Below are 288,358 nucleotides of genomic sequence, written 5' to 3'. Positions count from 1 at the left end.
TTTGAAGAATGATGGAATTAAGAACTTGTTTGAATATAAAATTAACAATCAATGTAGCTCTCTCAGTTCAGAATAAGAGCTTTCCAAAACTGCCGTTAAATTTTGTAGGGCAGTATCAACTGGAGAAATTTCAGGTACAGGTAATTCATTTATCTCTGATTATTTTTTTGAAGCAGGTAAGTAATATGCTTTATTTATAGGTGGTATCTGGTCTTCTGTAAATTTCAAATTTTCTGTAAGAAATATTTTAAAGACCTCAATCAGCAACATAGTTGGATTTTTTGGACCATTCAGGACTCTCAAGTTCAATCAACGATTATAATTTTCAATCATTTCAATCTTTCGCGAAGTTACAGTTTATTCTCTAATTATTGTAGAAATAGAGTTTTTCAGAGAGGTTCAATTCTATCAAGACATTCCTGTTTCACTTTAGTAACCAGTACCTGCATATCAGAAGACATTTTATCTACCTTCTCATCTGTTCTCCTTATGGCCTCAAGGAGAATCTCCAGAGTAACCGCAGGGATTTTGGCTGCGGTTCCCAAGCTCTCAGTGTTCTTCTGTCCCTGCTCTCCAGCCTGGGGTGTAGTTCCACCCGTTACCTGCTCCAGTGTCATTCCCTCCTCCTTTCCGAAGAGAGAATCACTACCCTGCACGCCCGCTGGACAGAGCGGTGCAAAGATCATCGGCGACGACAGTGATGTCTGGAAATCCAAAGGCTCAACTGTTCCCTCACTCTTATTGAACACAGAAGTCTAACATCATTTGGGTGACCGAGGGTTGGCTGCTGTCCGCAGTTCAATGTCTGCTGAGCCAGTGAAGAGGTGAGAGGCAAAGACTGCAGCACTCTCACTACTCCTTTTCTTTTAGTATGAGGCATACTAAGCAAGCAGCCTCCTGTCACTGCTGTTAGGGCTTCTGGTTTTGTTTTGTTTTTAATGGCACATGTTGTGCATGTGTTAAATACAATTTGTCCCATTAAAAAAGTCCCCTGAGCTACTGTCCACCCCCCCGACCTGCTGACCCGTGGCAGAGACCCATAGCAGAGAGACCCGTGACAAAATGGCAGGAGGGATGCCTACTCCCTCCAACCACAAAGGAATTCCTCCCCATCTGAAAAAAAGGCAGGAGGGATGCCCACTCCTTCCTGCCACCGGAGGCACCCCTCCCCCTCCAGGTCCCCCTCCCCCATACTTCTTAAATGTTGGGAGCAGTAGATACTGAGAACACCTTCTGCTCCTCCTCCTTCCGACTATGACACTGGACCTTAGGCCCCTCCCCTGTGTATCATGTGACGCATAGGGAGGGGCCTAATTCCACGACTGGCTCAGATGCCACAGGCCAATCTCCCCATATATCACATAATGCACCAGGGCATAGCCTAAAGCCTAGCATTCTGGATGGTGCATTGAAGGAAGCAGGAGGGACTGAGTACCCCTCCTGCTCCCCAACAAAAGGTACATGGGAGGGGGTCCTTGAGGGGGAGGGGTCCTCCAGTGGCAGTAGGAGGTAGACATCCCTCCTGCCTTTTTTTTTTTTGGGGGGGGAAGGTAGGGGGAGATCTTTCCTGGCAGGAGGGAGTGGGCATCCCTCCTTCCGTTTTGCTGCAGGGTAGGATGGGAGGGTCAATCGGGATGGCAGGAGGGAATGGGCATCCCTCCTGCCATCTTTTTTGGGGGGAGGTCCTTCGTGGTAGGAAGGAGTGGGCATCCTTCCTGCCATTTGTTTTAGGTTCGGGTGGGGTGCCACATTTGTTGGGGGTTGGGGAGAGCACGCAATTGTCAGGAGTCAATGGGGAGGGCCATCGGCGGTGGTGGGGGATTTTTTTCTCTTTTTTTTTTTTTTTATGGGACAGATATTTTACGTGTGTAATACTTGCAAAATATCTGTGCCATTGAAAAAAAATGAAAAAAATCCCAGGCAGACCAGTCGGTAACACAGTTACTGACAGGTCTAGAGCAATTGGGTTTTACGATAGGTAAAACCCGATGCTAAATAGCCAAGCGATGTTAGTGCAACAATCGCTTGGCTATTTTGCATGGGGTTTTTACTAATTTGCATGGGTCGGATCGGATAGGAAAATGGGTGATCAAGGGGAAAAATACATGGTGGGCAGTTTTGTGCATTGGGGAATCCAATCAATCGCTAAACTGGTCAAACTGATTTAGCAACAATCGAGCCATGATCGGTAAGTTTTGTGCATCCACCAGGTGGATGCTTTTCATGGTTGGTGACTCCTAACATGGAACCCTCTTTCTCCACTGATCATGAATACGCTTTTCAACAACTTTTGCTAAGAATGGTAAATTTGAAATAGGTCGATAATTGCTGACCAATGTTGCATCCAGTGAGAGACTTTTAACAAGCATCTTACTGATGCTTTTGTCAAAGGAGTTGGTATAATTCCTTCCCTAAAGATCTTATTAACAATGTCATGAATTGCCTTTAATGAGACATTCTTCAAGCCCTTTAAAAAGGAGGGGATGACAAAAATCTAATGTAAAACAGCAAGGGGTTTCTATCTATTTGTTTTGCACACTGTTTGAGATCTTCATAGGATGGAATTTGTCTGTCTGCAATATTAGAGAGCTTTATGAATGTCATTATACAGTATTTAAGTGTTTTAAATGTTCATGCTGCTATCTATTTTCTGGTGCATAATTTTAATGTATTGTATTCTATATTTATAATATGAATTGTTATAGGTTTTGGGTTGAATTTGGTTTAAGAAAATAAGAACATAAGAATTGCCGCTGCTGGGTCAGACCAGTGGTCCATCATGGCCAGCAGTCTGCTCATGCGGTGGCCCTCTGGTCAAAGACCAGCACCCTAACCGAGACTAGCCCTAACAGCACACGTTCTTGTTCAGCAGGAACTTGTTTAGCATTGTCTTGAATCCCTAGAGGGTGTTTTCCCTTATAACAGCCTCCGGAAGAGTGTTCCAGCTTTCTACCACTCTCTGGGTGAAGAACTTCCTTACGTTCGTACTGAATCTATCCCCTTTCAACTTTAGAGAGTGCCCTCTCGTTCTTCCTACCTTGGAGAGGGTGAACAACCTATCCTTATCTACCAAGTCTATCCCCTTCAGTACCTTGAATGTTTCGATCATGTCCCCTCTCAATCTCCTCTGTTTAAGGGAGAAGAGGGCCAGTTTCTCTAATCTTTTGCTGTACGGCAGCTCATCCAACCGCTTAACCATCTTAGTCGCTCTTCTCTGGACCCTTTCGAGTAGTACCGTGTCCTTCTTCATGTACAGCGACCAGTGCTGGATGCCGTACTCCAGGTGAGGGCGCACCATGGCCCAGTACAGCGGCACGATTACCTTCTCCGATCTGTTCGTGATCCCCTTCTTTATCATTCCTAGCATTTCTTGATGTTGTAGCTCACTTTCAGCATTCAGTGAGAAATAAAAAAATGGCGCAATCCAGTGATTAGTTTTACTAAGTTCTGGTGAAGACCCATTTTAGATAGATCATTGAGAAAGGGATTGAGCCATACAAGTTATAACATGCTACGTTCCCCCTGTATTTTAAAAAAGGCTCTGTTGAACATGGAGCCTTTTGTAAAATAGTTAGAAAGATGTCCAGTAGAAGTAGCAATTTCAAAAACCTCCATGTAGGAAAAAAAAGAAAGCATCGTGCTCTCACAAATTTACATTGCAGCAAGGAACATCACATATTCCTGGCTGTATTAATGCCGATAGCAACCCCAGGTTGGGCCTGCTATCTGTTATAGGAGCCATAGCGGCAAATTCTGCCTCAATTTCACCCCAACCCACACTACCCACTCTAGCCACAGATTACTTCTCTATTCTCTGATCTCCTTAGCTCTTACAGGGGGGGTCTCCCTGGTAACTAGAAGGGGGCCAGGAGGGATCTCTGAATGTTCCTGCACTTTTAGTATCTGGGTTCAAAATGGTATCTATGACCTCATAGTGATAGCCTTGTGGTAGTACAGCTAGATGAGAAGCTGACAAATAAGGTAATATTTTGAGCCTGGGTACTAGCAGAGAGACCCTTGGTAAGAGTCTGCTGATGTGAAGGAGATTGGGAGGATCAGGGGGTTCATTTGCTGCCATGGAGAGTAAGCAGGGGTAAGGGGGTGTTAATATTGATATTAGGGTGTGGGGATTGGAGATGTGGGGGAGGTGATCATATGTCACTGGGCAGGCAGGGATAGAGGGTGGGTGATTTGGCCCTTTGAGTTGGACTCCAGGTGTTAGTGTTAAGTAGTAGCTGGCACTTAAGCATGCTTTGGCTGATATAAAATTTTTTTCTAAAAGACATGTACTGTATTTCCAAAATGAGAAGTGCAGGTTTATTTTGTTGCTATGCCCAAACCATACTTAAGACATACTTCCATCATGGCCCCTTTAAATTTTTGCATCCCTGGTATGTTCTGTACATGTCATTTTGCTGCTTATACATGTATATGATCTAGGTGTAAACACTGCTATTTAGACATCTAGATGATTCTAAAATATCCTCCTTGTTCTGCTATCCTTTGTCTTGTTCATATTCTCTAAAATTAATATTTGAGGTGTAGAGGAGAAGATCTTCCTTTATTTCCTCTCTAAAAGTTGTATATTTGTTTATACTGTCCCACAGGTTCAAGTGCAGAATTATATCTTGAGGTAATATTGAATATATCTAACATAATCTACCGTATTTTCGCGGATATAACGCGCGCGTTATACGTGATTTTACGTACCGCGCATACCCCTCGCGCGTTATATGCCTGAGCGCGGTATACAAAAGTTTTTAAACATAGTTCCCACCCCGCCCGACGCCCGATTCACCCCCCCAGCAGGACCGCTCGCACCCCCACCCCGAACGACCGCTCGCACGCGCTCCCACCCGCACCCGCATCCACGATCGGAGCAAGAGGGAGCCCAAGCCCTCTTGCCCGGCCGACTCCCCGACGTCCGATACATCCCCCCCCCGGCAGGACCACTCGCACCCTCACCCCGAAGGACCGCCGACTCCCCAACAATATCGGGCCAGGAGGGAGCCCAAACCCTCCTGGCCACGGCGACCCCCTAACCCCACCCCGCACTACATTACGGGCAGGAGGGATCCCAGGCCCTCCTGCCCTCGACGCAAACCCCCTCCCCCCAACGACCGCCCCCCCCAAGAACCTCCGCCCGTCCCCCAGCCGACCCGCGACCCCCCTGGCCGACCCCCACGACACCCCCACCCGCCTTCCCCGTACTTTGTGTAGTTGGGCCAGAAGGGAGCCCAAACCCTCCTGGCCACGGCGACCCCCTAACCCCACCCCGCACTACATTACGGGCAGGAGGGATCCCAGGCCCTCCTGCCCTCGACGCAAACCCCCCTCCCTCCAACGACCGCCCCCCCCCCCAAGAACCTCCGACCGCCCCCCCAGCCGACCCGCGACCCCCCTGGCCGACCCCCCCACCCCCCTTCCCCGTACCTTTGGAAGTTGGCCGGACAGACGGGAGCCAAACCCGCCTGTCCGGCAGGCAGCCAACGAAGGAATGAGGCCGGATTGGCCCATCCGTCCTAAAGCTCCGCCTACTGGTGGGGCCTAAGGCGCGTGGGCCAATCAGAATAGGCCCTGGAGCCTTAGGTCCCACCTGGGGGCGCGGCCTGAGGCACATGGGCCAAAGCCGACCATGTGTCTCAGGCCGCGCCCCCAGGTGGGACCTAAGGCTCCAGGGCCTATTCTGATTGGCCCATGCGCCTTAGGCCCCACCAGTAGGCGGAGCTTTAGGACGGATGGGCCAATCCGGCCTCATTCCTTCGTTGGCTGCCTGCCGGACAGGCGGGTTTGGCTCCCGTCTGTCCGGCCAACTTCCAAAGGTACGGGGAAGGGGGGTGGGGGGGTCGTGGGGGTCGGCCAGGGGGGTCGCGGGTCGGCTGGGGGGGAGGGGGGTTTGCGTCGAGGGCAGGAGGGCCTGGGATCCCTCCTGCCCGTAATGTAGTGCGGGGTGGGGTTAGGGGGTCGCCGTGGCCAGGAGGATTTGGGCTCCCTCCTGGCCCAATATTGTCGGGGAGTCGGCGGTCCTTCGGGGTGGGGGTGCGAGTGGTCCTGCCGAGGGGGGAAAAGAATCGGACGTCGAGGGGGGGCATCAGGCTTTCAGGATGGGGACAGGACTTCAAGGGGGGACAGGCAGATCTTCAAGGGGGACAGGCAGACCTTCAAGGGGGACAGGACTTCAAGGGGGGACAGGCAGACCTTCAAGGGGGGACAGGCAGACCTTCAAGGGAGGACAGGACTTCAAGGGGGGACAGGCAGACCTTCAAGGGGGGACAGGCAGACCTTCAAGGGAGGACAGGACTTCAAGGGGGACAGGCACGGAGAGGCGGGGCAGTGCACCGAAAGTCAGGGCGGGTGAACGGTGAGTCGGGGCAACCAGAGGAGAGTCGGGGCAGTGCACCGAAAGTCAGGGTGAGTCGGGGCAACCAGAGGAGAGTCGGGGCAGTGCACCAAAAGTCAGGGTGAGTCGGGGCAACCAGATGAGAGTCGGGGAGGGCGAAAGGAGAGTCGGGGTGGCCAGAGGAGAGTCGGGCAGCATGCGCGTTATATGCCTGAGCGCGGTATAGAAAAGTTTTTGTACATATCATCGTGATTTCTGCGCGTTATACCCCTGTGCGCGTTTTACAATGGTGCGCGTTATATCCGCGAAAATACGGTAATCTAAATTGACACTTCTAACTTGCTTATTCCCTAAAATGCATCAAAATCTAGTCTAAAAACTTCAATAAAATTTTGACAACATACATTTAAACTTCAAGCTTTACAAATTTCTCAAACAAAAAGGTTTTTAAACCCTTCCAAAATGATATATATGAAAGGCGTTCAATAATTTATATACCTGAATATGAAAGAAAGTAGCAAGCGTGTTGAAAAAAGTCTGTGCGTGTTGTGACATGTCTCAAGGTTACTCATGCACAGTTGCAGCACAGTGCGAGTCTAATATTCCAAGAGACAAGATGTCAGGAGAGACCTCTTATGCTAGATTGAGAGCACCGTTCAAAGATAAACGGCCTCTTTTGCAAAGCCATGCTAGCGGCTGCTCTGTGCTAACGGCCCCGAAGCCCATAGAGAATTAAAGGGCTTTGGGCTGTTTCTGCTAGCGTGGCTTTGTAAAAGGCCGAAAATGTCTCACAAAAGAAGAGGAAAAGCCAAAGGAGATCAATGTAGGTATGACTGCAGTTTATGGTGCATCTGCCATATCATCCTACAAAGTAAAATTTTGGAGCAAGCAGTATAAGTGGGGTAGAGCACAGGCGCCAGAATGGGGGGCACAGGGGCCATGGCCTTCCCAAAAATTTGATCCCTGGTGGTCCAGGGGAGCAGTGGCTAGGAGCGAGCTTTCCACGCTCCTGCCCGCTGCTAATCCAGTCGGCGGCAGCTGATTTCTTCTGCCACTGAGTGGGAACCAGCAGGAGCATGCTTTGGCGATCAGCAGCTTCTTTGATTGGCTCCCGTGAATTCCGCGAATCGTGAGAATTCACAGGAGCCAATCGAAGAAGCTGCTGAGCGCTGAGCAGGCAGCGCCAAAGTGCGCTCCTATTGGTTCCCGCTAAGCGGCAGAAGAAATCAGCTGCTGCCGACCGGGAGGAGGTAGGAGGATGGGGCAGGGTGCACTGCAGAGCTTGGGAAGAAAGGGGGCTGGGTGAAGAACCTGATAGGGGTTGGGAGGGAAGGAAGGAAGGGGGCTGGGTGAAGAGCCTGACAGGGGTTTGGAAAGAAGGAAGGAAGGGGGCTGGGTGAAGAGCCTGACAGGGGTTGGGAGGGAAGGAAGGAAGGAAGGAAGGGGGCTGGGTGCAGGGGGTAAGACGTTGGGAAGGTAGGGAAGACAGATGCTCAGGGCGTTGGGAAAGACAGATACTGCATGTACTGGGAGAGAGTTGGGAAGGACAAATACACGGGCTTTAGGAAAGGAGAAAAAGAGAGATGCTGCACAGGTAGAGTAGTGGGAAGGGAGAGAAATAAATGCTGCTGGTGGGAGAGGGAAAAGGAACTGAGAATTGTTGGACATAGGTGTGTGGTGTGAGAGGGAGAGATGATGTATATGGGGAAAAAAGAGGGAGAATTGTTGGACATAATAGTGGTGGAGAGGAGGGAGGGAGAAATGTTACCCTAGGAGGGAGGAGAGATGACCCATAGAAGGGAGAGATGTCAGACCACTGGAATGGGAAGGAGAGAGAGAGAGATGCCAGACCACAGAATGGAAGGGATAAGAACATAAGAATCGCCTCTGCCGAGTCAGACCACAGGCCCATCATGCCCAGCAGTTCGCTCCCGCGGCAGCCCCCTAGGTCAATGAACTGTAAGTGATCTATTACTCTAAAGCATTTGTACTGTATAATACCCCTCTAATTATACCCTTCAATCCCCTTTTCCTTCAGGAATTTGTCCAGCCCCATTTTGAAACCCAAAATCGTACTCTGCTTTCCAGGTGTCCACCACCCTCTGAGTGAAAAAGAACTTCCTGGCATTTGTTCTGAATCTGTCTCTCTTCGATTTTTCCGAATGCCCTCTAGTTTTTGTTGCCCCTGCCAGTCTGAAGAATCTGTCCCTCTCTAACTTCTCTATACCTTTCATGATCTTGTAAGTTTCTTTCATGTCCCCTCTAAGCCTTCGCTTAGAAAAGAGCCCCAGCCTGTCCAGTCTCTCAGCATACGAAAGGTTCTCCATGCCCTTTATCATTTTTGTTGCTCTTCTCTGGACCCTCTCCAGTATCGCCATATCCTTCTTAAGGTACGGCAACCAGTATTGAACGCAATACTCCAGATGCAGTCGCACCATAGCCCTATGCAGCGGAAGGATAACCTCCTTGCTTCTGGTAGCAATACCTTTCTTGATAATGCCCAACATTCTGTTCGCCTTTTTCGAGGCCGTGGCGCATTGTGCCGCCGGTTTCATTGTTTTATCCACCATAACCCCCAAGTCACTTTCTAGGTTGCCCTCCCCCAATGGTATCCCCCCCATCATGTAATTGTACATCGGGGTTCCTTTCCCCATGTGCATGACTTTACATTTCTGCCATTTATTAGCCCACTCACTCAGTTTGTTCAGGTCCCTTTGGAGTTCTCTACATTCCTCAACTGTGCTAACCTTACCGGAGAGTTTTGTGTCGTCCGCAAATTTTATAATTTCGCACTTCGTCCCTGCTTCCAGGTCATTAATAAATATATTGAACAGGAGCGGTCCCAGCACTGACCCCTGTGGGACGCCACTCGTGACCCCTTTTCAGTCAGAATAGTGACCTTTCACTCCTACTCTCTGTTTCCTGTTCGCCAGCCAGTTTCTGATCCATCTGTGTATGTCCCCTTCCACTCTGTGGTTCCAGTTTCCTTAGAAGGCGCTCGTGAGGCACCTTGTCGAAGGCTTTCTGGAAGTCTAGGTACACTACGTCTATGGGATCACCTTTGTCCAATTGTTCGCTTATCCCCTCAAAGAAGTGCAGTAGGTTCGTCTGGCATGATCTACCATTACAGAAACCATGCTGGCTTGTTCTCATCAGCTTATTTTTTTCTATATGCTCATTGATACTATCCTTAATTAATGATTTGGCCATCTTCCCCGGAATTGAGGTTAAGCTGATCGGTCTATAATTCCCTGGGTCGCCTCTGGATCCTTTCTTGAAGATGGGTGTAACATTCGCTATCCTCCAGTCCTCTGGGATCACCCCTGTTTTCAAGGATAGGTTGCAAATCCGCTGTAGTAACTCAGCTATTTCGTCTCTAAGCTCTTTTGGTATTCTCGGGTGGATTCCGTCTGGGCCCAGAGATGTGTCCGTTTTTAGTCTATCTATCTGCTTGAGTACGTCCTTGAGGCTTACCTCCATGCACAATAATTTTTCCTCTTGGTCCCCCTTGAAGAATTTTTCAGGTACCGGCAAGTTGGATGTGTCCTCTTTTGTGAATACCGATGAGAAGAACGTGTTTAATCTGTCCGCCAGAGATGCCAGACCACAGAAAGGAGAGGGGAGAGATGTTAGACCTCAGGAAGTTGGAGGGAAGGAGAGAGAGATGCCAGGCTATGGGAAGGAGAGGAGAAAGATGCCAAACCATATGAGGGGGGAAGGGGGAAGACAGAGATGTCTGACCAAGATGTCAGCCTAGAGGCCTATGGGAGATTATATCAATCTGGCTCTGGCATGGGAAGGCAGATAGACCCTTAGTGCAGGGAAACTGTTTTAAGTTTTCCTGATTGAATCATGACTAGCTAAAAGGTGTTAATGTCTGATTAAGAGGGTGCTTAGGACAATGGTGCACAGATCAAGCCAGAGACCTAATCCCATCACCATGCTTGCAGGTATTACACTCTCCTTTGTCAATTAAATTGACCATTGTCTCAAACAGTTTGCAAGTTCTAAACAGAAAGATACTGGGAGATACAATATTTTCTCTAGTCAGAATAAGATTCCAAGGTATAAAAGCCTGCTCTCTGCTCTATCAATCTATCTCTCTTTTTCTATGGAGCTATCAATGTCTCTTTTCCTATCAAGCTATCAGGAGAGGGGTCTTGGCCCTCTCTCTCTCTTTCTATCTAGCTATCTCTTGGCTCTTGGCTTGGCATTCTGGTTCTCTCTTGGCTCTCCCTCTCTCTGTCTATCCTTCCCTTTATCTATGGAACACAGAGCTTAGACCATCCGCCTTTTCTCTTCCTTTCTGACTTTCCCTGAAACTTCACACTTCCTTCTGGACTCTGTAAGGCAGCGAGACTTCTTTGCTCTCTGCTTAAGTGTAATGCTCTCTGCTTAATTGTAATAAATATTACTTTTCTGTAAGACTATTTCTATAATATATTCTTTATATAATCACCCCTGGCTGTGCTTCTTATTTGATTCTATCCCTAATGAAACTTCTGTGAAGGTATTGAACCTGGGACCAGCGTTTGTCAGGACGCCTTTCACTTAACCCCTCCAACCTAACATTGTGGGGGTGCGACCATCCTTACATTTTATTATACTGACACAAGGGAGAGAGATGAGATGGTGCATAGGGAAGGAAGGGAAGGGGATACAGAGGGAGGAGATGTGCACAGTGATGGGTGCAACAGGAAGAGATAAGAAGAAATGCTTCTTATGGAGAGATGGGAAGTGAAGGCATGGAAAAGTAGATTTTGAGAAGAAAGCAGAAAAATGGAAGATAGTTGAATGTTAAAAGTTAATGCTAAAGACGGATGTATGGCAGAAAGTGAAGGAGAGAAAAACAGCAAATGGATAAGGTGGTCATGGATACACAGTTAAGAGCACAGACAGAAGGACGTGTAGCCAGTGACTGGGAAAGATGGTTTGTAAACTTGAGACTGAGGTTCAAAATCATACCGAGAAAATAGGGGAAATTGAGAAAACTACCTCGGATACGAAAACTGTAATTCAACAGCAAGCAATGGAAAAAGCTTTTTTTCTTATATAAAATTTAAAACTTGGAAAATCAAAATAGGAGCTTGAATTTAAATCTTTTGAATTTTCCTATGCCAGACATGTTCACAGTGATGGGACCACAATGGTGGAATGCCCTTCCTCAGAATATTAGAATTGAACACGACATCGTAACATTTAAAAAACTTTTAAAAACTTATTTATTTAATGATGCTTTTAACACTTGAAATTTATTTGCTTTAGGGACACCTCTTAAATCGTGCTTTGGTTTTATAACCCCTTACCTTTTTTTTTTTTTTTTTATCGAACCCAAGATTGTAACTTTTTAATTTCTTTCCTCCCACCTTAAGTATGTACTTTATGTAATTTTATTGTTAATACGTTAGTTTCTCTGTTTCTTTACTTGGATTATGTACATCGCCTAGCAATTTTAACAGGCGATTCATCAAATGTTTAATAAACTTGAAACTTGAACTTGCCTAATTTATGACTCCGAGGGAAATTTTTTAAAATTTCCTGATTACTACTTTGAAGATTTCTGAATCAAATGTTCCTCCATTACAAAAGATTTATTACTTGAAAAGGACATTTAAAGAAATGAAGGAAGTTTCTGGAAGAATTTAAAGACATATTTTGGTAATTAATTTCCATGTAATTTTCAATTTATTCAATTGTATACACTATTATAAACTTTTGTTAACCACATAGAACTTCACGGTCCTGCGGATATAAGATGATTGTTATGTTAGAATTAGAAATATCAGCTGTACTGGAATCATCAGATATTGAACTGGCGGATTGAGCTACATTAATAGTACCCTTCATATTTCATCAGGATAAGGACATGATTTTGAAGTTACATTATAATTTGAAACAAATTTATTATTTGGGAGAAAAAAATATATATTTTCCAGATGTATCAAAATGGATCCAAACCAGAAGAAAGGAATTTCTATCATATCATGCTAAAGTTATTTCATTGGGAGCTTTTTTCCAATTAAGATTTCCATGTATAAATGTTTTATTTTATACCAGGATAACAAATATATTTTCTATGATACAGATCAGCTATGATTCTTTTTGGAAGGGAAGGGGATTTCATTTGCAACTCAGGGAGGTGCAGAGTAATTCAAGTCTAAAAATAGTTCCAAAGTGATTTGCTCTATTTCTTCTTTAATTGATTGTATTAATCTTTTTCCTGGAGGAGTTTTTCTATCTTGCCTCTCTCTTCTCTTGAGGACTATATATCAAGTTAGATTTTATTTCCTTTTTTGCTTTGTTTAATGTCCAGTGGATAATTGGTTGTATTTGTTTCTTATTTTCTTGTCTTAAAGTTTAATGCTTTGTATGTAATTGAAATTTAACAATTCTTTTTAAAAATAATTTTTCTGCTTTTGGAATAAGGTGTCACCAGTGACCACAGTGATTCATATTTGTTGCCTGCTGCAGCTTTGCAGGCTTCTCTCTGACACATTCTGCCTTGCTGACATCACTTCCTGTTTCTTGCCAGGCTATAGCACAATAGCAGACAACAAATATGAATCACTGCGACCACCAATCACACCTCAGAGGTAAGATGAAAACTTGAAGTAATATCAGCATAAGAAATTCTTTAGATGACTATGGGGCCATGTTTTCCTTTTGGTGCTAAAATGAGCTTTTTTGTATAAATTAGTAAAGCATCAATGTTACAAATTTTGTTTTTTGGAACTTTTTGATTTTTAGAATTTCGGATAAAAGATTGTGTACCTGTAGTTGCAACCAATTCCTTAATTTCACTGATATACCCTGATACCAAACGCTACAATAATCCAATTGAGATAAAATTAGTCTCTGAACCAATAACCTAAAGTGATATTCTTGAAAGTAAGATTGAATAATCCTAAATTGCTTCAGTTTAAAATATGTTTTCCTAAACAGAGTTTCAACCTGTGCTTCAAAGGGTAAAGTTGAATCCAAGTTTACTTCCAGTACTGTGGAGATTTCTTTATTCATATTCATTTTTACCAATTTGTATTACATTAGGGAGATAGTCAACTTGCATTCAACTTTAATTTAGGTGAAATCATCCAATTAGGTACCCCTTCACTGCCGTCCAGTTGCTGCCTTAATATAAGTGGCCGCTGAAAAGTTCTCAGAAGAGAATGATGTGGAGCCATGAAACTTACAAGTTATTCCACACGTTCCTTGAGACTTTGTTTCATTTCATATCATTTCTGCTGGTCATTCCTTCCATAGTCCCCCCCCCCATCCTATCCACCTCAACATTCCCCTTCTATTTCCCAACTAGAGCATCACACTGTGTATAGATTCACCCTATTGTCCTGTGTGTCCGTCATAATTAGATTGTAAGCTCTATCGTGCAGGGACTGTCTGTTGCATGTTTAATGCACAGCACTGCATGTGTCTGGTAGTACTATAGAAATAATAAATTGTTGTTGTTCTAAATGGAGGATTTTGATTCAGCACCTTTAATAAGCATTAAAATTCCTAGAACATGAAATTCAAGATGTTGGTTATGACTTTAAACTACATAAGAAGGAATGAGGAATACCACAGTGACATAAAACACTGCTGCAGTCTTTTCTGAAGAAGTGAAAACATCTTAATCTTCAAATAAAATGTTTGCTCTATAAACATAAAAACATCAAATTATTTTTGCAATGCTAGTGCTATACCAAACTACTATCATTAAAAATATATTCTTTGGCTCTAAAAAGTCTATTCTTTTGCTATTTGGTTTGTATGTATAAGGCCATAAAAATAATAGCTGCTTAATGGTGACTTAGAGAAAGAATTCAGAGAAAATGGTCTAGGGCAGATTTTACTAGAATTCCAAGTCATTTTCTACCAGCTACATGAAAGCAGAAGTAAAATAAATACAAAAGTAAAGCAATCAAATCCTTTCAGATTTATATATTTTTTTTGTTTACAAAGATGTTATTCATCTTGGACTTACTGCACAACTATTTGTGTCTTAGACAGGCTCCAACAGCTTGCTGGATTTAGTGATGGAATGCATCTAACTAAATGAGTAATAATCATTTGTATTTTTCAATGAAATAGCAACTCATTTACATTATGTGCAGATATTAATTTAGCCTGGTGTTATATTTTAAAAAAATCTCCAATACAGGGATTATGCTTTTTATGATACCTAATTCACTGCACACAATTGTGTATGATAAAGTATGTCACTAATGACTATGGATATCGAATTGTAATTTATTTTTATCCTTGGACAAGCAGGCACAATATTCTCACATGTGGATGATGTCATCCACGGAGCCCGGTACAGACAGTGGTAAAGTATACTGTCACTTTAAGCTTTTAGCAAAGCTTCGAGACTGCCTACACCGCGCATGCGCGAGAGCCTTCCTGCCCAATGCCGGCTCACGAGGTCGTCAGTTTTTCATTTTCTGCAAAGTGAATATCTGAACTTTGTTCCCTTGAGTTGCCTTCCCAGTTCACTTTCTTCCATTTTTACTGTTAATTTTTCCTTACTTCATCTTTGGGGTTTTTTTCCTACCTTATTTCTTTAAAGCCAAAATAAAATAAAATAGGTTTCAGTGTGAGAGGCCTTTCAACAATCTTAAAGCCTTTGCCTCTGCCGACAGCGTCAACGGTGCCAGCCCATGCTGAACATAGCACATAAAGGCTTGCAAGTACCGACTCCAATTTTCTTCAAAGCATCAATGAACATTGAGATCTCCTGACATCATCATGGTACAGATTCTCCTTCCTTTTCATGTCATCAACCCAGTGCTCCCAAGAACCTGCAGCCTGAACTTCCCTCAGTAAGCCTCCTCTTACCATCATAACAGCAGTGACATTGACAAGCCGCATACTGTGCAGGAGAACACATTGGTGAAACCACTCCTGTACTCTGCTATGAAACACCACAGGATGGATTCCTCATTCTGCATGTTGCCCTGAGACAGTGGCCAACTCAATGGCCTACTCCATCCCTCATTTTTTCATTAAATTAGTTCTTCTCAACACTTCTTAATCCAGAATCTTCTGAAGTACCAGATATGGATTTTAACCTGGCTTTACACACATACTACTGAGTTTGGCCTACTTCATCTGTTCTAGAATCCTAAGGAATCCCTTCGAATCCGCCTCAGAGTGTCAGTCATAGCGTTCCACAGAATGGGCCCAGCCATGGAAAAGCAGGATTTTTTTAGTTTGTACATATCAAACGCTGTTCAATTTCCCTATGCCAAGCAACATTCGATTTTCAGATCTCAGTGCCCTGAATGGCTTGTACCGCAGCAGGCATTTAGCCAGATAATCTGGCAGATTATCATAAATGCCTTGTTGAAGAAGTTTTAAGATTTTAAATTGAATATGAAAGGATACTGGTAACCAGTATAATTTTCTTAAGATTGGAGTAATATGCTCATAGCACGGTATTCCCATCAACATCCGAGCTGCTGAGTTCTGAACAATCTGTAATACATTGATTTGAGTAGTCGGCAAGCCCAGATAAATCCCATTACAGTAATCTAATTGTGATAACACCATCGTTTGTAATACTTGTCTGAAGTCCCAATTAGATAACATATTCTTCAAATGAGATAGCCTTCGCATGACAAAATATGGAAAGTTCTCTGTATAGTCATCTTAGCCCTACTTGTGTAAACCATTTCATGCTATGTTGATTTGCAAGTTTACTCTTCTTATAATAAAATGTAAGTTACAAAAAATTGAAAGCAAAGGTATTAAAATTATATTGGAATTAGTCAAATCTGTAGAAACTTTGGGGTTCTTTTACTAAGATGGGTTATTGGATTTAGTGCATGCTAACAGTTAGTTACATTTGGCTCACTGGGCACGCATTACCTCTGGACCTTCGGTTTTGGAATTTTGCTTGTATATTTGCTCTGATTGTATGTAGTTTGTGCATTTTCAGAACATATGAGGACTCCTGAGGAAGGTATGTGTTGTCAAAATGGACTGTGTTGAATCCCAGCAATTCATTGCGTATTGTTTCCTGTGAAGTAGAGTAACCTAGCTGCATTTTGGGGTTGTTTTGTTTGTTTGTTTGTTTTTAAATAAACTTTTTATGTTGTCATGTCTTCATCCACATTTTTTTCTGCCTCCTTTTAGTTGTGGAATTTTTTTCCTTTTTTGTTTCTTGCTCATAGTGTGTGCTAAATGCCATTGTATACCTATGGGCTACATGGCTCTTAACACACTATTTAGCAGTGGCGTACCAATGGTGGGGGGCGGTCCGCCCGGGGTGCCAGCCATGAGGGGGGTGTTCCCGGCCTGGGAGTCATGGTCCGGGAACTTCCCTTCTCACGGCCCAGTGCCAAGGTTCTGGATAGTCCCTGTGGCCCAGCATGTTCCCAGCCTTCTCTCCCTTTACCTTCCGTGAAGATGAAAAAACTGCCGGCCTCGGCAGTGATTCAGCTACGTTGCCCGCGGCTCCCCTTCCTGCTTTCCACGTCTGCCAATGACGCAACTTCCTGTTTCCGCCCGGGTGGATTGCAGAGGCAGACACGGAAAGCAGGAAGGGGAGCCGCGGGCAACGTAGCTGAATCGCTGCTGAGGCCAGCAGTTTTTTCAGCTTCACGGAAGATAAAGGGAGAGAAGGCTGGGAACATGCTGGGCCACGGGGACTATCCAGAGCCTTGGCACCGGGCTGTGAGAAGGGAAATTCCCGGACCATGACTCCTAGGTCGGAAACACCCCCTCATGGCTGGCACCTGGGGGGAGCATTACTAAAAATATTTTTTTACATTGGGGGGATGTCAAAAATGATTGCAGGGGGTGTCAAAAAACAATGGGCCCCGGGTGTCACATAACCTAGGTACGCCTCTGCTACTTAGGGCTCCTTTAACTAAGCTGCACTAGTGGTTTTAGTGCAGGCTAGATGCTAATGCCTCCATTGAGCTGGCGTTAGTTTCTCCATGTAGCACGGGGGTTAGTGTGTGCTAATCTGCAGCGCGCGCTAAAAAAACGCTACCGCAGCTTAGTAAAAGGAGCCCTTAGTTAGCTTGTGCTATATCCATTAGTGCATATTAGTGAAAAGATCCCCATGTGATTGCCATAATATTAAGGGTCATAACTTGTTTGTTGACCTTCAAAACTGTGAAAAATTGCAAAGGATTAAGTGCAATGAATTTTCCTAGTTTTTGGAAAAGTATAATCAACTCAAACCAGACTACAATCACCCAGTCTTTTTAATTTGACCTGCATGCCTCTAGATATTAGTTGGCAATGGTGAAAATACTTCAAGATTTTTATAGAATTTATACTATGACAGGGTATAATCAAAGCAAGATGATATTCTGTGAGTGAATTATTATAGCCTTGTTGATAGAATTACATGAATTTTCCAGCATCCAACCAGCAATTGCTTCAGAAATGTAAATATATTTGTAATAATTATTTTAATAAAGCTGTTTCTGAGCATTTAAAAAAAATGTTTTTTTCCGTTGTTACACACTCCAGCATATACTTATGATTTATAGTGGGAGTGCCCTTATGAACCGCAAATGAGTAGTTTTATTGTGTTTGATTTGTCAGACTGTTTGCCATGCAAGCTTTTCCAGAATCAGAGGGAAAATGTTTTTATTGACTAGGAAGCTGTAAGCAGCTGGTAATAAAAGCTGACTAATAGCTATTAAGTTCCCAAAAAGTACCATTCTATATGAACTAAGGTGCTTTTTGGATTATCTCCTTCATATTTGTCCCCCCCATCTGAAACTTTTTTACTCAACAAAAGGAACTAGAAATTCTGGAAAGTTCATCTTCCCTACTCCAAAGGCTGTAAGACTGTTTGAATATTGAAGTGTGATAGCAGTGAATTGAACTTGCCTGAAACCTACTAGGAGCAGGCTTTGAAAATCTTTATTGTAAAGAAGCTCTGTGGAAAGTAAAACCACAAAGCAGATTGTTTGCATTGTGAGAGGAAATCCTTAACTTACCTGGAGTTTTCCTTAGAAGTTTTGTTTTGCAAACTGCATTGAATTTGGATTCAGCCATTTTGTTTTCTTTTTGTTTGAACATTCTGGCATTAAACTTACCTGTGAAAACTAAACTCTGGAACTTTGTGGATGGGGTTTTCTTTCCTTTGAATATAATTTGCAGTTCCTGCAGTGTGACTCCTTCCTGGGTCACACACCGGTGCAATTTTAGCTGTAGCAATTAGGGGAACTTTAGAGTCCTGTTTGGAGGCCCTGGTGCTGGCTATAGTGTATGAAAATAAATGGGAAACATTACTGGGCTTGACCCTGGGACCCCAGCAGTGGGGTCAAATATATGCTAAGTTATTTAGAATCTCTGTTGCTACACTTTTGATTGAGCGGGGTTATAAAATGTTATTTCAGTAGTATTACACCCCTTTGAAATTATACTGATTGTTTTCAGATGGGGAGACTGTGGGGAAGAGGGGACTTTTATACATATCTGGTGGGACTGTGACAGACAAAATTGTTCAATTATGGGGGCTGATCCAGAACCTATTAGAAGCAGTATTACGGGTCCCCATCCCATTACAAAAGGGTCTTCTGAACAGACACGTTGTATATTTGGAGAGGGGGAAGGATCATTTCATTGCTTTGGTCGTTATGGCTGCTAGATTATGCATGGCATCCTTTTGGAAAAAGGATATATTACTTCCCTCTCGGATTAAGCTTCTTCTTAAGGTGGACCACATTTACCTAATGTCTAAACTTACTGTCCTTAAGAATGACTCCTGCAGTCCTTTTCAACAAACCCGGCTTCCTTATTCCAAATGGAGAGGTACTGAATGATTTTTTGGGGACTTTGTAGAAATGAATACTTGCTAACACTGTTTTGGGTAAGTGACTGATCGGCTGGGGGGGGGGGAGGGGATGTTTTCTGTGGGTTCTGCTATGCTATTTTTTTTGTTGGCATTCAGCCTGTGTATATACTTGCTATGCACAAATTTTTTAAAAAAAAAATGTCATTGAAAATTGGAAAGGCTAGACTCAAAGTAGAAATAATCGCAATGAGAAAATATTATCAGTTATAAAGAGGAGGGAAAGTATTAAACAGATAAGGGTTAACTCAAAGGGTTAATTTACTGTGTCTATTGTTTTCCAGGACATTTCTCGATGAGTCCAAATTTAAGCAGCAATGTTTAGAAGCCTTCCTTCGTGTCAGAGTGTTTAATCGTCAGGCATATTCTTCATTTTTATTGTTTTTGGAAGGTGGTCGAGGTTTCTCTTTCCAGAGATCATATCTAGCCTTAAGGTGTGGTCTGTTATGTTTGTGATTGACTGTCTGTGACCTTGCCAATCAAAAGATAAGGCAAATGGAAATTTCCGGCTGTACTTAATGCCTTTATTTCTGAGCACTTATGTCAAGGGTCTAAAGTTCTTACGTCATTATAGAGTATATTGAGACAAATCTGAGAAAATTTTAAGTTCAGCACCTTGATAAGAAATAAATTCTGAATATGTGACATTAGAATATGTTTGTCTTGGTAACAGTGAAAGCAGACTATAAGAAAGAAAGAGACCCCCGAATCGAAGATAGGCAGGAGAGATGCCCACTTCCTCCCACTGCAGCCTCCGACAACCCCAACAACCAAAACCCAATACCCCCAGCAGCAGGAGGGATGCCCACTCCCTCCTGTCACCACTGCTGGACAACCCCAACAACCACTGTCACCACTGCTGGACAACCCCAACAACCAAAACCTGAGACCACCGGCAACAAGAAGGATGCCCACTTCCTCTTGCCATCACTCACCCCTTGACAATCAAACATCTTCTACCCAGGCAGCAGAAGGGATGCCCACAATCTCCTGCTGCCGCCATTGCCCAATCCCTCATACCCCTGACAACCCCCCTGCCCTCCCCCATACATTTGGCATGAAGGCTGACCAGAGGGATGCTTATTCCCTCCAGCTGGCAGGCCTGCCTCTTCAAAATGGCATGCTTTCCCCTTCCTGGTGCATCCTGAGATACACTGGAGAAGGTCCTAAGGCTGTGATTGGCCCAGGCACTTAAGGACCCTCCTATGGGCACATTACAGAATGCACTTAGGCCCCTCCCCGGTACATTCCAGGAAGGGGAAGGCTCTCTTTTTATTTATCCCCTCCTTCCATCATGTGCTCTCTTTCTCTACCCCTTCCATCCAGTATCTTCTCCTCTCTCTGTCCACATCCATCCAGCGTCTGCCCCTTCTCTCCACTTCCATTCAGTGTCTGCTCCCCTTTTTCTCTCCTCTTCTCTCCTCTCCACTTCCTTCCTGCATCTGCTCCCCTCTTTCTCTCTCTCTCTCCTTCCCACTTCCATCCAATATCTGCTCTCTTCTCTCTCTCATCTGCACTTCCATCCAGCACCCCTTTAGAGCATGCACCTGGGGCGGAACACCCCTCTCGCCCTGCCCGTTGTACATCTTACCCTTGGTTCGTCACTGGCTAAACCTATGCTGACTTTACCACATTTAATTTTATTTTTTATAATAGTTTCCACTAATTTGCCCGGCTCTGAAGTCAGGCTTACCAGTTTGTAATTTCCTAGATCACCCATGGAACCCTTTTTAAGAACATAAGAATATCCTTAATGGGTCAAACCAATGGTCCATCAAGCCCAGTAGCCCATTCTCATGGTGGACAATACAGGTCACTAGTACTTGACCAAAACCCAAGGAGTAGCATTATTCCATGCTACCAATACAGGGCAATCAGTGGCTTCCCCCATGACATCAGCCATTCATGGAGTAGCGGGGGACCAGGCAGGAAGTGAAAAGCTTGTACTCCTGTCTTATTTGCTGTGCTGCAGCAACAAAGGAGGCAGCCATCCAGCAGGCACACGGAAAGCTCCTGACGAGATCGCGCTGAACCACTGGCATTTTAAAAAAAGGTATGAGGGCAGGAGACTGCGGGCTGCCTAACACCAGATGCACCTACGTGTAGAGGAGGAAAAACCTAAGAAAAAAAAATTCTGAACCAAATTTTTTTTTCTTGGGTTTTCCTCCCCTACACATAGGTAATTTAACTAAAAGCAAAGTGGATTACATTCTAAAACAGCATTATTAGGATAAAAATGTTAACAGTTGTTGCATTCATTGTAGTTATATTTTCACTTTATACTCAGAAAGTATTATATTAGGCACTGACTTTTATTTACTTTTATTTTTATTTGAAATATGCATTTATTTTTACCTTTGCTTAAATACTTTGCTCTAGTAATTTGAAAAACACTGTTTGTTCCTGTGCAGTTTGAAAATTGCTTCCTTCCTGCTTGCCATTGTAAACCTTGTTGAATGGATTTATTATTGGAATTTCTTCTTGAATCCCATTCTCTTAGATTAAGGTAATGCGTAGCAGGTGAGTAAATACTACTGGACTTTCTTGTGCTGGTAAAAGTTTATCTTGCCTGGAGCAGAAAAGGCTAATCTTATTCTTGACGTGATGTAGAAGATACTGTTCTGTAGGACTAAATGTAATTTACTGGATTAAAAAAATGGTAGAAATAGCTTTCTTTTGTCCCAAGCAGTGGATCTGTGAACAAAGAGACTAAACAGATTATTTGTTTCTTGAATTATCTGCAAGAGAAAGACTACAAAAGCAACTTCTATCAAGCATAATCCGGTTTCTTTCAATCCTCATTTGTTCAGCATTAGAATTTCAAACTGGTCTTGCTCCCAGTCTTCAGAACGACTTTGGTTAACCCCTGTATGTGTAATGAGCACCCTGCTGCATTTTAACTTACATCACTGCTCATTTCTAAGAAGAAAGACCAGACAATATATCAGACTGTTGCAGATATCAGACCAAAATCTCACAGGCCCAGGAGGTATTTAGAAGCTCTCTGAGACTACAGTACTTTTGCGAATTGATGAGTTATATGATATTGTCAACCACAGTCTTGTGTACAAGAAATTTTGTCACTTTGGTACCTGTCTTCTGCTCCTTCGCAGTAGAAAAATGTCAGCTTCGTATTACAAAAGCTCCTCCTTGTATCTTTGCTTGGACAGATGGCACATCTATGGATTCAAGTAAACAATCCACCAGTGGAGTACTGTCATTATAAAGTACATTCAAAAGGTCAAACTCGGGAGCACGGTCCAAGATGGCTGCCGCTATCTGTTGCTGACAAGACGCTGGAATGTGTCTTTCCTACCTACTAGAACAATGCCGAAGAGAAGGGGTAGGAGCGTTGGTGGAGCCTCCCAGCGCTCGAGCCCCGCAGTTCTCACCGTCGACGACATTTTCCGGCGTCTTCAAAGTGAGTCGAGTCGCTTGGGGAATCGCCCGTTGGGAGCGCCGGTTGATAGGAGTGTCTCGGCGGATACACCGGGCTAGACGTCACGCTGAGCCCCGACGTCAGGACGCCTCCCTTACAGCCGTTGCCGCTGGGAGCCAGCTCTCCGAGGGAGGAGAGCATGTCCGAAGAGGCAGAGTTTTCTTCTCGAGAGGCCAGTGAAGTGGAGGGCTCGCTGCAGGGAACAGCACAAGGGGAACTTCTCCTTGTAAAAGAACCAGCGACCGGGACAACTGTGCTTAAGGGTCTACAAGGCACAGGAGAGGTAAAACACTCAGATGAACTAACTAACAGTGCACCAATACTTTCCTTTGCCCCTATCCGACCCCCAGAGGTTACACTGGAATCTTTATGGGACTTGGTTTCTAGTCTGGGTAACTCTCTCAGTCCTCAGATAAAGAATTTGGAAAAAGAATTAGAATTTCAGAAAGAAGAAATTAAAAATGTGAAACAGGACATTGTAGTCATAAAAACTGAGATACAAGAAGAAAAGAAGGACTTTAAAATGTTTAAGAGCAACCAAGACTTGATTGTGAAAGATAATCTTAATTTGAGAAGAAAATTAGAAGTACTTGAAAACAATAATCGGTTTAACAATCTACGTTTGATCAATTTTCCAAAGGTTGTCTCAATTCCTCCAGGAGAAATGATAAAACGATACTTTCTGGAAAATTTAAAAATTCCTGAGAGTTCACTGCCACCATTGTCAAGAGTGTACTATTTGCCTACTAAAAAAAATCAGGATTCTCAAAAAAAAGATGAGGATGGTAGTCCACAGGAAAATTCTTTGGATGTTACTGCTTTATTGGAACAATCTGATAGAGAGGTGGCTAGTCCAGCCACTCTCTTACTGACTGTAGCTTTGGCTCCAGACAGAGATTGGATTCTTAAACTTTTCTTTAAAAATAGATCCAGAGATTTCCTTGGCTTCCATATTCAAGTTTTTCCTGATGTTTCGAGAGAAACTCAGAAAAGAAGGAGGGAATTTTTATTGTTAAAACCAGGTGTGACCCAGATGGGGGGATTATTTTTTCTTAGATACCCTTGTAAGTGTGTAATAAGGTATAATTCCCTTAAATATATTTTCTTTGAACCGTCTCATTTGACTGCTTTCCTCTCCATGAAGCGCCTTGAAAAAGGAGGAACATCGGTGTCTTAATTATTAAGCTCTCTTTCAGCACAGATGACGTGTTTTGGTTAATTTTGTTATTGTATTATATTCACTCCTAATTCCTGAATCTTGGATCCATTGTTGAGGACTAGTGTACGATTAAGTTGGAATTATTACCTTTTATGTAATTTTGGTTTATTTTCAATTTTGAGAATAATCAAAGATATGTTTTCTTGATTGCACTTTTCTGTACAAGATGGTATGCTTGTTAAAAATTTCAAAAATTTATAAATAAATAATAAAAAAAACAAAAAAACAAAAGGTCAAACTCCATTATAGGCTTGTACAAATTCAGTGAATCTGATGACACCAATGGATAAATTTAACCTTTTGCGCAAATAGTTGAAATGGCTTTAAGAGGCAGCAGCAGCAGCAACCTCTGCTCCTGAGATTGTATGGGATATAGATGCACATTTTGGATACCTCTTCTGCTTAGGAGATCTCAGTGAAAGGGCTTCTTTTGCCAGAGCAGTTTAGCCTCTTGGAAAAATTCTTGCAGATGGCCATTGTAGGGAGAAATTTTTAGAACTATGAACATGTGACAGACTGAATTCTCTCCTACCCCATTGTTTGGCTTAATCTTTCAGGGACAGTGAAGAGCATAGCTAATGTTATTTATTTAGATATCAAGAAAACATTTATACATGAGCAGTTTTAGGAGCTTAGTTCAGATATATTGAGAAATAAATGGTAAGGAAAGAAGAGCAATATGACAGGAAGTCCCTGATTGGCTTAGGCGCCTCAGGTGCCTGAGCCAAACATGGCCTTAGGCCCCTCCCTTGATGCACCGGGGAGGGCAGCTGGTGTAGGAGCAGGAGGGACTGAGCACCCCACCTGCTTTTGACTTAAAGGTACGGGGGGGGGCTGATGGCAGGAGGGAGTGGACATCCCTCCTGCCATATTCGCATGGGGGAGCATCGGGGGGAGTGTCTGGTAGCAGGAGGGGGAGTGGGCATTCCTCCTGCCATATTCACGGGGGGGAGCATTGGGGGGAGGGTCTGGGGCCGAGTGAGTGGTTATCCCTCCTGCTATTTTCGTGCATGCAGGGGGAGCGTCTGGTGGCAGGAGGGAGTGGGCATCCCTCCTGCCATTTTGGGGGGTTAGGGAGAGGGCACTTTGTTGGGGGGAGGCATTGTTGGGAGGCTTTTTTCTTTCTTTCTTTCTTTTTTAGTGGGCAGATATTTTGTGTGTGTAATATACACAAAATATCTATGCCATTAAAAAAAGAAAGAACCCCCCCCCAGCAGAAATCCTGACAGCAGTGACAGGAGGCTGCTTCTCATGTTACTACTGTTAGGGCTCTGCGCATGTCTCAATCGCTCACTGAGTGACTGCACAGAAAGGAGACACTGAGTAATACAACAGATTTTTTTTTTAATGTTTACTATCTTCAAAGAAAAATAATGGCTAAAGGTTAAAAATAGTTGTGGGTTAGGAAAGGAATCCTCCTGATTAATTTGTGATATTCTGTAAGATTTCATTTCTGGTCCCATTCTGTAAGATTTCATTTCTGGTCCCAATCTTAGAGATATCTTGTGTATAAAAACATGCAGCATGAAATTTTAATAGACCATAGAATGTGTGATTTTAACATGCCAGATATTAATTCTCTAAAAGGAGAACTGTTCTAGCAGTTGGACCCACGTGGAATGGGGCTATACTGGACTTAGGGCTAGATTCACTAAGCCCACCGATCGTGTTTGCGATCGTGTACAGACCCAATTTTCCTCCGATCCGATTCACTAACCTTGTGGCCGATCATCCTCCGATCCGATCCGCGCATGCAAAGTAGGAAGGGCCTTGATTCACTAAACAAATGCAAGCACACCGACTGGGCTGGCTGATCCAAAAACAAGTGACTGCTGAGGACCAGTCGCTTGTGCAAAAACTCTGCTCTCTGCCCCGACTCCGTGGTTTTAACCCATGTGTTTAAAGAGGGGCTGCACTATGGCATGTTCTGTTAAGTTCCAGAACACACCGCAGTGCAGCTCTGCTTTAAACCCGTGGGTTAAAACCACGGGCTCGCGAAAAAGTAAAGTTTCCAGTTCTATCAAAAAAAGTTTCCAGTAGAGGTCTGCACGGGAACGGGGATCGCGCGGGTTCCCCCCCTGGCCCACGGGACTCCCACGGGGACGCCCCTGACCCACGGGACTCCCACGGGGATGCCCCCCTGACCCACGGGACTCCCACGGGGACGCCCCCTGGCCCACGGGACTCCCAAGGGGATGAAAACAGCCTACCTAAATTCTGGCGATGCAGGCATGCAGCTTACAAGTCTGGCGTTGCGGTGGGAAATAGCCATGCTGAGCAGTGAGCTCAGCACGTACACAGATGAAAGCCTTGCTTGCTGATTGGTCCGGCGGCCCCACCCCGCCGTGCCGCCGGACCAATCAGCAAGCAAGGCTTTCATCTGTGTACGTGCTGAGCTCACTGCTCAGCATGGCTATTTCCCGCCGCGACGCCGGACTTGACGCAGCGGCAGCAGCAGCAGCCTGAAAAAGAAATCATCCTGGCCGGGGTCGGTGTCATGCTCCGGAGCTTCTACAGCCTTCCTATCTCCCTCTCCCTTCTACCTGCTTCCAGCCACACCCCCTGCTCCGCGGATCTCTTTGGCAACTCAGCAGCAGCGATCGACACAAGCTTCTGACGTCGGGGCCTACCCTCTGCGAGTCCCGCTTGTTTCAACTTCCTTTTTCCACAAAGGCGGGACTCGTAGAGGGAAGGCCTCGATATCGGCAGCTTGTCTTGATCACCGCTGCTGACGACTTGCTTAAGAGAGCCGCGGAGCAGGGGGGTTTTGCCAGGTGCAGGTAGAAGGGAGAGGGCCAGATGCAGGACTCGTGGGTGAGGGAGGAGAAGAGAGAGAGAGGGGAGGGAAAAAAAGGAAATATTTCATACTGTGCTGGGCCGGAGTGGAGGGAGGGTGGAAAGATTCTGGCTACCGGGAGCAGTAACAAAGGAAAAGGGGGGAAAGCTGAAAATGGAGATAGTGACACAAAGAAGAGAAAGAGTAAGCAGGACCTACTGAATAAGGATAGAGATACAGAGGGGACATGAAGAGGAGGTGAAATAGAGACATAGAAGTAATGCTGAAAAAGTGTGTGTGGGGGGGGGAGATAAAGACATTGAAAGGGTAAATGGTGAACATGGGGTAAAGACAAGGACAGAGACAAATGAAGATTCTGAAAAAGTGGTGAGATAGGGATATAGGTGAGATGGACACAAAGAAGGGTGATGCTGGAAAATAGGTTTAATGGTAATTCTGACAAACACAGAAGGGAAATGCTGGATCAAGGAGAGATGGGGCTCAGGCTGGATGGAATGAGGAGAAATGCCTTGTTGGCCCGGAACTTCCTCTCCTACGTCAGAACTGACGTCAGGGAGCGGAATGCTGGTCAGCACGACGCTTCTGCAGGGAAAGCTTGGGACAGCGGTGGCTTGGGGGCTATTCCCCGATGGCGGTGGGAGCAAACCGAGTGGCTTGGGGGAGGGCACAGAGAAAGAAAGGGGGCAGACAGGGAGAAAGAAAGAAGGGGGAACAGGGAGACAGAAAGAAAAAGTTGGGGGAGAGAATGAGGACTGGAGAGAGGAAACATACAGGAGGCTGAAAGAAAGGAAGAAAGATTGGATGCACAGTCAGAAGAAGAAAGTGCAACCAGAGACTCATGAAATCACCAAACAGCAAAGGTAGGAAAAATGATTTTATTTTCAATTTAGTGATCAAAATGTGTCTGTTTTGAGAATTTATATCTGCTGTCTATATTTTGCACTATGGCTTCCTTTTACTAAACCTGTTATGCCAGTTATGCCCCAGCATATTACTGATAATTTTGTTTATGTATTCTCAAGTCTGCTGACCTGAACTCCTTACCCCCAAAGAAAAGTAATACCAGATGGTCTCTACAATAACATTGCTTATTGTAGATCCTGACCTCTTTGATCTGATTTCCTTGATCACACCAAAAGGACAGATGGCCTCTGTAACACCTTCTTGATAGCATCAAAGAGACAGTACAACACCTATCCTGACTTCCTTTATTTGAATGACAACTGGATAGCATCAAAGAGACAATAAACTGTAACACCTCCTTGCGTCCTGACCTCTTTGATCTCCACAGGACAGTAAGACCAGATGGTCTCTGCAATAACCTTGCTTATTTGAGATCCTGACCTCTTTGATCTCCACAGGAGCTAACATCCTGACCTCATTGATCTTCAAAGGACAGTAAAACCAGATGATCATCAGTAAAGACAGATGGGAAACTACATCAAAAAGAAAATGACAGTGACAAGTATCTGCTATCTTGACCTCTTTTGACCTGGGTGTTGTCAAAACAGATAACAAAAGAACAGAACCGGCTGTCTTACTAAGAGGGCAGCAGTTTTTCTCTATAAAAGAGAAAAACTCAGCCCATAGAATTTGAATCCAGTTACGTTGCAACAAAGGGACAGCCCGTTCGATTCTCCTCTCCTATCAATCGCTTTGGGTTCCAGATTGTGAGGGATAGTGATGTCCGGAAATACAGTGATGTTAATCTATTTTAATATTTATCTATGCATGTAATAAAGTGTTATTGTTTAAGCTTTATATTGTCTGGGTGCCTTTCTGAGGGTTACTGATCATCCCATTGGGCAGAAATAAGTGGCGGAACAAATTGGTACCAGGAAGTGGGGTAATCATGTGGTCAGAAAAGGTAACTAGAAAACAAGGGGTGGAAGAGCAGGCTCCCAATCCCTCCATTCCAAATGGGAATGAAATTATGGGAAAATTAATGACCACTGAGTGGTCTGTAGAAGCAGGATTGTGTGAATCCTGTACTTTTGGAAGTGGGGATCCACATGAATTATGTGCCTCCTTACAAAAGGTGAAAATCTCAAAAGGAGAAGAGCAAGAAGTAATTTCTAGACAAGGAAGGATGATTTTGTCAGACTGGAGGAATTTGCATGAAGCTAAACAGGAATTACAATTGAAATTAGAAGAGCTGGAAAAGAAAAGGAATAAACAACAGCATGCCATTACAATGCTACAATGTCAGAATGAGTTGTTAATGGATAAGGTAGAAACCTATCAAAATGTAATAGAACAGTCAGCTATGCAATATGCACGATATAAATACAAGAAACGCAGGTGGAAAGTGAGTTACAGAAAAGTTAAAATCTTAATTTATCATCTGCCGAATGATTGGAATCCAAACAAATGGGATGGGAATATGTGGGATTCAAATTCTAATAACAGTGAGGAGGATATATGTGTTAAAGGAGAACAGGCAGAAAGTTTAGAAACAGAGCCTGTGAGGAGACAAAAATTACAGGGAAATCTGCAAACAGGAGAAAATCTAGTTAGGGAGGATGTTACTCCACATGAAATCATGGATATGATGGCACGCTTTACACAGCAGCCTGGGGAACCACTAATACAGTGGGTAGTTCGGGTGCAGGAGCTGGGTGCAGCAGGGATTATGTTAGATGCCACAGATGCCCCTAAATTTGTTCAAATTTGTCAAGAAATAGCAGTGCAACATGCGTTGCAGAAGGATCCTTATCCTGCAAAAAATGCCCAATGGTCTTTATTAGAGATAATTAGTAGGGGTGTCACGAGGCGATATCCACTTGAATCTGATTGGCCCTCAAATGATAAGATTTGGTATACATTAAAAGATACTCAAATGAGAATTAAGGAGGAGTCTATGAAGGCAGCCTTAGTAATAGGTCACGCTGACACATTTATGTCATTACCTTTTACTGAGTCCATGAGAAATAAAATTATTAAGCATGCTGCACCGGCATACAAACAGGTAATGATAACTTTGTTGATCAATCAAATAGACAAGACTATTTTGGAAGCCTTAGAAGCGGTCCGACAGTTAGGAGATTGGGGGGACTGGGGACCTCAAAATACTTTTGATAAAAAGAGAACAGGACAATCCAATTCAAACAAGGCTAAGCGGGTGTCTCGGAGGAATATGTTTTTGGCATTAATAAAAGATGGTGTAAAGAGGGAAGAAATAGATGGAAAAGATACAAGGACATTATGGGAAATGTACAAAAGTAGAGGACTGGGAAATAAATCTATGCCTCAAGCACAAAATTGCTTCCATTCTTTATCCTGATTTAAAAGGGTGGAAGTGTTGGGAGGATCAATAATATGAATGCCGAGTCTCAGTGTTTGCCTGGACCAAATTAGAACAGCGTCCGCAGGTAGAGATAAATACCTAGTAGAAATCTGGGGAGCAAAAGGTACAAGCTGTAGTGGACACTGGGGTGTAGGAATATAAATATCAGGATTGGGGGGAAAATTATACAAGCAGGAAGAAAAAATTTTACAAATTTTAAAATTGGACAATTACCAATTTGGGATTAATCTATGGGATTCCTTGCCAGATATCCAAAAAGGGTTATGGACAATAAAAAAGTAGAAATATTGCTAAGTGACCTTTATAATGTATAAAGTTTTGTTAGATAGTATAAGGAAGTTGCACTCCAAGTAATTTTGCAAATGTGTCTTTTACCTAAAACACTAACATTGTGAACCTCTCTTGTATATTTTATAGATTAAAAATTCCCTGCGTGCATTCTCTTACGATTGTGTGACAGAGCTTTGAAATGGAAGAAAATAGAAAAGAAGACCAGTAAAACTATATAGAACAATTAACTTAAATTTCTATCTCTCTTTCTTTTAGAAGCTTATTATTTAGACATGGTCCGGAGAACCAATTTCACTGTGCCACATTTAAAATACTTCCAGCAATGTGACCTGATAGTGGGAATCCAATGGATACCACATTTGTTTGTGACTCTTTTGATTAATAGTGTGCTTATTTACAGATTAAATTCAACCCTGAATCATTACTGATGGAAGAAAGCATGCCGGAGCTCTGTGTTTGTCTGTTTCTGTTATGTATTGTCTGTTTTAGCTTAAGGGGTACCCCAACATTGTACATTGGCCATTTCCAGAGTTTATTCCACCCCTTCTATTAGTCCAAATGGTACCATATCCCTTTTCAAAAAAGATTCCCCCACATACCAGAAAATATCTTATGAAAACCATGCTCACAATGATTTTATGCTATGGCTAACAGGTAATCGAGGCCAGCAGCGTGCCAGATTTTAGGAATAAAGGGGACGCCCATGTGGGATCCCTACGTGGGTCAGGGCAAAACATTGGTTAATCTTAAGGGCAAAGGGTCTATAGAGTGGGCAGACTTGATGGGCCTTGGCCCTTTTCTGCCGTCATCTTTCTATGTTTCTATACAGCCCAATGATAATTTAGTTAGGGGTTATATTATAAAAGGATATCTGAAGAGAAATAATTAGAAAGCTTTATACCTGGTAAAATGGTGTTCATTGGTATTTGATATTTACTAAATAAAATAAAAAATGGTCTCTCTTTATTTAACTTACCAGGTATAAACAGTGCAGTGCACATCTCTGACATAAGTTATTTTGGTATCACATTCTGTACATGTGTATGGTCTCTCTTAAATGACATAATAATTATGTCCAGAACATAAAAAGGTATATTTTCTGAATGTCCTACAGAATACCTTTAAGTGCATTAGTGTTGTTTCTCTTATCTCACACAAATACTACCTTACACACAAGTATTGTGTCAAATGTTATCACATTCTGTACGTGTGTATGGTCTCTCTTAAATGACATAATAATTATGTCCAGAACATAAAAAGGTGTATTTTCTGAATGTCCTACAGACTACCTTTAAGTGCATTAGTGTTGTTTCTCTCATCTCACACAAATACTACTTTACACACAAGTATTGTGTCACATGTTATCACCTTCTGTACAGAAAGTGGTTTTTCTCCTTTTTCTCTTATACTCTCTTTTACCACTAGGGGGGTTTAATGTAACTAAAGCATTGAAGTTAAACAGTCATGAGGAAATATTTTCCTTGAAAAATCACGTACTGGGAAATGTTATTCCATATAGACTTTCATCCTTTTGTGATAAAATTGGTCAGCTCTGCTCTCTCATTCTGATGATGTGGCTAACATGCTGAGTTAAGAGAAAATTTCACCAGACCGAGAAGATGATGACGCAACCAGACATACAATGCCGTGCCATGAGGCTATTATGTGGCACCAACTGGGGAATAGAAGTGAGCCTATATCCTGCCACTTCACATTAGGGCTGGTCTCTGGAGGTGGTGCCTGAGACTTACATGAGTGAAGGCATGTGAGTGGCATAGCAAGCCTATTGAAACTGGAGCATAGCCAGACCCTAACCAAAGATGCTAAGAAAAACGGGATACCAGATAACTGCGGTGATCGATGGTGAATATGAAGCTACCTTAAATGTATGCCATGAGTAAGAGCACAAATATAATATTAATAAGATTATTAATTTTCATGATTCCCGATACGTGATACTTTCAAGTGAAAGGCCTAATTAGCAAGAAATATTAGGGAATGAAAGAATACCAAGTTTAGCACATAAGGAAATAATTTATGAAGGGAAAAATAATTTTCCCATTTTACCTTTGCTTAATAAATACTATTGTTTCTGAAATACTGGCTGGCAAACAAGCATATTTTGGCTCCAGAGTAGCAGATGTATTTAGATGGGAAGGTGAATGGGTGACCAATACTGTACATAATTATGAACTAACGCTACGATATGATCAGTTAATGTTGCCTGTCGTTAATGATATCACAAAGAATTAACTTGATTTAAAAACCACATCACATTCTGTACCCTTAGATAGAAAATGGTGTAAATTTTGAAATGAAACAATGTGTCCTTAGTACTGTTGAACTTGTGATTCCTGCTAATCAAACTCCCTTTTCAGTATGTTTACAGAATGTTAGTATGTTGCAGTGGGCAAATAATGCAACTTATGAAATACTAACTTGCATTCTGTGGCAGATCATATTGAAGCTACCACTGCACTCCATGGGTGGGATGCTATTACTAGAGGCTGTGATATGGCACAAAAGGTGTTTAGCTATTAGGAGGACTTTTTATGGGAGCAGACTTAAGAATCCAAGGGTGGAATGTTATGCCAGTTATGCCCCAGCATATTACTGATAATTTTGTTTATGTATTCTCAAGTCTGCTGACCTGAACTCCTTACCCCCAAAGAAAAGTAATACCAGATGGTCTCTACAATAACATTGCTTATTGTAGATCCTGACCTCTTTGATCTGATTTCCTTGATCACACCAAAAGGACAGATGGCCTCTGTAACACCTTCTTGATAGCATCAAAGAGACAGTGCAACACCTATCCTGACTTCCTTTATTTGAATGACAACTGGATAGCATCAAAGAGACAATAAACTGTAACACCTCCTTGCGTCCTGACCTCTTTGATCTCCACAGGACAGTAAGACCAGATGGTCTCTGCAATAACCTTGCTTATTTGAGATCCTGACCTCTTTGATCTCCACAGGAGCTAACATCCTGACCTCATTGATCTTCAAAGGACAGTAAAACCAGATGATCATCAGTAAAGACAGATGGGAAACTACATCAAAAAGAAAATGACAGTGACAAGTATCTGCTATCTTGACCTCTTTTGACCTGGGTGTTGTCAAAACAGATAACAAAAGAACAGAACCGGCTGTCTTACTAAGAGGGCAGCAGTTTTTCTCTATAAAAGAGAAAAACTCAGCCCATAGAATTTGAATCCAGTTACGTTGCAACAAAGGGACAGCCCGTTCGATTCTCCTCTCCTATCAATCGCTTTGGGTTCCAGATTGTGAGGGATAGTGATGTCCGGAAATACAGTGATGTTAATCTATTTTAATATTTATCTATGCATGTAATAAAGTGTTATTGTTTAAGCTTTATATTGTCTGGGTGCCTTTCTGAGGGTTACTGATCATCCCATTGGGCAGAAATAAGTGGCGGAACAAAACCGCAATATCGTTTTTTAGCGCAGGGAGTTTATGAGCATTGAGAGCAGCGCGAGGCATTCAGCGTAACTCCCTGTGCTAAAACCTACTATTGTGGTTTAGTAAAAAGGGAGGGGGTGTATTTGTCTATTTTTGTATTTTGTTACCGAGGTGACATTGCATAGAGTCATCTGCCGTGACCTCTTTGAAAAAACCCGGAATATGAATAATTAACATTTTCTTTGCCTTTCATTGTGCTTTGTGTTTTTTTTAAATTTTATTGTTGGTAGATCATTTTGACTTAGTCATTATAAAAGTAGCTCGCAAGCCCATAAAGTGTGGGCACCCCTGCTCTAAGTCTTCTTACTCTAGGGCACCAGACTTCCCTCATACAAAGGCCGGGAATGCAGAGTTGGTTCCATTCTCGGTAGGGGATGCCTTGGTAGGCTCACTGCTCAGCCACTGGGAACCCAGATTCGGTCCTGTTCTGGGTGGAGGACACTTGTGGGGTGGGGAGGGGGGCTAGTTTGCGCCATCGTGCAGGCTCACCACTCTGCCTCTGCCTGCAAAAGCACAGTCTGTCCCAATCTAGGGGGAGAAAACCTAGCAGGGACCAGGCTGCACCACAATACTGGCTTCTAGAAAGCACAATGGACTGGGGGGGGGGGTCTAGCAGTGTATGGCACCATTTGGACCCATATAGACTTGCACGGCCATTCAGATGCTGACCTGAGGTCCCTTTCCATCCAGCATCTGCCCCTCCTCCTCTTTCCATCCAGCATCTGCCCCTCTGTCTGCTGTTTCTGCCCAGCATCTGATCTGTCTCCTCTCTTCCTCCTTTCTGCCCCCTCTGTCATCCCATCCATCATCCACCCTTATTTCTCCCGCTTCCATCCAGCATCTGCCCATCTTTCCCCCCCTTTCAGCCCAGCATCTGCTTCATTTCTCTTTCTCCCTCTTCTATTCAGTGTCTGCTCCATCTTTCTCTTTCCTCCCTTCCATCCGTATCCTCCCCTTCTCCTCCTTTCCATTCAATGTCTTCCTCCCCTCTCCTTTTCTTTACATCCATCATCTGTCTTTTTCTCTCTCCCCAGGCATTCCAGCTTGTCTTATCTTTCCCCTTTCATCCAGTGTGTCTGATCCCTCTACAGTCTGTCTCCTCTCACCTCCTACATCCAGTATCTACCCCCTCCCACCTGACACCTCAGCCACCGCCAGACTGATGCAAAGCCTTCCCTCCGATGTCAGCTCTGACTTCGGGGGAAGACTTCTGGGTCGGCTACATATGGCTTGCTGCAGGCTGCCTCCAACCCCTGCTGTTATCTGGACTCGAATGAAGTGGTGGAAGGGAGTGCATTTTTGAACACAGAAATCATGAACTGGGGAGAGAGGAAGGGAGGGAAAGAGATGCTGAGGTGGGGGAGGGAATAGAAAGAGAGAATTGGGTGTGGGTGTGTCAATGAGTGGGAAAGAGAGATGGTTGTGTACACACGGCAAATGGAAGAAAGAGGAGAATTTTTGGTCGTAGGGAGGAAGGTACAGAATGTGATAGGGAAGAAAAAGATGAGAGTGAGAAATGTGGCAAGGGAACAATGGGACAGATTGAAAGGGATGCAAGAGGGAGAAATATTGGACAGTGGTGAAGGGAATGGAGGGAGAGATGTGGCATAGTGTTGGAGAGGGGTGATAGAAGGAGAAATGTTGGGCATGGGGCTGGTGGGCAGGCACGAAAGATGAGAAAGAGATAAATGCTGGACCATGGTAGGGGGAACCAATGGACAGCAACAGAAGAATTTACAGAAGATGGGAAAGCGGAAAAAAGAAACTGGGACCAACTTTATGGAAAAATAAGTCTCCAGACAACAAAGGTAAAAAACGGAATTTATTGACTAAAATATGTTAGCTTTGGGAAATGTATATGGCAGATGTCTTTGTTTTGTGTTCAAAAGAAAAGGAAATGCATTTCTGGTTTTATTTCTACAGTGTTGAAGTACTTGTTGACCCTTGCTGTGACTGGTGGGGATCCCCAAGCACCGCCAGCAGAGGACCTCCTCTAGAGTTGGCCAGAACTCCCCTCCACCAAGCGCAGCAGTCGCTGGCAGCATCCATGAGCCACTGAGGTGCCAGCATCTGTGACTCAGGGACGCTACTGCTGCCTGCCAAGCTTGGCAAAAGGGACCCCCGGCTAACTGCAAAGGAAGTCCTCAGCTGACAGTTTGTGGGTTCTCATCAGCTGAGTATTTATATTTTATATTTACATTAGAGGTTCTGGTAGAAACCCATTTACAAAGTATGTATTCTTCCCAATTAATATTTCCAAATTAATAAAGTCTCTTTGCTTATTTGTAAATGGGTCTCTACCAGAGCCTTTAATTCAGTAGCATAATTAAATAAAATAACTATTTCTGAAGTTTATAGGGAAGGATGGTGACGGAGAGGATTCCTCGCGGGGACGGGTGGGGACGGAGGGGATTCCTCGCGGGGACGGGTGGGGACGGAGGGGATTCCTCGCGGGGACGGGTGGGGACAGAGAGATTCCTCACGGGGACGGGTGGGGAAGGGTGGGATTTTGGCGGGGACGGGTGGGGACGGGTGGGATTTCTGTCCCCGCGCAACTCTCTAGTTTACAGCTCTTCCTTGCATGGAGAGCATGCGCAGACCATCTACAGGCAAAGAAGATGGTCTGTGCATGCATCAGGATCGCTTTTTGTATCATTAAACACTTACTTTTATTTAATTGGCCTAAACCTGTCTGCTACAACCAAACACAACCAGTTTTTGCCTAATTGGAACCTTCCCAGCATTGCTACAGCTGAGTCTCCTTATCTAATACAAGCAGTGCTGTACATTCTTTTTTCTCTTTTTAAACAAACTAAAAGGTTTTATTCCTTAATAGTTCCCAGTTACAAGATCAGTACTTTAAAATTAAGGAGACATCTTCAGTCATAAAAATAAAATTCTCAGGTTTTCAAAGACAACCCTTAAACCCCTTACACAGGAAAAACCCTGTCACAGATTTCACTATAATCTTACTTTCAGAGAACAGGTCTAATTTTGGATTACACAAGCAGAAAATGTTTTCAGAAAAAAATTTCACCTCCTAAATCAAGTTTATTAGATTTTTTAAAGTTTATTAGATTTTAATATACCGACCATCAAACAAATATCTGGCCGGTTTACATTAAATATAAAAAAATTAAAAAAAAAAAGAAATTGAAATAATAAATATTTAGAAGTGCATATAGTGAACATTAAAGACATTAACAAGACAAACTTGACAGTGAGGATAAAAGGGAATGGGAGGGTAAAGTTACAATGTAGAGAGAAAAGGGAGAAAGGGGAATTTGGAATAAAACATATTGGGTGGGGAAGGTTCTTTAAGAAAAAAATAGGGTTAAAAAAAAAAAAAAAGGTAGAAAGTAATGTGAATGAAATAAGAGAGGGGAGTAGGGTCTAAGCAGAAGAGAATGCGTCGCAAAATAAAAAAGTCTTCAGGCTTTTCTTAAATTTATCTAGATGTTGTTCATCTCGAAGAGGTTGTGGTAGAGAATTCCACAAAGTTGGGGCAGATACAGCAAAATTTATTTTTCGTGTATAATAGAACTCTTTTATGGAGGGAATTAATAGGAGTTTTTGATTTGTTGATCTCAAAGTTCGAGGAGAACATTGAGGAATGAGGAGTTTATGAAGGTATGATGGCTGATGAGAAGATTTTATTTTGAAGGTCAAGAGGATGATTTCATAAGTGATTCGATGAGCAACAGGAAGCCAGTGTGCATCTGTCACAAAATTATCTGAACAGCTTCACCACAAGTCTCCTCAATCACACTCTCACACTGCCAATTAATACTAAACAATTTTCCCTTAAATTTCAGCAATAGAATCTCTAAAAATGCCACTCAGTCAGACAAAATACAGCACTAACCCAGTCCAGATCTCAACTGCCTCTTTCAGAACTTAATCCCCACCATTCCATGAAATGCACTCTCACTCACTCACCCTTGCATGCACACCACAAAGCCATACATATGCACACACTCACCGGCAGCCATCTACCTGCTTCCCAGTTGTCCCCAGCTTACAACTTGCCCTTGGACATTTTACTGTCTAAAGGACTTTCAGAAAAAAATTCAGCCACAACTCTGACTGCACTCCTGCTCTGCCCTCTCGTTCCCGGAGCTGCAGAAGGCACGAGAGCTGCTTGGATTCATTGGGTTGTACTCTCCCCCCCCTTTGTTGCTAGACAGAGCAGCCAATCAGGAGGCATGCTTTTCGTGCCTCCAGAACATCCCTTCAATGCTTCTCCTGGTTCCCTTGGTGCATGTGCCTTTCCAATTTGTTTGGGCCTCTATGGCCTCAAAAGGTCTTTTTGAACCCTGGCCTCCCACAGCCTGGGTCCTACTGTACTTCTGCCAATACGTAGTGCTGGGCTGGGACCATGCTCTCTGGCACACCCCTAGCCCCTACCGGGACCCTTTCTGTTCGGTCGTTGGCCCCACTTAATGCAGCCTGATGGTTCCCTGGACCACCAGGCAGGGATCTGCTTATCTGCCCTCTGCCAGCAGTGGCTTCCTCCTGATCCTTTTCTGCTCTTTTAAACCAATTCTTTATGTTTTTAATTATGCAATAAACTAGTAATCTCCATTTTTAATTACTTTGTGCAATAAACTATTGAATTAATTTACCCTTACCCCCTTTTACAAAACCATAGCATGGTTTTTAGCGGTAACAGCTTTGATGGCGGTAACAGCTCTGATGCTCATAGGAATTCTATGAGTGTCTGATCTGTTACCACAGTGGGCCAGTGCTTAAAATCGGACATGGTTTTGTAAAAAGGGTTAATTTACAAATCTGATTGAAAGGTCTCTTTCCTACCTGGTACTCTTATGAACATAGCTCCTCTAGATCTATATTTTGGGTCCATTTAACTTCTTTAAGTACCCCCTGCTGCAAAATTGGGGAATGCAAACTTTGTTTCAGGGGAAATCCAACTTACACTTTTCTACCATGATCAACGACTTTTGCTGCTGTTGAGGAACAAAGTAAGGCTGAACGCAGAAAGCAATGGGAAGGTTACTCTATAGAAATGAAAAGTACCGTGGTGGTAGGGTGCGGATAACTGAATCGTGCGCTTAACTGACATGCACTTAGGTAGAGTTAACTGTAGAGTAGTAGTAGTAACTGCCTATGCCTCTAGCCATGTTCTCCATCTTGGCTCAGAACATGCAGCATTGCTCTGCCCCTCTCCTTCAGGATAACAGACTCTTTCTTTTTTTTTTTTTTTCCAAACTCCCGATGAGCCCCACGCAATCTTTCTTTTGCCAAACCTTTTGCGCAGCACTCTTTTGAAGTCCACTTTATTTCCCTTTTTTTTCCCTCTGTCTTATACATAGCTTCACCCCTGCAATAAATCAACTCATTCTTCAGATACTCCATATCCATCACTCAGCCTGTCTACAATTAAGAATATCCAATACAAAGACTTGCCCTGGGGGGACAGATAGATTTCCAGTTTAAGCTTCGTCTTGCAAGTATATTGTTCATGCTTATTTTGAAATAAATAATTGAAATTCAGGAAAGACAAAAGTCTTCCTTGTTTATGTTGGTCTACTATATAAGAATTACCGTACTAGGTCAGACCAATGGTCCATCTAGCCCAGTTTCTTGTTTCCAACAGTGGCCAATCCAGGTCACAAATATCTGGCAGAATCCAAACATTAGTAACATTACATGCGACTGATCCCAGGGCAAGCAGTGACTTCTCCCATGTCTATCTCAATAGCAAACTTTTCCTCCAGGACCTTTCCTCCAGGAACTTGTCCAAACTGCTTTTAAATCAAGACATGTTAATTGCTGTTACCTCATCCTGTGGCAAGGAGTTCCAGAGCTTAACTATTCTTTGAGTGAAATATACTATTTCCTCTTATTTGTTTTAACAATATTTCCGTGTAATTTAATTGAGTGTCCTCTGATCTTTTTCCTTTTTGAAAGAGTAAAAAATGGATTCTCCTTTACCTGTTCTACACCACTCAGGATTTTGTAGACCTCAATCATATCCCCCCTCACCTTAACCTCTTTAACCTTTCCTCACACGAGAGGGTTTATCATTTTGGTTCTTCTTTGAACCTTTTCTAATTCCGCTATATCTTTTTTGAGATACAATGGCCAGAACTGAATGCAATACTCAAAGTGAGGTCTCACCATGGAGCAATACAGAGGCATTATAGCATTCTTGGTATTATTCACCATCCCTTTTCTAGTAATTCTTAGCATCCTGTTTGCTTTTTTGTCCACTGCTGCACACTGAGCAGAAAATATCAGTGTACTGTCTACAATGACACCTATATCTTTTTCTTGGGTGCTGATTCTCAAGATGGATCCAAGCATCTGGTAACTTGATTTGGATTATTCTTCTTGGTTTCCATCATTGGTTGAACTGGCATGTACATATGATATGAGATCAGCATGTGCCTCTGGTCTTTTCCACTTAACCCATATCCACAAATGTGGCCAGATGTACTTGATCCATTTTTCTGTGGAAACAGGTGCAAGCTGGTAAGTTGGGCAGGAAATGCACTAAATTCAGATGAACAAAGTAAATGGCAGAAGGAGAATATGTGAGATGGTTATAATAAACACTTTGCCCTGAATTGGATAAAAAATGATTTCTTTCTCATCTTGGTACAATATACCTGTATATTTTACATTCAGATTCAGATTTATTTTCATTGCAAAATAGTTTTTTTTGCTTTGCTTTCTCATCTGCTTATTTGCAGGCTATCAAGAACTGCTGGTCAATGAATAATGCATTTCCTGTAATATTCAAAAGTGTCATATTTAGTCACCTTTTTGAATGTTTCCACTTTTGGCAGATTTACTTTAAAATACTTTTTCAGGAATATATTTCCATGCAGCCAAATCATTATCACTTGAGCTATCAATCAACACCATAAAATTCTCAGAAGAACCCTATGAAACATTTTAAATCAGAAATTAATTGTAATTTTCTGCATGTTACAACATATGGCTGCTGCTTTTCTCGAACAAAATGGTATGCTGAATAAAAAGCCCCATTTGAAATGATTGCTTCAGATAGTTTGCTGTAAAGTGAAAGATTTGTGGAATAAAATTAATTTCTGGTATAAAGGAAAGAAGAAACTCCTAATGAAATATATTTTTAAATAGTCAGTACAGTCATTATATACTGGTTTTAAAGTTCCTACTAGCTGCCTGGTATTGGTATTACAGAGAGCACAGTGATGTATTTACTTATATAAACTTATATTGTAATGTAATGTAATTTATTTCTTATATACCGCTACATCCGTTAGGTTCTAAGCGGTTTGAAGAAAGTATACATTAAGATTATAAATGAGAAGTAAGAAGGTACTTAAAAAATTCCCTTACTGTCCCGAAGGCTCACAATCTAACTAAAGTACCTGGAAATTAATAAAGAAGAGAAAATAAAGATGGTTGAAAAAAGAAAAATTCTATATGAACTTATAGGATGGAAATTAAACTGACAGTGAAGAACTGTATAAAAAATACATATGGAATGCAGTTAGAGAGGGTAGGTTACAATCTATTTATGGTATTTGTTTAATTGGAAGGTGTTAAGGTGGGTAATTTGGGGGAAGTTTATCTGAAGGTAGGTGAATCTTCTGGAGGTAAAAGAGGAGGGGTTAAGATATTTGGATGAATTTTTTGAAAAGCAGGGTTTTGATTTCTTTTCTGAATGTTTTGAAGTTGTCTGATATTGTCATAAGATTCGAGATGGAATGGTTGATTTTTGCTGCTTGTGTTGCCAGAAGGTTGTCAAACATTTTCTTGCGTTGTGTGCCTTTGAGTGGGGGGAAGGCGAAAGGGTTCGAGGTTCTTCTGTGTCTTGAGGTGGAGATTTGGTTTAATCTGTCTCCTCTGATCGAACAATACTCGAGATAGTTTACATATAAAAGAGCTCCCACAATACAATTTCCAAGAAAAAAAAATACAATAAAACAATAAAAACACAATCTTGCCGATCAGCGCAGTGAATTCCAAACTGTTAAATGCCTCTTCCTTTAGGGTACCAGATTCTCTGTTTGGAAAATCAGGACCCCTAGACCCACTCCCAGGCCCGCTCAATTCCACCTATCTCCGCCCCGTTACTCCCCAGTCCTGCCCCCCAATCCCACCCTAACCCTGCCCCAGCCTTGCCCCTTGCTGCTTGCTCTTGTTGGGCAGGAGGGCATCCGCGCATGCACGTGGGTACGCATGATGTCATCGCATGGCATCTATTCATGCATGGATGCTCTCCTGCCCGATGGTGACTTGTTCCAAGCTTTTCAAAACCCAGACAAACAGCGTATTGCAGTTAACTTAGGCACTAGTAGGGTGGAGATCCAGTGGACATAATTTACTTGGACTTCCAAAAAGCGTTTGATAAGGTTCCGCACGCAAGGCTTATGAGAAACTACTAAGTCATGGAATTGGAGGAGAAGTGCACGGATGGATCGGAAATTGGCTAGAGAACAGAACGCAGAGGGTAACCATAAATGAGAAATTCTCGGACTGGGAAAAGGTGACCAGCGGCGTGCCCCAGGGCTCGGTTCTTGGGCCCATCTTGTTTAATATTTTTATAAATGACCTGGAAGAGGAAACATCATGCGATATAATCAAGTTTGCAGATGATACAAAACTATGTCGGGCGGTTGGCTCTCAAAGGGACTGTGAGGATCTTCAGAAGGATCTAAACCAGCTGGAAACATGGGCGATAAAGTGGCAGATGAATTTTAACATAGACAAATGCAAGGTGATGCATCTGGGAAAGAAAAACAAAGAACATGATTACAAGATGTCGGGGGTGACATTAGCCAAATGCTAACAAGAAAGGGATTTGGGGGTGCTGATAGACAGAACCCTAAAGCCATCGGTTCAATGTGCGGTGGCGGCGAAGAAAGCAAATAGGATGTTAGGCATGATTAAGAAGGGGATCACGAGTAGGTCGGAAGATGTTATAATGCCACTTTACAGAACAATGGTCAGACCACATTTGGAATACTGTGTCCAACACTGGTCTCCATACCTTAAGAGGGATAAAATTCTATTGGAAAGGGTGCAGAGGCGAGCCACGAAACTAGTCAAAGGCATGGAGAATTTAAGCTACAAGGAATGCCTCGGAAAACTGGGTCTGTTCACCCTCAAAAAGAGAAGACTGTGTGGGGATCTGATAGAGACTTTTAAAATATTAAAAGGATTTGACCAAATTGACCAGGAAGCAGCATTACTGACATTTTCAGAAGTGACACGGACAAGAGGTCATAGCCTGAAACTGAGTGGCAGCAGGTTCAGGACAAATGTCAGGAAGTTCTGTTTCACACAACGAGTGGTGGGCGCATGGAATGCTCTCCCGGAGGAGGTGGTGGCAGAGGCTACTGTTCTAGGTTTCAAACGCAAGTTGGATGCACACCTTCTTGCAAATCATATTGAGGGATACGGGAAATCCGGGTCTCCAACAAGGAGCACCTAAATGGGCCTCCGCGTGTGCGGATCGCCGGACTAGATGGACCTTGGTCTGTTCCGGTGAAGGCGTTTCTTATGTTCTTATGGTGCTTACTGGCACCTAAGTTAAGGTACCATTTATAGAATATGGGCCTAAGGGCCCCTTTCACAAAGCCACGGTAGCGATGCTGCCGCAGTGAATGCACTGAAGCTCATTCAATTCCTTTGGGCTTCAAGGCATTTACTATGCCAGCATCACAACTGCAGCTTGGCAAAATGGGCCCTAAGTGGGCCTTCTCATTATGCTCACCATTACAATGGAAATAGAGAGGTTCATTTAAAACTTAATGTTTTGGGATAAAAAGCATTTTCCCCCTGTTGATCAGCTCTCATCTTCTGTGCAGCTAAAATTCTATGCATTGTTCAGGGATGAAGCTTTCCCAAGAACATGCTTAGCTTAGGTGAGGCAAAGTATGCACACAGATTACATTTTCCCACCTACTGCATGCACACAGTTTATCAGCAAAATTCTACCTGTACAAAAAAGGCAGATAGAAGCAGATGTGTGCATTTTTGCAGGCAGCAATTTTTGCACAAATCATGACAGTAATGAACCTCACTCCTTTGTCTGGGTACATTGACTATGATCTCAGCCTTTCAAATTTACTGCTAACAATCTCCATACTACTTGCATTGTGCCAAAGAGAGCTTTATTCTGGAGATCATAAGATGTTACATGTATAGGCAATTTATCCAAGATATTCCTTTTAATCAGGTATTTGGCACCCAGAACAATGGGACATATTTCTGTATTCTTCTTGGTCTCAGACTACATTTCTTGATATTTGAAAACCTTCACTCTTTCTACACAATTCACTGAGCAGTCTCTCGGGACTGACACCTCTATAGTCAATGCTGCTCTGGTATTGTGTGTGCTCTGCCTGTCACAGTGTTCTAAGTGAAAGTCCCTGCAAACTTTCCTATAAAGCTGGTGTAAAAACTTCAAAAAGCCTCCAAACTCTTTTTTTCAGTTCACCAGAATAGGAGCAGGTATTTTTTTTATTTTAGATTATTTGATTTCACTTTAGTTACATTTCATCAGTGCAGCAGAAATTAGCGATTTATCCACGTTTTGTAATTTATAAAGGAAAAATTGAGGTCAACTATGGTTTAAAGACTAAAATGTTCTCTCCGATTATTTGTAATTTCTAATTTTAAAGTCATTGAAATATATTGAATACTATCATATTTATAGGGCTCCTTTTACGAAGCCACATTAGCGGTTTAACACGCGTAATAGCGCGCGCTAATTTGCCGGCCGTGCTAGCCACTACCATCTCCTCTTGAGCAGGTGGTAGTTTTTCGGCTAGCACAGGGGGTTAGCGTGCGCTAAAAAGGGGCTTGCAATAAAGCCGCTAACGCGGCTTCGTAAAAGGAGCCCATAATGTAAGATCTGACCTCTTTTGCTATGAGTGTCAGAGAGAAACTGCATGCCTAAAATTCAAATAAAGTAAAATGTTTCCATGTAAGTTTGGATTCTACTTTATCCATGGATGGTGAGGTCCTTTATTGAGCCAGAGCAACTGAAGAAATTTCTAGTGTCTGTTTGGAGATTATCTGATTAGTTTAGGATGACATACTGTAGATCTATTCTTATTTTATTCTGTAGGTCTGCCTTTTTATTTTGGTATCTGTTCCCTATTGAGTCACATTCTTACTTGTTTGTTTTGTTGTTTTTGTTTTGCACTTTAATTTCCAAAAGTTTAATGAATTTTTTTTTGTGTATGTGGGCTGTGTTCATATTAATTTGTACTGTACGAGGGATCTTCAAAAAGTTTCTGCACTTTTATTTTTTTTAAACACTATTTATGAAATATCTCAAAAGCAAATTACATCACTACCAGCTTGCCTGACTGACTAGTCACATGACATTCTACGACACACCCTCTTACCACTTCTCCTGCCCCAAACATTTCCTGTGACAATATCAAAGTGCAGAAACTGTATGAGGAACCCCAGTATTAATTCTCAGATGTATTCGTATTTCCTGGCAACAGTTATTAATGCTGAATTTTGAGAAAACTTTAATAAAAGCAAAGGACAAAAAATCAGGGCAAATTTGGCAGCAGAGTCTGCTTTTGTAAAACTCTGGGGTCCTTTTACTAAGACGCGCTAACCAATTTAGCGTGCACTAAATGTTAAGGCGCCCATTATATTCTATGGGTGCCTTAGCATTTAACATGCACTAATCTTTAACGTGCTCTAAATTGATTAGTGCATGCTAAATTAGTTTGCATGCGCTAAATCAGTTAACTTGCATGAATTGCTGTAACTCCCTGTATTAAGGACTGGCAAAAAAAAAAAAGAATGAGTTCCAGAACTTAACTATTTGTTGAGTGAAAAAATATTTCCTCCTATTTGTTGTAAAATTATTTCCATGTAATATCATCATGTATCCACCTGGTTTCTGAAAGAGTAAAAATTTAATTCAATTTTACCTGTTCTACATCACTCAGGAATTTGTAGACCTCTATCATATCTCCCCTCAGCTCTTTTCCAAACTGAAGAACTCTAACCTCTTTAGCCTTTCCTCATATGAAGGAGTGGGTAGGGGTTAGAGCCACTTCCTCAGCACCCTAATGTTGTGAGTTCATTTCCAGCCTGTTCCGTGTGACCCTGGGCAAGTCACCTAATCCCTCCATTGCCCCAGCTACCACAGTTAGTTTGTGGGCCTGCTGGGAAAGATAGGGAAAATATTTAAGAGTATCTGATTACTATGCAATGCATTGTAAACTGCTTTGGGTGAATCTCTTCATGAAAAAGGTAGTTAATGAATAAATAAATAATTTTGGTCACTCTTCTTTGAACCTTTTCTAATTCCGCTATGTCTTTTTTGAGATACAGTGACCAGAATTGAATGCAATACTAAAAATGAGGTGCAATATAGAGGCAGTATAATATTCTAGGTTTTATTTATCATCACTTTCCTTATAATTCCTAGCACCCTCTTTGCTTTTTTGGCCATTGACACACACTGAGTAGATGATGTCAGCATATTGTCTACATTACAATGATATCTAGATCTTTTTCTTGGGTGATGACTCCCAAGGTGGACTCCAAGCATCAGGTAATTATGATTTGGATTATTCTTCCCAATGTGCATCACTTTGCATTTGTCCACATTGAATTTCACCTGCCATTTGGATACCCAATCTTCCAATTCCTGTGGTCTTCCTGCAATTTTTTATAGTCTGCATGTGTTTTAACAACTTTGAATAGTTTTGTGTCATATGCAAATTTAATCACCTCACCTATTCTGATTTCCAGATCATTTATAAATATGTTAAATAGTACTGTTTAGAGTGCAGTATGGGGCTGAGTCCCCATCTCCATGTTTCACTACACCACCCACCAGACTACTCCAAGAACCTGTTTGCTGCTCTACTAGGACTGGCCATAATATCTGAAGCTATCATATAGGCAGGTGTTTCATTCACATCTTTGGGGGTGGGGATGGGAGGAGGGCCAGTGACCACCGGGGGAATGTGGAGGGTCATGCCTTAATCTCTCTAGTGGTCTGGTCAGTTTGGGCACCTTTTTGACACTTATTCTTTGTTAAAACAGGTCTAGCCCCAGACGTCCAAATTGTACCGTGGACGTATTCTTAAATGTTTGATTAAGGCAGAAAAACATCCAAATCATAAGCCTGCCCTAGTCTTGTCCAGACCACACCTCTAACATGGCCCCTTGAGATTTAGATGCATGGCGGACAAGCACCATAGAAATCCATCTAGAAAATAGGTTTTGAAAATAGTGAATTGGAAGTGGTTAGCAAGAAAATACCCATTTACACCTTTATGCCACATTTTGGATGATTTTCTTCTTTAAAAATGAGCCCAATTAGCTCCTAAGTGTCTTTATAAAATAGTGCCTAAGTAGGCATCTACTTACCCCTTAAACCAGGTGCCCTCTTATAAAATTAGCCTTATAATTAGGGCTGTACTGAAGATATGTATTCTATTTGATTCAGCCCCGAATAGTGCACAGAATAAATTATTTGTATGTGGCCAAATAGTGATTTAAATTTTAATTTGAATAATCTGGGGCTCTATTGTACTAAATCGTACTGAAATAAACACTTGATCTCTTATTTCATGTTATTTTTTTCTTTGTTATGTTAATGCTCCATGCCCAGTATTTCTATTTGGCTAAATAATATTTTTTAGTATTCATATTCTGCCAAATAGCAAATAATATTAATAATGTAGTCACTACTGCAGGCTAGAATGTAGTCATCTACTTTACTTTATAGAATACTACTGGAACCATAAAATATGTGCCTGACATATGTCAGACATAGAGCTAGCAAAAATGTGTGCACCCATGTTTTGCCCAGCCCCCTGCTTTGCTTTCTGGACCTCCTACATTCTGCAAGCCCTCTATGGCACTATCTTGAGCGTCTCCCCATCTTGCTTCCCCTCATCCTGACCACATGCCCTTTCCTCTCTTCTGTTTCTCAAATCCTAACCTCATGACACCTTCCCGCGTGCTCTCTTTCCTGACATCCTCTCCTGTAGGCTTCTTCGTGAGTGTTTTCCATCCTGTGCTACTTCCTCCCCCGTGCCCTCTATCCATTATTGCCCCTATTGCCCTCCTTTCATCTTTTAATGACAATTATCTTTAAGTGTGTATGTGAGAGGTTCTTGTCTTTGAGAAATGAAAAGAATTCCAATTTTGACAGGAAAGATCCACACATTAAACAATTTATTACTATTTAATTGTAAACCACTTTGATCTATTAATTTTAGCTAAGTGGTATATTAAGAATTTTTAATATACATAAACATAACCACTCACTTATCACAGCAGAGCAACCAGATCACAGAACTTCTTAGGAGCGTCAACCTTTTGGCATTCTTTGGTCACACAGAGCAGTGGTTGATGAAGGTGTTGGTGGCAATATGGTTTACCTTTTCATCCGGCATGACTTCTGTCTTACATTACATTACATTACGGATTTCTATTCCGCCTATACCTTGCAGTTCAAGGCAGATTACAAAAGATTGACTGGACATTTTCCAGTGAAGATACACTTTTTTTTTTTTTTTTTTCTAACAGGGAGAGATAGCTGGATAGAATCCTAGGGGAACTTATGGGTTGGATAGTAAACAAATAGAATACAGTTAGAGTAGGTAAGATTACAATCTATTTTAGGGGTCTGTTTACTTGGAAGGTGTTTTGGGGGGGGTTATTTGGGGGAGAATTATCTGGAGGTAGGTGAAGAGGGGTTAAGATATTTGGATGAATTTTTTGAAAAGCAGGGTTTTGATTTCTTTTCGGAATGTTTTGAGGTCATCTGTTGTCAGCAGATTGGAGATGGAATGGTTGAGTTTTGCTGCTTGTGTTGCCAGAAGGTTGTCTTCTGGTGATAGTGATCATCCCTGTCTCCTCTCCAAAATGATTCAGCTCCTCATTGCAATCAGCTGTATTATTTCTCTCCTACTCTCAATGGTTTCATGGCTCCTATAGCAACAATCATTCTTCTCCTTCTCCTGTCTGCACAGAATTGGGTTCTTAAGGCTGTGACCGTCTGCTCTTGGCAAGAGCAGCATGAAATTAGGCAACAGCAGCCTTAGAGTTCAGCTCCTTAGTAATGAAGTTAGCCTACTCTTTTTCTCAGAAGCTGCATTTTGTCTTCCTTCATGGACCCCAAGCTGGGAACCACCACTCTTCAGATGTCACGATGTGACCTTTTCTTGTGAATATTCTGCATGCACATAAACTTTATACTTAAGATTTTATACCATTTGTGCTTGACTTTTTGGTATGGACAGATTATATTATTTTCACTGTGACAGACTCCAATTTCCTACAGCAACAATAATAGTCTCTTTTTGTAGCTGAGAGAATCCTGTTACTGTGTCTGGACAAGTGCTTTCTATTTGGTCATGACAAGCTTGTTTTGCTGTCAGAATAGAACATTTTGTGCCTGTTGAAGAGATATCGTACCTTAGTAAATACAATTTTACTGCAAATTTTGGCATTTTTGAGACCAATGCATTCTTGTTTTTTAATTCATTGTGATTAGAAATAACTCTGAATGATAGGGAAAGGAATAGATTTTTTTTAAAGGTCTTCTTTCCCAATTTGCAATGTGATGAAACTTTTTTAAAAAAATAAGGGCTATATCATTTTTTTTCTTTCAGAGATATTATGTTTATCCATGCAGACCACAATATACATTGAAGTTCCATTTAAAAGAGACATCTCACTTGCTGTTTGTTTGTTTGTTCCATACTGAGGCAAGATTTCTTCCCCCTTTTTCTGTTTGCTTTGCATAATACATAGAAGTTCAGCACGTTGAAATATATAGGCCTCCTTTTATCAAGCTGCATTAGGGTTTTTGTTTTTTTAAATCACCAACCAGACTCTGAGATCTCTGAGAATCTCAGAAAGAGTGAGAACCAGAAGGCCTTGAGCATGCGCAGATGCTCAAGGCCCAGGCAAGAGGCAGGAGCTTCTTTCACTGGCACCGGCACGTCCTGTGGGTTGTGTGCCGGTGCCAAATGGGGTAAGACTGAATGCTGTTCGGGCGGGGGGTGCCAGATCGCATGGGGATGAGTGATGCCGGTTCTTGGGGGGGGGGGGTGCTCGGTTTGTGAGACAAGATTTGCCAGAATGTTTTGCTCATCTTGCAAAACACTCGCAAACCGCGTTACTCACAAACCGAGGTTTGACTGTATATGAATACTGTATTTATTCAAGAACTAAGAATCAGAATATTTATAAGCAAACTGAAAATTTATTTGAGCATTAAAAACCAAGCAGGATCTTTTTGAGCAGAGATAATAGGATTAAACTAGACAAAATTTCTCTAAGGTTAAAGGATCAAAGTTACTCACAAATGCTGGTTGAAAAGTCCTTAGAAGGCTGCATGATAGGCCCAAACTCAGCTCAGGTGCAGGTTACACATGGTGAAGTTGTAGAGATAGTGATCTTGCAGCATGGTGATCCAGGAACAGGAGACCGAAGGCAACATGATACCGATGCTTTATAGATGTGTGTGTAGGGGGGGGAGGTCCCAGGATGCATCAAAACTCAGGGGCAGTCTCTAGCATCACATCCAGTCATAGAGCAGTGTATCACAGAACAGAGCAGTCTTGTCATCGGTGATGTCATCTGATTATATTGTCTTGCAGACTGTGGGCAGGGGAACTGGCACATCCAGCCATGCTTTGTGTATTCTGCCTGAGCTGCATCTGTCTGGCCATGTCTTTTGGCTTTTTACTGGCACACCCAGTCATGCTTTTATAATAGGTGCTTTTAGCACAGCACCTGGATAAGATGGCTGGGGGTAGGCCTCAAAAACTTCTTTTTACTTTAAGTAATTTCAAGCAAACTTGAATAATGCACTGTGGTGTGCATGCCTGCTAGGAGTGTCCCTAAGGTAGCAGAGCTAGTTGAGGCTGTTAGAGACATTCCAGCTTTGAGAAAAACAAAAATCCTGAAACGTGTTGTTTTCTCCAGAAGCACCAGAGGGAGCAAGAGAGCAGATACAATTGATCTGAAAGTAGTTTTAATCAGGAAGCAGGCAGCTGCAGAGTGCCATAGAACTCCTTCACCTCGTGGTTGGGGGTGGGACACTTGCCTATTAAATTCTAGCTGTACTGCTGCTCTTGTTCCTCTGCTATGGAATGTTTATAGATTTTCATATGCGAGAGGTATTCATTGATTTAAACTTTCTCTTTCTTCTAGGAAAAGAATTCAAGGAGTTAAGGATTTTAGCAGTTCTTTGGCTTTTAAATTTCCCCAACTATGGAATGAACTTCCCCTAATTTTGAGGTGTCCCAGTTCCTTTCAATTCTTCCATAAACTTCTAAAAACTTTTTTATTTGCTAAACATTTTGAAAACTAACTCTTGTATTTCAGTTTACTTAATTTTTTAAAATTTATTGTTAACCTTATATACTATGTCTTCAACCAAAGGAAGCTCAATGCGGTTAAGTTTTAGTTTAGTTTAGTTTAGTGTCCTAGGACAGGAAAAGAGAGCGGTCCAGACTGAGCTCCTGATTAGTGAGGCCTGACTTTAGTACAGGAAGAGGCGGTCAGAGCATACCGCTAGTGATTTCGTTCACTCATCGGCACTCCGGCTGCCCTCTTTTGCCTCTCTGGCTGCCCAATCATTCACGGTCAGAAAATACCATGAATCAGTGGTTCCCAAACCTGTCCTGGGGGACCCCCAACCAGTCAGGTTTTCAAGATATCCCTAATGAATATGCATGAGAGAGATTTGCATACCTGTCACTTCCATTATATGCAAATCTCTCTCATGCATATTCATTAGGGATATCTTGAAAACCTGACTGGCAGGGGGTCCCACAGGACAGGTTTGGGAACCACTGCCGTGAATGACCGGGACCGTGAATTTCTTTTTCCTATAAGAGGCATTATTCAACAAATCCAGAAGAGGTAGAAACAAGAGAAGCCTTAGAAGCCCCAGTCTTTGGCTCCTCAGAAGCCAGTCCAGTCTTTTTGATGTACTTTTAGAGAGCACAGCCAAAATTCTTCCTTCTAAGCCTCTTCCCCAACCCATTGGAAGTCGGCTTCAGTTGTATCATCGGCACTGGACTCTCATCACCATGGGCACTTTGTTCCTCAAGGTCATCAAGGAAAGTTACTCTCATTTTATCACCATTCCTCCAGACCACCCTCCAAGAGAGTACTCTTTCACATCTCCATAAACGTCCCTTCTTCTTCAGGAAAGCAAAGCTCTACTTACAACTAAATGCCATAGAAGTAGTTCCCCCTTCTCAGAAAATCAGGGGTTCTACTCCAGGTATTTCCTAATTCCAAAGAAGACGTGAGGTCTTCATCGAATTCTCGACCTCCAAACCTTAAACAAATATCTAGTGAAAGAAAAGTTTTGCATGTTATCTCTAGGGACCCTATACCTACTTCTAGAAAGAAACAATTGGCTGTGCTCTCTAGATCTTAAAGAGGCCCACACCCACATATCTTTACATCCCAATCACAGAAAGTTTCTGTGTTGTCAGATAGCTCATCAATATCTTTTCTAGAGTTTCTAGAGTTCGAAGTCAACTTTCCCAAGTCACAACTTCAACCCTCTCAGGTGCTGCAATTCATAGGAGTCCTACTCGAAACCACTCTTCTACGGGCTTTTCCACTTCAATGACAAGACACCTTACTTCATCTTTACAGTCATGTCTCCACTCTACAAACCATCTCAGCAAGACAAATGATGTGACTCATGGGTCACATGGCATCCACAGTTTGTCACCCAATTAGTCTCTCCTTTTTTTACAATCTCTGTTGGGGTCCAACTGTTAAAGCTCTTAACTGTGCAGGTGGTGTCCAAAAGAACAGATATTTTAACACTTTGATATAGATAATTAACTTCCTTTCCATGTGCTTGTTGCTGTGGTGTTGGTAGTTTCTGATTAAAGGTTAAAAGATAAAACAGAGTACCGTATGTACTTCAATAAAAGCCTTTGCCTTTCTTTTTCCAGATGCTAGCCAGATTACTAAGGTCTGGATGCACTAAACATATGGTAATCACTAATACTGACTGGATCACCGTTGGTCGATTCTCTGGCTGATTGTGGAAGAGCAATCGATGTACCAAAAGGATTGCATACAAATGATTCGCACGGAGGTTTGTCGTAATCCACATCTCTCTCATCTGATTGTTTAGTGTGAGAGCGACTCTCACACATATGCAAAGCCAGCAAAGAGGCAGGGGAAGCCCCAAAAGCAGCCTGCAACTCAGATGTTCAGGGCAGGAAACCTTTTTTTTTTTTTTAATGGACAGGTGTTGTGCATGTGCTACACACGCATAATATCTGGCCCATTAAAAAAAAGAAAAAAGTAATAAAGCCCTCCCCAACATCCTGACACTGGGAACCCTCCTCCCCCCACAGCAGTGAAAACAGCAGCAGGAATGCCCACTCTCTCCTGCCATATCATTCCCCCCCCTCCACGAGAGAAAATTGGCAGGAGGAATGCCCACTCCTCCTGCCAATGGGAAGAGGCCTTAGGTATCTGAGCCCATCAGGGCCTTAGGCTCCTCCCTTTGTATTCCATGTGATGCATAGGGAGGGTCCTAAGTCCTGATTGGCTCAGACATCAGACCAAGTGAGGGGTCTTCAGTGTCTGAGCCAATCAGGGCTGTAGGCTCCTCCCCATGCATCACATGATGCACCAGGGAGGGCAAGGTGCAAAAGACCTAAAAGCCTCCATATCACTATTGGACTAGAGGATGTATCTTAACTGAAAAAGTTGTTTGGGAGTGAAGGATGCTTAATCTGATTTAAACCATCTTAAACTTATTTGGGGTAGTTTACATTACTTTGTTAATGGCCTGTAAGAGTGTAATAAAGTGTTTTGCAAAAGTCAGAGTTTCTCATTTGTGAATGTAAATCCCTAATTGGCTCTTGTTTAATTTTTATTCTCCAAATTTCATAATTGGGATAAATATCTATAGGTTGAAGAAATATGCCTCAGGTGGGTGGGCTTTGGGGAGGGAAAATGGAAATCAAATATAGTAGACGATACTCTCTTTTAAACAATACCCTTTTGCTGAGCAAATACTTTATCACCCCAAATTGAATTCACAATCTTTCTCTATTTTTAAAGCCCAAATTACAGCTTGCTCACCTACCAGTAGAGACAGCTTTTGCTATCAGCTCTCTCCAGGAAGATGGATGTGGAAAGCTGAAGTATTAGCTCTTAATTTCTCCCCGCTCCCTACCCCTACAAGGGGTCACTGAAAAGTTCTCAGCCTAACCAAGAAAAGAATGATGTGGAGCTACGAAATGTATGTTATTCCACACTTTTCTTGACACTTCCTTTCATTTCATAATTATTATTTTGTTTTTTTTACTTTATTTAGTTTTTAATGCCTACAAAAAGTACAATACAATTTATATACAAATTATGATAATCAACCAAGCACTTATAATGAATCAGTATCTATACAAAAGATAAAAGTTCCCTCCCCCATCCATCATTACCATCAGGAATAATACCAAAACAAAAGATATACCCCACTCCCACTCTCACCCCCCCTGGATGTGTGGGTGAAAAACAGCGGAAAATAAAGATAAAGGACAACTGTAGCAAATCTACAAAAGATGTCAATGGACCCCAAACTAATTTGAATATCTTATTATGCCCCAGCATGTCAGCATTCATTTTCTCATATTTATAAGTTAAACATAAGCTCGCCCACCAAAAAGAAAAACTAAGGTGATCCCAATTCTTCCAATTGCGAGTAATCATTTGCATGGTTATCCTGGTCATAATAAGGAAAAGCTGGCATTTATAGCGGTCCATGGGGAGGGCTTAATATGCAATAACGTTCCGCATACCTCATACGTCAATGGAATTTATGCCTCCAGTATGAAAAAGTATGGCATAACTTGTACGTTCCGTGGCTTCACATCATTCTCTTCTTGGCAGGGCTGAGAACTCTTCAACAGTCCCTTGTATACTAGTTTAGAGTTCCTACTTGCTGCCTGGTATTGGTATTACAGAGAGCATAGTGATATATTTATTTATACAATCTTATATTCTTCCCCCTCTGATTAAATGGTACTCAAGATAGTTTACATATAAAAAGAGCTCCCACAATACAATTCCCAAGAAAAAAAACCCAAAACCACAATCTTTGCCATTAGAACACCTTTGTTCCATTTTATAAACTGATCTGCTAGGACTAGAGACAACAGACAAAAAAGCAGGGTGTTCAATTCCTCCCTCTCCTGTTATTTCTGCTTTTTGTAAAAAGGCTGGTGAGAATTATTCTGTTTTTCTTTTTTCTTTTTTTTTTTTTTTGGTCTTCTGCAAAACGTTTTGCTGGAAGTATGGGACTCAGCTTTTCTTTATCCCCCTGTACAGAAATCTGGAAAGGGGCATATATGAGAAAGAGTCTTCTCTTCCTTTGCTAAACACGATTCTAGTTTTCCTAAGTAACTAAACACTTTGGTAGCATTGAACTCATCTAAGGATAGAACGCAAGATCAGTGCAGAATGTGACAAACACATCAAAGCAAGCTTAGAAGTTCTTTTTCAGTCAGAGCTAGTGAAGAAGTGCTAGTGGTAAATTTAAAAAGTTTTGAAAATAACTTTATTTATGGAGACTTTTAATTATGCACATTTTAGATGAGTTTGTTTTGTTAACTTGTATGTTATAGGATAACTATGTTTGTATTTTGTAAACCGCTTAGCAATTAACTGAATAATTAAAAAAAGTTTTGATATCCATTCATAACATTGCTCATTAAGCCATTAATTCAATTGTGTTTATTACATATACCTAAGATCCTTAAATAACATGAATATCCATACAAAGTAGACCCTCTTTCATAGTGGAAACACTATGAATAAATCTGCCATTGTGCTATAATCACAGCTAAGCTGATTAACATTGTGATTCAGTATGTTTCGAGACTTAATTTTGAGATAACTTGGTATTGCTGTCAAATTAATGGGACAATGCAGGAAGTTGGTTTCTGTATCTGTCAGAAGCTCCATGCTGATCTTTGTATTCTGTCATTTTTCATAACAATTATATGGACTAAATTTTAGGATACATGACAATTTACATGGCATTCAAGAATTGTTCAAGCCTTTTTGTTGTTAAATGCAGCTACTTTTGGGGTTATTTGTCAATCGTTAAAGACACAAATTAAATCACATTAAAAGTGAGAACAAATACAGACAGGGCAGACAGGAAGGCTGAAATCTTCCTGGTGCATCATCTTTTACTGGGTTCCTCATGCTTTGATGTGCTAAAAGTTTATTCTCCCACTCTACTCTAGCTCTAGTGGATCTTCATGAAAACTAGGGACCTATTTTTCCGTTTGCTGGCAGATGTCAAATACATAACTCATGTGCAGCAGTGGCTAAGAAAGCAAATAGAATTTTAGGAATTATTAGGAAAGGAATGGAAAACAAAACTGGGAATATTATAATGCCTTTGAATTGCTCCATGGTGCGACCACACCTTGAAATCTGTGTGCAATTCTGGTCAGGGCATCTAAAAAAGATAGAGGGCCATTTTTGACATGATGTTTAAATGCTTAAGTACCTGAATAAATTCATGTAAACCATTCTGAGCTCCATTGGGAGAACGTATTGAAAATTGAATAAATAAATAAATACCTCACTTTGTCTTACTGGTATCTCACCAAAGGCAGATGATAAATGCAATTAATATTCTCAGTTGTATGGACCTTCAGCCGCAGCCGGGCACAACGCCACCGGTTGCTTTACTCTTCATCAGTCCAGCCTTTATTAATTATTCATTTGGACTCATTTTCTAATTTTGTCTTGTTTTTTTTATTTATTTTAATTTTCAATCTATTAATATTAAACAGAAGAACGTCACTTAGCTTCATAGTGATCTGTCCTTCATTCACCTCTCCCGACATGCATGTTTCATAGTGAAACCTTTCTTCAGGGTTGAGGGAAACTACAATAAAATAAACAATTCTTTGTTCCTTACTTTCTCATATATAGTTAGACATATCTAACAGACTATGGTTCTCATAATTGAAAGAGAAAAATGTCCAAAAACCGGCCTAAGTCGGCACTTGGACGAACATTGTCCAAATACGTCCAAGTGTCGATAATATAAACAGGTTTTGGACGTATTTCTAAACGACCTAGGTCCTCATAGTACCGCTGAATGACCAAAGCTAAAAGGGGCGTTTCAGGAGGAGTGTCGAGGGCAGGAGTTGGGCCGGATGTGGGCCGGCTTAGACTTAGTCGTACAGCATGTATAACCAAAAGTTATACAGCCCAGGATCAACGGAACTTAGACGTCGTGACTTAGACCATGTAAAACATGGTCTAAGTCACAAAAGACCACCTAAAGTCACCAGATAAGCACTACAAACACATAAAACAGACTCCCCCACACTACCCTAGTGATCACTGACCCCCCCTCATAAAAATATTAATCACACCTTTAAAATTCAGCCTCCAGACCATCATCACCTGGCAGCCTGGCATAGGAAAATCTAGTCGTCCAGCACAGAGGTGGCTTAAGCTATCTTGAGAGTGGGTTAGGGACTCATGGAGAGAAGGACCAATTCCCATAAGCCCCTGTAATCACTGCATTGATACTTATACATGTGCACTCCCCTATACACCCCCAAAACCCTTTTTACTGGCATATAAGTGGCTCATGCAGCCATAAGGTCTATTAGGGTGGTAGATAAGTGGGTCTAGGGGATTCTGGAGGTGGTTTGGGGGGCTCACCATGACCTATAAGGAAGCTGTAGTGAGATGGTGACATGCCACCCTTTTTGTGAAGTTCACAGCAGTGCCCTATAAGGTACCCCACTATTTAGGTGCCATGTCTGGGTGTTAAGTCCATCACTTTGCAGACCCCTCCCACGTCCAACAGGGCTTGTTCTAGGCATTTTTGACTTGGAACGAAAATGTGGTATAAAGATGAACGATTTAGCAACTTGGAAGATCAGATTGGCAGGACGTATAGTTAGACGATTTTCGAAACCAAAAAAAATATTGGACATATTTTTCGAAAATGTGTCCTAGGCTGTTTTTTTTAATTTGGACGACTTGTGACTTAGACGAAAATGGACTTAGACGTCCCTTTCGATTATGCCCCTCCACGCTTCTAATATACAATAAGATGATGAAAAATGAAAAAGAAGCAGACGCTTACCATTTGAGGGAGCCTATCTGAGTTTAAACATTTTGTGGAACATGCACAAAAATCTAGTACCAAACATGCCTATTTTCAAAACTACTATCTTGTTTTTCGAACATGGATGTGTTTGTGCTCAGTATGTCCATCTTTATGAACCATTTTTGGGGAAAAAAAAAAAAAAAAAGTCCTAAAGAAAAATGTATTACACAGGCCATTTGCCTTATGCCTGCAGGTGTCACCTATATGTAGGAACAGTGGGATTTGGGTGAAGACTCATAGATTTCACCATAAACAGAGTAGTTAAAGAGGGTTATGGGCCCGAGTCTCCATCTCTATGGTTTGCTACACTGCCCACAGTTTTTGGTGTTTTTATCTTATGATTATGTTTGGGGGGTATTATTCCTGGTAATCCACTTGTATAAGCAGAATATATGTTTTTTAAATAAATAAATAAATACTCCAGGAACCTGCTTGTTGCTCTACTAGGGCTGGTCATAACATTTGAAGCTTTCATACCGGCAGATATGTAGTTTCATTCACATCTTTGGGAGGTGAGAGGGGGTAATTTTTATCTCATTCCAGTGGTCATATGGTCAGTCTCACCTTCATTTTGGCATTTATTTATTATAAAAACATGTCTAGCCCTGGGCATATTCTTAAATATTTGATTATGGCAGAAAAATGTCCAAGTCAAAAGCCTACCCTAGCTCCACCCACACCACGCCTCTAACACCTCCCCCCATGAGATTTAAATGAACTATTGATCAACATCATAGATATCCATCTATGAGGGGCTGCTGAAAATTTCTCAGCCCAACTGTTCCGTCAGAAAAATATAGAATGAAAAAGAGTGGAAAATCGCTGGACTAAGTATACAGCCCTTGATGGAGACTGCTCCAACTTTGTTGGATGGACTGAATTTTCAGTGGTCTCTCATAGAATATAGGTTTTGAAAATAGTAAATTAGAAGGGTATGGCTTGAAAAACATCAATCTGCTCTTTTATGCCACTTTTTGACATTAAAAAAAAAAAATAAATTAGCCTCATAGCAGAATTAGAGAAGGTAAAGAGAAGGGCAATGAAAATGGTAAAGGGAATGGGATGACTTTTCTATGGCTATGACTCTTTTAACTTAGAGGGGAGATAGCGATCGTTCTACATTGTCAACACAAACGGCTCCAAATCCGCTTCATGGACACCATCCTGTGGTGTTCCACAGGGCTCTCCCCTATCCCCTATTCTCTTCAACATATATATGACCTCCCTGAAGCTCCTTAAACTATCCCCTCTTGAAACAATTTACACATATGCAGACGATATCCTCATCCTCCTCGAAACAGATCCAAACCTTACAAACCTCCAAGAGAACATCACATCATGCATAATGAGACTTCACGCCTGGTCCCTCTCAGTACAGATGAAATTAAATGAATCAAAAACAAAATTACTCTGGCTCGGCCCAAAATTAGCTCACCTGCCCGCCCTCTTCACCCTACCCACAGGCCCTGCTCTACACCTTGAGTTCTCAAGCAAGGTCCTTGGCATCACTATCGACTCCTCCCTTTCCCTCAACGATCACCTGAATTCCCTGGCAAAATCTTGTTTTTTCAGCCTCCACATGCTGAGGAAAGTTAGATCCTATTTTCACCAAAAGCATTTCACCGTCCTTGTACAATCCATCATCCTATCCAAACTCGATTATTGTAACGCCATCTACTTAGGCCTAACGAAAAAAAGTCTTCGCAGACTCCAGCTTATCCAGAACACTGCGGCTAAGCTGATTTTTGCTAAACGCAAATATGACCACGTCTCCCCTCTACTTACCAATCTTCACTGGCTCCCAGTACTTTCCAGAATTCATTTCAAATGCTCCTGCCTGGCTTTCAAGATCATTCACGGCATCCTTCCGCCCCTAATCCCTCTATCCTTCCTCGCCCCGACACCAACTACCACCAGATCTGCCCACAGACATAAACTATCCTTCCCCTCTCTACACGGCATCCTCCACGCAGGTAAACTGGGTAGATTCCTCCTCTCCAAAATCACCGGCCTCTGGAACGACCTCACTGTCCCGCTGCGGAACCTGGACTCCCTCCAACTATTCCGAAAACAACTGAAAACCTGGCTTTTCTCTAGCATATAATAATCTCTTCTCCTGATTACATCCCCTCTTTTTATGCTTTGTAAACTCTTTCTCTTCTCTCTTCCCATATTTTTTAAACTCTGTAAACCGTGTCGAGCTCCACTAAAACCTAAGGCTTAGTTTAGTTTAGTTTAGATATGACAGAGGTCTACAAAATACTGAGTGGAGTGGAATAAGTACATATGAATAGCCATACTGAATCAGAGCAATGGTCTATATAACCCAATATCCTGTTTCCAACAGTGGCATGTACCTGTCAGAAACCCAAATAGTAGCAACTTTCTGTGCTACTGATCCCAGGGCAAACAGTGGTTTCCCCCATGTCTGTCTCAATAGAAGACTATGGACTTTTCTTCCACGAACTTGTCCAAAACTTTTTTAAACCCAGCTATGCTAAACACTGTTACAACATGTAGACCTCTGTCATATCCCCCATCAGCTGTCTGTTTTTCAAGCTGAAGAACCCCCAACCTGTTTAATCTTTTCTCATACATGATAAGTTTCATCCCCTTTTTCATTCTGGTCACTTTTTCTAATTTTGTACCACAGTATAAAATGACAGACTATCAATCTTACAAACTTTATACAGGTAATTATGCATATCTACTTCATAATTAATGCCAAACAAGCATACATACTATAACCTAGTGGTGTAACTGCCAGGCCTCATTCTTTCCAGAAAGAGTTGGTGGGAGCTGAGATTTATTTTTATTTATTTATTTATTTAAAATTTTTCTATACCGTCTAAATCCTAAATGGTTTACATGAGAATAAACTTAGATACCATTTCAGCATAGCTAAAAATCAGGCATATAGCTATCCCTCTCAGTAAAACTTAGAAACATACCCTCTCTTTTTATCGAGCTGCGCTTCTGAGCAGCATAAGCTAAATGCCAAGCGGCCCATTCTATTCATATGGGTGGCTAAGCATTTAGCTTGCGCTGCTTGGCAGCGCAACTTGATAAAAGGGAGGAATAGACACAGAGGAAAATGAAGGCAGATAAAGATCACATGGCCTATCCATAGGAGCCAACATTTCAAAATGATTGCTAGATCCAATAAAAATTAGCTTTCCCTGGACACAGACAAGAGGTTTGTTCAATATTGGAGGTGCCCATACACCCACAGAACTGGCTCCTATAGGACTACCTACTCATAAGTCTGCCTAACCACATCATCTACCATCCCTTCCTCTCCTCCAGACAACCAATGAACTTGTCCCAAGCTTTCTTGAATTCAGATACACTTTTTGTCTCCACCGCCTCCACTGGGAGGTTTTTCCATGCATTCATCGCTCTTTCTGTGAAAATATACTTCTGAGTCCCCCTTTTATCTTCATCCTATGCCCCCTTATTCCAGAGTTTCCTTTCTACTGAAAGAGACTTGCCTCATGCACATTTATGCCACATAGGTATTTAAACATCTCTATCATATCTCCCGCCTTTCTTCCAAAGTATACATATTAAGATCTTTAAGTCTATTTCCATATGATGAAGACCACCAACCATTTTAGTAGTCATCGAAACATAGAATATGACGGAAGAAAAGGGCCACTGGCCCAACAAGTCTGCCCACTCTAAGGACCCTCCCCTCTAAGCACTTCCACGAAGTGAACCCACATGCTTATCCCATTTTTTCTTAGTCTTCCTCTGGACTGACATATCTTTTTGAAGTAGCAGTCTCCAGAATTGTACACAATATTCTAAATGAGTTCTCACCAGAGTCTTATACAGGGGCATCACCATCTCCTTTTTCCTACTGATCATTCCGCTCCCTGTGTACACAAACATCCTTCTAGCTTTCACCGTTGCCTTTTCAACCTGTTTGGCTACCTTAGGATCATCACATACTATCACTTCCAAATCCTGCTCCTTTTTTGTGTATAAAAGCTCTTCACCCCCTAAACTGTATCATTTTCTCAGGTTTTTGCAGCCCGAATGCACGACCTTGCATTAAATTGCAACATTTATTTCTTTTGGATCAAATCTGATATTCTGCCTATAATAAAAATTCTAAAGCAGATTACAATATATTGGAACAATAAAATGAAAACAATAACATGAAATAGAAAAGATTAGTAAGAGGATCATCCTTTGTTGTGCTTAATTTAGAAAGTACAGATTGTTTTCCCTTTGGTCTTGTTCATATTTTGGAAATCACATTCATATGCTTGAAGATGATATGTCTAAGCTTTCTCATAAAGAGAGAAAGCATAAAAGTTCTATAATACAATTTTCTGTAATGAGTTAGCAACATTTTGAAGTTCTTTTTATTCTGTGCTGCAATATACTGTATGCAATTGCTAGCAAAGAGACTATAATAGATGTGTTTGGTTTTCAGACCTAAAAATGATAGTGTGTCTCACAAAGCAAGTTTTAAACCCAGAATACAAGCAAAATACTTTGGAAGATTCAATGATATTTTTAATTGTGCAGAAAGATGTAAGGACAGGTTTTTTTTCTGGCATTTTGGCTGTATCAGAAGCAATCTATATGCAATCAATTTACAATGCCTAGCATCTAACGTATACAAGAAATTCAATACTGGAGCTTGTTTTACCATCAATTTTTTTCTTTCTATTTTCTTTTACCAGTCAAGTTCTTTTTTCTTTAGCGTTCCATCTCATTGGAATCAACCTCGTGCTCTGTCCATAGTACCATAAACCAGCATTCACGATTGGGAATGGGACGATTCATCGCGGGCCCTTTAAGAGCCGCCAGTTCAGTGCCGCCCTTTCATCACGGGACATTCCTTCTTGCCCGTTTCAGCGGCTCTTAAATGACTGCAATGAATTGGCTTAGACCCCATAGGAAAGCCCTTTTGGCATCTTGACCCCTTACAGTAAATGCCACAAGATTTCCACTAGGGATTAAGTAGCCATTTTGAACCCAGCACAGCAAATAGCAAGAGTGAAAGGGGATCATTCCTGCTCCCACTGGAGCAACAAGGACACTGGTAAGATATGGGGCTGGAATTGGGGGGATGGGGAGAAGGAGAATCAGCTGCCTCTTCTGTTGGCAGGGAAAGGTAGTGATGATATTGACACTTGGGGATGAGGAGAGGGGTTAATGCTGACACAGGGAGATTGTAGGGAGTTGGATGATGGTTCAAGTTGTGATTGGATGGAGGGGGATGGGGTGTTGCTTGCCAGAATCATAATATGTATCTATAATGACACTGTAAAAATAAAAAAAAAACCAAACCCAAAGGGTTAGATATTCAAAGCATTTTAAATGTCCAGGATGGAATTAGGATGGAGTGGAAGTTTGGTCGGTTAGCAGTGATTTTCATTCCACTAACTGGCTGAGCAACTATATAAAGTTAGGACAGAAAAAAGGCTGTCCTAACTTTATGCAGGGTCTTAACTGAGCACTGGTTTGAATATTGGCCAGTGCCCAGTTAACTTCCAGGTCTTCGCCAAAAGTGTTGCCATCCTCCTCCCTCGCCCTCGCCCTCCCCTCCATCCTTAGAAGCACACAGCTCCTGTTCAGATTTCTCTCCCTCTATCCCACCCTTCTAAAGAGACAAGACCCCCCCTCCTACCAGTCCCCCTGTCAGGTCTATGCTCACTTCCACCCCCTCCCCCTCCACTCAGACTAGGGCCCCTCCTGGGCCTACCTAAAATCCCTGCTGGTTCTATGGGGACAGGAGTGAACCCCACTTGCTCTTGCCTCTAGCGGTTGTCTCTAGAAAATGACAGCCAGGAGCTCCAGCAAAGCACTGCTGCTGACCAGGCAGGAGGATAATCCTGCTTTGTGTGTTAATTTACTAGGCTTCATCCTTTATCACAGCTTTCATGTTGACTTAAAACTACACAAGAATATGAATTCAGAAATGGCAAATAAAAGCAGCAGTAAGGTTAACATATTATTTACTTAAACATAAATAAATGCTTTTTATATAAATGCTAACTTAGCATGCTAGTGAATTTAAATCGTGACTGGAGGAAAAGGCCACAACAACTTTGCTTCTAAAAGTATTCATCTGGCTTTGAGCAGTTCAAAGCAGTGCAGCTCATTACAGCTAGCTCCTTCCTGGAAGCTCAGTTTCAAGTACCACAGACAGCTACACCAATGAGAACTAATTCTTTTCATGTGGTAGATACATCACACAGCCTGGTTTCCACTTCCAAATTGCCAAAACAGGGCTCTGCAGTTTTTCTTTCCAGTTAGAATCAGCAGATTTCTTTTTACATAATGTCCTGATTAATTCAGAAACTTCTATTCAACCCAACTCTTGGGCTTTTTCTACTTGATGATGAAAACTTACTTGGTAAACATTTAAAAGCTTACCACAGTTTCTTATCTTTATATAAAAGAACGGGCTGAGGAAAGTCTAGCATTTCTCCCTGGCTGACCTCCAATAAGCATAGCTTTGTAAGTATTCCATGCTTGCTGTCTCTCATACTTCTCCCTAATCATTTTCTCTGTGGGGTAGGTGTTCACCAGTTCCTGTGCAATCCGTCTGGATTTAGCAGGGGCTTCCTCCAAAAAGAGCTTTCGTGGGATGAAAATACACTCAGCTCCTTCACTGACCTATGGAAGAAAAGAGACACCCAGTTAAGTTCTTATCATTGGTCCATATTGTCTATGCTGTTATTATATCCTTTAGTCATATTTATAGGAGAGTTGTGAAGAAACAGGGAATCTCCTTGTTCATGCTTGTTAAAAAGAAAATCATTCATCAAAAACTGGATGTAATAAAACAAATTGTTTTTTTCTGTGCCCTTCCTCAAGGACACTGAAGAGCTCTTTTATAAATCATATTCACATCATAGCCCTAGACAGATTTGCAGGAATATGCGGATTGTGCTTCATTTCATGCATTTGCCCATTTAGTGCCAATAGTGACGACCGTCAAGAGCAGGCTTGTCCAACCTATGGTCCTAGGTCCAGAACCCAGTCCACCAAGTGCTTTTTTCAGATCCTCGGAAGCTTGGCAAGTCAGCGCTGGAAGTTTGGGTTGATGTCACAGTTTCAAGCTTCACAAGACTTGAAACCACCAAACCAACCTGAACTTCCAGCATTGCATGGCTCAAGCTTACAGAGAGCCAAGTCGTGGTGAGGAAGCAGGAATCCCATTTCTGCTGCTGAAGCCATATGAGGGAAGGCTGGAGGAGAGGGTTACCTGAGCAAAAGCGAGACTGGGTAAAAGCTGAGGGGGGGGGGGGGGGGAGGAGATAATGCACTATCATATTTTACCACTATTTGACAAAACATGGCCAAAATACAACAGCGTGCATTTTGGCCCTCAATATGTTACAAAATATAAAATGTGACCCCCCCCCCATTACAAAAAAATTGGACAAGGCTGGTCAAGAGTATCCTACTTATGATCAGATACAATCTAAAATGCAAGTAAAGAGGCACTATATATAACGAACACATCTATGCTCTATTTGTCTTAGCCTATGTATAACTTTAAGTCAAATGTTTTCAAATAAAAAGCAGTTTCATGTTGCTGGTTGCCATAATTAAGAACATAAGCAATGCCTCTGCTGGGTCAGACCTGAGGTCCATCATGCCCAGCAGTCCGCTCATGCAGCGGCCCAAAAGGTCCAAGACCTGTGCAGTAATCCTCTATCCTCTTTTCCAGCAGGAAATTGTCCAATCCTTTCTTAAACCCCAGTACTGTACTCTGCCCTATTACGCCCTCTGGAAGCGCATTCCAGGTGTCCACCACTCATTGGGTAAAGAAGAACTTCCTAGCATTCGTTTTGAATCTGTACCCTTTCAACTTTTCAGAGTGCCCTCTTGTTCTTTTATTTTTCGAAAGTTTGAAGAATCTATCCCTCTCTACTCTCTCTATGCCCTTCATGATCTTAAAAGTCAATATCATATCCCCTCTAAGTCTCCTCTTCTCCAGGGAAAAGAGACCCAGTTTCTCCAATCTCTCAGCGTATGAGAGGTTTTCCATCCCTTTTATCAGACGTGTCGCTCTCCTCTGAACCCTCTCGAGTAATGCCATATCCTTCTTAAGGTACGGCGACCAATATTGGACGCAGTACTCCAGATGCGGGCGCACCATCGCCCGATACAACGGCAGGATAACTTCTTTCGTCCTGGTTGTAATACCCTTCTTGATTATACCTAGCATTCTATTCGCTTTCTTAGTGGCCGCTGCGCCCTGTGCCGTCGGCTTCATTGTCATGTCCACCATTACCCCCAAGTCCCTTTCTTGGGTACTCTCATTCAATAACATCCCTCCCATCGTATAGTTGTACCTCGGGTTTCTGCTTCCCACATGCAATACTTTACATTTCTCAATGTTGAACTTCATCTGCCATCTCGCTGCCCATTCCCCTAGTTTGTTCAAGTCCCTTTGCAATTCTTCGCATTCCTCTTTAGTCCCAGCTCCACTGAATAGTTTTGTATCATCCGCAAATTTTATTATCTCACACTTCGTCCCTGTTTCTAGATCATTTATGAATATATTAAATAGCAGCGGCCCGAGCACCTAACCCTGCGGAACACCACTCGTGACCCTCATCCAGTCCGAGAAGTGGCCCTTCACCCCTATCCTCTGTTTCCTACCCGCCAACCAGTTTCTGATCCATCTATGTACGTCTCCGTCCACCCCATGGTTCTTCAGTTTCCGGAGTAGATGCTTGTGAGGCATCTTGTCAAAGGCTTTTTGGAAATCAAGGTATATGATGTCTATGGGGTCTCCTCTGTCCATCCGTTTAATTCCTTCGAAGAAGTGCAATAAGTTAGTTAGGCACGATCTCCCCCTGCAGAAACCATGTTGGCTTGTTATCAGAAGTTTGTTTCTTTCCAAATGTTCATCAATGTTTTCTTTTATCAGTGCTTCCGCCATTTTCCCCGGAACCGAGGTCAGACTCACCGGTCTGTAGTTTCCCGGGTCACCTCTTGATCCTATTTTATGTTTAAATGATTTTTATTATTCCAGCAGTAAGAAGCAAATACAAACAGTAGTGCCATTCAGGAAATAACATTTTCAACAATATAATCAGTTCCCCTCCCCTCCCTTCCCCAAGAATCCATGGCCAGTCCAACAGCTGAGAGTGGGAATAAAATCTTAAAGATTCAAAAGTCTACTGCGAGCACGCAGTGTGAGGTCCTGCCAGAAGTGCTCCCACACCTGACAAAATTTGCGACCCGGGCCAAGAGTCAAGTCTCCCACCATGCGTCTCTCCAGTGTTGCGTGCACTATCATTAGGGATCTCCATTGTGCATATAATGGGGGATCATGGGAGAGCCAGTTGGTGAGGATGGCTTTTTTTCCCCATCAAAAGGGCTCTGGAGATAAATGCTGACAGTCCCCTGGGTTTCGGCAAGGCTATATTATAAAATCCAAATAACGCCCTCGGTTGTGGAAGCCATTGCCTTCCCCAAAGTGATGTGGTATATAGGCCAAGATGTCTCCAAAACAGTTGGATTGCGGGGCAGGCCCAAAACATGTGACTCAAAGATGCGTGAGCCTGATTGCATTTCGGGCAAGAATGCAATGCAGTAATCCCCATCCGGGTTGCACGTTCCGGTGTAATGTAAGATCTAAGAACAATTTTCAATTGCATTTCCCAGTGAGTAATATTGGGTGACACCTTCTGAATGTTCTTCAGGACCCGTTGTAACTGTTGAGCAGTCAACTGGCAATGCAAGTCCTCAGCCCATGCTATCGCTAATATATCCAGATTCGTACTTGGTTGGCAATCCTGGATCCCCACAATATAAAATCGTAGAGGAATCCTCTGTTGGGCTGAAAGGCTGAAGAGTTCTGAAAGCGCCTCCCTGCAGACTTCAGTAAGGGCAGCCACTGGGAGGGACTGAACATAGTGACGGATCTGGTAATAGGCGAAGAGATCATTAGCCTGTAGGTCAAAAGTTCGTTGCAGCTCGGCAAATGTGACCAGGCTCCCCTCCTCCGAAAACAGGTGAAAAAGATATTGTAGACCTTGTGCTTGCCACCTACGAAAGGTGGCATTTTGCATGCCCGGCTGGAAAGCTCCATTGCCCAGTATAGGCAAATATAAAGACACCCTAGAAGACAATTTTACAGACCCATCTCCATGTCCTTCTGGCCGGCGTAAAAATGGGGTAATGAGACACCAAAGGATGCATCCTCGGATCCGCCACATGTAGAAAATAGCTCACATGGAATGGAGCCAGCAAAGATAAATCCAGTGGTGTAGCAGAAAAATCAGATGTTCCTCTAAACCAATCATTAATATGTCTCATCTGACAAGCCATAGCATACCAATGTACATTTAATAAACCATAGCCCCCCCTATCCCTGGGCAGACTTGATCCTGTTTTAAAGATGAGCGTGACGTTGGCTATCTTCCAATCCTCTGGGATTACGCCTGTTTTCAAGGATAGGTTGCAAATTTGCTGCAGTAGTTCCGCTATCTCCTCCTTTAATTCCTTCAAAACCCTCTGATGTCTCCCTCTGATGTCACTTCCTAGTGGCGGGATCCGGAAGTAACGTCAGAGGGGAGCACCAAGACCAGCACGAACAGCAGGTTGGAGCCGCTGTTCATGCTGGCGAACAGCTAGAGGTGCGGTGGGGGGAGAAGTGAATGTGCGCACGTGGTGGGGGAGAGCACGTGGAGGGCAGAGAGGTTCCTTCATCAAGACAGCACCCAAGATGCTCCGCTCCGCCCCCCCCCTTTTACTAAGCCACTGTGGCATCATCAGGGGTACGTTAAGGAGGTAATTATATAAAGTTTTTCCCATATGTAAAGCATCAGTTACATATGTGGATGCCCTCCAGCTGCAGCACTGAGTCTATTACCTCTGGTGGGGGGGGGGAGGGGGATGGAAAAGGAGAGGTGGAGAGAGGAGGAGAGGAACTGGTGAGAAGGAGAGGTGCCGGTGCCTGCTGACTGCCTACAGCAGTGTTCTTCAACCTTTTTACACCCGTGGACCGGCAGAAATAAAAGAATTATTTTGTGGACCGGCAAACTACTAAGACCGAAATAAAAAAACACATTTTCGCCCCTTCTCCGCAAGCTCGGTGCCCACAAACCATCTGATCCCATCTTCACAAGCCTCAGTTATGATTTTATATTGAAGTATTTTATTAAAGTATAAAAAGAAACAATATTCTGTACAATTGTCATTTTATAAATATAAATATTCAGAGCAAGGACCAACAAAACCCCTGTCTCCCCTCCCCTTCACATATATCCCCTCTACTATCAAGAAAACTGAACAAGCCAAATTATTACAGAATGCTACACAGAAATATCATGCTAACAGAATACTGCAGTCACACATGATAGGAATAGTGTTAGGCTTTGCAGTCCTCAGTTATGTCTCTAGCAGGATATATATTTCAAATCTGATATATTGTAATGACAAAATAGAAATAAAATGATTTTTTTCTACCTTTTGTGGTCTCTGCTTTCATCTTCTTTCCACTCTTCCTTCCAGCGTCTGCCCATTCCATCCACTGTCTGGCCTCTCCCCCTTCCATATGTATCTGACTTCTTTCTATGCCCCTCTCCCCTTTACATCCAGCCTGTGCCTCCTCTCTCCTTTTTACATCATTCATTCCAGCTTCACTGCTTTCTTCATTTTTATCTCTCCTACACCAGATCTAGCATCTTTATCCCTCTCTCATTTCTCTGCTGACCCCCTTTCCAGCATCAATCTCTCTCTACTTTCTCATTCCTCTGTCTCTCCCCTTTCCCTCATCTGATCTCTCCATTCCACCCTGACCCCCTTCCCCTACTGTAATCTCCCTGCCAGCTGTTTCTTTCCTTTTTCTCTTCTCCCTTCCCTCCTTCCCCCTATCCAACATTAACTCTCTTCCTATCCCTTTCCCTCCTCCCCTCCCAGTAGCATCTCTCCTTCTACCTCCCTCCAGGTCCAGTAGCAGCTCTCCCTTTATCCAGCAGCTTCCCAGCCTCCAACAGTGGCTTCCTCTCCTTCCAGCAGCTCTCAGTACTTGCCTGCAGCAGTGATTTCCTTAGGCAGCCTTGGGTCCGTTGCCACCTCTGAGGAAAGGGGAAGTTGCCAAAGTGAATCACTGCCCTGGTAAGTACAGAGCTGCTAGGAGAGGAGACAGCCACTGTTGAAGGCTCCCCATGATCTTACTCCTACTGTACCCTGCACATTCGCGACCCCCCCCCAAGGCGGCAAAAACAGCTTTGCACCACAGGCCCTGCCGCCCAAGACGAGCCGGAGGCCCCTACCCCGCCGCATCCTGCACGTGGGCAGACTCTCAGCACAAACGCTGCTGATGGCCCCAATCGGCACGCTGACCTCCCCGCGCACGCTGACCATCTCCTCTCTGCCTGCACTTTCCCCGCGGCCCTCTTCAGCGACTCGGCAGGGGCAGCGATCAAGACAGGCTGCCAACATTGGGACCTTCCCTCTCTAGTCCCGCCTATTTTGTTTCAACTTCCTGTTTCCGCATAGGCGAGACTCACAGAGGGAATGGCTGACGTCGGCAGCCTGTCTTGATCGCCCGAGGCTGGGAAGAACAGAAGATTTCCGCGAACACCACCGGGGCAGGAAATTTAACGGCGTCCATCTCGTCGGTCCTGTGCGGACCGGCAGGAATTTTCTGCGGACCGGCACTGGTCCGCGGACCGGCGGTTGAAGAACTGTGGCCTACAGGACATGCCTCTCGCCACGAGAGGCACGTCCTATAAGCAGTTAGCCGGAGCCGGTGCTTTTCCTCCTCACCGGCATCTTGTGGCACACCTGGAAACTGCTGCAACACCCTGGTGTGCCACAGGACACAGGACACTGATCTAAAATGTCTCCTTCTGATTTAAGTGTCTGAATGGATTGTTGACTATTTGGCATAGCAGAAATCTATCCAGCAGCTTTATCATTTAAAGCTTTATGAATTAACAAAAGGACTTTGAAATGAACTTTCTTCATAACTGGGAGCCACTGTAAAAAAATAAAAATAAAAAAAAATACAACAAAGCAGGCACGTTCAGACTAACTTGCCCCCTGATATCATATGAGCTACAGAATTTTGTGCAATTTGCACTGAACAAAAAACAACATTATGGAGTCCCCCACAAGATCCTACTATTGTAATCAAGGTATGATATGGCTAATTGAATCACAATAAGGAAATTGTCAGTATCCAAAAATAGCTTTAACGTGTGCCTGCAGCAATAAAGAGGAATCAAGAATAACTCCCAAATTCTGAGATTCAGAAGTAATTTGAATAGAATAACCATTAATCTATTTTCAAATGCATTGGTTTATTTATAATTGGAGCCCTGCTTAATAGCATAATTAGAGTCTTATCAATATTTAGGCACATTCTGTTTTCTGACATCTAAGCATTTATCGATTTCATATAAACAACCATATGCTCCAGGGCTGCTGAGATGGAACCAGAATGCTGAAGAGGTGAGGCCTTTAAAATTCAAAATATGAGTTGCCCATTAATTGCAGCAATAAATGAGTCTCCAGAGAACTCGTTATTTATGAACAAGAAAATATTTCAAAAGGTTGAAAATAAAAAGGCATTCATAGTATTTTGTTCACTGCAGAAAACTAAAGCAACTTTGACATATGAACTTCCCTTTTGGGTCAAGCTGAAAGGTCCATTTAGCCAAGAAACCTTCTCCTATCAATGGCCAATCCAAGTTACAAGAACCTGGCAGAATCCAAAAGAGTAGTAAGTAGAGAATGATGTGGGGAAAAAATGTGTCCCCATCCCATACTCTGTCTCTGTCTGATCCCATCTACTCTGTCTGATCCCATCTGCACAAGCCTTGAATAGTTATGATTTTATATTGAACTCATTTTATTAAAGTATAAAAAGAAACAATATTCTGTACAACTGTCATTTTATAAATCACAAATACAGAAAAAGGATCAACAAAACCCATCTCCCCATACAATAACCCCTCCACTATCAGGAAAACTGAATGCTACATAGAAAATTCATCCTAGCTGAATACTTCTTTCACACACACAAAACACAAATAAATGCCAAATACATAATAGCTGACCAAAAATGATAAACATAAACCCAAATCCCAAGAACCCACACCTTCCATGTAATACAACACCAAAGAAATAGAAAGATCCATTTTCTCCTACTGTATACTGTGCAAAATATAAAGATCACACATGCCAGGGATGGTGTTAGACTAAGGAGTACAATAAGGGCAACTGCCCCCTGGCTAGAGAAAGCCCTAAGCCTACTGGAAACTGAAGATGGCATGGGCTAGTGGTGGGCTTTGGGGTCCCCTCCCAAATTTCTGCCCTGGGCCCTACCCATGTCTAATACCAGCACTGGCAGGATAAACATTTCCATTTTAATATTTTCTAATCACAAAATAGAAAATCTAATTTTTTCTACCTTTTGTTGTCTGATCATTTTATTTTTCAAGTCATGCTTGTCTCAAGCTCTGGTTTCTATTTCCCTGTGTCTTCTCTTAACTCACTCACCATGATCTTCTGCTAATTTGACATTTCTTATTCAATATGCTCATCATCCATCTTTGTGTACTATCTTTCTCTTCTCTGTGCCCCCTATACTTCCCCATTCAGCATCTCCCCTGTGTCCATCTCCATGTATTTATCATCACTACTCTACATCCTACATTTCTCATTTTCTTCTGTGTCATCAGTACACAGACGGCCCCAGCGAGAAGGCCTTGAGGGAAGGATCGAGGGTCATCGGCGGTTTGGCTGCGTGGCGGGTGCAGCAGCGGGTGCTCAAGGGTTCTGCTGCACGAGGAATGGGAGGGAGGGAAGGATGGAAGCTGGGCAAGGGTTCTGCTGCACAGGAGGATGGGAAGGAGGGAAGGATGGAAGCTGGGCAAAGGGTTCTGCTGCACAAGGGGATGGGAAGGAGGGAAGGATGGAAGCTGGACAAAGGGTTCTGCTGCACAAGGGGATGGGAGGGAGGGAAGGACGGAAGCTGGGCAAAGGGTTATGCTGCACAAGGGATGGAAGCTGGGCAAAGGGTTCTGCTGCACAGGGGGATGGAAAGGAGGGAAGGATGGAAGCTGGACAAAGGGTTCTGCTGCACAGAGGGATGGGAGGGAGGGAAGGACGGAAGCTGGGCAAAGGGTTATGCTGCACGAGGGATGGAAGCTGGGCAAAGGGTTCTGCTGCACAGGGGGATGGGAGGGAGGGAAGGATGGAAGCTGGGCAAAGGGTTCTGCTGCACAGGGGGATGGAAGGAAGGGAAGGATGGAAGCTAGGCAAAGGGATATGCTGCACGAGGGATGGGAGGGATGGAGGGATAGAGGGAGGGCACAAGGGATGGCAGAAGGGGATGGGTGAGAGGGGAGGAAAGATGTTACACATGTGGGAGAAAGCAAAGAGGAAGATTTGGGGTGAAGGAGAGGAAGGGAGAGATGATCATGTACATGAAAAAAAATAAGCCTTACCCGAAAATAAGACCTAGTGCCTTTTTTGGGTCCCAAATGAATATAAGACACTGTCTTATTTTCAGGGAAACACGGTAAATGGGGCTTACCCTGAGGAAAGATATGTTACCAGTGGTGTGCTGAAAAGTTTGGCTCTTGGGCCTGTTCTTTTTAACATTTTTGTGAGTGATATTGTTGAAAGGCTCTCTGGTAAGGTTTGCTCCTTTGTGGATGATACCAAAATCTGCAATAGGGTAGACACCCCTGATGGTGTGGATAACATGAGGAAGGACCTAGCAAAGCTTGAAGAGTGGTCTGGAATTTGGCAGCTAAGATTTAATGCTAAGAAATGCAGGGTCATATGTTTAGGCTGTAAAAACCAGAGGGAGCACACAGTTTAGGAAGTGAAGAACTTTTGTGTACAAAAGAAGAATAAGATTTAGATGTGATAGTGTGTGATGATCTTAAGGTGGCCAAACAGGTAGAAAAGGTGATGGCAAAAGCTAGAAGGATGCTTGGGTGCATAGGGAATTGCTAGTGGGAAAAAGGAGGTAATGATGCCCCTGTATAAGAATCTGGTGGGACCCCATTTAGAATATTGTATACAATTCTGGAGACTGAACCCTCAAAAAGATATAAATAGGGCGTATTTGGTCAAGAGGATGGCCACTGAAACGGTCAATGGTCTTCATATTAAAGTGTATTGGGACAGACTTAAAAATCTCAATATGTATACTTTGAAGAAAGGCAGGGGAGTTATGATAGAGACATTTAAATACCTATATAGCATAAATGCACATAAGGCGAGTCTCTTTCAGGTGAAGAGGAGGAGATAGTGGATGCTGTGGATGGGGAGACTGGATGAGCCATTTATCTGCCATCATGTTTCTATGAAAGGAAACTCTGGAATGAGGGGGGCATAGGATAAGGATGAAAGGGGATTTTATTTCATTTATTTCAAATTTATAGACCGCCTTATACCAATGCAATGTACAAAAAGTATATACATAATGTTAAAGCAAACAACAATCAAAATAAAGAAAACATTGGAGAGTTCAGATCATAAATCCCTTACATCATCTGTCTCGAATAAACAAATGTCATTTCACCAGCTGTTTGAACTGACCCAAATTTGGTTGACATCGAATATAGATTCAGAAGAAACATCAGAAAATACTTTTTTACGGAAAGAATGGTGAATGCATGGAACAGCCTCCCAGTGGAGGTTGTGAAGATGAAGACTGTATCTTAATTGAAGAAAGCTTAGAATTCTAAGGGAGATGAAGGTATAGTATTTATTATTTAAAAATTATTTTTGCCCGTTTACACCCAAGCGGTTCACAAAAATACATACATAACTATCAAATGACAATGGAACATGAAACATAATTTACATTCATAAAAGTTCTTCATAAAATCATGCTAAGAAAAAGCCTCTACAAATAAAGTTGTTTTCAAAACCTTCATAAATTCCTGTAAGTCAGATAACAAGCGAAGGGGTTCTGTCAAATTATTCCATAACAATACTCCTGCCACTGAATAATAGAAGTCCTGATTTTCTCATAATGTACAGTTGCCAGCAGTTCACCAACTAATCATAGCATCCCTTCTGACCTCAAAGATCTTGATGAGTGGTATACTTTTAACACCTGTGTCAAGTACCAAGGGATTTCAAAATGAACTATCTTAAATTTCAACACAAGGACTTTATAAATAACTCAATATTTTACTGGTAGCCAATGGAACCGTTTCAATAATGGTGTTTAAAAATAGTTAACACATGAGTTACCCTGTTCAGACAAAATATCACAAAACACACAAATTCATTTTGTGGTAGCCTATTCTCATGTACTAACCCCATGTTAGGGGCTTAGGACCCTTTAGTCCAGGGGTAGGGAACTCCGGTCCTTGAGAGCCGTATTCCAGTTGGGTTTTCAGGATTTCCCCAATGACTATGCATTGAAAGCAGTGCATGACATAGATCTCATGCATAGTCATTGGGGAAATCCTGAAAACCCGACAGGAATACGGCTCTCGAGGACTGGAGTTTCCTACCCCTGCTTTAGTAAAAGGGCCTCTTAATTAATTATTTATTCCATTTGTGCGTCGCACATACCTATGCGACATTACAGAGGAAGGGGTTAGAAGAGGGTAGGGAGGACTAAGGAGGGCAGGAAGAGAAAAGCATGTAGAATATTTCATAGAAATTCTTAACTTTACAGATAGGAGCACCATCTATGTAAATGATATCTAAATGAATTAAAGGAATATGTAAAAAGGAATTGAAGGGAGGAACCGTTAAACAATAGAATTCAGTTAATAAAATAAAAAGAATAGGGGTAAAAACAAAAGAATAAAATTTAAAATAATTCATAAACTGGAAGAAAAAAATTGAAAACTAAAATCAAATAAGTCTGGCAGAAGTCCAATTTCCTAAAGCAGCTCTGTTGCCTCAGCATATTTTAAATAATCCCAATGGCAAAAGTCCAGACGGGACAGATATCAGCTCGGGCTTGCTTAATTACCTCACTTGTTCCCATTTCCAGATCATTTATAAATATGTTGAAAGTATCGGTCTCAGTGCAGATCCTTGTGGCATTCCACTATTCATCTTCTACCCTCTGTTTTCTATCTTTTGACCAGAATATTTCCTCCTATCTCAGGTTTTAAAAAATTTTTCTCAGGAGTCTCTCATGGAATTTCATAGGAATCAACTTTGAAGGCTTGACTTGTAGATTATAAATATCTTTATTTACAGTAGTCTAATGAAAGATATCTCCTAGTATAGTTGTAGCCTGGGGTATATTTTTGCACCAGGAGATAGCAGGATTTGGTATATGAGTCTTCCTTGCCTATGAAATGTAGAGTTTAACATAATATTTTGTGGGAGCAGGTGTCTCTTATCATTGCTGTCTAAATTGCAAAGGGATTTATTGAAGCTGCAGTCCCTACGCTTAGGGCTGCCTGTCAGAAAAGATGATTGGTATGAGAAAACCTGATCTGCACTAATAATGAATGGAGAAAAGGGTAAACAAAGTGTAGAGAATGTGCAGACTGGGTATCTCCAGAAGGCAGTTGGAAGCCTAGCCTTTGGGTTCCAGTAACTTCTGGAAGCTTGCAGTATATGAGACCCAAGCAGTGTTTGGATTTCTCTGAATGGTGGATTCAAAAAATGAGTGACATCATCAGAGGGCTCTTAAGCTCAGGCTTTGGGTAGGAGAATTGTCATTTGGTCAATCTCCCCCATCAGATCAGGATCCATCTAATCCAGAGGATCTCTCTAATTCAGTGCGGTACATTGGGGAGGAAAGAATACTAAGATAGTGGGGGGGATAAAAGATGTCAAGATGGGGGAAGGAAGAGATGTCAGGGTAGATGTAAAGATGAAGGGGGGTAAGAAAGATATTTCAAGATAGGGAGGGGAGAAGAGATGCCGGGACTTGTGGGGAAAGAAGGAAGAGGGAGAGGTGCTGCAAAGGGAATACAGAATAAGAGCGAGGGAAGAGAGAGGAACACTTGCTGGCCCCTGGGGGGAGCAGAGTTAGAGAAAAGATAGGGAGAGATGCTGGCTTTGGGTGGGGAGACAGGAAGGAAGAGAGAAGGAAACATGCTGATGCATGAGGGGGGACATAAGGACAAAGAAGAGTTATATTTGACAGGGCACGAGCAGGGACACAGAGATGGGAGATGTTCAACATGGAGGGAAGATAGGGACAAGGACACAGGGATGATTCTGGGTCAGTAGGGATTCAGAGAGAATATGGATGGTGGACATGGAGAGAAAAGAAGTGCCAAATGGATGAGAAGACCTCTGGCCCCTTCATAACACACCCAGAACATGTCTCTTTGCCATATGAACATTTTTTTTCCTGTTAGACGTTCATTTCCTGGTTTGTACAGTAAAAATTTAGATTTGTATGCAATAAATATATATCTAAATATTGTGTCATGAAAATCTAACATGTGACTAGGGCTTGTAAAATCCTCATCACAAAATATTTCTTTTGTGGCTGGATTGGTGGCTCAGAGGAAGCTGTATGGACTATACCAGGGGTAGGCAATTCCGATCCTCGAGAGCTGGAGCCAGGTCAGGTTTTCAGGATATCCACAATAAACATGCATGAGATAGATTTGCATCTCAAGGAGGCAGTGCATACAAATCCATCTCGTACATATTCATTGTGGATATCCTGAAAACCTGACCTGGCTCCGGCTCTCGAGGACCAGAATTGCCTACCCCTGGACTATACCTTTGATTTTCCTTTGAAAATCAGCTGTAATGTATCCAGGAATGTACATTGCAATCAGATAGTTCGCACCTTTTAAAGATTTTACTATAAAGAAAGGGAATGTCTTACCAGGCTAAATTGCATTTTACAGCTCACCTCAGCCAAACCCTAGAAAAATAAAAGATAAGAACTATGTGAAGCTCAATAAAATTACAGCAATTGTTAGGGTTGTAATTCCAGAATTGTACTTCCATTGATTTTCTATTATCCTTTGGTACTATTTAAACAGTGGACCAAACTTCGCTGCTGAATTTGTATATTGTATTATTTCATAAAATTCTGAAAAAAGACCCATTTCAAACATTTTACTATAATACCACACATCTGATGCATATTTGATTAAGTTCTGACGCTGGCAATCAACTATACTCCATCTTTGAAAACACATATTTTTGTTTTAAACATTTTTAAACTAAAAATTAATAAACATTATTAAACATGGATGACATAAAAAGCCACAGTTTATGGAGATAACATCTAGGTCAGGAAAAGGACATTCAAGTCGTGATGTTCAGATTAGTGACAGTATTTCACAAAAAGTGTACTGAGATTACAGCTTTTTATAAAATTCTACCCCCAGAAGCTGACATATAGAAAAAACAAAACTGATGCAACAAATAATATGTGAGTGGAGTCAAATGCCACCACTTGCACATGAAGATAGTGGCAGCTAGAAAGTATCAGCAAGACTTGAAGAGCAAGACACAGCATGACCTGCACATGAAGGTGGTGGACTGCCACTGCTTTGAGATCTAGGTAATGGTGCTCTTTGGGCTTCCAAATACATGTGCAAGTAATGGTGTTTTGTGCTTCTTATAGATATGGCAGTCTACACAATGTAACTGCCAGTTTGCTGGCACTTGAAAGTGGCTTTCTATGCGCACAGCTTACTGTGCCCCCACATAAGAACATAAGAATTGCCACTGCTGGGTCAGACCAGTGGTCCATCGTGCCCAGCTGTCCGCTCACACGGCAGCCCCCAGGTCAAAGACCAGTGCTCTAAAATGAGTCCAGCCTCACCTGTGTATGTCCCAGTTAAACAGGAACTTGTCCAGCTTAGTCTTGAAACCCTGGAGGGTGATTTCCCCTACAACAGACTCCGGAAGAGCGTTCCGGCTCTCCACCACTCTCTGGGTGAAGAAGAACTTCCTTATGTTTGTACGGAATCTATCCCCTTTCAACTTTAGAGAGTGCCCTCTCCTTCTCTCTACCTTGGAGAGGGTGAATAATCTCTCTTTATCTACTAAGTCTATTCCCTTCAGTATTTTGAATGTTTTGATCATGTGTCCTCTCAATCTCCTCTTTTCAATGGAGAAGAGGCCCAGTTTCTCCATTCTCTCACTGTATGGCAACTCCTCCAGCCCCTTAACCATTTTAGTTGCTCTTCTCTGGACCCTTTCGAGTAGTACTGTGTCTTTCTTCATGTACGGCGACCAGTGCTGGACGCAGTACTCCAGATGAGGGTGCACCATGGCCCGGTACAGCGGCATGATAACCTTCTCCAATCTGTTTGTGATCTCCTTCTTTATCATTCCTAGCATTCTGTTTGCCCTTTTTGCCACCGCAGCGCATTGTGCAGATGACTTCATCGACTTGTCGATCAGAACTCCTAAGTCTCTTTCCTGGGAGGTCTCTCCAAGTACCGCTCCGGACAGCCTGTATTCGTGCATGAGATTTTTGTTACCGACATGCATCACTTTGCACTTATCCACGTTGAACCTCAGATCCTTTGAAGGACTCCTCAACTTTAGGAAAGCAATAAAAACATACCTCTTTACCTAACTCCACTGCCCATGATCAATAAATTTCAAAAAATGTATATTGGTACTACCGTGTTTCCCTGAAAATAAGACCTGTGTTTCCCCGAAAATAAGCCCTATCCCAAAAATAAGCCCTAGCATGATTTTTAAAGATGCTCCTAATATAAACCCTATCCTAAAAATAAGCCCTAGTTAAGATCGACCCCCGAAGCCCCTCCCAAATGTCCCTGACACTCCCCAACTCCATTCCTGACACTAGTGCTCCCCGATTCGCTAATAAAGATCAGACTCGTCAATTCAGCGACCCCCACACCCCAGCTACGGTGGCAGTACTCTGAACAGGCTGCTTTGCGGTCTTCCCCACCGGGGCCGGGCCTTCCCTCTGCAACATCTTTTTATCCCCCTCCCTCCCATCCCCCTGGGCAGCAGAACCTTACCAATCTCCCACTGTGAGACCGACATACTTTTGCTCCAAGACTTCCAAAAACAGCAGCGGCGGTAGCGCTTTGAACGGGCTGCTTTGCGGCCTTCCCCGCCGGGGCCTTCATTCTGACTTGGGTGGGTTTTTAGATGTGTTTAAGTTTTGATTATGAGCCCCCTAGTCTATAACAAGTTAGGATAAAAACTTGTATCATAAATTGTACAGTAATTATGGCAAATCATAACTTGCTAACTGACTTTTATGTATGTTCAACCTGTAACCTATTCTGAGCTCTTTGAGGACAACGAGATAGGAAATGAATTAAATAAATTTAAAAAAAAATGTTTTCAGACTCCATGGGCAGCAGCTTCTAGTGAATCTCTTAAAGAGAACACCAAAATGGCTAGCAGGAGGGAAATATATTTTTTCTGAGGAAAACAGCATCCTCCTGATACATTGGGTGCTGTTTAATGAAACCACATTATACTGGCCAGGTGGCCAGAACTGAATCTAGGAAAGAATTCAGGAGACCCTTCAAGGTGGGCATCAATCACTTGCTAATTTAGAGTCAAATATTCAATGCTGAGCCATATCCAGATACCAGCATTGAATATCCATGCCAGCAGTGGTACGTGGAAATCATGCAGGAATGGCCAATGTTCAATGCTGTACCTGCATAGCTAACTAGGTCAAGATAGGCCTTTTATTTCAGTGGTCCTACTTCACAGTTTGCTATGCACTGACTATCACTGGTGTATACATAACTCACACCTCTACTCAGACTCGCCCTGTACTACCTGAACTGTACTGTAGCAATCAGAATGGATATTTAATGCTACTGCCCAGTTAAGTACCACTAAATATACCCTCCTGACCTGCTTAGTTCAGGTTCCTACCTGGTTAAATAGCACTGATTGGCCCTAGAGCAGCAGTAAAACAATAATAATAATGATAATGATAATAATTTTATTCTTATATACCGCCAGAGGAACAACAGTTCGAGGTGGATACAGATACTTCAAAACACAGTCTGCCTTCTATGTCATGCTCACTGATTTGACTCACTGAAACTGTTACTTATGCAGAACCATTGGCTCCCTAGCCAATATAGGATCCAGTTCAAAATTCTGTTCTTTACTCATACGGCAATTCATACCGACACCCCTCTGTGTGTGAGAGTACAGAGCTAGATCAAGTTTCAAGTTTATTTAAAATATTTGATATAATCGCAGTATCCAAATCCAATGCGATTTACAAAATTAAAAATAGAAAAAATAAAAAATTTCCAACAAACAGGACATTAAAGACAATTATGACGTAAAAATACTGATGAAGAGGAGGGGGGAAAATGGATTAAATACAATTCGAAAATAAATAAAAAGGAAGGGTAAGGAAACAAAAGGTTGGGGAATGGTACCCACTTAATTTCTACTTAACAGTGTTTCTTGTCCAGATAAATTCAGGGAATGAGATAATGTGATTATGAAAAGGGTCAGTTAAAGGCGTCCTTAAACAGCCAGCTTTTTAGTAGGCCTTTAAATTTAGTAGGTAATTTTTCTTCTCTTATATTGAGAGGAAGAGAGTTCCAAATTTGGGGAGCTGTTAACAGAAAAGATTGAATCCCTCCTTGAATAAATAACACATATCAGAGTGGGTACCAGTTTCCTGTGGCTCATCACACAAGAATATCTGCTTCTGCTTCTTGTTATATTGTCAAGGACATATTTCGGCCAAGTCCATCTCTCATCTACTACTTCTTGCTCAATCAGTATTGTCAAGGACATGTTGCAGCTAAATCCACCTCTCACCTACATGTAACTGGCCGAATTGAACTGAATCGAGCTGATGTAATGTGCACAAGATCTTGCAACACCATCACGTTTCTGACCTTGTGACAGAACTGCTAAGTCATGGTCATGTGTGACCTGCCAAGATCTCACCCTTTTTGGAATTTCCTGAACCTTCCAGAACATGGCATTGTGAAAAGTGAGAGGTACAAAACCTTTTCCCTCTATATAAAGAAGGCTGTACTTCCTAACAGTAAGCTACCAGTCACTGTGACATCAGACTTGGAGGACATCATTGTGTTCATCTGGAATTCCCTGTTCCTGCTGTCCGCATTCCTTTCCAGGATATCTTGCTGTTATTGCTTTGGGCTAGTATTCACAGCCTATCTGTGAGGCTTAATGTGTGTTTCCTCTACTTGGTGGATAAGGGAAAAGGGACTTGTATACTGCCTTTTTGTGGCTTTGGCATTTCAAAATAGTGGACACTGGATGATTAAGTGACTTGCCCAGGGTCACAAGGAAGGAGAATCACTGGGATCTGATCCCACAACCTCTGGGTGCAGAGGCAGCAGCTCTACCAGTGAGCCACACCTTTTCCCTAAGTGCCTTTCATTCTTCTAAGCTGCATAACTTATCTATAATTCTGACTCGCTCATGTGTATGCTAGACCAGTGGCGTACTAAGGGGGGGGCGGGAGGGGCGGTCCACCCCGGGTGCCAGCCATGAGGGGGTGTTCCCAGCCTTGCCGTTCATTCCCCCCACCACCACCCCCGAAGGACCGCTCGCCCCACTGACCTTCCTTCACCACCTGTGAAGCAGCCCGCAGCAGGATCGCGACTTCAGCGATACCTGAGCTGCTTGGGCGCTGCTTCCTGCGCCGCGGTCCCGCCCCTCCTCTGACGTCAGAGGAGGGGCAGGAACGCGGCACAGGAAGCAGTGCCTAAGCAGCGCAGAGATCGCTGACGTCGGGATCCTGCTGCGGCTGCTTCATAGGTGGTGCAGGAAGGTCAGTGGGGCGAGCGGTCCTTCGGGGGTGGTGGGGGGGGGACTGAACGGCAAGGCCGGGAGCATAGGTAGTGCTGCTTCATAGTGGTGCGGGGAGGCCAGGGGGGCGAGAGGTCCTTCGGGGTGGGGCGGGCGGGCAGGCAGGCAGGCTTTCAAGGAGGAGGGGGGTGACAGACAGGCAGGAAGGCCTTCAAGGGGGGGGGGACAGGCAGGCCTTCAAGGGGGGGACAGGCCTTTGGGGGGGTGTGCAGACCTTCAAGGGGGAGGGACAGGCCTTCAAGGGGGGGCAGGCAGGCCTTCAAGGGGGGAACAGGTCTACAAGGGGGTGGGACAGGCCTACAAGGGGGTGGGACAGGCCTTCAAGGGGGGAACAGGTCTGGGGGGGTGCAGGCCTTCAAGGGGGGGACAGGCCTACAAGGGGGGGACAGGCCTACAAGGGGGTGGGACAGGCTTCAAGGGGGGGCAGGCCTTCGGGGGGGGTGCAGGCCTTCGGGGGGGGTTCAGGCCTTCGGGGGGTGCAGGCCTTCAGGGGGGTGCAGGCCTTCGTGGGGGGGTGCAGACCTTCAAGGGGGGGTGGACAGGCCTTCAAGGGGGGGGACAGGAAGGCAGGCCTACAAGGGGGGGACAGGCCTACAAGGGGGGGAGGACAGGCCTTCGGGGGGGTGCAGGCCTTCGGGGGGGTGCAGACCTTCAAGGGGGGGACAGGCAGGCAGGCCTTCAAGGGGGGGGGCAGGCCTTCAAGGGGGGTGCAGGCCTTCAAGGGGGGACAGGCAGACCTTTAAGGGGGGACAGGCCTTTGGGGGGGACCCTGGTTTAGAAGTACACGGAGGGAAGGGGGTGTTCAAAGAGACGTGCATATGCCAAACTTTGGGGGGGAGAGGAAGAAATAATGGGTCTGAAAATAGAGGAGAGGGAGAGAGATGATGGACCATGGGATTTAGGGAGGGAAGGAACAGAAAGGGAGAGAAATTGGACACAAGGGATGGTGTGGAGGAGGGATAGAGATACTGGATAGGAGGGTAATTGGGAAAAGAAAGGGAGAGATGGTGGACTCGGGTGGTGGGGAAGGAGGGAGAGATGCCGGATGAAAGGGTAGTTAAGAAAAGGTGGATCTGTGGAGGGAGATGAAAAAAAGGAAAGATACCAGACTTCCTGGGGAGGGAAGGGAAATGGAAAGGGAGGACAGAGTTGGCAGATGGATGGTTAGCATGCAGAAAGAAGAAAGAAGGAGACCCCAAGTTATCAGAAGAAAACCAGAGCCTTGGACCAACAAGATTTGAAATATAACCAGACAACAAAAGGTAGAAAAATTAATTTTATTTTCTGTTTTGTGATTATAATATGTCAGATTTGAAATGTGTATCCTGCCAGAGCTGGTGTTGGACTGCAAACGTGAGCTAGGATTTAACAGAGAGAGGAAAAGTCCTTTTTGTTTCTTTATTTTATTTACACCACAGCGCCAGTGTGATTAGGAGAAGTCAAAGGGGGTGAAAAATCCACCAGGAGTTTTGAAAAAAATCACCCAACTGGGCAGGAAAATCGAATTGAAAAACCAATTCAATAGGCTGAATCGAATCAAAATTTTTTTTCCTGAATCTGGCAGCATTAGTTTGCGCTACTGTCTTAGACTTTAGGACCTGGGATTGGGGAGAGATGGCATCCTCAGTACTTTATAATGCAAGTGAAACGAGGATTTGGTCAGACTTTTGAAGGGTCTGCAGAAAAAAAATATTGTATAGGCCGGGGACATGAGACAGCAGGAAATGGGAACTTTTCTTCCTTCTATTTTTGTGAATGGAAAGGCTGAGGATGTCAGAGAGTTCAGTTAAAATATGTGCTTTATAAGAAAATATAATAATGTGTTTTATAAAGTTTATAGCATAGCTGGCCTACCCAGTGAGGTGTTCCTAGTGGTGGTGGTGGCAGCGTGTCAATGTGTTGAGAGGAAGAGGTGGTCTGGGAAATTCTGCTGAGCAAACTCCGGGCCCATTTCCACCCCCCAGTTAGTCCACTCCACTCAACTGGTTCACACACTGAGTGGGTCTTTGGGTGTTGTTTTGGGATCTCTTCCAGTGGTTTAGCAGTATCTCCTTCTGGTCCAAGGAAGGAAACTTTGTTATCCTTAGCATTGACCTACAGAATATGTTTGTAACAGCGCTGCTTGTGTGGCATTAGGCTATGTAGTGATCGAAAGAAAAAAACAGATCTTTGCACATTTTTGCACTATATGGTGGGTGTATGAGGAGATTCACATTTCCTGCACAGCTAAGTCCATGTGAAGTTACCTTGTGCTGTATTTGACATCTAGCAAGTTCTCTGTTTGAAAGGAAAGATCTAAACTTAAAAATGAAGTGGCCAGAAGTTATGGTAAAAGCAGATAGTGTAGCTGGTTTTAAGAAAGATTTGGACAAATTCCTGGAGGAAAAGTCCATAATCTGTTATTAAGACATAGGGGAAGTGTCTGCTTGCCCTGGATCGGTAGCATGGAATGTTGCTACTCTTTGGGTTTTGACCAGGTATTAGTGTCCTGGATTGGCTACCATGAGAATGGGCTACTGGGCATGATGGACCATTGGTCTGACCCAGTTAGGCTATTCTTATGTTATGTTCTCATCTGTAGGGGCCTTTGTTTTCACTTCTTATTTTAATGTATTTTTTTTCTGGGAACTTATCAGTGTTTTTTATAATGGGAACAAAAATGGAAGAGAATTAATGTGTGTGGGATGAGGGGGTAACTAATTTCTTCAGCTAAATAATTCAATCCACCACAACCAGACATAGGAGAACTCACGCACCATTCACACACCCTCCAACCAAAAACGTCAAAAGAAAAAAACTGTTCGACAACCTCCTAGCCATTCGAGCTGCAACACTCGACCCCCAACTCTACAACCAATTGACATCGACCACATACTGCAAAACCTTCAAAAAGAAATAAAAACCCTTCTATTCAAAAAACACATAAAACCGAACTAACACAATCAGAACTGTCCCAAGCATCACCTGCAACTACTCCATATGTACTTCTGATGTCATGACAATTCAGACATAATTTATGTTATGTTATGTTTGGAATATAAGAAAATTTTCGCTGCCTGTTTCTATTCTGACCATTTATTCCGTTTCATGGTCATTACAAAAAAATATTTTTTTACATGGGGGGGGGTGTCAAAAAATGATGGGCCCCGGGTGCCACATACCCTAGGTACGCCACTGTGCTAGACTGTACTATAAATAGAAGCTTCTATTTTATTTTTTTGTATAATACATTGCCTAGGTCATTGCTTTATAGGAGTGGGCTGTGCAGGGTAGAACTTGGATTTGGGGAATATAGAGCAGAGATTGATAGATTTTTTAAACAGGTACTCAAGCATTTTTTTCTATCTTTCCCAGTGGGCTCACAATCTATCTAATGTACCTGGGGCAATGGAGAATTGAGTGACTTGCCCAGAGTCACAAGGAGCAGTGCAGGATTTGAACCCATAACCTCAGGATGCTGAGTGTGTAGCTCTAACCACTATACCACTCCATTACATATGCATTTGCTCCTCGCACACTGCGGACCAGGAGCCCTGTAGTCGACCCCTGCACAAGTGACCCCTTATCAATTTACAGATCACTTACATGTACTTATCTTCCTTGATTATTTTATATAAGATGAGATTACTCTGTTCCCTGTTTGAACACAGACTCACAATGCCAACACCATCCAGCGGCTAGACATGTCAGCACATGATCGAGCACTATTTCCTTTGTAGCACCAGCTTTTTGGAATTGTCTTTCTGAGCCTCTTAGAGCAGAACCTACTCACAAAAGATTTAGATCAAACTTAAAAACTCATCTGTATACACAGGTTATTGACTTATCCATAACCCTAAGCTGAGGGAGGAAAGTCTGCCACACAATAACATGGATATAGTATTTATTTATTTCAATTTATAGCTCGTCCTTCCCAGGAGCCCGGAACGGGTTATAGCAGTACATTCATAATATATTTATGCTGTGATTGAACTAAAGTGCCTTCTGCAAGCACTAGATTTAGTATGTTTATATGACCTATTTGTTAATTTATGGTTTGAATGTGGGAGCATGTTCTGATATGAATGCTTAGGTACTTTTAACTGATTAAAATAGAGTGGTATAAAGACAGACATACTGGAGGTCTAGACGTACTGGTAGTCTGGACGATCAATGGCCTGGACGTCCAGATAGATGATTTTTGGAAAAAAAAAAAATATTCTAGACATATTTTTCGAGAATGTACATTTTACCACTGCCGACTTTGGGCATCTAGCGCCATATGTCTGAATCGAATTTAGACGTTTCTTTTGATTATGCCCCTCTGTGTGTGCAAACCAATCTTATGCCCATTCATTGTAAATATCCTGAAAATAACATAACATAAATGTTTATTTATATATCACATAAGCCTTGCGGTTCTATGCGGTTTTCAAAAGAGGCACAACTGACCAGTGAGCTACAATAAGATACGAGAAGGAGATTAGCGGCGGAGTTACAAAGGTGGTTGACTGTATACTGTATATTTACAAAGTGGTAGAAAGATTAATGACAAGGGGCTGCCATATAACTTGGCAACAGTGGTAAACTGTAAGGTTTAGAGCAGTGGTCTCAAACATGCGGCCCGGGGGCCACATGCGGCCCGCCAGGTCATATTTTGAGGCCCTCGGTATGTTTCTCATAATCACAAAAGTAAAATAAAACAGTTTCTTGATCATATGTCTCTTTAGCTATAAATTACAATATTATTATTAAGACTTAGCCAAAAGGAAATATGTATAAACTATAAAGAGTTTTACCTCATGCAAAATTATCATTTCTTTAATAAGACATTAACTATTTTTTCTGAGGCCCTCTAAGTACCTACAAATTCAAAATGTGGCCCTGTAAAGGCTTTGAGTTTGAGACCACTGGTTTAGAGGTAGGCAGCTGAGCTTTACTAAGGAGGCCTAGCAGACCAGTATCAGTGGGCTATGTCATAAGTGACAAGCGAGGCTAGCATTTGAGGTAGCTTCTGAGAAGGACTGCTAGATTTCAGGAAAATGTATGTTTTTAGGAGTTTCTTAAAGTACACGTAGGAGGCTGATGCTTTGACCAGCTGACTCAGTTCTGGATCTTTGGTGGCTGCTTGGTAAGATAGTAGTCTGACTGGCAAGGGGGTACTCCAGGACCAACTTTAGAAACATGTTATCAACAATTTGTGTTCACAGCACAACAGTAAAATAACCAAATGACAGCATAAGTCACAGTTAAAACAATGAAGCAAATTTGGAGATAGGCAAACTAAATCTTAGTAATGGCAATAATATGATGCAGTGTCAGAAATAGTGGGGAGAGTGTGGTGCAGTGGTTAAAGCTACAGCCTCAGCACCCTGAGGTTGTGGGTTCAAACCCACGCTGCTCCTTGTGACCCTGGGCAAGTCACTTAATCCCCCCATTGCCCCGGGTACATTAGAGAGATTGTAAGCCCACAGGGACAGACAGGGAAAAATGCTTGAGTACCTGAATAAATTAATGTAAACCGTTCTGAGCTCCCTTGGGAGACCGGTATAGAAAATTGAATTAAAAAAAAAATATGGACATTAAAACAGCATTGGTGTTGCCATTCAGAAAATTACATATAATTGGAAGGATTGGAGGAGATTAAATTATAACTTCTGGTGGAATTCTTTATGCCATATCTATAAAATGGAAAGATTTATTGCTTTACAACGGGGATATTTTAAGAAATTTCAGGATGTGTGGAAACCATTAACAAAATATTGTAAGGATTAAGTAAAATTGTTTCCCTTATATTTATCAGTTTATGGTGTAGGGAGGGGGTATTTTATTATTACATATATTATATGATAATGGAATATATGGTGGGGAGAGATGGGAAAGGGGAGGGGATAAGAATTTATGTAATGTATCAATTGATTGTTTATAAGTGATGTATTTATTGTTACTGTGAATGAAAATATTTAACACTTAATGTAATTTTGAAAATGAATAAAGATTTAAAAAAAGAAAAAAAAACAACAGCACAGTGCAACATTCATACAGCACTTGCAGTACTGCAATCTCAATACTAATATTCCCCATATTAGACTTCTAAAGTAAAAACACTCACAAATATGCCACCGTGTTCTAGGACTCCTGTTGTTATAAATTTAGAATTCATCTGCAAAGAAGAAAAATAAAAGACAATTATTTGTCAACCCTATTTTTCATTAAGACAACCAACAGTTCGGTGTGTTTGTGTCTTTATTTTGATAAACCTCTCTTTCTCCATAGACATCACAGAGGTTTACAACATCTGGAAAAATTGCACAACAAACAAAACAATAATCTTATACAAAGCTCAGGGGGAATGAAGGGAAGGGGGATAGCAAACAGAACAGTTAGGACTCCTTTTACTAAGGTGCGCTAGGGTTTTTAGCACGCGCTACGTGCCAAAAACTAACACCAGCTCAATGGAGGTGTTAGCGTCTAGTGCGCAGCAATTTAGCATGTGCTAAGTGCACGCTAAAACCGCTAGCGCAGCTTAGTAAAAGGAGTCTTAAGTATTACATTACATTATATTACAATTTACTTATATACTATAGCACAGTTCTTCAACCGCCGGTCCGCGGACCGGTGACGGTCCGCAAAAAAATCTTGCCGGTCCACGAAAGATTCAGGACCTCACCACAGCAAAAGGTGCCGGCGTCAGCTGACGTGCAACTTCCTGTTGCCGTCGCTATGCCGGCACTCCTGCCTGCCACCACCGACTTCTCCGCACCCCCAGAAAAGCAGCGGCCGGTCTGTGTGCTTTTAACTTCGGCACACAGCTGCCCCTAGGCAGTATTTTAGCGCGGTTTCATGAGGCAGCCTCGGGGCCTTTGGTAGGCCGGCCCACATCGCATCATCGAAGCGGGCCGGCCTACCAAAGGCCCCGAGGCTGCCTCATGAAACCGCGCTAAAATACTGCTTAGGGGCAGCTGTGTGCCGAAGTTAAAAGCACACAGAGCTGCTGCTAGCATACAGGGAATATTTGCTGGAGAGGGAAGGAGGGAAGGGAGAAGGGGTACTCCTGGACAAGGTAGGGGAAGAGGCTACTGCTGACAGGGGAGAAGGGAAAGGGAAGAAATGAGAATTACTGTTGGATAATAGGAGGAGGAAAGGGAGAAGGGGTACTCCTGGACAAGGGAGGAGAAGGGGCTACTGCTGACAGGGAAGAAGGGAAAGGGAAGAGAGTTACTGTTGGATAAGGGGAGGAAGAAAGGGAGAAGGTACTGCTGGACAGGGGAGGAGGAACATTGGAAGGAAACAGCTGGCAGGGAGGTTAGAGGAGGGGAAGGAGTCAGGATGGAATGGAGAGATCAGATGAGGGAAAGGGGAGAGACAGAGGAATGACAAGGTAGAGAGAGATTGATGCTGGGAAGGGGGGTCAGATGAAAAATAAGGAAAGGGGACAAAGATACTAGAACTGGTGTAGGAGAGAGGGGCATAGAAAGAAAGCACATACCATATGGGAGGGGGAGGGGTAGAGGGCAGACAGTGGATGGAAGAGGCAGATGCTGGATTGAACAGACAGAGGGCAGACGCTGGATGGAAGAGAGTGAAAAGATGATGAAAGCAGAAACCAGAGACGACAAAAGGTAGAAAAAAATAATTTTATTTCTATCTTGTGATTAGAATATATCAGATTTAAAATATGTATCCTGCTAGAGCTGATGTTAGACATAACTGGGGAATGCAAAGCCCAGGCAGTGTATCTTTAGCTTCCAGTTGGCTTAGGGCTCTCTCTGACCAGGAGGCAGTTGCCCTAGTTGCACTCCCCCTAACACCATTCCTGCCATGTGTGACTGCGGTATTCTGTTAGCATGATATTTGTGTAGCATTCTGTTATAATTTGGCTTATTCAGTTTTCTTGATAATAGAGGGAATATATGTGAAGGGGAGGGGAGACGGAGGTTTTGTTGATCCTTGCCCTGTATTATTTATATTTATAAAATGACAATTGTACAGAATATTGTTTCTTTTTATACTTTAATAAAATATGTTCAATATAAAATCATAACTATTTGAGGCTTGTGCAGATGGGATCAGATGGTTAACGGGTCCGAGCTCGCGGGGACAGGGCGGCAATGGGGTTTTAAAAAATTTCAGTCTTATTAGTTTGCCGGTCCACAAAATAATTATTTTATTTCTGCTGGTCCGTAGGTGTAAAAAGGTTGAAGAACACTGTACTACAGGACTGTGAAGTTTACCACAGGACCTATGCGCTTTCCAAAAAAGAAATTTAAACAAGTAGATAAATTAACATTAACTTAATTGCCTAAGTATTTGGTAAACAGATAAGTTTTCAGATGCCTCCTAAAATCCATGTAAGTGCTGGAAGTCATGATTAAGAGATTTAAATCTTTATCCCAGGACGCTGCCTGGTAAGATGAAAGACAAAGATGGTACTTTTAAAATTTACATCCTCTTAACAGATGGAAAAGTAAAATTAGCATATGAATGTCTAGTACAGGGGTGCCCACACTTTTGGGGCTTGCGAGCTACTTTTAAAATGACCAAGTCAAAATGATCTACCAACAATAAAATTTAAAAAAACACAAAGCACACTGTACGCAGAGAAAATGTTAATTATCATTTATATTCTGGGGTTTTTTTTCAAAGAGATCAAGGCAAATGACTTTATGCAATGTCACTTCAGTAACAACCATACAAAAATAGACAAATATACCCCCTCCCTTTTTACTAAACCGCAATAGCGGTTTTTAGTGCAGGGAGCTGCGCTGAATGCCCTGCGCTGCTCTCGATACTCATAGGCTCCCAGCGCTAAAAACCACTATTGCGGTTTAGTAAAAGGGGGCCATAGTGCAAAATATAGACAGCAGATATAAATTCTCAAAATGGCCACATTTTGATCACTAAATTGAAAATAAAATCATTTTTCCTACCTTTGTTGTCTGGACATTATTCAAATCTTATTGGTCCCAGGTTCTGGTTGTCTTCTGATAATTTGCTTGCCAGGGTCTCCTTCTTTCTTCTTTCTCTGTGCTAAACATCCATCTTCTATCTCTGTCCTCTCCTTCCATTTCCCTTCCCTTCCCTCCCCTGGAAGTCTGGCATCTTTTCTTTTTTTCATCTCCATCCACAGATCTACCTTTCTCAACTACCCTTTCATTGAGCATCTCTCCCTCCTTCCCCACCACCCCAGGGTCCACCATCTCTCCCTTTCTTTTCCCAACTACCCTCCTATCCAGTATCTCTTTCCCCCCTCCACACCATCCCTTGTGTCCAACTTTTCTCCCTTTCTGTTCTTTCCCTCCCTAATCCACCATCTCTCTCCCAATCCTCTGCTTTAGACCCATTATTTCTTCCCCCCCAAAGTCCGGCATATGCATGTCTCTTTGAACCCTCCCTTCCCTCCCTCCGTGTACTTCCACAGCAGGGCCCCGAAGGCTTGCACCCCACCCCTTGAAGGCCTGCCTGTCTGCCTGTCTCCCTGAAGGTCTTCACCCCCCAAAGGCCTGCACATTCCCCTCTGAAGGCCTGCACTACCCCTTGAAGGCCTGCCCCTGCCCTCCCCCCAACCCCCTCGGAAGGCCTGCATGTTCCTCCCTGCCCTCCCACATCCATTTACCTAATTCCTGCAGAGAGGATCGCTGGTACTTTAGTAATCCTGGCAGGTTGCCATAGGCCTCAGGAGCTGTCTTCCCTCTGACCCGATCCTGCCTCTGACTCAGAGGAGGGACAGGTCCGCGGCAGAGGGAAGACAGCTCCTGAGGCCAATGGCAACCTGCAAGAATTACTAAAGTACCGGGAGGCCAGGGAGAAAGCCAGATGTCGTCCAGCGGCAGCTGCTTGCCTAACGGCTACAGCAAGATGTGGACCAACAGGGCCAACCCCAAACTCTCCGTGGAGAGCAACAAGGGCAAGCTGTCCTGCGCGGACTACATCAACATGTCCCCAGCCAGCGGCTGCATGACCAGCACCCCTCCCGATTGCTACCTAAACCCGACTCCCTTCCCCGCTCCTTCAAGCACGTCCACCGCTAGAAGGACGAGAGTGCGTTACGCCCTTCTGCTGTCTGTTCTGCGCCGAGGACTCCTCTTCCTCCTCCACCAGCAACGGCAGCCTGGGGGGCCTGGAGGGCGGCAGGGACTGAACGAGCTGACTTATGATTGGCCGGCGTTCTTCAAGAGGCGGACCAGTCAGGAGGGGGAAAAAAAACAGAAGGGAAGGGAACCCGGCTCTGCGATCGACTGGGGTTGCCTGAGCGAACGACCAGTCGATCGTGATCGACGTATTGGGCACCCCTGGTCTAGTATATTTACTAGTGGTGAGTGAAAATGAATTTGTGAGGTACCGACTAACCCTATCTACCTCAACCAGACACAGGAGAACCCACACAATATTCACACACCCACCAACCAAAAATGTCAAAAGAAGTAAAATGTATGACAACCTACTGGCCACCAGAGCAGCTAAACTGGACTGACAGCTCACCAATCAGCTGACTTCGACCACAGGCTACAAAACCTTCCAAAAAGAAACAAAAACCCTACTCTTCAAAAAATACATAAAACCAATATAACACATCCAAACAGGCTTTGAACTCCTCCTCCAATTACCAACTACTCCTTAACAAATTAGAAAATGCTCAAACTATTCCTTAAGTACTTCTTAATGTCTTAACAATATGTTCTTCTCATTATAATAACAACTCTTGTGTAATCCGTCTTGAACCGCAAGGTAAAGGCGGAATAGAAATCATTAATTTAATGAAATGTAATGTAATTGAGAGTCCAAACAGGATAAGTACCAGAAACAAATCTCATGGACAGCTAGGATCACCAACAAAGATTTCTTGATCATATAAACCCAGAGATGTCCCTGGAAGGCAAGATTACCAGACAGAAACTGACCTATTTTGGACATGTGATGAGGACGAATTCACTAGAAAAGGAAGTGCTACTCGGAAAGGTCGGTGGTAAAAGGAAACAGGAGAGACCAAAGGCCTGTTGGTTGGATATCATCAAGAATGACACAGGAATGAAAATCAAGCAATTGGCAGCAAAAACCCGTGCAGAACTTACACTCTGAATGGTGAGACCTTAGCTAGGACTAGGGCAGAACGTGATTTGGGAGTAATCATTAGTGAAGACATGAAAACTGCCAAGCAGGTGGAGAAAGCTGCATCCAAGGCTGATTTGAGGAAAGCTACAGAAGCTGCTTCTCCAGGATGAGAATGAGGCTTCGGAAAGAACACTGGAAGAACAATAGATTGATTGAGATGAAATTCTGATATCACTTTAGGGAGGAATTTTGGATGAGTACATAGGACCACCTTGTCATGATGAAACACCGTGAAAGGTGGATCAGCAACCAAAGCTTGCAGCTCACTGACTCATCGAGCAGAAGTGAGGGCGATGAGAAACACCACTTTCCAAGTGAGATACTTCAGATGAGCCTTGTCAATTGGTTCAAATAGAGGCTTCATCAGCTGAGCAAGGACAACATTGAAGTCCCAAACCACAGGAGGCGGTTTGAGAGGAGGTTTGACATTGAAAAATCCTTTCATGTATCTGGAATCTACCGGATGAATAGAGAGGGGTTTTCCTTCAATAGGATGATGGAAAGCCGCAATTGCACTGAGATGGACTCGGATCGATGTAGACTTGAGGCCAGAAGTGGATAAGTGCAAAAGGTAATCCAAGACAGAAGATAAGGAAGAATATTGAGGCTCCTTATCATGAGAAAAACACCATGTAGAAAATCTAGTCCATTTTTGGTGATAGCATTGGCTAGTGGTAGGTTTCCTAGAAGCCTCTAAAATGTCTCGTACAGATTGAGAAAACTGAAGAGGAGTTATGTTGAGAGGTACCAAGCTGTCTGGTGTAGAGACTGCAGGTTAGGATGAAGAAGAGATCCCTGACTCTGTGTAAGCAGAGAAGGAAAAACTGGTAGAAGGTATGGCTCCCTGCTGCTGAGTTGAAGTAGAAGGGAGTACCAAGGTTGTCTCGGCCACCGAGGAACAATCAGAATCATGGTGGCATGATCGTTCTTCAACTTGACCAGAGTCTTGAGAATGAGAGGGAATGGAGGGAATGCATAGAGGAAGAGATTTGTCCATTCCAGAAGAAAAGCGTCTGCCTTGAGGTGATGAGGAGAGTATATCCTGGAGCAGAACTGAGGCAGTTTGTAGTTGTGGGGAGCTGCAAAGAGGTCTATCTGAGGCATTTCCCACTGTGAAAAAATGTGATGAAGAGGCGAGGAATGGAGTGTCCATTCGTGAGGTTGCAGAAGACGACTCAAGTTGTCCGCCAAGCAATTCTTCGCCCCTTGGATGTAGACAGCTTTGAGGAAGGTGTTGTGGCGGATTGCCCAGTCCCAAACCTTCAGAGCTTCTTGACAAAGGGAGGCAGATCCCATCCCTCCCTGTTTGTTGACATAATACATGGCGACTTGGTTGTCCGTCCGAATGAGGACTACCTGGACGTGAAGAAGATGTTGAAAAGCGTTGAGAGCCTTGAGAATCGCTCTGAGTTCCAACAGATTGATATGACACTGATGATCCGTACTGGTCCAGGGCCTTGTATACGGAGACCATCAAGATGAGCGCCCCAAGCTTAGGTCAAAGAATCTGTCATGAGGACCTTCTGATGGGGGAGCGTTTGAAAATGCAAGTCTCTGGAGAGATTGGAAGAGAGCATCCACCAACGGAGAGACTGCTTCAATGAAGGAGTGACTGTTATATGTTGAGAAAGTGGGTCGCAAACCTGCGTTCATTGAGATGCCAGGGTCCACTGAGGAATTCTGAGGTGAAGTCTGGCAAAAGGAGTCATGTGTACTGTGGAGGCCATGTGACCCATGAGTACCATCATGTGTCTCGCTGAGATGGAAGAGTGGGAAGACACTGTATGACAGAGTTGAAGAAGAGCTTCCAGACATTGTTGTGGAAGGAATTCTCTGAGTTGGATAGTATCCAGAACAGCTCCAATGAATTGTAGATTCTGTGAGGGCGGAAGTTGGGATTTGGGAAAGTTGATTTCGAATCCCAAACTTTGTAGGAACCAGGTAGTCCGTTGGGTCGCTACAATAACCCCCTGAGATGTTGAATCTTTGATGAGCCAGTCGTCGAGGTAGGGAAATACCTGAAGACCATGGTTCCTTAGAGCTGCTGCTATCACTACCAGGCACTTGGTGAACACTCTGGGAGATGAAGCCAGGACGAAGGGCAGCACTCTGTATTGATAATGCAGATTCCCCACCTGAAATCCGAGATATTGACGGGAGGCCAGATGAATGGGAATATGAGTGTAGGCCTCCTTGAGATCCAGAGAGCATAACCAGTCGTTCTGCTTGAGAAGGGGATAAAGGGATGCCAGGGACAACATTCAAAATTTTTCTTTGACCCAAAATTTGTTGAGAGACGTGAGATCCAGAATGGGCCGCAGATCGCCCATCTTCTTTGGAACAAGGAAGTAACAGGAGTAAAACCCCCTGTTCTGCTGTTGCAGAGGAACTGGTTCGATGGCATGGAGATGAAGCAAAGCTTGAGCTTCCTGAAGAAGAAGGGCAGTCTGGGAAGGAGTGGAAGGATACTCTCTTGGAGGAAGCTCGGGTGGAACCTGAGTGAAATGAAAAGAGTATCCTTCTCTGATGATGGTCAGTACCCAGGGGTCAGATGTAATTGTCATCCATCGGTGGTAAAAATGTTGGAGACGACCTCCTATAGGGGGACGAGAAGTCAGAGACAGAACAATGGAGGTTATGCTCTGTTTGAGACAGTCAAAAAGGCTGTGAAGCCTTAGGTGCAGCAGAAGGTTGATATTTTTGTTGCTTCTGAGGCTGCTGTTTCTTAGGAGGAGGGCGATTGTAAGGAGCCGCCCTTGGAGCAAAATGCCTCTGATATATAGGAGGACATGTAGTTTTGGCAGGAGCTGGCTTTGGCCTAGGTCTGACAATAGAAGCAAAGGATTTTTCATGTTCAGACAATTTCTTGGTCGCTGCCTCGATAGATTCATCAAAGAGGTCATTGCCTGCACAAGGAATATTAGCCAAGCGGTCCTGAAGATTAGGGTCCATGTCAATGGTATGAAGCCAGGCAAGGCGATGCATGGCTACAGAGCAAGCAGCTGCCTGGGCAGACACTTGAAGGCATCATAAGATGACTGAAGTAGATAAAAAAGCAATGACTTCTTGAAATTCAAAGTGTTTTTGAGTATCCAAATAACTCAGAAATTTAGGTAAGAGTTATGAGGAATTCAAAATAAGTAATAAAATTAAAGTTATAATTTAGGACTCTAGAGGACATCATAGAATTTTGATAGATGCGACGTCCAAATTTGTCCATAGTTTTCCCTTCCCTTCCAGGAGGAATGGTGACATAAACCTTGGAAGGATGGGACCTCTTTAAGGAGGACTCCACAAGCAGGGATTGATGAGATAACTGTGAGTTGTCAAACCCTTTGCAATGTACAGATTTATACCTAGAGTCCAATTTGCCTGGAATAGCTGGAATGGTATAAGGAGTCTCCAAGCATCTGGCAAAAGTCTGAGACAAAAGCTTGTGAAGAGGAAGCTTAAGTGACTCTGCCGGAGGTTGAGGTAGATGCATGACTTCGAGGTACTCCTTAGAGTTTTTGGAACCAACATCTAATTGAAGATCCAAGTCAACAGCCATCTGACGAAGAAAAGATGAGAAAGATAGCTGATCTGCCAATGCTTTGCCTCGAGCAGGACTTGAGGACGTCGAAGCAGCCTGGGTCGAAGATGAAGCTTCGGCAGGAAAAAAGGCATCAAAAGAATATGGAGACTTGGACGAAACAATCGAAAACGCTGCATCCTCGAGGTTTGGAAGTGGAGACCTCTATCGAGGAGTCGGCGGTCTAGTCGAAGTAGGAGTAGATTGAGGCTTAGTGGAAGAGGGACATTCTTTAGAAGAAGAACTATGCCTGGAAGTATGCCTTGTTGAAGGCCTCGATCGTCGATGAGAACGGTGCTTGGAAGCAGATCTCGAAGATCGAGGAGACTTCGCATCGGAGACAGAAGCAGCCGATGCTACCAAAGAATGGATAGGACTGGAGGCTGTAGATCGAAGCTCCAGAAGCTTGATGGAGGAACCTCGATGCACTCCCAAAGACTCTGCTCCTTGTATAGAGTGTGAGGATTCCTGCCAAGGCACTTGCAAAGATTCTGCTCCTTGCTTCACGTGCTTAGATGCCAGACCAGACACTCGCAGAGACTCTGCTCCCTGCAAAGAGTGTGCAAGCTCAGAGTGAGACAAAGGAAGCGACTCGACCTTGTGGGAGTCTGCAGAATTCCCAGGCTGGATGAGAGGAAGAAGCTTCGGCCCCATATTAGTAAGGAACTGAATGAATTGCTTCTCCAACATGGTCTGGAAAGAAGCCGGCAAGGATGGATCCACGTCTGAAACCGGACCACCTGCTTTGGCTGGAGGTTCCACCGAGGCAGTGTAAATGTGCTTCGACTTAGAAGTCTTAGGCACTTTGAGCACCACCGCTGGAACTTTCTCCTGAGCTATCTGACCTGAGGTAACAGGGGAAGATACAGTAGATGTCGTCGAAGAGAGAGCCACTGCAAACGACGAAGGTCTGATGAGGCTCGAGGTAGAAGCAGTAGAAGCAAGAGGAGTCTTGGTCGAAGGTGAGGCCGAGGTCGCCTTCGAAGTCAAGGGATCGGAGGAAGAATCCATCCCGAAAAGCTTCTCCACCAAAAGACGATGACGTTTAAGGGCTCGAGGTTGAAGAATAGTACAGCGCTTGCACGACTTCGGTTGATGTTCCGACCCAAGGCACTTGAGGCACCGATGATGTGGGTTCGTAAGGGAAATCGCACGCTGGCACTGGCTACACTTCATGAAGCCCGCTACAGGCTGGGATATAGAAGGAAAAATGGCTGCCGCAAAATCGAAGCCCTTGGGCTGCGGCTGAGCGGCCTGCCCCGGCAGTCGGACGGAAGATTGAATTTTTGTGTTTTTTTTAAAACTAGAAATAAAGTAAGAACAGTGATTTGTGAAGAAAAAAATACAAACCGCGGTTCAGAGAAGGCACAAAGTAACGAAGTTAAACGCAGAGAGTCAAAGACGGACTTCTCAGCTCCGTGGAAAACTGAGAACTGAGGAGATGCCCCCTACGCTGGGCGGGAAGGCACTCGCACATGCGCGGTGCGGTTGACTCAAAACTTCTAGTTTCTTCAAGCAAGTCTGCTTGCGAGCTTCCGCATCTCAGCTCCGCTGATGACATCACTCATATGTGAGAATAGGCTGCCTGCTTGTCCAGCAATAAAATATCTACTGTATATATAAGCTACGTGCAAGCCTAAAGTCAATAGAAATGGTGTACGTTCAAGTGCAGTAGGTATGTTGCTGTTCCTGGAAGACTCACAATTACAAAGCCACACGACATAAGCCCCAAAGCCCTTTAAATCCCTATGGGCTTTGGGGTAGTTACCACAGCAACCCACGCTACCGGGCTTTATAAAAGAGGGGGTATAAGAGTTAAAGTGGGATTTGAATTTGAGACCTTTAATTCACAGTCCACTGCATGGATGTCTGTATGACCATTTTCAAAAAATGTCCTTGTCCCTTGTTTTCCTCCCTTCATAATTTAGACATTCTAGTTTGTAAACTTGATGTACATGCTGGACATTTGGGCCCGGATTCTGTATACGACACCCAGTCTCAGAAGACACCTAAGTGGCTTTTGAGAATCGCACACGGATGTCCTATAGAGAATCGTGCCTAAGCCCGCCTAAGAACCCGATTCTCTAACTGACATCCCTGTCCTCCTACCTCCTCTGCCGATCCCTGGTGGTCCAGAGGTGCAGCGGGTAGGAGCGAGATTTCCGCGCTCCTCCCCCACAGCTAACCCGGTTGGTGGTGGCTGCCGCAAGATCCAAGAATTTTCAGGAGCCAGTCAAGAAGCCGCTCAGCGCCGAGCAGAAGTGCTAAAGCTTATTGCCGCTCAGCGGCAGAAGAAACCGGATCTCACGGCAGCCACCACCGACCGAGTTAGCAGCGGAGCAGGAGCGTGGAAAGCTTGCTCCAAGCCGCTGCACCTCTGTACCACCAGGGATCAGCAGAGGAGGTAAGAGGACAGGGCAGGAAAGGGGGACAGGGTGCAGAGCATAGGAGGGGGGAGGGGCTGGGTGCACAATCTGACAGTGGAGAGAAGAAAGAACATAAGAACATAAGAAATGCCTCCGCTGGGTCAGACCTGAGGTCCATCGCGCCCAGCAGTCCGCTCACGCGGCGGCCCATCAGGTCCAGGACCTGTGCAGTAATCTTTTATCTATACCCCTCTATCCCCTTTTCCAGCAGGAAATTGTCCAATTTTTTCTTAAACCCCAGTACCGTTCGCTGCCCTATAACGTCCTCTGGAAGCGCATTCCAGGTGTCCACCACACGTTGGGTAAAGAAGAACTTCCTAGCATTCGTTTTGAATCTGTCCCCTTTCAACTTTTCCGAATGCCCTCTTGTTTTGGGTGAAGAGGGCTGGGTGAAGAGCCTGATAGGGGTTGGGAGGGAAGGGGGCTGGGTGCAGTGTCTGACAGGGGAGGGAGGGACAGGGGCTGGGTGCAGTGTTTGGCAGGGCAAGGAACTTGAATATTAAGTCGCCCGACTTATATTCGAATTAAGAATTTTTCCTCCTTTTTGGGGGGCAGGGAATAGGGGTCTCAACTTATATTCGAGTATATACGGTACTTTCTTCAGAAATACTTTCAGAAGGGCTTGTCTCAAAATCCATGGTCTCTTCTCCATTTGAAGCTATAGCTCCTTCAGAACCCACTGACATTGCTTCTTCTTGCAACTCAGGGTCAATGTACCCTACCTCAGGATCGATATCTAGTTTGTAGTGCTCCTTAGTGCTGGCTGGACTGTGCTTCCAAAACACCTGTGGTTTGCCTTCTGCCTTGGGCTTCTGCTGCTTGACTATACTCTCTACCGTACTCTTTTTGTCTCTATATAGTGGGACAATTAAAGTTGCTTTCAGCTGTGCCTGCCCTTCTGATTGGCTGAATCTTCTGAGGAGAAATGACTCTGCCTAACCAAGTGTTCTGTCCTGCATACCGGGGAGATTTAACTGAATCCTGTTTTAACTTTTCCTTCACCGATGTAACTCTAGAATGAGGGAACATAGGATGGAGTTAAGAGATGATTGGCTCAGGTGTAATCTAAGGAAATACTTTTTTACAGAAAGGGTGGTAGATGCGTGGAACAGTCTCCCAGAAGAGGTGCTGGAGACAAAGACTGTGAATTCAAGAAAGCGTGGGATAGGCACGTGGGATCTCTTAGAGAAAAGAAGAGATAATGGTTACTGCGGATGGGCAGACTGGATGGGCCATTTGGCCTTTATCTGTTGTGTGTGTGGCAATTGATTAGAAAAAGCTAAATAAGTGTTTGACAGTGAATGTCCTTTATCATGTGTACTGCCTAAATGTGTATTCCTGTTCTGCTTTTGCCTTAGCTTCGTGATAGACTTATCAGAAATCTAGAATGACATGGCTCTTATTTTGTCAGTATTCAAGGTTTCTGAGCTTAGATTAGAACTCGCAGGGATCTCCCTATGACATTATACAAGTACACAGACAGATAACACATATTTACACCATCTTCAGAGCAGGTGTAAACTTGTGCATATGAATTCATATGTTATAGGGGCTGGTTCTAGGTATGCTTTTATAAAGAAACATAGGTACCTATGTTGTCTTCATAAACTAGAGATAAAATATGTGATTTCTTGGACTTTCATCATAAGCATACTGTTACAAAAATTACCTCCTTAATGAGTTGTAAAATGTAGAAGAAATGAAATAAAATTTAATTGCTTTTATGCCTTTTCAGAGTTCACATTTCACCATTCCCTTGTTGTTTTAAATGACAGTATCAATCCACTTTATTTTATTAAACAGTTAATGGCTTCAAGTTCCAAGTACGCAGACTTGTTGTCTGCTCTCTTTGATTTCTGTTTTGTCATGAATTAACAATTTCTTCCCTGTTCTTCCCATCTGCTAGAAGTTGATGTGGACTTGAACGGCAGTGCTTACATAGGAATCATATCTCCTTCCTGAGTGAGCATCTTATTTTGGAGAACTCTAAGGGCCCCTTATACAAAGCCGCAGTAGTGAGTCCCACACAGCAAATGCAATGTAGCCCATTCAATTCCTATGGGCTTTACCGCATTTGCTGCACTGGGATTTACTGTTCAGGCCCTAAGTTACTACTTCCCATTTATTTTAATTTATATTCCAAAGACTTCAACCGATTCTAAAAATCAAAATACTTGGAAATATTTTTAGCAGATAATATTCATCAACTTCCATCTAATCAATTAAAAAACATGTGGTCCAGTCCCTCTGGTCACTCCAGTCTGCCTTGTCCACTTGTCCCTCTGCTCCGGCACTCTGGCCCCTCGTCTTTGTGATGACCTCTGGTCCACTCAATGTGATCTGGCCTGGTTCCTTTGGTCACTCCGGCACTCATCTCTGCTCTGGAACTCTGGTCACTCATCTCTGTGACCACCTCTGGTCCACTATTCCAGACTTACTGAGGGTTAGACCAGAGGCCAGCATTCCTCCCCTCGAGTGTTGTCTGAATGGGCCAGAACTCTAAGGAAACACTCAGTCTAAAGTAACAGGGCAAAAACAGTCAAAGGTCCCAAGTCCCAAAAGTTCCCAAAACAGCACAAAAGATATCCCTTCAAACAGCAGTTCTCTCCTTATGCAAATATATGCAAATTACTATACAAAGTAGTTCCCCTTCATTCAGAAGTAGACATCACTCAAACAATTCTAGGTCTTAGGGAATTAGATCACGTTCTTTGTTCAGGATGGGATGCTCCTGCCACCTCCCACGTAGCTTCCCTGACTTGCTACTACCACCCACTAGCAGATTGCTGAACCCCTCACCACAATACTAACTGGGACCTACCAATATCTAGTCTTAGACCTAGGTTTTCTTCCTTGAACTTGGGGTTCCTGGTGACAGAATGTCTTCCCTGTCACAAAACAGCAACATCATGAACATTATTCAGATGCCTGGGCCATCTTCTGACTGTATCTGTCTGCTGTACTTCATTGTGAAAGAGTCCTTAACTGTATCCATGACATCCTGTTTGTCTGTCTTAGTTGTTTAGATTATAAGCTCTTTCAAGCAGGGACTGTTTTCTTTTTTGTGACTCTGTACAGTGCCATGTATGTCTGGTAATGCTATAAAAATAATTAATAGTAATATGTTGCTATTTTTCCTTAATGGCACTCTCTCACATTGTCAGAACCACCTTAAAACTCACAGTCCTGAGGGAGAAAATGACACAGGAAAGGCAGAACCAGGAGGGCATGGTCCAGGAAGTAGAAAAGCTCAAGGCATAGCTAGATTAATGAGGACAAGAGGGAAGCAGTGATGCCCAACTTCATATATCTCCACCATGTATGTGTGAACTGCAACTTGTATCTTTGGCCTAGCCAGACACAGGCTAGCTTATGTTAACTGCTAAAGATTGTACTGGTAACTCTGGGGAGCCAGATCAGAGTCAAGCAGAGTATGCTGCCCTGTTAAGGGACAGTAGTGTGTGTGCTGGCCCTGCAGGAGCAGGCCACGAGAGGATATTCTTATATCTAAGGACTAGTTTTGTGTTTACTTTCTCCCCTATCTGTGAATTGAACACGGCTCCCTACCTGACACCATTAATAAATATTATTTCTGTTCACCTCAACCTGCAGTGTGACTCCATTGTATCCATGCTCTGGGCCCATTCTTGTTCACATTAGCACAACCATCTACCAGTTCCCGCACCCAGAACAGCTAAACTTTGTCCCCTATGACATTATTGAAGGTTGCTGAGACATAAGGAGATTAACCATGCTTGACAGGAGATTTCTTTGAGAAACAGTTAAAAACAGTGGCATCCAGAACATCATTCATATGCCTGAACCATCTTGTGGTTGTATCTGTCTGCCGTATGCCATCTATCAGCTCCTACTCCTGAAATAAGCTCTGCCCCCAGTGACATCATTGAGGAGCACTGAGACATAAGGAGAGGGAACCATGCTGGAGGTGCAGTGCACTAGAGGTGAGGGTGCTGACTTTGTTGCACTGACAAAGGATTGAGACTAAGAAGCTCCTTTATGCACTCCTTAATGCAGACTTGGTGCGAGTTTACTCCTGAATTGGTAATAAGATTTTTTGGGTGATTTAGTTTTATTGAGGGTTCTTTGTATACGAGTATGATGGAATTTCAAACTATCTCTATAATTGTTGGTTTAGGATCCCATGGAGATTTGGTAAATGGTAGAAAGCCTTTGAGAAAAGAATATATTTTATCTTCAAAAACTTTTGTAAATGTTCAAATGAGCTGGAATTATATAATGAGAGGAGGTTGAAGTTGACTCTAATTACTGTAAGATCAGTACATAATAAGATTCAATTAGTTTATGAGGAGCTCTCAGTAAATGTGTTATGAATAACAGAGTTGGTTATTAAATTCAGATCTGGCTATTGTTTCACAATTAAGTCCCCCAATGTATACCATCATAGGAGCCAGTTCTGTAGATACTGTGATTACTTCCAGTATTGAACAAACTCCTTGACTGAGCCCAGGGAGAGGTAATTTCCATTGGGTTTAGTACCCCATATACCATGTATAGAAAGGCAAGCATTTTCTTTTAACATCTCCACAATATCATTTTTTAAAATATTATAGTGTACTGGAGTTTTACTTTGACCAATACCCTCTACTCTCTATCACTCAACCAAATTGTAGGCTGTCAACCATCTTTAGACTCCCTTATCGCTGCTCAGTTTCTTCATGAGCTTTGTAAGTGGAAAATTATCAAAACTGTTATTAAAATCCAAGTTATCCCAATCCAGTGCTTGCCCCTGAACTCTTTGGTCATGCAATCAAAGAAATTGTTCAGATTTGTTTGCCATGATGTCTAGCTAGTAAACGATGCATAGGGTAATCATTTGACTTGCTACGGGGCCCATAATTGAAACAGAAATACATCTAAAAACTCGCCCAAGTCAGTACATGGATGACTTAAAAGACAGGTTGTCCAAGTGCTGATAATTGAAACGGCTTTTTAGACGTATCCAGGGACATTTTAGGCCTCTGAATGCCGCTGTGCACCCAAAGCTGAAAAGGGCATTTTTGGAGGAGTAGTGAGGGTGTGATTTGGGTAGGACATGGGCCAACTAGACTTAGTTGTACTGCAGGGATAATTGAACGTTTTACGAGGCTGCCTGGATGGAACATATACGTTGTGACTTAGGTGATCTAAAACTAGGTCTAGGTGCCCAGAAGGTATCCAAAGTGACCAAAAAACCACTTCAGACACAAAGTACAGACCCCCCACACATTCCTCCAGTGATCACTGACCTCCTCATACTGCCATAAAAATCTGAATAAAAACGTATCTACTTGTCTCTGGAACATCAGTACCTGCTTTAGGAAAGCCTAGTAGAGCTGTACAGAGGTCTCTTAAGTAGCCGGGGGGGAGGGGGGGAGGGGGGCTAGTGAACCATAGAGAGGACAAGCCAGGCCCATAAGCCACTCTAACCACTACATTCATGGTAGAAAATGTGAGCCCACCAACCCCCCCCAATCTTACTATACTGCCATTTAGGTGCCACCTGCAGCCATGAGGGTTATTAGAGTTGTAGACATGTGGGTATAATGGGTTTTGGGGGGCTCAACATTACTTATATAGGAGTTCTGGTGAGATATTTATGTGGCACCCTTTTTGTGAAATTCACAGCAGAGGCAGGGGCCTGAGTCAGAAGTTTTTGGAGGCAGCGAAAAGACCGCTCCTGAAGTTGGGTCCAGACAAAAGGGGCTGAGTCAGCGCCTTTGGTGGAATCATACAGAGGACGAGCAATAGTAGAGAAATCAGGGATCCAGATGGGACAGTATCCTGCAATACTGAGAAAGGTGCTCAGAGCCTTGCAGTTATCAGGGACAGGGAGACTACAGACAGCCTAGACCTCGGTGTAGGAAGGGACCTGGATTTGAAAGCCAAGGTAGGTGACACGAGGAAGGCATACTTGAAATCAATGTAAATATGGCCACAGGAAAATTTAAAAGGCAGACCCACTATCTGAAAGACTCAGATAAATAATAATAATAACAGTTTATATACCGCAATACCGTGAAGAGCTATGTGGTTTACAAAAGATTAGAGAAGGTACAAAATAATTGAACTTAAGATGTGTACTAACACATAAGAATTGTTCTCAATCCCTATTCTATATCAGGTTCCTACCCCAAAGAGCTGACTTATAAAATTAAGCTAAATGCAGTTCTGGATCCACCCACTAAGCAGGGTAGTCTGACACAAGCGCTCTCTAAAGCAGCAGTCCCTTCACTATCAGCTGACTGGCAAAAATATTTACTTCAATACAAAAGCATTCCTAAAAATTACATTGTTATACCTAAACTTACATTTTTTTTTATATACAGAAATACAAAACAAAGATTGGAATATACAGTAAAACTTTGGATTGCAAATAACTTGGTTTGCAAGTGTTCTATAAGACAAGCAATGATTAAATTTTAACTTGCTATACCAGTAACGTCTTGCAATACACGTACATACAGTATAGAAGCATCACATTTTCACAACTGAGCCAATGGTTCCTCTCTATATGACGCTGCAGGAATGCAGTAACTGTTCCAAACGAGCAAGGGCTTGCAATACAAGTATGTATATTTTTGTACACTAGTGCCCTGGAATACAAGCATACTTCTGGAACAAATTATGCTCCCAAACCAAAGTTTTACTGTACTCACAAGTTTAAACATTGTTCATTTTTTTCTTTTTTACAATCAACATGGGTCTCAGTAGAGACTTACTCCCCCTTCCAACAGAATTTCACAAAGGAGAGAGAGTTGCTTAAAGATCAAAGAGATCAAATTACAGATGTAGTCCTTTTCAGAACTTTTAAATTTAGACAAATAACTACTAAATTTGGACAAAGAACTTCTTTTTAGCATGGAATATAAGTTCCAGAAATCATATTTTTCGTTTATATGCATTTCTGAATATGCATATACATTTTATAACATAGCCAAAAACTTCAAATGCAAAACCACTTATCTGTTTCAGGAGAAACCACATTGGAAGTGCTACACACTTCATGGCCCTTATCAGCACAAAAGGAAAAGTACTCTCCTCTCATGCTGTGAACAACTGACAGTTTAAACTTCACTAATACATTTGGACAGACAGAACTCATAAAAAAACCCGGGATACTGCAGGACTTGGGAATCAGATGAAGGGAAGAATTTGGCAAGGTCTGAAGCAAGGGCAGTGCTGAATAGAGAGGGGCTAATTTTAAAGCCCTGGGGTAGACGGGTCCAGGTTACTTAGGAGGTTTGTCCAGTGGAAGGGTTTTCCCATTGGAATGCAAAATTGGCTGACTGGAAGAGGAACTGACAGCAAACGAATGCATAAAAACCTGACGAGTTATGTCCTCTTCCAGGGAGCCAGAGGGGGCCAGCCCACACCAAATATCGGCCATTCTAACTGGCACAGACAAATAAGGGTTGATTTGTTAAGTATAATCAAAGACAAATTCCTTTTTTAAAATTAGCTAACATATCAAGGGATCCCCACAGGTAGACAGACATCCCCCCATTGTGCAATGGAGGACAAAAACACTTCCCTGTATTCCTGGCCCCGCCCGTCTCCGGGCTAGGGAAACGCAGTACTAACAGGTCCACACTCGCTTCGTCCTCAAGGACGTCTCAAACACTCTCAAACACACAAAACACAACAGATTTCAGTTCAGTTACTCAACCAGAAAATAACAGTTCCTAGAATCCCTTTCCCACAACTTTTCAGCGACAGATCACGTGGCTTACTAGGCAGGAGACGAGAGACAGGATAGGGATGATCAATCCCCACTTACCAGATAGTGGCCACTCCAGGTACAGATACAGATACAGATACAGATTCTTGTACTTTAAACTGAGACTAGATAAGTCAGTTGAAGCGGTCCAACGTCCTGAGGTCTGCCAACCCCCCAAAAGGAAGGCAGCCGGCTAAGCAGACATATCAGCCGTAGGACCAGAAACAAGTGACCAATCGAGTAACCAGTGGTCAAGAGACCTTCAAGTCCCTGTTCGGGCGCCAAATGAAAGGTCACTTGGACACACAAAGTCAGAGGCGTGAAGAAGTACAAGTTTTATTCACAGCATGCATGCTGGACCCCTGAGCTCCAAGCTGGCTCAGAAGTGCCGAAACCAGGAAGTTACAGAGATATTTATTCATTTTTCTGGCTATACAACTGAATTCTAGAAAAAGCTTTTCACGTGTTACTTTTCTTAACACTCATTGGTTCTAAGTTCACACTAGCAGGTCACTAGCAGGACACCTATCTAACTCTAACAGTTAAATGTACAGAAGGGCAGGGTACATCATGGCTCAAACTCTTATCTATTCAGCTTACAATGTGGTAAGGTAGGGACATACATTTTAGGCAGATGCAGTCAATAGATTATACACTGTTTTCAGCTATGTAGACCAGAGCAATATTTTAAACAACAGTTAACCATTTCATGACCCTACAGTAGACATGTGGGTATAATGGGTTTTGGGGGGCTCAACATTACTTATATAGGAGTTCTGGTGAGATATTTATGTGGCACCCTTTTTGTGAAATTCACAGCAGTACCCTGTAAGGTGCCCCACTATTCTGTTGCCATGTCTGGGTGGCCAGTCCATCACATTGCTGGCCCCTCCCCTGTCCAAAAGGTCTTGTTCTGGGCATTTGGGACTTGGACGAGAATGTGGTATAAAGATAGATGTAGTGGCGGCGTGGACGATCAAACGCCTGGATGTACAGAAGGACGATTTTTGAAAAAAAGTATACATTAGATGTATTTTTCGAGAATGGACATTTGTGCCCTGCTGACTTAGGATGAGCAGCGCCCTACATCCAAATCAGACTTAGATGTATGTTTTCATTATGCCCCTCCACGTCTTTAGGTAACTCTAAATGAAATGTACTTTCTTGATCAGAAAAATTAGACATAACCATAGATGATTTTCTTGCCTTTTGCTGTCTGCCATGTCTCATCTCATCTTCCTTTCCATCTAGGCATATAAAAGAGAACAGAATCAGGACAGATTACCAGATCTCTAAAGACGTTTTTCATGCTTGTGAAATCTTATGAACTAATCCATTTAGTCACATTACAGTCAACATTAAGGCAGTAGTGTTCAAAATTTCAATAAATGCTGATCATTGCTAGATAATTTACATCTGGATATTCAGTGCCAAGTCATATCTGGGCACCGGTACTGAACCTCTGGGTCGGTGACAGAACCTGGAGGTTATATTTGAATGGCTGATTGTCAGCGCCATACCCACATAGCTAACAGGCAGATATATCTGTTTTATATAAAATCTTACTTGACTGATTAACTATATAGGTGCGATCACTGAATATTGTCAGTGTCCACGTTACTCCTGGCCAGGGGTCTCAAAGTCCCTCCTTGAGGGCCGCAATCCAGTCGGGTTTTCAGGATTTCCCCAATGAATATGCATGAGATCTATGTGCATGCACTGCTTTCAATGCATATTCATTGGGGAAATCCTGAAAACCCGACTGGATTGCGGCCCTCAAGGAGGGACTTTGAGATCCCTGCTTCTGGCTGTACCCAGACTCTGGTGTTAACAGGTATATACTGTACACAAATCCTGGCTTGTCACTGGCAGATTTTAAATTTAGGTATGGGCTCTCTTCAGATGTTTAAACACTTAAACAGAGTTAGGTAAAACAAATCACAATCAAAGATTCAATCCAGGGTCAAGTTATTTATACAAAATGCAAAATTTTATTTAAAAAATTTCTAAACTACTTTCCTGATCCTACAGGCACAAAAGAATTTAATTCCAGATTCAAAGAACCCAAAGGTCTCACTCAGCTTGGCTAGCTAAGTCATTGATTATTGGGAACATCTTCTTGGTATTCCAGAACCCCTTTATGAGAGGGTGTTGAAAAGTTCTCAGCACAACTAAGAACAGAATGACACGGATATGGTTTTATAAATGATCTGAAGCAATGTTAAAAAAACATAGAATTTTGTGTCTCCAAATTGGCACTTAAGGAAATAAGATAAGAGTCTTCAGCTACAGTAGCAAAATAATGCTCAGAATTTAGTAAGTTGGTTGGTTGGGCTGAAAAGTTTTGCGCACCCCCTCGTAGAGAACACAAGGCCTGAACTGGTTCCTCAGGGGCATGGTTACAGTTCTTGGCTTCAAACCTGCTTTAAACCCTTCCTAAACAGTATTTACTGGTTGAAATGTAAAGTGAAACTTGTCATACACTGCAGCTATAAAACACATTTTAGAAATGGAGCTAATTTGGCTTTCCTATGACAAAGGGTGTGTAGGTTTATGCAATCAAGACTTTTTGGGTTCTTATTCTTTCTTATTTTCTTGAAAATTTCTATAATTGTTTGTTCATATTGAGAGTGTAGAATATGTTGTGAAGGTCAGTGAAACCAAGGGCTCCTTTTACAAAGCCACACTAGGGCCTTAACGTGCGGTATAGCGCGCGCGCTAGCCGCTACCGCCTCCTTTTGAGCAGGCGGTAGATTTTTGGCTAGCGCGCACTAATCCAGTGTAATGTAATGTAATGTAATGTAATTTATTTCTTATATACCGCTACATCTGTTAGGTTCTAAGCGGTTTGAAGAAAATATACATTAAGATTATAAATGAGAAGTAAGAAGGTACTTAAAAAATTCCCTTACTGTCCCGAAGGCTCACAATCTAACTAAAGTACCTGGAAATTAATAAAGAAGAGAAAATAAAGATGGTTGAAAAAAGAAAAATTCTATGTGAACTTATAGGATGGAAATTAAACTGACGTTAGCGCACCTTCATAAAAAGAGCCCTAACTTTCTAGATTAGAATGTTGAAAAGTATGAAGATTTTACAAGACACTGTATATATGATTACCTTTGAAACTTCTCCATTGAAATACCCAATAGGAAGAGAAAATATTTGAAGGAGTAATGCTGAGCAGAGAAGACAAAGACCATTCTCATACCTTTTGATCAACCCAAGCCCTCTATGACAGACACACTACACCAAACACTAGAAACAGTGACAACATGGATGAAAGATCATAAACTGAAGTTGGACTCAGACAAAACAAAATTCATCCTCCTCGAAAACAACAAAGTCCCAACCATAACCAATATAGAAATTAACTCAATCAATTACCCCATTCAACCCTCCCTAAAACTACTAGGAATGACGATAGATAGATGCTGCACCATGCAACCACAGATCAATAAAACAATACAGAAATCATTTGCAGTTATGAGAAACTTAAGACAAGTTTGAAAATTCTTCGATAGAACACAATTCCGGCTCTTAGTACAATCCCTAGTCCTAGGTCTCTTAGACTATTGCAACATTCTCTAACTTCTCTGCCCAGCAACAATGATAAAACAACTACAAACAATCCAAAACACAGCACTGAGACTTATATATTCATTGAGGAAACACAACCACATCACAGAGGCTACCTCAACTCACACTGGCTTCCAATTCCGGCAAGAATACTATTCCAATTCTACTGTCTACTATTTAAAACCATAAACAGCGACAGCCCAACCTACTTGAACAACCGCCTCATCCAAACTACATCAACTAGACACAGGAAAACCCACACTCCATTCACGCACCCTCCAATCAAAGAAGTCAAACGGAAAAAACTATGGGCTCCTTTTACAAAGGTGTGCTAGTAGTTTTAGCGTGCACTAAAATGCCACATGCTAGCCCCTACCGCCTCCTTTTAAACAGGCGGTAATTTTTTGGCTAGCACGCTATAGCACACGCTAATCTTGTGCGTGCGCTAAAAAAGCTAGCGCACCTTTGTAAAAGGAGCCCTATACGATGGCCTCCTAGCCACACAAGCAGCAAAACTTGACAACCAAATATCCAATCTACTAATTATGACCCCAGAATACAAAACATTCAGAAAAGAAGTAAAGACGCTACTTTTCAAGAAATTCCAAGCAAACGACTTAATACCGCTACCTCCTTCCCACTTCCCAATACCTTCCCGATTCCCCAAAGCAACCTCAACTACTCTTTATCTCCTCTAGAAATTACCAGATAGCTTCTTCTCGTAATACGTTTTTTGTAATTCTTTTGTAATCCACCTTGAACCACAAGGCAATGACGGAATAGAAATCTCTAATGTAATGTAATGTACTCAAACACAATAACATGTATGATAGCATTTATAAGAAAGTTTGCATATCATTTGGCACTTTGTATGCATAATTTAATGAGAGCAAATTTAAAGAAAAAAAAAAAAAGATTTCTACAAACAAGCTGAGTTGACGAATCATCTAAATTGGCTCATTATCTGTTTTCACAAGGTTAGAGTTTCACATTAAAATGTGTGAAACTTAACAAGGAGCTATTTCCATGCAAAATTTAATTACATATCAAAGAAGGAGTAGTTAAATGATTTTCCAATAACTTCTTAATTTTTGTGCAGACATTATCCAACAAAAATTCCCACAAATCACACACGACCATTTTCAAGTTAACATTTCTGCATGAAATGGAGATATGAGGAGGTGCTGAAAAGTTTACAGCCCAACCAAGAAGAGAATGACATGGATATGGTTCAATCAATGATCTGAAACAATGTCAAAACAGAGAATTTTGGTTCTGCAAATTGGCACTTACCGAAATAGGATAACACTCTTTTCAGCTACAGTGGCAAAATGACTAGGGAGTTGGTTGATTGAGCTGAGAACTTTTCAGCACCCCCTTGTATACAGTATATTCTTCTTTTGACAATTGGTACTTCAAAGGTATTTCAAAGAGATTTTCACCTGCTTTTATTCTGTGGGTACTTTTGCCATCCAAAACTATACCTCCATGAAAATGTGAATAAAAGTCTGCATTCTTTTACCCATATACAGAATGGGCATAATACAGATGGCTTATGTACCAGTTTAGAGGAGCTGTCAGGAATGGTTGAGCTGAGGTGACCTAGAGGTGAGTACAAAATTCAGTGATGTCTGTAGCCAAAAAAACCCTCAAAGAGTTCAATCTCTTCAAGTACACATGCTGGTATAATATGTAAATGCTGGCTTAAAATTAAAATAAAATCTCTAGGGTAGCTAGAAGGGGAGAGTGGCCATGATGGCAGCGCTGAACAAAAATGGGTGTTCTTTCTTTGCTATGCTTGATTACCTGGGTGACAGGTCAAAAGCGTGCAAGACAATCGTGCACGGACAAAATCGTGCAGACAACTCAACGCAAAGACAATTGAGCGCAAGACAAGTAAGCGCAAAGACAATCCAGCGTAAGACATTTGAGCGCAAGACAATTGAGCGCAGCGACAACTCAGCGCAAGACAATTTAGCGCAAGATAACTCAGCGCAATGACAATTCAGCACGCCACTAGAGGCCGCTTGCCCATCGAAGGACACGTGCACGTACAGCATGTGAACACGTCATCACGTCAACGCGTGTTCAGTATGATTCCCTTGACTTTGCATTTTCAACATAAGTCACGTGAATGCATTTTTGTTACCATGGTTACGTTATCTCATGATATATAGCGCGCAATTTTCTATGAACCGATTACCTGTATGCCTCCTACAAAGAGGAAAGGGGTGGTAAAGGCTGTTTTCTCACCAGCTCATATGCATTCCCCAATGCAATGTTGAATAGACAGTTATCCAAAACAATAAATCTAGAACGTACTGTATGGTCAGTTTAGTAGAAGGGCTTCATTCATATCACATCTAGAAAACACCATGGACAAAAAAGATAAATACAAAAATGAAGACAAACAAACCTCATACACAGGCAGCCGGGACTATGCAAGTGCCCTAAGCCACCTGTATCATCACTGGTTTGAAAAAAAACTCCATATATAAATATACTTTCATTCATTTCAAAAATTCATTTTTCAAAATGTATTTTGTCTCGTGCATCAAAATGTGTGAATAGAAATCCAATCTCTCTATAACTAATTATAAAAGCAACAGCTTGGTCTCGGAGGAAACAATTCTTGATAACATGGAACAAGAAAAATGCCAAACATGGAGGAACTTATCTCAAACTGCAGCAGCAATCATATTTTCATCTGATATCTTGCTTCCTGACTGTACCCTTTAAAGGAATAGACTGTTATGCCATTGGAGTCCCCACTCAGAAATCCAGAGTGTGGCCTGGCATTGGAGTTAAATAGAGGAGCACTAGCGCTTTCTGGAGCATGGAAACCACCTTATCTCCAGAGATAAGCCCACCACTGGGCAGGCCAAAAAAGCGGTGAAGTCAGTGGAGCAGTAGAAGCCAGTGGTTGCAGCATCAGCTGTTCGTTGCGGGGGAAATACTGTACTCCATAAATCTACAACCTTGGTGAGCAACAGGAAGCAGAAGCAGTTTTGCTGTCTACTCCAGTGGTGATTATTCTTGATTCAGTTTGGAAAGTACTAGAAGGCGACCTCCAGTGTCCAGAAATCTATGGATCAAGTTCCTTCATTGGTGACTAAAGTAGAAGGTATGGCTTAACATGCTGGACAAGGTTAAAAATGATTCATCAACTAATTTCCAACAACTACAAGGTGAAGTGGAATCACTCCAGAGTTTTAAGCATGGATTAGTAAAAGATAAGATGTTGCTTCATTAAAAAAATTAAATAGTTGGAAAATTTAAATATGCGACTTAACTTCCATATATTGAATTTTCCTAAGGCCCTGGGTATTGCTCCTTTGGATTTATTCAAACAAAACCTGATCGATATAATTAAATTTTCTGCAACAAATATTCCTCCTGTTAATTTTTTTTACATGCCAGTGCTTTCAAGGACAACTCAGGAATCAGTGGTTGAAAGGGGCCAGAATGACCAGATTGATTTACAAAATTTATCAGTGATTTTAGAGGAATCCATATCTGAATCTCAGAGAACATTGATTGTGAGCTTCATCTTTGAACAGGATGTTAACGCAATTATGAAAATGTATTATCATAATATGCAGATTATCTTTCATGGTCAAAGGGTATGGATTTATCCTGATGTAACTAAGAGAACTCATGAAAAGAGGAAAATCTTTCTTGTCATGTGGCAGGGGTCGTGGAGGGGCATAATCGAAAGGGACGTCTAAGTCCGTTTGTGTCTAAGTTGCAGGTCATCCAAACTAAAAAACAGCCTAGGACATATTTTCAAAAAACTACGTCCAAAATTTTTTTTGTTTTGAAAATCGTCTAATTATACGTCCTGCCGATCTGATCATCCAAGCCGCTAAATCGTCCATCTTTATACCACATTTCCGTCCAACTTTTCGTCCAAGTCAAAAACACCTAGAACAAGCCCTATTGGACGTGGGAGGGGTCTGCAAAGTGATGGACTGAACACCCAGATATGCCACCTAAATAGTAGAGTACCTTACAGGGCACTGCTATGAACTTCACAAAAAGGGTGCCATGTTTTCTTCTCACTACAGCTCCCTTATAGGTCATGGTGAGCCCCCCCAACCACCTCCAGAATCCCCTAGACCCACTTATCTACCACCCTAATAGCCCTTATGGCTGCAGGAGCCACTTATATGCCAGTAAAAAAGGGTTTTGTGGCTGTATAGGGGAGTGCACGTGTATAAGTATCAATGCAGTGATTACAGAGGCTTATGGGAATGGGTCCTCCTCTCCATGAGTCCCTAACCCACTCTCAAGATGGCTTAAGCTGCCTCTGTGCTGGACGACTAGGCTTTCCTATGCCAGGCTGCCAGGTGATGATGGTCTGGAGGCTGAATTTTAAAAGTGTTTTTAATATTTTTATGGGGGTGAGGGGGGTGTCGGTGATCACTGGGGTAGTGTGTAGGGGTCTGTATTATGTGTTTGCAGTGCTTATCTAATGACTTTAGGTGGGTTTTTGTGACTTAGACCATATTTTATATGGTCTAAATCACAACATAGAAACATAGAAATAGATGGCAAATAAGGGCCACGGCCCATCTAGTCTGCCCACCCCAATGACCCTCCCCTACCTTTCTCTGTGAATAGATCCCACGTGTCTATCCCATTTGGCCTTAAAATCATGCACGCTGCTGGCCTCAATAACCTGAAATGGAAGACTATTCCAGCGATCAACCACCCTTTCAGTGAAAAAGAATTTCCTGGTGTCCCCGTGCAGTTTCCTGCCCCTGATTTTCCACGGATGCCCCCTTGTTGCCGCGGGACCCTTGAAAAAGAAGATATCTTCTTCCACCTCGATGCGGCCTGTGAGATACTTGAATGTCTCGATCATGTCACCCCTCTCTCTGTGTTCCTCGAGTGAGTACAGCTGCAACTTATCCAGCCGTTCCTCGTACAGGAGTTCCTGGAGTCCCGAGACCATCCGGGTGGCCATTCTCTGGACCGACTCCAGTCTCAGCACATCCTTACGGTAATGCGGCCTCCAGAATTGCACACAGTATTCCAGGTGGGGCCTCACCATGGATCTATACAATGGCATAATGACTTCAGGCTTACGGCTGACGAAACTCCTGCGTATGCAACCTATGATTTGCCTTGCCTTGGATGAAGCTTGCTCCACTTGATTGGCAGTCTTCATGTTCTCACTGACGATCACCCCTAAGTCTCGTTCTGCTTCAGTTCTTGTTAGGATCTCGCCATGTTTCACCTTAGGCTCCTCCTCTCTGCCTCACTCTCGTTTCCTGGTAGCCGTTCAAATTTTCAGCTTCCAGTGTGGCTGTGCTGTTGGCATCGGTTCCTGAAGAAAGGGCTTTGTAAGACCCTGAAACCAGCTCTGGTCGAACCTGCTATGAGGTTTACTATTCTAAGGAGTAACCTCAGTTACCAAAAATGCTGAGCTGCTTGAATCTGCTAGAAAATCCAGCTAAGTGCTTTTTTCAGTATCATTGTATATCATTGTATAGGAGGCACTGATGTCTTCAGAGTTTCACATAGAAATATGACAGCAGATAAAGGCCAAATGGCCCATCTAGTCTGCCCATCCGCAGTAACCATTATCTCTTTCTCTCTCTCTGAGAGATTCCATGTGCCTATCCCAGGACTTCTTGAATTCAGACACAGTCACTTTTTGTTATTTAGCGACTAAATTGCTCCTGTTATAAGTCTGAAAATTCATATTTAAAATTAAATTTGGGTTTGTGCACTTCACGTTTGATTATTTGCACACAGACACATCCTATGATGGTGTGCGGCTTCAAGCGAGTCATTTGTCTCGCTCTTTGAGCCTCATTAACAAGTGCTAGAACGGTGAGGTTCTTACCGATTCTTTATGCTTGCTTGTTTCACACTGAGGATACGTCTTACGCTATTATGTATTATCTTTATTATGATTGTTAAGGGGACAATTTAGGGCTCTGTGTGAAGTCTCTGGACTGATAAGAACATAAGTATCGCCTCTGCTGGGTCAGACCAGGGGTCCATCGCGCCCAGCAGCCCGCTCCTGCGGCGGCCCTCCAGGTCCTTGACCTGTAAGTATTCCCATCACCTGAATTGTTTATGCCCTAATCCTGAAGTACCTTGTATCTTTTTTCAGTATCTTTCAGTCACCGTAGGTGTAGGCAGGTCAGGATTTTTTCCAGCACTTGAGCTATCTCATGCAGGACTCCAGCACGCACCAGCACCACTGCTCTCCAGTTTCAATCATTTGCCCATCAGGACTGTAAGCGGTTCATAGACAACAACGCGGAAGACAAAGGCGCGCGCCGACAACTGAGCGCAAGACGGAGGTGCTCGCCAAAGAAAATTACTGTTTTTAAGGGCTCCGACGGGGGTTTTTGTTGGGGAGCACCCCCAGTTTACTTAATACAAATCGCGCCGGCGTTGTGGGGGGTTTGGGGGGTTGTAACCCCCCACATTGTACTGTAAACTTAACTTTTTCCCTAAAAACAGGGAAAAAGTAAAGTTTTCAGTAAAATGTGGGGGGTTACAACCCCAAACCCCCCCCAATGCGGCGCGATCTGTATTAAGTAAAGTGGGGGGTTCCCCCCACGCCCCCCCCCCCCCGTCAGAGCCCTAAAAACAGTAATTTTCTTCGGCGCGCGCCTTCGTGCTGCGCTCAATTGTCTGCTCGCGCCTTTGTCCCGGCGCGCTTTTGACCTGACACCCTGTAAGCTAGCAACAGCTCACTCTGTTTCTTTCCCTTGAGGACAGGATCAGATCTCTCCATTGATGTCTCCTTTCTTCTCTTGACAGGAAGTGTGCCTTTGCTTTGGCAATCTCTAATTCTTCTTTTTCTGAAATGGGAACTAGCTACTTTTTATCACAGCAAGTCTCAAGGGACTGCTGTGAGCCACACTGGCAACCCCCTGTGCTTTCTCCTTCTCTTCCTTAGCCCCAGAGCAAGAAGCCAAAATTCAGGTGGATCCCAGTTTTACATCTTATTTATTCAGTTTTCTATACTCCCAGGGGAGCTCAGAATGGTTTACATGAATTTATTCAGGTACTCAAGCATTTTTCCCTGTCTGTCCCAGCAGACTCACAATCTATCTAATGTACCTGGGGCAATGGGGGGATTAAGTGACTTGCCCAGGGTCACAGAGAGCAATGTGGGTTTCATGGCTGATGCTCTTTGCCCCAGTCCAGAAACTGCTACCATAGGCGACCTCCCAATCTTCTTATCGGTTAAGCCAGCTCTGCTAGCCTGTCATTTGTCAAAAATTGCGACTATCACTTTGTTTAATCCTGTTGCTGAAATGCATTCTAAAATAACATCATCATTATCTCAAAATCCCACCTAGCACTATGGGGAATGACAAGCTACTATATAGCCCTAATATGCTTGTTCCAGTAGCCTCTCCTGTAACCTATTGTATAAACTGAAAGCATCGGTAATTAGGAAATATTTATAAACTTGTACACGTTGTTAGCAGCTCGTCAGCCATCTCTTTTCCACGCTGAGGAGCTATCAAGGGCTATACAGTAGCTTATCATTCCCCACAGGGCCAGCTGGGATTCTAAGAAGCTTGGCAGTTGCATGTAGTGAGTGCGTGAGTTGTGTTATAGTGCAATTAGGAGGCTGGCTAATATTACTAGATCCCTAGGGAGAGGCAGCGTAGTAACGTTTTATTACTTCTCCTCTGAAGGGATATATAGCCTCAGTACTAAAAGCAGGGTTTCACTTACACAATTGTTTGGATTGGAAGTACAAATCAAGCCATGACTGACTAGCCTATATCTAGTGACCTGAGTCTATAATGATAATACAGTGTTGTTTGATCACCTAGCTATAATAGGTTTTAACATGAATGGCACCTCATCCTCTCCTTGGAAACCGCTCTGCGGAGTCCCCCAGGGTTCACCTCTATCCCCGATTCTTTTCAATGTCTATATGTCCTCCCTGAAACTCCTCCAACTTTCTACCACTGCGACACTCTACACCTACGCCGACGACATCCTTGTCCTTCTCGAAACTGACTCGAATCTCACCAACCTCTCTGAAAACATCTCAACCTGCATAACTAATCTCCAATCCTGGGCTCTCTCCGTTCAGATGAAACTAAATGAGACCAAAACAAAACTTCTCTGGCTTGGCCCAAAATTGGATCACCTACCCTCCTTCATCCCTCTTTCCTCGGGCTCCAATCTACAGCTTGAGCACTCTAGCAAAGTTCTGGGAATCATCATTGACTCTACATTGTCCTTTAACGACCATATCAACTCCCCAGTAAAAAAATGCTTTTTCAATCTTCATATGTTAAGGAAAATCAGATCCTGCTTTCACCAGCATCATTTTGCTGTCCTTGTCCAATCCATCATTCTCTCCAGACTTGACTACTGCAATTCCATCTACCTAAGCCTAACAAAGAAAAATCTTATCAGACTCCAACGGATTCAGAACACCGCAGCTAAACTAATCTTCACAAAAGGCAAATTCGACCATGTCTCCCCGCTTCTATCTAAGCTTCACTGGCTCCCAGTCTTCCTCAGGGTTCGTTACAAATGTGCCTGTCTTACCTTCAAATCTCTTCACGGCATCCTTCCCCCCCTCTTTCCTTTATCTTGGCTCTCGAACACTCATTCCACCAGATCCATTCAGAAATTCAAACTATCCTTCCCTTCTCTAAATGGCATCTCTCATACAGGAAAGCTCGGAACATCCCTCCTCTTTAGGATCACCGAGCTATGGAACAGCTTTACTGCCCACCTCCGGTGTACGACCTCCCTCCAACACTTCAGAAAACATCTGAAAACCTGGCTTTTCGCCAAAATGTAACTTCCCCCTCCCTTCCCCCCTCACCTTCCTACTTACCAAATCCTCCTTCCCTTCCATTGGAGTTCCTTTCTTTGTTTTTAATTCCTGTAAACCGTGTCGAGCTCCACTTCGGTGGAGATGACGCGGTATATAAACTTAAGGCTTAGTTTAGTTTAGTTTAGTTTAAGAACTCTGCTGGGATATCTGAAACACAGGAATGTAGCTATTTACTGTATAATGGATGACTGGCTGCCAGAACCTAAGACAAGTTTTCCATTGACATTGATTCTGAGAAGATGACTGGTGAATTAAAGATGCATTGCTTTGGAAAACACATATAACGTAACTGGCTGATTAGAGGAGACATTTCTTCACAAATCCTAAATACAAGTACTAAAAAAAAAAAAATCAATTTTATTACAGTGAGTTAAAATTAGTTCTGGGGTTTGCAAATGCCAGAATCTCAAAGAATTCCAGTTCCGGGATTTTATAGATTTCTGTAAATTGCAGTTTGTTTGGCATTTGTTAATGTCACCATAGATTCATTGAATGCTATGAATATTCCAAAGGTGAAACATAATTTAAAATAAAGAATGGATCTGCTGATTATGATTGATAGTGATAGCAAAAGCTTATTCGAGTACTCTTCAAAGCAGTGCTCAAGGCAAAGCAATGTCCACTCTATCCTACCTCCAAAGCTGACATCTTGACAAAAGGTACCTGATCTTGCAGAGTGTATCTTGGGATGTACCAGTGGAGGAGTAGCCTAATAGTTAGTGCAGTAAAATGAGATCCTGAGGAACTAGACTCAACGCCCATCGCAGCTCCTTGTGACCTTGGGCAAGTCTCTTAACACGCCACTGACCCAAGTATTTTAAAAAAACACAACCCCCCAAAAAACCAACACCAAACCACACCTTAGTTCAGTGTTTCTCAACTCGGTCCTGGAGTACCCCCTTGCTTGTCAAGTTTTCAGGATAGCTACAATGAATATACATACACTTGATTTGCATACGCTGCCTCCATTATATGCAAATTTATTTCATGCATATTCACTGTGGATATCCTGAAAACCTGACTGGCATGGGGGTACTCCAGGACCGAGTTGAGAAACACTGCCTTAGATTGTGAGCCCACTAGGGACAAGGAATGTACCTGCATATACGTGCTATCAGTACCACTATAGGAATGATAAGTAGTAGTAGGGTCAATCTGCCAAATAACAGAATTATTTGGAAGACTGATCCCTACTCAGTACATGTCAGAAGCTGCCATTTTCAAAGATGGCAGTGTCAGAGGCAGGAACGAGTGGACATCGTACTTGCCTCTTCCAGGCACACCCTAAATGGGGGAGGGGAGTGTAAGGTGGGCATGGGAGTGCACTTGGCACCAGGGAAATTTCTTTTTAAGTAAATCGGCAGGAAGGATAGGTTCTATTTAATACCATGGACATTTAAAAAAAAAAAATAGCTCAGGGGGACAGGGGGTTTGAGTTGGGGGGAGGGGGGGAGGTGTACTAGACACCAGGGACATTTTTAAAAAAGTAAATTAGAGGGAAATGTGGGTCTGGTTGTGGAGGTAAGTACTGCTGGTTTTTTATTGTTGGGTGGGGATAGGCAGGTCAGAAATTTATGCCAGTAACTTGCTTTTTTTAAATAAATGTCACTCTACCTGTTCGTGTGTAAGCCAATCACCTCTCACACACTGACAGGAAAGGAGCATTTTTCAATGAGCTGTGGATTACTGGCACAAATTTAAAGCAGCAATCATTTGCATTCTCATTGAATACTGCAACCCACAGGCAGTTTTTTGCAGTAAGCTTGTGGCTTGCAGGCGTGGCTCTCTGCATCAACCCTTTGTCCTTGAGTTCTTTTGCCAGATTTGCTTGAAATATACTACCCAGTAGATGGAACCACCAAACTGAATTTATCCTGTCATCATGTAAACCAATGCAAATTAATAAAGGTGAGGGCCAATATACTTTGTATGCGCTTCTAAAAGTAATTCATTACACCAGAGTATACTGTACAGCATTTAGATTTGCTACTGAAGTACCGTATTTTCACGCAAATAACACGCACCCGTATAAAACGCGCACACGGATATAGCGCGCAGAAATCACGATGATTTGCACAAAAACTTTGATATACCGCGCTCACGGGTATACCGCGCATGCTGCCCGACGCTCCTTTCGCCCGCCCTGACTTTCCGTGCGCTGTCCCGACTCTCCGTTCACCCCCCCTGACTTCCGTGCACTGTCCCCCCTTGAAGGTCTGTCCCCATCCTGAAAGCCTGATGCCCCCCCCCCGACGTCCGATACATCCCTCCCCCCCCCCCGAAGGACCGCCGACTCCCCAACAATATCGGGCCAGGAGGGAGCCCAAATCCTCCTGGCCACGGCGACCCCCTAACCCCACCCCGCACTACATTACGGGCAGGAGGGATCCCAGGCCCTCCTGCCCTCGACGCAAACCCCCCTCCCCCCCAAGAACCTCCGACCGCCCCCCAGCCGACCCGCGATCCCCCTGGCGACCCCCACGACCCCCCCACCCCCCTTCCCCGTACCTTTGGTAGTTGGGCCAGAAGGGAGCCCAAACCCTCCTGGCCACGGCGACCCCCTAACCCCACCCCGCACTACATTACGGGCAGGAGGGATCCCAGGCCCTCCTGCCCTCGACGCAAACCCCCCCCCCCCCCAAGAACCTCCGACCGCCCCCCAGCCGACCCGCGATCCCCCTGGCGCCCCCCACGACCCCCCCACCCCCCTTCCCCGTACCTTTAGTAGTTGGCCGGACAGACGGGAGCCAAACCCGCCTGTCCGGCAGGCAGCCAACGAAGGAATGAGGCCGGATTGGCCCATCCATCCTAAAGCTCCGCCTACTGGTGGGACCTAAGGCGCGTGGGCCAATCAGAATAGGCCCTGGAGCCTTAGGTCCCACCTGGGGGCGCGGCCTGAGGCACATGGTCGGGTTGGGCCCATGTGCCTCAGGCCGCGCCCCCAGGTGGGACCTAAGGCTCCAGGACCTATTCTGATTGGCCCACGCGCCTTAGGCCCCACCAGTAGGCGGAGCTTTAGGATGGATGGGCCAATCCGGCCTCATTCCTTCGTTGGCTGCCTGCCGGACAGGCGGGTTTGGCTCCCGTCTGTCCGGCCAACTACTAAAGGTACGGGGAAGGGGGGTGGGGGGGTCGTGGGGGTCGCCAGGGGGATCGCGGGTCGGTTGGGGGGCGGTCGGAGGTTCTTGGGGGGGAGGGGGGTTTGCGTCGAGGGCAGGAGGGCCTGGGATCCCTCCTGCCCGTAATGTAGTGCGGGGTGGGGTTAGGGGGTCGCCGTGGCCAGGAGGGTTTGGGCTCCCTTCTGGCCCAACTACCAAAGGTACGGGGAAGGGGGGGGGGGGGGTCGTGGGGGTCGCCAGGGGGATCGCGGGTCGGCTGGGGGGCGGTCGGAGGTTCTTGGGGGGGAGGGGGGTTTGCGTCGAGGGCAGGAGGGCCTGGGATCCCTCCTGCCCGTAATGTAGTGCGGGGTGGGGTTAGGGGGTCGCCGTGGCCAGGAGGATTTGGGCTCCCTCCTGGCCCGATATTGTCGGGAAGTCGGCGGTCGTTCGGGGTGGGGGTGCGAGTGGTCCTGCCGGGGGGGGGGGGGTATCGGACGTCGGGGAGTCGGCCGGGCAAGAGGGCTTGGGCTCCCTCTTGCTCCGATCGTGGATGCGGGTGTGGGTGGGAGCGCGTGCGAGCGGTCGTTCGGGGTGGGGGTGCGAGTGGTCCTGCCGGGGGGGGGGGATGTATCGGACGTCGGGGAGTCGGCCGGGCAAGAGGGCTTGGGCTCCCTCTTGCTCCGATCGTGGATGCGGGTGCGGATGGGAGCGCGTGCGAGCGGTCGTTCGGGGTGGGGGTGCGAGCGGTCCTGCTGGGGGGGTGAATCGGGCGTCGGGCGGGGTGGGAACTATGTTTTAAAACTTTGGTATACCGCGCTCACGCATATAACGCGCGAGGGGTATGCGCGGTAGGTAAAAACGCGTATAACGCGCGCGTTATATGCGTGAAAATACGGTATAAGGCGGGTGGCACATACCCAAGACATTCCACTCCACTTCATTTGCTAAGAATTTTGGTAATATTTTTCACATGCTATTGTGAAGTAAGATGTATGGATACAATGAACAAACATTCTTTTAATGCATTTTACTTTATGGCTATAAGGCAGTAAAAACTGAGGGGTCGATGTTTAGTTGAGAATGCTCAAGTGTTTTACTGGTCACAACCAGTATTATGCCCAGAAGTTCAATGATGGGCCGTGTTCAGTCTTTGACATTGAATTTCCAGGTTTGCAAAGCTGGCTAAAGCATAGCTGGTTAAGTGCAATACTCAGTCCACGTAGGTAGGACTGACACGCATGTGGTCCTATTTGTGCAGTGATCTTTACCAGTTAAGTGCTGAATATTGGCACTTAACTGGCCAAATTGTGGCTCCACCCCTAGAACGCCCCCAGTTTTTGAGTTCAGCGCTAACTGGACATTTTCGGCAACACTAACTGGTTAAGTACTACTGAAAATTTATTTTAAAATTTTTCTATCCCGCTTATATACTAAGCGGGTTACAATATCCACATTCATAAATAAGTAAAAACAGCAAATTTGTAAAATTTACAATACAACAAATCAAACAAACACACAAAACATTAAACACATCACTGTTATTTCAAATTCAGTGTTCATGGGAAAGGCTATTATCCTCTCTTTCTAAAAAAAAAAAAAAAAAAAAAAGCTCTTACAAATAAGATGGATCTTTAATGATTTTTGAAGGATTTAAAGTCTGCACATAATCTTTTTTTTTTTTTAATTGAAAATTTTCAACATACAAAACTCAGCAATGTACATCTAGACAAAAGCATACCAAATAAAGTCATCCGTGTGAATCCTTCACAGAGACTTAAAAGATTCAAACTCCACCCACAAGAGACCCACCCAATCCCAACCCCCCTGCTCCCCCCAGCATGCTAGTGTCAAAAGTTCAATGGAGAACTTTGAGCCCTATGGGACAGACCCTTCCAAACAGGAGTCCAGATACCCTTAAATTTCCTCCACTGATCAGGACCACCCTTTCTAACATCCAAGTATTCGAATTTTAACAAAGCGAACATCTCATTTCTCCACATCATAATAGTGGGCACTTCCACCTGTCGCCACAAAACAAGAATATATTTCCTAGCCAATAAGGAAGCTTTTTGCAATAACAAATTCCCCCTTGACCTGAGAAAAGAGCAGAACATCCGCCCTCAATGGAATCTTTTTGTGCAGACCCAGGGACCTGACACGGTCCGTGTTTCGGAGAACACGCCTTTTTCAGGAGTCCTAATGAATATAAATAACACTACTAAGAATATATGAAGAAGGCATGTTCTCCGAAACACGGACCGTGTTGGGTCCCTGGGTTTGTAAAAAGGGTGACAATAGTTACCGCATTTTAAATTTGGTTTAATAAACACAGCCTGCATCTTTTAAATACTGTCTGCAGTTTTTCTTTTGTTCCTTGCTTGAGGTCCTTGTATTACAGACACTGTTAGATTTTCTTGTTGTTATCCTTTTATGCAGAACAGTTTGTAAATACAGTCCAACAAAAGACCAAAATGTCTCTATGCAATCGCACGACCAAAACATATGGAGCAGACCTGTAGGGGTGGATTGGCACTTAGGACACTGAGCATGAGACGCATACCCCAAGACATAAGCCTGGTAAGGAGTCACATTCAAACGCAAAAGAAATTTATACTGCTGTTCTTGCAGAACAATGGAATGAGTCGTTCGAGGAAGATGTTTCATAAGAAGACAAAGTCCACCTCTGTAACCTGAGCAGATGGGGGAAGGTCTTGATTCCACACAGCCGCCACGACCTCATAGTCCCAAGGAGAACTAAAACTGCTCAAGCTGACTTGGTGGAAAAATAAACTGATCCTGGTTGAGCATGACAAAGTTAGTCTCACATACCATATCTGCCATATCTTCATTCAGAGTGTTGGCATCCAAAGAGAAGATAGTGGGAAACTGGTGGGAGACCTGGTGATAAGAAAACCAATCGCTGGCCTCCAGATAATCTGCCGCCTGCAGGTCTAGGAAGGAGCATGGAGTACCCTCCTCAGATACCATGTCCCGAACATAGATAAGGCCCCAGGCACTCCATCTTTGCAGATAACGGTTGGACATATCTGGATCCAGATCTCGATTACTCCATGAAGGCAGCAGAATTGTAGAGGTAAAAGGCAAATGTATCCGTTTACACAACCATTGCCAACATAGATCTCAGCAGAGGATGTCTTTGAGTAGGAAAAATCCAGTGAGGACACTTAGCATGAAGATAATAAAGCAAATGAGTAGGAGCCATCAGCTGTTGTTCAAGAGAAACTAGAGTATAATGTTGAGTGTTCTTAATCCAATCCACCAAGTGTCAAAGAAGGCATGCAATATTATATCTCTGCAAGTCTGGTAGTACCAATCCACCACACCCCATAAACAGTTGAGTAAGAGTCAAACGGGGTTTTCTATTGTTCCATAGAAATCTACGCAATACAGTTTGATATAGACCAAGATCCTTGTTAGTGATATACATAGGAAAAGTCTGCATTACATAAACCCACTTAGGGAACAAAACCATTTTGAAAAGTGCAATTCGACCCCGTAAAGACAAAGGAAACTGAGTCCAAAGGCCCAGAATATCCTTTGTCATTCCCAGCAACACAGTAAAATTTTCCTTGTAAGCATGGGAAAGATTGTCAGTAATATATACCCCAAATATTTAAGGGCCTGTTTTACAAAGCCACGCTAGCGGCTGCAGCGCGGTAACGGCCCCCGAAGCCCATAGAGATTTAAAGGGCTTCGGGGCTGTTGTCATGCGGCAGCTGCTAGTGCGGCTTTGTAAAACAGGCCCTAAATTTATGTGCCACCTTTCGTAAGGGAAAAGAAGTTGTCCAATTCTCATAACCCTACCCACCTACAGCCAAAACTTCCAATTTCTCCAAATTCTATTCCAAGCCCGACACCCAACCAATTGAGAGACCGGCCAGGCTGAGTCAACAATAAGAGAATATTGTCCGCAAAAGCCAAGCAACGCAACTCCTCCCTCCCCACCAACATCCCTGTGACCAGTCTGTCCTCACGTATCCATCTCAACAAAGGATCCAAGGATAAAATAAACAATAAAGGGGATAGGGGACAACCTTGATGGATATCACGCTCCGCAAGAAAGTAACCAGAAACCAGACCATTAACCAAAACTACCAATAGATGCGCTGTGCCAGCTAACAAAGGTTTCTGCACAGAAAAGACCACTTCCCGCTCTGAAACGCTAATTTTCACAGATGATAGGGGACTCGAGGATGGGAGCAGAGCCTCTCAGCCGCATGACGTCACTGGAAGTCTCCCTGCACATAATCTTAATAAACCATGTATTGCATTCCACAGGCTTGGACATACCACAGAAATTGGTACCATCCATGTTTTTCTATAGTGTACTGTATATCATGAGTATTTTCCAGGGTCAATCTCATTGCCGATTGTGATCTTAAAGCACGGTTTATTTATTTAGTTTTCTAGCTCGTTGTCCCCAAAGAGCCCAGAACAGGCTACAGGTTTAACATACATAATTTCTATACAAGTTTACGATACAAGTTTTTATCCTAACTTGATACATGCTAGGGGCTAATGATAATACACAGTTTTCTGGTTACAGTTTGCTATGGTTGTCCTTACGATGCATATATTTTGGCATATATTTTCTCAAAGCTTGGATCAAATACCACAGCGCCTCTCCGTATAGCATATGACGTATTATTGTCAAAATTTTGTACTCAATATGGAATTCAACGGGCAACCAATGAAGTTTTTTCAATACCAAGGTTACATGATCATAACGAGATATCCCAGTAATTATCCTCGCAGCCGCATTCTGTAGCACTTGCAAGGCATGTATCCTAGCTTTTGTAATACCTAAGAACAATGCATTGCAGAAATCTATTTTAGAAATGACAAGACTTTGGATCACTAGTTGAAAATCTAATGCTGATAGCATTGGTCTCACTCTCGAAAATATCATCTACATGAATGAACATTTAATAACATACAAAATGTAATTTTGCATTATCAAATGACTAAGTATATTCCTAGTAATCGCATACATGATGAAACTGTCCGTTTCACATTCTGTATATCTATGTCTTGCAATTGTAATAAACAGTCATCATTCCCAACAACATCAATTCTGTTTTCTGTAAATTTAACATCAGCATATTTTTATCCATCCATTTCTTAATTTTTTCCATGCAATCTGTCAATTTTGCCTACACATAATCAATTCCTGTTTCAGTTGGGGAAAAAAAGAATCATATATTATCTGCATAAATTCTGTAATGAACATCTAATTCCTCAAAAACCTGCCCCAATGATGCAATGTACACATTAAATAATGGGGCTGATAATGCTGATCTCTGCGGCACTCCCCTTTTCGATGATAAGGCAACAGGAAGTGCCATCTCAACTTTGCACCATAAACATACGAGTAGTCAATAATGATTCAAACCATTTCAATACTGAGCCTCCAATGCCTCCTTTTTGCAATTTAGGCAAGCAATAATTTTTAAAGACTACACAGTATGCTTAACCAGAATCCATACCTCTCCAGAGAACATCAAATGTAATAAAGTTTCCACCCTATGCTTTTTTCTAAACCCATATTGGTGTACATCAAATGGTCAGTTAGCCCTGAACAAGCAATTTAACTAGCCAGGAGCTGTTTCTGGTTTGAAAAATCACTTTGAATATCGACCCCTGAATATTTTGGGAAGGGAGTGTAGACTTTCCATTGCCACTGCATATCCATATATAACGTGTTACCTTTCCAATCAACGTTGCTGAAATTGTTCCTGCCTCTGTGTGAGCAACACCATGCTGCAGCTGTCTATCAAATCAATTAAATACAGTTTTAGAGGAACAAATTTACAATACAAATTTCAAGAATATTAGATAGTGTACCCAGGGAATGATTTGAGTTCCCACAATATACACTTCTCCCTCGTTATTCGCGGGGGATACGGGCAGAGCCGGACCGCGAATGGTGAAAAACCGCGATTATCCGGCTCTGACCCACCCACACCTCCCTGCCGCCTTCCCGGCCTTACCTGGTGGTCTAGAGGGCTTTCGGGGCAGGAGCGATCTTCCTACACTCCTGCCCCGCGCAGATCGCCGTGAGGAAATGGCTGCTGTGAGTTCCCGTAGTCTCTTGAGACTACAACGGGAACTCCCTACAGCCATTTCCTCATGGCGATCTGCACGGGGCAGGAGTGTAGGAAGATCGCTACTGCCCCAAAAGCCCTCTAGATCACCAGGTAAGGCCGGGAAGGCGTCAGGGAGGTAAAAAATATGTTTTTTTTAAATTTTCCCCCTCCCCAGAAAAAAATCACGATTATGTGAAATCACGAGTGCAGAAACTGCGAATGGAGAGGGGGAAGTGTATGTGGTACATAACATAGAGCATATTAGGGAACCATACATTTGCTATAAAGTAGCAGCATTAGGGTTACCACATTTCCTCTTTAAAAAAAATAGGACACCTAGCCCCAACCCATTATGCCCCAGTCCCACCCCACATGAATCTCTCGTCTCCTTCCCTGAGCTCGAAGCTGCATCTGGTGGGCCTCTGCACATGCGCAGAGGCCCTCCAGACACAGCCCCAACCTCAGAGCTTTCCAAAACTCGGACAAACTGCCAAGTTTTGTAAATTCCTCCAGGCACCCGGACAGTCCTCTGAAAAGAGGACATGTCCTTGTTTTCCCGGGCATCTGGTAACCTAAGCAGCATGATTAATTTAACCTTGTCTGCTTTGGTGACAATCATTCTAGTCTGGAGACATCCAAGTTCAAGAATTAGAAACCTTGGTTTTACTTCTCCCATCACACTTTTTGTGTATTCTCTGCTTAATTTTTCTCCACTATTATTCCACTTTAAGTTAGTGTACCTGAGGGCTCTGTACTGGGCTTTATTCTCATAACTAATAATAATACCCTACGTGCGCATGCGCACTCCTACCTGCCTGTTCCGTGATCCGTAGGTCTGTGGCCCCACATGCGCAGTAGAAGGACTCAGCAGTGGTTTGTTCTGCGCATGCGAGGCACTTTAAGCAGGGACGCACGGACGCAACTCCCCCATCCCAAACTCATTCCATCTAACTAGACAACGGCCCCACACTCGCGGCCCCCAGGTAATGTTCTGCGGCCCACGGTCAGGCCGGCTCCCTTACACTCCCTGGCTGAAGTTATTTTTAAGTTCAAAGCCGCCACGGCAGCTCCTCTCACGAACCGCACCTGCGTCAGGGAAGGCTTCTGACACAGGAGGAGATTGTGAGAGGAGCAGCCGCGGCAGCTTTAAACTTAAAAATAACTCCAGCAAGGGACTAAGGGAGCCGGCTGGGAAGGGAAGGAACGGGGGGAGGGGGAATGCTGCTGCTGCTGCACAGGGACGTGGAGGGGAGGGAAATACCGATGCTGCTGCACAGAGAAGTGGAGGGGGAGGGAAATACTGCTGCTGCACAGGGAAGTGGGGTGGTGGGAGGGAAATGCTGCTGCACAGGTAAATGGAGGGGGAGGGAATGCTGCTGCAGCTTCTGCACAGGGAAGTGGGGGGGAGGGAAATGCTGCTGCTACATAAGGGGCAGGGAGACCGACAGATAGAAAGAAAGACAGACAGACAGCGGGAGGGAGGGAGAAAGAAAGAAAGATAGACAGTGGGAGGGAGACAGAAAGAAAGGAAGAAATACATAGGGGCAGGGAGAGAGACAGAAAGAAAGAAAGACAGACAGACATATATTCTAGCACCCGTTAATGTAACGGGCTTAAAGACTAGTTTCTCTATAAATTTATTCCTTCAGTGTTCTAATCTATTTTCATGACTTTCAGTACTATATGTCAGATATTCAGCTGGCGTCAGTGAGTGTTTTTTTAGCCAGCAGTGGTGTTATTTCTGTATATTCAGTGCCAAGCCAGACACCAGAACTGAATATCTGGGTTTATGTAACTAGCTATCTCTTTTGTGTTCAAGTGTGATATTCAGCACTTACCCACCTAAACAACATTGTATAAAGGTAGGACTGACCTTTATGTGATTCGACATTCAGCTAAAGTGCTAAATATTGTCATGTAATCACATAAGTGCCAGGAGAGGTGCTGTGAGAGAACTTCCAGAGACAGAGAGATCTTAACTGGATATTGCTTGCAGACTGGTGGAAAGATAGACCTAAAGTAGAGAATGACACGATGACTGTTACCCGCGGCCATGACACCACAGCCTTCTCACAGATCACGCATGACTGCCCCAAAACTTCTCCTCTGATGCAACTTTCTGTTTCCACCTAGGTGGCTTGGATCATAGAAATTTTGGGACAATCGCGTGCGACCTGTGAGAAGGCTGTAGCGTCTGGGCCACTCAGAGAGAGAAAATATTGATTTTGAAAAGCACCCGCGAAGGTGATGGGAAGGGAGGGAGATGGCCCGATGAGGGGAAGAAGTTAAGTGGTGCTGAAGGGGAGGGAAGAGAGGAACAGATGCTCAACCTGTGAGAAGGCTATGGCATCTGGGCCACTCAGAGAGAGAACCTCGATTCTGATAAGCACCCGCGAAGGTGACGAGAAGGGAGGGAGATAGTCCGATGAGGGGCAGAGGTTGACTAGTGCTGAAAGGGAGGGGAGAGAGGAACAGACGCCGAAGAGAAATGGGGAGGAGAGAGAAGGGAGCAGACGCCGCATGGAAGTGAGGAGGAGAGAGAGAGAGAGGAACAGACGCTGTAAGGAAGTGGAGAGAGAGGGGAGAAGATGCCAAAGGGAAGTGGAGAGAGAGGGAGGAGCAGATGCTGGATGGAAGTGGGGAGGGGTGAGAGGGGAACACTGAAAGGAAATGGAAAGAGAGGGGGAGGGGAGAGAGTAACAGATACTGAAGGGAAGTGTATAGAGAGGGGGAGGGGAGAGAGTAACAGACACCTAAGGAAAATGGGCAGGAGAGAGGAAGGAGCAGACTCTGCATGGAAGTGGGGAGGGAGAGAGGGGAGCAGTCACTGGAAAGAAGTGGGGAGAAGAGAAAGGGGAGAAGACGCTGAAGGGAAGTAGAGAGAGAGAGGGGAACACTGGATGGAAGTGGGGAGGAGAGAGAGGGGAACAGACACTGAAGGGAGCACATACTAGATGGAAGGAGGGGAATAAAGAAAAAAGGGCACATACTGGATTGGGGGAAGAGGACAGAGCTAGTGAAATACTGGAAGGGGTGAGGGAAAGAGGTGGCAAACTGTAGGCAGACACAATGAAAGGGAAATTGAAGACTGGAAGGTATGAAAGTAGACGAACGTTAGAAAATAAATTGAGAAGGAAGAGCAGAAAAGAAAAGGAAGGGAAAGGGAGAGGGGAGAGAGATTCAAGTTTCAAGTTCATTTATAGGTTGATATACCGACCATCACAAGTATCTGGTTGGTTTACAATAATAGAAATTTAAAAAAATATTTAAAATTGCTTAAAAAAAATAATAAATTGAAATAAAAATAGGGGGATTGAGGCCAAGACAAGGACATAATTAAGACGGGTAGGAGACGAGAGGAAAGAGGGGGAGAGGAAGATTTTAATTACATTGTGTAACTAAAAATAAAAGGAAGTAAAGAGGGGAGGGATAAAACAAGAGGGGGAGGGGGAGGAGAAAGATATCAGATCTGAAGGGAGGAAAGGGGGAGAGAGATGCTAAAAACAACCTGGGGAGGGAGTGAGAGATGAAAGGGAAGGGAAGGAAAGCCTAGAGATGCTAGCCCATGGAGACAGTGAAGGGAAGAAGATGGGTGCTAGACACATGGGGGGAGGGGGAGATGGAAGGGAGAGGCAGACAGTTTCTGGTAGAGGCATAGAAATAGAGCAGATGCCATATGGAAGAGGCAGTGAGAAGGCAGACAGTGGATGGAAGAAAGAGAATGATAAGAAGATGAGGAAAGCAGAAACCAGACATCCCCCCAGCAGGAGGGATGCTCAGGCTCTCCTGTCGGAACCCCGCCTCTCTTCCCTCTTAACCCGGAACTGCACTCCCCCTCCCCGAGCAAGCTATTTGTAGGTGGTGAGAACTCACACACTAATCCTGTGCTACACACCCTCGGCAAAAAATATATATATTTTTTATTAGCATGTAGCTAGTAGATGGCTATTTAGAACTTACCGTGGGGTACCTGAGGATGCCTGAGCACTCCCCACAGTAAGCCCTTTTAAGTTACATAAAACACATGCTAATACTTAGTAAAAAGACCCCTTAATATGGAAACAGTTCTTTCCTTTCTTAGTGCATTAGGGGGCAGCTGAGAGTACAGCTGGCAGCCCCCCGTACTTGATTCCTTCCCTTAGTGCCTAGGGCAGGTGGGCCCCTGGGTAGGCTTTCCCACCTAATTCTCCTCTACGTGTTCTTTGATGGACATCCTTTGAAGGAGCAAGAACTGGCTCTTCTTTTGTAGTTAGCTTTTTATTCTTTTCTCCAAAAATGCAAGCTCAGATCCTATTGGGTTATTTTTTCCTCTCTATGGTTCACTAGTGCCGTCCACCCCACCCCACCCCTCACACACACACACACACACACACACACACACACACACACACACAGACAGACTATTTAAGACACCTGTGTGCAGCTCTACTAGGCTTTCCTATACCAGGTGCTGATGTTCTAGAGACAGGTATGTACTTTTTTATTCTGATCTTTGTGGGGATGCGAGGGGGGTCAGTGAACACTGGGGGAGTGGGTGAGGGTCTTTACTTTGTCTCTGCAGTGGTTATCTTGTCTCTTTGGATACCTTTTGGCATACCTGTTTTTACATTGTCTAACTCACAACATTTAAGTTTTGTCCAAGACGTCTAGTAAAACATTCGATTATCCCTGCACGATAACTAAGTCTAGGTCGGGTCCCTATCCCATCCACAGTACTGCCCTAACCACTCCTCCAGATACGCCCCTTTCATCTCTGGGCACAAAGCGGCATTCAGAGGCATAAAAAGTTCCATGAAAAGATGGTGAACTGACCTGGGGCCTTGGTCTTCTGGGTATCTGATCAAGTGTGGACTTTTCAGCTGCTGAATGAGCTATTCTTGAAAATTTAACAGGCCCTTTGAGAACAAAAATAATTAACATCAGTATAGTATTTCTAATTTTATATATTTTGTTATATGTGAAATACTATGAGGCTCTTAAACTGGCCTTCTTGAAAATTTACTAGGGATGAGTGTCTAAATTTATGCTAAAAATTTAATTAAACACCTTACTTTGGGAGCCTAAAAAGTGGGTGGAAATTGGGGCACATTTTGGAGTGATGGTGGTGGAAGTGAGGAGCTTATCACTGGCTTCCAATACTAACTGCTAAATATTAGTGCTTAGAGAAAATTTGGTGCCCACCAACTTTGGGCTCAGTCTTCCCAATCAGCTGGTTGGCTACGCCACTGAATACAGTAAAAAGATATCTGCGATGCTCATATCCCAAAGCTAATATATTCCAGTTAATACATTCAAAATAAAATACCTTTTTTCTACTTTTGTTGTCTGAATATTTTATTTTTCCATAATGTTGGTCCCAGTTTGTCTCTTCTGCTTTTCTGTGTCTTCTGCTAATTCTAATTCTCTTTCCAGTGGCTGCTATCTATTTGGTTTTTTTCATCTCTTGTTTCATTCTCTCACTACACCTGCCTCTGATATACTGATTGTTCCCTTTTAGTTTTTTTCCTCTTTTTTTCTTTTCTTCCCATCTACTCAAATTTGACCCTCTTTCTCATCTTTCGTTTTACTTTTCAATTTTCCATCTTCTCTCATGTTCTAGTTCTCCCATGTCATTCCTAGACTCTTATTCCCTGCTACCTTTCATCTACCTGTATAGTCACTATCCTCCTTTCACTCATCTCCTTGCCACCTGTCTCTTTGACCTTTCTTACACAATTCCACCATTTTCTAGTATCCCCCATCCCTCCACTCTTGTAGCTCAGCATCTCCTCTTCCTCTCCCCTCCCCTCCTCTCATGGCCTATTATCTCTTTATCCCTTTCCCTCTACCACCTGAAAACTTGGCTATTTTCAAAAATGTAAATTTCCGCTTCCCCCTACCACCAACTCCCACTGTACTTCCCTTTTAATTTTTGTAAACCGTGTCAAGCTCTGTATTTATAGAGAAGATGCGGTATATAAGCTTAAGGTTTAGTTTAGTTTAGTTTACCATTTTCCTGGCCCATCTTTCTTCTCTCCTGCCTCTTCCCCCCAACATGGTTCATCTCTCCTCTTCCTGGCCCTCTCCATGGTCCAACTTCTCTCCTCTTCCCCCATCCAACACTGCTACCTCTCTTTTCTGCTGTTCTTCCTTACTCCTGCACCATTATCAAACATCTCTCTCCCCCTCCCCTAGGTCCAGCATTTCTCTCTCTCTTTCCCCTCCTTCCCTATCATTGTCCAGCATTTCTCCCTATCTCTCTTGCTTCCTGAATATATTCCCATCCAGCATCTCTCTTATGCCCCCTGCCATCCCTGCTCCAATCTCTCTCTTTTTCTCTTCCCTCACTTGCATTGTTCTGCCCCCATATTCATGAAAGCAGAGTGCTTGTTTTTAGATAAGCTCCCAGAGTGCACTGCTGTTCACCCGATGGGCTGAGCTCCCTTTCTCTTGGCTGCTACTCTTTTGTGTGAAAATAGCTGACTTCATTTTACAGTTGCACATAGCCATAGGAAAGCATTGTTCACCATCTAGTTTATACCTTTGAATCTGTTAGTCTAAACACAGCTTAGTCTGAATTAACTAGCTTTGAATTTGCTAGCTCTAAGTAACTCAGTGTTGCTAAGATTTAAATGACAATATTATTTCCCACAGAGTATGTGGGATATGCTCCTGGCCATTTCTACCTCTGGAACAGGTTAGTAGATTCTATAGGCGAAGAAATTCCTTGAGATCCAACTGAATTGTAAGTTTGTTTATTTTTTTTGTTTTAAGTTTTGTATTAAAGAAAGTTGTTTAAGGAATACAGAGTTCAGCCTGATAATATTACAAGTCTATTGGTTCAGTGAGTTTATGCTGACTGGGATCTTCTGGGAGACAGCCAGTGAAAACCAGTCAAGGCAATGCGCCATTCAAATTAACCAGAGATTGGCACAACTGTGATCAGGGATCATTGGACATTTGAACTAGAGAATTGCGTGGGAACAGAAATCAAACCCGCCTGTCCCCACTAGAATTGAATCTGTCCCCACCCATCCCCATAAACTTCAGAAGTAGTTATTTCGTTCAATTATGCTACTGAATTAAAGGCTCTGGTAGAGACCCATTTACAAATAAGCAAAGACACTTTATTAATTTGGAAACATTAATTGGGAAGAATACAAACTTTGTAAATGGGTCTCTGCCAGAGCCTCTAATGTAAATATAAAATATACATACTCTAGCTGATGAGGACCCTCAAGCTATGTCTGATGAGGACTTTCTTTGAAGGTGGCCAGGGGTCCCTTTTGCCAAGCTTGGCAGGTGGCAGCAGCGTCCTTGAGTCACAGATGCTGGCACCTCAGTGGCTCAGGGATGCTGCCAGCGACTGCTACAATTGGTGAAGGGAAGTTCTGGCCACCTATGGAGGAGGTCGTCAGCTGGCGGTGCTTGGAGATCCCCATGAGCCACAGCAAGGGTTAGCAAGTGCTTCAATATTAGAGAAATAAAATCAGGAAATGAATTTCCTTTTGAACACAATACAAAGACATCTACCATATACATTTCCCAAAGCTAACATATTTTGTTCAATAAATCCCTTTTTTTACCTTTGTTGTCTGGAGATTTATTTTTTTATCAAGTTAGTTCCAGTTTCTCTTTTTGTGCTTTCCTGTCTTCTGCAAATATTTCAAGCAGTTGCTGTCCATTGATTCTCTCTTCCCTCCCTCCCATTGTACAACATCATCACAAAGATTGACTGACTGAAACTAACCCCGACTTTGTCCTTCTCACAGAAACCTGGTTGTTATCTGACAAGGATATCATCATTAAAGATTATCTACCCACAGGATTCAAGATTCTCTCACTAGCTAGAACTTGGGGAAGAGGAGGTGGTCTTGCAATAATCTTCTGAGACCATCTAAACTGTACCACTCTCAATACAATTTCCTCGCCCAACGCAGAAATTCTCACCATCTCTCTAACATCAAAATCACTGCCCTCAGCGCTAACCATCACTTTATTCTATATCCCGCCAAAAAAATGGACCGTGACCAAAGAGGACTTCTCTGAAACCCTACTAACAAATTTGTTAACAAGTTCGTACAACCTACTATGTGGGGATATTAACATCCATCTTGAGCTAACCGACCAACCAGAAATTTTGGATTTTTGGACACTGCTCACCCAACTAGGCTATGACAAACACCCCCCTATCAAAACCCACCAAAGAGGTCATCAGTTAGACCTGGTGACTCTCTCCTCCAAGGAACTAACAAATCCCACTTTTTACTGGAAACAAGGCAACTGGTCAGACTCTCTTTGGTCTGACCACCGTCTGTGTACCTTCACCATTGGATGCCAACACAATCCCACCAAAAACATTAATACTAGAACTACCAAAACCCTCACCACCAGAGGAAAGATTGACCCAACAGAATTTTGGTCTCGTTTCGAAATTAACTCCACTCCAACCGAAGAAATAGATCAACTTATGGCCGCCTGGACCAAGGAGCGTACTACCATACTAAACGAGATTGCTCCCATTAAAACCCGCAGAATAAGAACCACTAACAAAGAAGGCTGGTTTGATCCAGAACTGCTGCTATTAAAGAAGGATCTAAGAAAAGCAGAAAGACTATGGCAAAAATCTGGAACCCTCGAACATAGATTGACCTGGAGACAAAAACTAAAAAATTACAAAAACCTCACTAATGAAAAAAGAAAAAATTTCTACTCCCACAAAATTGGTAATATCAAAACCAGTAGTAGTAACCTCTTCAAACTGGTTAATGACCTATATAACACCGAGACACTCACTAATACACATGAAGAATCCACTCTAACCGCCAACACCCTGGCAAACTTCTTCAACTCCAAGATCCAACAACTAAGATCAACACTACCCACTAGGCCCAACCCCCTGGAGTTGTTCCCCATTCTCCCAGACCCGGATACACCGAACCCAGACCCAGACCTAGGAACCAGAACAGACCTAAGCTGGAAACAATTTGCTACAATCGACTGGCAAAACTTTAATACCTACTACGATAAATATTCTCACTCCTTCTGCAAATTGGACACATGCCCACCAAACATCATGAAAGCCGCCCCGCTCCACTTCAAAGCAAACATGATAACATGGGTCAATTTCCTTTTATCCACAGGAAACTTCCCTCCTGAGCAAGGTCAGATTATGATCACCCCAATCATAAAAAACACGAAAGAATCACCAAATTCCCCATCTAACTATAGACCGATCGCAAGCATCCCCCTATTTATCAAAATAGCAGAAGGGTTGGTAAAGACGGAACTCGCCGCATACCTAGAAAAATTTAACATTCTATGCGACTATCAATCAGGCTTCCGCGCAGACCATAGCACTGAAACCATCATAGCCTCTCTTCTGGACCACCTCCACTCGCTCTTTAGTCAAGGCTCAAGTGCCTTGATTATACAACTCGACCTGAGCAGTGCTTTCGACCTGGTTGACCACACCATTCTACTAGAATGCCTGGCTCACATCGGCATCTCCGACCAGGTCCTCAATTGGTTCCAGGGATTCCTTAGAAACAGATCCTACAAGGTTCTCAAGAGCAACTCCTTCTCATACAGCTGGGACAACACCTGCGGGGTCCCTCAGGGCTCCCCCCTATCACCCACTCTGTTCAATATCTACCTGGCCTCCCTAGGTAACCTCCTACATAACCTCAAGCTCAAATTTTTCATATACGCAGATGACATCACAATAACTATCCCACTAACCAATCTCTCACAAGAACTACTTGACTACATTACAAACATTCTCAACCAAATTGAACTCTGGATGCTATCCTTCAGACTGAAACTTAATCCCGACAAATCTAAATTCTTCTTAGCCACCCCCAATGACAAAATCAAGGACACTACTATTCAACTGAAAGGAACAACTTACCCCCTTGAACCCACCCTAAAAATTCTGGGAGTCGCACTCGACAAAAACTTATCCTTAGAAAACCACACTGACCTCACGGTCAGGAAAAGCTTCTCTGTACTCTGGAAGCTACGCACCATAAAAAAATACTTTGACGACACTTCTTTCCGCCTACTTGTACAATCTTCCATCCTCAGCATTCTTGACTACTGCAACATCATTTACCTTAACGCCACGAAGAAAACTACCAGGAGACTAAAAATAATCCAAAATACCGCTGTGCGTCTCATCTTTGGCCTAAAGAAATGGGAACACGTCACTCCCTTTTACCACCAACTTCACTGGCTGCCATTTGAATCTAGAGTTATTTTTAAATTCGCTTGCTTCTGCTACAAATCGGTAAATGGTTCTTCTCCAAGTTACATCAATCCTCATTTTAACCGGTACTACACAAACAAGAAATCCCGTAGAATTCAGCTGTTTGCCTTCCCCTCACTAAAACTTTGTCACCTCAAAAGATTCCTAGACAAAACCTTCGCCTTCCAAGCAGCCAAGCTGAACTCATGGCTTGCCCAAATGATTCTCGAGGCCCCCACTTACCTTGGCTTCAGAAAATCACTTAAAACTTACCTTTTTAGTGAACATGACCCCTAAGGAACCCCCAATCTTCAATACTCTTCGCCCCCCCAATTTGCCCCTTGCTCTTACCCTCCTCCACGATAGCTGCTCCTTTCCCGACCCCCCCCCCCAATCTCCCTCCCTCCTCTATCAAGTTCGGTTAAAATTGTCATATAGCTGACAAATTGCTGTAAATCTGCTGTCAACGCGGATCCTAATCTAACTGATGTAAACCGCCTAGAACTCGCTGGGTATGGCGGTATATAAGAATAAAATTATTATTATTATTATTATTCTATCCTGGATCATTCTCCCTCTTTTTCCTTTCCCCATTCCTGCACAGTATTTCTTCCTCTCTCCACCCCCATGTACAACATGTCTCCCTCTCTCTCATTGTCAACCATCTCTCTCCCTCTCATTCCCTTCCTTGCTGCAAAAGGAATGAGAAAGGAGAGAAAGAGGAGGATCAAGGGTACATCTCTCTCACCCCCTCTACAGCCACGGACATTTCTCCCTCTCTCAACCCCTGGCCCTTGGGCAAAATCTTTTGCCCCTCTCCACCAGCCCCCAACTCCAACATTTCTCTTTCTATCATTCCTCTCTAGCACCATGCTGCATTTATCCTTCCATTCACTTCACCATGTCCAACATTCCTCCCTCTTGCATCCCTTGCCATCTGTCCCACCCTTCTCTCTCCACCACAGCATCCAGTATTTCTCCCTCCCACCCTCCCTCCTGTTGCAGGTCTCTGCATCTCTCATCTCTCCTTCCCTCCCTTCCCCTCAAAAAAAATTCATAGCCAAGGCTCTCTCCCCTCAACAGGCCCTGACCCTTTAATCTCCCTCCCAACCTATGATTTCCCCTCCCCCGTGCCTTCCTGGGCACCAGGTCCAATGGGAGGAATCTAGGGGGAAGAGCATGGTCCTCTCATGGTAGCTCAACCTTAAAATGCCCCTGCCCCTATCCACTCACCATATTTAAGGTAGCCCCCCCCCCCCTGGCCTACTAAGGTACCTGGTGGTCCAGCGGGGGTTCTTCGTGGTAGGAGCACTGCCCTTTTGCTCCCGTCTCCTTGCGGTTGCTTTCTAAAATGGCTGCTGTGACCTTTCCTGGGTGCTTGTGGCATTTCCAGTAATACCACGACAGTTCATGGCAGCTATTTTAGAATATAGACACGAGGAGGCAGGAGTGAAAGGGCCATGCTCCTACCTGAAAGACCCCTGCTGGATCACCAGGTACTTCGGTAGGTCTGAGGGCCTCGAGAGAAAAGCTGCAGGTTGCTGACCTTGCCATAGCCTATACAGCAACTCTTCCCTCCTTCCCCACACCCAATCCCAATGCATGCAGCAATCCTGTGGGATCCCTGAGGACCTGGGGGGGATCCTTATGGGAACCCGCAGACTCACAGGATTCCCATTGTCCCCATTCCCGTGCAGCTCTCTAATTTGAACCAAGAGATCTGTGGAATTTGAAATTCATAAAAAGCCCTTGTCAAGAACAAGTCAGTAGGACTGCATGCACGCTTGAATCAGATCTACTCTTACACAGGCATAGCTGGTTGCTGCATGAATAATTAATAAGGTATGTCCAGAGCAGAGTGTATGGGCCAACCCCCCCTCTATGCACACATTGTTGCATTTTAAGTACCTGTAAGAACTATTTATAAGAAAAAAAGGGGTTATTATTATTTGTGCATCATGGCAGAGAAGGCTACTGAACAGGTCCATCCTGGCAGTGACAGGGATGCTGGCCAAGTAACAAGAGAACACACTTGGACTGAAAAGGCCCAGGAAAATTCTGAATCATAGGTACAAAAAAATCTCATGATCTGGAAGAGGCTATGGAGTAAAGTGATTCATGAAATAAATAAAGGTCAAACCAGTCAGTTACAAGCTGTGTATAAAAAATATCAAAGAAAATTTACAGCCTTCGGTTTGTAGTTGGATAGAAAGCATGCACAGGATAGTTTGGTACAGCATGGGAGACAAAGGGCTATAGATTTGACATGTCAGGCCACAGTAACAGAGGCTTTTAAAGAGACAGAGCAATATATAGAACCCCCAGCAAGAGACACAGAATCCCAATATTCTGGAAGCTCTAAACACTCTGTAAGGAGTTCTAGGACTAGTAGAACCTCCAGATCACACAGAACTAGCCAATCAAGTCAATCAACAGCCAGTTCAGCAGCCATTCGAGCTAGAGCCAGGGCAGAAGCTATGAAAGCAAAGGTTCCTTATAGCCAGCAAGAAGCAGACCGAAAAAGGGAGAAACTTAGGATATAGGACAAACAAAATAAAAAAGATGGAAGCAGAAGAGGCTGAGGCCACTGTGTGCAGGAAAGTGGAAGAGGCTGTTACAGAGTGCGAAAAGGCAGAGATAGGTATCACTTAGGAGGTGCCTTACTGAGAGGTGGACTCAGCCATCCCTCAGTAATTTTGTGATCAGCTTATGCTAGCCACATGTTAAAATATTATTTTTTTAGTGTTGAGAATGGGTCTGGGGAGGAGAGTAGGTGTGCTCTGTGCTAATCAGTTAGTGCAGCATTGCTGCTTGCTAACTAATTAGTGTGTGGTTAGCGCATGGGTAAGTTAGGAGGAGTTAGTTAGGAGGAGGGGTAAGTTAGGAGGAGGGGTAGCACTTTACATCAAAGAGAACATTAAGACAACCAGGATCACGGATGTCAAGTATACTGGGGAATCTATCTGGGTAAACCTGGCCAGAGGCGGAGAAAAATGCCTATACCTTGGTGTGGTATACAGACCTCCTAGACAATCGGAGGACAAAGACGCAGAATTAATCGAAGACATTGAGAATATCACCTTGCGGGGGGATGTTGTTCTATCAGGAGACTTCAATATGCCTGATGTAGACTGGAACACACTCTCAGCGACAACTTGTGATAGCAGGAGGATATTAGCGTCCATGAAGGGAGTACAGCTCAAACAAATGGTGCTAGAGCCTACTAGGGCCCAGGCCATCCTGGACCTGGTACTTACGAACGGGGAAAGCGTCTCGGAGGTCTCGGTGGGAGAAACGCTAGCCACCAGTGACCATAACATGGTATGGTTTAACCTTAGGAAAGGCTTCCCTAGATCTCAAACAAGAACAAGGGTACTCAATTTCCGGGGCACTGACTTCGCACGCATGGGAGATTTCGTTCATCAGACACTACAGGTTCAAGAAGTAACTAATAATGTGGAAGCTATGTGGTCAACCTTGAAGTCGACCCTTCATGAGGCATCTATCCGCTACATTAAATCGGTAAATAAACAACAAAGAAACAAGAGACCCAAATGGTTCACTGATGAGGTCTCGAACCGCGTCAAGGAGAAGAAAAGAGCATTTCTCTTATACAAACGCACCGGGGAGAAGGAAGCAAACATTGAATACAAGACAAAGTCTGCAGCGGTCAAAACAGCAGTCAGGGAGGCCAAACTTCGAATGGAAGAAACTCTAGCGAAGAACATTAAGAAAGGGGACAAATCCTTCTTCAGGTACATTAGTGACAGGAAGAAGAACACAAATGGGATAGTACGCCTTAGAACGCCAGACGGGAATTATGTGGAAACAGATTCCGATAAAGCCAAACTGCTGAATGATTACTTCTGCTCGGTCTTTACCTGCGAGGCACCAGGGCACGGGCCAAGGCTGGAAATGAAGCAAAGCATGGAAGATCCATTTCAGAATTTTGAGTTCACACCTGCTGATGTCTACAGTGAACTGTCAAGACTTAAGGTGAACAAAGCCATGGGACCGGACAATTTGCACCCAAGAGTGCTCAGAGAGCTAAGCGATGTTTTGGCAAAACCGTTAGCAGTACTCTTCAATCTCTCCCTAAGTACGGGGAGAGTCCCCCTGGACTGGAAAACAGCCAACGTCATTCCTCTGCACAAAAAAGGTTGCAGAGCAGAGGCTGCAAATTACAGACCAGTAAGTCTCACATCAGTAGTATGTAAACTCATGGAAACTTTACTTAAAGGTAAACTAGACACGATTTTGGACGAGGGGAACCTAAGGGATCCCTGTCAACATGGATTCACTAGGGGTAGGTCATGCCAATCCAATCTAATCAGCTTCTTTGATTGGGTGACGGGAAAGTTAGACTCGGGAGAGTCTCTGGACATAGTGTACTTGGATTTCAGTAAAGTTTTTGTCAGTGTCCCACACCGCAGACTATTGCACAAGATGAAGTCGATGGGGTTAGGTGAGAAACTAACTGCATGGGTCAACGATTGGCTGAGTGGAAGACTTCAGAGGGTGGTGGTCAACGGCACCCTCTCTGAGACATCGGAAGTGACTAGCGGAGTGCCGCAGGGCTCGGTCCTGGGACCATCCCTTTTCAACATATTCATAAGGGACTTGACCCAAGGGCTTCAGGGTAAAGTAACATTGTTCGCCGACGACGCCAAACTGTGTAATATAGTAAGTGAAAGCAATCTCAAGGATAATATGACGCAGGATTTGATCACGTTGGAAAACTGGTCCTCGACATGGCAGCTGGGCTTCAACGCTAAGAAATGTAAGGTCATGCATCTCGGCTGCGGAAATCCATGCAAAACTTACACCTTAAATGGGGAAACACTAGCTAGGACTTCAGAAGAACGGGACTTGGGAGTAATCGTCAGTGCAGATATGAAGGCTGCCAAACAGGTGGAGCAGGCCTCATCCAAGGCAAGGCAGATGTTGGGATGTATCAATAGAGGCTTCATCAGCCGCAAACCTGAAGTCATAATGCCGCTTTACAGAGCCATGGTGAGACCTCACCTGGAATACTGTGTGCAATTTTGGAGACCACACTACCAAAAAGATGTGCTTCGAGCTGAATCTGTCCAGCGAATGGCCACTAGAATGGTCTCCGGACTCAAGAGTCTCTCATACGAAGAAAGACTGGGCAAACTACAGCTATACACTCTTGAGGAGCGTAGAGAAAGGGGAGACATGATTGAGACATTTAAGTACATCACAGGTCGTGTCGAGGCGGAAAGCGATATATTCTTCCCCAGGGGACCCTCGGTCACAAGGGGGGCACCCGCTCAAACTCAGAGGAGGGAAATTTAATGGTGACACCAGGAAGTATTTCTTCACAGAAAGGGTTGTAGATCACTGGAACAAACTTCCGGTGCAGGTGGTCAAGGCCACCAGCGTGCTAGACTTTAAGAATAAATGGGACATCCACGTGGGATCCCTTTGGGGGTCGAGCTAAGGATCTGGGTCATTAGCACTCAGACTTGATGGGGTGGGTCAGAAGAGTGGGCAGACTTGATGGGCTGTAGCCCTTTTCTGCCGTCATCTTTCTATGTTTCTATGTTTCTATGTTTCTATGAGCCCTTACCACCTACAAAATAGATGGCAGCAGGGCTTACGTGCTGATGGCCAGTGGAGTAGCGAGGGTGGGAGGTGCCCTGGGTGGTGGCGCCCCCCCCCCACTCTCTTCTCCGCCCTCCCCTGCCCCCTCCTGCTGCTCCTTCCCTTTCCCCATATCTATTTAGCTTCCCTGGCACAAGCAGCATCTCTAATTTGCTGCCCGCGTCAGCGTTGGCTCTCCCTCCGACATCACTTCCTAGTCGCGGGACCCGGAAGTAACATCAAAGGGGAGCGCTGAGGCTGGTGCGAGCTGCAGGTTGGAGCTGCTGCTCACTAGTGAAGAGCTAGAGGGAAGGTGGCAAGGAATTGAAGAAGCATGTGCAGTGGGGGTTGAGTGGTAAGGAGCAGGATGGAGAGGAGTGGTGCCGACACCCTTAGCAAGACGGCACCCAAAGCGGTTTGCCCCCCCTTACTACGTCACTGCTGATGGCCACACAGTAATAAGAAAATACCAGTACATAGGAAATGGATGTCCATATTCTGAGTTCGTTGTCCTTCCACATATATGCCATTTGTTATTTTTCAGATTAATTATGTACAGCACATCACTAACTCCTTAAAATGTATTCGCTATGATAAGATATTATAAGCTCTGCTTTAACAAAGCTATTAATTTCATATATTCCTCTTGTATCACTAACATGGACAAAGATAGTAAAAATATGATTTGTTAGTCGCTAGCCAAATAAAAACAAAATTACTTGAGAAAACTTACTTCTACAAATATCTCCAATAAAATCCATCTTATCTTTGCTAATAGTTAGAGAAGGAAATTTTTTTAGAAGAGAAGAGTGATTCTTCAATGCATTGGATGCTGTAGTCTCCTTCGCTAATGTTGTCACTATAAGACATCGACCCTGAAAAAAAAGGGAATGGTAAATGTGACACAAATTACAATTCAGATTTGAATGCTTAAAGAAATCCAGCAAGGTGCCTAGATTTTCTATGAATCAATACTTTCTTCAGAAGTAAGATGATACAAAGGAATATAAAAACAAACAATATGTCATACTCCTTGATCTTCACTCACAGACCTCAAGGGCCCCAATGAGTCAGGTTTTTAGTATATCCTTCATGAATATTCATCAGGTACATTTGTCTCAATTGTACTCACATCTCATTCATGAATATTCATTATGATATCCTAAAAACCTGACTTGGCAGCCTTCAAGGACTGGGAGTGAAAACCAAGACTATATAGGAGCAGATCAAAGGTCTGTCAAACCCAATATCCTGTCTGACAGTAGCCAATCCAGGCGAATAGGAAATACTTGACAGATCCCAAAGAATAAATCTATTTATTGCAGTTCTAAGGGATAGTGTTCATAATTTAATGGCTAATAACTTTTCATAGATTTCTTCTCTAGGAATTTATTCTAACCCATTTTTTAATTATTTCTAACATTTCAGTACATTACATTTCAAGACATCTTGACTTAAGGAAAGTCATCATGTAACAGATAAAAGCAAGAAAATAAAAAATAATACTCATGAAACAATTCATATATATATATATATATATATATATATATATATATATATATACACCCCCGTTCTCACAGTGGCCAATCCAGGTCACTAATACCTAGCCAAAACCCAAAGGAGTAGCATTATTCCATGCTACCAATTCAGGGCAAGCAGTGGCTTCCCCCATGTCTTTCTCAATAACAGATTATGAACTTTTCCTCCAAGAATTTGTCCAAACCTTTCTTAAAACCAGCTATGCTATCCGCTCTTACAAAAACCTCTGGCAATGCGTTCCAGAGCTTAACTATTCTCTGAGTGAAAATTTTTTTTCCTCCTATTGGTTTTAAAATTATTTCCCTGTAACTTCATTGAGTGTCCCCTAGTCTTTGTAATTTTTGACGGAGTGAAAAATCGATCCACTTGTACCCATTCTATTCCACTCTGAATTTTGTAGAGTTCAGTCATATCTCCCCTCAGCCATCTGTTTTCCAAGCTGAAGAGCCCTAACTGTTTTACTCTTTCCTCATACGAGAGGAGTTCCATCCCCTTTACCATCTTGGTCGCTCTTCTTTGAACCTTTTCTAGCGCCACTATATCTTTCTTGAGATAAGAAGACCAGAATTGAATGCAATACTCCAAATGAGGTTGCACCATACAGGAGCATTATAACATTCTTAGTCTTGTTAACTATCTCTTTTTAATAATCCTAGCATCCTGTTTGCTTTTTTGGCCGCTGCCACACATTGGTTGGAAGATTTTATCGTATTGTCTACAATGATACCCAGATCCTTTTCTTGGGCGCTAATCCCCAAGGTGGACCCTAGCATCCGGTAACTATGATTCAGGTTATTCTTTCCAATGTGCAACACTTTGCAATTTGTCCACATTAAATTTCATTTGCCATTTCATATAAAGATAATATATAGACCCTCTTTTACTACGCTGTGGTAGAGGTTTCTACTGTGGCCCAGGGTGCTAAATGCTCTGACATTTATTGGAATTCTATGAGAGTCGGAGCATTTAGGGCCTGATTCTCTATAGAGCACACTACAGTTAGGTGGAAGTAGGCGTGCTACTGCCACCTAACTAGCCAATGGCAGAGCACGTTTTTAAAAAATAGGTGCGCTGTACTAAAGCACCTACCTCATGCCTACCTAGGGTGTACGAGGATGCACAGCAATGCCTAAGCATGCTTAAGGCAAGCAAAGGGATGGTTTGTGCCAGAAATTGCCTTACGCATGCTTAGTTGACTCTGAATGTGTGAGGTAGGCATCTGAAATGTAGGCCTTCAAAATGCTGGCCTATATTTCACGCACCTATACAAAAATGTAGGTGCGACTCTACTAAGCTTGCCTAGTGATTGATTGACAATTGCATACCTGCACACCTACAATGTAGGCACACTATAGAGAATCAGGCTCTAAGCGCTCTGGACCATGGTAGAAACCTCTATTGCTGCTTATTAAAAGGGGGAGGGGGTATAATTAAGACCATAAGGGAATGAGAAATCAACAGATCTGAAGGTAAAATAAGAAGAAAGCCAAGTCAGGAAGAAAACGGAACAGAAAAACTAGTTGATATCAACAACATTTAGCCAACCTCACACCCTCAGTTATAGCTAGGAAAGTTACAAATGTACAGTATATTTTGTAGGCAAAATTCTATTGTCCAATAAATTTTTTGGTGTTTGGGGTCATCAAAAATATCATTAAAGGCTCTCTTCTGGTTTTGGGGCCGACCTGCGGTGAGTTCTTTTTCGGAAGTGTGAAGGTTAATCCGTTGCCATCCTGCTTTCGGAGAGGCCGCCGGTTACATCGAATCGGCAGGTGTGACCATGGTAAAGTCTAAGAACCATACTACTCAATCAATCCCGCAAATGGCACAGAAATGGCATCAAGAAACCGAGATCCCAGAGATACGAGTCTCTTAAGGGGGTTGATCCCAAATTTCTGAGGAATATGTATTTTGCCAAGAAACACAACAAGAAGGGGGTTGAAGAAAATGCAAGCAAACATGGCAAAGCAGGCTAAATCATAGATCAACAGCGCTAGGACTGGCTCATGCTAGACTTACATTCACCTGCATATAAGCATAACAAAGGAGTCGTGAGATGTCAATGATTCAGCCACGGGTGTGAAGTTCAAAGTTCACTTTATTGATAGCACTGCGAAGACTCAACTACATATAACACACACGCAAAAAAGAATGCAGTAAAAAAAGTTGCCCTGAAATAAATAATGTGCTACTTCATTCTCAGGAATACCTTGCACCTTTCCTGTGAAGACTTAGAAATATTAGCCCTTGAAAATCTATCATTCCTATGCTTGAAGAAAAGCTTTACCAACTTGTTCTTATCATGCTCATTCCTTTTCCTTGTATCTCTACATGGGATGCTTTCAGCAATCCAGTAACATCTCTATATCCCTAGTCCTTGTAGCATCCATTGTTCCTCTAGATCTTATAAGGATGTAAAAACCCTTAGCAATAAGAGGAAAAGACTCACTAGGAATCTTAAGAATATCCCTATAATAGCACTGTAATATCTTTTGAGGGGAAAACAAGCACAGACGTGAGGGAATTAAGAAATCTCAAATGTTAATATTTACCATAGATCTCATATGACCTGAGCTTAAAATGAATAACAGGGAAAGGGACTGGGATTTATATACCGCCTTTTTGTAGTTATACAAAAACACTCAAAGCGGTTTACATAAAGGTACTTCAAGCATTTTCCCTGTCTGTCCTGATGGGTTCACAGTCTATCTAATGGGGGGATTAAGTGACTTGCCCAGGGTCATAAGGAGCAGCATGGATTTGAACCTACAACCACAGGTTGCTGAGGCTGTAGTTTTAACCACTGTGCCATATTCTCAGTCTTTAATCAGAGATGCATCACATTTACATTTTTAAGATTTGAAATTGACTGCTCCATAGAATCAAGTTTAGTGACAAGTTCCAGACTCTTCTGTTAAGTAGCCAGGCTCAGGACAGTTAGCCAGCAAGAACTCAATCTCTACTATAAACCTCCCACATGGCATCAAGCATTACTACTACTGGCTTGCACTGAAGGATGTTTTGCTTTTACTCTGTTACTCCTCCTAGTTACAAATAGCACGGCAGAGTCACCACATCAACTCTACCACCCAGTGTTCTGGCAGAGTCCATGTGGGGAGAGAAAACCCAGATTCGGTTGGAGTTCTATCAAGACCTGGATGCGGGCACGCTCCAGAAACGTCGGGCATTCAGAGATGTGACCAAAGCATTGCAGCGTAGTAATTTGCGCTACCGTTGGACTTACCCTTTTGGGGTGGTGATTACCATCAATGGAGTTCATACAAAAGTTACTACAGTGCGGGAGGCTCGTGGTCTGTTGCAGCAAGCGGGTATTGAGATCCCGGAGGAGGCTGTTCCTGCTGGGGGAGCGGTGTTGAACGGAGTGGCGCCTACCGCCCCCTCCCGATGGCAGCGAGTGGAGAGAGGATCCCGGAGCGGGAGGGGCGGCCGAGGAGGTGGATACCCTCTTCCATGGCATCTGCCCAGCTTGCCATCAAAAGAAATACTGTACCAGACTCAGATATTCTCAGCATGGGTGAGCAGAGGTGTTCATCTGGGATGAGTGAAAGAAGACTCCTATCATTTACCATAGTGCCTTGAATCTTCAGTCTATGGGTCTCCAACTGGCACTCCAAAAAACTGGGAGATGGAAATTTGAATCATGCATGGACTACTCCCCATAGTACAGGAGTAGCCCTGGAGGTCAGTAGAAGTGTTTCTGTTCAGCAGTTATCTTGGTCCCCTAAGTGTGTTTGTTAGATACTTTAATCACATCCTCTGGCAACAAATTCCACAGCTCTACTATCTGTTAGTTCAGTGGAATGCCCCTAGATCTGGCTCTGTAGGAAGATAAAAATAATCATTCCCTATATGCCAGCTTTATCCCTCTCTAGGGTTACCATATTTGTGAAGACAAAAAAAGAGGACACATGTCCCTGCCCACACTCTACCCATAGCCCTCCCCCCCACTCCACCCATTTCCCTGGTACCCCTTCCTTTCTTTCCTTTTAGTGCTTCTCTATCTCTCCCTTCCTCCAACTCTCCTCCCCCACAGGTGCTCCTCTCCAGAGGAGATCTGGGAAATTACAGATTTTGGTGCCGGGCAAAATGGTAGAAACGATCATAAAAAATAAAATTGTGGAACACGTATACAAGCTTGATTTAATGAGACGGAGTCAGCATGGGTTCAGCCAAGGGAGATCTTGCCTCACAAATTAGCTTTTAAACTGTGGCTAAAGGTGAGTCAGTTGATATAGTATATCTAGATTTTCAGAAAGCTTTTGATAAAGTTCCTCATGAGAGGCTCCTGAGAAAATTAAAGTGTCATGGGATAGGTGGCAAAGTTCATTTGTGGATTAGGAATTGGTTATCGGATAAAAAACAGAGGGTAGGGTTAAATGGTCATTTTTTTCAATGGAGGAGAGTAAACAGTGGAGTGCCGCAGGGGTCTGTACTGGGACCGGTGCTATTTAACTTATTTATAAGTGATCTGGAAATTGGAACGATGAGTGAGGTGATTAAATTTGCAGATGACACTAAACTGTTCAAAGTTGTTAAAATGCATGTGGATTGTGAAAAATTGCAGGCAGACCTTAGGAAATTGGAAGACTGGGCGTCCAAATAGCAGATAAAATTGAATGTGAACAAATGCAAAGTGATGCACATTGGGAAGAATAACCTGAATCACATTTACCGGATACTAGGGTCCACCTTGGAGATTAGTGCCCAAGAAAAGGATCTGGGTATGATCGTAGATAATACTATGAAACCTTCCGCCCAATGTGTGGCCAAAAATCAAACAGGATGCAAGGAATTGTTAAAAAAGGGATGGTTAACAAGACTAAGCATGTTATAATGCCCCTGTATCACTCACTCTATGTTGTGACCTCATCTGGAGTATTGTGTTCAATTCTGGTCTCCTTATCTCAAGAAAGATATAGTGGCGCTAGAAAAGGTTCAAAGAAGAGCGACCAAGATGGTAAAGGGTATAGAACTCTTCTCGTATGAGGAAAGACTAAAACGGTTAGGGCTCTTCAACTTGGAAAAGAGACGGCTGATGGGAGATATTATTGAAGTCTACAAAATGCTGAGTGGAGTAGAACGGGTACAAGTGGATTGATTTTTCACTCCATCAAAAATTACAAAGACTAGGGGACACTCAAAGTTAAAGGGAAATACTTTTAAAACCAATTGGAGGAAATTGTTTTTCACTCAGAGAATAGTTAAGCTCTGGAACGCGTTGCCAGAGGATGTGGTAAGAGTGGATAGCATAGCTGGTTTTAAGAAAGGTTTGGACAAGTTGCTGGAGGAAAAGTCCATAGTCTGTTATTGAGAAAGACATGGTTCCTAGGAAGCCACTGCTTGTCCTGTATTGGTAGCATGGAATATTGCTAGACCTTGGGTTTTGGCCAGGTACTAGTGACCTGGATTGGCCACGTTGAGAAAGGGATACTGGGCTTGATGGACCATTGGTCTGACCCAGTAAGACTATTCTTATATTCTTAACATAGTAACCCTTATACTTTTCTCTAAAGGTAAAAGTATGCAGTAAAGCATGCAAGTGTAACTTGAGTGAACAGCTTCAGATTTCCAATATGGGAACTTTTTGAATTTTAAGTTCTGTATTTAGTCATATAACCCACAGCACAAACAAAAACAAATGCTGTCTTCTAAGGAACAAAGTCTTTCCTTATTTGGAAATGCTATGGGGTTCATAATAAAAAAAACCCAAACGTCTAAAAAGTGTCCTAAATGGCTATCGACGATCAAAAAGCCTGATCGTCCAAGTACCCATAACCAAAGCTGGTTTTTAGACGTATCTAAAACCAGCTTAGGCCTTTCCGCTGCCTCTATAAGCACAGAGAGAAAAGAGGCGTGTTTAGAGGAGGGGAAAGGGCGGGCGGTGGGCGGGAGGTGGGCCGACCTACACCTAGGTGTACAACACATATAACCAAAACATTTGACAGGTTGCCTAGTTGGCACTTATACCTTTTTGACTTAGACGAAGTCAAACAAGGTCTAAGTGCCAAAAAAGGGGCCGCTGAGCTGATGGCCGCTGGCGCGATCAGTTTAGTGGCCCGGCAACCTACCCACCTCAACCATCATGGCAGGAGAGATGCCTCATCTCCCCTACCATGATGTGATCACCCCTCTACCTGAACTGCCGCAACCCGTGGCAGGAGAGATGCCCAATCTCTCCTGCCGCGGGTTGTGGCAGTTCGGGTACAGGAGTGATTGCATCGCGGCAGGGGAGATGGCCAATCTCTCCTGCCGTGATACATCACCCCCCCCCCCCCGACGATATCTTGGCAAGAGGGAGCCCAAGCCCTCTTGCCCCGGCGATTGTGCCCCCCCCCCCCCGACACAAACAATATGGCCAGGAGGGAGCCCAAGCCCTCCTGGCCCCGGCGACCCCCCCCAACACAAACGGGCCAGGAGAGAGCCCAAGCTCTCCTGGCCCCGGCGACCCTCCCTCCGACATGAACGGGCCAGGAGAGAGCCCAAGCCCTCCTGGCCCCGGCAACCCCCCACTACAATAAGGGCAGGAGGGATCCCAGGCCCTCCTGCCCTCGACACAACCCCCCTCCCCCCAACGACTGCACCCCCAGAACCCCCAATCGGCCCCCCCTGCCGACCTGCGACCCCCCTGGCTGACCCCACGACCCCCACCCCTTCCCTGTACCTTTAACGTTGGCCAGACAGACGGGTGCCAAGCCCGCCCGTTCGGCAGGCCAGCCGGGTCCAGAATGGGGTCGGATTGGCCCAGGTGACAGAAACCCCGCACACAGGTGGGGCCTGAGGCGCCTGGGCCAATCAGAAAAGGCCTGGGAGCCTTAGACCCCTCCTGTGGGTGGGGCCTTAGGCACATGGGCCCAATCCCTTATATATATATATAAAGGGGTAATATTTAACCAGTGGCGGTCAGCATTTTTTAAAATGCTAACTATCGCTGGCTAAATTAGCCCAGATATTTAGTGCCGGGCCATGTGCAGACACCAGCAATGACTATCCCTAATGACTATGGCTAATTTTGGTAAGAATGACTACCAGAGCTTATGCAGGTCCCAGCCAATATTTAGTATGACAGTTTTATGAGGGCCCCAGCTGAATATCAGCTGGTAGCTGCATAACTATGTCAAAAACCTTCTGGCGCCCCTTCCTACCCCTGAAACACCCTGAGCCCCCTCTTTCCCTCCCCCCCTCCAGACCACACGATTCAGAATCCCTATCCTCCATCCCCTCAGTCTGGATAGGCCTCCCTCAGCTTCCTGATAGACCAGTGGTGGCAATGGGTACAGAAGCAAAATCAACTCGCTCCTACCCTTGATGCTATCTGCAGAAAATGGGTGCCGCAACCTTTCAGGGCAGTTCATGGTACTTTGTAGATGGGATAATCAGCTGGAACCTAAGGATAAACAGTTCATCTTAATGGTTTATGAGCTTTTTCTCCAGAAATTTGTTCAAACTTCTTAAACCCAGCATCATCTGGCAATGAATTTCAGAGCTTTATGCTTTTCTTTGAATTTTCAGTGCAGTAGGGAGTAACACCAATGCTTTTTGGAGGAGTGTGTGGCGCAGTGGTTGGATCTACAGCTTCAGCACCCTGGGGTTGTGGGTTCAAACCCCGCCGCTGCTCCTTGTGACCCTGGGCAAGTCATAGCCCCAGGTACGTTAGATAGATTGTGAGCCCACCGGGACAGATAGGGAAAATGCTTGCATACCTGATTGTAAAAACCGCTTAGATAACCTTGATAGGCGGTATATAAAATCCTAATAAACTTTTCCCCTGGACTTTGAAAGAGTGTTTCTCATATTAATTGTTTCTCAAGAATGAAAGACTGAGAACATTTTGCCTGGATTTTCATCTGCTCAGATAGGACAAGCTGATGCTTTAAACACTAACCAGAACTGCATGTTTGTGTATTCTTCCATTTTATTGTCTTTCATAATATTTAATACTTACTGATTTGACAAACACCAATAAGGGAGAGTTGTGACTTTCCAAGATAACAATTGTTCCTGCCCTACACAAAAAAAGAGATTAAAATTATATCAATTTAGTATGTGTAAAAATTCCTTCACAGACATGTACCATGCCCATCCTGCTTTTAGTCTGGATACTCTTAATGTAAAGGCACCAATTAGACAAAATTCCTACATAAGGTGAAAAATAAATATCTGAACACAGAGGGCAATTTTATAACATCACCTGATCTTAATATAAACTGAAGTGACCTCCCCCCTTCCCAAATGAAGAAAAAAGGTTGACTTAAATATAAACTGGGGGTTTATATTCAAGTGCCCTGCCCGGCTCTGCATCCAGCTTCCCTCTCTCTCTCTGCCTTGTCCTGCCAGGTAATAATAATAATAACTTTATTCTTTTATACCGACATAACCAAAAGTTCTAGGTGGTTTACAGTAAAAAGAGCTGGACAATCAGCGAAATACAATACTACAATAAAAATGCAGATGTTAAAATACAGTTTCAATATAAAACTCTCATTAGGTAATAAACATATTGAACAAAGTGGTCTTAATTAATTTCCAAAAAGAGCAATAAGATAACATAGCTTGTTAAATACAGGATTGCTGTCTACCAGCTTGTTGAATACAGGATTGCTGTCTACCAGCTTGAAATGCTAGGGTCCTGTCTAAGAAGGTCTTATATCTACACCCATTGATTTTTGGATAAGCAAATAAGCAAAAATTTCTAGCTTCCCTTGATGGTCTGTACAACACAAAATGAGAAAAGAGGTAAGCTGGAGACAATCCCGATATCAGCTTAAAGCAGATACAGGAAAATCTGAATAGTACTCTTGCCTCCAAAGGCAGCCAGTGAAGTAAATGATAGTATGGGCTAATATGGCCATTCTTTTTTAAAACAAAAATCAGTCAGATAGCCCTATTCTGAATTATCCTTAATTTCCTTAGTATTTTTTTGGGCGCTCCTAAATAGATGATGTTACAATAGTCTAAAGTAGATAAAATGAATGCCTACATCAATAGTCTGAACGATAAAAGGTCAAAATATTTTTTATAGTTCTTCTAATTTTCTGTTTCTGCATCGCACATACCTAAGCAGGCTTAAGGAGACTTACAAAGAGAAGAGAGAGGAGGGAAGGGGAGGAGAAAAGTATGTTCTGCTACTGTTAAATGCTGGTCTAATATGACTCCCAGAGTTTTGATAGATTTAATAATCGGGTAGTCATGACTGTTAAGATGAAGCAGTGAATTTGTTATTTTATCATTTGGACTAGCCAAGAAAAGTTTGGTCTTTTCCTGTTAAGTTTCAATTTGAAATTAATTGTCCACTGTTCTATCTGAGTCATAATAGACGATATCTGGTTTAAAATTTCAGTAGAAAAATTGTGTAGAGGAATTAAAATAGAAATGTCATCTGCATATATATATAATTTTACATTTAGGGCTCCTTTTACTAAGGTGCGCTAGCGTTTTTAGCGCACGCAGGAAATTACCGCACGCTACACTGCATGCTACGCTTCTAGAACTAATGCCAGCTCAATGCTGGCGTTAAGGTCTAGCGTGCGTGGCAATTCAGCGCACACTATACTGTGCGTTAAAGCCCTAATGCTCCTTTGTAAAAGGAGTTCTTAAACTATGTAATAAATGTCCTAAAGAGGAAATGTAGATATTAAATAAAATGGGCGATAGCGGGAACCTTGGGGTACACCAGATGGGTTGCTCCATAAATGAGAATAATTACCGTTACAAACCACTCGATAAGATCTTTTCTTCAAAAAACCTTGAAACCAGTTCCAAACCCTTCCTCAGAGTCCTATTGTGTCTAAACAACTCAGGAATATTTCGTGATCTACTAGATCAAAGGCACTATTAAGATCTAGCTGAAGAATTAGAGCACTAGAGAATTAGAATTAGAGAGTTGCCTTTGCTAAATAGACCATGAAGATAATCAAGTATTGAGGTTAGGACGTTCTCAGTACTGTACTCTCTTCTAAACCCCGACTGATAGTCGTTAAGGATATTAAATTTATCCAAATAACTTACTAATTCTAAATTAATTAAACCTTCTAGTAATTTGGTAAACAAAGAAATACTTGCTATGGGCCAGTAATTGGATTTCGTAGCAATTGATACCTTCTGGTCTTTGAGAATAGAGGTAACCAAAATTTGACCCAATTCATCGGGAAACAGTCCCTGAATCAAAGAAAAAGTGGCTCATTTAAATAAATCTGCTTTAAAGGTAAATGAAGCGTTTTTCATTACAATCAGGGGACAATCATCCAGCAAACAGTTCGATTTAATATATTTATTAAACTGTTTTAAAAACTGTTGCCAGTCTGGGGCCTGGAAATGATCCCAGAACATATCAGCGCTTAAGCCATCTTCCAAGTAACTAAGGGCTCCTTTTATGAAGGTGCGCTAGCGTTTTTAGCGCACGCACTAGAGAATGACACGGTGGCGGTTACCCGCGGCTAGCCGCGTTTAGCCGCGGGTAACCCGCCCAAACGGTGACCAAAAAAAATGGTCACTGCAAGTTCGGGGACAAGGCAATTCACCGCCCCGTGGGGCAGTGAATGGTAGCACGGGGTGAACGAGCGGCAGCCCACTCTCTCCCGCCGGCCGGCCGACCATGCATCTCCCTCCCTCCCTTCTTTTCCCTTACCTTTTCTTGTAAAAACACGCGTTTTCTATATGGCTAGGAGCTGTATTACAGCCGGAGCCTTGAAGTCAAGTCGCGTTGCACACTGGAAAAAGTCTCCTCTGACGCAACTTCCTGTTTCCGGTTGCATCGGAGGAGACTTTTCTAGCTGGCAACCCGACGCGACTTCAAGGCTCCGGCTGTAATACAGCTCCTAGCCTTATAGAAAATGCGCATTTTAACAAGAAACGATAAGGGAAAAGAAGGGAGGGAGGGAAATGCACGGCTGGCCGGTGGGAGGGAGCTGCTGGACCACGTGAAGGGTGCTGAGGGTGGGGGAATGGAGAGGAGAAGACGCTGAAGACAAGGATGGGGCCGGGGCGGTGAAAGAGACAACGGGGCGGTGACGGGGACGGGGCGGTGAAAGGGACAGCGGGGACGGGGCGGTGCAGAGGATGGTGGTCCGGGGACGGGGCGGTGACGGGGACATAATTTTTCCCCGTGTCATTCTCTAGCACGCACCGATTTGCGTGCGCTAGCTGAAACACTACCACCTGCTCAAGAGGAGGCAGTAGCGGCTAACGCGCGTGGCATTTTAGCCCGTGCTATTCTGTGCGTTAAGGCCTTAACGCACCTTCGTAAAAGGAGCCCTAAGTTGTGGGACAACATAGTTATAAGTAGGAGATTGTAAAGTTGCTCTCAAGTCCAAGATTTTATTGTTAAAGAACTCCGCAAGAGTATCAGAAGACGGCGGGCATTCTTTGTCTGTTTTTAAGACCAGTGTAGTATTGGTTAGCTTGTTAACCAGTTTAAACAATTCTCTGCTGTTTATCTTAGATGAGCCTATTTTCTGTGCATAATGTGTTTCTTTAAGCAACAGTGTATAATTCTTTAATTTAAGTCTCCAAATTACCTTGTCCTCCTCCTTATTTGATTTCAACCAAATCCTTTCCAGTCTTCTTAATTACTGTTAAAAACTAAATAATCACTTCAGGTGAATCAATTTGTTTCCCCCCAAAATCGGACAATTTCCTAAAGGAAGTCCATAGACTATTACTGAGAAAGACAGATATGGCCACTGCTTGCCCTGGATCGTTAGAATGGAATGTTGCTACTCTTTTTGGGTTTTGGCCAGGTACTAATGACCTGGATTGGCCACCGTGAGAATGAGCTACTGGGCTTGATGGACCTTTGGTCTGACCCAGTAAGGCTATTCTTATGTTCTTATGGACCTTGATTGGGAAGTCAATGTGGAAGGGAATTTTCAATATGATGCCCAAGACTGATTTGGAATGTTTTGCTGAAAACGTCCAAATATTTAGTGGTGAACACAGGGATTTTTGAACCAGAAAAATGATTTAGATGTTTTTCCTCCCAAATTTTCTGTTTTGAAAATGAGCCCCATAGTGTCTGATTCGTACTATTTTATAAAGACACATGTAGGGGCATTTTTTAGAGAACTTCCAATTCAGAATAGGGATGTCCATGTCAGAACATCCGAAATGAACGTCCATTTCACATGTATTTTTCAATAGGAAACATGTCATGATTTCCTGTTCAAAACTACGCAAGATGTGCATCCATGTGCTGGAGATATCTAGCATGAACATCAGTTTTACAAAATGGAAGTTCCAAATTATGAACAGCAGTTAATAAGGGAAATGGTTATCTATATGGCAGCATTCTTAGAGTGTGGCCACACAGGTATCTTGACAGAGCTCAGGGGCAGCCTAGTAGTTATTGTAGTGGATTGAAACCTAAGAATTGCCACTGTTGGGTCAGACCAGTAGTCCATCATGCCGAGCAGACTGCTCACGCGGCGGCCCTCTGGTCAAAGACCAGCGCCCTGAGACTAGCCCTACCTGCATGCGTTCTGGTTCAGCAGGAACTTGTCTAACTTTGTCTTGAATCCCTGGAGGGTGTTTTCTCCTATTACAGACTCCGGAAGAGCGTTCCAGTTTTCTACCACTCTCTGGGTGAAGAAGAACTTCCTTACGTTCGTACGGAATCTATCCCCTTTCAATTTTAGAAAGTTCCCTCTCGTTCTCCCTACCTTGGAGAGGGTGAATAACCTGTCTTTATCTACTAAGTCTATTTCCTTCAGTACCTTGAATGTTTCGATCATGTCCCCTCTCAATCTCCTCTGTTCGAGGGAGAAGAGGCTGAGTTTCTCTAATCTTTCGCTGTAAGGCAACTCCTCCAGCCTCTTAACCATCTTAGTTGCTCTTCTCTGGACCCTTTCGAGTAGTACCGTGTTCTTCTTCATGTACAGTGACCAGTGCTGGACGCAGTACTCCAGGTGAGGGTGCACCATTGTCCGGTACAGCAGCATGATAACCTTCTCCGACCTGTTCATGATCCCCTTCTTTATCATTCCTAGCATTCTGTTCACCCTTTTTGCCGCTGCCGCACATTGCGTGGATGGCTTCATCGACTTATCGATCAGAACGCCCAAGTCTCTTTCCTGGGAGGTCTCTTCAAGTACCGCCCCAGACATCCTGTATTCGTGCATGAGATTTTTGTTACCAACATGCATCACTTTACACTTATCCATGTTGAACCTCATCTGCCATATCGATGCCCATTCCTAGAGCCTGATTATGTCATGTTGCAGATCTTCACAATCCCCCTGTGTCTTCACTACGCTGAATAACTTCGTATCGTCTGCAAATTTAATCACCTCATTCGTCGTACCTATGTTCAAATCATTTATAAAGATGTTGAAGAGCACGGGTCCAAGCACCGAGTCCTGCGGCACTCTTCTAGTGACGTTCTTCCAGTCCGAGTATTGTCCATTTACCCCCACTCTCTGTTTCCTATGCTCCAGCCAGTTTTTAATCCATGTGAGTATTTCACCCTCGATTCCATGGCTCGCAGTTTTCCAAAGTAGTCATTCATGCAGAACCTTGTTAAACGCCTTCTGAAAATCCAGATATACTATGTCGACCGGGTCGCCCTTGTCAATCTGCCTGTTTACTCCCTCGAAGAAGTGCAGCAAGTTCGTCAAACAAGATCTGTCTTTGCTGAAACCGTGCTGGCTGGTTCTCATCAGACCGTGTCCGTTAAGGTGATCAATGATGCAGTCCTTTATCAGCGCATCTACCATCTTTCCCAGTACCGAGGTCTGACTCACCGGTCTGTAGTTTCCCGGTTCTCCCCTCGAACCTTTTTTGAAGATTGGCATAACATTTGCCACCTTCCAGTCCACCGGAATCTTTCCCGATTTGATCGACAGATTGGCTATTAGCTGAAGCAGTTCAGCTATAGTCCCTTTCAGTTCCCTGATGAACCTCGGATGGATACCATCCGGTCCCGGGGATTTATCGCTCTTAAGCCTATCAATCTGCCTGCATACCTCTTCTAGACTGACCGTTAACCCCGTCAGTTTCCCTTTTTCGCTTCCAGCATATAGCCTGATGGGTTCCGGTATGTTGTGTATATCCTCTTCGGTAAATACAGATGCAAAAAATGTGTTCAGTTTGTTGGCGATTGCTTTGTCTTCCTTTAGCGCTCCCTTTTGTCCTTGGTCATCCAGCGGTCCCACCGCTTCCTTCACAGGTCGTTTCCCCTTAATATATCGAAAGAACGGCTTGAAGTTTTTTGCCTACTTGGTTATTTTCTCCTCGTAGTCTCTTTTGGCCCCTTTTACTGCTTTATGGCACCTGCGTTGATGTTGATTGTGCTTTTTCCAGTTTTCATCCATTTTTGACCTTTTCCATTCCTTAAACGAAGTCTTCTTGTCTCTGATCGCTTCCTTCACTGCTACAGTGAGCCAAGCCGGTTCTTTGTTCTTTTTCCTCTTGGATCCCTTGTTGATACGCAGTATATATAGATTTTGCGCCTCAGTGAGCGTGTCCTTAAAGAGGGACCATGCTTGCTCTAGTGTTTTTACAGTGTTTATCCTCTTCTTAATCTTCTTCCCCACCATGAGTCTCATCCCTTCGTAATTCCCTTTTTGGAAGTTCAGTGCCGTGGCCATTGTTCTGGACAGATGTTTCGCCCTCTGCGTCCAGGTTGAAGCGGATTATGTTGTGATCGCTGTTTCCCAGCGTCCCTTCTACTTCTACACCTTGCGCCGGTCCTCGCAATCCATTTAGAATTAAGTCCAGAATTGCATTTCCTCTTGTATTTTCCTTGACAAGTTGTTCCATAAAAATGCCTGCTGTACGTGAATGTACACCATTTCAATAGCCTTCAGATTTGCAGGTGCCATATATTTAGGATACAGTAGGTATTTTTTGGTTCTTAGAGGGTACCAAACTTATAAAAAGAAAACAAAATAAAAGAGTTAATGAGATTTGATCCTGGGTTCTTCAGTTTCTGGTTCACTGCACTAACCACTACTAGGCTATACCTCAGCTCTGTATGTTACTCTGATCAGATTGTCCTTAATATCTGAATCTCTCAGGGCTTGGCATTCATTTCCAATTTTACTTTCGGGGAAGAGGGAGTGAGACAGCAACCACTGGGGGACTAGGGAGGAATCATGCCTTAATCCTTCCAGTGGCTAGCTGCTCATTCAAAGAACCTTTTTGCACCCTAGATGTGATTGGAACAGGTCTAAGGATGCCTTTCTTTTTAGACTTGTATGCTTCCTTCCCTTAGTTAATTGCTGTTGGATGTCCTGATTTTAGACCCTCCCTAGTCCCACCCAAAACGCTTCCCCTCACTATTTGGATTTACGGTCTTTGTAAAATCAGCATTTGGACATTTCAAGAACATGGATGTCCATTTTGGTATTTTGAAATGTCCATATGCTTTGAAAATAAGCACCATAGGCACTTGTGTGCTTTTAAAAATTACCCCTGAAAATCTACAGAAATTGTTGCTATATTAAAGCAGGTACTCACTTCTCCCGTCAAATCCGCAGTTTCAGTATCCACGGATTCGGTTATTTACAATTTCTTTTACAAACAACCTATCTTCATTTTTTGGCTATTTTTAAGCTGTCCATTCTCCGGAACTTTAGCTGGTGGTCTAGTGGTGAAGCGGGGCAGGAGCGATCTCCCTATGCTCCTGCCCCGTGCAGAGCCGTCATCAGAATGGCTGCTGGAAGTTCCCGTTGTAGTCTACAACGGGAACTTCCAGCAGCCATTCTGATGATGGCTCTGCACGGGGCAGGATCATAGGGAGATCGCTCCTGCCCCGCTTCACCGCTAGACCACCAGGTAAGGTTCCGGGTACGCAGGAGGGAGGCGGGGTGGGTCAGAGCCAGCCAAGAAGTTATTCACGATTTTTCACACTTCGCAGTCCAGCTCTGCACCTAACCCCCGTGAATACCGAGGGAGAAGTGTACATTCACTCTATCTTGGGAGCTGGTATAAATGTACATCCGTACATTTGAGCATATGTATTTTTTTAAAAAAATCTCATGTGCAAATTATGACGCTACCCAATCTGCACCTGGAAGCTGCCAACAAACATGCCAACTCCAGAACTGGGTACAGACACGCAGTGTCGCGCTAGTTACCCTTTAAAAGTAATTAATTACAGTTACTGGTAACGCAATTAGTTACAGTAACTACATTATTCATTTAGAAGAGTAATTGATTACTGATTGCTGTTACCTGCTTAGGGCTCCGTGCTAAATTGAGCTGGTGTTAGTTCTAGCCATGTAGTGTGGGTTTAGCACGTGCTAAAATGCTGCGTGCGCTAAAACCGCTAACGCAGCTTAGTAAAAGGATCCCTTAAAGTAGCAAATTGCTTTTCCTTTACTGATACCATATCCAAGAATATTTATGGTAAAAGCCTTATGATATGTGAAGAGGGGGGAAAGTGTGGCGCAGTGGTTAAAGCTATAGCCTCAGCACCCTGGGGTTGTGGGTTCAAACCCACGCTGCTCCTTGTGACCCTGGGCAAGTCTCTTGATTCCCCCCATTGCCCCAGGTGCATTACATAGATTGTGAGCCCACCAGGACAGACATGGAAAAATGCTTGAGTACCTGAATAATCTCATGTAAACCGTTCTGAGCTCTCCTGGGAGAACGGTATAGAAAATTGAATGAATGAAATATCCATCTGATACACAACCCCAGTGTGAACCTCAAGTAACTTCATGTCATGTCATGTCTTGATGCTTATTTCTAGGAGGTTTGAGCAACTCATGCCAACCACATCCTCTAACAAGTCATGTCATGTGCTATTTACTATTCAAAAGTAATTAATTACAATTACTGGGATAGTGAGACAGTAGTTAACCACTACTGTACATTGATCACTGCAAGAAAGTAATTAACTACAGTAACTAATTACTAGCAACTCGATATTGCTCAGCACTGCAAGTATGTGCCTTCTTGTCATCGTGTGCAGTTTTATAGACAGGGTACTTTTATAAGTGGTGATTTATGCACAAGTGGAGAGGTGTCTAAGTCCAACTTTTGATGTATCCTGCAAGACATCCAAATATCAGGGCGGGGAAACATCCATTTTCAAAACCGCTAGCTGTCCAAATAAGTCATTTTCTAAAAAAAAAAAAAATGACTTATTTGGACGTCTTGGCCTTTAGGACGTTTAACTTTTTTTGGGGCCATTTTCGAATACAAAAATGTCTGTGTTCAAAACATCCTAATCCAGACCATTTGCACATGGTAAGGGCCAGCATAGTAATGGATTGGTCTCATAGACATCCCAACAGAGCAGTGGGGTACCTTAGAGGGCACTGTTGTGAACAACCTTCGTCGGTTACACCTATTCGTCCTGCTTTAAACCTTTTTACCCACTCATAAACCTTTTGTTGATTCATGGTGAATTTCCACAGGTTTCACTCCCTCTGCCCAAAGAAAGTACACTACTGCATGTTGTTCTTCAATGATACAGTCTTGAAATAAGAGTGTCCATGTTTCTGACCTCGTGGCTGTCACGTGACTACAAGCGATTTTGAGCCATTCAGGGCCTTCGGCCCCTTCCAAAGTATCTTTGGATACATTGGGAGGGGCTGAAGGCCCTGATTGGCTGAAAATGGCGATTTTCAGCCAATCAGGGCCTTTGGCCCCTCCCAGTGCTTCCCAAGATGCATTGGGAGGGGAAGTCCCATCATTGCAGCATGTGGCCCTGTTGGCATGAGGGAGTTTTCTCTTCCAAAATACCGGAGGGGGGGGGGTGGAGATGTCGGGGGATGTACAGGATATCAGGGGGATGTCTGGATATGAGGGGAGATGTGGGGGATATCATGGGGATGTGGGGGATATCAGGGTGTAGGGCTCCATGGCTCAGCTGATTCTGGCAGCGGAAATCCCTATCAGCTGAGCTGCAAGTAATCTTCCAAAACCAGTTCAGCTGATGGGGATTCCTTCTGCCAAGATCAGACAAGGTAGTTGGTGGGTACATCTACAAAACTTGCTTTTGTATGTTTTTCGCGCAGACGTTTTTATTTTTGAAAATGGGCAAAAAAAAGGTAGATGTCACAAGGACCAAAACTTATACCTTGCTCATTTTCAAAAATAAAAAGATAGACATTTGGCAGCTTTGAGAATGGACATTTTTCCTGCTGGGTTTGTGGATGTTTTACATAAAACGTCCAACCTCAGACTTAGGGCTCCTTTTACGAAGGTGTGCTAGCGTTTTTAGTGCACGCACCGGATTAGTGCGCGCTAGCCAAAAAACTACTGCCTGCTCAAGAGGAGGCGGTAGCGGCTAGCGCGAGCTATTCCGCGCGTTAAGGCCCTAACGCACCTTCGTAAAAGGAGCCCTTAGGCACATTTTTTATTATGCTCCTCCACGTAAACAGTGCTTTTTAATTGAGCCTGGGTGCCTACCGGCACCTAAAAAGTCTGTGCCATTTAGAGAATCCAGGCCTTAAGGTTCTTATATTGGTAGCACACCGATTATAAAGAGAAAACATCTGTGTTCTACTTTCTCCTATTATTGTTGCCAGAACACTTAACTGTCTCAAGTCTGATAAACTACCCTTATGAAACTGAAAATAACTCGTAGCAATAACGATCTGCCCTTCTCAATGCCTTGCACCTCAAATTACAACTCTAGTGCTCAGCAGCCTCCATAAAACTTCAAGCATGCTATGATCAGCCACTGATGTACCGTACCAAACACCAGCTTAACTTTGTTTTGTCAATACTGCGTTACTAAGAAAACGGTAAAGCTTTCAAGAAGATATACAACACAGGAAAGTAGAAAGTGTCTGAGCACACTACTGAAAAGTCACATTTATAAAGACTAGAATGTCAGCTCCTACTGTGCAAGAAAAATTTAATAATGTCTAAACCAAGAGGAAATGCTGTGCTCGGGTATCAAGGGATTTATTCGGTTCTTTACAATCTAAAGGGGCCCCGACATTCAAGGAAAAGCAAATTTTAGAATTCAAGAGGTAGTGAGAAGGGTGGATAATAAAAACACTGCAATACTTAGTGAAGCTCTTTCTGAGGACATATCTAAGTCTCGGTGCACGGCACCTGGGAATTCTTTCACACTGCAATTCTAGACTTCATTCTTTATTACACTTTTAGTTAGTCCTTCCAAAGTGCCCTTGATGTGGTTTGAGATTTTTTTTTTTTTTCTCCAAACACCTCATATTGGGGACTGTAGGGGTGTTTCCATATTTGCACCTGAAGGTTAGGCCTCTCTGAGAATCAAAGCCTGAACCATTGTCTGCAAGAAATCTTTCTGAACCAATGTCTGCAAGAAACTTTCCAGCATGCATTTTGCAAGAAGAAAGAAGTACACAGCTTTGCTGTTTCTGCCTGATGCATATTAAGGTGCACTAACTGATTTAGCACGTGCTAAAGATTAGCGCATGCTAAATGCTAAGATGCCCATAGGAATATAATGGAGGTCAGCATTTAGCGCGCACTAAATCAGTTAGCGCGCCTTAATAAAAGGACCCCAATGTCACTTTTTTATTACTCTTTCCAACCCAATGGCAGTTGGGAATAATTATACAAAAAAGAATCAAGAATGACTGTCTGTCTTTCTGGGGAAAATAACTCTCTGAAAATTTAACTGAATGGGATAGAACTTTGTAAGTGGGGAAAATGGTTAAAAGATACACAGGTCCCGATATTCAGAGTGATTTAAGTGGGCCGGAGAAGCTCCAGCCTGTTAAATTGCTTTGAGCTGCCAAACCGCCGATATTCAGGGGCACTAAATCAGGCAGTATCACTGAATATTGTCTCCGACTGCTCACCATAAAAGTGGACAGATCAGGGGTCGTGCAAAGAGCGGCACTAGGATGGTCCCAGGGTTATGCAGGAGCTAACAGTATTCAGTACTGGCACTCGCATCGCTCAGCAGTCTAATCCCCCCAAATCTACCCCACCCGGTAAATTGCCCCTCTCCAAAACTATGCCACCATCTCTAGCTACTTCCTCCCCTCCAGACCCAACAAATGAGATACATATATATAAATATGTACACAGAGATTACAAATAATGTTATAGCTACAATATACTCTAGTTTGTTATATATATATATATATATATATATATTGTTACAAGCCCATTACTAATATTACATTACATTAGTGACTTCTATTCCGCCTGTACCTTGCAGTTCTAAGCGGATTACAGTAGAAGATAGCTGGACATTTCCAGGAAGTTACAATTTAGGGTCGGTTACATATTAGAGACATTGGTGAGAGATAGAAGGAAGGATGGAGAATTGATGTATACTTGTAGGGAAGATGCAGTTTGGGGTTGGTTAATTGATAGAGTCATTGAGGAGATATTAGTAGAGGGGTAGGAGGTCAGCTGGAAATTTGCAAGGAGGAGGGAAGATGCGGGGGGGGGGGGGGGGTAAGAAGGCTGTATAGATTTTTTGAATAGCAGGGTTTTGATTTCTTTTCGAAATGATTTAAAGTCACTTGTAGTTGTCAGCAGGTTGGAAATGGAGGGGTCCAGCTTCACTGCTTGCGTCGCTAGGAGGCTGTCGTACATCTTCTTACGCTGTGTTCCCTTGAGTGGTGGATAGGAGAATGGGGTCTGAGTTCTTCTTAGTCTGGATGTGCGGTTACGGTTTAGACGGTTGTTTAGGTAGGTGGGTGCAGTTTCGTTTATTGCTTTGAATAGTAGACAGTAAAATTTGAATTGGATTCGAGCTCGTATCGGTATGAGTCTAGGTAGGCATTGGTGATGTGGTCAAATATTGCCTTGTGCCACTTAAAACAGCTAAGCACATGGACCTAAAGTCCACCAGAGCTGATCGGTGCAGCACTGAAGTCCCTGAGCTAGAGTTAGACTCCTACCCTGAGTCACAGGTAGAGCAAGGGACTGGGCAGGATTCTGTGCCACCTAAGAATAGAACCTCTGGTAAACAGCAATTGAAAGCACCTAGGAAACAGGGACTGACCTCTTTAAGTCCTAGCATAATGAAATTCCTGGCTAAGTAGGGGAAGAGCTCAGTTTCAGCCCTCTCCCATGCAGAGTTGGGCGGGCCCCTGCACACATAGGCAGGCTAAAGACTGGGAGCTTCACTCAGAGAGGGAGCAGGCTGAGGAAGCACTCTCTTTTGTAAGCTTTTGAAGCAGCACAGCCGGAGGACATTGATATGGTGGAGTGTGATGAATCCTTGCTGCCAGACCAGGGGAATTTGTAGGGTTACCATATGGCTCCAGAAAAAGGAGGACGAATTGAGACATCCGGGCTTTACTTCTATGAACAACAATGGAAGTAAAACCCGGATGTCTCAATTCGTCCTCCTTTTTCTGGAGCCATATGGTAATCCTAGGAATTTGCCTGAACTAGTTGAGGTTATGGACACTTTTGAGCAGCCTGAGTTAGAAGCCATGGAAGCGAGTTGACTTTTTTTTTTTTTAGTTTTTCTTTTCTGCTGTGCTGGAAAGTGCAGAGCATTTGTTGGAGGCGGTCCAGAGGAGGGCGACGAAAATGAAAGGAGGCTTGCGCCAGAAGACGTATGAGGAGAGACTGGAAGACCTGAATATGTATACCCTAGAGGAAAGGAGAGACAGGGGAGATATGATTCAGACGTTCAAATAATTGAAGTGTATTAACGTAGAACAAAATCTTTTTCAGAGAAAGGAAAATGGTAAAACCAGAGGACATAATTTGAGGTTGAGGGGTGGTAGATTCAAAGGCAATGTTAGGAAATTCTACTTTACGGAGAGGGTGGTGGATGCCTGGAATGCGCTCTCGAGAGAGGTGGTGGAGAGTAAAATTGGACTGAGTTCAAAGAAGTGTGGGATGAACACAAAGGATCTAGAATCAGAAAATAAGATTAAATATTGAACTAAGGCCAGTACTGGGCAGACTTGCACGGTCTGTGTCTGTATATGGCCGTTGGTGGAGGATGGGCTGGGGAGGGCTTCAATGGCTGGGAGGGTGTAGATGGGCTGGAGTAAGTCTTAACAGAGATTTCGGCAGTTGGAACCCAAGCACAGTATAGGGTAAAGCTTTGGATTCTTACCCAGAAATAGCTAAGAAGAAAAAATTAAAAAAATTAAATTGAATCAGGTTGGGCAGGCTGGATGGAACATTCAGGTCTTTATCTGCCATCATCTACTATGTTACTATGTATTGGCTTCATTACATGTCCAGGAGCTGTGGGAAGTTTGCATGGTATTGAGGCAAACTAGGAGGCGTGCCTCAGGAACTTTGAAGCTTGAGTTTGGAAGTCTTTTTTTTTTTTTGAGGTATTTTTTTCTGTGTGTTGTGGAAGTGAAAACAGTGCCTGCAAGTTTTGCTAGGCTGGAATAGTGTAAATCCTGAATCAGGGCAATCAAGAGAGTGTTTGCTTTACTGTTTGGAAGTTTTTGTTTTTTCCTTCTTCCATGCAAGTCTCTCAGGAGGCAGATGAGAATTATGGGGAGAATTTATCAAACATCTAAGGCAGGGGTGCCCAAAAGGTCGATCACGATTGACAAGTCGATCGCAAAGGCCCATCCTGGGCTCCGCAATAGACTCGCGTTGCCTTTGAGTTCTCTCTGTTCCCCAATGCAACAGGCCAGCAGCAACTACGGAAGCGCTGGGCAAGCCAGCCTCCCCCCCCCCCTCAGACGTCAATTCTGACGTCAGAGAGGAAGTTCCGGGCCAGCCAATCGCTGCCTGGAACTCCCTCTCTGACGTCAGAATTGATGTCAGGGGAAGGCTATGGTGTCGGGAAACAGGGAGAACTCGATGGCAATGGCGGTGGTGATTTGTGGGCTTGTTTCCAGATGTTGGCTGTGGCTTGGGGGCCTGTTTCCAGATGACAGCCCCGGTGGTAGCTTGGGGATAAAAAAAAGGGAGAGAGAAAGATAGAGAGGCAGAACAGGGAGACAGAAAGACAGACAGGGAGACAAAAAGAAAGAAAGGGGGGCAGCGAGACAAAGAAAGAAAGGGGAGGGGGTAGGGCGTGAGGTAGAAAAAGGGGAAGGGAATAGAGTGTGTTGGGTGGCAGGGGGCAGGCAAAAAGAGAGAAGAAGAAAAAATTGGACTCATGGAAAGACAGAGATGTTGGTTGGGGAATGGAATGAGGTCTGGAGGAGACGAAACATGCAGGAGGCAGAAAGGAGGGAATAAATATTGTATGCACAGTCAGAAGAAGAAAGTGCAACCAGAGATTCATGAAATCATCAGACAACAAAGGTAGGAAAAATGATTTTATTTTAAATTTAGTGATCAAAATGTGTCCATTTTGATAATTTATATCTGCTGTCTATATTTTACATCATGGACCCCTTTTACTAAACCGCAGTAGTGGATTTTAGCGCAGGGAGTCTATGAGTGTCGAGAGCAACACAGGGCATTCAGCATAGCTCCCTGCGCTAAAAACTGCTATTGCAGTTTAGTAAAAAGGGAGAGGGTATATTTGTCTATTTTTGTATAGTTGTTACTGAGGTGACATTGCATATTTTAAAGTCATCTGCCTTGACCTCTTTGAAAAAAAACCCCTGAATATAAATGATAATTAACATTTTCTCTGCATATAGTGTGCTTTGTGATTTTTAAAATTTTATTGTTGGTAGATCATTTTGACTCGGTCATTTTAAAAGTAGCTCGCAAGCCAAAAAAGTGTGGGCAGCTCTGATCTAAGGTGTGGGATTGTGGAGAGCTTTTGGAAGCTGCTGATACTTAGATGGATTCTCCCTCCACCAGCTCCCAGGAGTAGATGGCCAGCTGGGATTAATGCTGACAATGAACATTATGAGAGACATGTGTTTTGGAACTATAAAATATAAAGCCCTGAAGATTATTTTTGCTTTGTTTTTCTGATTGATGCTTCTTCCCTGGTAAAGTAACAGAACATAAGAACATAAGAACATAAGAACTGCCATCTCCGGATCAGACCCATGGTCCATCAAGTCCGGCGATCCGCACACGCGGAGGCCCAGTCAGGTATACACCTGATGTAGTTTTAGTCACCCATATCCCTCTATGCCTCTCATAAGGAGATGTGCATCTAATTTGCCTTTGAATCCCAGCACAGTGGATTCCTTGATAACCTCCTTTGGGAGAGCATTCCAGGCGTCTACCACTCGCTGCGTAAAACAGAACTTCCTGACATTTGTCCTGGACTTGTCCCCCCTTAGCTTCAAACCATGTCCTCTTGTCCGTGTCGTGTTGGACAATGTAAATAATTTATTTTCCTGCTCTATTTTATCGATGCCTTTCAGCATTTTGAACGTCTCGATCATGTCCCCTCGCAGCCTTCTCTTCTCAAGGGAGAACAGTCCTAGTTTCTTGAGTCGTTCCTCATATTCCAAGTTCTCCATACCTCTTATTAACTTCGTTGCTCGTCTCTGCACCCTCTCTAACAGTTTTATATCCTTCTTTAGGTTGGGAGACCAATGTTGGACACAGTATTCCAAGTGTGGTCTGACCATTGCTCTATAAAGCGGTATTATGACTTTCTCCGATCTACTCGTGATTCCTTTCTTTATCATGCCTAACATTCTGTTTGCTTTCTTAGCCGCTGCCGCGCATTGTGCCGACGGCTTCAGGGTCCTATCTATCAGTACACCCAGGTCCTTTTCTTGTTCGCTCTTACCCAGAGTTGCGCCTGACATTCTATACTCGTATTCCTTATTCTTACTACCTAAATGCATTACTTTGCATTTCTCCACGTTGAACTTCATCTGCCATTGATCTGCCCATTTCTCTAACTGATACAAGTCGCTCTGGAGTTCCTCGCTATCCTCCTGCGATCTGATTGCCCGGCATAGCTTTGTGTCGTCTGCAAACTTAATGATCTCACTGGATATTCCGTCTTCCAGGTCATTGATATAAATATTAAATAGGATCGGCCCAAGCACGGAGCCCTGGGGCACACCACTAGTCACTTTCTCCCAGTCTGAGAACTTTCCATTTATGCCCACTCTCTGCTTTCTGTTTTCCAACCATTTGCCTATCCACCTTTGTATATCTCCCTCTATTCCATGGCTTTGTAGTTTCCTGAGAAGCCTTTCATGTGGAACTTTGTCGAATGCTTTCTGGAAGTCCAAATATATTATGTCCACCGGCATTCCACTATCAATTTGCTTGTTCACGGTCTCGAAAAATTGAAGTAAATTCGTCAAACATGATTTCCCTTTCCTGAACCCATGTTGACTGGGTTTCATCAAGTCGTGTGTATCTAGGTGCCGGACTATGCTATCCTTGATCAGTGCTTCAACCATCTTTCCAGGGACAGACGTAAGACTCACAGGTCTGTAGTTGCCCGGTTCCCCTCTCGATCCTTTTTTGAAAATTGGCGTGACATTCGCTATCTTCCAGTCTTCTGGTATCTGTCCAGTTCTGATTGTCAGATTGGCAAGTTTCTGCAATAGCTCTCCGATTTCAACCTTCAATTCCTTTAAAACTCTCGGGTGAATTCCATCCGGTCCAGGGGATTTGTCACTTTTAAGTTTGTCGATCTGGTAGTATATCTGGTCCAACTCCACTTCAACTGTGGTGAGGCTGTCTTCTATTACTCCACTAAACACTTTCACTGCTTCTGGTATTTTAGCGGTATCCTCCTCCGTAAAGACGGACGCAAAGAAGGAATTTAGTTTGTCAGCAATTTGTTTATCTTCCTTGATGTACCCTTTCCTTCCCTGGTCGTCCAGGGGTCCCACCGCCTCTTTTGCGGGTTTTTTTCCCTTTCACGTATCTAAAGAAGGGTTTGAAGTTTTTGGCTTCTTGCGCTATTTTTTCCTCATAGTCCTTTTTGGCATCCCTCACCGCCTTGTGACATTTCTTTTGATCATCTTTATGTATTTTCCATGCTTCGGTTGTTTTCATGTGTTTCCATTTTTTGAAAGAGTCCTTCTTTTCTTTTATGGCTACCCTCACCTGTCTGGTAAGCCATGCCGGTTCTCCCTTACCTTTTGTTCTCCCCTCTTTGGAGAAGCGTGAACTATTTTGAGAATTTGCTAAAGAAAGGTCTAGCTGCGCAGGCTGCCTGAGTGTTTTGACCAGGCCTGATAAATAAGCCTTTAAGGCCCTGACAAGCCAGGGTTCTGAAACTGGAACTGTACAATATAAGTTTGTTTTGATTTCACCTTTCTGAGCGAAGTCCAGAATAAAATACCTTTTCCTTTTTGGGGACAATTAGCCACAGTGTCATTCTGATTGTTTTGCTAAAGAACTGGATGGTATCACTACTGCAGGGTATCCTCCCCCCCAGGGTCTCTCTCCCCCTCCCCCCCGTGGGTTTTGTCCGTTGTTACCGCCATTCCCTGTCAACAACCTGAGGATGGCTGTGCCACCATATACAGTATATTGTTGCTGTTGTTGTTGGTTTTCGTGTGAAACCTTTCTGAATTATAGTGCTTTCTGATTAGTTGCTATGTATACTGCTGCCTAGTAACTGTTGCCATGGGTATGGCTAAATTAACAACACAAAAGAAAGGCAAGGGAGATATCCTTTCAACCAAAGGCAAGTCTTGTGTAGACTTATCTCTGTTTGAAAGGACATCTACCATTGCCTTTCTTTCGTGTTGTTGATTCTCTAAGGCGAGGTTTTCTCTGTTTGCCTGTATGGCTAAATTAAGGCATTGGCAACATAAGAATAGCCATACTGGGTCAGACAAATGATTCATCTAGCCCAGTATCCTGTTTCCACACCGGCCAATCCAGGTCACAAGTACCTGGCAAAACCCCAAATAGAAGCAACATTCCATGCTACAACTCCCAGGGCAAGCAGTGGCTTCCCCCATGTCTATCTCAATAGCAGACTATGGACTTTTCCTCCAAGAACCTTTTCAAACCTTTTTTTAAACCCATCTACGTTAACTGCTCTTATTATATTCTCTGGCAATGTGTTCCAGAGCTTAACTATTCTCCGAGTGAAAAAAATATTTCCTTTTATTCGTTTTCAAAGTCTTTCCTTGTAACTTCATTGAGTGTCCCCTAGTCTTTGCGATTTTTGATAGAGTACGAAATCGATTCACTTGTACCTGTTCTACACCACTCAGGATTTTGTAAACTTCAATCATCTCTCTATGCAGCTGTCTCTTTTCCAAGCTGAAGAGCCCTAACCATTTTAGTCTTTCCTCACATGAGGAGTTCCGTCCCCTTTGTCATCTTGGTCGCTCATCTTTGAACCTTTTTGAATTATGCTACACTTCTCCCTCCATATTCGTGGTTTCGATTATTCACGGTTTTTAGCTTGCTGGCTCCTTCCCCCAAATTACATCAGCTTGCATAGAGAAATTGCTGATTCCAAGCGTTTACAGAGAAAATCGCTGATTCCTAGCACTTTGTTCACCGTGTTTTGCCTCTCCTTCAGTAACAGGCCAGGTCTCCCACCATGTTATTCGCGGTTTCACCATATTCACGATGGTTTTTAATAGAAAACAGCAAATAACATATAAAAAAGTTATTCGCAGTTTTTCAGTATTTGCGGTTTTGTTAATCCCCTATCACAGCGAATACGGAGGGATAAGTATATATCTTTTTTGAAATTCATCGACCAGAACTGAATGCATACTCAAAGCGAGGTAAATACACTATGGAGCAATTCAGAGGAATTATAATATTCTTATTCTTATTTACCATACCTTTTCTAATAATTCCTAGCATCCTGTTTGCTTTTTTGGCTACTGCCACACATTGGGTGGAAAGTATCAGTGCATTGTTTACATAGACACCTAGATCTTTTTCCTGTTACCAGATGCTGACCCCTAATGTGGACCCTAGCATCTGGTAACTATAATTTGGATTATTCTTCCCAATGTGTATCACTTTCCATTTGTTCGCCATTTGGATGTCCAGACTTCCAATTTCCTAAAGTCTTCCTGCTATTTTTCAGTCTGCAAGAGTTTTAACAACTTTGACCAATTTAGCGTTATCTGCAAATTTAATCACCTCACTTGTTCTGATTTCTAGATCATTTATAAATATGTTAAATAACACCAGTCCCAGTACAGACCCCTGTGGCACTCCACTATTCACCCTCCTACATTGAGAAAAATGGCCATTTAACCCTACCCTCTGGTTTCTATCCAATAACCAATTCCTAATCCAATAATCAAGAATATAACTAAGGTCCAAAATTTGGAGGGTAAGGGGGGGGGGCGCTTGTCAAATATGCTTAATAACAACTGTGGCTTTTTTTAGGATTCTACTATGGAGTGGAGGAGTATCCTAATGCTTAGAGCACTGAGCTGAGAACCAAGAGGAGCCCTTTTCAAATTCCACTGTGGTTTCTTGTGACCTTGAGCAAGTCACTTAAACCTGTGTTACTTCAGGTACAGTGAGCCTATTATGGACTGGGATATATCTACAGTACATATATGCAACATACTTTTGAAAAAGGCCTGACCTTAACTACCTTTTTTCAAATAATTTTTATTACATTCATGTCCAGATGATAAAACAATTGCTGTCATGTCTGGACATTTTTCAGTGTTTAGAAACTATCTGCAGATCTCCAATTCTCACAGACACAGAAGGAATTAAAACATATATAAATACACACATACATATTAACATGCGCACTCACACATGGATTACAGGGAGGGGCCTAAGGCTCTGATTGGCCCAGATGCATAAGGCCCCACCCATAGGAGGGGCCTTAAACAACCTGGGCCAATTAGAGCCTCAGGCCCCTCCCCGGTGCATCCCAGGAGGGGAAGGTCTGCCAGTTTGAAGAGGTGGGCCAGCTGGCTGGAGGGAGTAGACATCCCTCCAGCCAGCCATTTGAAAATAAGGTAAGGGGGAAAGGGCGGAGGTCATTGGAGACACGGGGAGGGGTTGTGTGGCAGTGGGAGAGATTGGGCATCTCTCCTGCTGCAGGGCGGGGTATGTCGGTTGGATGGGAGAGATTGGGCATCTCTCCCGCTGATGGGGAGGTGTGTCGGTTGGCGGCGGGAGAGACTGGGCATCTCTCCAGCTGCCAAAGGGGGCTATAATACACATACTTAAGAAGCGTGCTAAACCCAATAAAAAATAAAATAGATAGTTTATGATTCTTCATGTAATTTTTTATTTTGATTTTCATTAACCACAGTCAAAACACATGCCACAAGATGCACTTTTAACAGTGATGTCATTGTTCCGGCACCTCTGGACTAGTCACTGATTTTTGTTGCTGAAAGTCAACGCTGCTCTTGGAGAATAGCGCAGCAATTTTTAAGAATCCACCGGAGTGCTCATTGCATTATTGAAGAGCCCATTTGCATGGCAGTGTCAGAGACTGCTGGAAAGCTTGCTAAGAACATAAAGAATTGCCACTGCTGGGTCAGATCAGTGATCCATCACGCCCAGCAGTCTGCTCCTGCGGCAGCCCCCACTGCTCTAACTGGGACCAGCCCTACCTGCATATGCTCCGGTTCAATAGGAACTTGTCTAACTTTGTCTTGAATCCCTGGAGGGTGTTTTCCCCTATAACACCTCCAGAAGAGCATTCCAGTTTTCCACCACTCTCTGGGTGAAGAAGAACTTCCTTACGTTTGTACGGAATCTATCCCCTTTTAACTTTAGAGATTGCCATCTCGTTCTCCCTACCTTGGAGAGGGTGAACAACCTATCTTTATCTACTAAGTCTATTCTCTTCAATATCTTAAATGTTTCTATCATGTCCCCTCTGTGTCTCCTCTTTTCAAGGGAGAAGAGGCCAAGTTTCTCTAATCTTTCACTTTATGATGTCATCAAGCCTGAACCATTGTTTCAAGAATCTCTCTCTCTGCAAGCAACTTTCCAGCATGAATTTTGCAAGAAGTAAGAAGTACACAGCTTTGCTGTTTCTGCCTGATGCATTATGGGGATGTACCCGAATGTTGCTATTCAAGGGCATTCATCTGTGCTTTAATAATGGGACAGTGTGAATCTTGAAGAAATTATTCTGTTCTTATCTGTCTAACGGCCCTGGGTCTTCCAGCATATATGATACTTTATACAGAAAGGCTATTCATCAAGTTCTGTTTCTGGATTGGTCCGAGGAAGTCATCTGATGAGATTCAAGAAAAGAAAGGTGCTAATTAATTAATAATTAGTTAGTCTGTGATAAGGTCCGGGGAAGCTCAGATCTGCTCACAGATGTTCTAATTGTAAACTTTTTCTTTCAATAATTAGACCTGTAAGTTACCTCGTGTGATTCTCTGCCTAAGAGATAGAAATTCGGACATTTAAAAACTGTTCTGAATTTAGCACAGATAAACGGAACTTATTGCTGATGATTTATAGCCTCATCAAGGATTTTCAACACGTGTAACTTTTACAACGGTATTCCTGACGTCTTCCAGCTGACAAGAAGTTTTCTCTTCCACCTAATTGTGCCGGAGAGGCTAATTAAGGGTGAGCATACGGAAATTACTTTTATTAGCTTGGGAATTAGATAGGAATCATTTGTGATAAAGGTAAAGGGTTGAAAAGTTACCTGGGTGATAATATAATCATTTGTTAATCAGGGATTATTATTATAAGGAATAGTGTGTGTGTTTAACAAGAAGTTTTACTTAGTTGTCTAACCATTAGATTGTGACAATCATGTACTGAGTTTCATTTGTGTAATTAGATATTTTGAACAATACTTAGATTCTGCAGCTGGCTTGTGAATTATATTTTTCTATTTTCATAATAAAGATATTTCTCATTAGCCTGGGTTTTGTGTCGTATAATTAGACCATGATATTTGGACTTGAATAAGAGGTTATGGTTTTCTCTAGACCACTTAACAGAGACGTAACGTGTTTATAATACTGCTAAGTGAACCATAAATCCTTCTACAGTTACCGAATTGTATCATCTTACACTTATCCACGTTGAACCTCATTTGCCACGTCGCGGCCCATTTCTCGAGCGTGTTTATGTCACGTTGCAGATCTTCGCAGTCCTCCTGCATCTTCCCTACTCTGGATAACTTTGTATCGCCCGCAAATTTAATCACCTCACTCGTCGTACCAATTTCCAGATCGTTTATAAATATGTTGAAGAGCACCAGTTCAAGCACCGAACCCTGCGGCTCTCCTCTAGTGACTTTCTTCCAGTCCGAGTATTGTCCATTTACCCCAACTCTTTGTTTCCTATCCGCCAGCCAGTTTTGATAATCTGCCGCTAAAATACATGCAGGCTAAACCATCTGGAAACCAATTTAGCGACCACGACAAATTTAAGAAAAACTTAAAAACTTTTTTATTTCGTGATGCATTCTCTTCCATTTAATCTCTCTCTTCTTAATTTTCTTCTATCTAATTATTTTCTTCCACGAACATTCAATATATTTTTTCCCCATCCAACATGTTTTTTCCCAACCCCTCTTTCTCCTTTTTCTACCTACAATGTAACTTTACCCATCCATTTCCTCTCTCCTCACTGTCAAGTCCGTCTTGTTATTGTTTTTAATGTTCACTATATATTATTTAAATTACTTAATATTTTTTTTTCAATTGTTTCTACTCTTATCTGTCATTTTTAAATCTAATGTAAACCGTCCAGATATTTGCTTGATGGTCGGTATATTAAAATCTAATAAACTTGAAACTTGAACTTGAAACTTTTAAGAATCTGGGCCCAAGAGACTTATATTCAGCCTGCAGCAGTTTTTAAAATCCATGTGCATGTTTAACCCTGGCTATTCAATGCAAGTGACCTAGATATTATGCAGGTGCCAACTAATTTTCACAGCCAGCACTGCATACTGTACAGCTAACCAGGCAAAGATAGAACTACCTTTCTGCAGTTTTATTTGGCCATTTAGTTATGGATGGCATCCACATAATTGTTGGCTCCTCCCAGAGTGTACCCATGGAATACCCTGGTGCTACTCTGGCAAAGCCAATATTCAGCAGCACTGCTTGCTTAATTGTCACCGAATCTTGGCAGCCAGTCTGCTCAGTGTAATTTAAGCAGACAGGAGCCTCTCTTGCGTACTTAAACCACACTATTGTACACTGCCACTTGTACAAGGTATCACTAAGCCTATTTTTATTTATTACACTTCTATTCCGTGCTATCAATTTGCTTCTAGGTGGATTACAAAATAAACATACATAATCTAAAAATAATAAAACATGACATTTGGTAAAGAAATTGAAATGGAAGACAAGACAGTGCTAGCTAGCACCCTTTATAGTGTGTTAGGGGGAACTGCACTATATGTAGTAACTCACAAATTATTGATTTATTTAAATGCCACATGTGCAGCACAGAAACTGAAGATGTTCTGCTTCAATAATTGCAATAATGATAGGCTGTGGTAATAATGCAAGATATGTATTAGCAAGTGAATTCAAGGACTTTACATTAAAAATAAATGGTTTTAACCACCCTGCTAAGTTGTCTCATTTGCATTCCTGGGGAAGTTTAGAGATGAAGCAGAATTCTAAACATCCTGGTTGAAGGATTAGTCAAGTATAAAGAACAAACACAGAACTGCTAGAACTTATTTTCCTTCACTGAAATTCCATCAGACCTAATTGCCTTTGTTCCATATTCAAACACACCAGCCAAACAACTATAAACAGCTCTGTTTTATTTTTGTGAACTATTTTTCTACTATTTATTATTTCTATAGTCCTGAAAAGTGTACGCAGTAATGTATAATCAACACGCAATAGACGGTCCCTGTTCAGAAGAGCTTACAATCTAATTAGACAGACAGACAAGTTTAAACGGTATATAAATTTTTAAAATAAATAAATAAATACTAAGGGTTGGAGTTTCTTGCAGAGAGAATGATAGGATGGACAAAGGTAATTTTATGGTGAGTAGGAGTTAGGAATTGAAGGCAGAATCGAAAAAGTGGTAGGTCTTATTTTTTTCATTTACATGATCATCTCTCTGCCACCCCAATTCTTCCTTTCTCTCTCCCCCTCATATGCAACATCTTTCCTCCCCTTTCACCCATCCCCTTCTGCCTTCCCTCTGTAGCATATTTCTATCCCTCCCTTCCATGCTTCAGAACCCTTGAGCAGCCCCCGTCACTCAGTTGAACCCCCGCTGACGCTCCCATCCTTCCATCTCTTCCTCCTATCTGTACCTTGCTGACTGCGAGACCTACATGCCTCCCTCTAAAGAGCAGTGTTGTCAGCACTCTAAACAGGCTGCTTCACAGCCTTCTCCCGCCGGGACCTTCCGTGCGCCGTGTTACTGATGACATCATCAGTGAAGCGGAAGAGGGAATGCCCCGATGGAATAAGGCTATGAAACAGCCTGTTTAGAGTGCTGCCGACGCTGCTCTTTGGTGGTCCCGCGGTCGGAGGGTCAGCAGGGTTCAGACAGGAGGGAGAGATGCAAAGATGGGAGGGTCAGCGGGGGTTCGGCTGTGTGGCAGGGACGGGAGGGAAGTGCTGCTGCCGGTGAATCCAGGGACATTAGGGTTAGGCTTCCGGGGACTAGGGCTTACTTTTGGAATAGGGCTTATATTAAGACCTACCCTGAAAATCATGCTGGGGCTTATTTTGGGGGTAGGTCTTTTTTTCAGGGAAAACACAGCATAAATTTGGAGGCTGTGGTTGAACTAGTTGGTTTCTTCCATTGGTATGGTTTACCAACGTCACTGGTTGTGGGTAAAAGGTAAGAAAATCATTAGGCAGTTGGGACAGGAGAATCAATTCAGTATTAGTGCCAGCAAACATTTAGATGGAGCACTGCACCCCCCAAAAAAAAAAAATAAAAAATAAAAAGCCCACTCCAAACAATTCTTTTGCTTTGTTTTCAGTTTTTAATTACTTGTACTGACCTGTAATTTCTTTGTAAGGAGCAATGAACAAGAGATTCCAGTTTTTCTAGTGGCCATGAAGAAAATATTGGCAGTTTTCTGAAGAGATAAAAATAAAAACTTGTTAAATTTGCTTGATGATCACAATGCTTTTGATATGCAAGTGAGACAGTAGCCATTAGAGTCCAATGTTGTAGGAAAATGGAAGAGGCAGAATTATATCAAAGTGCAACAGCAGGAGTACTAGAATGTACAACAGAAGTCTGGCAACTAAAGAAAACTTTATTGGAGCAAAACATCAAAGGAAACCTATGAAACCATGTTTGGCAAACTGCCTATAAGAGGGAATAAGTCTTGGAATAGTTAGATAGATAGATAGATATTATGGAGGAGGAAGCACAGGAAGGAGGAAATATACAAAAGCAAGAAGGACAACTCTGGACGGTGAGGAGTAATGGCTCGTGGCCAGCAGGGGGTGATGTTTATGGGACGGTAATGGAATGGATGTCAGAACATGATAAGTGCAGTATTTTTGTGGAGTTTTTCTACAAAAGCGCCTGTTTTTTGTATGATTCTGGGTAATTCTAGTTAGATACAAGCATATGTGTCAGTTAGGGCCACGCCCAAATAGAAGCATACGAAAAACGGGTGAATAAAAATCTGAATAATATGTAACTAAAGCCAGAAAAACACACTATAGATTAATATAAGGGAAAGAATGGTGTTTTTTTTAATGTATTTTGCTGTTGGGTCAGATCAGAAAGGAAACCAAAGGAATCCATTTTGAGTTTTCTGTCTTTGCTATATCTGCTCATTTTGAGAAATCCATTTTGTGTGTCCAGGTCTTTGTTCTCAGCATCGTGGTGTTAATTAATACCACATGTGCTTGCTTTAGACTGGTAAAGAAAGATAACGTGTCCCAAACTGAATTAGATATAGTTTTGAATGAAAATTATGATTTATTGAATGGAAGCTTGGCCAAGCAAAGTATAAATGAACAAATATGACTGGAGTGGATGTGTGACTGTGTTGAACAAAAGCATAGGTTTTGAAAAAACATCTATATAATAAAACCGTAGGCGGCGCATGCGCAGTCTTATCATGCTTCCATGCTTAGCGTGCTTCCATGATCCGTATGTCCGTGGCCGCCAAGACTGCAGCATGCCCCGCGCTTACTACGGCCCCACGCGGCACTTCACTCCATTTTCGCCAGAGCGGTTTGCCCAGATAGGGGAAGCTGAACAGCTCACTCCCGCCTCTGCTCGACTTCCTGTTCACAACCCCCCCCCCAAACAACCGCATAGGAAAAACTCACTCCCTGCTCTCCTGCCACGGCGTTTGCTTCCTCTACTCGGCACGGCGCTTTACCCGGCAGACATTGAATAAAAGGTTGCCTCCCCCTGCCGCTCTGAATACCTGACCGCCTAACTTTAAACCCGCGGCTGCAGCTGCTTTGAAGACCTGGCCTGGCCGCCTAACTTTAAAACCACGAGCTAAACAGGTATGTAGTTCTTCCTTTCACCTGAACTCGCCTGCTCCCAGTGGGCCAAGAGAGAGGGGGGAGTGGCTGCCGTGGTGATCTGGCTGACTCCCTGGTGACAGGAGCCGCGGCGGCACCTTTAAAGTGAAAAAATAACTGTGGCAAGGGAGCCGGCCAACTGGCAGTTCAAGTTGGAGCTTCGGTCTGGCCTGCTCCCTGCCGTATTGTATTTTTTAGTTGAAAGAAGCGGCGGTGGCTCCTCTCACGATCCCCGCCTGGGTCAGACTTCCGACGCAGGTGGGGATCATGAGAGGAGCCACCGCCGCGTCTTTCAAATAAAAAAATACAATATGGCAAGGCGGGCAGGGAGCAGGCCAGACCAAAGCTCCAACTTGAACTGCCAGTTGGCCGGCTCCCTTGCCACAGTTATTTTTTCACTTTAAAGGTGCCGCCGCGGCTCCTGTCACCAGGGAGTCGGCCAGATCACCACGGCAGCCACTCCCCCCTCTCTCTTGGCCCACTGGGAGCAGGCGAGTGAAGCCCGGTACTTCCGGGTAGCTAAGGGGCGGAGCGCGGCGCGTGCTCAGGGTCCGGGTGGAGAAGCCGGTGCTACAGCCGCTTGCACACATTAGCACTGGCTAACGCAACCCGGGTAAGGGAGGTCAAGTTTGGGAGGATCGCTCAGACTTGGGACTGGCGTTCACCTTCGGATGGAACAGTAACCTGCTCCAGGGGAGCCGGACGACACCCACATGTAACAGATCAGCACTACCCCCGATTTCCCGAACCCCCACCTCCCCCCAAGCAACAACAAAAACTACTCCCGATGCCTGCGGCTGTGACCCCCCCACCCCAAGTAAACTCCCCTGGAGCAAGATCGGATGCCCGGAAAAGGGGGGAGGGATAGATCACTCCCAACCGTTCGAGGAGAACTGAGGGCTGGAAGAGTAGGTATGAGAAGGGGGTTGGGTTTGGGGGCTATAAAGGAATATGTGAGAGAAGGGAGCTGGGGATGAAAAAAGGATGAGATGGGAGAAGGGGGGCTACAAAAGGGGGCATGTGAGAGAAAGGGGCTGAAGACAGGAGCTGGAAGAATAAGTGAAGGGGGAATGAAGAGGGAGTTCTATGGAGGTGAAGGACAGAGAAAGGGGACAGATTTTTAAGTTGGTGAAAAAAGGTGGAAATAGGGAGGGTAAAAGGGGAAATGGGAGCCTGAATAGAGGGGGTAAGACATAAGAAGAATAGCCATACTGGATAACACTAATCTATTCTAGCACCCGTTAATGTAAGGTGATGATGGACAGGGGGGGTGTAAAACAAAGGGGCTGCTGCTGGATAAGGTGAGCAGTGATGGAGGACACAGGGGAGGTAAAAGGAAGGGATAATGGATGGGGAGCAGGCAAGGGGTGGTTGTGGACAGCCAAGGAAACCTCCCCCCCCAAAAAAAACACAGAAAGCGACTAAGGAGAGAGAAAAATAAATAAAGACAGACACACACACACATATATTCTAGCACCCGTTAATGTAACGGGCTATAAGACTAGTATATATATATATATCTTTGCAACCTAAAGAAATCCTAAAGCAACATCTGGAAGTAATTAAGTCAGAGACCCCTGCTCTAACATAGGAGGGCTTTTGTGTGAAGCTGTCAACTCCCTCCTTCAGGCTGACAACTTTGCAGCACTGTGTGTGGATGGAACTTAAGCTGAGAACTTTTCAGCACCCTACTAATAATTGTAGATTCTCTTGAATATGTTATAATGTTAATTCAGAAATCAAAAGTAATTTTCTAAAACTTTGTCTAACTTTGAAACGTGGAGGAATTTTTCTTTGTCCAACTTTTAAGACCACCTCTTTTGTGAATTGTTATTGGTTGTCAACCTGATGATGTCACTGAGCCAAAAGTATATAATAGAATGAAATGAGATAGTAAGATGAGCTCGTTATGAGAAGGCCAGCATTTGGCAACTATAACGATCTCCCATTAGCGCAACTGTTAAGCAATTATGCTTGATTCTTTTGATCTCATAATGGAAAAATAGAAACAATAATTCAATAAATCTTAATTATAATTTTGAAAACCTTGCGCTGGTGTCATTTGCATGTGTTGTTATTTTTCAAAACTGGAGCTTTCAAGAGGCGTCGATGTCCCTTGCTCAACGGGTGATCTGCCCAAAGGGACAGACTTGTAGTAGGGATAAAGGTCCTTTTGGACAACCTGTCTCTTGAGTAATTGATCATCTACCCCACCGGTGGAGAGGGGGGCAGTAGGGAAGTAGGGTTAGAGGGGTTGGATAGTGGGTTGAGTACTACTCTTCTAGGGACCTGACTTCCCATAGGATGTCCCACAACAGGAGGTAGTGCCAGGCCAATGCTGGAGGACTTACCATAATACATACAAATATCTATAGACATAAATGCACAAAATAACTTCAAAACAAAATGTTAATAAATGTTTTTAAAAAAATATATCCACAAACATTAGATGATACAGTAGACTCTCAGTTATCCAGCACCCGTGGGGATTGGCACACGCTGGATAACTATAGTTTCTGGTTAACATCTGCTCCTCCCTTCCCACCTTCTTTTCTGAACCGGGTTACTTTCTCTACCCCCCTTCTCTCTCCCCCTCCCACTTATGGATCCAGCATCCATCCATCTCCCCTCCCCTTCACCCTACAGGACCCTCCCTACACACAACACTTCTTCTCTACCTCCCACCCTGGGTCTGCCCTCCCTCCTTCTGGATTTGGCCTTCTGGACCCCCCTCACTAACCTGAAGCACCAGTGGCAGCTTGTCAGCAGAGGCAGGGCTGTAAACAGGCAGGGCCTTTCCTTTGTTGTGTCACTTCCAACACAGCAGAAAAAAAAGCCCTGCTGGAGATGAACGAGCACCCTGTTTACAGTGCTGTCTCTGCTGACTGGCTGCCATTGCTGCTTCAGATAAGTGAGGGAGGGAGGTGGGGGTTGGTGGGCCAGTACCACTGCCACTGCTGCTACAAAGAAGTGCAGAGAATGAATTTGGGAATTAGAAATCTGAAGGAGCCATATGTGCTGGGAGGTGAGATGCTGATATGCACAGATGAGGAGAGGGACCTTGGGGTAATAGTGACCGAAGATCTAAAGGCAAAGAAACAGTGTGACAAGGCAGTGGCTGCTGCCAGAAAGATGCTAGGCTGTATAGAGAGGTGTAACCAGTATAAGAAAGAAGGTGTTGATGCCCTTGTACAGGTCTTTGGCGAGGCCCCACTTGAAGTATTGTATTCAGTTTTGGAGATCATATCTGGCAAAGGACATAAGAAGCTTGAAGTGGTCCAGAGAAAGGCAACGAAAATGGTAGGTTTGCACCAAAAGACGTACGAGGAGAGATTGGAAGCCCTGAATATGTATGCCCTAGAGCAGTGGTCTCAAACTCGTGGCCCGGGGGCCACATGCGGCCCACCAGGTACTATTTTGAGGCCCTCGGTATGTTTATCATAATCACAAAAGTAAAATAAAACAGTTTCTTGATCATATGTCTCTTTAGCTATAAATTACAATATTATTAAGACTTAGCCAAAAGGAAAGATTTATAAACTATAAAGGGTTTTACCTCATACAAAATTGTCATTTCTTTAATAAGACATTAACTAGTTTTTTTCTGAGGCCCTCCAAGTACCTACAAATCCAAAATGTGGCCATGCAAAGCGTTTGAGTTTGAGACCACTGCCCTAGAGGAAAGGAGGGACAGGAGAGATATGATTCAGACATACAATTACTTGAAAGGTATTAAAGTTGAACAAAATCTTTTCCAGAGAAAGGAAAATGGTAAATTGGCATAATTTGAGGTTGAGGGGTGGTAGACTCAAGAGTAAAGTTAGGAAATTCATCTTTACGAAGAGGGTGGTTGATGTCTGGAATGCGCTCCTGAAGGAGGTGGTGGAGAGGAAAACGGTGACAGAGTTCAAAAAAGCATGGGATGAACACAGAGGATCTCGAATCAGAAAATGATGGTATATATTGAAGAACTAAGGCCAGTACTGGATAGACTTGTACGATCTGTATCCTTTATATGGCCATTCATTTGAGGATGGGTTGGGGAGGATTTCGATGGCTGAGATGGTTTAGATGGGCTAAAGTGAGCTTTAATGGAGACTCCAGTAGATGTAACCTAAGCACAGTATTGGGCAAAGCTCTGGGTTTCTGGCCCAGAAATATCTAAGAAAATGAACAATTTAAATTAATTAATTGTGTGGGGAGTGTGTGGTGCAGTGGTTAGAACCACAGCCTCAGCACCCTGAGGTTGTGGGTTCAAATCCAACACTGCTCCTTGTGACCCTGGGCAAGTCACTTAATCCCTCATTGCTCCAGGTACATTAGATAGTGTGAGCCTGCCGGGACAGATAGGGAAAAAATGCTTGAGTACCTGATTGTAAACCACTTATAGTCTAAGTGGTATATAAATGCTTAAATAAATAAATTTATAGAGTGTGTACTGTATGGTTGGGCAGATGGATGGACCATTCGGGTCCTTATCTGCCGTCATTTACTATATTACGATGCTGAAGGGAGGATGATTTTTTTTTTGTCAGAGATTTGTTTTTTACAGTTGGGTGAGAGTGCCAGATGCTTGAATACTGGTTAATTAGGATTCTACTGTAATTGGGGGAGAGTGTGGCACAGTGGTTAAAGCTACAGCCTCAGCACCCTGGGGTTTTGGGTTCAAACCCAAGCTGCTCCTTGTGACCCTAGGTAAGTTACCTAATCCCCCCCCCCCATTGACCCAGGTACATTAGATAGATTGTGAGCCCATCGGGACAGACAGGGAAAAATGCTTGAGTACTTGAATAAACTTATGTAAACCATTCTGAGCTCTCCTGGGAAAACGGTATAGAAAAACTGAATGAATAAATAAAATAGAAATCATAGAATAAAACCAATGAATACATTGCTGTACTGCAGAGTATGATGTTTTATGTTTTTGGTTTTTGTATTGTCTAGTCCACAGATGTCAAAGTCGGTCCTCGAGGGCCAGAATCCAGTCGGGTTTTCAGGATTTCCCCAATGAATCTGCATGAGATCTATTTGCATGCACTGCTTTCAATGCATATTCATTGGGGAAATCCAGAAAACCCGACTGGATTCCGGCCCTCGAGGAGGGACTTTGACACCCCTGTCCATTGGTTCTTAAACCTGTCCTGGGGAATCCCCAGCCAGTCGGGTTTTCAAGATATCCCAAATGAATATGCATGAGACAGATTTGCGTGCCTCTTATCTCTTTTATATGCAAATCTGTCTCATGTTTATTCATTTGGGATATCTTGAAAACCTGACTGGTTGGGGGATCCTGAGGGAAGGTTTAAGAACCACTGATCTAGTCTATTTTGGGTCCTAGGTTCAGGCCTCAGAGGCAGTGGGAAGTAAGTTGATGAGACAAGAGCCAGGTGGTGCATAAAAAGTATATGTTATAGGAATAAGCTTTTACAAATAAAAAGTATAAATTAGATTTAGAGCTGCTTCTGTGGGTATTTAAAAATATGTGGATGTCCTTCTCATAATGGCTGAGAAGGGTATGTGTGAATGGTGGGTGTATAGGTGTGAGGAGGTAAAGAGGAAGGAGCAAGAAAGAATAGGGGGCAGGGGTTTGAAGCTTGTTTTCATAGGTTTGAAGTTCTTCTAAAAATAGTAACATTCAGTATCTTTCTCTGTCACAATTTTGGAATCTGTTTGAAACAATGGCTCTTAATTGACAAGAGGAGTGAACCTTGAAGAACTGGTAGCTAGAGCCATTCTGTGTCTGAATTCCTTAAGTATCTGTCATTATCACATCTTTTGAAAGTCCAGGGCTTCGCAGGATACTCCTCAGCTCTATGCAAAAAGATCTTTGTTAATCTCAAGTACTGGATTTATAGGAGTTATTTAGTGGAATTCTAAGTAAAAGGTCTTTTGTTCGGCTGAATGGCCCCTGTCCATATGTTACTATCTGCAGACATTCCCAGGATCAAATTTATTTAATATAATATCCCAGAATCTTTTGCTTGCAGACACAGAGCACATTAACACATGATTGTGATGGGCTGCCAAGTATCTCAAATAAAATAATCTGAAAAGGTATGACCATGTAACAAAATATTATCGGAAATGACATTGGTTGCCAATAGAGGCTAGAATATTATTTAAATTTGACTATTTGTTATAAGATTTTGTCTGATCTTGTACCTGATTATCTTATAGATCACTTTAAATTTATTAATAGAAAACATTTTTCTCGTGATTCTAGACTCTTGTTTGGCCGTCTTAAGATCATCACATTCAATCACACCCAAGTCCCACTCTTTTGCCACTCTTCTGTCATGCACATAAGTTCTTCACCCTCTAAACTGTACCGTTTCCTTGGGTTTTTGCAACCCAAATGCATGTTAATTTTTTTGCAAGTCCCATGCACTAGTGCAAAAATTAATGCAAGACCTGCAAAATAAAATTAAAAAGCCACATTGATTTTGGGCTTAATGTATGGGAAAGTCCTATGTTAAGATATGCTAAGTCCGGATTCTAACACCCTTTAGTAAAAGGGTCCCTTAATTTTGCTTTGATTCCAGGTAAAAGAATCATATCCAGTAACAAATATGTTATTTTTTTTTTGTATTTCTGTTAAATTACTTATTTCATTCTTACCATTTCTGTAATAAAAAGGTAATCTTGCAGTAATTTGAAGCCTGCTTTTATATGTAATAGACTAGCATAGTTTCTTTGCTGATTAGATTCTGAGCTTACTATGACTGCATATTGCCATCTGGTGGCCAGCCATATCCACTTGAATATGTGACAATGAGTCAACAAACAAGTTGTAGGTGACATCTTTTTATTGGTACAGTGGTAAGAGCTACATCCTCAGTACTCTGAGGTTGTGAGTTCAAATCCCTTGCTGCTCCTTGTGACCCTTGGCAAATCGCTTAATTCCCCCCATTGCTCCACAGACACTAGATATAATTTGAGCCCACTAGGACAGATAGGGAAATATGATAATGTACCTGAATGTCTGTTTTATGTCTAGTTTGTTTTAGCATTGTTAGTCTCTTTTTATGTTTTTACTATTGTACAACGCTTAGAATCTTTGATAAGCGTTTTATCAAATTTTTATGAAACTATGAAAACCACTTAGGATATAAGTGATATGTAAATAAAATGTTTCCAAATGTTATCTTGTCTTCATCATCAATTATAATGTGGTATATGCAGCCATATTATGTAAAGTTCTCAACTTATAGCAAGGTACAGCTGCATATACCACATTATAATAATTGATGATGAAGACAATATGACTTGAAAACTTGTTGAAGAAATATTAATTTAGTCAAATAAAAAGGTATCAGCTGCAACTTGTTTGTTGACTCTTACTTTTCAAGTTCAATTTATTTAATATACTGCAAATATTAAACCAGAGTTAAAATCTTAGCAGTTTACAATGAATTTATATTGGGGAAGCAAAACAATAAAAAAAATCAAACCACATTACATTTAAGGGAAAAACAATAAGGTTAGATTACAATAAAATTTGCAAAGAAAAGTTTTAGGGAAGGGGGAAAAAGTGGAAGCCATAATATAGCCTAATTTAAAGGGGGAGGGGGGAGTAAAAAGAATTTAGAGTATATAAAAAAATTTTGAGCAAAATGCCTGAGAGAAGTAGAATGCCTTTAATTGAATCTTGAATGTAGCAAAATTTTTTTTTCCACGCAGATAAATGGGAAGAGAGTTCCAAAGAGTAGGTGCCATAACTGAGAATGAAGAATTTCTGTGTATATCAAGGAATAACTGCCTAAAAGAAGGAACACTCAAAAGGTGTCAATTTGATGAACCAAGAGATCTCCATGCAGTATAATTAACCACAAAACTGTGCAAAAAAGAAGACAGTCCAGAGGATATAACTAAAAAAGTGATTATATTATAATTGCAGGGGATTTGGTAGGCTATAGGAAGAATACATATGTTCTGCTTTAAGAAGTGGAGTCACATGGTCTAATTTTGAACATCCATATAATAATCTAATTGCAGTGTTTTGTACCAACTGTAAACGATGTAACTAATAATTTGTCAGATCAAAATTGAATTACAGTAATCAAGTTTGGATAAAACTTGAGAATGAATCAATATACGGAGAGAACTTTGTTGAAGAAATGAACGAACAGAACTAATTTATCGAAGAACAAAAAATGATGAAGAAACAACTTTAGAAATATGAGTATGTTACATATGACTATCACAGTTAATATAACATAAAAATTGCCATACTGGAACAGACCGGGTATTCTGTTTCCAACAGTGTTAAAATGGGATATTGTTATAGAATGGCCTCCAGATGGCAATATGCAGTCAATCAGCAGGGAAAACTATGCTGGTCTATTACATATGAAAGTGAGCTTCAAATTACTGCAAGGTTACCTTTTTATTACTGTATAGAAATGGTACTGAGTTAGTCCAATATAAAAGTATCATATTTACCTTATCTCCCTCATTCTATATAGGGTATGCACTGTTAGGCATATAATTGGGTACCCAATTATAGAATAGCACATAACTTAAGGGTCCTTTTATTAAGCTGTAGCAAAATGTGGTCTTAGCACACTCTTTAGTGCTAAGGCCATTGTTACCACAACCATAAAATGGCTGATTTCCTATTGTATGTATTAATGGCCATGTGCTAATGTTGCAATAAATCTGACACCTTCTAAATTCCTCATACAGCGAGAGATTAGAGAACTAGGCCTCTTCTCCCTTGAAAAGAGGAGAATGAGAGGGGACATGATTGAAACATTCAAGATAATGAAGGGAACAGACTTAGTAGATAAAGACAGGTTGTTCACCCTCTCCAAGGTAGGGAGAACGAGAGGGCACTCTCTAAAGTTAAAAGAGGATAAATTCCATACAAATGTAAGGAAATTCTTTTTCACCCAGAGAGTGGTGGAAAACTGGAACGCTCTTCCGGAGTCTGTCATAGGAGAAAACACCCTCCAGGGATTCAAGACAAAGTTAGACAAGTTCCTGCTAGACCAGAACGTATGCAGGTAAGGCTAGACTCAGTTAGGGCTCAGGTCCTTGACCTGGGGGCTGCCGCGGGAGCGGACTGCTGGGCACGATGCACCAAATTCTTATGTTCTTTGCTGTTTTAGTCTGTTAGTGCAGAGAAATAGGCGGTGGCAGCATGGGGGGGATGAGAGAAAGACAGAAAGTGTGTGGGTGCGGGAGAGAGAAAGAGAGAAAGAAAGACAGAAAGTGTGTGGGGGCGGCAGAGAGAAAGAAAGAAAGAGGTCAGGGAGAGAGAAAGACAGAAAGAAAGAAATGAAAGAAAGGATGCATAGTCAGAAGGAAGTGCAACCATGACTCATGAAATCACCAAACAACAAAGGTAGGAAAAATGATTTATAAAATGACAATTGTACAGAATATTGTTTCTTTTTATACTTCAATAAAATAAGTTCAGTATAAAGCTATTCGAGGCTTGTGCAGATGGGATCAGATGGTTTGTGGGAACATGTTGCCAATGGGGGTGGAGGAGAAAGGAAGAAAAGTTAGATTCATGGAGGGACAGAGAGAGATATTGGTTGAGAAAGGGAATGAGGTCCGGAAGAGAGGAAGCATGCAGGAGGTAGAAAGAAAGAAATATTGGATGCACAGTCAGAAGGAAATGCAACCAGAGACTCATGAAATCACCAGACAAATGTAGGAAAAATGATATATAAAATGACAATTGTACAGAATGTTGTTTCTTTTTATACTTTAATAAAATAAGTTCAGTATAAAACTATTCAAGGCTTGTGCGGATGGGATCAGATGGTTTGTGGGGACAGGGTAGAGACGGGGACTGAGCTCGTGGGGACGGGGACCGAGTTCACAGGGACCAAGCTCATGGGGATGGGAACCAAGCTTGTGGAGATGGGGCAAATTTTTTCCCCATGTCATTCTCTAATTCAGATGTCTGGTAACCCTACACATGTACAAAGATAGCTGGCTTCTCCCCAACACTATTTAAAATCTTATATAGGTGACACTTGAGATCCCTCACCTTTGCACCAAATGACCAAGTGATCCTCATGTCCACTAGCCTTCCAGATATAATTAAATCTCCAAATGAAATAGCCAGAAGAAAACGGTGACAGAGTTCAAACAAGCGTGAGATGAACACAGAGGATCTCTAATTAGAAAATAATGGGTATACATTGAAGGAACTATGGCCAGTACTGGGCAGGCTTGCACGGCCTGTGTCCCGTATATAGACATTCAGTTGAGGACGGGCTGGGGAGGGTTTCGATGGTTAAGAAGGGCTGGAGTGAGCTTTGATGGAGATTCCAGTAGATGGAACCTAAGCACACTACTGGGCAGGGTTCTGGCCCAGTAATATCTAAGAAAAAGGACCATTTAAACTAAATTAATTTATGGAGCATGTATGGTTGGGCAGACTGGATGGACCACTTGAGTCTTTATCTGCCGTCATAAGAACATAAGAATTGCAGCTGCTGGGTCAGACCAGTGGTCCATCATGCAGCAGTGGCCCGTAGGTCAAAGACATGTGCCCTGATTCTGGCCTTACCTCCATACGTTCTGGTTCAGCAGGAACTTATCTAACTTTGTCTTGAATCCCTGGAGGGTGCTTCACCCTATAACAGCCTCCGGAAGAGCGTTCCAGTTTTGTACGACTCTCTGGGTGAAGAAGAACTTCCTTACGTTTATACAGAATCTATCCCCTTTTAACTTTAGAGAGTGTCCTCTCATTCTCTCCACCTTGGAGAGGGTGAACAACTTGGCTTTATCTACTAAGTCTATTCCCTTCATTATCTTGAACGTTTCGATCATGTCCCCTCTCATTCTCCTCTTTTCAAGGGAGAAGAGGCAACTCCTTCAGCCCTTTAACAATTTTAGCCACTCTTCTCTGGACCCTTTTGAGTAGCACTGTGTCCTTCTTCATGTAGGCAACCAGTGCTGAACGCAGTACTCCAGGTTAGGGCGTACCATGGCCCGGTACAGCGGCATGTTATCCCTCTACGATCTGTTCGTGATCCCCTTCTTAATCATTCCCAGCATTCTGTTTGTCCTTTCTGCCGCCGCCGCACATTGCGCAGACGGCTTCATCGACTTGTCGACCAGTACTCCCAAGTCTCTTTCCTGTATTCGTGTCTAAAATTTTTGTTACCAACATGCATCACTTTACACTTATCCACGTTAAACCTCATTTTCCATGTAGCGGTCCATTTCTCAAGCATGTTTATGTCACGTTGCTGGTCTTCGCAATCCTCCTGCATCTTCACTACTCTGAATAAATTTGTATCATCTGCAAATTTAATCACCTCACTTGTCATACCAATTTCCAGGTCGTTTATAAATATGTTGAAGAGCACGGGTCTGAGCACTGAACCCTGCGGTACTCCACTCATGACGCTTTTCCAGTCTGAATATTGTCCATTTACCCCCACTCTCTGTTTCCTATCCGCCAGCCAATATTTCACCCTCGATTCCATGGCTCGCAATTTTTTGAAGTAGTCGTTCATGCGGAACCTTGTCGAATGCCTTCTGAAAATCCAGATATACAGTGTTGACTGGGTCACTCTTGTCTATCTGCCTGTTTACTCCCTCGAAGAAGTGCAGCAAGTTCATCAAACAAGATTTTCCTTTGCTGAAGCCGTGCTGGCTGGTCTTCATCAGACCGTGTCCGTCAAGGTGATCAATGATGCGGCCCTTTATCAGAGCCTCTACCATCTTTCCCGGTACCAAGGTCAAACTCACTGGTCTGTAGTTTCACATATCTCCCCTGGAACCTTTCTTGAAGATCGGCATAACATTCGCCACCTTCCAGTCTTCCAGAATCCTTCCCAATTTGATCGACAGATTGGCTATTTGTTGAAGAAGTTGAGCTATAGCCCCTTTCAGTTCCTTGATTACCCTCGGATGAATGTCATCCGGTCCCGGGAATTTATTGTTTTTAAGCCTATCAATCTGCCTGCATACCTCTTCTAGACTGACTGTCAACCCCGTCAGTTTCCCGTCTTTGTTTCCTGCGTATAGCCTGTCGGCTTTCAGTATGTTGTATATATCCTCTTCGGTAAATACAGACGCAAAACATGTTCAGGTTGTCGGCGATGGTTTTGTCCTCCTTTAGCACTCCCTTTATTCCATGATCATCCAACGGTTCAATGCTTCCTTCGCAGGTCGTTTCCCCTTAATATTTCGAAAGAATGGCTTGAAGTTTTTCACCTCCTTGGCTATTTTCTCCTTATAGTCTCTTTTGGCCCCTCTTACTGCCTTATGGCACCTGCTTTGATGTTGTTTGTGCTTTTTCCAATTTTCTATTTTTGACCTTTTCCATTCCTTAAACGAAATCTTCTTGTCTCTGATTGCTTCCTTCGCCGCAACAGTGAGCCACGCCAGTTCCTTGTTCTTTTTCCTCTTGGATCCCTTGTCGATACGCAGTATATATAGATTTTGCGCCTCGGTGACCGTGTCCTTAAAAAGGGACCATGCTTGCTCTAGCATCTTTACAGTGTTTATCCTCTTCTTAATCTTCTTCCCCACCATGAGTCTCATCCCTTCGTAATTCCCTTTTCGGAAATTCAGTGCTGTGGCCGTCGTTCTGGACCGATGTTTCGCCCCTGTGTCCATGTCAAAGCAGTCATGTTGTGATCGCTGTTTCCCAGCATCCCTTCTACTTCTATACCTTGTGCCGGTCCTTGAAATCCATTTAGAATTAAGTCCAGAATTGCATTTCCTCTCGTATTTTCCTTGACAAGTTGTTCCAGGAAGCAATTGCCTACAGCATCCAGGAACTTGGTCTCCCTAGCACAGCCGGAAGTGCCTAGGTGGCAGTCTATCCCCGGATAGTTGAAGTCACCCATGATAACTGCGTTGCCTTCCTTGAAGTTGCGTTTAATGTCATCCGTCATTTCTCCATCAATTTCTTCAAACTGTCCTGTGGGTCGGTAGTAGATGCCAATCTTCGTTTCCGTCCCATTTGTTCCCGGAATTTTGACCCATAGAGACTCTAACTTACTTTTCGTTTCCAGTGTTTACTCTCCGGTAGACTCAATTCCCTCTTTGATGTATAGGGCAATTCCCCCACCTTTCTGACCCACTCTGTCTCTGCAATATAGCTTGTATCCCAGTAGCACAGTGTCCCAGACATTTTCTTCGTTCCACCATGTTTCCGTGATGCCAATGTCAAGGTTATCTTTTTTGTGCCAAAGCTTCCAATTCTCCCATCTTATTCTGTAGGCTCCTTGCGTTCATGTACATACACTTGAGTTACTTTCTTGCATTTCTTTCCCTCATGTGTCCCTTTCGATCCGTCAGGATTTCTGTCTTGCCTATGACCCAGTGAATCTTCTCGGTATCCTTTGGGTATACTGGTTCCTGAACCATCGACTCTTGGTTGATTGTCGGCTTTCCCCGTCTTCCATGTACTATGTTACTACGATTCCCTGCGAGGACAGCTCTGACTGCGGTAGATTGCAGACTTTGTGTAAAGTCTGTTTCCATGGGGTTGGCAGCCTGTCGATGCCCTCTCTGGTCTGGTCTGGAGAGAAGCCTTTGAAGTCACATCTTAAGTGCAAGAGGATATTGTATTCCCTGGAGGAAAGATTCTAACTGCAGGATCACTTCCTGCTTGTACTAGATCACAGCTGGGGAGGATAGGAAAAGGGAGAACCAGAAAATAGCAGAGTCCAATGAAAGCTGTGGTAGCAGCAGGGTGGCTTTTCTTGAACAGAGGTTCATGAGGGCTGCATTAGCAACAGAAGCTGAGTAAGAAAAAGGGAGAGAGAGCAATCCCACGGATAGAAATACATTTCCTCCTCATTAATCTAGACCAGTGTATCTCAAACTGTATGCTGAGGCACACTACTGTGCCTCCTGAGATTCCAAGTGTGTCACAGCACACTGAGGAAGAAGAGATGCGCCTGCTAGCTGACTTCTCTACACAGTACAGCACCAACGCTGCCCGATTCACCGAAGGTCTGCATGTTTCCCCCTTCTCTCTAGCATCCTTCAGCTTCCCCATTGGTCTCCCGGTCTCACCTTTAAAGCTAATTACAGCAACCTGCAGAGGATCGCCGGTAGGTAAAATGATTTTATTTTCAATATAGTGATTGAAATGTGTCAGTTTTGAGAATTTATATCTGCTGTGTATATATAAATTCTCAAAACTGACATATTTCAATCACTATATTGAAAATAAAATCATTTTACCTACCGGCAATCCTCTGCATGCTGCTGTAATTAGCTTTAAAGGTGAGACCGGGAGGCCAAGGGGGACGCTAGAAAGAAGGCGGAAACATGCAGGCCTTTGGTGAATCGGGCAGCGCTGGTGCTGTACTGTGTAGGGAAGTCAGCTGGCAGGTGCCTCTCTTCTTCCTCAGTGTGCCGCGGCACACTTGGAATCTCAGGAGGCACACTAGTGTGTATATGAAAAATGAATGGAAAAAATTGCATTAAAATTAGTAAAGGGGATGGGATCTGGGGCAGATATTGTGTGTACCTAAGGAGGTCTTTGGTTGGGGTACTCAGTTGATATTTGTTAGACCTAGGGGGTACTTAGCTTGAAGTAGTTGAGAAACAATGCTGTAGGTAATCAGCTGGTGCCTTCTCTCTGGCCCTCTTCCCTGCTGGCACCCCATACTGGCGTGTTAGGGCCCATCTGGAGGGCCTCTGCACATGTGCGGACGTTGACGTAATGTCATGCAATTGCGCGATGTCATCACTATGACATCCGTGCACTTCTGGGTGCCTCAAGCCATGGCCACTACCTTTAGTGTACCCCGGCTTGACAGCTTGAGAGACACTGATCTAGACCAATGACTAGCCAAAGGTCCTACTTGGAGACAGGGCTTTCCATAAAGCACACTTTTCATATTCACAATCAATATTTACTTTATTTAAGGGCTATCTCCTTTGTGACTGTGTACAGTACTGCGTAAGTCTGGCAGTGCTATAGAAATAATTAATAGTATTAGTAGTAGTCGTATCTGACCCTTGGAGAAGACTGGCCTATAGAGTATCCAAGGGTTGGACATGATTGAATGGATAGTAGCAGTAGCAATTAGTAGTAAAAAAAAAAAAAAGATCAATCCTCAGTGGCCATTCTTAACCAAACACAATGCTTATCTTTCAGCAGAGAGAGAAAAAAAGAAGAATCTTACTGTAGAAATTCACATCGGGCATTATATTGTTCTTGCATATAATCTGCCAGAATACATCCAAAATCCTGAAAGAAAAAAAATTGATTATTAAGCAAACTGTATTTTAATAGCTTGATACACTGAGCATTAAACACAACGTATTTTATTTTATGACCTTCTTAGGTGATGAGCAGGATATAAATGAAATAAATAAATGGTAAAAATAGGGTACTTGATTTTAACATACAGCAAAAATACAAATACAGTGGTACCTTGGATTACGAGCATAATCCTTTCCAGGAGCATGCTCGTAATCCAAAATGCTCGTTTATCAAAACAAAGTTCCCCATAGAAAATAGTGACAACAGCAACGATTCGTTCTAGAATCCTGGGTCTATACCTGTTGGGTGCCGGGTGCTGCAGCGCCTTCTCCTCCGTCGGTCATCTGAAGAAGAACCCCACAGTGCCGCTTCAGAGGGATGCCTCCTCCATCCGCTGGCCAGCCCTCCACGTTGGATGCCCCCCCGCATGCTGGAGAGCCCCCACCCGAGCGCCACCCCACCTGCATGCTGCGCATGACACGCACAACGCCGATGATTGACGCTCTGCGCAACAAACACAACGCGCAGGCGGGACAGCACCCGGCCTCGCAGGCTCAGACAGAGGTCCTCCAACCTGTGGAAGGCACCTGATGTAGAAGGCTAGCCGGAAGATGGAAGAGGAATCCCCCAAAGCGGCGCTTCCTGGACTATAAGTGCTCATTGATCGGGGCAGTGCTCGGTTTGCGAGTCAAAAGTTTGCTGAGTGTTTTGCTCATCTTGCAAAACACTCGAAAACCGGGTTACTTGCAAACCGAGGTACCACTGTAATGTTAACAAGGCAAAATACAGCCAAGCTGCATATTTTTGCTGTATGTTAAAACCAATAAAAATAGGCTCCTTGCTTCTGCTATGCACTACTGCAGTGATTCCCAACCCTGTCCTGGAGGAACACCAGGCCAATCGGGTTTTCAGGCTAGCCCTAATGAATATGCATGAGAGAGATTTGCATATGATGGAAGTGATAGGCATGCAAATTTGCTTCATGCATATTCATTAGGGCTAGCCTGAAAACCCAATTGGCCTGGTGTTCCTCCAGGACAGGGTTGGGAACCACTGCACTACTGTGTTGAAAGGACGAATAAATAAATGCTAATATGCGTGCTTGGTTCTACCTTCATTCAGGGCCCTTTTTACAAAGCCGCGTTAGCGATTCCTGTGCGGCAAATAGGATACAGCCCATTCAGTTCCTATGGGCTGCATCACTTTTGCCACACCGGGAATCGCTAGCATAGCTTTGCAAAAGGGGACCTCATTTTGCTATGTATCATGCAAAGAAAAGGCATGCTACCATGTTTCCAAAATATGTACATATACTGTAGTGATAAATATTCAGTCGGCAGTAGTACATTGAAATATTCGTGGTGGCCCATGTGCAGGAACTAGCACTGAATATGCAACTAGTTCTCTTATTTCAGGGGTAGGGAACTCTGATCCTCGAGAGCCGTATTCCAGACGGGTTTTCAGGATTTCCCCAATGAATATGCATGAGATCTATTTGCATGCACTGCTTTCAATGCATATTCATTGGGGAAATCCTGAAAACCCGACTGGAATACGGCTCTCGAGGATCAGAGTTCCCTACCCCTATCTTATTTGGTTAAACAGTATTTTTACTTAGCTGCGTTATGCATTAACTAGTCATGTGAGATTGGTGCTGGTAAACTAGGCCAAATATACCAGCGCCTACCTCAACATACCTAGCAACACATAAGGATGCCTAGACCAGTGGTTCCCAACCCTGTCCTGGAGGAACACCAGGCCAATTGGGTTTTCAGGCTAGCCCTAATGAATATGCATGAAGCAAATTTGCATGCCTATCACTTCCATCATATGCAAATCTCTCTCATGCATATTCATTAGGGCTAGCCTGAAAACCCGATTGGCCTGGTGTTCCTCCAGGACAGGGTTGGGAATCACTGGCCTAGACATATTGCAGTTAGCCACTATTTATAGAATCTGGCCCTCTTTGTATACCCATTTCTTCAGCTATCTGAGAAACCTTAATTCATCTGTCTGATAAAATTAAATCCTCAATTTTCTTGCACATATCTGTGGAAGTTGCTTCCACAGGCCGTCCAGTGCGAGGGTCATCTTCAATGGACCCTCTCTACCCCACTTAAACAGCTTGCCCCAAAATTTTACTTTTGTAGGATGAAGGGGTACACTCGCCATAAATTGCAGTCATGTGTTCATGGATCTCCTTTGGCTTTTCTCCTTCTTTTGTGAGAAATGTCATCACTGAATGGTGCTCCAAATCTAGCAATTTCTTACTCGATTCGCACACAGGGCACGATTAACCAATAGGCCAAGTAGACACGTGCCTAGGGCCCGAAATGGTCAGGGGGGCCCGATGAAGGAGGGCATCAACATTATTTTTTCCAAATGGCGATGGGCCCCTCCAGCATCGATCGGCAATGCGGGCCCACCCCCCACCCCCGATTGGCAACGAATGCCCCACCCCAATCGACAGAAAGTAAGACAAGCAAGCAATGCGGGTAACTGTAATTGTGCAAGCGGTGCTGCTTGCCCGAAGCTTCCCTCTGACGCAGCTTCCTGTTTCCGCCTGGGCGCATGGTGGGGTGGGGCGGGGGGGGCAGGGGGCCAAGTGTACTTGGGTGCCTAGGGGCCCTCGAAAAATTAATCCTGCCCTGTTCGCACAAAGGGCTCCTTTTACGAAGGTGCGTTAGGGCCTTAACACGCGGAATAGCGCATGCTAAAATGCCGTGCGCGCTAGCTCCTCTTAAGCAGGCGGTAGTTTTTCAGGTAGCGCACACTAATCCGGTGCGTGCGCTAAAAACGCTAGCACACCTTTGTAAAAGGAGCCCTAAGACTCTCCTGAGATCCTGTCTCTTGGAACGTTAGCCTCGCACTGAGCCGCAACTGTGCATAAGTGACCTTGACACACGTCACACCACGCTTGCTACTTTCTTTCATACTCAGGTAGATAAATTATTGAACGCCCCTTGTACGTGTAAATGGCATCTAACCTTTCCAAAACACATCTCCTTAGCCTGAAAGCAGTTACAAGACAACCTGGACTGCAACTGCCATTATGATTGTATACATTAGTTGCCATCACGTTATCAAATGTGATAGAACTGGCACTCAGAGCTGGGATATCGCTCCCAAGGGGATTCTAACTGCAAATACAAAAATACTACCATGACAGTCTACTTTATAAATTTTCAGCATGCATGAAATATTAATATTTTGGAGCAAGAGAGCAGCTTTCTTCACATCGTAAGTGCTCATTTTTGGCAACAGCAAAATACTTTTGGCAGGTGGAACACATGAGTTGCATTAGCTTTGCGTTTCTAATTTGATGTGTGAAATGCTTTTTTGGGTGCTGGATCAACATCTGTAGACTCCCTACTGTCATATGCTTATAAATGAAATTAAATCAATGACATTGAAAGCATCAGCCCGTGTTGCTTAATATTTGGGAGAACAAGTCTCCCCTAACCCAAGAAAGGGGGTGAGGGGAAGAGACAGCCCAACGAGGCAACCTACAAATGTTTTTAGGTGAATGGGAAGCCCTCAGTCTCACAGCCCCTAATGCACCAGCTGTCATAATCATACACCCAGAAATGAAACATTCCCGGGCTGACCCAAATTGAAAATAATTAAATAAACAAAGCAATAAGCTAGTTATGCTGTCTCTGCCCCTCATCCGAGGGTAGAGCAGTGTCCAAAATCGTCCAAGCCAGCGCAATCACAAGCTTAATATTTAGGGGGCAAATTAAGAGCTTTATTCATAACCCCACAGAACCCCCCCCTAATCTATATATATATAAAATCGGAGGTATGTATGTGTGTATGTGTGTGTGTATGTGCCGCGATCACGCAAAAACGGCTTGACCGATTTGAACGAAACTTGGTATGCAGATCCCTTACTATCTGGGGTGATATGTTCTGGGGGTCTTGCGGCCCTCCTGCACACGTGGGCGGAGCTACAAACATAAAATCAGATTTTAACCATTCATGTCAATGGAAAAAATGTAAAAAGCTGCCATTCTCACAGTAATTCAAAAACGGCTTGACCGATTTGAACGAAACTTGGTATGCAGATCCCTCACTACCTGGGGTGATATGTTCTGGGGGTCTCGCGGACCACCTGCACACGTGGGCGGAGCTACAAACAGAAACTCAGATTTCACCCATTCATGTCAATGGAAAAAAGTGTAATAAGCTGCCATTCTCACAGTAATTCAAAAACGGCTTGACCGATTTGAACGAAACTTGGTATGCAGATCCCTCACTACCTGGGGTGATATGTTCTGGGGGTCTCGCGGCCCACCTGCACATGTGGGCGGAGCTACAAACAGAAACTCAGATTTCACCCATTCATGTCAATGGAAAAAATGTAAAAAGCTGCCATTCTCACAGTAATTCAAAAACGGCTTGACCGATTTGAACAAAACTTGGTATGCAGATCCCTCACTACCTGGGGTGCTATGTTCTGGGGGTCTCGCGGCCCACCTGCACACATGGGCGGAGCTACAAACATATAATCAGATTTCACCCATTCATGTCAATGGAAAAAATGTAAAAAGCTGCCATTCTCACAGTAATTCAAAAACGGCTTGACCGATTTGAACGAAACTTGGTATGCAGATCCCTCACTACCTGGGGTGATATGTTCTGGGGGTCTCGCGGCCCACCTGCACACATGGGCGGAGCTACAAACAGAAAATCAGATTTCACCCATTCATGTCAATGGAAAAAATGTAAAAAGATGCCATTCTCACAGTAATTCAAAAACGGCTTGACCGATTTGAACGAAACTTGGTATGCAGATCCCTCACTACCTGGGGTGATATGTTCTGGGGGTCTCGCAGCCCACCTGCACACGTGGGCGGAGCTACAAACAGAAAATCAGATTTCACCCATTCATGTCAATGGAAAAAATGTAAAAAGCTGCCATTCTCACAGTAATTCAAAAACGGCTTGACCGATTTGAACGAAACTTGGTATGCAGATCCCTCACTACCTGGGGTGATATGTTCTGGGGGTCTCACGGCCCACAACTCTATGTTGCTTGCTCAAGGGTGGGTTCACCCAAGAATTTATATGTTCTTGCTCCTGGAGGTGAAACTAAAAATGTTGTTTATAATCACGTTTTGCGTTAGTTGTATTGTATTCATTTTGTCAAATATTTCACATTATAATTTGAATATTGTACTTTTTATTAAGCTGTAAAAAATTAATTTCATTCACCACTATAAAGTATCTTTATTTGAATCCATTTACAGTGTTATTGCTATAATTAAATACCCGTGCAACGCCGGGGCATCAGCTATATATATATATATAAAATCGGATGTATGTATGTATGTTCCAGCATAACTCCGAAACGCATGGACAGATTTCAACCAAACTTGGTATACATATCAAATGCTATCTGGGAAAAAAATACTGTGGGGGTGGGAAGGGGATGACATGTAAAGACTCATCGAAAAAGACAGATATTGCTTTGACCAATGGTGTGAAGCTTGGGGACTGATGTCACACAGTCAGAATGATGTCACAGTCAACAGTATATAAGGAAGTGCCGCTGTGGTGTGGTGTGGTGAAGCCGAAACTGAAAATATGTGTGATGTTATTCCTCAAGTGAATGTTCCTGAAGGGAATTTATATCCGGGCAACGCCGGGTGATCAGGTAGTAAAATATAAAATCTGCATTTCATGTTTCTTTAACCCAGTGCTACTCCTATCCCTCTGAATGAGTCTAATAGGGAGATTGCTTGGTTTATTTTTTTTTGGTTTTTTTTTTTTATTCTATTCGTCTGTCTTCATAAGTTCTCAGAAACCCTGTGGAACTCTGTCACTATCATCAGATTAGCCTCTAGCTTGCTAATCTTAAATACTTAAAATGTGGATATTTGAAACATGTCCCTCGCCACCAGCCAAATATGGATTTCTGGCAGACGGTAGGACGTGGTATTTTACTAACAGGACAACCCCCGTTAAAAAAAAAAAAAGTAGGCTTCGGTGCTGTCAAGTCAAAAAGATGGCGTAAAAAGGATTTATGTGAATTAAACATACTCAGACTGGCTGAACTTGCATAGTAGCAACTGTTTAAAAACATCTTGAATCTGAAGAATTTTGATTTCAAGCTTTTGGGCACTTACTGGCACAGAAAACAGCACTACAGACTTGGTGGACAATGCATTAGAAGGCTGACAACTGCAGTCTCGTGGTGGGACAATCGTTGTACTACTTTATTTGGAAGGGAGTGTAAAGTGAACTTTTTATTTAGTCAACTGTGCATTTGGAGAGGCTCTGCTTCTAAGATATTGGAGGGCCAGGGTAAAATGCTATTTGAAAAGGCTATGTCAGGGGTAGGGAACTCCGGTCCTCGAGAGCCGTATTCCAGTCGGGTTTTCAGGATTTCCCCAATGAATATGCATTGAAAGCAGTGCATGCAAATAGATCTCATGCATATTCATTGGGGAAATCCTGAAAACCCGACTGGAATATGGCTCTCAAGGACAGGAGTTCCCTACCCCTGGGCTATGTCATGGGCAGATGATTTTGACAGGGAAGTTTACTTCAACAGATTACATGGGAATTTTAAACACCAATCATGTGTACCAAATTCATTTCTTGCAGTGTAAATGAGCTAAACCACCTGATTTAAAAGGAAGAGTATTAAATGACATTCATAAGGAACAAGTTCTGGTGGTGGAGGTGAATCTAAAAACAGCACAATATTCTAGATTGAAAGTGGGTAGATACATTTATTCCTTTTTTACATAGCAATATTAATTTCTCGAAACTATTCTTTTTTTTCTTATGTCAGTGATCTCTGACTCAGAAGGAAGGTTTCTAATTGTTTCAGGGTCACTGGAAAGGGAAGCAATAACATTAGCAAACTGTGGGGCCCCAAATAATGCTTCACTGTCAATGGCATAGAGAGGGTGAGTGGCGCTCGGAGTGGTGGTGCCTCTCCCCTGCCCTCTTCTCTGACCCCTCCTTCCTTACCCCCCCCCTGCCAAGTGTGCACCCCTCTTCCCTTCCCCTGTACCTTTTTAATGTTCCAAGCACGAGCAACATCACGAACTTGCTGCTCATGGCGTGTCGGCTATCCCTCCAACATCACTTCCTAGGCGCGGGGCCCAGATGTGACGTCGGAGAGAGGCGACACGACGTGGGCAGCAAGTTTGCGATGTTGCTCATGCCTGGGAAATTAAAAAAGGTACGGGGGAAGGGGGATGTGCACTCGGGATTCTGTAGACTTCAATCATATCTCCTCTCAGCCGTCTCTTTTCCAAGCTGAAGAGTCCCAACCTCTTCAGACTTTCCTCATACACTTCTCCCTCCATATCTGAATTCACTTATTCGCGATTTTTCAGCTGCTGACTCCGCCCCCTAATTTTCATCACTGAACCCAGCGTTTCACATTGGAAATCGCTGCTCCCGGTGGTTCCTGGAGGAAATCGCTACTCCTAGCGTTGTAAGGAGCAAATCACAGGTTGGGTTATTCACGGTTTATTATTTTTTTCAGGTCTATTTTAGTGAAAAACCGCGAATAACGTGCAAAAAGTTATTCGGTATTCACGGCTATGTTATGCCCGCATCCCCCGTGAATATGGAGGGAGAAGTGTACAAGAGGAGCCCCATCCCCTTTATCATTTTGGTCGATCTTTGAATCTTTTCTAGTTCCGCTATATCTTTTTAGAGATAAGGCGACCAGAATTGAACACAATACTCAAAGTGAGATTCCACCATGGAGTGATACAAAGACATAGCATTCTTAAGTCTTGTTTACTATCCTTTTTCCAATAATTCACAGCATCTTGTTTGCTTTTTTGGTTGTCGTTGCACATTGAGCGGAAGGTGTCAGTGTATTGTCTAGAATGATACCCAGATCTTTTTCCTGAGTGCTGATTCCTAAGGTGGACCCTAGCATCTGGCAACTGTGATTCAGGTTATTCCCATTATTTACCCTCCTCCATTGAGAAAAATGGCCATTTAACCCTACTTTCTGTTTTTTATCCAATAACCAATTCCTAAGCCACAACTGAACACTGCCTCCTATCCCATGACTCTAAATTTCTCAGGAACCTCTCATGAGGAACTTTTGTCAACAGCTTTCTGAAAATCTAGATACACTACATTAACTGGTTCACTTTGAAGTTTAACTGCAAACAGTGAAATCTAGTTGAGGGGCAGACTTAACCTTTTCCTATCGTAATACATTTTATGTTATGCTGGTTCCAATCGTAATTATTTTAGCTTACGGCTATTAGTCATAAGTCTGTAAATTCAAATATTTTGTGTTCCTGGCTCTTTATTAGTATGGGACATACGATGGCAACGACATTTTTGGAATGTCCCGTCACTCGGGACACACGATAGGAAAAGGTTAAGTAGTATAGTAGCACCAATAGGTAGATCACAGGAAACATTTAAACTGACTGCTGTTACCAAGGAAATTATAGCTCATAATAAGGATTTGTGGCTGGTGGATATCTTGAGAGAGATTCATAAGAACATAAAAATTGCCGCTGCTGGGTCAAACTAGCGGTCCATCATGCCCAGCAGTCCGCTCACGCGGTGGACCTCTGGTCAAAGACCAGCGCCCTAACTGAGACTAGCCCTACCAGCGCACGTTCCTGTTCAGCAGGAACTTGTCTAACTTTGTCTTGACTCTCTGAAGGGTGTTTTCCCTTATGACAGATTCTGGAAGAGCGTTCCAGTTTTCTACCACTCTCTGGGTGAAGAAGAACTTCCTTATCGTTTGTACGTTAGTCTTCAATTCATAAGGTGTTCATGAGAATAGATTTTTGGTTGCTTTCAAGAGATCTTGGTCACAACATCATTTCCAGTCAGATTGGGAACATATATCGCACAATTGTTCTTTAATTTCAGAGAAATTACAGGGATTTCTGCACTTTGGGAATGGTTTTTGCCATTAAAAGGCTGCTGATAACAAATCATCTCTCTCCTCTCTCTTTTTCTGCTGTGAATGGCTTATGGAGACCACTACAAGCATGATAATTTCCAAGGCAGGCCATAAGTGCTGTGAGGTTGCCAGAGCAACCGATCCAAGGCAATGTACCTTCTGGTTCCAGTCTGTTGCTGTAACCATTAGTCTACTCTTCTGCCCTGGTAACAAATCCTTCACTTTATGGTAAAAACATCAGTAGAATATACCCATTGAATCAGCAGTACCTCTTTGTATATCACCAGTAGTTCCACCTCTGAATTACACACAACTGAAGCAGGCCTTCTTTTATTCGTCAAAAGGCAGATTTCCTGCAATTCAAAATGAACATTCGAGCTATTTATCTGCCATATTATCATAAGCCTATCTCAGATGAACCTTGGCTAGAATATGATATCATTCACTGCTTCCTTCAACCCCTCCCCCAGTTTAATTACACTATGAAAATTTGCTGCTGTTGTGTTTGAAATCAACAGACTTATTCCATTTTACTTCATTGGTTACATATATATAGTAATACAATAACATAGTAAATGATGGCAGATAAAAACCTGAACGGTCCATCCAGTCTGCCCATTAGTTATACCATTTAAAAATACACGATTAAATTAACTTGTCTCTTCTTTGGTATTTCTGGGTCATAGACTGTAAAGCCCACCTGGTGTGGCAAAGGTAGAGCCAGCAGTTATCCGGGTATCACCGATATTCAATACTAGTGCTTTTAATTATCATCTGAGCAAATTGGATTGCTTAAATAGGAGACCTAACCTTTCTGGACATATCACTAGGGCCAGCATTGGTGAGGCCAAACAGGGCAGCTGCCTTGGGCCCCACACTCAAGGGGGCCCTTGTGGGTCTCTGTGGACTGGGATGTCCTTCTCTTCTCCCACCCGGTTCTAAAGCCCTCCTTACCTTTTCAAGTACAGCAATTTTCTAGCACTACTCGCAGATTCCTCAGCACTGTTCGCATGCCACAGTCTGCCTAATCAGAAACAGGAAGTTGCATCAGAGGGGGGAGGACCATGGCAGAGGAACAGTGCTGCATTAGAAAACTGCTGCTGTGCTGGTGACCCCTTTGCAATTTAAAAGGTAAGGAGGGCTTCAAAACCAGGTGGGGAGAAGGGAAGGACATCCCAGCTCAAGGGAGGGATGCTGGATCAGTGGTGCAGCCAGGCCCAGTATTGTGGATGGGCCCTATCCCCCCTCCCCAGAGATATGAAACAAAAATACAGGTTTTTACACCTACCCCCACATTCAGCATCTCTCCTCCTCTCATAAAAACATAAGACTTGCCATATTGGGACAGACTAATGGTCCATCAAGCCCAGTATCCTGTTTCCAACAGTGGCCAACCCAGTTCACAAGTACCTAGCTAGATCTCTGAACTCTGTGGACTCCTGACATCTGCCCTCCTATCTTCAAACCCCGTCCCTCCCTTGTATACCTTACAGGCATCCTTAGTGCCACCAGCGATTCATTTTTGAGGCTGGTGCCGGCTCTCCAGGCTTCCCTCTGCCATGTCCCATTCTCACTAATGTCAATTCCAGGCTTTCCTCTCCGGTGAGACATGGCAGAGAAAAGCCTGGAGGGCTGGTGCCAGCAGCAAAAATGAATTACTGCTGGTGCCAGGGATGCCTGTAAGGTATACTACTAATACTTCTATTATTTCTAGAGCACTACCAGACATATGCAGTGCTGCACAGAGTCACAAAGAAGACAGTCCCTGCCTAAATGAGCTTACAATTTAAACACCAGGGAGGAATGGGGTTCAGAATAGGAGGGCAGATGCCGGGAGGCCACAGAGTTGAGGGGAGCAGAGGACAGTGTGGGGACATTGCTGGAAGGGCCTAAGCCAAGAATGAGTGGGTCTGGGCCTACCTGGGTCCAGCTATAGCTATGCCACTGTGCTGAATGGGAGGGCATGTGCTGGTCCTGGGGGTAGAGAGGAGGGGCAGAAAGAAGGAGGAGAATGGGAGAGATGCTGGATGGGAGGGCATTTAGTGGGTGGAGAAATCAAGGGGGCCAGGAAGGAGAGGATTTGGGGGCTCCCTCCTTAATTTCTGTCTTGGGCCCCAACATATCTCACACCAGCTCTGCCCAACACTGAAAATATAGGTCTAACGTTTAAAAAAAACAAAAAACAAACAACCCTTGACTGCCACTGGCTGAACATGATTATGGTTACCATATGTCCGGATTTACCTGGACAAGTCCTCCTCTTAGAGGACTGTCCAGGCAGTTTGTTTGGGTTTAGGAGCTCGGGGCCACATCTGGAGGGCACCAACGCATGTGTGCTTGCATGTGATGTCATCACATCACATCCACGCGTGCTTTGAGACCCTCCAGATGTGGCCTTGAGCTCACTGAAGGAGAAGAGGTTTGTGTGGGGGCAGGGCCTCATGTTCTTATTTTTTTTTCTTGAATAAATATGATAACCCTAAACATGATCATGTTCATATCCTTTATGACAGTGGTCTTCACTAAATTTTAAGTTGGGACAGTTTCAAGTCCAAAAAAGCTGGAGGAGAGCCAACAAATGTTTTCCTACTTGGGGCCACAGCACCAACCAAAGTTTCTGGACTTCCATCCCCACCAGAACGCCTGGCCTCAGTCACACATGCAGAAAACAGAAAAAAAAAAAAAAAAAAAATCCTTTTCAAATACAAACCCACAAACTAAGGGCTCCTTTTACAAAGGTGCGCTAGCGGTTTTAGTGTGCGCTTGGCGCGTGCTAAAATGCCACGCGCACTAGCTGCTACCACCTCCTTTTAAGCAGGCTAGGTTTTTTGGCTAGCGCGCGCTAATCTTGTGTGTGCGCTAAAAACGCTAGCGCACCTTCATAGAAGGAGCCCCAAAAGTACTGTTGTACTCAAACAAAACCCTAATATGCCAGACTATGCACACAGTCCAAAATATACAAACGGATATAAATCTTCAAAATTAACATATTTCAATAACTAAATTGAAAATAAAATCATTTTCCTACCTTTGTTATATTGCAATTTTATTTTTCTGATCATTTTGTTCCCTCTGTGCTCTTAACTCTGTTTCTAAGGCCTCCTTATATATTTGCTGTTTCTTTCCTCTTCTTCACTTTTTGCACTACATCCATCATTGGCACTGATTTTCATATTCAATTTTCTTCCATTTTTCTACTTCCATCTCATATCTATCAAATTTTCCATCTGTTCCCTTCCCCTCCATCCATATGCACCATCTCTTCCCACTCTTTTCTTCCCCACATGTCTATCCATGTGCACCATCTCTTTCCTCTGTTCTCTCCCACTTCCCTCTATCCTTAGGCACCATCTCTTGCATAGGGAGAGGTATGGTTAGTAGGAAAAAGGAGGTTTTGATGTCTCTGTATAAGACTCTGGTGAGACCTCATTTAGAATATTGTATACAATTCTGGAGGCTGCACCTTCAAAAAGATATAAAAAGGATGGAGTCAGTCCAGAGGAAGGCTACTAAAATGGTGTGTGGCCTTCGTGATAAAGCGTATGGGGACAGACTTAAAGTTCTCAATCTCTATACTTTGGAGGAAAGGTGGGAGAGGGGAGATATGATAAGAGATGTTTAAATACCTACGTAATATGAATGTGCATGAGTTGAGTCTCTTTTATTTGAAAGGAAACTCTGCAATGAGAGAGCATAGGATGAAGTTAAGAGGTGATAGGCTCCGGAGTAATCTGAGGAAATACTTTTTTACAGAAAGGGTGGTAGATGTGTGGAGCAGTCTCCCGGAAGAGGTAGTGGAAACGGAGATTGTGTTTGAATTCAAGAGGGCCTGGGATAGGCACGTGGGATCTCGCAGAGAGAGAAAGAGATAATGGTTACTGTGGATGGGCAGACTAGATGGGCTATTTTGGCCTTTATCTGCCATCATGTTTCTATGTTTCTATTTCCTTCCCTGCATGCAAACCATCCATGTGCATCATCTCCTTTCCTCCCCCTCCCCTCCATCCATCTATTTGCACCATCTCCTTTCCCCTCCCTCCTCTCCATCCATATGCCTCCAGTTCCTCTCCTCTCTGTCCCTCCCATTCAGCATCTCTCCCTTTTTCCTCCCTCCCCACCCCTCATTCCACCAAATGTTCTCTCTACCCGGTTCCAAAGCCCCCCTTTAACACAAAAACTACAAGGTTGCCGGCACAGCAACAATTCTCTAGCGCTGCCTGTGGCCTCCTCCGCATGGTTCCTTTGCTGCGGTCCACTCAAGCAGAAACAGGAAGTTGCTTCAAAAGGGGGTGAATTGCAGCAGAAGAACAGTGCAGAGGAGGCCACTGGCAGTGCTGAAGAATCGCTGCCGTGCCAGTGCCCTCCTTGTAGTTTTTGAGGTGAAGGGGGGCTTTGGACCCCAGGGGGAGCTGCAAGCTGCACAAGAGGTCCCCGCGGCTGCCATTAGCTTGCAGACCTCGCAATGAAGAACAATGATTTATGATGCTGGGCATTTGGAGGATAATTTTCAAAATCATTTCCAAGTTTATATCACTTATGTTTATTGCTATGGCAATTAAAGCAGTATATCAAGCTTAAATAAACTTGAAACTTACACTTGGTCATTTTATTATTGTTATGCTGTTAACAAAATTGTCAGCTTTATGTTAAACTGTATCTGCTATATACCATCTTGGGTGAATTTGTTCATAAAGACTGTTAATAAATCCCAATAAATTAATTTGCATGAATAAATGGTAATCTACCCAGGTAAACTGGCCTGCCATAAAATTCTCCTTCTGTCTTAACTACATGCAAGTTTGCAAAGCACATGCATTTTTAAGAACAGGTGCTCCCAAGGGGGTGGGGAGAGCTTAGGCCAGGGAAAGAAAACACTGCTCATATTTGTGATTTTCAAAAGCATATTTTCTATCCCTTCCTTCCATCCACACAAATAGTAGGTGCAAGATACATGGGAACATTTAGGGCTCCTTTTACTAAGGTGCGCTAGTGTTTTTAACACGTGCTACATTGCCGCGCATGCTAACCCCATGCTATGCACCAAAAACTAACGCCAGCTCAATGGAGGTGTTAGCGTCTAGCGTGAACAGCACACACCTGCCTTCTGCGCCGCTCTGCCCGAACATATGAACAGCTATTTGGGTGAGGGAGACAGGCAGGAGCAGGGAAAGCTCCAACGGATTTCAAAAAAAGGTATCGGGTGAGCTGCCTTATTTTCACTCCCTTTTTGGGAATTTAAAAAGTGCGTCTTATACAGCAAAAAATAAGGTATCTTTAAAACAACAGAATCTTGGATGAAGGACCATAAACTAAAACTAAACACAGAAAATAAATGCGGCTCCTATTAATAAACAACCTATAGCAACCAGCATAAAAATTAACTCCTTAACTTACCCACTAGAACCCGCACTAAAAGTATTAGACGTGGCTCTCTTCAATTACAGATCAACAATGCCATCTGAAAGTCCTTCATATGAATGCACAACTTAAGACACATATGCAAATTTTTTGAAGAACCATAATTTTGTCTCCCAGTACAATCGTTAATCTTGGGAATGACGGATTATTGTGACATCTTGTACCTATCATGTCTGGCATCAATGATAAAACAGTTGTAAACTATACAAAATACAGCACTAAAATTAATCATTTCCATTAACCAATATGACCATATAACACCAGCCTACCTAAAAACTTACTGGCTCCCAGTGAAAGGCCGAATCGTATTCAAATTCTATTACCTATTGTTTAAAGTACTAGAGGGCTAGGCCCCAATTTACCTGAACAATAGACACACTGAAAGAAGCAAAAAGGCTCCAAGAAACATCAATCCCTTTTCTTACAAAAGGCTAAAAAAAGTTAGAAGGCATTTCAAGCAGTAAAACTAGTTACAGATGTCATCAGAATCTTAAGTGGAAAACCAGAAAAACTATATAGAAAAACTGTGAGCTCCAATATCACAATAAGAATAGAAAATAAAAGAGAGTAACAATTATCTTAGGTGGAGGAAAAGACCTCAAGAGCTCAGTGAAACAGAACTGCGAAGCCAAATAGCATTCATGAACTGATCACATACATGGAGCCATCATTGGTTAGAAAAACCTCCCCCTTATTCATATTGAACACTCCCTTTAAACTCCCCACTGATTATACACATCCAGGAAGAGTGGGTGGGTGGGTGGGAGAATATGTACTTAATTTATTTTTCAATTGTAATTTGCTTATCTTGGTCATTAGTATTACTCTCGATTGTCTTTATACTGTATGAAAGGGTGGGGGGGGGGATGGGATATGTTCTTATGATATCAATTGATTGAATTAAGTGCCGCTTTATTTTGTAAATTGTTTGATAATATGTTGCACTTGATGTTGGTTTTTAAAATGAATAAAGATTTGGAAAAAAAGAAAACTCCCTTTAAACTAATTTTCTAAATATGTATTTTTAAGGAACTTTTATACTTTTTATCTTTTATATAAATAGCAATATTTTGAAAGTCCTTAAATACAAAAAAGGAACAACCCCCCAAAAACTGATTGTTACCCAAACAGTAGAAGTTCACTTAACTGCAAAAGGTAGAAAATACTCAGTCCAACATCTGTTTCACTGAACTCTTGAGGTCTTTTCCTCCACCTAAGATAATTGTTACTCTCTTTTATTTTCTATTCCGATTGTGGTATTGGAGATCACAGTTTTTCTATATATATATTTTGGTTTTCCATTAATTTTTGAGTGGCTTGTTATGAGAACAAAAAAGACTGGATGAAGATGTTCTGATTCATGATTTACTTGTCAAACTTCACAATAAAAGCATATATAAATATGATAGTCCACATGTGTTGAGCCTAACAGACCCATCGGGTCTTCCTGTTTTGTTGCTTTTGCCGATCTTGTTCTGCACTATGTCAGAATCTTAGGTGTCATATCGGATTATAGAATATTCCAGAAAGAAATCAAATTTGATGTTATTAGGACATATGTCTTATAATGCTAATCCAAGGTCTGTCTAATAATAAGCTTTGCCTCTTCTTATGAAATAAAGATTTAATCATTGGTTGGAAAGCACCACCCTTGCATTTTTTTTTTTTGTTTGTTTAATAATAAGCTTTGAAATGTAATTTCCTGGAAATGTTTAGATACCTCTTATTGTAATCCACCTAGAACTGAAAGGTTAAGGTGGAATAGAAGTCAATAAATATAATGTAATGTATGAAGTAAGGGAACAAGACAGAGAAATGCTAAGTGGAAGTTTTCAGGAAAGGTTGGGTAAATTAGATCTATAGTGCATTGGTAAGAGATAGTCAATTGATTTAGTACTTAGTTGTCAAAAGAGTATTAATGCTTTCAAAGAGGAGTGACTTTAGTTTCTCCCGAAATCTGAGATAATCTGATTAAAATATATGTTTGTAGGGAGGAGTATGAGAAAACAAGATGGGACAATGGAGGACATGGGAGAACTACATTGTTGAATAGAAAAGAGGGGGAGGGTAACATATAGGGATGGGCTCTGCTTCTTGGCCCCCAGGGAGCACTGGAGAGGAGGAAGTAAGGGTGCTGACTAACTATAAGCATCAGTGAAGAGGTAAGTCTTGAGGTCAGATTTAAATTTGGATAGGGAAGTCTAGAGTCTGATGAAGGATGGCAGCATGTTCTATAATTTAGGTCCTTAATTTGAAAAGATGATGCCATGAGTAAAGTCTAGAACTATTTCACTGAAGGAAGGTGTGATGAGGCGATTCTGGTATGCTGATCTGAGGTTAAGTGAAGGACAATGGGGTGTAAGGAATCTAGTGTGGTACAGTGGCGAGTCAACTGAACAAATTTTAAATACGAGAAGTAGAATCTTGTAAATGATATGGTACGGAACTTCCTTCTTTCCTTTCATTCACCATCCTCTCAATCCATGTTGCTGAATTATCTCACTGCCACTGAGAATGAGAGCAGCAACTTACCTGAGTTGTGTTTGCTGTTCTGCACCCAGAATTGAAGCCCTGCCCACCTGTGATATCACAGGTATGAGTTGGGGGCATAAAAGGAGGGGACCAGTGCTGGAGGCATCTCACATTGATGAGACAAGGACCTCCTTGTTGCCAATGAAGGAGTGTAACAAGGGAGTGCTTCTTCATGCACTCCCTCATGTGGACTTCAGAAGGATTTGGTAGGAATCTGTAGTATTTTTTTTTTTCTTTCTGAAATATCAAGATGTGTTTTATTTCTCAACCTATTCCAATTGTAGTTGGACAGAGGAAAGTCCATTGTTTACGCCCACTCTTGGTTTACTCAGGTATTTTCGTAAGGGTTTGTTTCTTCCTTCCTCTAGTGCTTTTTAAACTCCAGCCACCATGGGCTTTTATACCCAGATATCCAGTGCCAGGCCATACCCAGATACTGGTGCTGAAAATTACACTTCTTTGAATACTAAAAGTATTCATACTGGGATTCAGATAACTACCCAGAAAAAGTTAAGACAGCCTTTTTGCTGTCCTGACTTTTATCTGGATAGTTACCTAGTTAGTGAACTGAATGTTTCTGCTGTGTAACTCCCAGCCCAGTCCTGATTCTACATCAGATCTCCCTGACTCTGCCTTGATAGCATGTAATTCTATAAAGTAGGCAATAGCATTCATGGGCTGGTTGTGTGCATAAATGATTAGATTAATAGCATATATGAGGGTCAATTGAAAAGTTTCCAGCCTAACTATGAAATAGCACAATTATCATAAAAATTCTATAGCTGTCTGGCAGATGGCATTGACAAACACCTACGGTTAGATTTTCAAGTTAGTCTAATGTCTAGTTTTGTCATGTCAGCCTTTTAGAGTGAATAGCTGCTCAACTTTATAAAAAATGTACGTCTTCCAGCTAAAATCAATTGCACCCATTTTAGCTTCCTGGGGCAAAGATTTGGCTATGGATATTCAAGAGGAGGACTTCTTTCGACTCTTGTGGCTTATTCCCTCCTGGGTTGGTTCCGCGGAATTACGGGAGTGCCAATATCGTGTCTTATGTCATGCTTTTTTGATGGGAGGTATTTCCTTGGATCTTTGTCATCGGTGTCATCAAGCCTCAAATACTTTCATATATTCTTCTTGGACCTGTCCCCAGCTTGTTCAATATTGGCAGGCTCTTTTTCGGTATCTTGTGGATATCCTCCAGCATCCACTTCGGCTACATCCCTTAGGTCAGGGGTGTCCAATGTCGGTCCTCGAGGGCCGCAATCCAGTCGGATTTTCAGGATTTCCCCAATGAATATGCATGAGATCTGTGTGCATGTACTGCTTTCAATGCATATTCATTGGGGAAATCCTGAAAACTCGACTGGATTGCGGCCCTCGAGGACCGACATTGGACACCCCTGCCTTAGGTGTTCTTCTGGGGCAGATTTCTCTGTTAGGGTCCGGGGTAAGAGTTCTCATCTATGGGTTCTCAAATTTTGTATTGTAGGGAAAAAGTGCATCTTACAACATTGCATGCAGGAGACATCTCCTTCCTTCTGGCATTGGCACAATTGTCTTCATGAGTTATTGTTATGGGAATGCGGGATCTTCGTTTGACTTTTAGGAAATCAAAACTTTTTTATTATGTATGGGTCCCCTATATACAATCGTTGCCTTATTGTGTGCGCAGCTCTCTCCTCAATTTTTGGGGGATGCGGCCGTTCCTCCTATTAGGGGGATTTGATATGATAGTTCTGACTGGTGCATGCACACACACTTTCATGCTTCTCTCTTTCTTTTTCACTGCATTATTGGGGGGGGGGTAGGTGGGGGAAGGTTTGATCTAAGAAGGGATTTCACTGGGGTTCATAATAATCCAGGGTCCTGGTGTGTTATAATGTTCCTCTGGGTTATTCCTCTGTTGGGCTTGTCAAAGAGTTATTTATTCTTTTTGTATAGTCATGGCTTAATCTCTTTATTGTTCACATCTTTTGAGGTTGTGGGGGGTGGGGTGGGGTGGAGGGCTAGGAATGTTGTTAGATTTTGTTCTTTTCACTAGGTAATGGTGAAATAAAAGTCACTAATGTAATGTATTGTATTTTCATTCTTGCAGTGTCAATATTTCTGTATTATTCTGTCTTCTGATGTTACAATTTGAAATTGATGCAGGGCTTTAGATGTTCTTTGTATTAGCTATATTCCTAAATTTGCCATTGGTGATTATATTTGTTTTATGCATCAATAAAAAAATGTTTTATCATAAAAATGTACAAAATTGAATATCATGCCATGATAAAATTCTTAGTTGGACGCATTGTATGTTGATGCGTCTCCTTCATTTTCAACGGTGAAAGCATGGGCTGCTGAGTTTAAATGTGGCCAGACAAGCATTGTTGATGAAGAATGCTCCAGACATCTATAAACAGAAACAATGGCAAAAATGGTTGATGGAAGATCACCAACTGACCCTAAATGAAATAGTAGAGGTTGCTGGCATTTCATCAGAACATATACACACCATCCTACATGAATATTTAGGCATGAGGATGTTGAGTGAGCAATGGGTGCCATCTTTGCTAACCATCAACTAAAAAAGTTTGATTGGACATTTTGAAAACATGTTGAGTGTTTTAAGCACAATGAGTGACTTTTTGTGGTGTTTTGTGTCTGTGGATGAGACTAGGGTTCATCACTATACTCCTCAGAAAAAAGAACAATTCAAACAATGAACACAAGGGAAGAACTGACTCCAAAGAAAGTGAAAATGGTTCAGTCAGATGGAAAGGTGATGACTGTCTTTCGGGATTTCCACAGGATAATTTTTGTCAACTACAGTATCTTGAAGAGAAAAACCATTCATGGTGAATACTATGACTTTAGACATCCAGATAGAGGATTTTTTTAAAAAAAAATTATTTCTAGATGTATGGTGGGTTTGCCTTTTTAAAATAGGCATTTTCTTTCTTCCGACTTACTGCCAAATCAGACTTAGACATATGTTTTGTAAATGCCCCTCCACGTGTACAAAGTTGGTTGCTCAATTTATAGACTAAGGTTGGTTGCTCAATTTATAGACTAAGGTCAGTTGTATAAACAACATTAACAGCTGATAATTAGCCTGAATTGGTGTTAATTGGCACCAATTGGCAGTTGTGTGCAACTGACTTTAGTTGCCATTCTAGATGCTCTATGCTCATTTTCTGCCACTATTAAATACTAGTGGAAAGGTATGGCTGTTGAAGGGTATGGTGGGTCAGGAACATGCCTAGGAATTATAAAAAAATCTAGTGGTTACATTTAGGCAAATAGGTGCAACACTTACACCTGCCTTTGACATGGCATTTGGCTTGCATCATCCTAGCTCCTAAATTTCAGCCAGATATGACCCATTGAGCAGGACTTGGCAGGAACTGTTTCTGCCTAGATAAGCACCACACAATATCAGGCTCTTTGGAACTGATTCTGTAAACAGCACCTAAATCGACAGATGCCTAGCAAAATAATGGCATCTGCCGCATGTCAGTCTTGGATCCACTGTGTCAAAAGCAGCCGATATATCTAATGACACCATACAGAATGTTACACCCATATCCATTCCTCTACGAAGCGCATCTAGTGTAGATAACATAAGCCTCTCAACTCTATGTCCTTTTCTAAACTTCAAACACAAAATCATCACAACCAGATCCACATTCAACAATTCAAGAATCAACATAGAAGAAATACGAATCAATCCCAAAACAGATGAAGCAATCCCAGCAGACAGGATATGGACAAACTTCCCAAAGATACAATGGTCAGACTTGAACAGGCTTTACAAAAAATACAGCAAATCCTCATGTGACTTGAACAACTGTCCCTCATACTTACTAGCAACAGCTTCCACCAAATTTAAAGCTAGCCTCACACTATGGCTTCATACAACACTAAGTGAAGGTCATTTCCCACCGGAATTAGGAGAAATCATAATTACACCTATCCTAAAAGATCCCAAAGGTCCTATAGATAATCCTGCAAACTATAGACCAATCGCTTCAATCCCTCTATACATTAAAATAACAGAAGGCCTTGTCGCACAACACCTCTCCAACTACCTTGAAGACCATCACATACTACATCCATCACAATCTGGATTCAGATCCAACCATAGCACAGAAACTCTACTGATATCACTATTGGACATTGCCCGACAACACCTCAGCAAAGGAAACAAGCTGCTTCTCATTCAACTCGATCTTTCTGCGGCATTCGACCTAGTTGACCATCACACACTACTCCAGATATTAGACGCAATAGGAATCTCAGGTAATGTTCACAAATGGTTCCAAAGCTTCCTCAAAACACGAACATACAAAGTCAAATCAAAAGAGCACATATCCGACCCATGGTCAAACCCATGTGGAGTACCACAAGGATCACCATTATCACCCATATTATTTAACCTCTTCATAGCATCCCTAGGCATAACCCTAGACGCCCTAAACACAGTATCATTCAGCTACGCAGATGATATAACTATCCTCCTCCCCTTTAATATTCAAGACCCCTTATCCACAAACCACCTGAAAATGATAATGGAAACGGTAGAAAAATGGATGTCAAGTCATAAACTAAAACTGAACTTGGAAAAAACTAAATTCCTACTACTGGAAAGGGAAAAAAACCCATCTCTCACAGAACTAGAAGTAAATACAATCAAGTACCCAATGCAAAGCACACTCAAAATCCTGGGAATCCTACTAGACAGAAATTGCACAATGCAGTCTCAAATCCACAAAATCATCCAAAGAGCATTCTTTACAATACGTAACCTAAGAAAAATAAGAAAATTCTTCAACAAAGATCAATACAAGATATTAGTACAATCCCTAGTACTGAGTATTGTAGATTACTGTAACAGCCTATACCTATCATGCCCAAATTACATGATAAAACAATTACAGACAGTTCAGAACACAGCCCTCAGAATCATCTACTCACTAGGCAAATATGACCACATCACCAAAGCATACTTAGACTCACACTGGCTACCAATAAAAGCAAGATCCCAGTTCAAATTCTACTGTCTACTATACAAAGTAATACATGGAACAGCACCCAGCTACCTAAACAACAGACTACACCGTAACCTCTCACACAGATTAAGGAGATCCCAGAGCCTATTCACTCACCCCCCTCTCAAAGGAACACGACGAAAGAAACTATATGACAGCCTTTTAGCGACACAGGCAGCAAAGATCGATACTACCATCACCAATCTACTGACCAAATCAATAGACATTAAAGCATTCCGAAAAGAAATCAAAACTCATCTCTTCAAAAAACACTTCCCATCATCATAACCTCACAAAAGTATTAGAAAATGCTCTCATGACTACCCAAACACCACCACCAGCAACACCCGAATCCGGACAGTATTATCTCTACTCGTCTAAACAACAGAATCCGGACAATATTATCTCTATTCGTCTAAACAACCTATCACTATCTACTATCTACTACCAATTTATCCTGGAAAAGTCCAGAACAACAATTGTAACTTAACGCATTCTTGATTATATGTACTGCAATGCTACTGGAAATGTCCAGTCTTCTAACTTGTAATCCGCTTAGAACCGCAAGGCACAAGCGGAATAGAAATCACTAATGTAATGTAATGTAATGTAATGTAAACTCAATTAGTTTCTTTTCCAAATCTCTCTAACTCCCACAAAACATGCTCAATTTTTGAAACCACCAGAAGTACCAAGATTGGTCTGTAATTTCTCAGATTCTCTTTGTCCAAATTATATTTTTTAATAATGGTTTCACTGTTGCAATTTTGCAGCTCTCAGAATAACTCCTGATTGAAGCGATTTATTCACAATTTTAGTTAATACAACACTACCTTCATCAACAATCACCTTCACAACAACTGATGAACATGGGTCAAACACCGATCTGGTCGGTGTCAATCTACACACCAGACTTTAACTCTTTCTCTCCCACCTCCTCAAAATTCATCCAATCACCTTCTACATCCTCCATAACGTCATGTAATCATTTAATCATACCTCATCATCATTCCAAACTAATTTTTCTATTTTCATAGCCAAACTGGGTGCATACTTATCAGGATCCAGACAATCACCAACCTCATTATCATATCCGTATACTAAGGAATATACAGTACAATATTAAATTATTTCATTGAATTATTTCATTGAATCTATTCTTCTCCTTCTCACATATCCATATGTTTTCCTTCAACTTAATTGTATAACTTTCCTGATCATCCATATCACCTCTTCTCTGCCATTTCCTCTCACTTTGATGTAAGTCTTTCCAGCTCCTGCTGAGGCAAGATGGGAAAGTACAAAGTCCTTTGCCTTTTATTTCCAAGACCATTGGCTTTGGAATATTCTTCCTTCACACCTTCGAGAGAAACATCTATGAAACGATTTAAGACTGACCTAAAGACTTATTTATTCACTCAAGCCTTTATCTACAAAGGCTTGTCTACAAAGGATTATCTACAAAGAAAGGAAGGGAGAAAGGATACGGAAGGAAGAGCTGCCTTTTTAAAAATTATTTTGAGTATGTATGGTCTCGAGATGTATGGAATCTGCACTATCCTTTATGGCGTTCTTTTCTTTTATTGAATAATTTTATAAATTTCTTTGTAAATTGCTGAGACTTGGCTGTACCACAGTTTGGCGATACATCAGATTTGCAATAAAGATAAAGATATTTACCCCAATGAAATCACCTTCTTCAGCTTCATATAACGTTTCAGATGTAAAGTTTCTGGGTTTGGACTTCAGGTCACTTAGTATGATCTTTAGATTTCCAGACAGTATCAAATAACATTCACTCGCTACATGTCCTTGCTTTATAAGCAGACTTTTGGATTCATATCTGGAAAGAGACAGATGAAATTGAAAAAAAAAAAAAAAAACAACCCAAAAAACCCCCCAATGATAAACCCAATCACTAAGGAAACTACAGTAAGAAAGCTATACTTTCCCTAAACCACCAAATATTACTTTATTAATATTTACTGTATTTTGCCATCATTATTATAATGTGCCAGAATTATACTGTAACTACTGCAGTGGAAATAATGTTTTATCCTCCACTGTGTATCCGATTAAAAAGCTATTGCTGTTTCCAATACAAGCATCAACCCTAGTTACTGCTGGATTGTCAGTGTACTTCTGAGTGGGGAGACACTCTAGTTTGGGAATCTTCAACTTTGGAGGGGGGTCTTGCACTGAAGATTTATTGCATTCAGGGAGAGGGGGTTTGTGATTGGAAGTGACTCACACGCAATGTTATTCATTATAAAAATATTAGGAGTCACATTAGACACTCATTTATCCATGGTTGAACATACAAATTTAGTGGGGAAGAAGTGCTTTTTTGCACTATGGAAACTAAAGACCATCAAAAAATACTTTGATCCTCTGTCTTTTAGATTATTGATGCAGGCATTGGTTCTATATATATTGGATTATTGCAATATCGTCTATTTGGGCGTACCTAGAAAAATTTTGAGAAAATTGAGAATAGTATAGAACACGGCTGTCCGTTTGATATTTGGGCTGAAGAAAAGCGATCATGTTAGTCTCTACTACAGACTGCTGCACTGGTTGCCGGTGGAGACACGAGTAATGTTTAAATTCTCTTGCATTTGCTTTAAGCTAGTTTGGGGATTGGCCCCTACCTATCTTTTGTCTCATTTCGTGCTATACAGCCCTACGAGGATAACCAGAAATTGTAATTTATTTGCCTATCCAAAAATTACTGGCTGTAGATACAGGTCTTTTCTGGATAGGACTTTTATGTTTCAAGCAAGTAAGCAGCAGTCCTGGTTGGGTAATTACATCAGTGGAGCCAGGCTGGCTTGTGGCGCATTTCGGAAATCTGTTTGATAAATTCATTTCCTAAATAGAAGCTATATTAATAACAATAATTCTACTCTGACTATTCTTAAAGAAATATGTTGTACTTTTGCTATTTGTATTTTGTACTTCGCCGATTGTCCAGCTCTCTTCGGTGTAAACCGCCTAGAAATCGTCTGATTGTGGCGGTAGAGAAGAATAAAGTTATGTTATGTTACCATGGGAGTCAGTAGCCTGATGTATTAAGCTACTGCCAGTGCTGATTCCTGTCATAAACTGAGGTGCAGTAAAAGCTCAACTTTTACTACACCTTTCTAACTATCCTCCTCATAGAGCAAAAGCAATTGGGGTAAATTGAGCCTTTAACTTGTAGGATTTTAAAAGGAAAGGGATTGGGACTTGTATACCATCTTTTTGTAGTTTTACAACCACACTCAAAGCGGTTTACGTACAGGTACTTCCAGCATTTTCCATATCTGTCCCAGTAGGCTCACAATCTATCTAATGTACCTGGAGCAGTGGAAGATTAAGTAACTTGCCCAGGGTCACAAGGAGCAGCATGAGGTTTGAACCCACAACCTCAGGGACCTTAGACTGTAGCTCTAACCACTACACCATATTCTCCTGAAACACTGAAGCTCAGAGGAAGCTCCCAGATGCTCAGCCTGTCTTCGGAATCACACTATTTACTCAGCTAATGGTTAAGCAAGCCATCCTTTAAACCCAGTCTACAAAACTATTAGGCATCTCCACTAGTTAATATTTTATCTGTATCAGATCCTAGGTTTCTCTTTGTTGATTTTTTTTTTAAAGCAAAGTGTGTTAAATATTTAATGACGATGGTTTGGTTTTGTTGTAAAACTTCCATCTTCTGCAAGCATCTTTCTATGCTGGCTCCATCCAAACACTCTGGCGTTCTTCATTTCTACTTACTCTTGGAAGATGCAGTTCTGACAGAGATGGAGTTGAATTTGATCAGGCAGACATTGAAAAGCTCGGTTCTTCTTCAAGCACAACTGTATCTATGAAAACAAAAATAAAATAAAATTGACTTCCTTGAGGGTTTTAGGCCAAAATTCAGAAACCCTGTATTATAATCATCAATTTTCCCCTTTATTTTATCCCCTTTGAAATCAGCTCTCCTTATTCCTAAAGTGATTCTCACCATTAAATCACTTTGTACTCTAGTGACTGAGAGTGGAAAGGAAGTTCTTGAACAAAAGGTCATGATGATAAGAGGCTCAAAGGAGATAAGCCTGGTAGTAAAGCTAGAAAATATTGTTATCATAGAACTTGAGGTAGTATATCTAGATTTTCAAAAAGCTTTTGACAAAGTCCCTCATGGAAGACTCTTGAAGGATACATGGGATACAAGGCAATGTTCTGTTCTTGTACAATTCCTCTGGAGGCTGAACAGTAGGGTCTTGCATCCTTTACAGCCTTGGCTACAGGGACTCACAAACAAATTCCATCTCCTCTCTGAGGTCACATCACTGGACAAACCCCTGGAATCTCAGTTTGTCCCTTATGCTCGTGATTTATTTTTTTCAAATTATAGTCTTTCAGAGAACTGTTCAATGTAGGATATGATGTCCTCTATATCATGCACACTTGCTGATCAGACAGACAGACTTTCTCAGGCAGACAAGATCAGAATAGACACACCCTCTTCTAATTGGTTTTACTTCGCCAGCCAACATGTAGTTCCTCCTGGAACTGATAAGTGCCTAAGTACTCAGGCCCTGATGCTATAAATAGCACCTAGCTCCTAGGTGCTGTGCAGCGCAGTTATAAATCATTCTCTAGATGCCAATTATAGAATCGCGTCTAGTGGCACCTAAGCGTCCTTAGGCACCAGTAGACATTAAAATCTTAGGCACTCTGCCATTTAGGTCAGGGTTTTCTTGGCCTAAGTGAGTGCTTCTAAGTGAAACCATGCCCAAAGTCTGCCCTGAATCCACCCCCTAACCATGCCTACTTGCTGGTAGGTGCTTAGCGGCTAATTAATTTTTTTAATGTTTAATTCCTTTTTGATTAAACCAATTAAGAAAATTAAGTTGGACACCTAGGTCGGCCAGGCACAGCAATCTAAGCACCTAACTTTAGGAGTCTTTTATAGAATCAGGGCCTCAGTGCTCATACATGACCCTAAACTACATGTATGTTCTATACTGACATAGTACTAGGTAGCATCTTAGCCACAGCTAAAAGTACTTCCAGAGAAGTGCTGCATTCAATCCAGCTTCATTGCCGAGAAAGCCTTCCACAAACTGAAGACACTATGGGCTCGTTTTACCAAGCTGTGTTAGCGGTTTTAGCACTGAGTTGGCGTTAGTTCTTGGCACGTAGCGTTGGGTTAGCGTGCGTGGCAATGCAGCGCGTGCTAAAAACGCTAGCGCACCTTAGTAAAAGGAGCCCTATGAAGCAGAGGTATCCTATCTTCATGACCTTAACCAGGAACCAGTTGTGAAACATCAACTTGAAGTCTGAGAGAGAGGGAAAAGAGACCTGCCATGCCCAGAGGAGCAAAGGATTTTTCCAAGTGCTTCCAAAGGGTAAGGACAGTATGGCCCGAGAGGGTATGGCCCGAGAGGCTACAGAAAGCATTGTTAAGTTCCAGGTGGTCTCTCAATAGTCGTACAGTGGCTAATAGATCACAAATTATCTCTTAACATTGAGAAATGTACTTCTATTTGGATTACAGGCCATTATGCACAGCCAAAAATAGAGATAGATTTGTCAAAAAAAAGATTACCGTACATCAGTAGAGACTTTCAAATATCTTGGAGTAATCATTGATAATTACCAGCTAAATTTTGAAAACCAAGTTTCAGGTCTAATTAAAAGAGGATTTTATTCCCCGAGATCCCTATGGGCAGTTAGGGGGTACTTTCAGGAATAAGACTTGCATACATTGATTCATGCATTAGTGCTATCTAAATTGGATTATTGTAATATCGTATATGTGGGTCTTTCAAAGTGCAATTTAAAAAGACTGCAGACACTTCAAAAGACTGCTATTAAAGTATTGGGTTACAAAAAGAAATTTAATAAGAGTAACACCACTCTAGAGCTTTAAAACAAATTCTATAAAAGAATGGTAACCAATGAAATTGTAAATAATTTGGGCACATTGAGCTTTTTACTTACAACAATCTGGTTATTTACATTCTTTGATGATCCCTAATTCACCATCAAGAACTTTGAGGTCTATTCGAGATAATAGATTAGTTCTTCCATCGGCAAATAGGGCAAAATGGGAATCTCCTAGAAAGAAAGCTTTTTATTTTATTGCTCCATTTTTATGGAATCTTTTACCACAGGATATAAGGCTGAAAGAAAATATTAGGGCTTTTAAAACTGCTGAAAACTCATGCGTTTTAGGAAGCATTTGGAGCAGATTCAATTCATATATATTAGAGGAATTGGGACTGTTAGCAGACATCCTGAATTTTACATTAGTACAAGAGCTATGCTGTAAATTGTATCTTGTTATGCAAGTTCTTGTGTATATGTTTTAGAACTACTGTATGTAGGTCTGTCCTGTTTTTTAAATGGAGTTCTTTTTCTAAATTTTGTATATTGGTAAACCGCCTGGACTTGTCGTAAGAACAAGTGGCATAATAAGTTTTAATAGTACATAAAACACAACTCAGGGCCTTCAGCATATGGTTCCTTAGGTTATTACTATTTATCTGGAATAAGTATTAGTTGCACTGCTATTGCTAACTCACTTTACTGAAAAGTGCTGAAATGTTTTGCTGCTAAGTTTTGTATTTCCTTTGCCATAATAAAATACCTATATGGCATATATTTTTATATTGCTAATATATTTTCCAAGTGTGTCATGAAATCCCTTTTCTTCCTTTTGGGGTCACTTTAAGGCAAACTCATACTCCAAACAGATGTGACAAGCTACAAACTCTAAACATAGGGCTCCTTTTACAAAGGTGCACTAGCGGTTTTAGCGCGTTCTAGCCGCTACTGCCTCCTTTTAAGCAAGCGGAAATTTTTCAGCTAGCACGCGCTATAGCGCACACTAATCCGGTGCGTGCACTAAAAACGCTAGCACATCTTTGTAAAAGGAGCCCATAGTCATTAACTTATCAACTAATCACCTAACTAGCCCTTCAACATTAGCAAGACCCTAGTCATTGAATATCTGCTTAAGTTAAGTTTCCTTTTACTAAGCTGTAGTAAACAGTTGCCTTAATGTACCACAGATAGAAAGTGAATGATATTCTGTTTTCCCAATTAATGGCAAGGTGCTATTCAAGATTCAAGTTTATTAAAAAGTCTAATAAAACGCCTATCACAAATTCTAAGCATTGTACATAAGAAGGGATGTAATTTAAAAACAAAACATATATATATAAAACACACAAATGACATGGGCGGTAACAGACTCACAAATACAGAAGGAAAAGGGAAGAACTACAAAATTATAGAAAAAGTAAACATGGAAAGGGCATCGGTGCATATACTCTTAAAGTCAGTGGCATAGTAAGATAGGAGGTGAGGGAACTGACCACCCCGGGCACTGTCTTCTCTTTGTCCCTCCTGGTCCTTCCTACCCCTCCACCACTGCACACAGGTCTTCCCTTTCCCTGTACCTCTAGCTCTTCACCGGCGTGAGGAGCAGCTCCAACTTGCTGCTCATGTTGGCCTCGGTTTTCCCTCTGATGTCACTTCCTGGTTGTGGGACCAGGAAGTAATGTCAGAGGTAGAGCCGAGGCCGGCATGGGCAGCAAATTGGAGATGAAGCTCACATCAAGGAAGCTAAAGAAGTACAAAAGAAGGGAAGGGGCACACGCAGTGGGGAGTAGAGAAGAGGATGGGGACGCCACTGCCCCGGGTGCCTTCCACTCTCACTACACCATTGCTTACAGTCACCCGTTTTGTAGGCAGTAAGGATTCATGTTATTATTTATTTAAAGACACTGCCTGCTTATAACCTAAACAGGTTCCAAATATAAGAACATAAGAATTGCCATACTGGGACAGACTGAAGGTCCATCAAGCCCAGTATCTTGTTTCCAACAGTAGCCAACCCAGGACCCAAGCACCTAGCTAGATCCTAAGTAGCAAAACAGATTCTATGCTGCTTATCCTAGGGATACACTTTCCAAATCTGACATATTATTTTTTCTACTTTTGTTGTCTGGTCATCTTATTCAAATCATATTGGTCCCAGGCTCTGGTTTCTGTTTGTCTTCTGTTATCTTGCGTAACAGTGTCTCCTGGCCATTTGACGTTTTCTTCTTTCCCCATCTTTCATCTCTATGCCTTCCCTTCCACTGTTATAGCCAACATTTCTGTTTCTTTCCCACTGTCTATCATCCCTTTCTTTCTCTCCTTGCCTTGTGCCATGGGTCAGACCTCTCTATTCTCCTCCATGTATCTCTCCCTTCCTCCCTTCCATTATCATGTGCAACATTTTTTTCTCTCTTCTTGCCCTCTACCCTATGTCTAACATTTCACTCTCTCTCTCTCTCTCTCATCCATGCATGTCTGCCTCCCATCCACCATATACAAGATTTCTCCCTCCCACCCCTTTCTACCTCTTTGTTTACTTCTGGCAGAATTCTGTGCAAAAAATATTCAAAATTCTGCGCACAAAATTAGCAAATTCTACGTTTGTCAAAATTTAAACAATATGTTTGCTAATAATATCTATATTCCATTTAAAAACTGTTAAAATAAAATGTTTTTCTTCTACTTTTGTTGTCTGGATGTTTTATTTTTCCACCATGTTGGTTCCAGTTTATTTTTTCTGCTTTCCTGTTCTCTCTTTTCTACTGTCTTTTCTACACTTGCCTCAGACAGATTGATAATTCCTTTTAAGCTCTTTTCTTTCTCACCATTCTCCTCTTTTCCACTTTTCAGCTACCTATCAAATTTCCATCTTCTCTCCCATTCACCATCCGACTCCTTCCTCAGCCCTCCATTCCCTTTCATCTTCAATGTACCTCCATTACCATATTTCTACCCTTTGTTATATCTATCCTCTTATCCATTTCTTTGCCATCCTCTCCTCTCCCTCAGGGTTCTACCATTCTCAGCATCTTCCTTCTTCCACATTTACAGCCCAGAATCCCCTCCCTACCCTCCTAGCCTGACATCTCCCTATCTGTTCCTTGCTGCACTCTCAACTCTCTTCCTTTACTCCCATTTCCATGCATCTCTCCATCACTCCATTCTGCTCCTGGATCCATCTCCCTCCATCTCATGTGTATCTCTCTCTCCTTCTCATCTACCCCATGTCCAACACCTCTCTCTCTCCCCATTCCTTGTGCCCTATGTCACATTTCTCTATCCCCCTCCATGCACCATCTCTCCCTTCTTCCCCTCCATTATGTGCAATTTCATCCTCTCCCCTTACCGTGCATGTCTCCGTTGCCTCCCCCTGTGCCACCAGCTTTCCTTCCTCTTACCTCTTCCCTCCCCCTGTGCTACCCTCCCCCTGTGCCACCAGTTTTCCTTCCTGAAGTTCCTTTCACCCTTTCCCTTCCCATGTGCTACCAGCTTTCCTTCCTTTCCTTCCCTGTACTCCAGGTTTGCTTCTTCGGGTTGTGGTATCAGTAGTGACTCTTACATGCTGCCTGCCGCTAATCCAGAAGTATTCCCTCTGCCATGGAGGGACTTCGGGGTCAGTGGCAAGCAGAGTGTGGGAATTGCTGCCAATACCCCTACATGGTAAGATCAGACAGCTCCCGGCCTGCCCACCAGGGCTTCCCTCTGCCATGTCATCAGTGATGTGGCAGAAGGAAGGCCCCAGCAAGCAGGCCAGGAGCAGTCTGTTCACTGCTGCATTTAGGAGGCCCAAAAATTGAGGTCTCACAGGGGGAGAAGGGGGAGGGGTGTTAATCAGTGGGTCACGGCCCACCACACAGCTGTCCTTCATCGCTGCCACTGCCACCCCCTAAACGTTGAAACCCGGACAAATGAGAGCAAAAAGGAAAGCGGCATGGATGCCCTGATAGACCACCAAAAAGAGGACATGGTCAGGGAAATCTAGACGTCTGGTAACCCTAGACAAGAAACAACATTGAGTGGACACTTCCAAGTTGATTTTGCAGCATTTTCAGCAAGCTGGTGCAAATGTTTTGGAACTAGTTACTATTGATGAAACATGGTTACACCACTATGATCCTGAGACAAAACAACAGTCCATGCAATGGCAGCACTCAGGTTCTCCACGGCCAAGGAAACTCAAGACCAATAAATCAGCAGAAAAGATCAGGACCACAGTGTTTTGGGATCAGGAAGGTATCATTTTGACTATCTTCCAAGGGACCAAACAGTTAATGTAGAATACTACTGTAACTTACTGTGCCAATTAGAGTCATTGAAAGAAAAAAGAAGAGGGAAATTGCAGAAAGGAGTTCTCTTTTTCAACACAATGCACCTGCTCAGAAGGCTGGCAAAACGATGGATGTTTTGACACATTTGGGGTTTCAGTGCATAGATCATCCATCATACTCACCAGATCTTGCTCCATCAGACTATTTTCTGTTTCCAAACCTTAAAAAGACTTTCAAATGGTGACAATTTTCGAGCGATTCAGGAGGTGATTTCAGCAGTGGAACAGTATTTCAGTGACCAGACATCAGAGTATTTTTGGAAGGGTTTACAGAAACTTCACCCACGATGTGCCACGTATGTTGAACTTAGGGGTGAATATGTGGAATAACTTGAAAGTTTCATTGCTCCACATCATTCTCTTCAGCACCCCCTCATAATAGTTTGTAAAGTTCGAAAAAATAAAAATCTATCCCTAAAATTGGCACACCCAAATAGAATATTTGAACATCCACAGCTAGAGGCTGGATTAGTGTCCATGGTTGCAAGGCTGTGGAATGACCCTGATGTACAACCCATGGCTGAGGACTGTCCATGCAATAACTGGGCTAAACTGGGAGAGAATATAAAATAACGTTAAAAAAAAGCCCCAAAAGATGGAAATGAAGGCTCATTATACTAGAATGAAGCCCCAGCTTTTTAATAAGCTGGAAGCTCAAACAAGTAGGAGAAAACTGCTTAAAGAAATGCATGAAGTAAATGATAAAATCTAGATAAATACAAAAGTCGACTATTTATGATAATGACGGGCATAGCTATGCAATTGATTACGAGTAATTGGAAACATCATGACAGAATAAGCTACACTTTTTGGTGGATGAATGTATGTACTATATACAAATATGAAAGAATAAACACAGAATGTAGGGGATTTAGTAGTGTATTTAATAAAGTTTGGTGCCCATTAACTAAATTTATGGAGATATGATATACAGTGGTGCCTCGCATAACGAACGCCTCGCACAGCGAACGCTGCGCACAACGAATTTCTTGTCTTGCTTCCTACAACGAACTTCATTTCACACAACGAAGTCGCCCGAGCTGCATCCTTCCGCGCAGGCACTGCGCTTAACTGTCTTCTCTCCGCCTGGCTCCCTGTGCAGTGGCGGACCGTCGGCTCGCAGGGGCCCGGCGCCTACTGCTGATGCGTTGGGGGGGGCGGAGCTACTCTCGCCGCTTCCCCGATGCTAGAAAAAAAAAATGAACAGTTAAGTCCCAGTTTTTGCCGCTGAGACTCTGCCCTCTCTCACTGTAAAATTAGACTCTACTTAGTCTGTCTTTAAATTTAAAAAATGTGTGTTGTTTTAAAAAACAATTATGTTTTTAGATGTATCTAAATAAAAATAATAACAAAAAATTTATCTTTTTTTATGTCATCTTAGCATATTTTATGCTACAGAACGAATTATTTTTTTTAACATGTATTGTTATGGGAAAACGCGTTTCACATAACGAACTTTTCGCATAACAAACTTGCTCCTGGAACGAATTAAGTTCATTGTGTGAGGCACCACTGTATTTCTTTTGTTCATTACCTATACACATCCATGGGGGAAGGGGGGAAGGGAAGGAAATAAATAAATACTGATGGTGGCATTTAGGTAACTTTAAGATGTATTTAAATCATATATTGTGTTAAAATGTATTATTAATTGATATATGTATTGAAAATCTTGAATGATATATAAGTTACCTGTATAGATAATAGTGCATTGTATGTAATACCTACTATTCTTTATTTGTTTGGCACTGTTTATTAGTTTTAAAATCAATAAAGTTTATAAAATGAAAATCTTGAATATCAGTAAAATCAGCAGATCCATAAAGGAGATTCACCAGGAATATGCAACCACTACATGACATATCCTTATCACTAAATGATTAGGAGACTCCTAATGATGTCTTAGTGTATGGCCATGTTACCTCTTATTATTCATACTGCCCTGGAATTCTTAGTGAATTATAAAGGATGTAAATTTCTCCCTCCTGTAATACTTAAATTATTCATACCACCTACAAAGTCTGTATCAAGGGGCTTTATTTATCTTCCCCTCCCTCCCCTAACTCACTTGCTATTTACAGAATCAGATTCTGCTAGACCTCAAGGAACACTCTTTTTCCTGCCCTCCCTCTTCAAAAAAGTCTGGGTGCTAGAAACAGGCTGTAAGACTACCGAGGAGGCTGTGCATATGAATCTGGAGTATTAGGATTCTGTTTGGATAAGAGGCAGTCTACAAATCCTTATTACTGTTTTATAATTCAACAAAACTCAAAATACTGTAGATGCTGTGACTGGTAACCACACTTTACTAGTGCTAGGCAATGATTGCTTCTTGTTATGTCTGATTTGCCATGTCCAATATCCATTTTTCCTCTGGGTCTTTATCCATCCTATCCAGTGTCTTCTTTCTATGTCATTGTCCCTATTCATGCCCTATGTTCAGCATCTGCCATCTCATTGTCCCTATCCTCCCTCTTCTCTGTGTCCCTTACTCTGTCCAGCATCCCTCCTCTATGCAGCAATCCCTCCCTTTTGGTCCAGCATCAACTCTGTGTAGCTATCCCTCCCCACTTATCCAGCAACAACTCTTTGTGTCCCTTCCCTTCCCATGTCCAGCTTTCATCACCTATCTTTTCCCTTTCTCTGCACCCCAACCCCTGGTCTAGCCTCTCTTTCTCCCCTCTTAGTCCAGCATCTCTCTCTCTCTTCTCTCCATCACCCTCCCCTGTCCAACATTTCTCCCCCTCCCCTTTGTGTTTGCCTGTCTCTAACTCTCTCTTCCCTCTGATTTTTCCCCTCAGTTTCAGTATCTCATTCCTGCCTGTGGATCCAGTATCTCTCTAGCCCCACCAAATCTTTCCCCTTTCACATGGGTCTGGCATCTCTCCATCACCCCCCCAGCCCTATGTAAGGCCTGCCATCTCCCTAACCCTTCTCCCCACCCCCCATCCCCATTTGAGCCACCCAAGACCTCTAGCAAAGATGTTTTGTTGGGGGGGGGGATGATATTGTATTGATATCAGGCTTTGTTACAGGGTTTGGAAAACTAGCATTAGTATGTGGACATGATGGTAGGGGTGGCATCCTAGGGACCCACATGGGATTTACCCAGGGTTAGCATTTATAGCTGCCCCCTACATCAGGTAATATAGATATGCTCCAGGGCAGGTATAAATTCTAAAATCCAGGACTCCCCATGCAGACATGAGCTATGAATTCCTTATGAGAAATAGGAAATGAATATGTGTATTCTTGAGATATAGTGTGTTCTTTTGTATGTAGTTATTGCTGTCCACCCAGTCTGCTCCATCTTTTTTATGTGGATTGCTATGTTGATTTTTTAATATACTTTTTAATAAAGTCCATTTCAGGAACATCGTCTCTCCACAGTGTTGTTTTGGTTTCTCTGCAGGATATGATATAAACAGAGAGAATTACAAAATTAAAACAAAAGAACCCTCCGATTAGCTGTCTTCCAGTGCTTTGCTCACTGACCACAAATTAATATCTTACTGCTGTAATTGTCTATTGCTTATGTTTGACTTGTTCGTGCTGTATACCACCTTGAGTGAATTCCTTCAAAAGGATGGCAAATAAACCCTAATAAATATACTGCAGCACAATAACTTTTACGTTATTCCATCTGAAATATCTGGTTGCAGAAGTAGTTAAGCGTTGAAAAGCAGTGCCGTGATCCAGTAATATCCAGGTTTATCAGTAAGGCATCAAAGGTCTTTTCTACCTGTTTGATTGCTTCCAGGCTTCTTTGTTTGGGGCAGGTCTGAAGCAGGCTCTTGAGCTTTTCAGTATCTTTCTTCTGAAATGAAAGGGAAATGTCATTGGCGGTCTTTGGGTTTCTGAGGTATGCTCTTATCTGTCTCTGTGGACATTTAAGTTAAGTAAACCCTTTGAGCTTGAGTTGCCAGACCCCTGTGCTTCTGTAGGATTTACTTTGTCTCAGGTTGCTACCAACCACTCAGCTGCACACTTAGACTCATTTAAAGGGAAGGTAGCATGAATTTTAAATTCAATAGCTAACATGGGTTTTTTTTAGGCTCAATGCTAAGCTTTCTACGATTGTTTATTATATACTACTATACCTCTGCTAATGACTGAGGAGTCAATTCAGAGCAGTTTATATGAGCTTCTGTAAAGGTGTTAGCATTTTCTGAGATGGCTTTCAATATAGACACGTTTATACTATAATCATTCCTTCCACATACACTTATCCTACGTAATACAGGCAGTCCCCGGGTTAAGAACGAGTTATGTTTTTAAAGCTGTTCTTAAGTCGGATTTGTATGTAACTCAGAACTTGTAGATTTTAAGATTCTTGCTGCTTACCTCTGCTCCCAGCTGACAAAAGGGCCAACTTTCCCTACTAGTGTTCCTTCTAAGGTACAGCATGCACAACCACACACTGTTCTTAATGTGTCCATGCATCATTCCTGAATCTGCTACAGGTGTAGGAGTCTATGCCACAGGAAATACTGCTCAGTGAACTCAAATGAAGCTACGGCTGCGTTCTTAAGTCGGGCATCTGTAACTAGGGGACTGCCTGCACACATATAATACTAGTATCAGATACTATGTTCATACTAAACCCTACTTATTTGCACACATAATATCTGTATCATGTTCTAGGTTCATCTTAGGTACATCCTAATAATTCTGGTTATCTGTCCTTTGTTTATCATATCCTTAGCAATTCTGTGTATCTCTACTGTGTTCACCCTATCGTGCTCCTAGTGGGGACTAGACAGTTATCTCCTCTATGTTGCATTATGATTTGAAAAGTTGTTAAGTGAACACTGAAAACAAAAATGTGCAGAATATTGCTTATTTCTAAAGTGCTACAAGACTGGGCTCCAGTTTAAGATAAGCAAGCTGTTCCACAATATGGGAGCTGAGACACTAAAGCAAGACTGGCATTTGACTTCCCAATGGATCTGATGATAGGAAGGAACAAGAAGATGAAGTTGATGGGAAGACTGAAGAGTTCTCTGCCCGATGTAAGGGATAAGGAGACTAACAAGGAAAAGAGGGAGACTGGAAGATTGAATTTGGTGACAAAGGAGAAGAAACTTAAAATAGTATATGATAAGATACTGGAAGCTAGTGCTCTGTTCAAAAGAGAGAAGTAACATGGGTCATAATTTTTCTTACCATGGAGGAGTGTGATGGCTATGTATTTGACCAGCTGGAATCTGGGAAATGAGGAGGCCAATGAAGAGGGAGTTGTGATTATCAAGTTTAGAAATATCAAAAGCCAGGAGCAGAATACAGGGAGATGATGGCTTGAGGAAGGAGTGCACTGATCTAATCTGGAACAAGATGAAGAAGCAAGAAAACATGACTCAAGAAATGTGTTGAAAGGAAAGTTCCCGGTCTAAACTAACACCTAGAACCCTCACAGCTGTTTTATAAGAGAGATGTGTGCTGTAAATAGTGAGTGTATGCAAGTCAGGAGGGACTGGTTGAAGTGAGATTAAGACCTCAGATTTGGCTATATTTAGCTTGAGTTCATGTTCAGTAAACCGGCTGGAAATGACAACAAGGTTAAATGATAAGGTGGCAAATGTTGAGGGAGAATAGGAATAAGGGAGTAGAGATGCTGCATATTATCAGCATAGATGAAAAAGGTAAATCCAAGGTAGTGATGCCATATGGCTCCAGAAAAAAAGAGGATGGATTGAGACATCTGAGTTTTACTTCCATTGAAAGCATATGGAAGTAAAATCTGGATGCCTGAATCCATCCTCCTTTTTCTGGAGCCATATGGTAACCCTAAACCAAAGGACTGAAGAAGGGTTAAAGAGGCTAGAAAGATATTGAAAAGTACTAGGCCTAGGACAGAACCTTGAGGCAGTCCAGAAAGAAGGGACCAGGTAGTGGAAGTGATACCACAATGATGGAGTAGAAAGGAACAGCTAGCAAAATAGGAGTGAAACTAGGACAAATAAACACCAGTGATGCCAAGATCCACAAGTTGCAGACATTTGCAGTGGCTGACTAAATCAAAGCTGCTTAAAGGTCTAGAGCACAGGTGTCAAAGTTGGTCCTCGAGGGCCACAATCCGGTCGGGTTTTCAGGATTTCCCCAATGACTATGCATTGAAAGCAGTGCGTGCACATAGATCTCATGCATATTCATTGGAGAAATCCTGAAAACCCGACTGGATTGCGGCCTTCGAGGACCGACTTTGACACCCCTGGTCTAGAGAAATCAGAACCACCATCATAATAGCTCATATTGCTAACTTCCCCTGAATCTCTATGAATGTTGACTTGGGTGTTGGAATTGTTTAACTGTTAAATATTGCCCTATGAAACAGTGACATACACTGCTGTGTTGTAACAAGCTCACAATCTAACTTCGAGTCATTCTAGTGTCATGGAAAGTTATGTTGCTAACCATCTAACATTTTATATGATTAATATTAAATATGTAAGAATTGCTGTACTGAGACAGACCGAAGGTCCATCAAGCCCAGTATCCTGTTTCCAACACTGGCCAACCCAGGTCCCAAGTGCCTAGCTAGATCCCAAGTAGTAAAACAGATTTTATGTTGCTTATCCTAGGAATAAGCTGTGAATTCCCCCACGCCATCTCAATAATGGACTATGGACTTCTCTTTTAGGAAATTATCCAAACCTTTTTTAAACCCCACTGAGCTAACCGATTTCACTACATTCTCCAGCAATGAATGCCAGAGTTTAATTACACATTGTGTGAAGACATATTTTCTATGGTTTGTTTTAAATCTACTACTTAGTAGCTTCATTAAGGCCAAAATTAAACATAGTATATGACTTCTTTGTGGAGCAGTAGCATGTCTCTTACATGGCTACTCAATAGCAATCAGGTGATTCTGAGCCAATTGTCATTGGCAGAGTTTGCATGTAAGAAAACCCCTCAAGCAGGAGCAAAAAGTGGTGGAGTATTAATACTTATCAGGAAGGATATAAAATATGCAGTTATAAAACATTATACAGAGCAAGGATGTGAACACAAATAATTCCATTTGTGAATGGTGGTTTGTTGATTGTATTGAGTACCGCAATATCACTGGTATTGACCCATCATCACTAACTAAATTTGTCTTATGTATGTTAACCACTGTGACAGGCAAGGGGCCTGTCATGTAAAGCAATGGCCACTGGGGAGAGCCCTATGGTACAGTTGTCAGGAGAAAGACCTGGGGAAGGCCATGCTTGTGAGAATTATACTTCTCAGGAGGCTTAGGGGCCAAGTGTCAGTCATTATAGCCTAAGAGAAAGGGAGGTCCCAGAAGGGAAGTCTAGCTAGCCAGGAGTGCATCCTGGGTGCAGTTGCTCCAGGATCTTCCAAACCCTTGCATAAAAGCAGATGGGCTAGGAGAAAAAGGAGGACAGATGGAACAGCCTGAGCCTTGCCAACAGAATGCAAAGTCTAAATCCTGGGAGAAACACAGCTCTGCAAGCAAGTTTTGGCAGGACTGGGACTATAGAAAGAATCAGACAAAAGATTGACGGTTCGTACAGAAACTGTAATAATGCAGGCAGAATGCAACAGTGCTGAGAGGAGCTTAGAAATCAACACTGAGTTTTGGTTTGTCATAAGTCTTTTCTGTTAGTTATCAGCCAGGGGTGGACGATGACATGTGAAAAAAAGGTTCTGAAATGTGTTTGTCATACAGGGTGTGAAGGCAAATAACTAAAAAGAAACACCCCCCTCCCCTTAGTCTTCTTTTGAAGGAGCATAACCTGTGCCCAAAGAAGAGGTCAGGTGCATATATTTTGTGTATGTAAATGAGAACATAAGAACATAAGCATTGCCTCTGCCGGGTCAGACCAGGGGTCCATCGTGCCTGGCAGTCTGCTCCCGCGGCGGCCCTCCAGGTCCATGACCTGAAAGTGTTCCCTACCTAACCTAAAATGTCCATACCCTATTCGCTCAATGTCCTGTAAGGTAAACCTCTATCTGTACCCTGTTATCCCCTTCGCTTCCAGGAAGTCATCCAGTCCCTTTTTGAACCCCAGAATTGTACTCTGTCTTATCACCTCTCCGGGAAGCGCGTTCCAGGTGTCTACCACCCATTCAGTGAAGAACTTCCTTGCATTCGTTATGAATCTGTCTCCTCTCAGTTTTTCTTGTTTTAGTTGTCCCTGCTAGTCTAAAGAATGTGTCCCTCTCCACCTTGTCTATGCCTTTCATGATTTTATAAGTCTCTATCATGTCCCCTCTCAGTTTCGGCGTTTCCAGGGTAAAGAGCCCCAGCCTGTCTAACCGTTTAGCATATGAAAGGTTCTCCATACCCTTTATCATCCTCGTTGCTCTCCTCTGGACCCTCTCGAGTATTGCCATGTACTTCTTGAGGTATGGCGACCAGTATTGGATGCAGTATTCCAGATGTGGGCCCACCATTGCTCGATACAGTGGCAGGATAACTTCCTTCGTTCTGGTAGTGATACCTTTTTTGATAATGCCCAACATTCTGCTCGCTTTTTTTGAGGCCGCTGCACACTGCGCCGCCAGTTTCATTGTGTTATCCACCAATACCCCCAGATCTTTTTCTTGGCTGCCTTCCCCGAGTACCCTCCCTCCCATCGTATAGCTGTACATGGAGTTCCCCTTCCCTATGTGCAAGACCTTACATTTCTCCACATTGAAGCTCATCTGCCATTTTTTTGCCCACTCACTCAGTTTGTTCAGGTCGCTCTGCAGTTCTTTGCATTCCTCAACAGTTCTGACCCTGCTGGAGAGTTTTGTGTCATCCGCGAACTTGATAACTTCGCACTTCATCCTCGTTTCTAGATCATTAATAAATATATTGAACAGCAGTGGTCCCAGCACTGACCCTTGCGGAACACCACTTGTGACCCCTATCCAGTCAGAGTAGTGCCCCTTTACTCCTACCCTCTGCTTCCTGTCCGCCAGCCAATTTTTGATCCATCTGTGCACGTCCCCTTCCACCCCGTGACTCCACAGTTTCTTCAGTAGGCGTTCATGGGGCACTATGTTTATAAGTCTTGCTCACTAGTAGAGAAGAGAGCAAGTGAGCAGGTGATCTCACAAAGATCATAGGAACATCTCCTTAGAGCAAAGTGAATTTTTGGTGGGGATTATGGACAATAATAAAGTTTGTTGGAATCTGCCTAGAAATGTTGATATAGTGGAATATAAATTTTTTTTAAAATAAAAAGTAAAAATAAAAATATTAAAATAATTTAAACAAAACTTAATTAAAAAGGTGAATTCGTTCTGTCAGGTTAAGTGACTTCCTGAACTATACTCTAATTCTAACTCTTAATCTGTCAAAATTCTTCAGGAAGTCCATTCCATAATCTTACACCCTCAATATTAAAGATCCTTGATCTGATCTCATCTGGTTTAATCTGTTTAGTATAAATCATGTTTTATTGGCACACCATCAATAAACACACAAGACAACACGACCATACAACAAGGTCGCGAACATCAAATGTACCATCAAACACATTTTCACCCCAACCAAAGAATCCCCCAATCCCCACCCACTCCAAATCCCAAACCCCCACCCCAACCCAAACCCACACCATGAGACCCATTCCATACCCAAAACCCCCCAGCAAGAAAGGATTATGCTGAGCAAGCTGTTTGCTTATGCCGCTCAGCACAGATCAAACAAAACAAGAGATCCAATTCCCATCCTCCCACCCACAATGTGTAATCCCACCCTACCCCCTGAACTCCACATACGTCCAACCACTCATACCTACCTTTCACACTCTCTCAAACATCCACCCACCAACCCGGGGAAAACAGCTGAGAGCATAAGGTATCAACAACAGAGTGAATTCAAGACCAGACTTCTGGCCCTAGGGGAAAGCGAGGAAATGTAGGGGTCCCAGGTCTGCAGGAAAATCTTCGTCCGCCGGACAGATAATCGAGCATGGCGCTGCTCCAAGAGCATCAAATTATGAAAACGGTTCCTCCAAGCCCAGTAAGCAGGCGCTATATCTTGCGTCCAAACGCTAAGAATGATCTTCTTTCCTATAACAGCACCCTTCCGGATCAGCAACCGATGTCTCCGAGCAGGCACTCGCAAAGATTCATATCTATCCAAAAGCAAGCCTACCGGAGACATCGGAATAGCATGACCAACCAGCCGCTCCAAAAAGCGGAGTACGGCTCTCCAAAAGACTTTCACTCGAGGGCATCCCCAAAATGCATGAAAAAAGGAGTTGCAACCCAGTGTACACTTAGGGCAGATTGGAGAAGAAATGCCCCCAACCTTGTGGACCCGCTCTTGGGAAAAATACGCTCTATACACCACTCGAAATTGGCATTCCCTCAGTTCTGCACTAATAGAAATAGAAGAGATACGACCAATAAGGGAAGGAAAGTTCAGGGACTCACCAGGTATGCCCAGATCTCTACCCCAGCGGCTCTCCAGAGCCGTATAAGACTTCTGAGGAGTAAGCCTCCGCAAAGCCCCATGCAACGCAGACACCGTCAAGCCACAAGCATAAAATTGGGCAAAAAATTGACGAAATTGGTTACCCAGTCGGAACCGTAAGCCCGGGCGCGCCAAGGATCCCACATAATGATGAATTTGCCGGTACGCAAACAGACCTCCCACACCCAAAGAATGAAGCATGGGAAAATCTCCCCAAGGTCTCATCGCCCCTTCCACATCCAATAAATGCTCAAGAAGAAGAAACCCTTCTCCAGTCCATCGCACAAAGACCGAGTTATCACAGCCAGGCAGAAACTGCGGATTCCCCCGTATAGACAACTGATCCGAAACTTGATGGTCCCCCCCCAGTAACCCTACCAATGCCTTCCACGAAAAACGCCACGACCTAAGGATGAAACTAGAACGGAACGCGGGAGGCAAGAGGCGAACAGGTAACTGAGACAGCGAAAACAAGTGCCAAGGAGAGAAAAGAGCATGTTCAAAGTCCCGAAAAAGATAGTCATCACTCTGTAAGTACCAGTCACCCAAAAATCGCAACAAGCAAGCCAGATTATAGAGGCCAATATCCGGGAGCCCCGCACCCCCGACCCCTCCCGAGCCGAACAGATAAGAGATCGATATCTGAGACTTCTTGCCCTGCCAGAGGAATCGGGTCAGCTGCCTATGAAGCCGTTGAAGATCGCTACGACGCAGACAAAGAGGCAGCAACTGGAGTACATACAACCAGCGGGGAAAAATAACCATCTTATACAACTGAACCCTTCCATAAAAAGAGAGAGGTAAAGACATCCACTTTGCAAAACAACCCTCCGTAGCGGCCAACAAAACATCTACATTAGCACGATATAACCGTCCCACACTGCTCGTGAGTTGCACTCCCAAATATTTGAATACACCATCCGCCCACCGTAAAGGAAACTGCCCCGGCCACTCCAAGCGCACCGCCTCGGCCGTAGCTAATGCCAAAGATTTATCATAATTCAATTGGAAGCCCGAAAAATCGCCATACTCCGTAAAAAGCGACATAAGAGCAGGAAAGGAGTCCCACGGGGAGGTCAAATGAACCAACAAATCGTCTGCAAACGCCGAAATCTTAAACTCTCGGCCGCCAAGAGAAACACCCCGAACCGCCGGATTAGCAGAGATTTCGCGAATTAAGGGATCCAAGGTGAGTACGAAAAGAAGAGGAGACAAGGGGCAACCCTGTCTAGTACCCCGCTGAATTGGAAACACCGCCGAAGAAACTCCATTAACCAGCACCCTAGCCAGCGGATCATGATATAATGCAGCCACCGCATCACTAAAGAAACCTCCCATACCATAATGTTGAAGAGTACAAAACAAAAAATCCCACAAAACCCTATCAAAGGCCTTATGGGCATCAAAACTGACCAGCAAAGAAGAAACCTGCTCCCGCTCCACCCACTCCAGCGAAGTCAATATTGTACGTAAATTGCGAGTGGACGACCGTCCTTTGACGAACCCAACTTGAGGCTCCGCCACCAGAGAGGGCAAAATACCCGCCAACCGGTTGGCCAACAATTTAGCAAAGAATTTAGCTTCAGCATTCAACAGGGATATGGGGCGATACGAGGAGGCCTGTAATGGGTCCTTGCCGGGCTTAAGCAGAACCACAATCTGAGCAACCCGAAGAGAAGGCGGAAGAGCCCCCTCGCGTACCGCAGTGTTAAACACATCAACCAGAACCGGGGCCACGTCCGCAAGTAGAAGTCTATAGAATTCACTGCGAAAGCCATCGGGTCCCGCCGCCTTCTGCAGCGGAGAACTACCAAGAACCAGCGATAGCTCTTCAACTGTAAAAGGAGCTTGCAAACGCGCATTCTGAGCTTCTGTCACCACCGGATGAGAGACCTGATCCAAATAAAGATCACCCGCCAACGAAGAAACCGGTGGAGCAGCATACAACTCCTGGAAATAATGATGAAACACCGCCGCCATATCCTCATCTTTGTGGACCAAACCACCATCTGCCCGGCGGAGATGGAGAATTGGGGAAAACCCCTTAGCACGTCGAATCAAATTTGCCAGAAGCTTACCGCTCTTATTAGCATGTAAATACAGTTGAAATTTATAGTATGCCAAAGATTTCATTGCCCGATCATGTAATAGTTCCCGCAACGACAACTGCGAAGCCAATAATAACGCTCTATTGATTCCGGTGGGATGAGCCCCATAGCGGCGACGATCCTCCTGAACCTGGCGCTCCAGCCGGAGCACCTGACGGTCGCGCCTTTTTTTCTTTCGGCTAGAGTAAGCAATGATCTCACCCCGCAACACCACTTTAGCAGCCTCCCAGTAAAGAAATGCGTCACCCCTATGAGACGCATTGTGAAAAGCATAGTCCTTCCATTTATCCACCAGGAAAGCATGAAACTCCTGATCAGAATAGAGCGAGAGAGGAAACCGCCAATGAAAGCCCCCAGGGGTATCTCCAGGAAACTCTAAAATAAGAACAATCATAGCATGATCCGAAACATCATATCCCCCAATCTCCGCCGAGCTCACCTGCGAAAACAGGGAATCCGTGAGCAACCAATAATCAATACGGGACTGCGTTGCATGGGCACTAGATGTGTGAGTGTAGTCGCGGTCGCCAGGATGTAACACCCGCCACACATCAATCAAAGACATAGAAGAGGCAAACAAGGGAAGGCCTCTATTCGGGGCATACCTGTCGTGAGGAAGGGGATTAGATTTGTCAATAGTGGGATCAAAAGCTTGATTAAAATCCCCACCCAACACCACTGGAAGGTCCTGGTGAAGAAGTCTGGTAAGGGAACGCATAAAGGACCCATCCCAAGTGTTAGGAGCATATATATTACACAAGAGCAAATCCTGCCTATTAAGTGTCACTTTAGCAACCAGATAACGCCCCTGCGGGTCAGACCATACCTTATGGGTAGTCAAATGCAGACCCTTACGACATAAAATGACTACCCCCGCCTTCCGGTGCAGACCCGAAGACTCCAAGATCTCACCAACCCACCACCGGCAGAGTTTAGCATGTTCCGCAGAAGAGAGGTGGGTCTCCTGCAAAAATGCTATATCCACCTTTTGTCGATTCAATGCACTAAGAATTTTTTGGCGTTTAACAGGAGATGTGATACCATGGACATTCCAGGAAATAAACTTAATTACCATGAGTAGGAAAAGCTAAGAGAAAAAGAAAAATAGCTGAATAGACTACCGGGGGAACCGTCCCAGCCAGCGGCTCCTTCCCAGAGCAAAAAGTCATCCATAGTCCAAAAAAAAACACAAACACAGCCAAACACCAATACCCCGGGTCACACAACCACCTCCAGTCACACCCAAACACACCCTTCCAAACATTCCACACATACATACCCCCCTCCCCAGCCCAACCCCCAACCACTCAGCAGCCCTCCCCCCCCCCAACAACCTCCCAAACTCCCATCCCCAAATTTTCATGCACAGATCTGGGAGAAACCCAGATACCAATCACGCTGAAAAGCCCTCCCGAGCCCACCCCCCAACTTCCATAGAAACTAAACACAAACCCACGAAGAAGAAGTACTGGAAATTAGCCTAAAGACATATCTCAACAAATAAACAAGAATGCATAATTACTGCGGAGGAACAGGCAGTTATGCGGGGAAACATTCCCAATATAAGCCGCAAAAAAAGACAACATATCAATAAATAAAACAAAATAAATCCCCCTTATGTTGAGAGAAACCAAACGAGAGCTATGTCAAAAGCAGATGGAGGCACCATGGCAGAAAAGCACGCCATCTCCCACAGAGGAACAGCGCCCTATAATCCAATACACAGTCAAACAAGAACAGCAGGAACAAATCCAAAGGGCTGGAGTCCTCGGACATGGGTCAGGCAGAGAACCTGGCAGCAGCCCCCTAATCTCCAGCACCACCGCCCCACCGTCAGTCCATGGCAAAGTCCAAGGCAGCTTGCTAGCAGCATCAAAACAGCAAGAGATCCAGCCCAGTACAGTCCAGAAACCAGAAACCAGGAAACAGAGGACGATCAGGGGCTAGGCGCCGCTCCCGCCAGACGATGCACATAAGCCAAGGCATCAGCCGCAGAGTCAAAAAAGTGAGAGCGACCTTCATGTTGAACTTTGAGGCGTGCAGGATAGAGAAGCGCGAACTGGATACGCCGCTCATGGAGTTGACGGCAAACAGCGGCATATTCCTTTCTCCGGGCAGCCAATTGAACCGAGAAGTCCTGGAAGCACAAAATCTTCTGATTTTCATAGGTGAGGGGGCCTTTCGCCCGAATAGCCCGCAGGATCTCCACCTTGTGGGCATAATTCAACACCTTGAAGATTACCACTCTCGGACGGGTAGCATCTTGGCGGCGAACTCCCAGACGGTGCGCTCTCTCAATCCGCAGGGGCCCCGCAGTCGAAGGAAGCTGAAGAGACTGCACCAGCCAGGATTCCAAAAAGGAGTGCAGCTGCCCATCCAACACCGATTCGGGAACGCCCACAAGTCGCAAATTGCTGCGCCTGGAGCGATTCTCCAGATCCTCCACCTTAAGTTCCAGCTGGCGAATTTTGGAGTCCGCCGCTGTCTGAGCCTCCCTAGACTGCCCGGCCGAGTCCTCCAAATCAGACACCCTTTGTTGAAAAGATCCAAACTCCGCTCTAATATGGCTCACAGAAGCATCCAAGCCATCCAGTTTGTCGGAGAGCTTTTGAAGCTGAGAGGTAAGGGTGTCCTGTATCGCTGCTCTCACCTCCGTGATAACATCCGCCACCCACTCAGATCGTGGAGAAGAGGGAGACACGAGGGCAGGCTCCGCCATCTTGGGATCTGCTGCCCGAGGCTTCTCCCGCTCCTTGCGGGTCACTTTTGCAGCCATAGCGCCCCAAACCGAGCGCAAAACGCTGCCGGGACTTCCCCTCCGAAACCGGAAGTCGGGGAGAGCAGCCCGCGCCGATAGCAACGCCGGCCGAGATAAGAAAAAGCAAGCGGGCCCGGGAGCTCTTCTCGCGCACGTCGGCTCACCGAGACGGCATCACGTGATCTCTGGTTTAATCTGTTTAAAAGAAGGAATATGTAACAGCATTTTATTGGCAGATCTTAATGGCCAAGGAGGACAATATATTCTCTAATTGGCAATTACTGGTTGTTAAAGTCAATTATGTTCTAACTAAACAATTAAGAGCTCATTTTACAAAGCCACAGTAGCAATTTCCCCGCGGTAAATGCCTTGAAGCCCATTCAGTTCCTATGGGCTTCGGTGCATTTGCCGTGGGAGAATTGATTCTGCAGTTTTGTAAAAGAGGCCCTAAGTTAAATATCTGGCTGGTGGGAGTAAGCTAACCAAAGGGGCACAGTGATGCTAAGATATAAATTATATCATAATGACTGAGTAAATTGAAGGGGGGCAGTGCTATATGTTACAGGGAACATTCAGTTAAACTGAATAAATATTCTACAGGAAACAGATTACAGTGAGGAAATTGTATGGATACATAGAAATTCCATGTGTGAAGGGAAAGAGAATAGTGTTGGGAGTATTCTACCATCTTCCTTGCTGGAATGGACAGATGAAATGTTAGCAAAAAATCAGGGAAGCCAACAAATTTGGCAACACTATAATAATGAATTATTTTAATTAACCCAATATTGACTGGATAAGTATCATCTTAGGAAATTGCTAGGGAAATAAGGTTTTTAGAAGAAATGAATGACTACTTCAAGGAGCATCTGATTCAAGAACCAACAGCAGGAGAAGTTATTTTAGAACTAGTCCATAATGGAATGCAGGACTTGGTGTGAGAGGTATAGGTGTTGGAACCATTTGACATTAGTGATCATAAAATGATCAAATTTGAGTTAATAACTAGAGTGTAATTGATTCCATTTGCCTTTAATTTTTAAAAAGACAACTATGATAAAATTAAGAAAATTATCTAAAAGGAGAAGCTGAAAAGGTTCACGAGTATAAATCAGTCATGGATGTTAAAAATACATACTAGAAGCCCAGCCCAGATGTATTCTATGGGGCTCAATCAAAAATTTAAAATGCCCAAAAACCATCATGTCAGCACTTTACGAATGTCTGACCAATGGGCTGCAGACAGAGGCGGGAGCAGTAGCTATAAAGAAACTGCCTTAGCAACCTTCAGTCATGCTTTTCCTTGCAGCTGGTTAAGCTTTCTTAGGAATGTGTGACCAATGGGCTTCAGGGTAGGCAGGTGTAATAGCTGCAGAGACAAAAATCCCCCGTTTGACCCTTCCAAATGATTTTTGCCAAACTCCAGACCTGGCTAAATCGCTTTCTCACATCTGAAAACTGTAGATTCACCCCATTTCATCAAAATCCTTAGAGCCAACATCTCATTCAGAGGCATACATACATACAAACATTGCTCCATTTATATAATAGGATTTGCAGTGTTTTGTATTACTTCATACTATGCCTATGGATTTACATCACACCACTCTTAGTAATAGCTCAAGGCAAATTACATTTTCCTGCCCCTAGAAAATGTGCTATTTAAGTTTTGTACCTGAGACAATGGAATACTAAGTGACTTGTCCAAGATCTTGAGGAGCATCAGTGGGATTTCAACCCTGGCTTCCCTGATCAGTTTGCTATGCTAACCATTAGGTAAAGCTAATATCTAATATTTGATAGCTCAGCAGCAAACTAAGGCTAGCAGATCTGAAGCCTGGTGGCCATTTTGGCAATCACCACGGGCCTCATCTGGAGCGGTCTCCTTGAGGCAGCCGTTCAGGATGGCGGTTGGAGCGCGGGCAATGTGACGGGGGGAGGATTGCATGAAGGAGACCATCGCAGAGGAGGAGACGAGGGCATCCTGGGTCTATAAACCAAGCCTCTTCCCTAAAGAAGTCCTTTCTTTGGGAACGTCATCATTCCTCCAAATCTTACTTGCTCCACTTCATCACCGAAGCTGAAACAGTGGATTGAAAATAATGTTTTATTTTTTTCCAGTCTATGAATAATTTTTAATCTTATTCATTGTTTTGCCACTTGTTTTTGTTTTGTTCTATTTCTATCATTTAAAATTCACCAGAATTCTTTTGTCCAACGATTCCTCCTTCTGTACTTAATTCAAAACAGTCTTGTTAGAATGTTTACTTGATTATTTTTCCTCTATCTCTACTTCTCACTTCTCTATTACTCTCTAGGTACTATAGTTAGATTGTGAACCTTCGGGACAGTAAGGGAATTTCTAAGTACCTTTCTTTCTTATAATTTTAATGTATATTTTTTGTAAACCGCTTAGAACTTAACGGATGTAGCGGTATATAAGAAATAAATTACATTACATTACATTATTTGGCAACCTACCAAAATCACTGAAAAAAATATAAATTATGGTTACTGGTATCCTCAGAATTTCTGTTACAGAACTGCTGAGCATCACTGTTTACATGGCAAACAGGAAGGTGCTATACTGAGGAACTAGGGTTAACTGAGAGCCAAGTGTTAAAGTACTTGCATATATTTCCAGAATATTGTAAATATTATATTCTATGTAATATGATGTATTTTGCTGTACACTATTTTGATTTTTTGGTACATAATTTCCTGGTGTGCATACTGTACAGTGTGTATAATACCATTAGTAAAAGAGTATAAACATATCCATTTTTGAAAAATCAAGATGTTTTACAGTTTTGAAAATGGGCATGTTTGGCACTGGATTTTTGTGCATCTTCCACAAAACATCTAAACTCGGATTTAGATGTCATATTGAAAATGGCTCTCCACAGCTCTTAATTATGCTACAATAGTAAATATTGAAAATACTGACATGGCTATTTCTAGAGAAGCTGGTCATGTTGAATAGGAGGTCTGTTTTCCCATGTGTCTGTATCATTAGATGAAATACTGCCCATTCTACTGCTGGGCTCCTTCCAATGTACCTGGAGAAAAAAAAAAAAAAAGGATGAGAAACTATTATATTCGTAAGTACAAAACACATTGTATTGTTTTACTACATGTTCTGATCCCTGTATGTCAGTTTGGGTTATGCTCATACATACAACTTGCATAACCTATTCATTATGAGTTAAGTCTGTAGACTGTGGAAAAAGTTACCTAATCTTTCAGTTCTGTTATTTTAAATCCTAAGTTCCAAGTAACAGAGACTGACCCTTATATGTATCCACACAGTGCTGCTTATGTCTAGTACTACTATATAAATGATAGTAGTTTTAGAAATAGATGAAATTCACGATCAATCCATTTGCAAGGAGAGTTTTCAATACCACTACATCCACTAAAACAGTTTGTCAGCGATATGCCAAATGTTGCAAAGGTATGGAGGCTGAATTACACATTCAGTCTCAGAGGTAGGTCCTCTAGAATGGGTTCAAAACATACTGTGAAATCAATGTAGGGAAGCATTAATTGACACTTCCCAGGTTGTGAGCATTATGTAGATAAATGATGCATTTTGGTATCCAGTGCTGTCAATCTATTATCATTTTTAAGTACTAAATCCATGATAACTGGTATTATTCTATAAATTGCTGACTATTGCCTTGGAAACTTCTAAGGTGTAGAGATGCCTCTTTAGAGTCAGGAATGGTACCAGAGGACTGGAGAAGGGTGGATGTGGTCCCTTTCCACAAAAGGAGAAGTAAGGAAGAAGTAGAGAACAACAGGCCAGTATGTCTGAACTCTGTGGTAAGTAAATTAATGAAAACACTTTTAAAACAGAGAATAGTGATATTTCTGGAATCCAGTAGATTACAGAACCTAAGGTAACATGAATTCACTAGAGGCAGGTCTTGTCAGACAAATCTGATCAATTTCTTTGACTGGGTGACCAAAAAATTGGATAGAGGGAGTGCGTTAGATGTGGTGTATTTAGATTTTAGCAAAGCCTTTGACAGTGTTCCACACAAATATCTAATAAAAATGTTTCTTCAATCTTAGAATGCTTAGATGAGTTCGCCATTTGTTTTTCTAATTTTGCAGTGTTGGTTCAGGCAATTATTCTGGCACAGTTAGATTATGCTAATTCTCTTTATGTTTGTCTAAATAAATGTAGTCTGAAAAGACTGCAACTTATTCAAAACACAGCGGCAAAATTGATATTTGGTAAGCATGCGACCCCTTTGTTTAGGGTACTTCATTGGCTTCCTATGTTTTGGAGAATTCAGTTAAAATTCACTTGAGTGATTTTTAAAATTTTATATGGGATTTTTCTCTTTTAATTCCTGTCTTTTTCAATTCCTGTTTACCTTTTCATGCAAGAAATACTCAAAAATATAAACTTGGTTATCCATCAGTTAAAAGAATCAAAACTGTATCCAATTTTTGCTAATCTTTTGTTTTCTTATCTGCAAAAATTTGGAATGAGCTTCTTCAGAGATTAGGTTACTCTCTCAATTAACAACCTTTCGAAAAATGTTTTAAAAAACTTATTTATTTCAAAAATCTCTGGTTGATTCTTCTGTCTAAAATGATTTGTAGTACCGAAATTATCTTATTCCCTAAATGAATTCAAGAAATTTTGTTAACCGAGTCGAACCCTTTTGTAAGGGATCAATCTGTATATAAAGCTAAGGATTGGATTGGAAATAAACTGATGGCTTCTTTTACAAAGTCACGCTAGCAGCTGCGCTAATGGCCCCGAAGCCCATAGAAATTTAAAAGGCTTCGGGGCTGTTGCTGTGTGGCAGCTGCTAGCGCGGCTTTGTAAAAGAGGCCATGAGTGCTTTTGGTATGGGCCCCGAAATGACAGACTGGGTCAGGAACTGGTTGAGTGGAAGGTGATACAGGGCAGTAGTCAATGGAGATTGCTCTGAGGAAAGGAATGTTACCAGTGGTGTGCCTCAAGGTTTGGTTCTTGGGCTTGTTCTTTTTAACATTTCTGTAAGCGATATTGCTGAAGGGCTGTTGGGTAAGATTTGCCTCTTTGCAGATGATACCAAAATCTGATGGTGTGAACAACATGAAGAAGGACCTAGTGAAGCTTGTAGAATGGTTTGAATTTTGGCAGCTAGAATATAATGGTAAGAAATGCAAGGTCATGCATTTGGGCTGCAAACACCCAAGGGAACAGTACAGTTTAGGGGGTGAAGAACTTTTGTGTATGAAAGAGAAGCAGGACTTGGGTGGGATAGTATGTGATGATCTTAAGGTGGCCAAACAGGTTGAAAAGGCGACGGTGAAAGCTAGAAGGATGCTAAGGTGCATAGCAAGAGGCATGGTTAGTAGGAAATGCCGCCGTATAAGACTCTGATGAGACCTCATTTAAAATATTGTGTAAAACTCTGGAGATTACACCTTCAAAAAGATATAAACAGAATGGAGTCAGTTCAGAGGAAGGCTACTACAATGGTCGGTGGTCTTCATAAGGCATATGAGGACAGACTTAAACATAGAAACATGACAGCAGGTAAAGGCCAAATGACCCATCCAGTCTGCCCATTAAAGATTCAATATGTATATTTTGGAGGAAAGGCAGGTGAGAGCTTATGGGGCCAGAAACAGAGGACAGAGAGAGAGTGATGGTGGGCAATGGTCTGAAGGGAGAGAAGTTGGACCTGGGGTGGTGTGAGGAAGATGAAAAGAGATACTTGAAGGGAGAACTGTTGGGAAGAGAAAGGGAGAAATGATGGACTGGGGGAGGGAAGCAGGCAGGCAGGGGGAGATATGGGTTGGGGGATAAAAAGGGAGAGAAGCTAGATCTGGGGATGGGAGGGAGGGAAGGAGAAATGTTAGGCTTGTGGCTAGAAGGCAGAGAGAGATGTAGCATCTCTTTTTTCCCCTCCATTTCATTGTTCAGCATCAAGGGGGGAGGGAAGAAGAAAAACAGAAAAGAGGGAGCAAAATGTTGGACTATGGGGGAGAAATAAGAGATGGACCCATGGGAGGGCAGGAGGGAAGAGAGCTGGGATAAGAAGATGCTAAGGGATGGAGAAAAAGGGACAGGGAGATATAACCTGACCAGTGGAGAGAGGGAGGGGGATTCTGAAAGTGGTGAGCCATGTGGATGAGGTCAAAAGGGAGATGACAAGATAAGTGAGAGAACAGCGAGAACACTTCTTCCTCGGTATTCACAGGGGTTAGGTGCAGAGCCGGACCGCGAAGTGTGAAAAATCACGAATAACTTCTCGGCCGACTCTGACCCACCCCCACCTCCCTCCTGTGTCCCCGGAACCTTACCTGATGGTCTAGCAGTGAAGCGGGGCAGTGAAGCCGGCAGCCATTCTGATGATGGCTCTGCACGGGGCAGGAGCGACCACCGCTAGACCACCAGGTAAGGTTCTGGGGAGGCTTGGACGGTTTAAAAATAGGCAAAAAATGAAGATAGGTTGTTTGAAAAAGGATTCGGAGGGAGAAGTGTACAGTGGTAGAAATGTGGTAATGGGGAGTAGATAGAAGGAATTAGGAGGCTGGGAAAGAAGTGAGATTGGAAATAGGAGAGCTAGGGATGAAGAGAAGATTGAGAATTGAGAGGTAGCTGAAAATTTAAAAAGAAGAAGGGTGAGAAAGAGGGCAAGTTTTGAGTGGATAGAGGCAAAAAAGAAAAGAAAAAGTTCAGAAAGCTGAAAGGGAAAAATCAATATTTTGGAGACAGGCATAAGGAGGGAATGGAACAAGAGAGAAGAGGAGAAAAAAAATGGACAGCAGACACTGGAAAGAGAATTAGTTGAAGATAGACAAAAATCAGAAAGAGAAACTGGGACCAAAATGATGGAAAAACAAAACATCCAGACAACTAGGTAGAAAAAATTGTTTTATTTTGAATTTATTAACTGGAATATGTTAGCTTTGGGATATGTGCATCACAATTATTTTTGTATTCAGTGGCGTAGTCATATACTGCTGATTTGGGGGGAAGGACTGGAGCCCATAATTAGTAGATGGGCACCAAAGTTTCTCCCTGCCTGAGTACAATTTATAAATACTTGAGTTAGTGGGGGATTCCCAAGCCCTGCCAACTGAAGACACCTTCTTCCAGTCTGGCAACCAGAAATCTCCAAGCTTTGCAGCTAATGGCAATATTCTCAAGCTACAGAACAAACAACAAAAGGAAACCCAACAAAGTCTGCAGTAAAAAATACAAGTAAAAACAAAGAAAAACTGCAGACAAACGTACAAAGATGCAGGCTAAATTTATTATAACAAATAATTGAGTGCGGTTAGCATTACCACCTTAGAACAAACCAAAGGACCCAACACGGTCCGTGTTTCGGTTAACATGCCTTCATCAGGGGTCCTAATAAATCAAAATGGAGATAATTCAGGATATGCATGAAAATGGCAATATATATATATATATATATACACACACATATATATGTGCGAGTGTATGGACATGTGAAAATGGTGTGCACAAAAACTATTGTCCTGTATAATATACATTTGTACATATGCCATAAGATGTATCTGCATGTGTGTTATATATACACATGATCCTTGCCATTTCTATTATATTTCCATGTATATCATTCAAGACCTGATATTTTAATTTGAAGACCTTTTTGTAACATTGAAGCATATTCACATGTTTTACTGCACTTTATCAGGGTTTTTGAATCATATGAATTTGTAAATTATGAGGTCATTTGATATCCCCTCTGTGTTTCATTAGTTATGCCCCTAAGTTTTATTATGTATTCATACAGATAAAGTTTATTTTTATGATCTTAATTAATGATATTTAGTTTCATGCTTTTCTTCTCTTGGATGTCCTAGGTGTTTCTTCACTTTTGATTATTCATTCATTATCCTTTTTTGGGGGCTCTTTTTCCACATTCACGCTTTACTCAGCAATGCATGTCTTATTAACTGCCCCTTCTTTGGTTCCCTTTTTTGCTTACAATTTTGATTGCCACATAAGACATTAGCCAACTCATACTTCTGACTTCTCTTACCTTACTTTTCAGTGTTTTTATTTTAATCATGCAACCTTTTTTTGTTTTCACTTTCTCAGTCGCTGGCAGGACATGTCCATTCACCATTTTTCAGCCCTCAGTTAGATACGCCCATCAACCAATCACTGTTCCCCCTGGTCATGATGCAATTGTCCATCACTCATTTAGTATATGCCCCCTGACTATTTCTAGCCACTCAACACCAATGACTCCGCCTATTTAAGTTCCTTCTTCCCGCGGCGTTCTTTTTTTGCTACGCAGAAATTTACACAGAGACCGTCCTTCGGTGATCGCTTTCGACTCACACAGGCTAAAGGTAAGGCTAATGCACCCCCTTCTTGCTGATTAGACTTAGCACCTATCTATACTATTAGAGGGGCATAATCGAAAGGAACGTCTAAGTCCATTTTCGTCTAAGTCGCAAGTCATCCAAAGTATAAAAACAGCCTAGGACACATTTTAGAAAAATAGGTCCAAAATATTTTTCTTTCGAAAATCGTCTAACTATACGTCCTGCCGATCTGATCGTCCAAGTTGCTAAATCGTCCATTTTTATACCACATTTTCGGCCAACTTTTCGTCCAAGTCAAAAACACCTAGAACAAGCCCTATTGGACGTGGTAGGGTCTGCAAAGTGATGGACTGAACACCCAGACATGGCACCTAAATAGTGGGGTACCTTACAGGGCACTATTGTGAACTTCACAAAAAGGATGCTATGTTTTTTCCTCACTACAGGTCATGGTGAGTCCCCCAAACCACCTCCAGAATCCCCTAGACCCACTTATCTACCACCCTAATAGCGCTTATGGCTGCAGGAGCCACTTATATGCCAGTAAAAAAGGGTTTTGGGGGTGTATAGGGGAGTGCACATGTATAAGTATCAATGCAGTGATTACAGGGGCTTAAGGGCATGGGTCATCTTCTCCATGAGTCCTTAACCCACCCCCAATATGGCTAATGCCGCCTCTGTGCTGGACGACTAGGCTTTCCTATGCCAGGCTGCCAGGTGATGATGGTCTGGAAGCTGAATTTTAAAGGTGTGATTACAATTTTTATGGGGTTGGGGGGTCAGTGATCACTGGGGTAGTGTGTGGGGGTCTGTATTATGTGTTTGCAGTGCTTATCTGGTGACTTTAGGTGGGTTTATGTGACTTAGACCATATTTTAAATGGTTTAAGTCACAACGTCCAAGTTCCGTCTAGGCTCTGTTGTAAAACTTTCGGTTATATATTCTGTATGACTAAGTCTAAGCCTGCCCACATCCCGCCCTCGACACTCCTCCTGAAACGCCCCGTTTAGCTCTGGTCGTTCAGCGGCATGATGAAGGCCTAGGTCATTTAGAAATATAGTACTCCCCCGATATTCGCGGAGGTTCCATTCCAGGAACCCCAGCAAATCTTGAAAAACCGCGAATACGGTTTTTCATGGGAGGAGACTGGAGAGGGCAGCAGGAGAGGCAGGAGAGAGCAGCCAGAGCTCTGGCAAGTGCAGGAATCACTCGCTGTATGCTCCAACCATCTCTTCCTGCACTAAGTCAGGCCTTACCAATGAGGAGCTGCATGTCAAAACAGCTGCTGATTGGATAAGGCCCGACTTAGTGCAGGAAGAGGCGGTCGGAGTTTACAGCGAGTGATTCCTGCACTCACCGGTGCTCCGGCTGCTCTCTTCTGCCTCTCCTTATCGGTGGTTCATGGTCGAAAAATACCGCGAATGACCGGGACTGCGAACTGCCGGTGCCCGAAGATTGGCCTCCTCTTCTTGCTGGGCCTTGAGCATCTGCGCATGCTGAAGGCCTGCGAGTTCATGCTCTCTCCGAGAGTGCCGTCATGGGAGGGGTAGGCCCGTTGCCGATCTTAAGTGCCAGGGGGCCCATTGCCGATCTTAAATTGTGTCGCGAGGGGGCGCCAATGCAGCCCAGACACTGCCGATAGTCCCAATCTGATCTTGCCGGCCTTGCACGGACTGGCAGGAAATTTCTGCGGACCGGCACTGGACGACCTGGACGGCTGTACACCCCCCCTAAGGTGTGCACCCGGGGCGGACCGCCCCCCTCGCGGTACGCCACTGTATATATATATATATATTTTATTTTATTTTTTTAATTTCTTTATTCATTTTAAAGCCATAAGAGCACAATATAATATAATCATAACTCTATAAAAGCACTTAAATACAATTACAATTATAATCTATGACAAAAAGATATCCCCCCCAATAATTATAACCAAAAACTACACTCAAATTGAGACATGTATGACCAAAGGGCATAATCACCATCACTGTAAAATTTTGTCAATGGCTCCCAAATCCTCAGAAACTTCTTATAATGTCCCCGATGTATGGCCATATTACATTCCATCTTAAAAACGTGACAGAGAGACTCCCACCAAAAGGAATAGTTCAGTCTATCCCAGTTTTTCCAGTTCCTTAGAATAAGCTGTATGGCAACCCCTGTCATAATAAAGAGAAGTTTATTATTGTGAGATGATTTGGCTTTTAGCTCTCATCATAGTGCCAAATAGCAGTGTCATATGTGCCACTGGATTGTCCATTACTTTGTTTTCCTGATCCCAAATGGATCTCCAAAATTGAAGTATCAAGGGACAATAAAATAATAAATGATCTAATGTCCCAGGTTCGAGATGACAGTGCCAACATCTATTAGACTTGGAATTATCTAATTTCTGTAACCGAACTGGGGTCCAAACTGCTTTATGTAACAAAAAACAAAAAAAATCTAGTTTGTCTCATAGATGCAGACAGGGTACATCTCATCCTCCAAGTCCAGATTCTAAATTAGGTCATAGGTGTTTCTTGCTGCTCCAAAAACTCTTAGCTTTTCTGGATCCTGAAATTGAAAACTTTTTCCTCTGTATATAACTTGTATTAACCCAGGGTAATAAAGGCCATATCTTGCTCCTAGCTCCTGTAGTTTTGTTCTCATAGCTAAAAATTGTCTACATCTGTTAACAGTTTCTTTTGCAAAGTCCGTGACAAAAAGGATCTTTGATTCTTTAAAAGTAAAATTTCTATTTTCCTTTGCAATTTTAAAAATTTTCTAAAATATGTTGGAACCTTTTACCTGGCACTCTGTGTGCCCTTTCTATCTCCAGTGGTATTTTAAATTTAATGGGGAGCATCTTTGGAATATTTTCCTCCAGAAAGGTTACCGCATCTTTCCCTTCAATCCCTTCAGCCAGGCCTAAAATTCTTAAATTTGACCTGTTCTCCATATCTACCACCTTTCTTTCTAAATCTTGGATAGACTTATGATTAGTACATTGTACCTGCTTCATTTCAAGTTTTTCAACTCGAGTGTCCAACTGTCCCACTTTGCTGTTTACCACTTCCATCTTTTGTGATAGATTTGCCAATTCCTCTTTCAATTCAGCCAGCTGATCAGTATTTGCTGTAACCATTGCTTTGATACTTCTTATATCCTCTATCAGCTCAATATATCAAGAGCATCCAAAGGTAGCATAGCCTTAGAAGGTGTAGATGGCTCAGCCTTCTGCCTTTTAGCTTTTCCTCCAGACACTTCAACCTTGTTTTGTTTGATAGATGCCATTTTTAAGTAGATTTAGGTAGAAAAGCTTCTCAGAGAACAATTCAAAATGCTTTAAAAAAATGTTCAAAGGATGCCTAGGAGCAGGAGCTCAACTGTCATCCATCCAATCAGCTGCGTCTCCAAGTTCCAGAATCATACCCTGAGTTATCTCCATTTTGATTTATTAGGACCCCTGATGAAGGCGTGTTAACCGAAACACAGACCGTGTCGGGTCCTTTAGTTTGTTCTAAGTTGGTAATATTCTCAGGCTGCCATTGCTTTCATGCATGCATGCATGAAAGCCAATTGGGGGCAGAGAGGAGGGAAGGCAGAAGCAGCAGCTCTGCAATAATGCTGCCAGCTGCAGACCTTGTGAAGTTGCAGGGGGAGGAAGTGGCCGTCAGTTGGTGAGGCTTGGGGATTTCTACCAGCTATAGCAAAGGTAACGTGACCATTTATTTTTTTAATCAAAAGGGGACATCTATTAATTGTCAATCCTGCCCCCAATCCTGCCCTAACCCCGCCCCAACCCCACCCTAGCCCCGCCTCACCCCTGCCCTAGCCCCGCCCTCAATCCCGTCCCCAATTTCTTCCATTCATTTTTCATGTACACATAATATCTTCATATTAATTCATAATGGTAACCTTAAAATTAAAAAAAACTACAAAGCAAACTATACACAGAGAAAATGTTAATTATCATTTATATTTGGGGGGGTTTCAAAGATGTCAAGGCAAATGACTTTAAAATATGCAATGTCACCTCAGTAACTATAGAAAAATAGACAAATATATTGCAAAATATAGACAGCAGAAATAAATTCTCAAAACTGACAGGTTTTGATCACTAAATTGAAAATAAAATCATTTTTTCTACCTTTGCTGTCTGGTGATTTCATGAGTCTCTGGTTGTATTTCCTTCTTACTGTGTATTCTTTCTTTCATTTTTTTTCTTTCTTTCTTTACTCAGGTCCAACAATTGTCCCTTTCTAATCCCTCCCTCCTTCCTTCCTATGTCCTTAGTGCCCCCCAGTGCCTCTACCCTGTGTCCCTAGTGCCCCCAGTGCCTCCTTCCCATGTCCATAGTGCCCCCAGTGCCTGTCCTGTGTCCTTAGTGCCCCCAGTGATTCTTGCCTTTGTCCCTCCCCCGAAGCTAGCCTGCCTGCCTGCCTCCTCAACCTCACTCCAGTGCTTGATTCACCACCCCCACCTGCAGATTCAATCCCCCCTGCGCGATTCAAACCCCTGCCCACCCGCCGGCCCGTGTACCGCCACTGCTTGCCTGTCTGCCTCCCTGCCGGGCCGATTGAAACGCTGGGCCGCCGCCACTGCTTCTTGGCTTCTTCCCAACGTCAATTTTGACATCGGAGAGGAAGTTTGGGCCAGTCAGGCAACGATTGGCTGGCCCCGAACCTCCTCTCCGACGTCAAAATTGACATCGGGAAGAACAAGAAGCAGCGGCGGCGGCCCAGGTTTTCAATCTGCGTGGCAGGGAGGGAAAGTTATCAGCCGTCCTGGTGTCCCCGCGCACAGCTTCAGGACTCTGTCCCTGAAAACGAGACATTTTTGGGTCCCGAAGCGGTGGGTCGGGACAACAGGACAGTCGGCCCGAAAACGGGACTGTCCCGTTGAAAACGGGACGTATGGTCACCTTAAGCAAAGGAGATGTTCATTTTGAGGGAGCCTAAGCTCAAAGTGGGAGGCCCAAAAAAGCAGTAATCCTTACCCTGACTGAGCAATCCTTCACAAGCGCAGCTGACAGCTGCTTCAGCATATCCGCTCTGATGAGGCTCGCCTCTGAAGAGTGTGGCAGTGACGCTTGGGCTAAGCTGGAGTGACCCACCCGGGGCCCCCGCCACAAGGAATAGATGTTTGTGACCTGTAACCTGCCAGTGGTTCCCATGCCCACTGGTGTGCTCTGGCTCTGTTCTCTTAGCTGAGTGCAAAAATAAAGTTCACCACACAAAGTTTTCAAAAAATACTTCTCAGTTTAATTCAGGTGCTTTCATTAAACTCAGTTCATGTCAGATGGCCAAATATCTAGTAATTCACAAAAATAACTCTTGTACAGTAAAGTTCTCAACAGGTCAGATTAGAACACATTTTCCATGCTCTGGCAACATTACAATCTTCTCAAAAAAATTTTTTTTTTTAATCCAATCTGTGGGGGTTTTTTCCACACATTTCCACAACAACAGCCCCACCCTGGGCCTACTGGCTTGTACTACACTCCAGGAGAGCAAAAATAAAACAGAAACAAAATAGAGAAGTTTATTCCCACTCTGCAATGCTTTAATATTTTAGTCTTTTCCAAAACAGTTCTAGATAAGCAGTTCTGACCACAGGAAAAAAAAAACACAGGAAAAAAAATCCAAACAATCTTTTCCTTTTTCCCTGGAACCCACCTGAGTTCAGTCCTACAGTTTTAAAGTCCAGTTCCTGTTTTTTAGCCACATCTCTGGGCCACTCAATCCCCAAGCAAAAACACAAACAAAACAGGCTTTCTTTTCTTCCTTTCCCAGGTGCTAGCACAACACACAGAAAAACAAGCTATAATAACTTTCAAATTAGGAAACTTCCCACCTGACGTGCTGTGGCTACAGCTCCATGCCGTCCTCCCTCTCTGGTTCCAAGGGTGAGCTACTTTCCTACTGCACGGTGGCATCTGGGCAAGTTTCCTCTGTAGGACTCTCTGACTCTGGGCTGACGTCCTCCATTTCCCCCAATCAGCCAGCTGTTGTGGAAGAGTCTTCAAGGGTTCCCTGCTGCTTCCTCAGCTTCTCCTTTCTCTGGGTTCCCCTTTACTTGGCAAGCTATCAGAGATAAAGGGCCTTTGCATTACCCTGCCCCACCCCCTCTGCTAATTCAGGCAGAATCTTAAAGAAACCATCCACCTTTTACCAAGGGTTCTAAATCAGTGGTTCCCAACCCTGTCCTGGAGGACTACCAGGCTAATCGGGTTTTTGGGATAGCCCTAATGAATATGCATGGAACAGATTTGCATACCTGTCACTTCCATTATATGCAAATCTCTCTCATTCATATTTATTAGGGCTATCCCAAAAACCTGACTAGCCTGGTGGTCCTCCAGGACAGGATTGGGAACCACTGTTCTAAATACTGCCTCTTAAAGGGAGAGGAATAAACCTAGGGAATTCTGGGAGTTGTAGTTTTCTGCACTGGGGGCACTTCCAGGCATAATCTCTGCTTAAAGGCAGTGACAGGGTCCTCCAGGGCACTGAATAAAGGATCCCCACTGCCCTGCCCAGGGTCACTGTCACAAAATAATAATAATAATAACTTTATTTTTGTATACCGCCATACCCAGGGAGTTCTAGGCGGTTCACATCAATTAAACAAAACTTAATAAGAAATTACAATAAACTATCTTTACAAGTAAAGAAGGTATTGGAACAAAATTAACAAGAAATTACAGTTGGTCATGGTTACAGTTGATCATAATTACAGAAAAATGAGGTGATAAAGATGGGCATGCGAGGGGGGGGGAATGAGTAGGTCATTGGAGTTAGTGAGATGGGGGAGATCTAAAAGAGGGGGGAGGGGACCGGGCGAGTTGGGTCGTTTGAGGGAGGGGAGAGAGAAATGGAAGAGATGGGATTAGGGATATTGAGCGTGGAATAAAAGCGTTTTGAGTGTTTTTCGGAAATCAAGGTAGGAGTGGGCCTTGAGCAGAATTTGGGCTAGCCAAGTGTTCTGTTTGGCTGCCTGGAAGGCGAAGGTTTTGTCGAAGAACCTTTTGAAGTGACAAAGTTTTAGGGAGGGGAAGGCGAAAAGATTGATTCTGCGGGAGTTCTTTTTGTTGCAGTTCAGGATGAAATGAGGGGTGAGGTAGCTCGGAGATAGCCCAAAGACAGTTTTGTAACAGAAGCACGCGAACTTGAATAGGATTCTAGATTCAAGGGGTAGCCAATGTAGTTTGTGGTAAAAAGGGGTGATGTGGTCCCATTTGTTTAAGCCAAATATAAGGCGAACGGCGGTGTTCTTGATAAGTTTCAGTCTCCTGATGGTTTTCTTCGTGGAGGCCAGATAAATGATGTTGCAGTAGTCTAGGATGCTGAGAATGGAGGATTGAGTCAACAGGCGGAATGAGGTGTCGTCGAAGTATTTTTTTATGGTGCGTAGTTTCCAAAGAACTGAAATGCATTTCCTGACCGTAATATCAGTATGTTTTTCCAGGGATAGATGTTTGTCTAGGGTGACCCCCAATACTTTTAAGGTTTGTTCGATGGGGAAGGCCATACCTTTCACTTGGATTGTGGTGTCTTTGATTTTGTCGTTGGGGGTAGCTAGGAAGAATTTGGTTTTGTCAGGATTTAATTTTAGTCTGTGGGATAGCATCCAGAGTTCTATCTGAGTAAGTGAGCTTGAAAGAGAGGTGAGCAACTCTGGAGAGAAGCTGATTAGTGGGATGACTATTGTAATGTCATCTGCGTAGATGAAGAATTTGAGCTTGAGGTTTTGCAGTGAAGGATCCCTAGCTAGCTGACATAGCTGGGTCACGTTGTAGATGAAGAAACTCCATTTTAGATCAGTGGGTCATAATTAGTACAAAGAACAACCTGTGACTCCATTTTATTGCTCTGAGAAATCACGTATGCATGCAGGCCTGTTCTATGTATCTGTCTTAAGTGCCAGGCACGGCAAGGAGGCAACAGGATGTTAGCCTGTTAGTTAGCCTTGATGTATAGATTATAGGATGGATTTATGGTTTTGTTTTTCTCTCTTTTGGTCAGAGCTGGTTTGGACTGGTTAGGACCCTATATAACTTTTGTGTCCGAGATCCTCGGGGTCTTCTGTTTATGCAGCCAGTTCTGCCCAGAAGTCCAGCATATATGCTTGTTTAATAAAAGCCTTTTTAAATCTCTTCAGTCTCTGGCTCAAGTCTCTGCACTACTAACGGAAGGCCTTATCCTAAAAGGTACCTTCATTTGGCGCAGCCGAACAGGGACTTGATCTACAGACTTGAGCCTGTTTGGCACGATCGTCTCCCTCGGAGGATTTCAAACCTTGCCTCCTACGAGACCCGTAATAGCCGGCATTAGCCTGATGGTTGATCAGGAACGGTTTCTCGTCGAAGACAACGGATTGCACCTCGAGAAGGAACAAATCGGTGGAGATTTCTGGCTCCTGGTTTTGTTGTGCCGGTACCGGACCTGTCTTGGTAAGTGAGAAGTTGATTCCTTCTCTATCCTGTCTCTATCTCTTCTGTCTAGTAACTTCTTAATCTGTTGTGAAGCACAGAGAGGTATATAGGATTCTGGTTTCTGGAAATTGGAACTTTTGTTGGGTGCATATATAGATTGTATAATATGGGTCAGAACACCATCGAGCCCCTTCAGATCATGCTTAAACATTTTACAACCGCCTTTTCTGGCGATTATGGTGACCCTAAGATGGCAAAGTCTACCCTCACTAAAAACAACAAACACTAGTGTTTGGCTTTAGGGATTGCAATGTATTTTGCCTATGATAAATAAACTAAGGTATGCTCATTAGTTCTGAATTGGTTCAGGCTTTTACACAGTCATGCTTGGACTGGATTAACTCTCCTCATCTTATGGTTTAGCACCATTTAGATCAATTCAAAGCAACAAAACAAACACCCAAACATTTTCCCTTTGCCCTATTGCTTTTCTTCCATCTATGTCCTCTTTCCTTTCCTCCTTGAAGTTCTTTTTTTTTTTTCTCTCATTGTTTCTTATACGTTTAATTCTGGGTTTGTAGAGGTTTTTTTTTTTGTAATTTTGTAATTCTTTACTGTTTTCTTCACCCTTATTTTTATTGTTGTCCGAGGCTTAGTATTTGGAATTTAATCAACTTTTTGTCATACTTGTCAAATTAATAAAACAAAAGCTCTGGGGACACCTGACAAGACACAGAGAACAAGAAATTGGTGATGTTGAGAAATTACCCGGGAAGATGGAAATAGCATTTAGGTTGGAAACCTGGGAAAAGTTGGTAAAGCAAGCCAGCATGATTGTTTTGCCGAAAGTTGCAGACAGGATAGTGTAAGTTGCTTAACAGGGTAAAATGCGTGTGGATCTAGCCAGAATTAAGAATGTGAGTTCGCACTGATGAACGAGAATAAGGACTGTGATTTTAGATATATGTTGCGTGCAGTGGATTTGTTACAGACAGTGAGTAATTTAAAGAAAGTTGAGCCAGATAGTTTACGTGTTCTCGCAGTTGTCAAAGTGTGTCTGCTGGTAATAAAAAAAAAAAAAGAAAAAAAAAAAAGCAACCGTTTGTCAGACATGTGGGGTTTGTGTTGGGCACATCCCTGCCTTTGTATCCCAGTGTTGGGGGATTTAAAGTACAAGACTAACAATGATAGAGGTTAAGTATCCATATTTTTCTGAAAATTGAAATATTTGCTAAACATGGGCTTGATAATTCAAGTTCAAGTTTCAAGTTTTATTATTATTTGATGAATCGCCTATACAAACATTCTAAGCGCTGAACAACAACAACAAAAAAACATTTTAGAGGACAAACAATTTTAAGACACAAGTACAAAGTTAAATAACAAAGTTTTTAAGAGTTTTATAAAAGAGATAAGATCTTTTTCTTTTCTGATGTATAGTAGCAGTGCATTCCACGTTTGTGGCGCTGTAACAGAAAACATGTAATTTCTTCTTGTACCCACAATTTTTAAGGAAGGGACAGTTAATAAGTCTTGTGATGATGATCGTAGAGAACAAGGGGCATAATAAGGAATGATCATTCTAGACATGAATTGAGGCTCATTGAAAGCTAGAACTTTAAAAACCAAGAATAATATCTTAAAAGTAATTCGGTGGCTAATAGGTAGCCAATGGGACTTAATCAATAGCGGTGTAATGTGGTCAATTTTTTTTTTTCCCTTTATGAATGAGTTTTATTGATAACGGATGGATTGAGATTACTTCTTTTGTGCTAACAGTCTCCCTTGCTTTCCCGTATTGTGTCTTTATCCTGGTGTTCTTTATGAATTCTTTCTTCCCATGCATGTTTGTATAAAGTGTTATTATCAATCAGATTCTAAATACAATTGGAAACAGAAATACCTTTCAAATAAACTTGGTAGCTCAAACTCCAGAGGAAGGGGGTAGTTATTATGTAAGGACAGTGCAGACTAAAGTAGCTACATCTAGTCTGCAGCAGTGCCCACTCCTCAGAGTGTAGCGGGACCCAGGTGGCAGACAAGGGTTCCAGGTCTGCCTGCAGGGAACATGGCTAAGTGACCTCAGGGGTGGTGTCACGTTAAAATGTCTCTTCTTTGTCTTCGCAGTTATACATACAGAGCTGTTCTGGACCTGTTACAATGAGCCTTTTTCTACCCAGAGAAGGAGGACAATGTTCTGCTTTCAGTAACCTTGAAATGACCTTGCACTTAACATTTAACATGTTTCTTTTTTTTCCCTTTGAATTGACATTGCCATACTTCAGAATACCTCTATATTTAACATTGTACACTGTATCTTACTTTACCTAGTAAGTTTTGCTTATCTTTCAAGATTGAAGCACACCCTAGCAGTTGCGTCCCTGTCTGCCTTATGAATGTAATTGGCAGGGCACCAAGCCAGAGTGATTACATTCTTACGTTTTCTCTTTCGGACGTTCCAGTAACCATTTAGATGCCTTTTATGATTATGTGATTATTATGCCATGTGCTATATCACACTTTACTTTGTCACTGTGTGCACCCAATTATGATTCGTGCTATGATGGATGTTTGTTTTTGTATCACTGTGCATTTCTCTGCAGATCTAAGTTCAGCTCTGAATCCTTGCCAGCTGGAAGAAAAGTTCCACGCCTTTTGTGTTTTCTATGTTTGTTTATGCCCTGTAATCTTTGTGTTGTCTATCTGTTTGGTTTGTGGGGTACCCCAGGGAAACCAACTATACCATTGGCCATTTTTGGAGATTTTTCTCTCCCTTTTTGCATTTTTGTTTTTTTCCTATCTAAATTGCCTTTCTAGCTGTTCACGCCCACGCTGTCCTCTGGCGCCAGCGCTCCTTCCTCACCTCCTCTGGATCCCCTATCCAACACCACCAACTCATCCTGGACCTTTTGGATGCTATCTTGCTACCCTCCAAAGTTTCTATCATGCACTGCCGGGCCCACCGTCGTCTCCGTGATTTCATCAGCCGCGGTAATGCCTTGGCTGACCGCTCGGCTCGCCAGGCGGCCCTCCAAGGTCCGCCCACACCCCCTCTTCTGTTATCCCTTTCCTCCCCTCAACCTTTCCTTCATTCCCTTTCCCCCAGTACACTGACCCCGAGCGCAAGTGGGCCACGCAGCAACCTGGCCATTGCACCCTCCCATCCGGATGGATTACTATACCCTCCTCCCACACATCCACCCCCCTCCTGTACGTCCCTAAACTCCTGGCCCTCACTGTTGTCCAACGTGCACACGATTTTTCTCATGCCGGTAACCCAGCTCTCCGCACTCTTCTCCGACAGAATTTCTATATCCCGAATCTCTCTCAACTCATCTCCCATGTCCTATCCCCATGCAAGTCCTCTCTACAGATTTTACCCACTTGCCCCCCTCCCATGGGTTCCGTTACCTCCTGGTTTTCATTGATTCCCACACTGGGTGGCCAGAGGCCTACCCAGTGCGCACAGAGAAAAGTAGGGAAATAGTAAAGGCTTTACTCCGTGACATCATCCCTCGCTATGGCCTGCCCCTAGTGATTGGCAGCGATAATGGCCCCGCCTACATATCACAAGTCACACAAGCTGTCTCTCGGGCTCTGCAAATCACCTGGAAATTACATGCGGCCTATCACCCCCAGAGCTCTGGCCAAGTTGAACGCATTAACAGAACTATTAAAACCCTCCTCGGAAAAGCGGCAGAGGAAAGCCGCCTGCCATGGCCCAAACTGATCCCTTCTGTTCTATTTTGCATCCGCTGTACCCCAGGTAAACGCAATCGGTTGTCCCCATTTGAGCTCATGTATGGCCGACCCCCGCCGATAGTCAGTCTAGACCCCGAGTCTCTTGAACAGATAGGGAACGCTATCACAGACGCAGAGATAAAGCAGCTAGGAAGGACCATTATGAAATTACAGAACTGGGTCATTTCTAGAACCCCGCTGCCAATTACAACCCCTGTCCACCTCTACAAACCTGGGGATCAAGTGTGGCTGAAAGTATGGAAGAAAGAACCGCTGAAACCCCTTTGGACAGGGCCTTTCACTGTCTTACTTGCTTCCCCCACAGCTGTCAAATTGTCCCGCCACGAGTCTTGGATTCACTACAGCCGTGTGAAGCCCGCTGCTGAGTATATTTGTGAAAAAGGGCCTACTGATCTTCAACTGAAAATCACACGGCTGCCCCACACTCTGGAAGAGTAATCACGCACGTCTGATCCGGAGATCTGACAAGATATTTAATATGAACTCTGTTGTATATTTACTGCTTGTGATTTACGTCTTGCCAACATTGTCCATGTCCCCTACCCCTCCCACGCCTGGGTGTGCCCCTTGTGTGGCACTAGTGGACAATGGGGGCAAAACGGAAAATGTTATTAGATTTCAAACTAATTATGAGTGTAAGGGTCAACTAGTGACCCCTGTATGTATATATAACAAGGTTGAATATTCTATATGTAATAATGGAGATTCACAGATCTGTTTCGACCCCAAAGCAACTAATAGGGATACTTGGATAGAGGTCAGGTCAGTCTGGGATCAGGGCCCCCTGATTCAACAAACCCTGGTCACTAATCCCCATGTCCCGGCCTCAGTCCTCTTTGATGCTTGCTATGCCATGGACCAGAACCCCACCTTCCTTGGACGTTGTGGTGCCCTAGCATGGAGGAGGGAATATATGCACAACGATAAATACATGTGCCTGGCGGGACAGAAGCCGTCCCACTGTGAAGGGTCTTCCGAACACTACTACTGTAACTACTGGAAATGTGTATCCTGGGCTACTTGGGGTATGACCCGACTGCCCACCACCCGAGCCATATTATCCAAAGGGTGACTACCTCTGACTGTGGCCTCCAGAACTGTAACCCACTTAACTTCACTATTCTACAGCCGTTTAAATGGAATCTCGATGATAGCTTCCGGAAAGCTCGCTATCTTGTGGGCCTACAAATATACGGTAAGGGAACCCAGCTGGCCCCTGAAAAACTCCATTCTGGCAAAACACTGCATACAGCGTCTCGGACCATCCTTTACCACTCGTGTTGGACACCTGCAGTGCCAATCCTTATGGACTAAAAACAGTACCTCTCAGCCCAGATGGACTTATTGGACCGGAGATCCTAAGTTAAAAATACCCAGACGATGGAATACTACTGGCAATGCTACCACATTAAATGTCTACCTCAACCTGCCTGCTTCTGCCCCTTGGGCTGCACCAGAAGGATACTACTGGATCTGTGGGAAAACGGCATACCCCACTCTACCCTCAAATTGGACTGGAACTTGTGTTCTGGGTACTATCAAACCAGCCTTCTTCCTCCTCCCGTTATCCGAAGGAGAACATCTGGCTGTCCCAGTATTCGATCAACGGGCCCGTTCTGAAAGAAGTTTGGAAATTGGTAAATGGGAAGACACTTGGCCCCCGGAGCGCATCATTGCTGTCTACGGTCCTGCTACTTGGGCTGATGATGGTATGTTTGGGTACCGGACCCCAATCTACATGCTTAACCGCCTCATACGACTGCAGGCGGTTTTAGAAATTATCACCAATGAAACAGCTAGGGCCCTGGGAGCCCTGGCCAAAGCGAACACTATGATGCGTACCGCCATCTATCAGAACCGACTGGCCTTAGACTATCTATTGGCCGCTGAAGGAGGGGTATGTGGCAAATTCAATCTCTCCAACTGCTGTCTACAACTGGATGATGAAGGATTTGTGGTTGAAGAGGTCATAGATAAAATTACCAGATTAGCTCACGTTCCTGTCCAGACTTGGAAGGGTTTTTCTGCTGATATGTTTGGACTCAACTCACTGACTGATTGGGCCTCCAAACCGGGACTCTTTAAAGCCCTCACCATAATTTTCCTGGTATTCTCTGTCATATTTTGTGTTCTTCCTTGCCTGTTACCATGTTTATTGAAAACCCTTAACCGTACTATTAGGACTACGATTGACAAAAGTACCACCGCTCTAGTCCTGGCCCTTTCCTCCTATCACCCAGTCCCCACCTCTGATACAGATGGCCCTGACCTCCCGTAACCCAGCTAGTCAGCTAGCCTAAAGAAGAAAAGTTGGGAATGAAGGATCCCTAGCTAGCTGACATAGCTGGGTCACGTTGTAGATGAAGAAACTCCATTTTAGATCAGTGGGTCATAATTAGTACAAAGAACAACCTGTGACTCCATTTTATTGCTCTGAGAAATCACGTATGCATGCAGGCCTGTTCTATGTATCTGTCTTAAGTGCCAGGCACGGCAAGGAGGCAACAGGATGTTAGCCTGTTAGTTAGCCTTGATGTATAGATTATAGGATGGATTTATGGTTTTGTTTTTCTCTCTTTTGGTCAGAGCTGGTTTGGACTGGTTAGGACCCTATATAACTTTTGTGTCCGAGATCCTCGGGGTCTTCTGTTTATGCAGCCAGTTCTGCCCAGAAGTCCAGCATATATGCTTGTTTAATAAAAGCCTTTTTAAATCTCTTCAGTCTCTGACTCAAGTCTCTGCACTACTAACGGAGGGCCTTATCCTAAAAGGTACCTTCAGCAGGAGGTTTCCCAGGGAGGCGAGGCTCCCCGTAGGTATAATAGAAGTGAATGGGAGAACCAGGAGCGCACATCCCTGCTCATCAGAGCGGGGATGCGGAAGCCTGTGGACTGTCAGCGGCGCACGTGGAGGATCGCTCAGTCAGGGTAAGTATTACTGCTTTTAGGGTTCCTCTCCACAATGTCCCTTTAATGAAGGTTAATTATTAGATACATACAACCTCTATATTAGTGATTTTCAAATTTGGGACCTGCTCAACCTTTTTTTTTTTTTTGCTCTTCAGCCAGCATTAGTGTTTTTGCGGCCCCAGCCAATTTGTTTTCTTACAATGCGGCCCAGGGAAGCCAAAAAGTTGAACACCCCTAGTCTAATGCAATCCTGGGACATAACGATAAGCCAACTGCTCCCTTCAGGGTCCTTGCGCTGTTCTTTGCTTTTGGAGGATATGCAAAACTCATGAGCTCAGGGAGGCCTTTGTGTTCCTTCTCCATAAGGGTCTAATAAGGAGGATCCCTTCCTCCCTGGAGATGATCCAGAATAAAGCATACTTTCACTACTTAAGGGAAATTTTTCCTTTTAAAATCTGATGCAAGTCAGATTTTAAAAAGCATCCAAGACTTTCCACATAGATGTGTTATTTGAAAACCGTCCCCAGTATCTGTACTGTATATTAAAAAGTGCACTCATTGGTAGACTCAAAATAATTATGTATATTTGAAATATCGTAAATAAACTGTTTCTCAACAGTTGCTGCTTATAAGCACGAGTACATTGTATAGCAACAGGTTTCAAGCACAGACAATGAAAATACAACTACCTATATAACTAGTTCCACAGTGCTGGATAGGGTGTTATTTATAGATCTGATAAAAACAAAGAGTTGTCCTAGAATAAAGTACAGTATGTACCTTGAAATACAAGCAGGCTAAACTAGTGCATGCTTCTATATCTATATGGATGAGGGGAAACATTTTCAATGCCTTCTGAAATTGTAGTTCTTTTTTTAATTTCCTGTTACCTTTTCATTGATAGAAGTATCCCACATACATGTTTGATGGCGTTTGTGATTGCACAGAACCTCCGGTCCTGTCTCTAAAAGGTGGAAATAAAGAAAATGTTAAGCATTCAGTGAATAGATGATTCCCTTGGATGTAGTCAACATCTGCAGGGTAGCAAATACTTACCCTGACTTGGACCAAAGTCATTTTTCTTTTCTGTCAGCACTGTGCTGTTACATTAATAACACTCACGTTGCTAGGAAATTGTTTTCTCCCTCCTGTGATAACAGGAATAGGGAGAGAAGGAGGAGTCCTGTCATGCTTCACCTCACCACCTCCTGCAGTGGGGTACTTGCAGCTTAGGTGACAAAGGTTTCTTTTTCTTGCGGTTTAGCAAAGGCAGTCCTCATGGGAACCATGCAGTCACCACTGGCAAAAACTTGCAGACTGAATCACTCACTGCTCTTTGATTCAATCAGAATTTGTCCACAGAGAAAACCACAGTTATGAAGCACAGTAATATAAGCCCTGTATCACTCATTAATGGAACTTCTGCTTTTGAAATGCTACAAACAGCCCTCTGCATTTTCCTGAAATCTTCCATGTAGACAGGTTTTAAACTGTGCTACAAGTTGTAATACCTGTTATGAGCCTGGCTCAACTTTTGGTATTTGTTTTTTTGAGAGTGTTTTGCAAGACATAAGTTTTAGCCTAATGCATTCTCCTCTCTACTTTCCTATAATAATTGTAGGTCTGCTTTTAACCTTATGTGTATGCTGTAATGTGATTTTATTTTTTTATTTTTGTATTGATTTTAGATTGGAAGCCGCCCAGGTTTTTATCCTTGGTGCTGGATAGTAGTGCTGCCCGATTCACGATTCGATTCACCGATTCATTTCAGGTGAATCAGTTCGAATCGATTAAAAAACAAAAAAAAATTGGCCTCTCGATTCAGCACTGACCCTCCCCCTTCACCCCCTAAAACAGAATCGGCAGTGCTGCCTCTTGCTGGCTAGCCGCTGCCGCTCCTGCTTTAGAGGGCGAGTGGGAGCATCAGTGCTTCTGTCCGGCTTCCCCCCTGGCCTCCCGGCATCAATTTACCTCAGTTCATCAGCCTGCATAAAATCGCTAGTGTTAGCGATCTTTGCAAGCTGCCATCGGGTCTTCAAGCTGCCTTCTCTGCCTCGGTCCCACCCCTCCTCTGTCATGGTTTTGTAAAAAGAGGGGGGGGAGGTCTTTGCATTGGCTGCCAATTAAAAAGCATTGTGCTTTTAAAGCTGCCGTCAACAATGACATTATCCATTGAATCTGCAAATGAAATATTATATGAAAACATGGTCTTCTACAGCTATTTTAGTTGCTGATCCACAGTTACGGAATGCTTTAGCGCACGCTAAATCGGTTAGCATGCCTTAGTGAAAGGACCCCTAGGTTCTTTAAGATTATGCAATAATTTGAGATTATGTAATAATTTTAAATTATTTAAAATGCTGCTAAAAGCTCATTTGCTTTTAAAAGCATTTTATTAAAATGGATGATCTTTAATAGCAGATTCTTTGAAGTGTAAATTTGTCTTTTCTTGTTTAAAAGAGATTCTGGCAGGTAGCAGTTTTGTAATGTTTGTGATGTATTGATATGATATGCATGTTTCATTGTAATCCACTTAGACATTAAGTGGAATAGAATTTTTTTTAATAAATAGTGTTGACATTTAAAGTGTGTCGAGGGTACGGAACCAAAGAACATTGCCAATAAATTGCCAATTTACACTAGAGTATTACATTAGTGATTTCTATTCCGCCTGTGCCTTGCGGTTCTAAGCGGATTACAAAATTAGAAGAAATCTGGACATTTCCAGGAAGTTTACATATCAAGTACATATCAGGTAAGAATAACAATACATTCAGGTTATAGAAGATTATTACATAACATTGAGGGAAGAAATATTCTGGTTACAGATGGAGGTTCCTTGTTTAGGTTTCTGAATATATTTTGGGGATATGGTTTGAAGAATTGGCTAGTATGATCATTTCCAGAGCGAGAAACACTTTCTTTTACTTTCAGCTAGATCTCTTTTGTTGGAATGTGCTCTCTTTCTCAAGCTTATTCCCATTTTATGATTAAGTTATGGAATGGGATTTCTCCTTCTGTAAGATTGACTAATACAATATAATACAGTGTCTTATGTACTGCAATTTTTTGCAAGGAATCTATACGGTTTACAATCAAGTTACAAGTTCTTAAGTTACATTGTTAGGAGGAGTATTGGTTTAAGACAGGGATAGGCAATTCTGGTCCTCGAGAGCCGGAGCCAGGTCAGGTTTTCAGGATATCCACAATGAATATATATGAGATGGATTTGCATGCACTGCCTCCTTGAGATGCAAATCTATCTCATGCATATTTATTGTGGATATTCTGAAAACCTGACCTGGCTACAGCTCTCGCGGACCGGAATTGCCTACCCCTGGTTTAGGAGGAGGGGTGAAGAGTAAGAAAGTGACTATAGTGAAAAAAGATATGTTTTTAGTTTATTCCGGAATTCAAGGTAATTGATGGGTTGTCTTAGAATGTATTTGCAGTTTGTTCCAAATGAGAGGCCCCTGGTATTCAAAGGTAATTTCAAATATCTTCTTTCGCCATATTTGTTGAGATGGGAAGGATAATTTGTAGCATTTCATAGTGCGTGAATTGAAGGATGAATGTGAGTTTAATAATCAGAAGTTAGCCTGCATAGTTCACAAAGCAATCTATGGAGAGAACTCGGAGCAATTATTTTGAACTGGATTCTTTTTTTTCCATCAGCAGCCAGTGTAGTTACTCTACTAGTGGGCTTGCCCTCTCATATCTGCTTTTTTTGAGAATTAGTCTTGCTGCTATGTTTTGTAGTAGTTGAAGTCTCTTGCATTCCTTTTCTGTAATGCCACAGCATAGTGAGTTGCAAAAGTCCAGGTATGGTATTAGGGCAGATTGCGCTACTGTCCTGAAGCTGGTTTCAGTCAGGACTGGTCTTATTCTGAGAAACGCTGCCCACAGGATGAGAAAACTCTCAGAGACTTTGGGTAAAGTAAGACTGGTGAAATTAATTTACTTTTTGGCCAAAAAGGGTGCCCTCTGCACAGACAAATGGCATGATGGACACAGTTGGCATAGTACATTCATTGAATATGTAGCAAGTACAATCTTTGGTTAGCCCCTTGTGCCTGTCTGCTCATTGGATACAGCAGTACAGTTCACAACCTCTCAAATCCTTTCACACCTACTTCCTGTTTCTCCACTCCTAATTACTTTCTCCCATTCTCTTTATTCTCTAGACCCCTGACCATATTTACAGTTGCCCATATTTGGGCACTGTTCCTTCCTTTTACATGCTCGCCCCTCATGTTACGTACTTGAACTCGTGATCTGAACAATAGCCTTTATGGCTAGTTCTGCTGACTCTCCTAATCTAATGTTAACTTGACTAAGGGCATTGTATTCAATGTCTCAGGAATGCCCCCCTCCCCTCTCCTTACTCAGCAAATACTTGTTACTACTTGTTTGTGCACACAGTGTTAGACAAATTCCTTCTCCTGGTATTTTACCAGTATTCCATTTAGTTTTTATTATCACTCATTAATATATCCTTATTTGTATAATGTTACCTCCCCAGGGTATTTATTATATGACACTATGCCCTATTAGAATTATATGTATTAGTAATATCTTCTAGTTTGTGTTCTCTCTGTTTTTGGTTTATCACTCCTGGTTTAATGTATTAAATTTAATTGTTATATCCTTTAATGTGTTCACCCTTTTGTATTATCTTGCAACAATGAACACCATTAGAAAATATATTAGTATTCTCATTTCTCACATTGTCCTCAGTTGTCTCATCTTAAACTGTTGGGATTCCGTAAAGCTGTGAAAGTTTATTTATTTTAATTCTGTATTTTGAACTGAATTCATTAGGCTAGAACTAGTGTTTGTTATTGTTTTATGTTTTGTTAAATATTAATTTTGAACATGAATGTTATTATCAGGGCCGGATTTAGATGAAAAGAGGCCCTAGGCTATTCCACTTATGAGGCCCTTTCACCTCCCCATTTTTAAGTTTGTAAATTACATGAGAGATAATAAAATACATCATTACTGTGATATATATCAATATGTTAAATGAAACATGTTGTTATTGGTATTAACCTTTATAAAAAATGTGACACGGATCTTGAGGCTCTAGGCTGAAACCTAGTTAGTCTAATTAGCCTATGGGAAAATCCGGCCCTGGTTATTATGTAACCCTTCTGGATATTCGGGAAGATAGGCTAAACAATTGAGTGAATAAATAAATAAAATAGTGGCTACTTGGTGATGTGTACATGATGTCATTTGTGACATCATAATTGATATGGATCAATCAGACTAGTGTTGGCGATCACTGGTAACAATGTTCTCGGTTTCCTTAGCTGCCTTCAGTGGTACAGAAGAAAGATGGGAAAGCATTTTAAATAAGTTCAACGGTGATAGTTTAAGAGTGCAAGTGTAGCCCACCTCATCTACCCCAGTGCAATGATTAACCTTAGTTATATCCTCAGAATCCTTGATCCAGACTGAAGAAAACTGAGTGCTCAATCTTTAATTTACCTAAACAGGGCAAAAATACTAACATAAAAATAGCTCCTGCAACAACTAGAATGATCCAGAGATTGCTACTGGGATTTGTTGGGTCTATGTTTTCAAGTTGGTAAATATTTTGAATGGACTTCCTGGTGTTATTAGAATGATAGACCAATTGCAATTATTTCAGAAAACCTTAAAAACCCTGCTATTCTCACAATATCTAATTAGTTTACCTGAAGAACCTACTAATTGTTAACATTGCAAGATTTCCTTCTATGATAGACTAAACTAATTTTTATTTTTTTTTTTTTATTTCTCCTTATTTTATGTATATTCTAGTCTCTTGACTTCTTGTAAACTGAGTCAAGCTCTGACGAAAGATGACCCGGTATATAAAGACTAGATTAGATTGGACTAGATTAAAGAAACAGACAGTTCCATGGCTGCTGATAGGAATGCCATTTGTTCAGAGGTGGGTTCAGCCTGAGATGAACTGGCCAGGAAAAAAAAAAAAAAGAGGTTCTAGGCCAGGGGTGCCCAATAGGTCGATCGCGATCGACCAGTAGATCGCAAAGGCAACGCGAGTCGATCGCATTGCCTTTGCAATCTTTTTCTCTCTGCTGCTTCCCCAAGCCAGGCCTAGCACGTACAAGCACCGGACTTACAAAACTTTGCCTCCGACATCAATTCTGGGCCAGCCAATCGCTGCCTAGCTGGCCTGGAAGTTCTTCCCCAACGTTAGAATTGATGTCGGAAGTGAAGTCTTGTGGGTCCGGCACTTGTATGCGCCAGGCCTGGTTCAGGGAAGCAGCAGCAAAAGGACAAACTCCGGAGAGAAAGGCAGCATGCCTGCCAGCATATTCTCCACATCGGCCTCTCCCTGCATCTTTAACTCACCAACAGCCCCTGCTTTTCTCCTGAACTAGAGGTGGTACTTTAATCTTTATTGCTGTTTTGTTTTATTACAGACTCTACAATAAACCGGTGATGAGTAACAATAATGAGTTGGATTTGAATGCATTAGAGATAATATTTTGATCAAACCATTGCTTAACTTCCAATTGATCCATGTAGAGACAGCCAACCATAAAACAAGGCAATCGGCTAACAAGATCCAACGTGGAAAAAAACTGATAACAGCAAGCCAATGAGAAAATTAAAACTTCATCTTTATTCACTATTTGCTCCAGGTGGTTAAGAACATGTTTTTTTTCCATGAGACAGCCAACCATTCAGGTAATATTTAATCAGCCAAATCTTTAAACTTGACATGAGTGTATGCATTCATTTCCCAAAGAGGCACCATACTACACATATACATTTTTGCATTTGCTACTATATAGTGTACCATCAATATGTTTCAAGTTTCAAGTTTATTATGGATTTGATTAATTGCTTATTCAAAATTCTAAGCGATGTACAAAACAGTAAAATAGTAAATTACAAGTATCGAGGGGAAACAAACCAGATAAATACGACTGACTTGACAAAACATATGATACAAATATGTACAGACGAGGATGAGGATTACAAAATCTATGTTACAAGTGGTATGATATTTCAACGAATGAATCAATTTGGTCCTAGGAAGAGTCCATTGCTTGCATTCCATTGTGAAATCACAGAGTATTTGTGAAAACCTCTTCTTGGACAGCTCCCAGGACTATTCTCTTCCATAACATGAATTGTCCAACCTCAAATATTAGAACTTTTTGTACAAGCAATGCAGGGACCCGTCTGAAACATCAAATGCAAGCTTAAATGATGCCAATGCTGAAAAATAATCTTGACTATCCGTGGCACTAAATTAGAATACTGTAAAGCACACACTTGCGTATCTATGGATCTCTGCATAGATGTATGCAATAATACAGTAACTCTCTATTGGCATATAGAGTTGATAATATGCTTTTTTAATTACTGCAATGGGATATCCTCATTCCACAAATTTCTGAAACATTATATCCGATTGTTCATTAAACAATGAAATAGTAGAGCAAATTCTTCTAAGATGCAGAAATTGACTCACTGATAATGAGTTTTTAAAATTTCTTTGGATGACAACTTGTAGAATGTAAATAATTATTTTGATCAGTTGTTTTAGAAAACACTGTGGTAACTATTGTCCTATTTTTTTTGGGGGGGGGGGGGTTAGATCATAAACCAGAGTCTTTTACCTGCTCTTGGAATGCACATCCATTAGTCCACACATCTTAACCAAATCTCAGATTAGTCTCTAACAAAGCATTTCTTTGTCCATCCTACAGAAAGGTGGTCCAGTGAGTGACTAGACAGTGGAAGAGGGCAGCTGGGCTAACCGGGCAGCTTCTTCCAGTGTTCCAGAAACAAGCAATCCACAAAGAGCATCATTGCCCTAGGTACATTAGATAGATTGTGGGACAGACAGGGAAAACTGCTTGAGTACCTGAATAAATTCATATAAATTGTTCTGAGCTCCCCTGGGAGAATGGTATAGAAAATTGAATAAATACTACATCTTGATGTCCCAGGCCAGGGAGGGATCAGCACCTGTAGGCCCTCCAGAGGAGCGCCACTGCTCTGAAGAAGGCAAGGAGGGCACAATAGTAGATGACAAGGACAAGGCAATGGCATCAGCTGAGAACGAAGTGGAGGATGAAGAGAATGTTGCGGGGAAGCCATCACATGGTCGTTCCCATCAGCTTAAGGAAATTGCGGCAAAGGACACAGCCACTTAAGACATGAGCAGCCCTGTGCAGGAGGATTATATATCAGGACTGTCCCGATCATCCTCTGATCTGCGCATGCAAATGAGGGGGAACGACATTCATATGTAGGCAGCGATTCACTAACAAAAAACCTGCAACACGGACTGGGCTGGCCGATCACAAACATGCGACTGCTGGGGACCAGTGGTTCACTGCTTTCCGACTGCATCTCCTGCTCTCTGCCTGCTGTCTGCCCAGACTTTCCTGCTCTCTCTGCGCCGACTCTCTGCACTGGAAGTGCTGGTGTGCATAGGCAATAGGGTCCATATTTCTAGTTTAGTTAATGTTTGGTTAAGTAATTTCTTGTTGTCTCTTCTCATTGATGTGGACTATGTACATTTACTTAACTTTGGGCCTCTTCTATCAAACTGTGCTAGCAGTTTTTAGCGCAGAGAACTGCGCTGAATGGTCCATGCTGCTCCCGACACTCATAGGAACTCTGCAGTGGTGTGCAGTCAGGTCCATCAGGAAATTCACCCCTCTACCTAAAGGCCCTGAGGACACTGCACTGAATTTGGTTGAGCAGGCAGGCAGATGAAGCTCAACCAATCAAATTCAGATCAGTACTGTCAGGGCTTTCAGGGGTTAATCAATAGCCCAAGAGCCCTGCTTTTTTTTAAATTTTGGTTTACTTTTTGTTTGATGCAGTTTGATTTGTTGAGTAGGCATCCTGCTCAATCAAAATGCATCAAGCATAAAGTAAACAAAAAAAAGGCAGATCTGTAGAGCTGGGGATTCATTGAATCCCCTGAAAGCCCTCACCCCACGTCACTGATATAAAGGGCTTAGAGAGGGGTAGATAGAGGCTGAAAAGTGTTCAATGCAGGTTTAAAGAAATTTAAGCTTAGCATGAGTAGTAGAGAGTGACGCGGGGACATAGATTCATCCCCATCCTTCTCACCGTCCCTGAAATGAAACACATTTTTCATCCCGTCCTCTCACCATCTCTGCAGTAAAGCACATTTTTCATCAACTTCCTGTTCCCACATAGCCTGCAACTGCTAAACAGACAGAGGAAACTCAACCAGCCAGTCAGCCATCCATCTAGCAGTGCTAGCATATAAGGCAAAGCACTGCCGGTAGGGTAGGTAGAAATGCGGGAGCAGTGGCGTAGTTAAGGTTGGAAGCGCCTGGAGCAGTGGCACCCCCCCTCTTCTCTGCTCCCACTCCTTCCCTGTTTCCCCCCCCCCCCGCCATGCATGCATGCCCCTTCCATTTCCTCATACCTCCAACTTTCCTGACGCGAGCAACATCTCGAACTTGCTGCCCACGCTGGTCTCGGCTCTCTCTCCGACATCACTTCCCGATCATGGGACCAGGAGTTGATGTTAGAGTAAGGGTGTCAAACTCAGGTCCATGGGCGCAAGAAAATATCCTGTTCCTTCCCTCCCTCCATCTCATTGTCCACCATCTGTCTCCCAGCTTCCCGGTCTCACCTTCAAAGCAGCTTGCAGAGGATTACTGGTCAGCTGTAGCGATCCTAGCAGGCTGCCATAGTTTCCCAGCACGTTCCCTCTGCCACAGTCCCGTACATCAGAGGAAGGCCGCAGCAGAGGGAATGTGCTGTGGAGGCCGACAGCAGCCTACTAGGATTGCTACAGCCCACTGGCGATCCTCTGAAGACTGCTTTGAAGGTGAGACCGGGAAGCCAGAGAATGCTAGAAAGAAGGGGGAAACCATGCAGGCCTTCGGGGAGGGGGTGGGGGGAGGGGGAAAGAGGGGAGCCCTGGTGTAGAAGTACACAGAGAGAGGGAAGGAGGGGTCCAAAGAGACATGCTTATGCCAGATTGAGGGGAGAGGAAGGGGAAAAAATAATGGGTCTATAAACAGAGGAGAGGGAGAGAGATGGTGGACAATGGGATGGAGGGAGAGAAGAAACAGAAAGGGAGAGAAATTGGATACAAGGGATGGTGTGGAGGAGGGATAGAGATATTGGGTAGTTGGGAAGAGAAACATAGAACAAAGAAAATAGCGGCAGAAAAGGGCCAAGGCACATCGAGTCTGCCCACTCTAATGATCCACCCCCCTAACTTCTTCCCCTAAGAGATCCTACATGCCTATCCCATTTTTTCTTAAAATCTGGCACGCTGCTGGCCTCAATTACCTGCAGTGGAAGATCATTCCAATGATCAACCACCCTTTCTGTGAAGAAATACTTCTTGGTGTCGCCATGAAATTTCCCACCCCTGATTTTCAACAGATGCCCTCTTGTGGCCATGGGTCCTTTAAGAAAAAAAGATATCATCTTCCACTTCAATACAGCCTGTGATATATTTGAATGTCTTAATCATGTCTCCCCTCTCTCTACGTTCCTCGAGTGAGTATACCTGCAATTTACCCAGCCTTTCCTCATACGGGAGATCCTCGAGTCCTGAGACCATTCTGGTGGCCATTCGCTGAACCAATTCAGCTCTCAGCACATCCTTTTGGTAATGTGGCCTCCAGAATTGTACACAATATTCCAGATGAGGTCTCACCATGGATGTGTATAATGGCATTATGACTTTGGGCTTCCGGCTGACAAAACTTCTATGGATACAACCCATCATTTGTCTAGCCTTGGATGAAGCTTTCTCCACTTGATTGGCAGTTTTCATGTCTTCACTAATGATTACTCCTAAGTCTCGTTCTGCTGCAGTCCTAGCTAAGGTCTCGCCATTTAGGGTGTAAGTTCTGCACGGATTTCTGCTGCCAAGGTGCATGACCTTACACTTTTTGGCATTGAAACTTAGTTGCCAAGTCGAGGACCAATGTTCCAGTAAGAGTAGATCCCGCGTCATACTGTCGGGCAATGTGCTTTTGCCTACTATATTGCATAGTTTGGCGTCATCGGCGAATAATGTTTTACCTTGAAGCCCCTGAGTCAGGTCTCTTACGAAAATGTTAAATAGGATCAGGCCCAAGACCGAGCCCTGCAGCACTCCACTGATCACCTCCGATGTTTCGGAGAGGGTACCGTTAACCACCACCCTCTGAAGTCTACCACTTAGCCAGTCTTTGACCCATGCAGTTAATGTTTCACCTAATCCCATCAAACTCATCTTGCTCAATAACCTGCAGTGTGGGATGCTATCAAAAGCTTTACTGAAGTCCAAGTACACGACGTCCAGGGACTCCCCCTTATCCAGCTTTCTTGTTACCCAGTCAAAGAAGCTGATTAGATTGGATTGGCAGGACCTTCCCTTTGTAAAACCATGTTGATGGGGATCATGTAGATTCTCCTCGTTCAGGATTGTATCTAATTTATGTTTAATTAGTGTTTTCATGAGTTTACTCACTATTGAGTTTACTCACTATTGAGATGGTGGACCCTGGGGTGGTGGGGAAGGAGAGTGAGATGCTGGATGAAAGGGTAGTTGAGAAAAGGAGAGATGGTGGATCTGGGAATGGTGGCTGGTGGGGTCCATCGCTGCAGCTGCGGTGATGACAAAGAAAAAAAGGAAAGATGCCAGACTTATGGGGGAGGGAAGGGAAACGGAAGGGGAGGACAGAGATGGAAGATGGATGGTTAGCACGGAGAAAGAAGAAAATGACAAATGGTCAGGAGACCCTGGCAAGCAAGTTATCAGAAGAAAACCAGAGCCTGGGACCAACATGGTTTGAATAATGACCAGAAGATACCAAGCCTCAAGGCAAAGCAAAACAAACAAATAGAGGCACTGGAGAAGTCAAATCCAACATGTGGCGCTTCTTTTTGGAAGTAGAGATGCCGACGCATTTACACGTACCATTCATAGTACATTGCAAGTTTATTATTGTCCCCTGAGGAAGGCGACGGAGTCACCGAAACTTGGATCCTAGTCGGGACTTTGGTTTGTTGGCACTTTGCCTGTTTTAGAAAACTTTGGACAAAACTTGTTATTTATCTTTGGTTCAAACTCTAAATAAAGGATTTTTGACCACAGGTTGGATTTGACCTCTCCAGTAACTCTGTTTGTTTTGAGTAATGACCAGACAACAAAAGGTAAAAGAAATAATTTTATTTCCTGTTTTGTGATTACAATATGTCAGATTTGAAATGTGTATTAGAGAATGTCACGGTGACAAAATTCATCACTGTTCACGTCCCCGCGGATAACCGCGGGAAACCATCTCCATGTCATTCTTTAAGGAGAGAGAAAAGAATCAGAGTATAATTGGGCACAACCACTGACCCGCAAGCTTTGCTTTGAAGAATGCTGGTGTAGAAGGACTGAGGTTGAAATAGACACTAGAAAATGACATGGGATTATTTCCCGCGGTTATCCGCAGGGACGGGAACGGTGATGAATTTTGTCACCGTGTCATTCTCTAATGTGTATCCTGCCAGAGGTGGTGTTAGACAGCAAGCGTGAACTAGGACCTAAAAGAGAAAGGAAAAGTCTTTTTTATTTATTTTGTTTACATCACAGAGCCGGTGTGGGGTTAGAGAAGTGTAACCCTATACTTCTACTAAGACTAAGGGGTCCTTTTATTAAGGTGCAAATTTAGTGCACGCTAAATCGGTTAGCGTACCTTAATAAAAGGACCCCTAAGTATCTTAATAAAAAATTTGGCTCACGGCTAAGCCTATGTTTTAGATTTTGGCCCCTTATGTGATTGAGTTTGACACTCCTGTATTAGAGGGAGAGCCGAGGCCAATGCAAGCAGCAAGTTGGAGTTGCTGAAGAGTCAGAGGTACAGGGGAAGTGAAGGCCCATGCGCAGTGGGGGAGAGGTGGAGGAGAGGTATTGGCACACCTATCAAGGCGGTACCCAGGGTGGTCCACCCCCGCCCACTTTACTACACTATTGTGCGGGAGGGAGTGCCACAGGGCGAGGGAAGAAAAAGAGAAAGAAAGACTAGGCCGCGGAAATACCATGAAAATGGTTACTATTCCCACGGCACTACTATTCCCACGGCACTACCATGTCCACTGTTCCCAAGGCATTCTTTCTACCACAGTAATTACTGCGGTAACCATGGTAGTGTCCCTGTGTAACAGAGATAACAGTGAATAAAAAAGGCATTCTTTGTTAAGGGTTGGGGCAAGAAGCTTACCCTGGGAAGCCTTTTCACTGACTTTATAAGCAACTATATGTACAAGACAGTCTGCTTGGGTAGTAAAGAGTTCAGTATATTTTTAAAAATAAAGATTCCAGCTTAAATTCCATACCTGGCCCAGATGTTCTGTGAAGGTTAAGTGCTCAGCCCTCACTCACATTATCATAGACTACAAAAAGATGTATATTGCAAACTGGTAGTAAGTTGTATGACCTTCCTTGTTCCTTGTCAAATAGAACCTATGGTTATGGTGTTCAATTGCTTGACCAATTCATGTTTTCTACATAATAAATTAATAATTTGACAAAGAGTGAAGTTTGTTTAAAGCCATGGAGAGTTCATAGTAGATGAGTCAATATTTCAGCGTAAAATGCTGCAGAGAAAAATTAATGGGCCTTCCATTATGAAACTGCACATCAAAAGTTATTTTTACAATCATCTCTTCATTGCTGTAATGCAAAAAGAAGGAGTAATGCACAATCAAGTAAATGAGGCACACAATTTGAATAGCTTGAAAATGTACTCATCTTTCCTTTGGAAGAGTGGCCTAGTGGTTAGAGCAGTTGCCTCAACACCCTGAGGTTGTGATTTCAATTCCCACTGCTGCTTCTTGTGACTCTGTGCAAATCACTTAGCATTTCATTGCCTTATGTACAAAATAAGTACATGTAAAAAAAATTGTAAACCATACAGCAAAAGCAGTATAGAAGTCCTACCTCCCCTTTTTCCAAATTCAGTATCTTCTCTGCAAACTCTACTGTACACTTTGTGTGATTCATTGCACTTTTTTCAGCTCAGTTGGTACCTTGCATATAGAATGTATGAAATATATGATTCAACCCCAAAAAATTATGTTTCAGTTTAGCCTCGACCCTGATGAAGTGTAAATGAAATATGATCGTGTCGGGAGAGGCGCTCCATTAAATAAGTTTAAAACAGATAAGTCATTTTGATATTTTAAAAAATTGATTACTAAATAGCAAAATTAAAAATAAAGTAAAATAAAGTTTTTTAAGTAAAATTTTGATCTAATGATGATAGCAGCTCATACGAAGAATGTATGAACACAAACTCTGAAGAGCCAGCTAAGGATCTATAAAATGAATGTCTATGAGATTTAATACTGTTGGAGTTTATTGTTACAAAGTTATACACTAATCAGCCCCAAAGAATAGCTATATAGAGGTTTTTTTAAAAATAATATTTCAGGCATATGAATCAGATGGGGGGTTTTTGGCTCAAGAATTTTTCCTGACTTGTTACAAGTGACCCAAGTTAGAAGAAGCTTTTTGGCCTTCAGGCTAAGGGTTGTGGCTCTACCTGGGACATTTATTTTTAAATGTCCTTCACGTTGTTTTGTAATTTTTGGAGTCTAATTCATATTTGTTTCTAGATCCAAAAGAACTTCTGGAATTTTTGATTGCTAAGGAAGTCCAGTAGTTTCTAATGCTTAACCATAGGACCTTAGCCAGCTGTTCTAAACTGTTGTGCAACTCTTTAAAAAGTTTAGTGTGAGGAGGGAGGATTCTCTGTTCACTGAATTTTTCAGAGATTTCAAGGTGCAGGGAGCCGCATTGCCTCCGACAACGGGAAGATATCATGCACACTGTGTAGACTCCGCCCACTGCCAAGAGCAGAGAGCTACTATTGGCTCTTTTGAAAGATTCTGAGTTTTTTCAACCTGAGAACAGTGTAAAGAGACAGCAGTAAGAAGGGGAAGGGAGCAATTTGGAGTAGGGAGAAACAACCTGCCTCTCTCTGGTTAATAGTTTTGTGGGAGCTGGCAGAGAATTTCTCTAAGCAACTGGCTACCTCTACAAATAGTCTGAGGAACAGTGTCCCAGAACCCTGAGTATACTGGTAAAAGGGGAATTTCTGTTTGTCCTATTTACCCTCTTTTTATCTGATAGTGTTCTTCTGGCCTGCCTCCTGTACACATAACCAGTCATAAGAGGCCAGGGGTTACACAAATGGTGCCTGAACTATAGGGACCTATCCAAAAGAGCTTACCTTAATTTTAGTATATTTTGTTGTACTCCTTTCCAGCTATTTTGGAGCACACTGTTTGCAGTATCAATGTGTCAAAGGGGCAGGGATATGGAAAAATAAAATAAACAGAAGAAAAAGGTCTGAAATAGAAACTGGTTTGTGTGCTTTTGGATATTACTGTGAAAATGGCAATGCAAACTTTAGTAAATTGGTGTTCAGGAGAGGGAACTGATTCTACAAGGGTCTTTCTATTACAAGAGGCTCCTTAGGCAATTAATTCCCAGGAAATTCAGACTATACTAGAGAGAAACACAAAAGTAAAAGGTATAAAAATCCTAGGTAGGATGAAGGATTCCACACAGGAAAAACTACTACCGTATTTTCACGCATATAACGCGCGCGTTATACGCGTTTTTACCTACCGCGCATACCCCTCGCACGTTATATGCGTGAGCGCGGTATACAAAAGTTTTAAAACATAGTTCCCACCCCGCCCGACGCCCGATTCACCCCCCCCAGCAGGACCGCTCGCACCCCCACCCCGAACGACCGCTCGCACGCGCTCCCACCCGCACCCGCATCCACGATCGGAGCAAGAGGGAGCCCAAGCCCTCTTGCCCGGCCGACTCCCCGACGTCCGATACATCCCCCCCCCCGGCAGGACCACTCGCACCCCCACCCCGAACGACCGCTCGCACGCGCTCCCACCCGCACCCGCATCCACGATCGGAGCAAGAGGGAGCCCAAGCCCTCTTGCCCGGCCGACTCCCCGACGTCCGATACATCCCCCCCCCCGGCAGGACCACTCGCACCCCCACCCCGAACGACCGCTCGCACGCGCTCCCACCCGCACCCGCATCCACGATCGGAGCAAGAGGGAGCCCAAGCCCTCTTGCCCGGCCGACTCCCCGACGTCCGATACATCCCCCCCCCCGGCAGGACCACTCGCACCCCCACCCCGAACGACCGCTCGCACGCGCTCCCACCCGCACCCGCATCCACGATCGGAGCAAGAGGGAGCCCAAGCCCTCTTGCCCGGCCGACTCCCCGACGTCCGATACATCCCCCCCCCCCCGGCAGGACCACTCGCACCCCCACCCCGAAGGACCGCCGACTTCCCGACAATATCGGGCCAGAAGGGAGCCCAAACCCTCCTGGCCACGGCGACCCCCTAACCCCACCCCGCACTACATTACGGGCAGGAGGGATCCCAGGCCCTCCTGCCCTCGACGCAAACCCCCCTCCCCCCCAACGACCGCCCCCCCCCCAAGAACCTCCGACCGCCCCCCAGCCGACCCGCGATCCCCCTGGCGACCCCCACGACCCCCCCACCCCCCTTCCCCGTACCTTTGGTAGTTGGCCGGACAGACGGGAGCCAAACCCGCCTGTCCGGCAGGCAGCCAACGAAGGAATGAGGCCGGATTGGCCCATCCATCCTAAAGCTCTGCCTACTGGTGGGGCCTAAGGCGCGTGGGCCAATCAGAATAGGCCCTGGAGCCTTAGGTCCCACCTGGGGGCGCGGCCTGAGGCACATGGGCCCAACCCGACCATGTGCCTCAGGCCGCGCCCCCAGGTGGGACCTAAGGCTCCAGGGCCTATTCTGATTGGCCCACGCGCCTTAGGCCCCACCAGTAGGCGGAGCTTTAGGATGGATGGGCCAATCCGGCCTCATTCCTTCGTTGGCTGCCTGCCGGACAGGCGGGTTTGGCTCCCGTCTGTCCGGCCAACTACCAAAGGTACGGGGAAGGGGGGTGGGGGGGTCGTGGGGGTCGCCAGGGGGGTCGCGGGTCGGCTGGGGGAGCGGTCGGAGGTTCTTGGGGGGGGCGGTCGTTGGGGGGGAGGGGGGTTTGCGTCGAGGGCAGGAGGGCCTGGGATCCCTCCTGCCCGTAATGTAGTGCGGGGTGGGGTTAGGGGGTCGCCGTGGCCAGGAGGGTTTGGGCTCCCTTCTGGCCCAACTACCAAAGGTACGGGGAAGGGGGGTGGAGGGGTCGTGGGGGTCGCCAGGGGGGGTCGCGGGTCGGCTGGGGGGGCGGTCGGAGGTTCTTGGGGGGGGGCAGTCGTTGGGGGGAGGGGGGTTTGCGTCGAGGGCAGGAGGGCCTGGGATCCCTCCTGCCCGTAATGTAGTGCGGGGTGGGGTTAGGGGGTCGCCGTGGCCAGGAGGATTTGGGCTCCCTCCTGGCCCGATATTGTTGGGGAGTCGGCGGTCCTTCGGGGGGAGGGATGTATCGGACGTCGGGGGGGGGGCATCAGGCTTTCAGGATGGGGACAGACCTTCAAGGGGGGACAGTGCACGGAAGTCAGGGGGGGTGAACGGAGAGTCGGAAAGTCAGGGCGGGCGAAAGGAGCGTCGGGCAGCATGCGCGGTATACCCGTGAGCGCGGTATACCAAAGTTTTTGTACATATCATCGTGATTTCTGCGCGCTATACCCGTGTGCGCGTTTTATACGGGTGCGCGTTATTTGTGTGAAAATACGGTAGTCATGTGTGTATTTCCTCATCACACAGACCCTAGGACACGTCCAGAAGAAATTGTACCAGACACTGAGGTCACACCCTATAAAATTCTAGCAGTGAAAGAAGCTAGTGACTCCTCAGAACGGAGGATAGCACTCTATAAAGTGACATAGTAAGGGGGCAAGGACACCGTCTTCACGGGGAGGGGGGTACTGGCACCAGTGCCTCTCCTCTCTATTTCCCGCATACCTCTTTAAAATGTTTGCTGGTGTGAGCAGCTTCTTACACTTGCTGCTTGGGTCACCCTCGGTTCACTTCTGATGAGTGAAGTGGCTTGCTTAACAGATTCTTTTAGGCATTTACAAAAAGAGTGGAGGGTACTCCAGTGGGGAGGTGCATGGCACGATGAAGCTATATGCCACCACTCCAGGTACAATCCTCCTTTGCTACATCACCAACTCTATAGAATGAACTCACTGGATTCTTAAATTAGCACGGTAGAACATTAAACCAATGCTCAGTCCCTTTGGTCTGCATTGCTGATAGGCATTCAACAACTGTCAACCAAAGTAAATATGTTCAACTGACTAGTCAGGATGACTCTGCTGTATTAAGTAGCAAATATGCTTACCACATTTACCTTACAGTACACATGGGGACCCATCCAATTGTGGCAATGGGAGAATGTGAGGAAGGGGAATTCCTCTGTTCACTGAATCTTTCAGAGGTTTCAAGGTACAGGGAATTTTTCTCTCCTTTATTCTTGTGTAATCTTGACTCTCCAATTGTGGGCTAAAGTATAATGTTTAATATTTCCTTTTCAACTTTAATTTAGTTTCACACTTATAGAGCATAAGGGGCTCATAATAATAATAATAAAAAAGTCTAAAAAGTGGCCTAAATGGGTACTTGGCCGATCAAAAAGCCTGATCGTCTAAGTACCCATAACCAAAGCTGGTTTTAGACGTATCTAAAACCAGCTTAGGCCTTTCCCCTGCCTCTGAACACATAGAGCAAAGAGAGGCTTTTTTAGAGGAGAGGAAAGGCAGGAGGTGGGCCGACCTAGACATAGTCGTACAGCAGGTATAATCAAACCTTTTGACAGATTGCCTAGTCGGCACTTATACGTTTTGACTTAGACCAAGTCAAAACAGGTATAAGTGCCAAAAAAGGGCCTGGTGAGCTGAAGGTGGCTGGCGCGATCAGCTCAGCGGCCCAACAACCTACCCACCCCCCACAGCAACCATCACGGCAGGAGAGATGGCTCATCTCCCCTGCCGCGATGGCGATCACTCCTCTACCTGAACTGCCGCAATCTGCGGCAGGAGAGATACCTAATCTCTTCTGTCGCGGTTTGTGGCAGTTCGGGTAGAGGGGTGATCGCCATCACGGCAGGGGAGATAGCCAATCTCTCCTGCCACGATAACGATCCTGAAGTGCCATCAACCGCAGCACTTCAGATCGTTATTGCGGCAGGAGAGATAGCCAATCTCTCCTGCTGTGATGCATCACCCCCCCTCAACAAGATCGGACAGGAGAGAGACCAAGCCCTCCTGCCCAAGCGACCCCAACCCCACCGACTACAATCAGGCTAGGAGGGAGCCCAAGCCCTCCTGGCCCGGTGACTGCCGACACCCCCACCCCTACTATGATCGGGCCAGGAAGTTCAAGCCCTCCTGGCCCAGGTGACCCTCATCCTGTCGACTACGATACGGGCAGGAGGGATCCTAGGCCCTCCTGCCCTCGGTGCACCCCCCTCTCACGATCGGCCACAGGAGGGGGCCTAAGGCTACTGGGCCAATTCTGGTTGGCCCAGGTGCTTCAGGCCCCACCTGTGGGCAGGGTTTGAGCCGCCTGGGCCAATCAGGCCCTAAGGCCTGCCATTTGAGGGATGGCGGGCCTGCCGGATGGACGGGCTTGGGACCCGTCCGTCCGTCCAACTTTTTTTATAGGTACGGGGAGTGAGTTGGGGGTGGGTGGGTCAAGGGGGTTGGCAGGGGGTCGCGGGGGTCGGCAGGTGGGGGGGCCAATCGGAGGTTAAGGGGGGGATGATCGTGGGAGAGGGGTGCACCAAGGGCAGGAGGGCCTAGTATCCCTCCTGCCCATATCATAGTTGGCAGGGTTGGGGGTCGTCTGGGCCAGGAGGGCTTGGGCTCCCTCCTGGCCTGATCATAGTCGGCGGGGTGGGGGTTGCCTTGGCCAGGAGGGCTTTGGCTCCCTTCTGGCACGATCATAGTTGGGGTGGGGGTGTCGGCAGTCGCCGGGCCAGGAGGGCTTGGGCTCCCTTCTGGCCCAATCGTTGTCGGGATGGGTGTGTCGGCAGTCACCGGGTGTAAGTTTAGATGAAGTGGTGGTCTGGGCATTTAAATAACTGAACGTAGAGGCAAGCCATTATTTAAAAAAACCTCCTTTTAGATGTGTTTTTTGATAATGGACATTTTCCCTGCTTCTACTTTCAACGTTTAGGGCCTAGGCCAAAAGGGGACTTAGACTTTTTTAAAAAAATTTTGCCCCTCCACGTGTTTGCCTAGTAATGCATGGAACTTGTAGTAGTCTATAAGTTGAAGAGACCAGATAGCGACCACTTACATCTGCCATTGAGTTGACATAAGTGGCTGTACCTATGTTTTTGATGCACCAATGTTGAATGAATTTATATGATTATATGATGAATTTATATATTATATTGGTAAATTATTGAACGACTGAATGAATCAATGAATTTGAATTGTGATTTTGAAGAGTGGATTCTTTTGATGGACCTAATTTATGGTGCCAATTTATAGAATTGTTACCATAGATTGTAAGCCCTCTAGCTGTGGACTTTCTTGCAACACCCAGCATCACAAGAATAGAGGCTAACATCAGGCTTTAGTAGCACCTAGGTAAGGAAAAGAACTGGGTCTGAGACCTGCCCCAAAATAAGAAGAGGGAAGGTGGAGAAGATTGTCAGGAAGAGATGAAGAGGAACTTTTCTCTAACAGAGGGGAAAGAGGAAGGAAGGTGACCAGTACTTTTATTTTTCTGCATGTGTATTGCTTCATACTGGAGGGGGGGGTTACTATTTAAAGACTTTCAATAAATTTTCCTGGTTCAGAACAAACCCTGGATTGGT

The 288,358-nt window shown here is 43.2% G+C and overlaps 1 protein-coding gene across 4 annotated transcripts; it reads right to left on the bottom strand.

The window, feature by feature from the left end:
• Positions 1-63,522: 63,522 nt before the first annotated feature.
• On the bottom strand, positions 63,523-268,661 carry LOC117360706. 4 transcript variants are annotated; one of them, XM_033944957.1, is made up of 17 exons: positions 268,618-268,661; positions 268,452-268,525; positions 247,094-247,205; positions 232,603-232,674; positions 222,431-222,519; positions 220,349-220,511; positions 205,949-206,032; positions 196,692-196,756; positions 180,072-180,149; positions 154,365-154,425; positions 145,596-145,737; positions 133,843-133,925; positions 128,651-128,714; positions 108,611-108,651; positions 88,670-88,720; positions 77,636-77,674; positions 63,523-64,491 (listed from the first exon to the last, which is right to left on the bottom strand). In XM_033944957.1, the coding sequence occupies exons 1-17, from the start codon at positions 268,636-268,638 to the stop codon at positions 64,264-64,266; spliced, it is 1,467 nt and encodes a 488-aa protein (XP_033800848.1). In that variant the 5' UTR covers positions 268,639-268,661; the 3' UTR covers positions 63,523-64,263. The 4 variants fall into 4 exon arrangements, with proteins under 4 accessions (XP_033800848.1, XP_033800839.1, XP_033800862.1 ...); XM_033944948.1 differs by having other exon boundaries at positions 232,603-232,677; positions 268,618-268,660; XM_033944971.1 differs by lacking the exons at positions 268,452-268,525; positions 268,618-268,661 and adding an exon at positions 258,310-258,633.
• Between the last annotated feature and the right edge of the window lie 19,697 nt (positions 268,662-288,358).

Source organism: Geotrypetes seraphini, chromosome 1 (assembly GCF_902459505.1).
Source record: "Geotrypetes seraphini chromosome 1, aGeoSer1.1, whole genome shotgun sequence".
In the NCBI taxonomy this organism is placed as follows: domain Eukaryota; kingdom Metazoa; phylum Chordata; class Amphibia; order Gymnophiona; family Dermophiidae; genus Geotrypetes; species Geotrypetes seraphini.
The sequence above is the reverse complement of the archived record's forward strand: the minus strand, read 5'-3'. Positions and strand labels throughout refer to the sequence as shown.

Coding starts and splice junctions, on each gene's coding strand:
- LOC117360706 (XM_033944948.1), bottom strand. CDS start 268,638: ATGACTTTGGTCCAAGTCAGG. Junction 133,926..145,595: donor TATTGGAGATATTTGTAGAA/GTAAGTTTTCTC, acceptor TTGTTCTCAAAG/GGCCTGTTAAATTTTCAAGA. Junction 108,652..128,650: donor CAGCAACGTTGATTGGAAAG/GTAACACGTTAT, acceptor TTATATGCCTAG/ATGGAAAGGAAGATGAGATG.